The 264,815-nt window shown below is 39.1% G+C and overlaps 5 protein-coding genes and 2 long non-coding RNA genes across 12 annotated transcripts; 4 read left to right on the forward strand and 3 right to left on the reverse strand.

Annotated features, from left to right (window-relative positions):
- Positions 1–15,433: 15,433 nt before the first annotated feature.
- Positions 15,434–35,908, reverse strand: ndnf (neuron-derived neurotrophic factor). The gene is made up of 4 exons (XM_048178790.1): positions 35,540–35,908; positions 26,019–26,207; positions 22,385–22,509; positions 15,434–17,720 (listed from the first exon to the last, which is right to left on the reverse strand). Exons 2-4 carry the CDS (start codon positions 26,204–26,206, stop codon positions 16,309–16,311), a joined length of 1,725 nt encoding a protein of 574 aa, XP_048034747.1. The 5' UTR covers position 26,207; positions 35,540–35,908; the 3' UTR covers positions 15,434–16,308.
- A 42,803-nt stretch (positions 35,909–78,711) lies between these two features.
- Positions 78,712–120,573, forward strand: cpeb2 (cytoplasmic polyadenylation element binding protein 2). Of its 4 annotated transcripts, XM_048177541.1 has the most exons (11): positions 78,712–80,061; positions 86,447–86,701; positions 92,145–92,235; positions 101,796–101,846; positions 107,194–107,217; positions 107,735–107,899; positions 110,960–111,049; positions 112,283–112,401; positions 112,929–113,043; positions 113,208–113,389; positions 117,036–120,573. In XM_048177541.1, the coding sequence occupies exons 1-11, from the start codon at positions 79,255–79,257 to the stop codon at positions 117,261–117,263; spliced, it is 2,127 nt and encodes a 708-aa protein (XP_048033498.1). In that variant the 5' UTR covers positions 78,712–79,254; the 3' UTR covers positions 117,264–120,573. The 4 variants fall into 4 exon arrangements, with proteins under 4 accessions (XP_048033498.1, XP_048033499.1, XP_048033500.1 ...); XM_048177542.1 differs by lacking the exon at positions 107,194–107,217; XM_048177543.1 differs by lacking the exon at positions 101,796–101,846 and having other exon boundaries at positions 78,714–80,061.
- Positions 91,401–92,018, reverse strand: LOC125259690. The gene is made up of 2 exons (XR_007182879.1): positions 91,863–92,018; positions 91,401–91,706 (listed from the first exon to the last, which is right to left on the reverse strand). It is a non-coding gene; the product is annotated as an uncharacterized LOC125259690 (long non-coding RNA).
- Positions 120,574–120,882: 309 nt separating the features above from the next.
- LOC125260500 (NACHT, LRR and PYD domains-containing protein 12-like) lies at positions 120,883–134,242 on the forward strand. The gene is made up of 15 exons (XM_048178907.1): positions 120,883–121,066; positions 121,243–121,369; positions 122,281–122,425; positions 122,549–122,659; positions 123,888–123,992; positions 124,100–124,163; positions 124,255–124,459; positions 124,548–126,348; positions 126,440–126,613; positions 126,704–126,871; positions 127,280–127,453; positions 129,408–129,566; positions 129,801–129,974; positions 133,038–133,208; positions 133,364–134,242. Exons 3-15 carry the CDS (start codon positions 122,319–122,321, stop codon positions 133,521–133,523), a joined length of 3,573 nt encoding a protein of 1,190 aa, XP_048034864.1. The 5' UTR covers positions 120,883–121,066; positions 121,243–121,369; positions 122,281–122,318; the 3' UTR covers positions 133,524–134,242.
- LOC125260509 (complement C1q tumor necrosis factor-related protein 7) lies at positions 133,994–140,936 on the forward strand. The gene is made up of 3 exons (XM_048178919.1): positions 133,994–134,127; positions 136,465–136,704; positions 139,976–140,936. The coding sequence occupies exons 2-3, from the start codon at positions 136,473–136,475 to the stop codon at positions 140,602–140,604; spliced, it is 861 nt and encodes a 286-aa protein (XP_048034876.1). The 5' UTR covers positions 133,994–134,127; positions 136,465–136,472; the 3' UTR covers positions 140,605–140,936.
- A 7,589-nt stretch (positions 140,937–148,525) lies between these two features.
- On the forward strand, positions 148,526–194,088 carry cc2d2a (coiled-coil and C2 domain containing 2A). Its single transcript, XM_048178920.1, is given in 44 exon segments — positions 148,526–148,638; positions 148,939–149,042; positions 149,128–149,203; positions 152,032–152,082; positions 154,685–154,765; positions 156,397–156,514; positions 156,640–156,731; positions 156,813–156,914; positions 158,498–158,503; positions 158,548–158,631; positions 158,889–158,930; positions 158,932–159,108; positions 159,444–159,569; positions 159,571–159,604; positions 159,681–159,817; positions 159,928–160,059; positions 167,151–167,360; positions 167,442–167,548; positions 167,628–167,768; positions 167,845–168,001; positions 168,188–168,435; positions 172,175–172,352; positions 173,925–174,078; positions 174,188–174,335; positions 174,430–174,463; positions 174,465–174,569; positions 174,811–174,897; positions 174,899–175,015; positions 175,421–175,513; positions 176,390–176,481; positions 180,819–180,986; positions 181,072–181,177; positions 181,410–181,519; positions 183,950–184,046; positions 184,135–184,233; positions 185,333–185,509; positions 187,446–187,649; positions 187,733–187,822; positions 187,913–188,026; positions 188,493–188,627; positions 190,525–190,647; positions 190,733–190,791; positions 192,992–193,169; positions 193,537–194,088. Coding segments are annotated over 43 exon segments (4,992 nt in total). The 5' UTR covers positions 148,526–148,638; positions 148,939–149,028; the 3' UTR covers positions 193,726–194,088.
- LOC125260512 lies at positions 156,575–161,856 on the reverse strand. 3 transcript variants are annotated; one of them, XR_007183054.1, is made up of 9 exons: positions 161,735–161,856; positions 159,859–160,049; positions 159,667–159,769; positions 159,460–159,557; positions 158,832–159,138; positions 158,512–158,671; positions 157,618–157,660; positions 156,794–156,875; positions 156,575–156,716 (listed from the first exon to the last, which is right to left on the reverse strand). It is a non-coding gene; the product is annotated as an uncharacterized LOC125260512 (long non-coding RNA). The 3 variants fall into 3 exon arrangements; XR_007183055.1 differs by lacking the exon at positions 161,735–161,856 and adding an exon at positions 160,122–160,278; XR_007183056.1 differs by lacking the exon at positions 157,618–157,660.
- Positions 194,089–264,815: the final 70,727 nt, after the last annotated feature.

The following is a 264,815-nucleotide window of genomic DNA, read 5'->3' on the forward strand; positions in this document are numbered from 1 at the left end:
ATGTTATATTTACATCTGACATCCAAACAGAGCTAATGCACCTCAGAATGAACATCAGCCTCTGCTCTGACTGTGTGGTCTCTGTTTTATATACACATTGTGTTTTCTTTAATTGATTTTCAAAGCCATTTGATGTAATGCTCTATAAACAAGGTGGTCGCACAATCAGCCACAGTAATGGAGGATGGATGTGCATATTAGTTGCCATTAACAATCGCAGCTCTGTGTTTGTGTGTCACATGTTTAGATGCTGTTTACTGGCCCTTCATCAGTACCTACCCACATCTATTAAAGGTTTCTGCAGAAAGCAACTAAGGGAAATGGGCATACAGACAGCAATGGATGATCAGATCTAGATGAGAGAGGATACGAATACAATCACAGACACACAGGGCTTTTAAGGCCAGGCCCATTAGACTAAAACCACTGTGGGTAATTTGTACAATCACATAGGGTTTGTACAATTGTGAGTAGTGTGTATACAGGCCGGTCATATCCACAACCACATTACTAAAGGAATTTCAACCTTCTGCATGATCTGTTATGAAAACCAATGAAGTTTGGCATTAAGATGAAGATTCTCAAAACATCTCTTTTTGTGGCTGATGCAGAAAATAAAGGCTGGAATACACACGACTTTTAAAATCTAAACCGATTTTAAAACACTTTAATACGCTTTCCAACATTGTAAATGGTTACAAAACTGGGCATTATACACTAAATGACTGAGGATCACAGACTAGCACACTTGAACACAACAAACTCACACAGAAACTTGTGGACCTTTGCTAGAAAATGCATAACAATTGAAAACAAAATATCAAACTAATACTGCTGATTGGATGGATTCACAGTCTGAAACTAAAAAATATGTGTCCGTCATACACTATGTGATTTTCTGTGAAATTTGCCAACTCTGACTGGCCAATATCTGAAGACTGACTTTTGGCATCGACTCTATCAGACTGGAGAAGGCAAAAAAAAAAAAAAGTAATAGTGCAGTTTATTCTATTTAGTTATTTTGGTTTGGAACAACATGAGGATGAGTAAATTATGGCAGAAGTTTCATTTTTGACTTTTTTTTTTTTTTTTTAAGATGTCACTCATTTTACTGCAATGGTTTAGTTTAACAGGGTCATCTGGTCCATAATTTCATGCAAAAAAATCTATCCGTTAGCACACATTTCAAAGGCAGTTGGTCTATAGTAATATAAAGAAATACTTGAGTTATACATTGCTTAGAATATGGTTAGAATATTATATTTGAATAGGGCTATTTTGAAATGAGGAACCATCAATGTGGATACATGAATTTTGCCATCATAACAGTGTAGTTACTGCATCTGCCAGCAGGGGAGACAGTAACCAATCAATTTCTGATCAACTGTTCGTAAGAAAGAAGTAAAGCTTGTTTATTTGAGACTTTGGTAGACTGGCATAAACATGAAATCTTTTTCTAGTCATGTGTAGCCATGGAAAAATATCCACCACAAAAGTTTGTGGTTCAGTGTAGGGGAGAACGGAGCTTTATAGCAGTATTTTTTCATTTAATATCTAGACACAACCAATACAAAACACTTTAAAGTGCCCCATTATGCTTTTTCGAATATTACCTTTCATGTAGTGTGTAATAGAGCTGTTTGTGAATGTAAAAGCTCATCAAAGTTTTAATGATCAAAGTTCATGACAAATATTTTTTTGTTTGTTTGTTTGTTTTTGCCTTTATTATGATAGGACAGTGAGCCGGGACTTGAACTCGGGTCGCCCGAAGCGCATTGGCGCTACATATCAGCGCGCTGCCCATGAGGCTGTCGGCGCCGACATGACAAATAAAGTTATTGTCTCATTAAAACAAAGAATGGATTCTGAACTTCTGAAATGAGACGTCAGCAATTCCAGTCTCACTTCCTGTTACATACTTTAACAATGTAACACATTCGCATAATGCCAGTCTATGGTCTTCATTGGTTGCCCATGAAAAATGTCTACTTTGCCCTGCCCTCAAACACTGTCGAAGAGTTTAGCTCATGTTGTCGATATGTAAAGAAAAAGCTGTTTTCAGCACTGCAAGAGGACTCATGCTGGAACTGAATTAAATCCGTCGATTTTAATTAAAATCAACATCATCGTTACTCTTCTTATCACTATGTATTAAGCGCTGACAAAGCTGAAATTCAGATATTCTAATGGATGTTTGGTTTCCGACACATGCTGTAAGAGGTAGACCAATCACAACAGACTGACCAATCAGAGCAATGAGACTCAATGAGATTCTGCTCTCTTTTGCAGCCTGTCCCTGGCGGCCAGTCGATGAATTGCAGTTTAAGTCACTTCCGTATTGGCTTCACGAGAAACTGGGGGAGAGTAGACCAATCACAACAGACTGGGTCATCTGACCAATCAGAGCAGAGTAGACCAATCACAACAGACTGTACCATCTGTCCCATCAGAGCGGAGTAGACCAATCACAACACACTGGGCCATCTGACCAATCAGAGCAGAGTAGACCAATCACAACAGACTGGGTCATCTGACCAATCAGAGCAGAGTAGACCAATCACAACAGACTGTACCATCTGTCCCATCAGAGCGGAGTAGACCAATCACAACACACTGGGCCTTCTGACCAATCAGAGCAGAGTAGGCTCTCAGAAGGGAGGGGTTTAGAGAGACTCTTTGAGGAATAAGGTGAGGCTGCAATGTTTAATTTGAGAAAATGAAAGTGTTTTCTGACCTTGGATGCATGTAAACCTATTGTAGGAGAATCCAAATCAAAATTAGGAACCTAAAAGCACTTTATATATCCCAATCAATCGTATTAGTGGTTTTAGTCCATATCTTGATTGTTTGAGATATGATAAATGAACTTTTAGATACACATTTATCTTATTCTCTTTTAAGAAAACAGAACAGTGATGTTTTACTGTTCAAACAGAAAAATAATGATGAAAATTTTTGATTGAAAAAATCCAGTGTTCCAAGCCATTTCATAGTATAGTTTACTCCATTTTCCCTCACTACAAACCTGCAGCTTTGATATTTGTATTTTTTAACTATCTCCCACTTGTGGATGCATATTAATGGAAGTGAATAGAACACAAAGTCTACTATGAAGGGCCTAGTCCCGCCCAACTTCCTGTTTCGATAGGAAATACGTCAACAAAGGGAAGAAAACTGTGCTTTTCCGACCATTTCCTGGAGTCTTTGGAGGCTGCTGAATGCATGTGTTGAAGAGTATTTGCAGTGACAGAAGTTTGAAAGTGATCTCTGTGTGGCCCATCTTTTTCGATCCCCTGACCCCCAGTGACCTCCAGGACCTCGCTGACCCCTGTTGTCAGAGTGCCTGGAGTGAGGACTGTGAGGATGGAGAGTTGCAGCGATTAGGACTCAGTGACCCTTAACCTGACCCTACACACACTTGAGCATCAACTTTTACTCTCTCAGCTAGAGTCACTGATCACAGACTAACACTGACCACACACACATTTCAACTAAGGAACTGAACTAAAAGATTGAAATGCTTTGATGAAAACAGTTTTCTTATTTATGTTGACGTATTTCCTTTTGAAACACAGTGGAGGCAGGATATCAAAATATCCAATAAATAGCCAATAGCCATTAGTTTATAACATAGCTCAGCAAAATCACGACTTGCTATCGGTAGTCAATGACAGGTGGTTTGGGGGAGGGACATTCTTACAGAGTATTTGATTGGACAAACAAAATGATTCATTTAAAGCAATTCATATTTTTGTCAGTTTTCCCAGAATTTATGTGTAAAGATGATTCATTTACATCAGAATTTATTGGAGTTACCATAATTAATAGCATTTCTTAGAGCTTATTAGCATTTTAATAAAGTTTCTGTCTTGTAACCAGAGTTGGAAATATGTAGTTTTCAGAATTTTTTTTAATGGCCCTCTAAAATCTCAAAAATGAGATCTCTGTAACATTTTCAACTGTTTCTCCTAGAAATAAATAAGGTTAACAACCATCAAATGGAGACTTTTGCTTGAGTCTCCTGCTTCACACTTGTCTCCTGAGACAAAAACTCTAACACTCTCACAATGGTCTGCTCTAAAGATTCAGAAAAGATCTCAACAACATCACACACTGTGCTCAGATTTTAGAAGTGATCTCATCAACTTTATAAAGTGTGTGAAGTAAAAAAGCAGATGTTTAAGCCTATATTAAGAGTGAAGTTATGCAGAAATAAGGTTAATGTCAGTCTTAATTGTTGACACACAATAAGAGGATAGAGCTGTACAGTTTATGTGCATAGGGCACATCATTTGTTCTTGGAAATAGTACCTAATGCCTTTATCAAAACTGACTTAGAAGTCTTACTACAGGAACAGCAACCCTGGAGCTTTCTTTGCCGAAAGGGACATTGAATTGCTTTTGACTCGAACCTTGACTAATTTGATTATTAATGGTATAAATGTTTGAATACATATTGAGACATTTGAGTTGGTGCATACTTTTTTTATTTACATTTATTCATTTTGCAAACGCTTTTATCCAAAGCGACTTACAAGTGAGGAATACAAGCGATTAATCGTGAAGAGGCAATAGATACAAGAAGTGCTCACAATACAAGTTTCAGACATTGCTTAGAGTAACATAAGCTAGAATAGGGAGGGATTAAAGGTGCCCTAGAATTGAAAATTGAATTTACCTTGGCATAGTTGAATAACAAGAGTTCAGTACATGGAAATGACATACAGTGAGTCTCAAACACCATTGTTTCCTCCTTCTTATATAAATCTCATTTGTTTAAAAGACCTCCGAAGAACAGGCGAATCTCAACATAACACTGACTGTTACGTAACAGTCGGGGTGTACGCCCCCAATATTTGCATATGCCAGCTCATGTTCAAGGCATTACACAAGGGCAGCCAGTATTAACGTCTGGATCTGTGCACAGCTGAATCATCAGACTAGGTAAAGCAAGGACAATAGTGAAAAATGTAGATGGAGCAATAATAACTGACATGATCCATGATATTTTTAGTGATATTTGTAAATTGTCTTTCTAAATGTTTCATTAGCATGTTGCTAATGTACTGTTAAATGTGGTTAAAGTTACCATTGTTTTTTACTGTTTTCACAGAGACAAGAGCCTGTTGTTATTTTCATTTTTTAAACACTTGCAGTCTGTATAATTCATAAACAACTTCATTCTTTATAAATCTCTCCAACAGTGTGTAATGTTAGCTTTAGCCACGGAGCACCATCAAACTCATTCAGAATCAAATGTAAACATCCAAATAAATACCATACTTACGCGATTAGACATGTTGCATGACGAACACTTTGTAAAGATCCATTTTGAGGGTTATATTAGCTGTGTGAACTTTGTTTATGCTGTATAAGGCAGTCGCGAGCTCGGGGGCGGGGAGCACGAGAATTTAAAGGGGCCGCAGCCTGAATCGGCGCATATTTAATGATGCCCCAAAATAGGCAGTTAAAAAAAATTATTTAAAAAAAATGTATGGGGTATTTTGAGCTGAAACTTCAAAGACACATTCAGGGGACACCTTAGACTTATATTACATCTTTTGAAAACACGTTCTACGGCACCTTTAAAGGTGAAAGCAGGGTTTTTTTTTTTTTAAGATGAGGTTAAGTGCTCACAAAAGAGATGAGTTTTCAGCTTTTGAATATTGCCAGGGATTCTGCATTCCGTATGAAGGTGGGGAGATCATTCCACCAGCAAGGAACAGAGAATGAAAATGTTCTGGAGAGTGATTTTGTGCCTCTCTGTGATGGTACCATGAGCCTCCACTCATTTAGCGATCACAGGCTTCTTGTAGGGATGTAGACTCGTAAGAGTGAGTGGAAGTTAGAGGGTGCTGAGCCTGTGATAGAACTGTAAGCAATCGTCATCGCCTTGATCTTGATGTGAGCAGCAAGTGGTAGCCAATGCAGAGAGATGAAGAGAGGTGTGACATGTGCCCTTTTGGGCTCGTTAAAGATAAGACATGCTGCAGCATTCTGAACCATTTGTAGAGGTTTGATTGCACATGATGGCAGTCCAGCCAGAAGAGCATTGCAGTAATCAAGCCTAGAAATGACCAGGGCCTGGACGAGAGGTTGTGTTGCATGTTCTGTTAGAAAAGGCCTGATTTTCCTGATGTTGTGTAGTGCAAATCTGCATGACCGAGCTATCTTTATAATGTGTTCTTTGAAGGTCAGTTGGTTCATCAAAGATTACTCCAAGATTTCTGGCCAACCTTGATGGGGTAATTGATGATGTACCTATAGCTGGACGGTGAAATCGTGCTGTAGAGTTCGGATTGGCAGGGAAGACAAGAAGCTCTGTCTTTGCCAGGTTGAGCTGCAGGTGATGTTCTTTCATCCATGCCGAGATGTCCACCAGACAGCTTGAGATTTCGTGCAGCTACTGTGGGATCATCTGGATGAAATGAAAGGAACAGCTGCGTGTCATCAGCATAGCAATGGTAGGAGAAACCATGTGTCTGTATGATGGGACCCAGTGATGTAGTGTTTATGGAGAAGAGGTCCAAGAACTGAACCCTGAGGAACCCCCATGATCAGCTGATGTGCTTTGCATACCTCCCCCCTCCAGGCAATCCTGAAAGACCTACCTGTGAGATAGGATTCAAACCAGTGAAGTGGAGTACCTGTGATGCCCAGTGATGAGAGGGTGGACAGAAGAATCTGATGATTCACAGTGTCAAAGTCAGCAGATAGATCCAGCAGAATGAGAACCAGTGATCTGGAATCAGCATTCACAATCCGCAGAGATTCAGTGACCAACAGTAATGCAGTCTTGGTTGAATGGCCATTCTTGAAACCAGATTGTTCTTGAGATCACTTCTAAAATTTAGATGAGACAAATATGAGTTTCTAGTGTAGGAGAAAATTCTGAGCACAGTGTGTGATGTTGTTGAGATCTCTTCTAAAACTTTAGAGGAGACAAATGTGAGACTGTTGTCTCAGGACACAAGTGTGAGAAGCAGGAGACTCAAGAAAAAGTCTCCAATTTGATGTTAAACTAACCTTATCTAGCAGAAACCTTTGTAGTGTTTAAGAGATCTAATTTTTATTTGTCTCATTGATCCACACCTTCAATACATTTCAAACACAATACATGCATTGTCATATCTGAAGTCGTTTAAGTGTAGACAGTGTTTTAAAAATGACCTATATTTACATGCATGCAACTATGAGGCACTGGTACTCTAGTGTTACATTTGATAAGAAAGTATTTATCTCTTATACTAAACATCTTACACTTATCTCCCTTTAGTGTGTTTGGAAAATGTGCTGCATATACAATGCTGGACATTGAAGACATATTCTGAAATGTATTTAAATGATAGATTCAGTATTTACAACATTAGGAATATATTAAATGTAAAATTTAACATGTTACTCCTAAAATAAAATTGATAACAAGATATTACAACCAGACAATAAAGAGATCTCCCATGTTTCTCATTTCAAATTCATGTCTCAGTTGTGTATTTCTCCTACATCTGAGACACTGTTGATACTACAATGAGATATATGAGAATCACAACTAAGTCTCCTGAGCTTAGAAAGAGCAACCTCTAAGAATTAAAATACTCCTATAATGGAGTCTTGAAAGAGATTGCAGCGAGACAATAAAGAGAGTCTGAGTCGAGGCGACAATGGCGATGCAACATGAATATGAAGAGTTACGAATATTTCAATATGAGAGTTACGGTGGGACACAAGGTTTTCAGTGGAAAAAAAAAGAGTTTTCCTTACACAAAGATATCATATGGTTTGAGAAGTCATGGAATATTGCTTTTATAATGCTTTTTTGGAGTGTAACAGATCCTCGTCAACTGCTGCTGTATGAAAAAGAGCAGCCTGGAAACTGATCAAAACATCTTGTGTGATCCACTGAAAAAAACAGTCATAAGGGTTAGAGGGTGACTGATGATGACATAACTTTTTTGGGGGGTGAACCATTCCTCTAAAGTTCTTTAGTCATTGTGAATTGATCAGCAGTTCATCCTAACTCTGCACTGTTGTCAGTAACACTGAACTATTGGAGCTGATGTGATTCAGCATCTCTTTCTGACTCTAGAACCCACGAGCAGTCAGACTGAGGCTGGTACCAGTAGTACAGACCATTGAGTACCGCCAAGAAAAAAAGAGTTCTCTCTTTCTCTCTCACTCCTCAGGGTCTATATTTCTTTGCACAAATATTTTCTTTGCAGACAAACCTCATTTTGGCAGTCCACACAACCACTTTCATGGAGGATTTTCCCCAGCGCTTTACCATATTTCAGAAACACTTCTGAAAACTTGATACTGAGAGATCTCTTCAAACTCGAGGTGTCTCCATCATCCAAACCTCACTCCAAACCAACCCTCAGTCTCTCCAACATCCCAATGAATGCTATTTCTGGCCTGTCCTGCACTGCTGACGTTACTATATACACTGTGTTTTACTTTGTCAAGCCCCCGCTGGTTCTTGAGGGCCACCAGGATGAGAAGCGTTGATAGAGAGAGAGTATGAGAGGGTGGGCAGAGAAAGAGTCCTGAGAGACAGAGAGATTACAGTGAAGATAAAGCGTGAGAAAATGACTGCCACTAACAACAGACATCTGATGAAGGACAACACAGACACCAGACCACCCTTTATGAGGGCGTAACAAAACTCTGTCTCCATTTTATTAATCTTTACTCCCTTTATGCAGACGGAGACAATAATACCTTGTATAAACTCTTAAAAATAAAGATTCTTCAATGGCTCATAGGTTCAGAAAAGCCCAGAACTGTGCAGTTATTGAAGTGCTACTAGTTCTTGATGTTTCATTGGAAAACAAGTGAAAATTGTACCCTTTTTGGTATACAGCTTGTCACTGGGACACATACTTATCTACCCTTAAAAGGAGCATTTTAGTAGTAACATGTACACTTAAGGTACAACTTTAAACTTTTAGGGGTAAATAAGGTACAAAGATGCCACTTTAAGGGTATTGGCCAAGTGACAAGCTGTTATACCTCTAAAGGAACCATTTTTGCACTTTTTTTTTTTTGAGAATAAAATGGTAAGATCACAGCAGCCAGTTGCATAAACATAGCCACTGTGTTAAGACTGTGGCCCTGTTTCCACCTGGAATTAAGATGTGTTTTGGTCGATCGGATCACAAGTGGACGACACTAAATACAGGTGTAAACGGGGTCTAAAAAGCTTTGAGCTTGTCCACTTTTGACCTCTTCCAGAGGTAGTTGAAAACTCATTAGACCGGATTGCTTTCATAGTGTAGACGCTTATGTGGTCGAATGTGTTCAAATAGCCACTAAAGATCATATACTCTCCTCCTACTGACCTAACGTGTAAACTTTCTGGGAAGCGCTCTAGCCAGATGGGATTTAAACTTTGTCGGCTGAAGACCCAAGTTTGGTTTGAAAATTTAAAAAAATGTACCAAGCACAATGTTCTCTCACCATTCATGATTTCTAACACACACTCACAGCGTTCGACTCGTCTTGCGGCTGTCAGAGCAGAAACAAAAGCTAAGGTATGTTTTTCTGTCGTCTCTGGGGGCATTCATATATAAATTGATGAGCTTATTTTGTCTACTAGATCGAAAGATCTGAAAAAACCCTTACATTCACCTGCCCACAGACCTTCCCCTCGAAGAAATCAGGACAGAAGTGGTTAAAAGTGGACAAAAGAGACGGATTAAAACAGCAGGTGTAAACGGGAATGTCTCCCTCATCTACTTGTGATCCGATTGACCAAAACGCATCTTAATACCAGGTGGAAACAGGGCCTGTGTTTTAAGAACTAGACTGACCACCCTGCTGAAAAATACGTGATTGCTGGTCACCAGTATAAGGCATGTTTTGCATACTGGGATCAGCATGTGATGCTTGTTGCTGGTTTGTTGGTCTCCATCATGGGATCAGCTACATCAGCTCAGTTTTGCTCAAGAACAGCATGACTATGCTGATCCACCAGCTAGACCAGCTCTAACCAGCATAAACCAGCCTGGACCAACATGGGATTCATGCTGGTTTATGCTGGATGTTTCAGCAGGGCAACTTAAGGGTTACTCAAGGGTTAATCAGTCTCACTTTTCTCACTTTTCAGTTTCACCTTTCAGTTGGCATTAAAAAAGTTATGACCGAGTCTAAAAGGGGAAAAAAAATAGATGACAAACTTGAAAGAGTATAAGCCATTTATGCAACTGACCACAAAAACCCCTTTTTGTTAATTGGAAACTTTACTTTTAAGGTGGCATCAAAATCTTGACTTTTTTTGAATGACTATTTATGAAACCAAGTCTACGTTGTTAAATGTATCATAAGTCTTCTAAAACAGTGTAACTTGAGGAATACACAAAATTCAAGTTATGTATCTCCACCTCAGCTCTTAAATGTCATTCTCATTTTCGTGTACCACTAACCATGTCACATTTAATCACATGAGAACCAATGATGTTTGAGATCATGGGCAACAGATCTGACACAAAATCTGGCAGTAAATCAGTAAAATACATTCTAAACCTTCTGGATCTGGATTTAATTGGAACCTCTATTTTTAGGAGTTATAGCTACAATATGTACATTGACTTACCTTGAAAGATTATTTATGATACCCAGAAATCAAGTCTGCTTAAAGTCTTTAGAAACCACTCTACCTTCACCTAGGAAAAGAGACCTTGGGAAGCGTTGTGTGAAACCAGCAGGATTTATTGTTGTTCATGATGATGAACCAAATTGGACCACACATTAGAAGGAGTTTTTGATCCATGTGAGGAGGTCTTTAGGTACAGATGGTCTGACCTTAGAGGAACTGCCAGGACTGCGGTTTGTGAGATCTTTTGATAGTATCAGCATTTCTGTCTTAGGAACACCATCACACACAAGTGTCATAACCGGAGCTTGTATGTGGATGTTTGTGTGTTTGAAAGAGTTATTTCAGAGTCCTTCTTCACAAACTATCTTCAAACGTGTCAGAGCTCCTAAGAAACTGGGATTCAAGCTATGCATATAGATGCAAGCACACAGACACACGCATGGCCAGAAATCAGATAAGAGAGGAACAAAGTTCAGCGCTAAAAGCTGAAACCCATCACTCTGAGTCGTGGCTTCCATCCCTCTATATTTATTTCATTCACTGTTTTCTCTGGCTGTATATCTCTCACTCTTTCCCCTAACAACCACATCTCTCTCCTTTTATAGTCCCCGAAGAGCGGGCGGCCAGCACGAGACCGTTTATTCTGTGTATTTGAGTATTTTCCTCTTTTACAACACCAATGTGAACTGCTTTTACAGAGAGAAGACCTGTTTTGATAGTGCTGTTATCATCTTACTCTGAGTGAGTGTTGGCAGCCGACTGCAGCAACTGTGGCTCAGAAGAATTCCACAATAGAGGATACAGCGAGGTGAATGGAGTGCGTGTGTGTGTAAAGACTATGTATATATGAGTGGGATGGAAAGATACAGAAGTTCAAAAGATAAACATAAGCTCTGTTCCAAAGTCTAATGAGCTGCCCAACTGGATGGTGTGCAACCAATGCCAAGACTCTTCACAAACGTAGGTAGTACAGTTATGCTGCTTTTTAAGACACTTGTTTTGTCCAAAATCTAAAGCAGTACACCACATATCCTTTGAGAAATAAAGCCATCCGTGAAAAGCATTGCAAAATCAGGTCCTCCTTCAAAACTGGGTATCCAACTTTCAGTTATACTAAGAAGACATACATTTAAAATATGTATTGCTTACTATATAGTAAAACAAATTGGACATAATGTAATTTCTTTCACTTGATAAACTATTAGAAAAGATTGTTGTGTATAGAGTAGTGCAAATGTGTATCAGGCTAATTGGGTATTTGTATGCTATGCTATGACAGTGACTATTAGCCTCGCTACCTTATCAGGCAATGACTCTGCAGGCAGCGTTTGTATATGAAGGTCCCTCCGTACATTTACACACAAACTGACCACCAACCACAACTTTCAGACACCATCTTTATTTTTTAGCTCAACTGTCACAGAATGGAACGCACAGGATTGTGGGATATCAAAGGCAGCAAAGGATACATCTATGCTGCCTTCCAAAATTGATTAGATTGAAGGGATCTCAGGAGAAAGGAAGTGAAGCTAACATTGGATTCGGTATGCATTGGAATACCTTGGAATAGATTCTCTGAAGGCAGCATTTTTAAAGGGGTGGTTGATTATGATTTGACTTTTTTAACTTTAGTTAGTGTGTAATGTTGCTGTTTGAGCATAAACAACATCTGCAAAGTTACGACGCTCAAAGTTCAATGCAAAGGAAAATATTTTCTGTTAAAGAATTTTCTGTTTAGCTGGTAGGGACTACAACAAGCTTCTTCCCGGGTTAGTGACATCACTAACCCTAAAATTTACATAAACCTCACCCCTGAAAACATGCAACAAAGGGGGCGAGGCCATGTTTTCCTGCTTTAGAGAAGAGGAAGAGTTGTTGTAGTAGACTGTTGCTGCCATGTCATCATTTTATGCTGGACTGCTTCACAAACAAAGGTCAATTCAACGCTGGATTTGCACAAAAGATTAACATGACGGCACATGCTAGTCGATGAGTTGAATCAACTCCACAGCAACAACATAAGTTTATCCACTAACTGTTCAGAAATGTCCAGTTTCATTCTAAAAGTTGTAACTTCTTTCTGAGTCTCTCTATCAGTGTCTGACTCCGGTTTGAGCAATGTAAAGCTGAACACCATTATTGACAATCCTCATTTTGACTGCGTGAGATTCTCCAGCTTTGTTGTTGTTGAGCAACCGAAGTGTGAGCTGTTAAAGCTCTGCCCTCTTCTGGAAAGTGGGCCGGGAGCAGCAGCTCATTTGCATTTAAAGGGACACAAACAAAAATGAAGGTGTGTTTTTGCTCACACTCAAATAGGGGCAAATTTGACAAGCTATAATAAATGATCTGTGGGGTATTTTGAGCGGAAACCTCAGACACATTTTGGGGACACCAGAGACTTGTATTACATCCTGTGAAAGGGGCATAATAGGTCCCCTTCAAGATTTCGGATGCAGCCATGATGTGATTTTGTATGAATTGTAATCAGGCACTGAAGAGAGTATCCAAGTTTGTAAAAACATTTAACTTGTTACAAGATTAATAATACATCCAGTTTAATGGCACAGTCATTTGTTGGAATCCCCACAGAAACGTTTAAGTATGTACAACGAACGTTAAAGGATTAGTTCACTTCAGAATTAAAATTTCCTGATAATTTACTCATCTCCATGTCATCTAAGATGTTCATGTCTTTCTTTCTTCAGTTGAAAAGAAAATAAGGTTTCTGAGCAAAATATTCCAGGATTTTTCTCCATATAGTGGACTTCACTGGGGTTCAACGGGTTGAAGGTCCAAATTGCTGTTTCAGTACAGCTTCAAAGGTCTTGCACTGCTCTGCGATGCACGACGCATTACGTAATCATGTTGGAAAGGTCACACGTGACGTAGGCAGAAAACACTTCTCATTTTCTCCTCCAACTTCAAAATTGTTTGACATCTTTGTTTTACCTTTTTTTGTAAAGGGCGTTTCACTTAGTCTTTGCACGTTCACTTTGTAGACACTGGATCGGTACTTCCGCCTATGTCACGTGTGACCTTTCCAACGTGATTACGTAATGTGTGGATGCATCGCAGAGTAGTGCAAAACAAGCATTTGTGGTTAAAAAGTATATTATTTTTTTTTTTTTTTAAGAAAATGACAGATTGTTTTTTCTAGATAAGACCCTTATTCCTTTATCCCTTATTCCTTAGCCCTTTCAAGCTGCACTAAAAACAATTTGGACCTTCAACCTGTTGAACCCCAGTGAAGTCCACTATATGGAGAAAAATCCTGGAATGTTTTCCTTGAAAACCTTAATTTCTTTTTGACTGAAGAAAAAAAGACATGAACATCTTGGATGATATGGGGGTGAGTATATTATCAAGAAATTTTCATTCTGAAGTGAACTAATACTTTAAGTATGTACTATATGCATGAATGCCCAATGCACTGACCGAACACATCTGCCTTTACTTACTTTTGTGGCAGAATTTGCAGAAATGTGCTAACTTAAAACTCTCAAATAAAAATTACATTGTAAGTTGAGTCTCTGGTGTAGTTTATGTGAGGATGTCTCCCATGTGCTTCACTATTTGTGTGATGCAAAGTGTTGCTGCCAGTGTAGTGTTCTAAATCAGTTACTTTTTAAAGGTTTATTTCAGATCTCTACCTTAGAAGGCAAATGGCTATGTAGACTGTAGTGAGCAAGGGCATTCACTAGGGTTTGGTTTGAAAAGAAAAGAAAAGAAAAGAAAAGAAAAGAAAAGAAAAGAAAAGAAAAGAAAAGAAAAGAAAAGAAAAAAATATATGGCCTCTTCTTTTGATTCTCTTGGGATCCAGAGAATTTTGGTTTTATTAAAAACACATTCACTCTCCAACTGACCCTCTTTCTGTCAGCTTTGCAGCTTTCCCTGCTGACCATTCTCATTAGCCTCTCTGTAAAGGGATGTCCATGTCATTCCCAAGCCATTGCCTCAAGCATTCCCAAACCATTTCCACACCATTCCCAATGCTCTTCCTCATTATTGCAGGGCAGAAATGAGGCTAATTTAAGCCAGGCAAGGTTCTGTCATGTCTGTAGTGATTGACAGGCTGTGAAGGGAGCTCAAAAAAACCAAGCCCCTCAGGAAAGACACTCAACTGACAGTGAGAAGTACAGTTCGGTTTGAGCATCATGCACAAATTCTCCTGTGTACAAGTGATAAATATGATAAAGATAATAGGAATCTGTACTTATTGTCTAAATATGCTTTATACAAATGCAAGCAGTTGCATTCATTTAAATTGAAGTTGATTGTTAGTGAGATTGTGACTATTTTGCATACTTTACAAACCTGGTGATTATTGTCTGTGATCAAATAGTCAAATAAACTAGTGATCAAATAATCAACAATGACCTTTATGCCTCATTAGTATCTGTTTCTATGGGCTGCAATACGTGAGCTGTCCGCCATATTAGAATGGTCAAATACAGTCCGTGACAGAGCAAGTTGACTGTGCATCTGCAACCTAGTTATTTACGTATGAATATCTATATAGGCAATAGACATTATCAAATTTTCACACCATTTCGCTTATCATTAATGTTATTTTCTATAAGGATATTGCATATTGAGTTGTAAAAACACAAACCAACACATTCTCACCTCTGAAAGACTGTCCTCTATTTGTCTGGAATTTATAGCTTGGTGATTTTTACAGCCTTAGGCTGCACAATGCTGTGAAAATTTCAATAAAAATTCATTGATTTGTTAGTGTGAGTGATGAATGGTGTCATGGTAACCATTCCAAGATGGCAGACGCGGTGACATGTCTGAAACGGTCGAATGTGACATCTAAGTATACATATCTATGATGAGTCATGTGAAAGATCATTTACTTCATATCAGAACATACACCTCATTCATGTGGGTATTTTCAAGCATGTATATCACACTGGCAGTGAAACACAGGTCCGCTGGGATTACAGATGTCTATATTTAGTGTTTTATGTACATGAATATTGGGAGAGAAAATCTGTACATGTGACACAGAGGTGAGACACATTTACACACACCAGATTCACAAACTGAGATTATACACACACAAACTGACAGTGGGGAAACGCTTCAACAACGTTGACTTTCATATAGATTTAAAACACATTTTCATCACTAATAATTGTTGTCAATAACAAAAAAATAACAGTTAAAAAAATAAAACATTAAGAAGTATGAAATAATTTAAAAAAGTCTTCTAAACCATGTTTTTAATACAGGGCAGGAGAGCGGAAGAGAAGGAGTCATGGAGCTACCTCTGCGATGGCTGGCGTAATGAATGAACCAATAGAACGTAGACATAAGGCAGACAAATGGTGCATGCAGTGGCTAAAAGAGAACTGCAACTCCTCCAAACTCCCATTTCCATGGCATAGAGGATGCAGTACAGGGACTCTTTGCATTGCAACAGCGATGGCACCCCCTGAGAACAAACCTTCAGGTGCCTAGGGTCGCCTGAGAGCGCCTGACTCGACTCGACTCGGTAATGTAAACATAAATACAGAGGTTGATATCTCACTCTACAGGCAGTTCAGTAACTGCGACACATGCAGCGTTAGCATTAGCATTGTGCGCAAGTAGTCAGTCTGCAAAACTCTCCTTAGTAGAATATCACTTCGAGTTAAATAAACTTCTTTTTTCTCATTATATATATAATATATTTACTTCTGTGCAGAGTCTGTGCTTCTGAGTCTTTTTTAACAGTACTTCCTAGTTTTCACCAGTTTACTCTGGTACTTGACTGAGTGCCCGCTGTGTCCCACCACATAAACATCCAGGAGGTAGCTCTTTCCTGCCTCCAGGCCCGTTATGGTCTCTGTGGTGACGGCCTTCTGCAGGTTGGCGCTGTGGAAGTACTTGCAAAGCACTTTCTCTGACTTGCGACGGCTCTCCGGTCCGGCGCACTGGTTCTGCTCTCGGCGCCGATGCTCTTCACCATAACTTTCTGAGACTTCGCGTCTGTAAACACAGTACTTGTTGCGCTCCTGTGTGCCAAGCCAAGCCACGGTGACGGAAGAACAGGTGCGCAACTTATCGAAAGCCTTGATGCGGGTGTCCTCGGGAAGGGCAGGGAAAGGTTGCTTTCCTCCGGCACGTGTGCTAGCCAGTACTTTCAAAGTGGAGGCACCCTTGCGGGACCCCCGCAGACGAATCAGGTACTTGGCTTTGGGCTTTCCACGGAGCTGGAACTGACGGACACCCTCCACATTCTGAGAGAGGACAAGCTTCCCATCACGCCGCACCTGAACTTGCACCGCATCCAGACAGGCGTGCACAAAGAGCGTGACACGCTGGTGAGAGGAGACCGGTGCAAAACGGAGGAATTTGCTGCCTTTCCTCTTAATGAAGACATCAGTTACTTTCCCATCCTTGAGCTCCACTGTCTTCTGCTTGGCCTCTTCCTTGGTGCGGGCAAAAGTGCCCACGTACGCAGTGCTCATGTTGGTGCCTGTGTTGACGGCGAACACATCAAAGTAAAACTGCGTGTCTGGCTTTAGGTCCGTCACGGTAAAAATATTCTTGTTGCCTATGCAGATTTTTTGTATGTCTGCCACTTTTGGCTTGGGGATATATGTGCGACTCATTTTGTTGCTCAGAGCTCTGTTGGTGGTGAGGGAACGGTCTTTGTGGAAATCATTCTCAGATGGGACGAAACCAAAATGAGCAAAGTCAAAGGGGCTGAAGTCCCTGCCGGGTTTTGGAGCAATCATGAAGGCATCATCCAAGCTCATCTTGGCCTCCGCTGCACATAAGCTCTTGAAGTTGTGCTCCTTGTTGATAACCACACAATACTGGATCGGCTGGCCCATTACGGAGCCAGTAGGAGTGGGCTTCCAAGCTAGTGTGACAGTGGTGCGACCCAGCGCGGTAACATCAACCCTGGGGTCGTAAGGCAGTTCAGGGTATGGCTGGTCGGACTCGGGAGTTGTGGTTGAGTAAATCTTAAAGTTGCTGTCCTTTTCGGTGGAGATGATTTCCAGCTGGTACAAGCCTGAAGGGGAGCTGGTAGAGATGAATGACTCGACATCATTTCCTTTGTAGGTAAAGAGTTCAGTACCCTCATTGGCCGTGACTTGCTGTTTCTGCTGTTCCAGAGGTTCTGGCTCACCTGAGACCCAAGAAAAGACACACAAAAGATTCACAAAATTAGACCTTGGGAAACAAGCACAATAAATCAAGAGATGATGGGGAAATGAGTCTCCCCACAGAACAAACCACAAACATCAAAAATATGGCCCATACAACAGGTGATTTGGAGACTTGTTTAAACCACACACAAACACAAGCCACACAAACTGTCGAACAAATGGATGTACACACTTAAGCTCTCTCTGAACATCAGTGACTGGGACGTTTAACAGTAACTGCCACATAATGACGCATTTCCCTCACCACTCCGAATCCTCTCATCTAGTTGTTTACTTTCCACTTCCTCCCCACACCCCAGTTAACACCACTAGAAAAAGGAGCAGCAATTTCCATCTTAACAGAAAGAGCATCGTTTAATGTGTTAATCCTGGTGAGGTCATTGGAAGCTACCTGATGTGATGGACAGTTAGCCACTCGTCTGCTGTGTTTTGTATCCAAACAACCCTGCACATCAGAGGGTGACTTTAACTTTACTTTCCCCGGGAGCTCTAAGCTACACAGAGATGCCTTGTGGCCTCACTGTTCCTTGAGTTCCTTTCCAAGCCTTCTCTGTTGAGCTGGGCGAGAAAACATAATATTATGTTTGTCAACCAGAGAACGAAATGAACACGAGTTGCACTCAAAGACCGGCTCCCAGTGGATATATTCCGCAAACACGGGAAAAGACTTGTGCATGAGTATATATTTACTGTGACTGCTGTACTGTAAAAAAAATAAAACGCTTCCACGTCCTTGTTTACATTTAATTTATAATGTAGTCCTGCAATCACCCAGAGAAAATGTGAATTGCACAGAAGTTGCTCTGTCATAGCTCAGGAGACTAAATCGAGTTCTCAATTATGTTTTAATATCAACTTTGTCTCAGATGTATCTCCTGAAATTCCCTAGGGGAAAAAAACAGAGACAATTGTTGATATTCATTAGGCATTCATGCCGCTCAAATAGTGGAGCATGGCACTAGCAACACCAGGGTTGTGGGTTCGATTCCTAGTCAATGCAAGGACTGATAGAAAATGTATATACTTTGAATGCCAAGTAAGTTGCTTTGGATCGAAGCATCTGCCAAATGTGCAAATGTCAGTGTTTAGAGATGTAAAATCATAGCACGTGGATAACACAGTTCGAGAAGATCTGATGATTCTGAAACTCTCAGGAGCAGGAGACAGAAAGACCCTAGGAAAAGGCATATAGGTGGTCTCAAAAAGACAGACATAGACTAGCAGCCATTGCCATGATTTTATTTATGAAGCGATCTTATTTGAAATGTTCTTTCTTATTGTCCAATCCCACCAGAGTGTGTGTGTATGTGTATTTGATTTATTGCAGTTGTGAATGAGTGAATGGGTACACGAGTGAGGAAATGAGTCTGAAGGTGGATATCATCAGCTGTGACTGATTTGTCTTTCAGGATCTCCCAATCACAGCCAAGTCAAGCCTTCAGCTGAAGCAAAATGACCTTAAAAAAAAAAATCTAAATCTAAATCTTTTGCATAAATCCCAAAGGTACAGCAGTGAATGATAGGGGTCTCTGCATTTCATCAGCCAGGACAACCAGCCATATTGGGCCACAGACCGAGAGGAAGAGGGAAACCCAGGGCCTGGGAATCATTACTGCACAAAAAGTCAGAGATGATCAGAGAAGCTTGTCGTCTCACAGGGAGACACTCGTGTCTTTATGTGAGCTCACACATGGACATGTTCTGCGCACACGCTTCTGCCTGGTTTCGGTCCTATACATTAGGTTTCACAGACACGTGGACAGATGCACTCTAACTGAAACAGCTACGCTGCTCCATGTGTCTGGAATGAAATACAAGGGTGTTTTGTGGAACTTTATTGATTTCTTTTTTAGGATACTGTCCAGATGGAAAAATAGAGATGTAGAGAGAGGGTGATGGGGAGAAAAGGGAAGAAACGAGAAAAGTACCAGGAGGGAGAGCAAAAGAGGTGGGAGTACAGCTGAGAGAGAGAAGACGAGAGTACGAGCGAGAATCTTGCTTTGAAGAAATGCGCTGGTCATAACCTTTTGAGTTGATGGAAACAGTGGGAGGAATCCTACAGCTGTGATTGAAAGCATGTCTAGGTCACATCTCACTACAAAATTAAATTAAAAAAAAAGAGAAATTATATTTTACATTAAGAAAATGAAGTCTAATTTTATGATAATTACAATTTGTTTCATTATTTGCTTAACAATATAGTGGTGCAGGTCTGACGTTAGAACCGCTGGTTCCTTCGAGATTTTCCAATGGGGTTTTTTAGAACAAAACGTAAAAGTATCATCAAGTTATGTTTACCACAGGCTTTATTTTACTCAAAATCTCAAAAGAACCAGCACTAAATTAGTCTTCATGACTGCAGCACTCTATTAAGCACGTAATTCACAGAATGAGAACAACTTGGAGGAAATATGCTTAATCATGGTGAAAATGTCACAGAGCAAAAAATGTTTATAGGTCATGAATATAGAAACAGGGATAGCTGCAGGATTGGAGTAATGGGCATGCTGAAAGGTAAGGGCGTTCTGAAAGGAAGGGTCATGCTAAAAGGTACACAATGCTACAACAGAAACAAACCCCACACCTTAAAGGATTAGTTCACTTCAGAATGAAAATTTACTCAGCCCCATGTCATCCAAGATGTTCATGTCTTTTTTTCTTCAGTTGAAAATAAACTAAGGTTTTTGATGAAAACATACCAGGATTTTTCTCCATATAGTTGACTTCACTGAGGTTCAATGGGTCCAAATTGCAGTTTCAGTGCAGTTCCAAAGGGCTCTACACGATCCCAGACGAGGAATAAGGGTCTTATCTAGAGAAACCATAGGTCATTTTCTTAAAAAAAATTAAAAATGTATATACGTTTTAACCACAAATGCTCATCTTGCACTGCTCTGCGATGCCACATGCATTACATAATCACGTCAGAAAGGTCATGCGTGATGAAGGTGAAAGTACCGATCCAATGTTTACAAAGCGAACGTGCAAAGACTAAGTCAAACACCCTTTACAAAAAAAGGTAAAACAACGATGTCGGACAATTTTGGAGGTGGAGGAGAAAATTGAGTGTTTTCCGCCTACGTCACGCGTGACCTTTCCAATGTGATTACGTAATGCGTGGCACATCGCAGAGCAGTGCAAGATGAGCATTTTTGTTTAAAAGTATATAATTTTTATTTATTTTTTTAAAAAATGACTGATCATTTCTCTAGATAAGACCCTTATTCCTCTTCTGGGATCCTGTAGAGCCCTCTGAAGCTGCACTGAAACTTCAATTTGGACCTTCAACCCGTTGAACCCCAGTGAAGTCCACTATACGGAGAAAAATCTTGGAATGATTTCCTCAAAAACCTTAATTTCTTTTCGACTGAAGAAAGAAAGACATAAACATCCTGGATGACATGGGGGTGAGTAAATTATCAGGAAATTTTGATTCTGAAGTGAACTAATCCTTTAACAGGGTGCTTTCACAACCAATTGTAAAGACCTTTCGGCTCGCCCGTTACTCCAACCTTCAGATACTCACACTACTCACACATTTTCTTTAAGTAAATATAATTTTTTTGTCTTTTCATTTTGGGGTCACCAGGACATTCTTGACAGGTTTTGTGAGATTAACCCCTATATAGCCCTATACAAGATTTTTCTCTTTTTCATTCTTGCTGCAGACATCAGATGCAGTCCATCAGTCCACAGGTGCGGTCACACTAGGCCCAAAACCACACGTGCTCACAAACACGCACTGACGCAGACATGTACACGAACAGCGCTAATGATTGACCATGCTGGAAAACACTGACCCACACTGGACACGGTCCACAGTACTTCACAGAAAACACATATTTATCTGCAGCCGTGCTGCTTCGCTATTTCTGCAGAAAACTTTCCAAGGGGGCATCTATAGGATACTCATTTTGACTTTTTTTTTGTTTGTTTGGTTAAATCAGTCTGAAAACTTGCAAACACTAATACTCTGTTCCAAAACGCAGTGATCTGCCTTGTTGTCTATTCCCTACATAGGCAGCATCTTAACTGAAATGTAACCTCATAATACAAATAGTGCTTCTCATACGGGAGACTCAACTCACTATACTTTTCAATACAGTTATTGAATAACGCTAAGTATATTTTTGACATTTCTCTTGCCTTATCCTCATCTTTTGTCATAGTGCATTCTGGGATGCCTTTCTCTGTAAAGGCCAGAATTATAATTTTAGGACAGCCTTAACATTGGGAGATTAAAACGCTGCATATGGAGGTTGTGCACTAGGTTTTGGAACAGAGCCACTGCACTTAGTATTTCTTATTTTACAGTTTTCTTTAATCCTTTCAGTTTATCTTATATTTTAGTTGAAAAGAATTCCTAATCCTCTATGATTGAAATGATTCCTAATTTAGGAATGACTTCCTTCCTAATGAGGTTCAATCCTATGGAGATTAATGGAAGGAGATACCACTGCCTACTTTAATCCTGAAACTGTATTGAATGGCTATGGCATACATTCTCTAGTTCCACAGATCTAAGGCCAGTTTTTCTAATAATAGTTTAGAACGTTTACATGGAAAACAAGTCTTAAATTACTGCAGAGCTGCAACATCGATTGGGAGATTTAATTTCGGATACCTGATCCTTCCCCACTGCGGTCCTCTGGGAGCTCCTGCAACGTCAATCTCCACTCGAGAGGAGCGTCGCAAGGTGTCACCGTCACCAACAGGGGAGTGTTGTCTTCCTCCACCACAAAATAGTACCTGCAAGAGCAAGGAAAGTTAGCACGCACTCAACATAGGAATTATGCAGGAAATTAAACATGACTCGTATGTTGTAGCAGATGTGCTTTTGTTTGGACTAAATCGGTTTTGATGACTGTGTGAAAACTGGCCATCTGTATGCATTTATATTTTTAGGTTTTAGGTGCACTTTTAGCATAAAATTACATAAAAAGGCATGCAGCAATACTTTCCACAACTCCCTAGGTATGAGACTTCCATTTTAGCGAGGTTATTCATAATGGTGTTGCTGATTTAGCCCGTCTGATTGCAGTCATGTTACGTCTTTAAAAGTACTTGAGATATATTAAAACCCGTCCCAAGACACAATGAGCTGAAATTAGAACTAGCTGGCCTTTCAGAGACCGCTGCCGAATTAGGACCATATTCCCCAAACACAATGCTGCTACATTGGCTTTGCTGTCTCAACACATTTCCGCTATCTTTGTTAGCGTTTTTAGCACTGTGTTGCCTCTGAATTAGCTTGCTTTTGACAATGCATTGCACATGGGAGATGTCTTATAAAAAGCACACCAAACACAGCTAGAATATTTCAGCTGTAAACTATTTCTAATGCCATTTTCAGAGTAGAATAGTAGCCTGCTACTTAGTGCAGAGTATAGACTGAACACTGCCTACCTTTTTTTCTTTTTTTCAAAAATAGCATGTGAAACAGAAAAGAATCATGCAACACTTCAATTAAAATGACTTCCATGATCAAATTACGTATGTTGAATTGGAACTACATCATAATTTGTTTTCGTCCAAACTGTTTATGTCCCACTAATGGTTACCTTTAGGAGTGGACCAACATATGTTTCCATACAAATCACATGGTATAAATTTACAAAATCACAATCTTTGAAAATAGTTTTCTCATGAGATTGGATTGGCAAATTTATAGGAAATTAAAAGCTTTTAAACTGTAATATAATATTAAAACAATCTTTTCTGTGAGCAGAAACACCTTACAACTCTGTGTTCTGTGAATTATTATGACAGATGTATGGTAGACTTCAATGTAATTAGCTATTTGAGAACACTGCAATTCATTAGCAGGACACGACATTGACAGAATCACTGGCATGGACATCAAATGGAAAACGTGAAGATTCTTTGTTACTAAAGAGCGTTTTTAAATTGCGAATAGCTCAGCATGCGACCATCTGTGGTGTGTTCATTCTGATTAATTCATCCAGGATCCTCAGCAAAAATAACCCTGTAGCCTTTTGCTAAGACCTAGCATGTGGTACAGTTTGATAGACATGGTGAACATGGTTGATATTCTTCCATTTGAGTCCACCTGCTACTCAAAACAGTACTTCATCAAACACACACACACACGTTTCCAGCATCTCATTTATAATACATGTCTTACCCTCATCTAATGCATTATGGCTATTAGGGATGTCCAGATCCGATCACATGATCGGAAATCGGGCCCGATCACGTGATTTCAGACTCGATCGGAATCGGACATTACCTCCCGATCAGGACTCGGATATATATGTATTAGGGGTGCAACGGTTCTCAGTAAAAAAATCAAACCGTACGGTTCTCCACTCTCGGTTCGGTACGCACTTGCACCGCGGTCCATCTCGAATGACGACGCATCTATTGGTTAATATGGTTTGTTTAAAATAGCAACGTGGAAAACAGACAGACAGAATTCAAATAATGTATGTTTCAGTCGATGGATGCGCAAAACGTTACAACAACGATAATCAGAAAGCGTGGACAAAACAGTCACTCTTTGTAAACTGTTAACAGCTAGTGCCGTATGCTCTAATGTCCAGTCATTTACGCCGTCATCACCCGGGTGTTGATACAGGTGAGACCTGAACAGCACACGTTGCTGTCTGTGTTTAAACTAACTCATTTAAGCTTTGCTGATTTAAACCTTCAAGAACAAGACGCGAAAGAGAACTCGCGCGCTGTGAGAAGATTTGTGTGCGCTCATCCGTAGCGCGCACACGCTTATTTCAGTCAGCGCGCAAATACTGAGTTCTCTTTCAAGTCTTGCACTTCAGCGGACAAATTCATACAAAAATTATGTCAACATGCCCGTCTTGGCGAGTATCCTAGCAAACATAGTCGGTTATGTCTTAAGTGAACGTATATTAGTCCAGAAAGACAGCGCATGTGTAAGAATATATGTACTGGATTGTGCATGTCTTATAGGGAAAAAAAAAACTATTCCTGCTGCCTGTTTTTAATGTTAAATCAAACAACAAATAACAAAGAAATCACTCACTGCTCTTGACTGAATAGTTTTTGTAACTTCAATAATGATTAATCTTTATTTATTTTATACAGTAAAGATAATATGCAGTGTTATTTTATATTTGATTATCCATTTTCTGTACTTGAAAACTACTGTTAGATACCTGAAAAGCACTGTTCCTGGATCTGTTTTTTCGCTCTTCTTTATTCTTTTTCATGTATTATAGAAGTATCGGATCGGGACTCGGTATCGGCAGATACTCAAAATCAAATGACTCGGACTCGGACTCGAGGGCAAAAAACATGATCGGGACATCCCTAATGGCTATAATAGATTCCATATTTCTTCTACCCACACACAAAGACATCCACAAATGCACATGATCATACATACATTTTTATATCATACATTTAAAAATTTGGGGCACGTGGGGACATCCAGAATTAAATCAACCATGTATTTTAATAGTTAAATATATATATATATATACACACACACACACAACAGTTCTTTCTGGTTCTTGAATCTGATTGGCTGAGAGCCATGCGATATTCTAGTGATAACAGCACTCCTACCTTTTTACCGTTTGTATCACTCCGTTTGAAGAGATACAAAGATACAAAGATCGCCTTCCTTAGCGGACATTCAAATGGACTTTTTATAATGGATATAACAATATGGACATCGACCTGAAGAATGAATGTTATATCAGACACAGGTGCTCACTCAGGAGATTTGAATCTATGGCGGAAGGAAGTAGTTCTGCACAAAAGAGGGTTTTAAAGACTATCCATTGTTATTTCTTATTCATTTATCACACTCGTGCCATCGAACTGTTGTATAAACGCAATATCACACTCGAAGCCATGTGATATGGCTTTATATCAGCACGCTGTGATTACCTATGGACTGAATCACAGCCGTGCTGATATACAGCCATATCATACGGGTATGAGTGTGATATTGCTTGTGTATGAATATATATATATATATATATATATATATATATATATATATATATATATATAGGGAACAGGCTGATCGGTCCATTACGTGAACCCCTCCACCTCCCCAGCTCCACCTGCCTAGATCTGCTACAGAATTTATGTATGTCTACTTATGCAGCAGATTTTTTTTCAAATATAAAATTAGGATTGTGTTATTCTGTAGTATTATAGTAATTAAACTTTATTTTATAGAAATGCTAATATCTAAGTAAAAGTGGGTATGTGTATGTCTGTTACATGTATGTGATGTATGAACCTACCTTTTCGGTGTATCCCTGAACAGGTATCCGCTGATCTCGGCTCCATCTGGCATGACAGAAGAGTCATGAAACAGAGCTTTATCCCTGATCTGCATCTGAAAGAGGCCTTCATCACGCGTGGGCAGTTTCTGTCCCATCACCCCCAACACCAGCAACACCAAACCATAACATCCACACATCCACGCCATCCTAAAGAGAGAGAGAGAGAGAGGCATTGACAGTGAATGAACAAGAGAATGGGATTTTATTCTGATTTACTGTTAATATTTTTATTGTGATTGTGATTGCATCAATATCGTTACTTTATGACGCTATCATAATAACTATTATTTTATAGAATTAGAACAATTATTAAAACTTTATAATTATGGTTATAGTCATTCTTGGTGTGAATGGGCCTTTAGTTGCATCAAAGTCACTAAACATGCTTTGCTTCTTGGGGGAGGGGCCATACTAGTGAGCATTTGATTTGAAAAAAATCTGTTTAGTGCAGGATGAGTCATCAATATTCTTGCTCTGTTTTCTTAAAAGAGAAAAACTTTTTTAAATATGCCAAAATGTAGTGTGCAGAAAGTGAATTTTGTAGTATGGAGTGCAATATTGATGACCGCAAAGCTAACACACATAAACTAAAGCAATTAAATGTAGTTTTAAACCATCAGTAGCATTTAACAACTATTTAAAAACTCTAATGGAGGACATTAGTAAATCATTTTATGACATACTTTTTCTAAAAGAACATCAAATTCTTCTTAACATTTAGTTAAATGCCTGGATTGCACCATCTCATTACAAGAAGCAAACCAGACTACAGCCGATTTGGGATGAAGAATTCAAATGAATGTCTTTACTGACCACCTTTGAAGTTTTTTTAACTCAAGGGGCGGCACAGCTGGGCTAAAAGACGGGTATGCGGTGGTTGATACTGCACGCAAACAGCATTCAAACAACTCATGAGAACATCCAGGCACTCGGAGACACTCACAGATGCACACATCTGCTGTGTGTGTGTTCAGTGAAAACACACACACACACACTTTCCCTCACTAATCACTGTTTGAATGCCTGTGTAGAGTGTCCGAGCTCACAGTACAAAATATCCATGTCTGGTTGGTGTTAAACACCTGCTTATAACTATTCACAGATTCTCTTTCTCGACGATCTGCTGCATCTGTCCTGTGCACTTTTTATTGACTAGGTTTATGTATGCTGTGCTGAAGTAGACTGTGCTGGGGTGGGTAAAACCGCACAAATCTGTATTCTAAACTGGACTACGTTCATGTATGCTGGGCTGAAGTAGACTGTGCTGTGGTGAAGAAGAAGAGCTGAACTTGGTTTAGCTGTGTTGGGCTAGAGTCTAGGCTGGATTTGGCTTTGCCTGGATCACATGACATCCGTCTTTCTATTGATTTGGTGCCATTGATTGGAGCTGAAGGCAAAGGCCAATCCCCCAGATATAATCAGGCTAATGATGGCAGATTAGAGTGATACTCCAGTGTCATTAACAGCAAGCGAGTGCTTGTCCTCTTAATGACCTCTCCAGGAATCCCTCCCCTCCTGCTGCCTTTATTCCTGCTTTTCTTGACCTCCTTCACTCACTCTTTATTTGCCAGTCTCAGATAGTACTCTCTCTTTCTCCTCCACCACTTTCATCCATTGTTTTTGTCTTTACGTGCCTTCCTCTTGCCTTTCTTTTAAAGTTGCACATTCTCATTCCCGCCTCCTTTACACTTGGGCTTTTCACTTCGGTCAGTCACAAAATCTACTTAACTGCATTTGCACACAAAGCACTGCTTTTATCATGCATTACATTTCCTCTGTTCTAACTCTCACAACAAGAGTGCTGCTTTCTCTCGGGCTGTGATTGTGTAATAGGATATTCTCTCACACAGGAAAGAGATGCTCTCTCTTAAAGTCTCATCTAAATATGTATATGGGGATGCATATGAAGACTTCAGATGCAAAAGCCTCTAAGTGCCGTCTGAAATTTTCTTCTAAAATGAGCGTTTTTATCAAGCTTCGTATGTTTAGGTTCAGTAATTTCACTTTAATGGCAATTAATAGGTCATTTTCATTGCCATTAAAGTTTCAGCACTTAAGGGCTTTTGCATCTGAAGTGTCCAGATAATGCTGGACACTTTTGGTTCAGACCGAAGTCTGTTTGACATTTGGTTCATTTGGCTGTGGTCAAATTGTAGGGCGCACCGGTAGTTTGGTCTGGGGTACTCAGAAAGAAAAGTAATCCATCTTAAATCACAGTCATGAACTGCTATTAATGATACACAAAGATCACTGATCTAACGTAACATCTACTCTGAGAAATCCAGTCCAGGCTCACAAAAAATAAGACTGTGTTTCATTGAAGAACTTTGAAATGAATTAGAAAACAAATTAGCTAGATGGCCATTGTCTGGGACTGGGAAGACATTGTATGATAGCGGACATCAACAGCAGATGATATTTGGGTAGGATTTATAATACTGTATCTCTTTGGGTGTGAATGTACAACACTGCCTCGAATTCCAGTATATAACCAAGAGAAGAAAGCAAAGAAACAGGAACATGGATTTCCGATTTCCTCTACAACTCCGCCAGGTTTGGATGCATTTGTGTTTTCCAGAGCAGAAAGGGTTCTCTTTCTAAAATAAAACTTCAAAACAAAGCCCCATCTGGAACAAATAAAAGCTAATGTTTAATTAGAGCTGAGGAGAATGTCTGATCGTAATTTGGGGGAGGATAATTTGAAGGCAGAGTCGGCCGCAATCGTGTCAACTTTGTTTTGCTCTTTTTTTATTTTTTTTTTCTACATTCATTTGTTTTTACCAAACTTTTTTTTTTTTTTTTTATGACAGGAAAAGGTTTGTTCGGGTCCTAGATCACTTACGGACTGTGTACAAATCTGAGATGTGTGATGAATTTTGGTGGTTTCGGGAGAGAGTGTGTTGTGGGAAGGTCACAGAGTCAAGTTCATAATGTTAAACAGCTTAAACCCTTTGAAGACAACAAGCTGTAATGTTTGAATTATCATCCTCAAAATGCTCCTAATCACTTCACGTGCAAGTAAAACAACTCATTTAAATGTAATGGTGCTTTTTAAACAGTTTACTCTTTAACTCTTTACCTCATTTTAACCTCCTTGATTATCATTCTATGATCTAAAGAGTCATTAAAGATAATTCTGCATTATACGAATCTTGTGTCAGGTGTTTCAGAAACATCTGGCTGCATTCCACTCTGAATAGCACAATTTCCTTTTGTTACATTTCTTCTAATTATCTCTCTGGAGACAGAAATGTCATTCTCTTCAACATATGTGTATCCAAATCAGATAAAATGACCATTCATCCCCACTGGGAGTCTAGAGGCTTTATACAACAACAGCAAAAGTCTGACTGATTGATCAACAATTAGGAGCAGATAATTCTATCAGCCTGTCATAAAATGATTCAATCAGACTGATTAATTACCACAGGAAGTGTTAACATGCAATTCACCAAGGTGAGACAGAGACTAACAGGCTCAACACACACACACACACACACACACACAGATGAATAACACATGTACGGTGCATGAAAAGCAGCACCTACTGACAGGGTGAAAACACACATCGCACCAGAGCAGCTACCACCTGTCAATCAAACTGCAACAGTCCGGGCCACAAACAGCGGAGAGCCATCATTACCGCACTAACCTGTGCAGAGATGTCACTTCTTTCTCGCTTGCTTTTTAATCATGTATGACTGCAGGTTTACACACACACATGCTGCTTCCATACAGCCTCTCCTCCCTATAGAGCTCAGTGTTACATACGTGAACTCTCTCCACCAGAGGTGCAAAAGCCTTCATTTCCACAGAGATAAGGGAAACATTTCAGATTCTGTTTCAACAGAAGCACGACGCCCTGAAACTGGAGAATGGGTGAGTTTCCCTCAGCTTCTGTCAGCGCTTCCCGAAACCTCTGAACAGACATTTACTGTGAGCTTCGTCCCCTGGGCTCCTCATGGCCCTGTCATGCATACATACGGAGCCAAGCTGGAGTTGGGAAGCTAAAGAAGGGGGAAAAGAAACCAACCTCAAAAGTACACAAGAACACAATGGGGACAATGTTGGATTATGTAGGGCAGTTTTATTCCGAGAGTCAGTGGTTGCAAATCCCAACGTCCTGCCAGCATTAAGAGGAGTCCAAAACCATAGATTTTTTTTTTGGTATAACTCACTCATATATGATATTCACAAATCCGACTCAAAACCACATTCAATTAAAAACTATTTAATCTATTCTATCTATTTTAGTTTGACCACTCAGGCCCTGTTTCCATCTGGTATTAAGATGCATTTTGGTCGATCACAAGTGGATGACACTAAATACAGGTGTAAACAGAGTGTAAAACATTTTGAGCTTGTTCACTTTCGACCTCTTCCAGAGGTAGTTGAAAACACATTTGATAGTGTAGACGCTCATGTGATCGAATGCGTTCAAACAGCCACAAAAGACCATCTACTGACCTAATGTGTAAACATAATGTGAAGCACTCTATCCAGATGGGATTTAAACTTTGTCGGCTGAAGACCCAAGTTTGGTTTGAAGATAAAAAACGTACCAAGCTCAATGTTCTCTCACCATTTCATAGCTTTCAGCTGGTCTTGCAGCTGTCAGAGCAGAAATGAATGCTGAAATGATTTGTTTGTTTGTCCCGTATGTTTTTCCGTCATCTCCGGGCGCAGTCATATGTAAATAGCTTGAGTATTTTGTCCATTAGGTCGAAACATTTGAAAAAACCCCATACATTTACCTGCGCATAGACCCTCCCCTCGAAGAAATCAGGACAGAAGTGGTTGAAAGAGGACAAAAGAGACAGATTAAAACACCAGGTGAAAACGGGAATGTGTCTCCCTCATCTACTTGTGAGCCGATCGACCAAAACACATCTTAATACCAGGAGTAAACAGGGCCTCAGATTGGATTTTTTTTCCACCACTTGGGATGTGACGTGTAATATATGTCCAATACTGCTCCTGAAGGGCCACTATCCTGCAGAGTTTGGCTCCAATCCTTATCAAACACATGTTAACCAGCTAATCCAAGTCTTTAGGATTGCTGGAAACTTCCAGGTTGCCAAGTCAAGTCAAGTCACCTTTATTTATATAGCGCTTTTTACAATGTAGATTGTGTCAAAGCAGCTTTACATTGATAACTGGTACATTATTTTGGCTGCACAGCAGCTCTTAAAGAATAGTGTCAATGCAGGCAGATCAAAGCACTGTTGAATATCAAATGTCAAGTCAAATGTCAAGTGTCCCCAACTAAGCAAGCCAAAATCGCCCCTTATACCCTTACATAGTGCACTATTTGAGGTGACAGCCATTTATAGTGGAGTCCGAATCCATAATACAATGTTTCCCAACCTTATTTCTGGAGGCACACCAACAATACACATTTTGGATGTCTCCCCTATCTGACCCATACATTTCAGGCCTTGGAGTCTTTACTAATGAGCTGATGAGTTGAATCAGGTGTGTTTGATTAGGAAGAGTTTGAAAAAGTGGACTATAGGTGTGCCTCCAGGGTTGAGAAACACTGCCCTAGTGGACATTATTGACTGCACTCACTCGCTCCCATAATACACCACAATAACAATTTTACAAGCGCCACTAGAAAACTGCGAGAATCGCACCGAATGGATTCCTGTGTCTCGCCAGAAGATCATGTCCACAGCACTTCCAGTGCACGCTCACTCGTTTACATTCACTCATTCAGTGGACTACATTAGAGGAGCAGGGTAGGGCAGTGGTCTGCTCTGCACATTTTGTATGTGTCCCTTATTTATCACACCTAATTCAGATCTTCAGCTCATTAGATGAGAGCACAAACTGAACTGAGTGTGCAGATAAGAGAGATATACAAAATGTGCAGAGCATTGGGTCCCCAGGACAAGGACTGAAAACCACTGATGTAGGGAATAGTGAATGAGGGTATGAGGGTGATTTTGGATACAACCACAGGCAAGTGTGTTGGGGCAGGTTGGATATAAACCCTCCAGGACATTGGGCCTTCAGGAGCAAGACTGGACATACACAGCAGTGTCTCAGTTCCCTCGTGATGTGGTATTTGATTTGTCTTTCTCACCTTAAATGTTATGATTTCTTATAAATGAGATCAGCACTTTAAAGCTGAGGATGTATCTTTATGCCAACCCTGAGCTGTGCTGGTGCTCTTGTACAGCCAAATGGCACAATGACTAATTGTTAGAGGCTGGTTTTGAGAGCTGAGGTCTAGCACTTCACAGTGGACACTTGGCTGTCCGCTGCTTGTTTACTTTGGCAAGGACCCAGAACAGAGTTTGTTGAGCAAAATCTTTGAAGATATTTGTGCATTTGAGGCACATTTGAGAGTGTGTGAACATGAGTACTGGCTACACACAGAGAAGTTGTCAAGTGTAATGTCTCCATGTGATTTCAAAATCGTTAAAGGATTAGTTCACTTCAGAACTAAAATTTCCTGATAATTTACTCACCACCATGTTATCCAAAATGTTCATGTCTTTCTTTCTTCAGTCGAAAAAAAATGAAGGTTTTTGAGAAAAACATTCCAGGATTTTTTTCCATACAGTGGACTTTACTGGGGTTTAACGGGTTGAAGGTTCAAATTGCAGTTTCAGTGCAGCGTCAAAGGGCTCTACACGATCCATACAAGGAAAAAGGGTCTTATCTAGAGAAACCATCAGCCATTTTCTAAAAAAATAAATATTATATTCATTTTAACCACAAATGCTAGTCTTGCACTGCTCTGCGATGTGCCACACATTACGTAATCACGTTGGAAAGATCACACGTGATGTAGGCGGAAGTACCGATCCAGTGTCTAAGACAAAGAGCCTTTACAAAAAAAGGAAAAACAATGATGTCGGATGATTTTGAAGTTGGAGGAGAAAATGAGATGGAGTTTTTCACCCTACCCCGGTACTTCAGCCTACATCATGCATGACCTTTCCAATGTGATTACGTAATGTGTGGCGCATCGCAGAGCAGTGCAAGACGAGCATTTGTGGTTAAAATGAATATAATTGTTTTTTTTTTTTTGAAAATGGCTGATCGTTCCTCATCTGGGATTGTGTAGAGCCCTTTGAAGCTGCACTGAAACTGCAATTTGGACCTTCAACCCGTTGAACCCCAGTGAAGTCCACTATATGTAGAAAAATCCTGGAATGATTTCCTCAAAAACCTTACATTTCTTTCGACTGAAGAAAGAAAGACATGAACATCTTGGATGACATGGGGGTGAGTAAATTATCAGGAAATTTTCATTCTGAAGTGAACTAATCGTTTAACAAAGTCAAAGCCACTCTAGAGTGTTCAGACTGGGATGTCGAGCCTCTAAGTTCTTATCTCAGGAGTCCAAATTAGTATGGCGTTCGCAAATGTTCATAGGCTGAGGGTGTAGGGGCCACTTTCTCCAAGAGCCTCACAAACAGACCATTGAATAGGGCGGCCCCTGACTGATGCTCACTTCATTGCTGTCTTTGTAAGATGAAGTTGAGATCTCACAGATATTCACAGACTCAAGGGACAATTTGTCCATCTCACCCCACCCATATGAGCATATCGAAGGAAGTGCACAAAAAGGCATGCTGGGAAATAAAGAAGCCACTGGCGTTTATATATCATCTACCTACCGAGAAGGAAAATAATCTCATGTGAGCGTTGTTATTTGCATGTTTCGCTGACGGGACGCCCTGAATGAACCATCTCAAACTGAATTTGAGCTCAGAAGCTTTAGGAACAAACAGATATGGAAATGAAAGACCAGGGGGTCAGAAAAAGTTCGAAAAGCTGCGATTAAATCCCTGGTTCTCCTCAACAGGACATGACACACAGTCACGTCAGACCCCACAAAGACCAGCGTGAGGACGACTGTATCTCCGCATCGGACTGTCACTCCGTCGGACACACAAATGGCTATTGCAACAGTGGCGGAATTCTTTCACTGCCAGAGTTTTCATATGCAAATCAGGGTTTAGATACGCTATGCAACACAGACCTTCCCGTTCTTAGACTTTTGTTCCTGTTTCATTCTTTCCGAGAGAGGATGGGAGGCAGTGCAGCTTGGCCTCGCCGCTAAATACAGTTATTCAAATTCCCTCATTCTGAGTCTGCCTTTCATTACGTCTCCCAGCCCGGAGAAAAATATCACTCTCACCAGGAACCACATCAGGTAGCCAGCAATCCACTTCATAGTGTTTGTGTCTGATAGGAGACTTAATCCTCGCAATCCCATCGGAGAGATTAAAAAATCCACACTGTTTACTATTCAAATTCAAAAAGAAAAGGATGCAAATGGGGCTGAAATCTCACTGCATGCCACAGATGGGCAGCTGATGTGAAATTTAAAGTCAAACTTTTTCATCTTTAAAGAGATATTTTTAGTTCATACAGTTTTACACAGAACATTTGCGCTGTTAAAAATTAATTTGACACTGCAAGACCATTTAAGTGAACTGCAAAATAGCTAAAACTTGATTAAACATTTGTGATTTTGATTTATGTTACCAGTGCCAACTTGAACATTTAAAATAAATAATCCTGAAATGTATTTAATTTTATACAACATACTGACTCCTGAACATGGTAAATTGTGGATTTTTGGGAAGGAAATGTATAGACTAGACCTTCATTCCAGCACTCCAACCTAAAATACACACTTCCCCTTATTCATAAACTGTAAACTGAACCTAAAACCTTGATATTGCAAAATAATCGATGTATTTGTGAACTACTGATCTTCTCACTACTTAAACCAAGAAATAACACAGACTTGTGTAATAAGTTGTTCCTGTCATCTCTCTGAACAGAAAGGACAGTTCACTCGTACAGCAGCAGTGCAGATATGGGCCAAAATTTCGCATCTTGCAGGTGCTTTTATGCGTTAAGGTTTGGATAAGTTCCTAGCAAGCAGATATTAAAAGGAAAAACTCCCTATATGCCTTCCCTTCGGCGGTGACAGGAGCATTTAACACTATGAAAGACTGAATAACAGACGCACAATTGAGAGGGCGAGGACGAGTCGTGATGAATTGCGTCTGGCGGATGGGAGCGCATGGGAACTGCGTCTCCAACACAATGTCCAAAAACTCCCATCCTAAAGAGCTCCACACACCTCCTCTGAGATCCAGACGAACATTAAAAGAGCCTGCGAGCTGGGGCTTGAAGCAAAGCTGTTTGAAATCTTTAACTTCCAGGAGGTTCAGACCGCAGAAACCCGTCGCTCGTGTTCTGGCAGGAGGTTCAAAGAGCGCGGGGAGTCCCGCTCCGTTTCCCCGCGACTGCAGGAGTGTTTCAACTCTTTCATGAGGCGTGGAAGCATTTAGGAAATGCAAAGACAGGTAGTCTACATCTGAGCAATGTCTCAGAATAGTGCAACTGATCCTTATTGATTTTAAACGCATCTTCTCCTCGCTATGCACGGGAAACTAAAACCTAAACAGTCAAGAAAACATCTCAATTGAATGTGAAGTACTTACCTTGTTCTTTTGGGTAAAATCACTCCAGAGCGAAAGTGTTTTGCTAGAAGTGATATTTGGCTGTTTTTTGAAGTCTTCCAGCAGCGCAAACTTGTGTGAGATGGAGTTTGTTGGAGAAAGTGTGGTAAAGTTGTCCTGTGGGTCTAGATTCCTGCAGTCGGGTCCGTCTGCGTGCGCGCGGCTCGAACGGAGTTTCTCTCGTCCCAAAGTTCGTCTCTTGTCCTAGCGGGTATCCTGAGTCGTTCTCCTGCTGTTCTCCTCTGTAGAGACTGAGAGTGAAGAGAGAGTCGGACTGTGTGAAGTGTCTCTCTCTGAAGACCAGCCCACTCATCTGACACACAGCGCTCAAACACACTGTCCTGCACGAGTCAACAGTCAACAAACTTCAGTGCGTGACAAAACCAAAGCCTGGGGCTACACATCGTAAAATACAGAGTTATGCGTTTTTAAAAAGTATATTTTAAATCAACGTTGTACATAATTCTGAATATAAAGTAACACATAATTAAAAAATACAAAACTGACAATGCAAAATAACCTTGTAGCCTATATACACTCTAAAAATGCTGGCTTAAAAACAACACATGTAAGTTGGGTTGAATATGGACAAACCCAGCGGTTGGGTTAAATGTTTGACACAACGTGCTGGATAGTTTTATTTAACCCAACTAATATTTAAAAATTACTGTATGGCTGGCTTAAAATGAACCCAAAATAGGTTGGAAATTAAAAATCAGACACATAATTACTAGAGGCAACAATCAATAAGCAATTGAATAATATTTATTATTTATTAAATATTAATAAATGTTAATTTATTAAACATATAAAAATAAATATATTTTTAAACAATAGTTGAGTTAAATAAAACTATCCAACACGTTGGGCAAACATTTAACCCAAACGCTGGGTTAAAACAACCCAATCCCTGGGTTTGTCTATTTTCTATCCAGCTTGGGTTGTTTTTCACCCAGCATTTTTAAAGTGTATAATAACTTTATATTTATAAATCATAAATGTAGTTGTAAATCCTGAATATAGTTGTAACACTGCATAAATTAATATATGCACTCTTAAAAATGCTGGGTTGTTTCAATCCAAATTTGGGTCAAATATGGACAAACCGAATCAATGGGTTACATTTTTAAATTAATGTTTTAACCCAACAGTTGGGTTTGTCCATATTTGGCCCAAATTTAAGTGTTACTAAATGTGCAGTTTAAAACGCAAATGTATATAAATCTAAATATTGATGTAGACCCTAAATATTTATTAGAATATATTTGAATATATAATGATATCTCTAAATATATAGATGTAACTCTGAATATTTCATTTTAAATTCAAATATATATTTGAATATAAAGCCATAAATCCTAAAATATATAATCGAACTCTAAATATATACATTCAAATTAATATATTTATAAATCCTAAACTATATTTATTTGTAAATTTGAATATAGTTTATTTACATAACTATACAGGTGTACATCTCAGTATATATATAAACACACTCAATGACCTGACAGAAATCAAATGAATAACAACAAAAAAAAGTTTTAAAAAATGGTTTTTAGCAAAAAATCATAACAAAACTGCATTACAGCATTTCTGGACGTCATATCGCTGGTCAAAGTACTGAAGGAATGTGAAAAGTATTATGATCATAATTTAAACCAGTCCTAATGTCACACTAGAATCTTTAAACGTCAATAAATTGAAACGCCTATTTTTTAAAAAGATTTTTTGTTGTTGTTGTTACACTTTATCCACTTTATGACTGTTACATACATGTCAACTAGCAGTCATTGGAGTATTAGTAGACTGTCTGCTTTTAAACTTTATTTTGAAGCTCTCATCAGACATTCTGTTGACTATAAGTAACTTTGCAACTACATGTCAACTTATTCTACTAACCATAACACCTTACAGTCTACTAATATTCTAATGAGAGTTAGTTGACATGTTGGTGCATAGTTACTTATAGTCAGTAAAACATCTAAAGTGGACCATCGAAATAAAGTGTAACCTTTTTTCCTGAAATTCAGGTTGTGTAGTAATTCCCATGTAAGCTCTTTAAGATTTAAATGCATTTGTGTGGCTCAGAAACACTGTGCACTATAGGTAACTCTCTAAACTGAGGCACGGTGACTCCTCCTAAGGCCGGATGAGTTCTCGGTTCTGGAGACACTCATGATAGTTTACTGTAGGGCATCTGTGTCTCATTCTGCAGGTAGTCACGCAACTCCTGAAGACTTCATCAAGAGCGGTGTCATGCTGAAAAGGTCCCACGATGCTTCTTTTTGTACTGCAGTATTTGCATACTTGAATAGCTTGTGATCACCGACACACACGCGATTGTGTGGTTTGTTTGAAGAGCACAGGCATGGTTTGTTTCCTTTTGTTTGTCTGTTTACAGCCGGTCATTCCCTCCACTGCTGTCTCTGTGAGCCGCATCTATCCGAGGTGTGAAGGGGAGCTTTAACCAGGGGAAGTAAATATTTATGAATGATAACAGCAGCTTGAACAAATGCTCTTGGTGATGAATGGCCATTTATGACTGAATGAGGGTCTGAGAGCTTTAAAACTCATCTCTTCATGTTCCTTAAATTAGATCAGGGCCAATCATTGTAGGAGTGACTTCACTTATTATTGTAATTCTTGTTTTATTTCCATACAGTGTGACAAAATGAACTCGGTTAAGATTGTTTTCCAGAGATAATCTCTGACTGTAAATGAGAGTGGGAGATCAGATGAGTTCCAGCAGATGAGTGTTAGTAAGCGCAAGTGCAATATCACCATCTAGTGGTTCTGTAGCTTTATACAGGGTGTGTGTGTACGTTTTTGTAATTTATGAGGACACAAATTTGTATAATGTGTAAACTTACAGTACATACTATATATAAGTACTTCACATGTGTTTTAGTCAACACATCAAAAGAAGTGTACTTCTTTAAAGCATGACTAAAGATTATTAACACACAATGATTTAAAATGTGCCTTAAAGTGAAACTAACTAGACTTTTTATGTGTGTTATAGTCATGTAAGTGTGCTGTTTATCATAACACTTAAGTGGCCTTTTATTTTATTAAAAATATATATTATATATCTGCAAGTACATTATTTTTTAAAATACTTTCAAGATTTAAAGCACACAAGTGAACATTCAATACAATTAAAGGATTAGTCCACTTTCAAATAAAATTTTCCTGATAATTTACTCATCCCCATGTCCTTCTTTCTTCAGTTGAAAAGAAATGAAGGTTTTTGATGAAAACACTCCATTATTCTCCTTATAGTGGACTTCAATGGCCTCCAAATGGTTGAAGGTCAAAATTAAAATGAAGCTTCATTGAGCGGTTGTTGAAGCTTCAAAGGCTTCAAACTTACGGAAAAAAACGGAAGTGGCGCCGCGTTCATTCCGTAAGTTGAATAGGGAAGGCATAGGACATACAGCGTAAGCGGTTTGAAGAATACAGAAAGGCGGAAGCATGTGCAAGCCGATCATTTGTGTTTATAAAGCATATACCATTGTATTTGTATTTGTATTTTTCGAAAATGACCGATTGTTTAGCTAGATAAGACCCTTATTCCTCGTCTGGTATCGTTTAAAGCCCTTTGAAGCTGCACTGAAACTGTAATTTTGACCTTCAACTGTTTGGAGGCCATTGAAGTCCACTATAAGGAGAATAATCCTGGAATGTGTTCCTCAAAAACCTTAATTTCTTTTCAACAGAAGAAAGAAAGACATGAACATCTTGGATGACATGGGGGTGAGTAAATTATCAGGAAAATTTTATTTGAAAGTGAACTAATCCTTTAAGCATACTTTTCACAAGGTTATACTTTTGCTGGGGTTAAATTGACCCCAAATATTTGTATATATTTTTCTCCTGAACATAGATCTCAGCACTTTGATAACATTAACATTTTTAATTTTGTCATTTCATCTGAATATCATCATTTATGAGATTTGAGGTTAATTGATCTAATTTTGTGTCTCTGGAAAATAGTGATTATGACATTGTATTATGTTGAATATCAGAGTGTTTTTGTGTTTGTGTGTTAATGAGGCATTTGTGGACACATCAGTGCTTTAGGATTTGTGGAGTAAAAAATTTATTTTGAAGATAAAATATAAAATTAGACCCTTGGGGTAAGATGAGTCACCCAGAACTGATACAGAAGGCCCTGGGTGGCATGTTGTTACTTGTGTAATTATTTTTAAGGTGAATACTTATTGTAATTAATGGGGTTATTATTTAATATTTCCATGAATTGGATGTACATTTCAGACATCTTCACTTTCATTAAAACGTATTGGTTAATTGAGGGAAATCATTAAGTTTGATTTCACTGTGTTTCTATTATGACATATTTTTAATTAAAATGTTGGCAATTAAACATGTCAATAGGCCTATTCATAAGCCAAAAAATATTTTTACCTTTCAAATAAATCTCTTTTACTGGAATTCTGCTTTGTCTGTCATCAGTTATTCAGTTATTCAACTTACTCAGCCTCACTGAAACTGGACAATAGAACATTGGAAAAACATTGCCTGGTCTGTTGAGTCTGGATTTCTGCTGCGACATTCAGATGTTAGGGTCAGAATTTGGAGTAAACCACATGAAAGCACAGATCCATCCTGACTTGAATCAATGGTTCAGGTGGTGTGATGGTGTTGAGGATATTTTCTTGGCACACTTTGAACCTCTTAGTACCAGCTGAGCATCGTTTAAACACCACAGCCACAGTATTGTTTCTGACCATGTCCATCCCTTTATGACCACAGTGACCATCTTCTGATCTACTTCCAACAGGATAAAACACCATGTCACAAAGCTCAAATCATCTCAAACTGGTTTCTTATACTGGTATTTCTAATACTGGTCTCATGACAGTGAGTTCACTAAACTCAAACGGCCTCCACAGTCACCAGATCGCTTTGGGATGTGCTGAAATGGGAGATTCACATCATGGAATACTTAAAGCTTTTAAAACTTCTTCAAACTTTCTGGTCTGGCTTTCTCAAGCCAACTTCAAAGTTTGTCTTGAAAAACTTTTTTATCTAGTTGTAAATCACATGTAATTAAGTGTTCGAAAACATTCAGTTGGCACAAATACATTCATTAAAAGTATATTATTTCTGTGATAAGTGTTCTTTTTTAAAAGTACGCTAAAGTGTACTTCATTTTTACAAGGGATTTGTAGAAAAACACACTAAATCTAAATTAAGTAGATTTTTCCTTTTTCTGAAGAAAACACTGGTGTTGTGGCTGGTTGCCAGGGTGTTGCTATACTGGCTTGGCATTGCTAGGTTTTTGCTTACAGGTCAAAACAGAGAAAGAAATCCCAGCCCAGAGTCTCTGTGACTTTCTGACTCGGATCCCTCCTTCAGTGTAAATCTATGTGATTTTATCATCGTCCTCTTGGTCAAAATAACTACTCTAACAGCACACCTCTCCTCAATCAGACACTTCATTCCAGGCGTCAGTTTGTAAATACTTTATGTTTTGCTGAATTGATGGACAATTATTTTACAGACATTTCCTTAAAACCTAAAATGCAACACAGTTCACAATAATGGTGAAACACCTGTGAGAAACACTTTTCTTAGAGTGTCTTGAAAATAATGAAGTTCCATTGACATGATTGTTCAACATTAACCCTTAAATGCATACCTCGGTCTTTAGTGACCCGGGACGTCATTCACTACCCTCCTCCTCGTTCATTTTTTCAAAGTTAGACATCAACCATCTTGGTATACCTCAATCAATTCATTATAAAGAATATAACAAGAAAAAAAATATATAAAATTATAAAAGAATGCCTATTTTTGCATTCATTTTTTGTAAAAAATTGTATAGGGTCGCAAACGACCCGAGGTGTGTATGAGTGTACATATATTTTTTCTGCACAACAATAATTGAATCTTAGATGACGGAATAAGTGCAATTCACCTTTATTCCACAAGGAGGCAATATCTGAAAGACAATGCTGAAGTGACGACTCATTTAGACAGAAAACGAAAAATAAGAGAAACATGAAATGGCTCAGCGATTTACTGCAGAGCAAGTACTGAACGCAATCAAATATGACTATAACTGTCACTGGATGGATCTGGTGAAGCTGTTAGCGATCGAAATATTGATTTTGAAGATGTTGAAAATTATATAGTTTTGAGAATACGTTTGAGATCGCGAATGGGCTCATATTCGTGACCTCAAACATAAAAACTAGCCTATTATTTGCTGAATTTACTGGAAAATGAGCTCTGACGAGGACAGTGATGATGGCATAAAACATCTGCTCAAACGGAGCCCTTTCAAGCTCCAAAAGGTAACAAAATATGATTTATTTTATTCTTCTGTAATTGTTACTCTAATATCAGAGGAGTTTTATATTATCATGACAGGTAGAGATCCTTCCGTGTTAGATATAGATCCGGGTCGATAAAGACCTGAATATGTAAGAATGATTGGCGAAACAATCATGCATTTAAGGGTTAAATGTTTTTGAGCTTCTAAAAGGGCCTCTGCGTCTTTCAGACCATGAAGATTAAGCTTTATCCATTCATCTCCATGTAAAGGCATGTACTGTATTTATACTGATAACCATTAAACCAGATCAGTCTGTAGAGGGACTCAGTAGAGTGGAGATATGAGTGTCCTGACACTGAGGATCTCAGCAGAGAGTGGAAGAAGATATTCACACCGCAAACTCGATATGAGAGATGCTGGAGATGGAAAACAGAGACATGCTGAAGAGAGTGTGACACACACACACACACACACACCTACACACACACACACACACACACACACAGTCTTATCGTGAAGTGCTTCTGTCTAGCTATGGAATGCTGGTCATGAATGAGATGTCACACACACACACACACACACACACACACACACACACATTCTAGTCATTAACCTCATAGACACTTTCACCATGACAACAAGCCCTTCAGTAAACAGTTTGGGATGTTTACGGTTTCCTCTTCCTGTTCTGACTGACACAATGTGTGACCTTTGACCTCACCCTCCCTGGCTTTTACTTACCACCCGCATTGAGGTTGTTAACTACCTAAACTGTTTGTTCTGCGGACGTGAACGACACCTGAAATCATGCGCTGCTAAAAGAGTGTTGTGCAGAAACTATGATGGAGACAAATTCACTAAATAAATTCATAGTTGCACATGAAAAAAAAAAAGAAAGTCATGTGATTTTGCCTCAACAAATCACGCTGCTTTTGAAATATTCATATTTTTAACAAATTTAATCAACAACTTGGATGGAAACATATCTATAGAAACTTGGGCCAGTAAGCATCGACAAGTAACCACACAGCAACATGCTAAAACTCAACTAGAACATGGCTCATATTCACAATCTTAACTATATTCTCAAATCTATTGATTTCAATGTGTTCAAAATCAATATTTAGATCACTTGAGTGACAGTGATAGCCTACTAATATTTGATTGTGTGCAGTACTTGCTCTGCAGTAAATCTCTGAGACATTTTAAGTTTTGCTGATGATTTTGTGTATTCTTTTGTTTACAGATTTTTTCAATTGCTAACAAGCGTTTAGCAATACTTAAAGTACTTTTTCTAAACTTTTAACACAGCAACACACAAACATCACACAGTTAGCCAAATAGTTAATTTTCTGCCCAAAACAACATTTTGTTATATAAATACAAACTCCACATTTCAAAATGCTAAAAACATTTTTCAACACATACTAACTCTATCAAAATACAGAAAACCTGATTCAAAATCGAGTCGTTCTGTCAAAACATAGCACTAGTTTTCTATTCAACATGAACATATAGTCAATCAAAGCGCAATGACTGTCAAAATACTAACAGTTGATGGCATTATGAAAACTGCATTACTTGTCATGTTTCGGTTCTAACTGGAGAAAATATGAAATCCATTGTTTTTATAATTCAGTTTCCTTTTACTACAGTAATAGAGTAATGCATGTAAGCCATTCTACATTTTTGGTTGAGTGTTGAATGTGTGCATTCTTGGCAACAGAAGTGAATCATTATTTACAGAATGTGCAGTAGAAAAAAAGAAGAAGAAAGTAACAGAATTGCTCAGGTCAGCTACTGGTCAGATAAGTCCCTATGCAGGACTTCAGTGCCCCCCTTGGTTGAAATCTCTTTCTGGGGTTGGGTGTGTGGTGTTGATGGTGCCCTCATAAAGGGTGGGATGGTGTCCCCTTGGTAGTTAGTGCACTACGCAGACCACATATTCTGCATATATGGAACAGTGGTAGTGGAATCATTGTAGTAAAAGCTTTACATGAAGCTTTTACCGAAATGAAAACATGAAATTGCTGCCATTGATCAACAACAAATCCAACATACATGGCCTTTGGTTATTGCTGAAGCTTTTTCCACCACAGAAAAAAAAGTATAAAAGGTAATTGTGACTTTTTATCTCACAATTCTATTTATTTTGCAATTGTGAATATACATCTCACAATTCTGACTTTTTCCCCTCAGAATTGTGATATATAAACTATAGGAATTGAGTTTAAAAAGTCAGAATTGTGAGATAAAAAGACATAATTACCTTTTTTATTTTCTATTCATGGCAGAAATAAGCTTTCATAGGTTCCATGTGTAAGTGAAAGACAGAGATGCACAGTCCAGCATTCTTCCTCCTCTCCCATACCTCTTCTTCTCCCTTGTCCTGATCCAACTTCTCCTTTCCTCCTTCATCTATTCTTCTCCCTTACCCAGATATTATTTTCTCTCTGCTCCTCTGTGTTGTTCTTCATCCACACTAAACAAATCCGATTCAAAGAGTCCTATTTTACTGTGTGTCCATGAAAATAACTTCAACGCCTGACTATGCTTCCAACTGAGATTGGAATCTGCTATTTCTCAATATTTCAGTGATCTGCTAATTAAAAATGCTTATCAATTGTTTCAGTATTTGTCTTGTATATTTTTTCAATACTTTTGAGCTGCTGTTGTTGCCAAAGTATAGGTTTTATCCTATATTTAAAGATTGGAACATTGGGTCTTCATTTCTGACTTGCTGTGTTTAAGCATTTGCAAATAAGATGAGAAAGATCCATAATTTTGGTATGGGGTAAGCTTATATGAAAAGAAAATTTAAGCATTTAAGAAATGTGTTAATTGACTGCATTTTGTGTGAAAACGACATGAATTGTGTTAATGGTATGGCCACAACAGACGGATGTTCTGCTAAATGTGTTTAGAGTTTTGAAAATGTGACTACAGAATGGACAAAAGCATGTTAGCAATTGAAAAAAACTGTAATGCCTGCTGTAATTATGAGTGAAACATCAGGATCATCATTGTGTATCAGATATTGCCACCTTGAGGAATAAAGCTGAACTGCATTTATTCAGTCATCAAATTGCACTTTGTGTCTTTGTGATTCACATAAGTTCCTCATAAGCAGAGAGACATGATTATATGCACTAACAAAAATGCATTGCTCTCCTGTTTGTTGGACTGTTTCTAAAATTAGCTTTTCTCTTCAAAACTAACTCTCTCTTGAGAGGAAGAGATGGAAAAGAGGCAGAAGGGGAATTAAAGTGGAAGAAGAAGAGCCTCGATTGGATCCAGATGCCACAACGACGGCTTATTCATGTCATTATCCAATCAGAGCAGAGTTTGATCTCATTATCCAATCAGACAGCTGCGTGTCTGTGATGTGTGATCTCTGCGGGGAGCAGCGATCTGAAACATGAATGAAGCTCTGGGTCTCTGTGACTCATTAACTAAAAACACACACGCATATGTGAAGCGTTACTGCTCAAATGTGTGTGGTGATGGCAAAGATGAATCTATCTCTATCAGCCACAAACGGGAGTCCAAGCACCAGTGGCTCAAATGGATGACTGGGTGAATCAACTGACATGTATCTTTCCAGAAATTATGTACTGTGAAGTCAACAGTCTTGAACCTTCACTGATATTCTGATGAAGTTTGGTGAAACAGCTTACAAGACACAACTGACTTCTAAATAAATAAAAGCATTTAAACTGATGGTAAAAGATTAGATCTAAAAGGATTTATTGTGGGAAAATTACAGCCCTTCATCTGTCATTTACACAGAATGTGCTGTGAGCCCCCGAGCATCATATTGCATGAGTAGAGATTGAGCAGATGTAACGGAGGCCAGCTAGTAGTTGCTGTGCGAGTAAACCTCACTCCTCTGATCTCAAGAGATGCTCTAGCGACTGACACTAGAGGTTGCAGCTTTTAGCCTCCTTGTTAGAGCGTCCGACTACCACGCCGGAGACCCGGGTTCGAGACCCGTGCAGAGCGGGGTGAGAAGGACCTGGGTTAGAGGGGTTACATTGGTGCCGTGACCCGGATGGGAGTGAGGTTTAGGGGGGTGAGTGTAACGGAGGCCAGCTAGTAGTTGCTGTGCGAGTAAACCTCACTCCAGTCAGTAGCAAAGACTTTTACATTGAAAAGACTGAATTGTTGTGAACAGGGAACAAGACGCAACTGACAAATGCTTTGACTAGCGCTGTCAGTCACGGGAAAACCCCTTAACTGTTAAAAGGACAAGATAATACATCGGACATTTAAACAGATTTTTTATTACGAACATAGGACTGACCTGAAGGAAAATGCTTAATCTTAATGCAGGTAATAAACTCGCTCACTCGATCTCTTTCTCACAACATTCTTCTACATAATACAGTAAGCTTCAATGAACAATATCAATTGAGAACAAATAGTTTACATTGCTAAGAGTGGTTGCTAAGGGTGTTGTGTAGTGATACACAGAACCGTTGGGTGAAGCGGTCATAGCTGTGTTTTATCATGAATAAAACACAACTATTGACCAATCAGAATCAAGGACAGGAACTAACCGTTTTATAAGCATTTTTAAAAATCAACACCATAGTTTAAAAGCTTAAATTATGTAAAGAACCCAGTATAGAACCTAAGAGGCAAAACTCTGATGCTTTTTGGGTAACAGCTACTAGGTGGCGCTTCGGCAGCCATTTTGGGGTGAAAATGCCAACTGGACAACAGAATCCTTCACATCTTACACACCCAAAATCAGCGAATCTCACAGCCAAACCAGAAACGCAATAGAACATTTCTTAAATTCAGTCAATTTTATGACACCTACAGTAAATGTTGTATTGTCTTAGCCTATGTATGTTTTATGTTATTAGTTGTGGAATCCAACCATTACACATCTGAGGTAACGTAGTTAGCCTACTTTATTGAGTATGGAGTAGGGCGGAAGGGCTCATCCCTATGCCCTAATCCCTTCAAAGGGTTTACCCTCCGGAGTGAGAGCTTCGAAGGGATGAAGGGTGTAGGGGTCAAAAAAACTCTTCTTTTGGAACGCACTTCTGTGTCATCTTAACGAGACAATCAAAGAGGAGTAGATTGTGCAAGCTGCGCCATTTGTTTAGCATTAGTTTATTTATTTATTTATTTTAGGTTTATGGCATGTAGGCTATTGTGTCTATGTATTTTAAACATTTGAATGGACTGATAAAGGGAGCTGTAAAGTATTTTTGTTGAAGTAAATGTCGTTTTGACCATAATAATGTACCAAATCTAACTCGTATAAATATTACAGTAGTAAATACTATATATACTAGGGCTGGGCGATATATCGCATGCGATTTTCACGCGCATTTCGTCAGTAAAGCCGGTTCCCTGATTACCGCTAAATCGCCATCACCTGCTTTAAAATGGAGCGCCTTTTAATAGACAGAGCCGTAATTCACTGATAAGCCAAGCAAAATCGGGTTCATTATCGAAGTCGATTCATCTTCGATACTGAACGCGATTTTGCTTGGCTTGTCCGTGAACTACGGCTTTGTCTATTAAAAGGCGCTCCATTTGAAAGCAGGTGATGGCGATTTAGCGGTAATCAGGGAACCGGCTTTACTGACGAAATGCGCGTGAGAATCGCATGCGATATATCGCCCAGCCCTAATATATACATTTATAGGTAAAAATCGAACTCCTATAACCTCCTGTACCCATTCTGTGATGTCAAACAACTTCCCTGTGCAAAGGATCATGGGGGCCCGAAGTGTCCATCAGTTGTACCCTTCAAAATAATTCATTTCGAAAGGCCCTTTGAAGTGGCCAGTTTTGAGCACTTCGGTTTGGAATGACCCTTCAACATGGCGGCCATGATTATTTTCACTCCGAAATGCCCTTCGGAAGGCGATATATCCCATTTGGAACACCCCATAAGTGAACGTTATTTCACCAAGAACAGAGTGTTCCTAAACAACCAATTCCAACATTCCAATCAACCAATCAGATTTGAGGGACAAGTTTACTTTATGTCAAGTTTAGGCTTACAACCAGGGTTAGGTGCTTCTACATCAGAGTTATTCACCATCATTTCCCTCTGGTTTTAGGGGTAACTTATGGGTAGTGTAAGGCTGGCCACACACTTGAAGATTTTAAACCTGATTTTAAGCCCGATTTGCACCCCTGAACGATTGTGAGGGTGTGGCCTGATTAAAGGCTTATCGCAAACGATTTTTTGTCCAAAACATCCTCTATTGTGTGGTGTCATTATGATTATTTAACTGCTCTCGATGAAGACAGCGTCCCCAATTTCAAACATGTTTGATATTTACGACCCTTGGCAGCCACAAACATGCCACGAAAATAGAGTTTTGAGAAAAAAGATCACCCATATTCTTTGTATCTGTTTTTTTTTTTTTTACTGTAAAGCAGAAGCCGTAGCAGGAGAACCTGCTGACAACACTGATTGTCCTCCATTTGTTTTTAATCTCAAGTCACGTTTGATCTCGTTCCTGAAATCAACAGGTGTGTGGTCTCGCAGTCTGGTTGAATCATCTAGTCTGTGTATTCAGAAGATTATAATGCTAAAAATCGGTTGAAACTGTCATTATGTCGGTGGTCTCTCACAGAAAAATGCCTTGATTTAGCGAAATCATGGGAGGTGTTGTCTTCACGTCTACAGCCGGTGGAAAAGAATCTGATGAGACTCAGGCAGAAATCATATTCATGGATGAGCTAATGTATTAAAGATTTATTAACATTACTGTAGTATGAAGCAGGGTGTTGGAGCTGAAGCAATTGATAATAAGACTTACTGTGTTGAGCTGTATAACATGATTAGTTTTCTGTAGATGAATGTATCCATTGAAACAGTTGCTCACCTGTCTAATAAAACACATAATATATTAAATCTTAGAAACATCTGGGATAATGTAAGTACACAAGTCAAAATATCTAACAGTGTTCTAGTGGTTTTTGGATATTTTTAATTCAAAAATCTTACATATTTGTGCTTTTAAAAGCTAAATTCTTCTGTTAAAGGGTTAGTTCAACCAAATATGAAAATAATGTCATTTATTACTCACCCTCATGCCGTTCCATACCCGTAAGCCATTTGTTAATCTTCGGAACAAAAATTAAGATATTTTTGTTGAAATCCTATGACTCAGTGAGGCCTGCATAGCCAGCAATGACATTTCCTCTCTCAAGATCCAATGTACTAAAAACATATTTAAATCAGTTCATGTGAGTACAGTGGTTCAATATTAATATTATAAAGCGACGAGAATACTTTTGGTGTGCCAAAAAAAAACAAAATAATGACTTATAGTGATGGCCAATTTCAAAACACTGCTTCAGGAAGCTTCGGAGCATTATGATTCTTCTGCGTCGAATCATGATTCAGATCACGTGTCAAACCGCCAAACTGCTGAAATCACGTGACTTTGGCAAGCAGTGTTTTGAAATCGGCCATCAAGTCGTTATTTTGTTTTGTTTTTTGGCGCACCAAAAATATTCTTATTGCTTCATAATATTAATATTGAACCACTGTATTCACATGAACTGATTTAAATATGTTTTTAGTACCTTTATGGATCTTGAGAGAGGAAATGTCATTGCTGGCTATGCAGGCCTCACTAAGTCATCGGATTTCAACAAAAATATCTTAATTTGTGTTCTGAAGATTAACGAAGGTCTTACGGGTGTGGAACGACATGAGGGTAAGTAATAAATTACATTATTTTCATTTTTGGGTGAACTAACCCTTTAACTTTTTTTTCAGGAGTGTATCAATATTTTGTGTGAATCAGATAACATAGTTATTTTTGACTTCTGAGTATGTAACGTATAACTGAGATGTGCCGTTGTGAGCTCTTTGCTGTAAATGCTGACTCAGGTTCATGAGGTTCACAGTGTCTGGAACAGAGCGTAGATCCGTCTGTTTTCAAAGAACTTTGTGTTTTCTGTGTGGTTTTTTCTCTCCCAAAAACAGATGTCTGTGAAAAGGCGTAACAAACTACAATCAACTGAACGTCGGCTTTATACACACATCTGCACTTCTGTAGCCTAAGAGAGTAAACATCTTTACATGTAACCAGTGACACAGTTTACAGATTGTAAACAAACGGAAACTGTGCCCATGGGATAAGAGTTGAGAATTACACATTAAACACTTGCCATATAAGTTTATTCTTACACTGTACTGCCACGCCACATACTCTAATTGATAAAACAAATGAAAGAAATGTTTATGTCTGTGTTTTCAAAGTGCAAAGGATTTTATCCGTCTCTAAAATCTATACCAAAAAGTGTTTCCAGAGGACAAACTAGATATCTGTTGATTATTGATGCTGCATACACTGTTTGTGCCTAAACTGTTGTGAACATATCATTTGAACAACAACCTCTTCTGCTGTTGATTTGTGATGTTGACAATAGGAGGAAGAACATGTGGGTCACTTTACCTGTTAACTACAACATGATGGACCTTCAGCAACATGATTAATACCAGGTTTGAGTTGAGTTAGTTTGACCGCATGCAGAACAAACTCAGCGGCTGCGTCCGAAAGCGGGAAAATGCTCCCTGCACAGGCGGCATACAGAGGCAGGAAACACGTCTGAATCAAAGCATCTGTTTTTATGTCATTTCTAGAGAAAAATTAGTATAGGGGAGAGTGGGGTAAGATGAGCCAGTGGGTAAGTTGACCCACCCCCTGTATCTTGGCAACCGTACCATTTTATTGTCATGTGACCATATATTTTAGAACCACCCATCATTTCTGCCAGAATGTGAAAAGGAGAAGCACTTGGGAGGAGTGGAAGTCACTTATTTACTTAAAAAAATGTTTTTGGCTTGTCAAAGTAAAATTTTTTAGCCTGGGTGCCAGCCCGAACCCCGCCCACAACATTTTTTGGACGGGAAGTTCGGTCTGGACTCGATCCATTGTGGAGTAATTATGCTCGGCTCCCAGAAGGCCGAGCCAATCAAATTGCCAGGGCGGGCTTTAATCGATGATGGACAGGCTATCTGCGGTTACGTAACCACCCACGTCATCAAAGAGCGCTTGGGTTGAATTGGTTTTCACCAACTATGACTGCAGCTGGAGAAGTAAGATGTTTAGATTCCGCTATCACGTCTGTAATAAAAGAAATCGACAGCGCATTAATTTTAAAAGACGAACAAAGAACCGCAATCAAGGCATTTGTCGATGGGGAAAGATGTGTTTGCCGTCCTTCCAACGGGATTCGGCAAAAGTTTAAGTACAAGTTCAACATACGTCACTTACTGCGTTGCTCTGATAGGTTGTAGGTCTATCCAATTGAGTGCAGAGTTTAGTTTTTTTACTGGTTCGGTTAAGACACGCCCCATAATTCAAGTGCAATGGAGCAGTATCAGACTCACATTCTGCCTAGAATATGAGTATGACGAAGTCAGGCTATAAAATTTTAACATAACAGATGTAATGGCTGTTTCATCAAAGCAAATTTGTCCAGGTCTAAAACTATTTATGATGCATATTGGTGATTTAGCAACGTATAAAACCATGCAAGTCATTTAGCTAAATATTAGCCTGAATTGGTAAGCTAGCTAGCTTTTCCTAAAATGGCAGCTATGGGGCAAAGTGAGCCAAATGCTGTGGGGTAAATTGAGCCAGCGTTTTAACTTACCCCACCATGAGGTAATGAATTTAAGTTAAATCTGAAGTATAAACTGGTGTCATTTCAATGTAATATTACGCAACTGGTTTAGTTTATCTTTATTTTTTAGTTTATTTGATAGAAATAGCGTACAAGTACACCAAATCGTTCTCTGATACAAACCAGAGGATGTTTAATCGTATATATCTTTCCACCTGTAGTCTCTAATGGCCTAACATGGTCGACATTGCAGAAAAACTACCATGTCAAGAACCTTTTGACTAAAATATTTATTAGTTTCAGTGATCGTTTATTCATTCATATTTAGTTTTTATTTAATTTTACTGAACAAACTCTCTGTTTCAGTCTGTTTTATGGGAGGGTTACATCTTTGATGTTCAACATATTGTTTGCAGAAATGCAAACAATTAAAGATATTGAAATTCCAACTTCATTTGGTTGGTTTTATGTTGTTTAATTTAGCTTTAAATATCTGTAAAATATTTTTACAAAGAATATTTGTAAAAGGAAATTTGATTATTAAATTAGTTTTTAAAATAGGTACGTTATCTTTAAAATTTCACATGGGTTTGATTCCAGATTCAATTAGATGGTCAGTTTACACCCACCTACTGACTCGGCTCAACTTACCCCTAACCTGGGGTCAATTGAGCCAGAGGTATAAAAAGCCATCTTTTTAGAACCCTTTGTCATAGATGTATTCTGATCATTTAAAATGATAGGAAGCATCCTGAAATTACTTTAAATACTTCCATTGTACTTCTGCCTCATTTTCCCTTATCTTGAAGGACCATAAGTAAAAAAAAAAATGGCTAATCTTACCACACTCTCCCTACTATTTAAATAATACTACTAATTAAATATTCAGTTATTTTTCACCAATGCTTTTCTTTTTTTTTTTTTGTTGTATATCATTGAAATGTTATGCTGCTTCAGAAATCTTTCAGAAATCAGTTGAGGTAACACTGTGTGCAAACGCTGTGTGTGAAGTCATCGCCTGATAGAGCAGTGAGAGGCAGAGTCAGCTGACGTTTTCAGCCGGTCTCTGACAGGACTGTGTCTCCCTCTAGTGGCTGTTGCTCCTCAAACGAGGCTGTGAGGGACAGAATACAGTGCGTTCAATGGATTGTACTGTAGTTTACATCCTCACTGTTCAGATGATGAAACGTCTTTCAGTAGACAAAAACTCCATAAATCAGTTTTAAAAGTTGTGCGTTGTGAAAATGATGTGATCTAGGAACTTTATTGTCTACAGTGCGTGCCAGCCAAGTTTTCATCCACATTAAATTCAAAATGGCATCAAAGCTGAAGGTCTTTCCACAGAGGCCTAATTCAATATGATTATTAATCAGACATTTCTCAATTATTTGTATGAAAAAACGAGAGAGAACGTTTAAATTCTTGCCATCATTCAGACCCCCTGATATATCAGTTTAGGGGAATATCTTAAGAATTTAAAGGTGCCCTAGAATTAAAAATTTAATTTTCCTCAGCATAGTTAAATAACAAGAGTTCAGTACATGGAAATGACATACAGTGAGTTTCAAACACCATTGTTTCCTCCTTCTTATATAAATCTCATTTGTTTAAAAGACCTCCGAAGAACAGGCGAATCTCAACATAACACCGACTGTTACGTCACAGTCGGGGTGTACACCCCCAATATTTGCATATGCCAGCCCATGTTCAAAGCTTTAGACAAGGGCAGCCAGTATTAACGTCTGGATCTGCACAGCTGAATCATCAGACTAGGTAAGCAAGCAAGGACAACAGTGAAAAATGGCAGATGGAGCAATAATAACTGACATTATCCATGATTACATGATATTTTTAGTGATATTTGTAAATTGTCTTTCTAAATGTTTCGTTAGCATGTTGCTAATGTACTGTTAAATGTGGTTAAAGTTACCATCGTTTATTACTGTATTCACGGAGACAAGAGCCGTCGCTATTTTCATTTTTAAACACTTGCAGTCTGTATAATTGCATAAACACATCTTCATTCTTTATAAATCTCTCCAACAGTGTGTAATGTTAGCTTTAGCCCGTTAGCTGCAGCCTTAGCTACTATCAAACTCATTCAGAATCAAATGTAAACATCCAAATAAATACTATACTCACAGGAATCCATGTATACGTGCAGCATGAATGACGAACATCTTGTAAAGATCCATTTTGAAGGTTATATTAGCTGTGTGAACTTTGTAAATGCACTGTATTATAGTCGACAGCTCAGAGGGGGCAGGGAGCGCGAGATTTAAAGGGGCCACAGCCTGAATCGGTGCATAGTTAATGATGCCCCAAAATAGGCAGTTAAAAAAATTAATTAAAAAAAATCTATGGGGTATTTTGAGTTGGAACCTCACAGACACATTCAGGGGACACCTTAGACTTATATTACATCTTGTAAAAAAAACTTTCAATGGCACCTTTAAGGCAACCTTGACTAGTAATCTAAACTTTAGATTTAATAAATAACTAGTTTTTACTACATCATCATGAAGGGTATGGAATTAGCATCCTTATCATTGTTCTGTTTTGGTGAGGTATAATGATGTTTGAATCGCAGCGCCTCCTCATCATGTGACCTGAGCAGCTGAGGAACCGTTATTGTTACACATTAAGGAGAACTTTCAGAAAAGTACTTCCTCCAGTGTAACATAAAGATATCAGATTACTGACACTTTATTACTGCCCACAGAAACACAATATTATCCATGGTGTAGTTAGTGCTCATACTCAATATATAAATAGTAATATAAAGATGATTCAAATTAATAATATTTTTTGTTTTATATTTTAGTGTATTGCATAATGCCTTACAAGTGTGATCATTTTTTTGTAAAATCACTAACAGAATTAAATTAGCCTATTATATTATAGCCTACTATACTCTGATCTATTATTGTTTTATTATATTATTATTATTATTATTATTATTAACTGCTTTCTGTTTTCACGTAGCTTTTAAAATAAAATAACACTTAGATAACATTTACATAAACATTTATATCATTTTAACAATTTGAAATATATCTTGCATATTTATGGCAGATTATGATCAATGTGGAGTGTATAGACCTCTTTGGAGCAGACGTCACAATTACGTCACTTGCAGCTGCGCGCGCATAGTGGTTGCAGAAAAATAGCGGTAGCAATTGGAGGAAAATGTGCAAAATCCACAGAATAAGAGAAAAACGTTTTGTTGTGCCTCTGGATGTTGGAATCGGAATGCAAAAAAATATAGTCTTCATTTTTAAAGAAAACCATCGTTGAAAACGTCCTTTGAAGCTAAACGGAGACGATTCACAGACTGGACTGATGACACCTGCAAGGATTAGTCTACTATTAAAGCAGGAATTTGATGTAAACAGTAAGTCTACATAATATTCACATATACAGTTCAGAGGACATACATACATAGCAGTTACAGCATGAAATAATATTTAAACCTATAACATTTTACATAGATAACTTTTAAACATAGTCTATAAAATTTGTATTTCACAATTCTGACTTTTTTTCTTGCATTTGCGTGTTTATGACTCCCAGTTCGGCCATTATAAATCGCAATTGTGAGTTTATTTCACAATTCTGAGGGGAAAAAAGTCAGAGTTGAGGGATAAATTGCAATTCAGAAAACGAGTATAACGAGTTACAGGATAATGAGCATATCTCACAATTCTGTTTTTCTTTGTAAGAAATGTGAGATATAAACTCAGGTTTGCGAGAAATAAAAGTCAGAATTGTAAGATATAAACTCAAAATTAACTTTTTTTAAATTCTTTTATTTCGTGGGTTCCATAGACTGCTACTGCTCAACTGTCATTTTCTGCAACCAGGTAGGCTCCGCCCATAAAAAACGTCATCGCTGTGAAGTGGAATTTGAAGATTGTACTGTCTGTTTTCACCAGTAGAGAGAGACAAAACACAATTGATTTTCATCTCCAATGATCTGTTGCAGTTTTTTTTTTTCCAACTGCTTACACACATTTTCAAACCTTTGCCTCTTTTTTTTTCTTCAAAACTACACACAAATCCAAGAATTGCACACACAAAATGCAAAATGCCTCGCATCTCTTGCAAAATCAAGCACTGCATTAAAATCTCAAAAGCAAACATTTGTATTACGTTGCAAACACCTTCGCCATAATATTCTATTTTTTGATATATCATATACACACAGTTATTCCAAATCTAAAGCTCTTCTTTCATGAGCTCCTTTGTACATTTCTGTTCAAGACTGTAATTGGCAGAGAGATGTTGAAAAATTCACGGTAAACACAAAAGCAAGATCGAAACAAAACTATTTATTTTTTTACTGTAAGCATTGTGGTTGTGGAATGTCCCCACAATTCACAAAAACAAACGTGCGTCTGTGTGTGTGTATCTTTGTCCTTTGAGGACATTTCCTGGTCCCTATGAGGAAAACGGCTTATAAATTTTTTTTTTGAAAATGTAAAAATGCAAAAACGTTTTCTGTGATGGATAGGTGTAGGGGTAGGTTTAGGGTTAGGGGAGATCATGTACAGTTTGTACAATATAAATAATGTAAAAAATGGTTCATCCATTATTATTATTATGTGAAAAATGAGCACACTCCTGAATCTAAACCTCTGCACACACACACTTCCCCATTGTTCTATAATGCTAGTGTATCTGTGTCAGTGTGTGTGTGTGTGTGTGTGTGTGTGTGTGTGTGTCTGTGTTAATGTATAATTCACTGTGTGAAGCTTGAGTTTCCAGATACATTATTGAGAGGCAGTGACAGTTTCTCTGCCTGTAGTTATACACTGACCATAAGACAACAGATTCATTTATAAATAACTACCTGCTTATCTTTACTCATAACAGAAAAAACACATAAAACCCTAGAGTGTCACACTGACAGACACTGAGAGAACATTTACATCTTGAAAATCTGGTTTCAATACAGGTCCAAAAGAATATTTGTTTGTTTTATTCTATATTTCATGAGGTTTTCAGTATATATGTAATGTGTAAAATCACGCAGTAACAGGTTTGTGATTTGTGCGGTCATTTTGTATCAGCTGAGCTTCATCGTGAAACCAAATAAGGAGCATTTCACTTAATGACATCTATTGTTTATAAGACAAACAGATCGTAAATAAACCAAACGCCTGTGGCTTCGAGGAGGTCTGTCTTCTCCAGCAAGCTTCGACACACAGTGATGTTTTTGTTTACTCTGCATAATCTGTTTTTCATTTAATAAAGGCACAATAGCCTTTCACTGCACCTGCCGAGCTCCCAGAATGCATCTGGAGCTGTAGACACCTGTCACGATTGACCTCTGACCTCCAGCTGGAGCTGTGAGGTCAAACACTGACACATGAGCAGAGGTGTAATTAACACACTCAGACCTGTCCACGGGCTTTGGGATTTCTTCAGAGGTTTTTTTTCTGGCAAACGTTCAACAACTGGGAAAAAAATTAAAGTTGTTTTTGAATAAAACTCTGTTGTGTATCATGTAGTGTTTGTGTATCATGTGAGTCTTTTCTGTATCTTGCACAAATCTTGCTTGCTTCCTGTATGAATTTCGGTAACCATAAAATGTGTGTATAACAAGGATTTGAAGAAAGAGTTCTTAAAAAAATGAAAGTTCTGTCATAATTTTCTCGTCATTCCAAACCTGCCCCAATAAAACCTTCTTTCCTCTGAAAAATACAGAAAGAGATATTTAGAAGAATGTTCACGCTGCTTTTTTCCATACAGTGGACAGGTTTGTACGGAAGCTTGTTTTTGACATGGAATTAAAAGTAAAATAAAATAATTGTGATTTTTTAGCTCACAATTCTGACTTTTTTCTCAGAATAGCATGTTTTTATCTCGCAATTCGGACTTATAACTTATAACTTGCAATTACAAGTTTATATTGAGCCTGCTCTCATTAGAAAAACGTACCTGTGGGAACGTTTTCGCGAGTTGCAAAATACGTAGGCCTACATATCACTGCCGTTTCAATGTGAAATGTCCACTGAGTGGCACTAAAAGCATATTATTATTATTTTTATTTTTTTGCCGGAACAGATAAACATTAACATGGTACGTTTCATTGGTTTTTATACGAATCACTGCAGTTCTGATTTGAAATTTTGTTCGGTGAGTGGTGCTAAAAGTGTAGTGCTCGCTCCTTTATTTTTTAAAATAACGTATCACCAACACTACACTTAAACCTACCCGATAGTGTTAACAAAAGCAAATGTGACATAAAAAGCATCCGTAATCGTGCTGTTTTAACTTGTTTTGATCTCTCATCTTTGAGATGACTCGTGATTCGTTTTTCCCCGGATTCATACCCAAGGCTTCCTCGTCCTAAATCCAAATCCATATCAGCTGAGCTACCGAGCAAGCTTATTACACCAGAATAGCGAAACATATGGAGCTGGTTAACTGATGCAAAGTCTAAAATATATTCGTTTACAAATCGTGCACTTTGGTAAAAAGCGTTTTGAAGTCATAACATAATATTGTGCAAGGAGACGTAAAAACAAGTCTTTATTAATCCATAATCTGACCCTGTAATTGTAAGTGTGTATGAAAACGATTAAAAGCGCTTGCTGTTTTACTGACTAGTGTTCGTTTCTGTTGGAAACTTAAGTGATATGTATATGTACGTATGGTACATATTTTTGCGACTTGCGACGTTCCCACAGGTAGGCTACGTCTTTCCATGGTTGTTTATATCTCACAATTGTGAGAAAAAAGTCAGAATTATGAGATGTAAACGTGCAATTCAGTTTTTTTCTCACTATTGTGACCTGCTTATCAATTCAGACTTTTTTTTTCACCATTCGCCAGGATTCGCAGTTTGATTGACAGGTGATCTGACCAATCATAAACAACATTCTTTCCGATGTTCATTCATGTTTATTTCGTAGTAAAGAGATGATCAGTTCATGAGCCGCTTGAACTAAGACGTTACAGCGATCCATCACCACACATTATTAAAGAGACACTAAACGGTATTTATTGTTTGAATTTCTTAAAAAACATTTGAAACATTTGAAAGCTGAGACTTTGTTTCATACCAAAAGTCTGCCACAGTCTGTCAAAAAACTGAAAATGTTCTCTTCTGCTGTAGGTCTAAAATTGAATTTAAATAAACTGCTGCGTGATCATTCACAAGACATGCGAGAAGCAGTGAGGTTTGATGTGAGAAAGAGCAATAAAAGGTCTGAAGCAGCATTAATAGATCATCATCAATGTCAGAACTGTTTAGGTTGAACTGTCCTTTTAAATGTGCTCTCTGAAGCAGATGATTGTTTGTTGTGTAAGTTGTAGATAAAGGTGTGTGTGTGTGTGTGTGTGTGTGTGTGTGTGTGTGTGTGTGTGCTGTGTAAACAGGTGTCCAGTAGCCATGTGTCAAATACACACTCATCAGATCTGTGATCTCACTGTCAAACTCAATCAACACATGTGAGATAGCAAAAACCACAGGATCATTTTCATAATAAAAACAAGAGGTAGCGGTGATGATGAGGATGTGATGATGACATCTTTGCTGCAGTCATTTGTGTGATTCTTAAAGGAATAGAAATATTATTACTATTTCAAACAACAGTTTACTGTGTGAATATAAATTTTACTAAAGCTGAATTTTCAGCATCATTACTCCAGTCTTCAGTGTCACATGATCCTTCAGAAATCATTCTGATATGATGATGTGATGTTTCATGTCTTTGGTCTGGTGTGAATGAGCAGCACATTCACTATCTTCAGAAGAGTTGTCTGCACATTCTGCTGGTTGTCTCTTAGTCACACTTGTTTAGATCTACATGAGGGAATGTTTGATTTTGCCTTCTGGTGATGAGAGGAAGACACATCTGACACCTTCACCCTGATCTTCCTCTCATCACCATCCCCCTCTTCCTCTCTCACAGGTCGTTCTCCCCTCACCCTCCTCAAATACTGCAGATCATGCTGTGATCTACAGAGATTCTTAAGATTATATGGGCCATACAGAATTGGTGCAAACTGCTGTCCCACAACCAAAAAACACATTTAAAAAGTATTTAAGCTTTCAAAGTTTAGATGTTTACTAAGATCCTTCAATTATCTGTTGAATCCCACAATAATATTTAAAATATCAGTAAGATTGATATATATAAAAATCATCATTTATTGGGTACTTTCAATTGGGAAGTGGCTGTCCCAAACCCCAACTCCTAAATTTCAACTTGTGAATTGATATTGAAATATATTATAATAAAAATATACAAAAAATATTTAAAAAAAATATATATATATATATATTTTATATTTTAATTTTAAATCATGAAACTTTATGTAAAAAAAAATGTGTCCCGCATTTTGATGTCACTACTGAAACAGTGTATGTTTTAGTCCATTGGCTGAGACTGATTTTTTACCACACTTCTATATCTAAATCAGGAAATATTCCTGTGTCCCTCCCTCTCACAGCCTCTCTTTCATAGTAGATAGGTACCATCATTTTGAGTTAAATGTGTTCAAATGTCTGAAAATTTGTGTGTAACTTTAAGAAACATCACTACCAGACACTTTTTTTCTGCAATTAAGCAAACGTTTTTGGCTGTTATTCCATAAAATGTAGTTTTTATGTGTGTACAACTGTTCAGAACTGCGTTAGGTAACCATGTGCTGATTAGCATCTAGCATTAGTATCTAAAATTGTCACTACCAACATGTGGTGAAGTTTCGGTAGCGACATCATTTCATTGCCTCACGCCGTGGAGGGAAGATGGAGGTGGCTTGGGAAGAGGACGAGGATGTGGCCAGGGGCAGGTACCAGTGGCAGGTGGACAGACGGAGGACGATGACCAGGGTGGAGTAGAAGGAGCTACATTAGAACATGGATGGATGCTACATCCATGGAGGCGAAGGTAGGAGTGGCCAGGTGGAATTGACCCAGAGCTCAGCCATGGCGATAGCCCAAGGTGGAGTCGACGGCAGTAGGAGCCATGATGGTGATGGATTTGGGGGGGATGACCGATGGTGACAGAGCTTGGGGCGGTGGAGCCCACCGCGCAGACAGAAATTCGAGGCGGTGATGGAATGCCGATGACCTGGGCAGCCGCGACGGAGCTGCAGCGACGACTCTCTGAGGCAGAAGTGGCGATCCAGAGAGCAGAAGATGAGCTGGTGCGACCGAGGGGGGAGGTAGAGCCTGAGGGAGGGCGGAGCTTGCCAAAGCCAAAGGGGTGGAGGGCCAGAGAGCAACGGACGGCCTGCAGGTCCGCAGTGGAGGCTTGGCAATGTGTGACCCAGGGGGAGCCGACATTCCAAGGGAGCATGGCGAGGCCGATGCTCGATGGTTGATGCTGGAGTCGAGGGGAGGAGGAGTGTAGGCACAGGAGCCAGGTTGACGGGTCGAGGTGGGACAGAGCGCGATGAGGCTGGAGGCAGAGCCACGGGCACGTAACGCCCAGGAGGAATAGGCTCCCAGCAGGACCACGATGTAACCTCGCCACTGAGAGGAGGATGTGGTGACACGGTGATGGGAGACGATGATGACTGGGTGGCAGGCTTGGCGGAGGTCTGGAAAAGATTGGCACAAAAACCTTAAAAACAGTGTGTCATTGATGACAGTTAATAGAGGTGGTGAAAGAGGGAGGCTGGAGAAAATGACTGACGAAGAAGATTTAGATACAGGTTCAGTTTCAGAAGAATTCCAGGGACATTTCCTCACCACACTCAATAAAACTGTCCAGTAAGTCCAGCTGGTGCTTGCTCTTAGTGGCGGGGGGCTGGGCGGGGCTCACTTCCATCCCCTCGAACTCCCACGGCGATGTACAGTGACGTCGACTCACACCCCTGGTCAGATTCACCGAGGTGCTTCGGCTCCTGGGCGATGTTGAGTTCCGCCTCCCCATCCTCGAGTGTAGGCTCAAATGTCGCAGCAGGCAGAAGCTTCCAGTCTGCGGGGGGCTCAGGTGTCATCAATCACGGTGGTGACAGGCTGGGCTCTGGGTCCGACCGGGTTCTAGATCGGGACCGCACGCACTCCAGACACCTCAATACGGCTTACCTCCAACTAAGTCCGGTGGTGTTTGGAAGTTGGCCCTGATCCAGAACAGGGTGTTAAGGGCATTGTCCTCCAAACTACTATGGCTGGCCAAAATACAAAAGTTCTTAACAAAAGAAAATAAGTCGTTGCTTTCCTGGGCCACGGTAATGAACTTGGCCCGTTCATCAAAATTAGGCAGTCCGATCATCTGTCACGGGGGTCACCATGATTTTGCCAAGTAAGACATGCATGTTCCTGGATCAACATCTTTGTTGATCCTGGAACAATATTCCAATCAACCAATCAGATTTGAGGGTCAAGTTTACAGTTTATGTCAAGTTTAGGCTTGCAACCAGGGTTAGGTGCTTCTACATCAATGTTATTCACCTATCTTTCTATGTTATGGGTAGGATTAGGTTTAGGGGTAGGAATAGGGTTAAGACTAAATTTTCAGACTGGAATGTTGTTCCAGGATCAACAAAATATGTTGACCCAGGAACATGTATTACTTGGCAAAATCACGGTGATCACCCAAAAGGCAGGTTTTAATGATAATTACAACAGGCAGGCTAACTGTCAGGCTAAGCTGAGCTCCTCTAACACTGACCGATAGGAACGCAATGATATTACAACTGACTCTCTCACATACAATTATTTGACTTTATTAACATATATATATATATATATATATATATATATATATATATATATATATATATATGTGTGTGTGTGTGTGTGTGTGTGTGTGTATTATGTGTATATTATTATGTGTGTATTATTATGTGTGTATAATATATATATATATATATATATATATATATATATATATATATATATATATATATATATATATATATATAAAATATATACACACATTTACTAAATTGTGCTAAATAAAAATATATATTGGTGTAAGTTTAAGACATTTTTATTATTTTAATATTTTATTAAAAGGTAAGTATGATGAGAAACAAAACATTTAAAGAGAAGTAATTTCTTAAAAATTAAGTGTTATATAGCCCACTGAATCATTCTCAGACTTAATGCTGACAACAATGGAAGCACTTGGGAGAGAACTGTCAGGAGACTTATTTCTTAGCACAGAAGAATACAAGAGGATTACCAAATCATTGTTTTAAGTGTGAAAATATAGCAAAAGTAACACAGAAATTCAAAATCAATAAACCTGTGACAAGGCCCCTGAAACAATCAGGCCTTCATTTGTAAGCTTTCATTAAGTGATGAGTGATTTTTTGCTAGACAAAGAGCAGGAGAAATACCAAGTGTGTTTCAGAGTCAGCAAAAGCTATGAAAAGAGTGACAGAGTAAGATGCAGCCTGCTGAAGTGGCATGCATGGTTGTTGTCCACACTGAAACTACCCACTGTAGTCAAAGCACAATAAAGTCAGCTAGCCTTTTCCAAGGCCATATTTAATCTATACTCTGGTCTCATTATATTATATATGTGTATGGAATTCAGGTTGATTAGGACACTTTTTGCTATTGAAATGACTGGGAAAAAGTGTCCTAATCAACCTGAAATATATATATATATATATATATATATATATATATATATATATAAGGTTTTCCTTTCTTACTGGCTAAATGTTTTGTGCCCAATAATTAGATTGTTTTAAAATATATGAATACATTTCTCTCTGGTTTTGTTTGGCAGTAGTACTCTTTATGGTTATTAGAAGAGCAGAAATTAAAATCACAAAATTAAAAATTAAAATGAATATGCACAGACTAAATTTTAATTTGTAAGATGAATCTAAACTCAGTAATTGTCCCAAAGTATATTGATTTACCCCATTACAATAGTCCATTTACAGTTACTATCATAAAAATACACTTACTTGTAGGTTTGAAAGTGTACATAAGGCACATTTAATGTCCAACATCAAATATTTTAGCGAAATGTATATTTTAGAATTATTGCGCTTCTATTGCGTCCCGTCTGTTTAGCGCGCATGCGCGCAGCAGCGCTCGTTCAATGTGAAGTTTAGCCTCAAAATGGTAATATTTGCATTACTTTCTAACATTTGCAGATGGAGAATAAACTTGTGAAAAGTAAGTTATGCACTAAGGAAAACACCATGTCTCAAACGCATAAAATAGCACAAAATGTATGCCGTTTCCTATGGTGGATCGATTTGATCCATGATCGACCTCTAGGGCTGCTTAAGAAAAGCGTGCACGCTAAATTATCTTGACTAGGTGAACCCCTATGGGTGAACCTGGATCGAATTAGCGGGACTGCGTGAACTTCAATTACCTTTTATGAAACCGTTTTAGCCCAAACTCATTTGTTAGGTTAATTCAAGTCAGGTTTTGGAGTTTAATCCTCGCTTTCTTAGCATCTTTTATGAAACAGCCCTCAGGAGGAACTTAAATAGCAAACACAACAAAGGATAATAGAACACAGCTGACATAACGTTATATGACCTAATGATGACAGTAAACAAGGATACAGATGAGTGGCGGGAACTGGGGCATATTCTTCGTACGCCGCTAACTCACTTAGCTGGATTTGACTGATGGCGATTTGGCATGATCTTGGATTGTTCGGTTCTTCGACGCTCATCCTGGACCTGCTGTCATAGCAACAGAGGGCTGTTTCATCAAAGATGCTAAGAAAAGCGAGGATTAAACTCCAAAACCTGACTTGAATTAACCTAACAAATGAGTTTGGGCTAAAACGGTTTCATAAAAGGCAGTGGCGGCTGGTGCAAAAAATTTTTGGTGGGGCGCAATTTTTTTTTTTTTTTTTTTTTTTTTTTTTTTTTTTAAGAAATGCAGGAACGAATAGGCTAATTGTTAAATAATCATTTAACAAGTGATATAATAATGTATCATTACTGCTTATCTAAAAAATGGAAAATTCTGTATTTAAAGCATGCCATAGGGCTGGGATCTAAAAAGAATATATCTGTTTTTAATCTAAAAAAATATATATTTCACATTCTGCCCAATATTGTCCTAGAAACAATGTTCATATTGAAGGCTATAAAAAACAAACATGAATGTAACTGTGTAGTATATGCTATATTATGTGCAAAAAAAAGGGGTCAAATCACATTAGGCCTAGGCTACATTCTAAAATTGTAACTTTACAATCTAAAAACAAAATGTTTTTAAAGCAGAAGTTAAATACACTAAACTAAAAATGAAAATAAATAAAAACAAAAAAAAAACTAATTATTATTATTATTATTTTGATTACCCTATTAACAGTCACTTTACACAGTTACTGCTATCATACAAATACACTTAGTTGTATTTTCGAAATTCTACATATGGCATAATTATGTTTTCCAACAAAAACAAATTTTCAACAACAAATATTTTTAGCAAAATGTATTCGACTCAGATTGAACGCCGTCTGTTTGGCGCGCATGCTCGCGGCGGCGCTCGTTCACGGAAGTTTGTCTTGCTGAAGGCTCGTCCACGCCTGGCTGCAAAATGGAAATATTTTCTCGACTTTCTAACATTTGCAGATGGAGAATATACCCGTGAAATGTAAATATGCACTGAGGAAATTATTGGATGTCACTTCAGCTTAAAAAAAAATATTAATAGAGGTCTGTTTGTTTCCACCAATCGCTGCACAGGTTAAGCTTACGTATGATGACGAAGGCACGTTAGTGCGAGCCCTCCCGGAACCCATAGAGATTGCATTGCAGTGCCTGCAGTTCGAAAAAAAAGTTCTTTGAATGGAAGTCTATGGGAGCAGTCGGGGCAAATCTCCTCCAGACTGAAATGCCCAAAAAGAGGCGGTACTCCACAGAGCGTGACTCGACGCTGATTGGACTACATCCAGAGGCAGAACAAACAGTTTAGAGCAGTGACAGCTAGCGTAACTCTGTGGTTGAATGTGATTGAAAAATCCGTCCCTTTCTCACTTTGGTGGTGCGTCGCCCTATTGCCCTAATGAAGAAACCGCCCCTGATAAAAGGTAACGTTAATTGAAGTTCACGCAGTCCCGCTAATTCGATCCAGGTTCACCTAGTCAAGATAATTTAGCGTGCACGCTTTTCTTAAGCAGCCCTAGAGGTCGATCATGGATCAAATCGATCCACCATAGGAAACGGCATACATTTTGTGCTATTTTATGCGTTTGAGACATGGTGTTTTCCTTAGTGCATAACTTACTTTTCACAAGTTTATTCTCCATCTGTAAATGTTAGAAAGTAATGCAAATATTTCCATTTTGAGGCTAAACTTCACAGTGAACGAGCGCTGCTGCGCGCATGCGCGCTAAACAGACGGGACGCAATAGAAGTGCACTAATTCTAAAATATACATTTCGCTAAAATATTTGATGTTGGACATTAAATGTGCCTTATGTACACTTTCAAACCTACAAGTAAGTGTATTTTTATGATAGTAACTGTAAATGGACTATTGTAATGGGTAAATCAATATACTTTGGGACAATTACTGAGTTTAGATTCATCTTACCAATTAAAATGTAGTCTGTGCATATTAATTTTATCTATCTAATATATATATATATATATATATATATATATATATATATATATATATATATATATATATATATATATATACAATTCAGGTTGATTAGGACACTTTTTCCCAGTCATTTCAATAGCAAAAAGTGTCCTAATCAACCTGAATTCCATATATATATATATATATATATATATATATATATATATATATATATATATATAATATGAATGAGACCAGAGTATAGATTAAATATGGGCCTTGGAAAAGGCTAGCTGACTTTATTGTGCTTTGACTACAGTGGGTAGTTTCAGTGTGGACAACAACCATGCATGCCACTTCAGCAGGCTGCATCTTACTCTGTCACTCTTTTCATAGCTTTTGCTGGCTCTGAAACACTCACTTGGTATTTCTCCTGCTCTTTGTCTAGCAAAAAATCACTCATCACTTAATGAAAGCTTACAAATGAAGGCCTGATTGTTTCAGGGGCCTTGTCACAGGTTTATTGATGTTGAATTTCTGTGTTACTTTTGCTATATTTTCACACTTAAAACAATGATTTGGTAATCCTCTTGTATTCTTCTATGCTAAGAAATAAGTCTCCTGACAGTTCTCTCCCAAGTGCTTCCATTGTTGTCAGCATTAAGTCTGAGAATGATTCAGTGGGCTATAACACTTAATTTTTAAGAAATTACTTCTCTTTAAATGTTTTGTTTCTCATCATACTTACCTTTTAATAAAATATTAAAATAATAAAAATGTCTTAAACTTACACCAATATATATTTTTATTTAGTACAATTTAGTAAATGTGTGTATTATTTAATATATATATATATATATATATATATATACACACATAATAATATACACATAATATACACACACACTATATATATATATATATATATATATATATATATATACACACACATAATAATATACACATAATATACACACACACTATATATATATATATATATATATATGTAATAAAGTCAAATAATTGTATGTGAGAGAGTCAGTTGTAATATCATTGCGTTCCTATTGGTCAGTGTTAGAGGAGCTCAGCTTAGCCTGACAGTTAGCCTGCTCGGAGCAGGCTATAGCTGCAAAGTGTAAATCTCCATAGTAACTTAATGTAGATTAATTTAGCCTCCCTTCATGCAACCGAGTCAGGGCTAAATTCAGCCAGGATAACTGGAAAATCCCAGCTTAATCCCTTATCTTGCTTTTGTGCAATACCCCCCAGGTCCGTAAACTCAAACCTGCTCGGGAGCAGGCTTATTTCATGTAAACAGGATTAGATTGCATCTTTTTAAGCGGAGGTGATGCTTAAAGTCTGTCCCAGCCACTGCTACTTTCCCACAAGAGTACCCTAATGTAAACCAGGGACAATAATAATGATTTAAAAACAAATTTGCAAATAATACTATAATGCCGTAGTGTCATAATATAGACACCGACAGTTTTACTCTTAAGAGATTCATTCGTGAGGGAATAATTACGTAATAATTTTTATTGGAGTCTTACACACATGATGTAGCTACAGATGTCTGTGCCGTACACGCATTTGTGCATTTGAACCGCAACAGATATTATGGGAGTGAGTGGCTTGATGAAGCGCAGGAGATGCAGATAATCTTGACCCTTAAGAAACTTTAATTAATGCTGTCAAATATGCTTCAAAGGTAAATTAGTTGCTAGTTACAACATTGAAATAAAAAATTGCCTGTACAAATACTAGAAATTGTGCGAATATAGCCTAAATAATTGGGTAATCAAGTAAAAAAAAAAAGTGCACATTTGATTTATCTATTATAACATTTATGTCGTTCTTCTGTCATTTATTCGCTTGGCTGTTTCCTTATAAATGTCTAGAAATTCGTCAAGTTTTTAGTCAGGTGTCTTTTCTCATTCTATGATGTCATTACGTTGCCATCTTGACTCCAGCCAATCGCTGCATTGCTGATCGTGGTTTCGTGTATCGATACATCTGCCCTTTTCATGGAACACGAGAACACGCAGTAATCTTAGACAACTTAATCCAGATATTTTAATCCAATCTACAAATTCGTTTGAAGAACCAAATTAGCCAGAGTTCAGTTATCACGATTAGAAGATCTGGCATCTGTCAAATCATCTCAGATGTATTAAGCGAGGTACGAAGAATATGCCCCTGAACAAAGGAAACATGTGACAAATGACAACAAACTGAAAGTCAGACAAAAACAGACTGTGACAGTTATTTCTATAAAATTTTAGTTTTTATGTGTGTCCAACTGTTCAGAACACATGTGCTAGCTAACCATGTGCTAATTAGCATCTTTGAGCTAGGCTTAAAAGTAACTAAAATTGTCACTACCAAAACAGTTATGACTGAAACATGTCATCATTGTTTTGGTAGTGATAAAAGGGAACACATAATCATTTATTTGGGGGAAATAAACAAAAGTTTGCAAATCATTAGGATTTTAGTATGTTTTAGTAGTGTTTTAGGATGTGAGTTAAAATCCTGTAATGTGATGTGGTCACTATCTACACATTACTGTCACTACCGAAAATGTGAAGTCATGAATGAAACATGGGATGTTTTGTCAAAAATAAAGCATATTGAATTATCAACTAAGATGTTATTATAGTGTTTGGTTCAATGGATATTCAAACTAATGAATCCTTAACTTTTAAATCAGTATGATTAACTTTATGCCATTTTACAAAGAAAGATTTGATTAAAAATACAACAAATCTAATAAATTACACTTTAAATATTGTTAAAATTGTAATTGTTATTGATTTACCTTTGAAAACATTTATTTAAAAAATACCAAAAAAATATATTTCCAAGGTAGATGTAAACAAAATCTTCATTGTAACAAAATAGGTCAATGTAACCCTTGTTATTAAATTATTTGTTATTGTTTTTCGGTAGTGACAAATTTGGGGAGAGGAAAAATGTTCCAAAACTTTCTGAAAATACAATATGATAATTAACTGTACAATTACTAGAAATGTGTACCTTAGATATTATACAATTTGCGTACATGCAAATTTTGTGGAAAAAGATTTTTTTCAAGATGTTTCCAACTCTGACTTTGAAACCAGTTCTGTAGAATGGCCCAAATAAAATGTTCTTCACAACAAGGGAAAAAAAAGTGTGTGTGTGTGTGTGTGTGTGTGTGTGTGTGTGTGTGTGTACTGGCCAGGGTGTTGCTATATGTGGTTGCTAATATGCTTGTTAGACTGTTGCAGTTGCTAGGGTGTTCTGGGTCGTTAGATATGGCTTATAGAAGTACCAGCACACCTCTCCTCCACAAGCTGCATGACTCATGTCTGTACCACAAATTATGAAGAATGAGTAATGCACCAAATTTTAATTTTTGATTTTAAAAACTGGGTTACAGGTTTGTTCAAATCACTAATCTCAATCTGCAATCCTTATAGTCAGGTGAACCTCGGTAAACACCAGTAATAAATAAACAAATCCTGCCAAACACTCCTACACACATGCAAACAGAGCAGCACACACACACACACAACAAAACACACAAGTGTATCTTCCTCTGAGTGTGCAGAAAGCACGTGTGTGTCTTAGTCTTAATCCTCACAACAGATTGCTTCATTGACAAGTTTAAAAATGGGTGATAATGAAGCCAAACCCTAACCCCCCACCACCTCAACACACACACACACACACACACACACACACACACACACACACACACACACACACACACACACACACACACACACTTACTCACAGAGACACACCTCAGAGGACAGTCTCACAAATACAAATGCAGACACACAGATGTTTACATATAATCCATAAGACAAAAAATAGCTGAATTTATTAAATGGCCCCGTTCAAAAGTATGTGAGCCCTTGATTCTTAATACTGTGTGTAATTACCTAGATGATCCATGACTTTTTTTTTTTGTTTTGTGATGGTTGTTCATGAGCCCCTTGTTTATTCTGAGCAGTTAAACTGAGCTCTGTTCTTCAGAAAAAAATCCTCCAGGTCCTGCGGATTCTTCAGTTTTCAAGCATCTTTTGCATATTTGAACCCTTTCCAGCAGTGATGATTTTGAGATCCATCTTTTCACAATGAGGACATCTAAGGGACTCAAACACAACTATTAAAAAAGGTTCAAACATTCACTGATGCTCCAGAAGGAAAAAAAATGCATTAAGAGCCGGGGGGTGAAAATGTCCCAATTTTTCTTATTTTGTTTAAATATCATTGTTTTTTATTTAGTACTGCCCTTCGGAAGCAACAGAAGATACTTGCATGTTTCCCTGGAAGAAAAATGAAGTACAATTTACCTTGATATCCAAATTCAAAAGTTTTTAATGCATTGCGTTTCCTTCTGGAGCATCAGTGAATGTTTGAACCTTTTTTAATAGTTGTGTTTGAGTCCCTCTATTGTCCTCAGTGTGATAAAATGGATCTCAAAATCATACAGTCACTGCTGGAAAGGGTTCAAATATGCAAAACATGCTTGAAAACTGAAGAATCTGCAGGACAACACTGAAGAAATGACACTTTGCTACAATGTAAAGTAGTGAGTGTACAGCTTGTATAACAGTGTAAATTTGCTGTCCCCTCAAAATAACTCAACACACAGCCATTAATATCTAAACCGCTGGCTACAAAAGTGAGTACACCCCTAAGTGAAAATGACCAAATTGGGCCCAATTAGCCATTTTCTCTTCCCGGTGTCATGTGACTCGTTAGTGTTACAAGGTTTCAGGTGTGAATGGCGAGCAGGTGTGTTAAATTTGGTGTTATCGCTCTCACTTTCTCATACTGGTCACTGGAAGTTCAACATGGCACCTCATGGCAAAGAACTCTCTGAGGATCTGAAAAAAAGAATTGTTGCTCTACATAAAGATAAAGATCTTCTTGGCTTCAAGAAGATTTCTAAGACCCTGAAATTGAGCTGCAGCATGGTGGCCAAGACCATACAGCGATTTAACAGGACAGGTTACACTCAGAACAAGCCTCGCCATGGTCGATCAAAGAAGTTGAGTGCACGTGCTCTGCGTCATTTCCAGAGGTTGTGTTTGGGAAATAGACGTATGAGTGCTGCCAGTATTGCTGCAGAGGTTGAAGGGGTGGGGGGTCAGCCTGTCAGTGCTCAGACCAAACGCCGCACACTGCATCAAATTGGTCTGCATGGCTGTCGGCCCAGAAGCAAGCCTCTTCTAAAGATGATGCACAAGAAAGCCCGCAAACAGTTTGCTGAAGACAAGCAGACTAAGGACATGGATTACTTGAACCATGTCCCGTAGTCTGATGAGACCGAGATAAACTTATTTGGTTCAGATGGTGTCAAGCGTGTGTGACGGCAACCAGGTGAGGAGTACAAAGACAAGTGTGTCTTACCTACAGTCAAGCATGGTGGTTGGAGTGTCATGGTCTGGGGCTGCATGAGTGCTGCCGGCACTGGGGAGCTACAGTTCATTGAGGGAACCATGAATGAGCTGAGCATGATCCCCTCCCTTCGGACACTGGGCCGCAGGGCAGTATTCCAACATGATAACGACCCCAAACACACCTCCAAGACGACCACTGCCTTGCTAAAGAAGCTGAGGGTAAAGGTGATGGACTGGCCAAGCATGTCTCCAGACCTAAACCCTATTGAGCATCTGTGGGGCATCCTCAAACGGAAGGTGGAGGAGCGCAAGGTCTCTAACATCCACCAGCTCCGTGATGTCGTCATGGAGGAGTGGAAGAGGACTCCAATTGGCAACCTGTGAAGCTCGTTAAGGCAGTGCTGGAAAATAATGGTGGCCACACAAAATATTGACACTTTGGGCCCAATGTGGACATTTTCACTTAGGGGTGTACTCACTTTTGTGGCCAGCGGTTTAGACATGAATGGCTGTGTGTTGAGTTATTTTGAGGGGACAGCAAATTTACACTGTTATACAAGCTGTACACTCACTACACTGTACTCACTTCTGTGAGATACTGCGTATACATATATATATAATTGTATATGTTGACTTTTAGCATATCACAAGCATATCTATGGGTTCATATACAGATATTATGGATGATGCCGTGTCTTTTGCTCTGCTTCTCTGAGTAGAAGATTTGTTCATTTGTGAAGTCTTCATAGAGTTTCAACAGCTGTGTCTGTCTCAATATACTCATTCATTCACCAGTCTGTCTTTTCTAATGTGATCTTTAACAGAAAGAGAACAGACTCTTTACTATACTGGACTAAACTCTAGACTCTACTGGATTCATTTAATCTTTCATTTATTAGCTCAGTTTAGCTAAGCACACAAATCTTTTTTTAAAGAAAAGGGTTTTAAATTAGTCAAATTCATACAGTCAATGAAATGGAAGTGAAATTGTTATGAGAAATGTTCATATAGATTCAAAACATGTCTTGTACTGACATATCTCTGAGCCTTCACATGATGATGTCATGAACTTGTGAACACTGTCAGCAGTTTATAACACTCTGTCACTGGGATGTACAGGTCATTAAACCAATTAAACACATTTGGCCTTATGCAACAACAAATTTAATGATTTGTGTGTCCAAAAAACTGGAAACAATCTTTTTTACACTAATTATAAGCAATAGTAATAGCACTGCTTGCCTTAACAAACACCACTAATGATATGAGTGTGCAAACGAGTCATTACTTTAGTGATAAACACTTAATATTGGGCGACTGCGATTATTTGATTGCTTTGTCATTAGGATAATAAAAATAAAAACCTGAAATGAGAGTTGTATCGTAACAGATTCATGTCAGGTTAAGATGCGGTTTCAGAGCTACAGATTTTGTGGCCTTGCTGATTTTCAAACATTGATTGATTCAAACAAAAGACCATATGCTTTGTTCAGAATTTGTCTGATTGTTTAAAGGAGAAGGAACCATTGTGTTCAACACTGATTACACTCCTCACCCTTAAACTGATACAGCTGCCTCTTAAAGAGCCTCTAAACACACTTATATGTGTGTGTGTGTGTGTGTGTGTGTGTGTGTGTGTGTGTGTGTGTGTGTGTGTGTGTGAGAGAGAGAGAGAGAGAGAGAGAGAGAGGAATAAAAGTACAGTCTGTTCAATGGGTTGTACTGTTGTGTTGATCATTTGGCTAAAACTGGACAAAAAATTCTGGAAAACATGACGTGCCTATGACCATAAAACTCTACAACAGACTGTACGTCTATGTTTTCATTTGCATGAATTAAATATGCCATCTACCCTGACTACATTCAGTTAATTATTATGAACTCAAGCATATAAACCCAGATACATATCTCAATCTCATATCTCAATATCATAAACAACATCAATATAAACATTAGTTCAGTGGTTCAGTCTTCATTGCATGTTCAGACGATTGGAGGGAGCGAGACAGAGGTCTTCTCAGAAATCTGAAAATAGCCCGTCTGGTAAGCAAGTTCACCGTCGATCTAAATATAGATTTGCTCTGCACAACAATTACGCCAACTGACAGAGAGTGTCCCCCGTCCCGAGAAGCTCAGCCCAAAAAATGCCTGCTGAGGAAGTGTTATAACTGTGTCCTCCATCACTGACAGCGCATAGAAAAATATCCATCCAAGATGGCGGAGAGGTCAAGTGAAATTAGTATCAAAAAATATACTTGAATACTAAGGATAAAGCAAATTTTGCAAATTTCCCAATCGTGTGGATTCCTATGCAAGTGACTGTATTTCACCCACAAAAATTCGCAGTACAACAGTAAATGTGACCGCACTGTTTGAGTGACGCGTTGTTAGCTTAGCAACATGCTAACTTTAGACTGTATTGAATTGTCTCACGTGAAACATGCTAGTTTGTGTGCGGCTGCCATTGAACAGTGCTCCACATCAGTCACTTATAAGGTTCCATTATGGTTGCCAGGTAGGCACCTAGACAGTAGACAGTATGGCGGCTTGCTAGGTTTTGGAACACAGCCATAGTATGTGCTCATCATCAGATTGAGGTGTCACATTCAGTTCTGTGGCAGCTGACACACACACACACACACACATATACAACCCCCTATCCTGTTTAAGAAGGCTATACATTGGGAAGGGGACAGCAGCTGGCAGCTTGCCCTATTATAACCGCCCTCCCCCGCCACCGCATACACACACTCAACCTCACCCAGAAATCACACACACTAATCACAGCCAATGATTGCTCAGCACCGGCCAGGGCCGCCACACCTGCCCTTAAACTGGTAGAACTGCCCCATCTGGGCAACAAGAGCAGGAGGAGTTTATGGGCCCAACAGCTGAAGAGGAACATGGAGGAAGGGGGATGAAAAAGAGAGATCTCAAGAGGATACAAGTGATGACGAAGATGTGTGTGTGTGTGTGTTCTTGTATATATGGTTTATGAGAACACAAATGTGTATAATGACATGGGTATTACAACGTAAACATGGTTTAAACCTAATGGCTTAAAATACATACTAAACAGTGGTTTTTTTTAATTTCCAAAAATGCAGAATGTTTTCTGTGATGGGTAATTTTAGGTGTAGGGGGATAGAATGTACAGTTTGTACAGTATAAAAACCATTACGTCTATGGAGAGTCCCCATAAACCATATATACAATGTGTGTGTGTGTGTGTGTGTGTGTGTGTGTGTTAGGCCTCAAGGGAATATGCTGTGTCATCTCTGCAGAGATCAGCTGGTGAAATTTCCTTTTTTTAATCTATTACCTTTCAGCGATCAGCATGAATTTCCCATTTGTTTTTCTCACTGTTAAACAAAACATTGTGAAGCACAGAAATACATTGTTTCTAGCTGTGTTTCTAGCTGCTAAGGCAAGCATTAAAGGGATAGTTCACCTAAAAATGAAAATTATCTCATGATTTACTCACCCTCAAGCCATCCTAGGTGTATATGACTATATCTTCTTTCAGACGAACAAAAATGTTCTGGCTCTTCCAAGCTTTATAATGTGAATGAATGGGGGGGGGGATTTTGAGGCCTTCTGAGGTGAAGCAATGGGTTTTTGTAAGAAAAATGTCCATATTTAAAACTTTATTAACTATAATAACTAGCTTCCAGTACACATCGATTTGTGGCAAAAGAGTGAACACTGACCCGACGCAAACGCAGAGGATAGACCAAACACTGGTCACAAATTAGAACGTCTAAAATGATCATTTTTAAAAGAAATGTTGGAGGATTTCGATATAAGAGAAGAGGAGCTTGAGTTTGTTTGAACCACGAGAGGCATCTAAGCTTACGCTACTCCTACATCCTGGGTCATGCCTTGGGTCAGAGGTCACTCGTCTGCCAGTATGACCATTACTGGAAGCCAGTTATTATATTTTATAAAGTTTTAAATATGGATTTTTTCTTACAAAAAAACATGGCTTCGCTTCAGAAGGCCTTTATTAACCCCCTGAATGCAGAAGCTCAGAGGATAGAGCAAAACAACACATCGGTCACGAATTAGAAGTCTAAAACGAAAATTTATTAACCCCCCGTATGGATTACTTTTATGATGGATGGATGTGCTTTTTGGGCTTCAAAATCTCACCCCCCATTCACTCCCATTATAAAGCTTGGAAGAGCCAGGATATTTTTAAAAGGAGTCATGAACTGCATTGTTTTATTGTTTTATAATGTTTCCTGGGGTGCACTTATAATGTTAGTATGATTTTTACATCAAAAATTGTATAAGGGAATTAACTTGATAAACAATAAAACAATAATGGGGGTCTTATTTAGGGCCATATTTAGAGACCAGAATACCATTGCTTGCAACCGCATAGCTACATGCTAAAAACACTGATCTGTTAGCATTGTGGCTTCAAGTGTTAGCCAAACACAAACTAAAATCTAGGGTGCGTCTCAGTCAGCTCCCTAGTTCAGTAGTCATGGCACTGATTAGGGAGTCAGCCATTTGAAGCCCTGTCCCAATCACAAAATCAATCCAGTGCACTGAAACATTCGCTCCCTAAAAAGTCCACTATGCACCATGAAAACCAGGGAGCACTGATGCTCACACACACACACACACACACACACACACACACTTAAAAGGCCAGCTGGTGTTTAGTTGTAGGTTGAAATCTATACGGTGGCTAATCAGCAAATTAGATTGTGTACAATGTCTGTTGGCCGTATCTCTGAGTCTCTACACCCCCGTATCCCACAATCCCATTCCTGACTAACTCTGTTTCCCTTATCTCATCTGTCTGTGTCCACATACAAACACAATCATCCATCTCTGTTACTATACAGGTTTTTGTTTTTGAAAATGAATTTCAAAGAGGATAATTACATCTGGTCAGCTGCTACGCTTGGTTATTCCAGTTTACTATATCCCTGAACATTCTCCAGCCAGGAATGACCAATGACATAGGCAGAATGCAGGATTTGATGCTTGTGTTTAAAGGGTTAGTTCACCCAAAAATGAAAATAATGTCATTTATTTATACTCACCCTCATGTCGTTCCACACCCGTAAGACCTTCGTTTATCTTCGGAACACAAATTAAGATATTTTTGATGAAATCCGATGGCCCAATCTTACTATTATAAAGCGACAAGAATATATTTGTGCACCAAAAAAACAAAATAACGACTTTTCAACAATATCTAGTGATGGCCGATTTCAAAACACTCCTTCAAGAAGCTTCGGAGCTTTACAAATCGAATCAGTGGTTTGGAGCTCCAAAGTCACGTGATTTCAGCAGTTTGGCGGTTTGACATGCGATCCTGAATCACTGATTCGACAGAAAAGATTTGTAACGCTCTGAAGCAGTGTTTTGAAATCGGCCAATTCAATTAATATTGAACCACTGTACTAACATGAAATGATTTAAATATGTTTTTAGTACATTAATGGATCTTGAGAGAGCAAGTACTATTGCTGGTGATGCAGGCCTCACTGAGCCATCGGATTTCATCAAAAATATCTTAATTTGTGTTCCGAAGATGAACGAATGTCTTAGGGGTGTGGAACGACATGAGGGTGAGTAATAAATTACATTATTTCATTTTGGGTGAACTAACCCTTTAAGGACACAGGGACTGAAGCCTGTGAATTCCTATAACAAATCAAAGGACATGTCCTTTAGTTCCAAACTGCATTTTGGGAGCATTGAAAAACTTCAGGAATAATGATGCTGCACGCAGCAGGCATGCAAATAGGAAAAGTGAGTAGACTTTGATCAATTGAGACGTGTTGGTTAATTTGTAACTGTCACAATAGCCGCTGCATTGAGGTGAAGCCATGATGGGCTTAGATCAATGATTATATGATTAATCTGTCCTCAGTGATTGCATCAGTGGAAAAATAAGACATTTCTGGGAATTTTGAAAGGGATTCCGTAGGCTCTTGTGCTTGATTTAACCCTAATGAATTGTGCTTATTGATAGAATAACCCATTCCATACACATCCATTAAAAGTGCTCATTATTGATCAGGGCTGAGAGAGAGAGAGAGAGAGAGAGGGGCTGAAGTGCTTAAAACAAATGCCACATTTGACGTGGGAGGTACAAACACCACCAGCTGTCAAACGGGATCAGATGCTTTAAAAGGTGGACAAAGACTAGAGGGACAGAATAACGTCCCCTCGTTAGGAGCATGAGGATGCTGTTTAAGCATGCATAAGGAATTAATCTCCTTGACACCCGGGTGCATTTTAATGAGATATTTTTAGATCCCATCGTCACTGCGCACATCGCATCTTCACTTATCTCCTTTCACTCACACTATATACTCAAGTATACACTACAGTATGTACTAAACTATATTCTATAACTGCACTATGATATATTAATGCTACAGTATGTAGAATATCTGATTACATTTTATTTTGTGTCCTTGTTACAGTGTAATTATACAATTAAGTACTGAGTAATATTAATTAACAACATGTACTTACTAAAGGATTAGGATTAGGTTTGGTTTAGGGTTGTTTGCTTGTAATTCATGCATAATTTACTATTACTATATTAAGTATGTAATGTGTAACAAGGACACAATATACTAAATACTTAATAAAGGACTGCATACTATGTAATGCACTACATAGAATATAATACACTTTATAGGATACACAACACAATATATTAAAATAAAATAAAAACTGCATACAAATAGTGCACTATATAGAATATACTGTAATACATTATATGTAGCCTACTGAATACTATGGTGTAATCTAGAATGTATAGTACATTATATAGAATATACCACACTATAAAGTATACACTACACATATATAGTGTAATGATATACTAGTGTACTACATACTAGTGTAATAACAGACAACTGCCTACTATATAGAGCACTACATAGAACGTACTACAGTACTTACTATGTACTGAATACGAAATATATAATCTATATTGTATAGTGCACTATATAATATATACTACACTATATAGTGTACACTACACATATATTAAAAAAGACAACTGCCTACTATATAGAGCGCTACATAGAACATACTACTGAATACTAAATGTATGATCTATATTGTATAGTACACTATATAGAATATACTACAGTACTTACTATGTACTGAATACTATATATATAGAATATTCTACACTAGGCCTATAATATACACTATACAATGTAGGATACTAAATAAGCCTATCTAGCTAAACAGCACAGTATGCTGTATAGAATTCACTGCATACTATGTACTGCAAATGCTATACTGCCACAGAAGGTCCGCCCTGTAATATGTATGTGGACGACGCTCACGTTCTGGCTACTAAGCACAGTACGCAGTGTGTTATGGTCATGAGTACGTCAGATTATAAGGGCTAAAGGTGGAAAGACTGGAAGACACCCGACTGAGCAGTTGACAAACAGCTGCCATCTTTCCGACACTGTCATTCGGGCCGGGCGGACCGGTCTGCTCTGCTGCACCTCCTGAATAATGAATGAGTGACGCGCACATTGCGGCTCGCTCTGCGGCTGAGAGGAGGGCGGGCTCGCGCATGAATTATGACGCGGCGGTGACGCGCATGCAGGAGTTTTAATCCTCTGCCGCAGCAGCAGATCAGCCGGTAACGCGAGGAGGGGGATGCGCGGTCGGTCGGACGGACGGACGGATAGAACGGCTAAAAAAAGCCGCAGACAATTAAATCCGCGAACAATATTTATAGTGTGCAAAAAGGTGACCGACTCGACCGAAAGCTCCTCCTCTCTCGCTCCACACAGGCTTTAGGAAGTTACAGGACACTGCGCGTCTCTTATTGTTCCTGACCAGGCCTGGGGATACGAGAGCTGCGCTGTTTTGACGCAATTAAATGGGTGATTACGGGTTCGGCTTGTTGCAGACAGCGAACATCAGCAGCAGCAGCAGCTCCACACTGTTCGGCGGAGGCGCGTTCACACCCTACTCCAGCCCGTCCCCGGTGTGCCCGAGCAGCTCGCCTCTGGTGTCCCCTCTTTTCCCGTCACATCAGCGCAACATGCAGGATGAGCCTGCGGGGTTGACAGCCTCTCAGTCCAGCGAGCAGAGCCGTTTCTCCGCTGTAGGTCACGCGCAGACAGCCGGTGACCTTCAGCACGACCGGAACATACATCAGCAGGCTGAGCCGCCGCAGCAGCAGCCGTACTCCTCCTCCACGGGCCTGGACGCCGATGCGCCATCGTCCAAGGTGAAGATCCCGATGGAGTCCCCCAGCGCCCACCACATCAACAACGGCACCGGCGGCAATAACATGCTCGCGGCCGCGTTCCCGGAGATGCAGAACCCCGGGGGCGGCGGCGGCTCAGCTTCTCCCACCCTGCCCGCTTTCGGAACGCCGTGGTCGGTGCAGACGAGCTCCCCTCCTCCGCCCGTCTCCAATTCCGCGAACGCAATAAACCCGATCCCCACCACCGAGCCGGACAACTTCTACCCGGGCATCCCCTCCTCCATCAACCCCGGCTTCTTCCAGAGCTTCTCGGCCAACCCGTGCCCGGTGCAGGGGTTCAGCAGTCCCTTTCCCCCGCAGATCAACGTGCCCCCGCAGCCGCCGCAGAGCCGCCGGTCCCCGGTCAGCCCGCAGATCCCCCCGCAGCAGGGCGCGTTCCTGCAGCAGAGGAACAACTACAACCACCACCACCAGGTGAGCGAGCCATACTACATACACACTAGAACATAAGCACAATACGCGTTAAATGTGTACAATACTAAAGATGAATTGGCTGTTAAACTGTCATTGTGACGCAATCGCGGCCTTCAAACGGCTACTGTTGCGTCATAATGCAGCCATTGTGACGTTTGTGCGTAGAATATAAATGCGGCCTGCACTGACTGCACACTACGCAGTGTACACTACGAAATTAGTATGTGAATTACTAGTATTAGTATTTTTGTAACGTTATAATAACAATATATATTAGTAGTACTTCACAATATTACTGTATTTTTGTTTGAATAAAACAAAACATTAAAGACTGATGATCCCAGTATGTGTCATAGTATGTACTATGCAGCAGTGAATGTATTGCAGTATGAAACATTGTGAATGGCTTTCAGTTATAATCTCAGAAATAATAACTGCCATTTTGTGCTTTTCAATGTAATTTGGTGTAATGTCATAATAAGTTGTGGAAATATGATCAAATAATGAGTCACAGTGAAAATGTACAGTCAGAGTTCAGTGCATTGTGGGATACTGAACAGCTTATACTACACATTTTTGGCAGAAGTAGATGATATTCACTCTGAATAATGCAGAAATAGAATATAGTATTATGTTTTCCATGTGTTTTCTGGAGGGGACAGCAGGGGTGTGTTCAGTGACATCTGTCATTGAGAGTGTACAGCAGTGTCTGAGAAAGTGTTTATCACAGTAATCTGCAGTCAGAGCTGCACTATGATGGTGGCCATTTTGGTGAATTTTACTATTCCTTTGCATTTCAGCATTTCTTTGATATTATATTAGATATTCCACATTTATGACAGTGTTTGCCGCACTGCTACTGAATCTACAACAGCACAAAATAAATATTGTGCAGCAGAATTACAACATTTGCAGACTGAATTGAGCAAAAAACACAAAAACAATAAATACACAGCATGTCTTTTATTGTGTCGTCTTCCCTAGCAATGACAATCATACAGTATAGTCAGTTAACAAATAAAGGACTCGAGATACCAATTTGAATCAATCTAACGTCTGTTTCCCACAGAAAACTCACATTCAGTGTTTTAGATGCAAACTGTGTCGCTGCAGATCTGATATGTCTCTGTGTGGGGGTGGGGTGGAGGGGAGACAGTCACATGGTTTAGGAGCGGCCCTATATCAGTCATTGTGATATTCCTACATCTGAAGTCATGCTGGTATAACAGCTGCTAGAGTAAATGTATTTGAGCATGATATCACAGATAAGCTGGAGACGCCCTTCTTTCAGGAGTCAGGAATATTGTACTGTATGTGTGAGAGGAATGGCCATAACTTTATAACACTGTACGGCTCACTTTATGTCATTATAGGTGCAATATGTAAGAATTTTGCAGTAAAATATCCAAAAACCACTAGGCCAGTGTTATATATTTTGTTCACTTGAGTACTTACAATATCCCAAATGTTTCCAACTGTTTGTAAATCGTGAGAAAATTGCAATTTTAACCAAGGCTCCGGGACGTGTGAGGAGTCATCAATTGCGTCATACCCGCGTTACCCTCAGTTTCCGGTTTTATTTTGTAGAAACTATGGAAACACCAAAGAGGCTTTAATATATTACATGTTTTAATAGACAAGGGAACAACTATTTTGATATATTTATAGACAGAAAATGAATTATTGTTATATAGCTCAACACATTTAGTCATATTGTTTAAATAATGTTCTTGATTTTTTGCAAGTACCATGATTTTACCATGCCTCAGAGAAAAACACTATTTTGTGAAGTAGCTAACATAGCATAATCAGATGCAGCTTTATTTTTAGTAATAGTAATACAGCATTTTCACTATCATACAATACGTTTTAAAATTAATTGCATGCCATTTATCAACACAAGCCATCCAGCATTTATTAATATGATATTCTAAAATCAATCTATCTTACTGCAGTGTGTAACAAGTGTCTCACAGCAGCCGCCGAGCGAACGCACAGAGTAACATTATAACATCATTTTCAACACTCTCAAATGTATCTAATATGATAAACAGAGCTGTGTTACCTCATACTCATGACCAGAAAAGTGGAAGCGGCGCCGGCGACTGTGTCATAATAAAAGTTCTGCTGCTCTTGAGGCGTGTGTTGCGCAATCGCTCCAGCGGCCTCATTCAGCTCCCACAAAACTCGGTCCTGCTCTGCTTCATACTACAGTAACGCTAATAATCGCATCCATGAACATGATTTCTTCCCGAGTCCTATCCGATTATTTCCACTGGCTGTGATGTGAAGACCACATGTCCCAAGATTCCGCGCTTAAACTTGGCGTCATCAAGCTACGCCTTTGTTTTGAATAGGCCTCTAGCGGACAGAAAATATTACATATTGCACCTTTAAGGATGCATTATATTGACAGTAAAAACAATTATAATTTTACAAAAGATTTTGGTTACACTTTATTTTAAGGTGACAGTTATATTGTACATGTACTTACTATAGAGTTATGGTTATGATTAGGGTTTGGTTTAGGGTTAGTTACTTGTAATTATGCATAATTTACTGTTATTACTATAGTAAGCACATGTAGTAACGTGCAACTACGTCACCTTAATATAAAGTGTTACCAAGATCTCTATTTCAAATAAATGCTGTTCTATTCATCGAAAATCATGAAAAATAAAATTATCACCGTTTCCACAGAAGCAGCACAACTGTTTTCAACATTGATAATAATCATAAATGTTTCTTGAGCATCAGATCAGCATATTAGAATGATTTCTGAAGGATCATGTGACACTGAAGACTGGAGTAATGATGCTGAAAATTCAGCTTTGATCACAGGAATAAATTAGACTTTACTATATAATCACATAGAAAACAGCTATTTTACATTGTAATAATACTACTAATAATACAAATAATAAATCTTTGGTGAGCATTTGAGACTTCTTTCAAAAATCTTCAAAAATCTCTCTGACCCTAAACTTTTCCTCAGTGTAGATATTACAATGTTTTGCTGTGAATTCAAACAAAACAATTGGTTAATGTGGTAATACATGTTTCTTTTTTGACAATTAAATACTTTAAAAACTTATCTCAATTCATTATTTGCACATTTTAGTTGGAATTTGATTGACATAAACCAAAAGATAAGATAATTCATAGTCATTAAATGATACATCTGGCATCACATTATGTTCAAATCAAGCATTCAAATCAGTAAACCTAATATTATGAAATGAATAGATCTAAATTATGATGGGATAGGCCGTATTTGAACAGCCAATATATGCACAGCATATCAACAGAATTCTGTGGTTGAGAAATGATGACCGGAGACAGATGTAGGAAGGCAACAAGACACATCTGGATGAATCCAATGATAGTGTCACTTCCTGTCTCCTGAGATACTTTCATTTTCTGATGTATCCTTCGCTGCCTATAATATCCCACAATCCTGTGTGTGCGGTTCCACGTCACTCGAGCTGAAGACTCAAAATGGCGTCTGTAAGTTGTAGTTGGCGGTCACTGTAGTAATGAAATATATGCTCGATTAGCACCAAAACTTCTGTTTTGTTCTAGTTCATTAGATCATTACACTGCCTCAGAAGCTTGTCTGAAATCTCTTTCGCAGGGTACTTTTGCCTGTGAACACAATATGTCCGTTGCATATATCTGCCAGCGTAGATTTACTTCCTGCTGCATACTTCTCTACACCATCTTTCCAGTGTCTAGACACTAATTGTCTCTCACTATCCCTTAAACACTCAACCAGATTGTATGTGCACACACACACACACTAACACACACACTCTCTCAGGCCATTACCCAATTACACACAGAGACATAACAGAGATGGGTGTGACTCTCGTTTGAGGAGAGTTGTGCAATGACAACACCTGCTGATAGTGAAAATGTGTTTCTTTCTGTCATTCTTTCTGGCTTATATCCTCAGATAAAGACAGTGTGTGTTGTTGCCACTTTGTTCACGAGATGTGGAGTGTTGGATGTAAAGCTTTAAATCTTCTTACTTGTACAGCAAGGCAAAGCCTGGCCACGCTCAAAGAAACACACACACACACACGATTACTTCAGTCACTCTCATTCAGATTCCCTCACACACTTCCTCTACTTCTGTAGCTTGAGGTCATCTAATATGCTTGTGCTGAACCTTTATGCACTTAACCTTTGACACATATATGTAATAATAACAGTGTCTAGTCTTCCTCTTTTTGGAAAACAGAACAGAAGCATTGATGTCATCATCTTGTACTTGTGTGGCATATCACTTGTGAAAAAGGAGTATACTTTTAAAAAGAGTCCATAAATAACGGCTCTTAAATAATATACCTTAAGAGACTATACTGAAGTGTGAACTGAACATAATGCTTTTGGATACTTAATTGCATGTTAACTGCAAAAAATGAAAATTTATTATAATTTTAAATAAAGGGGTCATGAATTGAGAAATTTTCCTTGAGCTTTTGATATATAAGAGGTCATCGTACTTCATCATTGCAACGTTAGCCCCGCCCACTGGTGTGTTGACGAGGTGAGGATGAGGATGAGAGAAGAGCGATACAGGACTAAAATAACATTACCTTTCGAAGGATCCTAATGCTGGGAATCTGGTTATTTATTTTCAACAATGTGAATGTCTCAGTTGAGCTTTATTTATTTGTATTCAGTACGTTTCACTGTGGATTCTTTGGTAAATCAATCGCATTTTGGCACAGACTTTGCAAACAGACTTTTATGATATGGACTCGACAGTAATGCAACAACATGTAAGTAACTGTGTTAATTCTAATGCCTGATCTGATATGTAATGATTCATGTTCAGTCAGATGTTCTTAGTCTATGTGTCAGTAAAGAAAACCAGTGACTAAACAATCAACTTCACATTGTTTCTCTTAGTAGGATGAAAATAATCTGTTATTTAATTGGTGATTAAATTATACATAGAAAACAATCAAAGAATGCTCCCTTTACAATCACTGGAGCTGTCAATCAAACAGCACGAGTTCATCAGTGACTGAGTTCGGGATTCGCGCCAAAACTCCCGCTTTATTCAACAAATCTCTTAGTTACATCGCGTTTGCACTGTTAGTTATGATGAAAGCATTTGTTAGTGTGCAGAAATCGAGTTGCAATGACGAGATCACTGCTTTCATGCGCTCGCAACATGTCTGTGATTGGCTACAATGTTCATCACTGCAACCTTTCATGCCACGATCTAAATATGATGCCATAGAACTAAATGTAATGCTATAATCAGCACTTTTTTATGATTGGTTAGCCTTGAGAGCTGTAATAGTATAAAATGTGCTAAAAGTTTTCGAGAGAGTAATACTTGGCTATTTCAAATGTAAATCTAATGTAAATGTAACCAATCACAGCAGTGGGTCTCACAGCAGACCCGGCCCTTAAAACAGAGCGTTCAAACAAGAGGGCTAAAATCAGGGTAGGAAAAATGCCTTTTATTTCTAGATTATGACAATTTTTGATGTAAAAAGCATATAACATTATAAGTGCACCCCAGGAAACATAAAACAATAAAACAACTCTGTTCATGACCTCTTTAAAATTACATTAAATGCAACTAGTTGAACTTTAGAGCTCTTCTTGACCCACTTAACTATATTTTTTTTAATGTAATTTTGTAATTATTTTGTGTTTGAAATATGGTTGTAGTGTACTGCTGAATGAACTGATAAGCATTCATGGTAAATTAATGTTTTAATGTAATTTCTATTGAAACTTATACGTCATGCATTTAAATATATTCGTAATTACACATTTTTAATGATAAAGTTGCAGTTTAGTGCATTTAAAATATATTCACTTTAAATGTAACATATCGTTAGCCTCATAGCATAATTGCCTAAGTATCATTTGAAAATGAATGACTTAGGCAATTATGCTATGAGGCTAACGATATTTCAGAATTCAGTGTGTAAAGAAACATAGTTATGAAAGTGTGCTCTCTTTAAGCGCACTTAAATGGACTTTCATTTAATTAATATTATATTATCTGCAAGAACACTACAAGTGCACATTCAATACGATTAAGCACACTTCTGTTTTACAAGAGTGTCCAGATGTTTGTCCAGTGAAATGCTCTTTTAGAATGTCTCCTTCCTCTAAAGTCACATACTCACTGGCTATATCAACCTGAAAACTACAGCATTTTGTGCTATTTGAGGGTAATAAACAACATTTACAATACAATTCATGTCAGATTTTATTGCTGGTTTAAAATATGTTATAGGAATGCGAGTGTGGCATGTAACGCTGTACTGGCATTACTAAAAATAGATGCATCCCAAGATGGCCGCTGTGTTTGCATTGAAGTGTTTGTGTTTGTTTGTGTGTGTGTGTGCAGCCCATGATGAAGCAGTCTCCGTGGGGCAGTCATCAGGGCAGTGGCTGGAGCTCCGGAGGGATGTCCTGGGGCAGAGACCACCGACGCGTGCCAGGCTCGCTCAACCAGATCTCTCCCATGAAGAAGCCCTTCTCCAGTAACGTCATCGCTCCACCCAAGTTCCCCCGCTCCGCTGGCTCGCTAGGACCCAAATCCTGGATTGAAGAAAACATGTTCCGTACGGACAACAACAGCAACACGCTGCTGCCCCTGCAGGTACGGGATGTGCTCTCAGGTTCATGGGCTGATGGGAGGCGGTCAGTTCTGTCTGTTATTATGTAATTGTTGGTCAGTATATGTATGCGTATCTGTGTGTACACCCGGTACACCCTGTTGTGTTCAGAAGGACGCTCCAAGAGCTGGTAGAGGATCTGAAGACAGTGATGACTCACGGTGAGGTCATCAGTGTTTTGCCGGTTTCCTCCTGAAGGAACCTGTCCTCTCCCTTCATTATTGTGAGGCAGTCTGAACTTAATTCTGGACGAAAATCAACAGTTCAGTAGAGCGCTGCTATCGCCAGTGTTTGTTTAGTCTAAAAGTAGAGAAATGAGCCTGTCTGGTGTCAGTGTGCTTTCTGGAAAAATTAATTCAATCTGTTTAATCTCCGGTTTGCTGTTAAATGCGCTGCCTATGAATCGCATAAATCTCAAGTGCAATCACGTTCACCTGAATATTAACCTTTATTTATGAGGTAGACTTTCTAATACCTCGTACCACAATATATATATATTCAACCAAACTACTGTAGAAATGTAGATGTATACTTTTTAATGCACAAAGTACAATACAATAAAAAATAATTCAGGAATGTTTTTATTTTTACATTAAATTGCCACACAGATGGTGTCAACGAATCATTCAATTCCTTTGAATTAATTACTTGAAACAAACAATACACAGAAATCTCGATTTATTTGTTTGAATTTTTTTTCTAGGCGTGGTTTACTGAAATTAAATTAAAATAGTTAGAAAGCTCCAAATTCAAAAACATAAAGTTGTACCCCTTAAATGCTTCAGTGCTCTCACACTCAAGTCCCAAAACAATGATCAAGAGTGCATTATGATATTATGATATTCACAATGTTTTATATTACCAGGTAAATGATTGCAAATATATTCAAAATATTCTCCAGTCCTGCTTATACTTCAAAAGTTTTAGTGAGAGTCTGAAAGCTTCTGACTCTCAAGCTGAAAGTGAGAAAGTGGGAGTGTGTGAGAGCTTGAAGAGGCGAGAGTCACACATTTTTGTCATGTTGTCCTATTGTTCTGTAGATAAGCAAAAACAGCAGGTTATTAACAGGTGAATCACTGGATACACCCGCTCACTTCAGGGTTAAACCTCTGCTGTTCTTACTCTTTATTTTAGTATCGGCCACATGGCTACTGGTATTTTTGTCATCCATAATCTCTGCGGCTGGCTATAGATGTGTTACTGAATTAAAGCAGTTTAGTTTTGACATATTTAACGTGTCTTTCTGTCATTAAGGGCTGTTGGTATGGTCAAGTACAGAATAACTCAGTGTTCATTGTTAGCTTGTGCTTCGATCAGTGTTTGGCACCTCACAGCTAATTACTGTAAAGCCGGGCCTAACAGAACTGAGGTGAGCGTGCTCTGGCCTTCATCATTCAGGAAACAGGTCCGGCTCCATAGTATCTATGGTATTGTTCCGTTTTGAATTCCTGGCATTCCTCACGCCTCTCCTCTCTCCTCCTGTCCTCTCCTTCCTGCTCCGTGTTCGCTTCGTCTTCCAGAGATCAAATGCGTCATGTGCTGAAAAGAGAAACAAAACAGAAATAGAGGGAGGAAAGAACAGAGAATAAAATGTGGCTATAAAGATTTCACTCGATGTCCCAAGAAATGTTTTGAACTCTTAAATTTGAATGTTAAAGGTGCTAAAGAGGATGTTTTGTTTTATACATTTTTGCAATATTACTTGAAACTGTCTTTACTAACTGATAAAAGACTATTTATTAGGTGCACTGAAAGGAATAATATTAATATACATCATCTGTGCACGAGGTAGGGCCTTAAAAACATCAGCCAATCGTTTACACGATCATCGCGTAAACGATTGGCCCTCTGGCTTGTCAATCACTGCCGTGACGTTCCTTGTGAGAGACGTGCGCGGATTGGCCCTCTGGCTTGTCAATCACTGCCATGACGTTCCTTGTGAGAGACGAGCGCGGCTGCGCGCTCCAGTAACTTTCCACACTCCACAGGTGCTGCATGCAATGTTTTTGTCCGGAGACAGGAGTAACAACTGCAGATTATGAGTTACCTGCGGTGAGTCCGACATAATGAATCCACTAACACAACACAGCGAATGCCGGTGGTAAACACTCGTGTTCCAATACGAGTGTTTACGAGTTTTGGGAGGCGTTCCTTCAAAGGAGGGGGGTTGTTCTTACGCATGCGCTCATTTCAAAAACTCAGTAACAGTCTTTGGTTTCTCAGTCGACGAAAAGATCCTCTTTAGCACCTTTAATGACAGTGTCGTAGTTGAGACGTGTTTGAATCAGGACAGGGTCCACATGATACGTGGTCCTGGACTCGAGGTGCGTTTACGCCATGTTGTAATTACTGTAATTGTAAAAAGTGTTCACATCCCCATAGAACTAATTACAACTTAAAATTTTCGGAGAGCTCCGACTTGAACCACCTGACCACTCCAGATTCATTTTGCCGGTGATAGTGTTGCCATAGAAACACATAATTCAGATGACATTCAGAGTAGAATGCCACGTGTTGTCATCTGGTAATTACGGTAATTATGTCCTGGTGTGAACGCATCAGTCATTAACTGATCATGTGGTCTCAGTCGTGAATCACACTGGAATGAGCTGGTCTTAAAGAAATACTAGAGGCAGTGGAAAAGGAAAAGAGGTTATAAAAAGGTGATTCCATAAACATTTTGAATTTGAAAGATATTGAATGGTAGCATAATAACCCAAAGTGTGGGATCAGCATGAGTCTTCAGGCCTGTGTTCTTCTCTGGAGAACTGAGCTGCTTTTCAGACACTATTTCTGGCGATGTTGCTGAAACTATATTTAGCTGTTCCAGCCTCTCTCTGTCTGTAGCTGCGCTGTGAGCGCATGTGAACGGACCGGATGCTGAAAACAGCTCAGGACTGATAGAAAAACCTGCTGTACCTGTGGGAGGCAGATGGCCGTGACAGATCCCATTGGAAGCATCTGTGCGTGACACTCCCTGTGTGCTTTCCAAACAATGTCCTTCATATACAGTTATGCGTCAGTCAGGGTAGCTGTATGTTACGGAGCACAAAAAACAGATGTTGTGGCCAGCTCTTTTAATTGGTTCCCTCGTTTCAGTTCAATCTTGCAAGCAAAGAAGTCAAGATGGCAGCGATGTGGTATTATCCTGCCACACAGCAGCTGCTGTTGGTTATTGTGTGTTTGCTGAAGATTCACCATGATGGACCACATACTAAAACACTTCAAACTGCTCCATAATGTACAACTACAAACTACAGCAGCTCAACTTTATGAAGAGCAAAGCTCATAAACTAAATGATGACTACTAAACATTATAAACTATATTAAAAAACAACAATGAACAGAGTGTTTAACTTCTTACTGTAGAGTATTTAGTGTGAAAAAGAATAGTCAACGAATGAGGGGCGGGACTTGATTTTACCCCTCAGGATTTTATTGGATGTTAAAGGGTACATGATCTTGGTTACATGATACAATGACTTGACATTATTACAAAGTGCACTCACCCTCACGCCATCCTAGGTGTGTAAGACTTTCTTCTTTCTGATGACCACAATCTGAGTTATATTAATAAATATCCTGACACATCCGAGCTTTATAAAGGCAGTGAACAGGATCAACAAATATGAAGCACATCCATCCATCATAAACGTACTCCACACGGCTCCGGGGGCTTAGTAAAGTCCTTCTGAAGCGAAGCGATGCGTTTGTGTATAAAAAATATCCATATTTAACAAGTTATGAAGCAAAATCTAGCTTCCGCCAGACCACCTTCCATATTCAACTTACGAAGAAAGTGTAAAACTCTTGCAGTTCAAAAAATGTACGCTACGTCCTACGCCTTCCCTATTCAACTTACAAAACTAGTGTAAGTGACACGACGTTGAATACAGAAGGCAGTCTGGCGGAAACTAGATATTTTTTATTAACCCCCCGGAGCCGTGTGGAGTACATTTATGATGGATAGATGTGGATGGAAGCACTTTCTTCAGCTCATACTCGTGAACCCTGTTCACTGCCATTAATTATAAAGCTCGGATGTGTCAGGATGTTTATTAATATATCTCCAATCATGTTCATCAGAAAGAAGAAAGTCATGTACAGCTAGGATGGCTTGAGTGTGAGTAAAGCTTGGGCTAATTTTCATTTTAAAGTGAACTAATCCTTTAAAGGATTAGTCCACTTTTAAATCAAATTTTCCTGATAATTTACTCACCCCCATGTCATCCAAGATGTTCATGTCTTTCTTTCGTCAGTCGAAAAGAAATTAAGGCTTTTGATGAAAGCATTCCAGGATTATTCTCCATATAGTGGACTTCAATGGCCTCCAGACGGTTGAAGGTCAAAATTACAGTTTCAGTGCAGCTTCAATGGGCTTTAAACGATACCAGACGAGGAATAAGGGTCTCATCTAGCGAAACGATCGATCATTGTCTTAAAAAATACAACTGCATATGCTTTATAAACACAAATTAACGGCTTGCACGTGCTTCCGCTTTCCGTATTCTCCAAAACGCTTACGCTGTATGTCCTACGCCTTCCCCATTCTACTTACGGAAAAAAACTAAACTGGCGCCGCGTTCGTTCCATAAGTAGAATTATCAGGAAAACCTTATTTAAAAGTGGACTAATCCTTTAAGGGTGTTAAGAAACATAGTATGAAAGTGTGCTCTCTTTAAGTGAACTTAAGTGGACTTTTATTTCATGAATGTTATCTGTAAGTACAACACAACTAAGTGCGGTTCTTTTTCTCGAGGGTGGAGATGATGAGGGTCTCTGTGTTAAGCCTGGAGCTTGTGGTGTTGATCTTGTTTGTGTCAGTCGTCATGCGTTTCCCACAGTGCACACACAGGTCTGACAGGGTTGCCGGGTGGCGGATGGCTGTGTTTATGTTCACATTCCTTCTTGGTCTCATTGCGGTAATGACACAGATATCTGTGGCATGTTGTTAGGCAGGTGTTGTGATTGGGAGACGGGACGCCCCTACTGGAGGGAAGAGGGATATTCTTGTGATGCAGCTGAATCACAAAAACAAGCAACACACACACACACAAACGTCGGATTCATTCTGCCTTAAAACAGCCACGCTCCGAGACTGGTTTGGCTGAACTTTCAGTCTAAAATACAGTAAAGCTAACAAACCTGCCTGGTTAATTCCACTCGTGACAGCTCTACAAACAACATTCCGCAGGGCTGGAATTCTGAGCGTGACCCAGAATCCGGTCTGCCGCAGGATTCCAGGGATTCAGGGGTGACACAAACACGCTCTATTCCTGCTTAGAGTGATCAGCTCGGAAAGAATGCCGTTCCTTGCGTTCTGTGTTTGCTCTTGACTGCGTTAGTGTGCTGCATGTAATCCCATAATTCCACAGCAAACATCTGTATTGCACATATATTGACACATTCCTCAACTCTGTTCCTCAGGATCGGTCCAGGATGTATGACAGCTTGAACATGCATTCACTGGAGAGCTCCCTGATCGACATCATGAGGGCGGAGCAGGACCCTCTGAAGGGTAAGATCCATTTCCTGCTCACAGTTCTGATGTCATGGGAGTCTCATAAGGCTTTGGAAGGCAGACTACATGTGCATTGAGGAAGCAGAGGGCAGATTGCACATGTTGTACATGGTTCATATAAGGTCACTGTCTAAGAACAAGTGTTTCGTTCTGATTTAGCTCATTTTCTGTACATTTGATTCAGGGAAATTAAAGTAGGATATAATTGAGAGGGTTATGTTGAACCTTTTGATTCTAGTCACTTTTGGTTCTAGAAATAAATGTTTCTTAAAGGTCACCTATTGTGCGCATTTTTAGAAGTGTAATTGTAATTTAAGTCTCAGGTGTCCCCAGAATATGTCTGTGAAGTTTCAGATTAAAATATCCGTTTTCACTCTAGAAAATCTCTGTAAGAGCTTAATAAAACACAGTGCATGTGTGCATTAAAATATTATCCATAAACTCTCTCTCTCCCTTGCATTATCATCAACATACATAGCGAATTACACAGAAACACTCGTTACAACTAACAGTAAACAAATATATAAAGACCTTTTGCCTTTTCATGTGGTGCTTAATAAACTGGTCAACTTTATATTCGTAAATCAACTCCCAACTCTCTCACCTTTATTACTTCCGTATCCAGTATCACTCTGGAGACTGTAAGCTGGATCTCAAACAGTTTATTGATCTATCCTTGAGTTAAAAATTTTTTAGCACAACCTCTGTTTTGTATTGTCCCTTTGTATTGACATTCGTTCACAAAGCAGTCCAGTGTGAAATGATTTGTGCAGACATAAACGAATTTCGGTAGAGTTGAGGGAGCATTTTCTTCGAAAACAAAATGAATCCACCTCGTCTTCAGCGGCTCAGATTTAGGGAGTAAATGGAGAGAGCTATGTGGATTAATCCATCCAGCTACAGAACACCTAAAACGTTTGGGAGACATTCTCATCAGTGCAGTAATGGCAGACTGGGCGTTTCTATGTTAAAACGGCAGTGTCTGTCAACATTCGTGGGTGGGGCCTGTGGCTAATGTGACATCACACTGCCAGGGATCTGGAAACGGCTTGTTCTGAGACACTGCTTATGATTTGTGGGGATTTAAAAAAAAGGAGTGGTTGGATTTTTATCATTATAGGGTGGTTGTGTACACATGCTGCCAACACACATTTACAGCCAAACACCATGCAAAAGTGAATTTTGCATAATAGGTCAAAAATGGGTCAAAAAATGGGTCAAAAACACTTTTAAATAGAACTTCTTTATATGTAATTTCATAATTACTTCCAAACAAAATATTATATTGAATGTTAATAACATTCAATACATTTAAGTGCACTTTTCTGCCTCTGAAATGGCTTTCCATTTTGGATGACATCACAACAAATACCTCTTAGTTTCCAACTCTTCCCCTTCAAACTCCTCAGTCCGTTCTGGTATTTTACGCCCACTTTTCACAATCTAGTCAATTCCTGATGTACAAGTTCTCTCTCACATTTTTTTTTTTTTTCACATAAAATATCTTAATGTAAAATAGGTTTCTAACAGCATTTCATGTTGGAGGATTCAAGCCCTCCATGTCATACCTAATTGGGGTAAAAATCACCCAAATATCTTTGTGTCTGGTGACACATTGGCTCAGTGTGTAGCACTGTTGCCTCACAGCCAGGAGGTCCCTGGTTTGAGTCCCTGCTGAGCCAGGAGGCCATTCCTTACAGAGTTTGCATGTTCTCCCTGTATCTGCGTGGGTTTTCTCCAGGTGCTCCAGTTTCACCCACAATCCAAAGACATGCAATATAGGTGAATTGGACCCGCTAAATTGTCCATAGGTGTTGAATGCGTGTGTGTGTGTGAGTCCCAAGCCATGTGATGAGGGTGGCTGGGGAAAGACCTGGTGACCTACCCTGGAAAAATCATGACCAAGAGAATTCATGGACAGTGTCTGATGTATGGCAGGATATGGCCATAGAATCAGTAAGAGTCAATGATCGTTGTTGTGTCCGAGCTGTTTTTATATTGAATCCCAGCAGAGTAGCGTGTTTCTCTGTCACGGGTGGGCCGAAAGCGGCGTGTGGTGCTGTGGATCTGGGTGTGGCACTGCGCTACAGTCACTCTCTGTCTCTCTCACTGGAGCTTCTCGCTCAGCCTGCTGGAGCAGATGGACCAGACATATGGGGCGGCACTTACTGCAGAGAGAGGGAAGGGCGTGGGTATGGACTATATTTAGTACAGGACACACTCTGCCACCCTGTGTGTGACAGATAAAGAGCAGGAGAGTGAATGGGGCTCTCTACAGTATCTACAGACCCTCCTTTAAAGGGGTCATGACATGGATTTTTTTAAATTATTTAAATGTTTTGTTACACTTATAATATTATTAAAGTTTTTTGTAACAATAAAATAAAATAAAAGGATATAAAACAAATATATATGTGGAAAATCAATTATTTTTAACCTTTATTTGGAGCCTCTGTCTGAAATTATCCATTTTTAATGTGCGGCTCATTTAAGGCTTGTCAGTAAACAGCCACTGTTATGATTAGCCAACGTCATTGCACAGGAAATAGTAACAACGGCCACTCACTATTGCACGTGAATACATGTTTTGAAAACATTATCCATATAAAGTCAGCATTTACAAACAAAGCATTATAAAATCATTTACTTGCAGTTTGTGATGTAGCTGCTGTCAGATTCAATACAGACAGCTGCTTCATCTGTCAACAAATGTTTCTTAAACTGCGCCTTGTTTATAAAATGAAATGCTCAGAACAAACAATCGTCCAACGCGATCAGGGTCTCCATTAAAATAAACCATCCTCTTGTTTCCGACGCTGGGATCCTTCTGAAGTCTCTACAGAGACAAAATCCAGCTGGACGCGTCAAATTGAACGTTCTTTCACTCTTCCATTTGTCCTGTTGTCGACAGACTCAAGCGTGTGGAATATGTCAGAAATTGAGCACACATCTGTATACTGTATCAGCGTAGACAACGTCAGTCATTATAATGACTTGAGAAACTGAACGCACATCTGTATACTGTATCAGCGTAGACAACGTCAGTCATTATAATGACTTCAGAAACTGAATGCACATCTGTATGCTGTATCAGTGTAGACAGCGTCAGTCACTATAATGACTTCAGAAACTGAACGTACATCTATATACTGTATCAGCGTAGACAACGTCAGTCACTATAATGACTTCAGTAACTGAACGCACATCTGTATACTGTATCAGCGTAGACAGTGTCAGTGATTATAATGACTTCAGAAACCGAACACATCTGTATACTGTATCAGCGTAGACAGTATCAGTGATTATAATGACTTCAGAAACTGAACACATCTGTATACTGTATCAGCGTAGACAGCATCAATCATAATGACTTCAGAAACTGAACACATCTGTGTACTGTATCAGCGTAGACAGCGTCAGTCATTATAATGACTTGAGAAACTGAACGTACATCTGTATACTGTATCAGCGTAGACAGCGTCAGTCATTATAATGACTTGAGAAACTGAACACATCTGTATACTGTATCAGCGTAGACAGCGTCAGTCATTATAATGACTTGAGAAACTGAACGCACATCTGTATACTGTATCAGCGTAGACAGTGTCAGTGATTATAATGACTTCAGAAACTGAACACATCTGTATACTGTATCAGCGTAGACAGCGTCAGTCATTATAATGACTTGAGAAACTGAACGCACATCTGTATACTGTATCAGCGTAGACAGTGTCAGTGATTATAATGACTTCAGAAACTGAACACATCTGTATACTGTATCAGCGTAGACAGTGTCAGTGATTATAATGACTTCAGAAACCGAACACATCTGTATACTGTATCAGCGTAGACAGTATCAGTGATTATAATGACTTCAGAAACTGAACACATCTGTATACTGTATCAGCGTAGACAGCATCAATCATAATGACTTCAGAAACTGAACACATCTGTGTACTGTATCAGCGTAGACAGCGTCAGTCATTATAATGACTTGAGAAACTGAACACATCTGTATACTGTATCAGCGTAGACAGCATCAATCATAATGACTTCAGAAACTGAACACATCTGTATACTGTATCAGCGTAGACAGTGTCAGTGATTATAATGACTTCAGAAACTGAACACATCTGTATACTGTATCAGCGTAGACAGTGTCAGTGATTATAATGACTTCAGAAACCGAACACATCTGTATACTGTATCAGCGTAGACAGTATCAGTGATTATAATGACTTCAGAAACTGAACACATCTGTATACTGTATCAGCGTAGACAGCATCAATCATAATGACTTCAGAAACTGAACACATCTGTGTACTGTATCAGCGTAGACAGCGTCAGTCATTATAATGACTTCAGAAACTGAACACATCTGTATACTGTATCAGCGTAGACAGCGTCAGTCATTATAATGACTTCAGAAACTGAACGCACATCTGTATACTGTATCAGCGTAGACAGTGTCAGTGATTATAATGACTTCAGAAACTGAACACATCTGTATACTGTATCAGCGTAGACAGCATCAGTCATTATAATGACTTCAGAAACTGAACACATCTGTATACTGTATCAGCGTAGACAACGTCAGTCATTATAATGACTTCAGAAACTGAATGCACATCTGTATGCTGTATCAGTGTAGACAGCATCAGTCACTATAATGACTTCAGAAACTGAACGTACATCTGTATACTGTATCAGCGTAGACAATGTCAGTCATTATAATGACTTCAGAAACTGAACGCACATCTGTATACTGTATCAGCGTAGACAACGTCAGTCATTATAATGACTTCAGAAACTGAATGCACATCTGTATGCTGTATCAGCGTAGACAACGTCAGTCATTATAATGACTTCAGAAACTGAATGCACATCTGTATGCTGTATCAGCGTAGACAACGTCAGTCATTATAATGACTTCAGAAACTGAACACATCTGTATACTTTATCAGCGTAGACAGTGTCAGTGATTATAATGACTTCAGAAACTGAACACATCTGTATACTGTATCAGCGTAGACAGTGTCAGTGATTATAATGACTTCAGAAACTGAACACATCTGTATACTTTATCAGCGTAGACAGTGTCAGTGATTATAATGACTTCAGAAACTGAACACATCTGTATACTGTATCAGCGTAGACAGCATCAGGGATTATAATGACTTCAGAAACCGAACACATCTGTATACTGTATCAGCGTAGACAGTGTCAGTCATAATGACTTCAGAAACTGAACACATCTGTATACTGTATCAGCGTAGACAGCATCAGTCATAATGACTTCAGAAACTGAACACATCTGTATACTGTATTAGCGTAGACAGCATCAGGGATTGTAATGGCTTCAGAAACTGAACACATCTGTATACTCTATCAGCATAGACAACGTCAATCATTATAATGACTTCAGAAACTGAATGCACATCTGTAAACTGTATCAGTGTAGACAGCGTCAGTAATTTATAATGACTTCAGAATTATAATGATTTCAGAAACTGAACACACATCTGTATACTGTATCAGTGTAGACAGCGTCAGTCATTATAATGGCTTCAGAAACTGGACGCACATCTGTCATGACCCCTTTAAAGTCAGCATGAAGTCAAAATTGACCTTATTTACATTAATTTCGATCCTGGTCTAATTTTGCATAATTGATAATGCAGCCTTTCTAAAATATTGCTGCAGTTAACACTGTAATTTAAAATCAGCATAAAACAGAAGTTGCACTAGTCTTTTCTTCTCTATTGTGTCGTATATCCGAGTGAAACACTTCAGGAACAAGAACAAATGTAGGACGGGGCTTGATTTTGTCTGTGGGGAATTGATTGGATGGTTGTGGTTTGCTATTGGTGGATCTCATATGAGTGACAGGATTGCCCCGCCCTCATCATCAGAGAAGAGAAGATGTCGCTGCAAGACGGAGAGGAAGTTATTCTGATTCAAGATTACGAAGAACATGAATTTAAAACAATAATCATGTACATGATAAATCATTTAGAATAAACACTGCAATATTCCATAAAAAACAAGAAATGTCAATTTTCATTTCATGTTGACTTTAATGTTGGTTACTGTACTAAATGTAATAAAGGTTATGAAAATAACTGCAAATAATTTGAAATATTATCATTTGGATACACTGAGATGCTCTGGAATATCCTGTTTCAGTAAGGAATATCACATTATGGAAGTAATACAGCTTTCAAATGCCATATCATGTTGACTTTAATCTGGGAATTGTGGGGTTAACAGTAGGAAACCACCAAATTATGATCTAGATGTTTTAGTAGTTGCGGTGTAGCTGAGCTACCTGTGCATTTCATGTGCTTTAGCTCTTCTAACATGCCGACGTTCGCTCAATCGATCAGATGTGGGAGATGTGCTGAGCAAACCACTGCTAAGAAACCTGCTTAATAAACGATGGCTCAGTTAATGGATCGTCACGAGTGGTTGCCAGCATCAGGGAATGTGCTGACATTAGCTGAAGCGCTCGAAACAAAACACTGCTGTTGAAATATTAAACATTGGCACAGATACGGACCACTATACAGTATTGGTTTGTCTTGGATGTTATTTTATGTAATCACAAAGCAGATGAAACGAAACAATGGTTTGGTTTACTGTGGACGGATGATGAGAGCTCTGTGAAATGCTGCAATGTCTCTAGGAGCTTCCGCATTTAATAATTGGACAACAGATGGTGTGTGTGTGTGTGTGTGTGTGTGTGAGGACTTGGAAGAATTACAACTGATTGTCTGTGTACCTGGACGTTTTCTAAAAAATCTGTCCGACTAGATTATGGATAAATCTCAGGACAACATGTCCAGGTCACATTTGACCCCCAAAATCAAAAGAAAAAATATTTGGAATAAATTTTGCATAGAGAAAATACAGAAAAAAATACTTTTTTGCCAACATTCACTACAATATTATATATTTGTAGATATTTATATTTTTTGCTTTAAATGTTTTCTTTAAAAAGAAAGGAATATATTTTTTCCCCTCTCTCTATCTGGGCCCCTGGAATCATCTACTACTAATCATCAACTACACATTTGAAGTGAATATTTCTTTGTCTTAAGTGCTCACATGATTAACTGGGATGTGTCATGTGACAGAGCTTCAGCTTCACACTGTTTGCATCTGTCATGTGGCTGGGGTCAAACTTAAGGGTGACCTTAGTAACACAGCAAAGCCAGTTGATCATTGCTAGAAACATTCCTCATGAAAGACGGGGCTCTGTTTCAGAACCTGTTGAGACACTTCTCAGGCAGAATCCTAAAGGAAATAGACCCACTTCAGGCCATTCACACAAAGAACCATAGCTATATTAGCTCCACACCAGCAAACATTAACGTTCTGTGTATTATAAGAACATTCTGCAGTTCTGTCGTCTGTTGCTTTAATGCCCAAGCTCTTTAGAATCAAGTTCTGATTCGCTGTCAATTTTTTTATTATTAATCTGCTGAAAAAAGTAATTCTGAAAGTGATTCCAGTGATATCATTCCTCTGTGTCGTTATCATTATAGCTGTGATGTGGACTTCACTATTCTCATAGAATTAAAATGATTATTAAATGAATAGTTATCATCCATGGTGTGAACGGGCCTTTAATATAGTGCATCAGTGCCGCCACTTTTTCAGCTGCTTTGGTTCCAGAAGTATTTTTCCAATTCATTTTTCCCATAGGTTATAAACCAATCACAACATTATAAAAAAGCATTAGAAAATCAGACAAAAAGGCACAGTACTGTCTACTTTAATGGCTTTAGTGAGGGAAAAAACTACTATGGAGAAATAGAAAAACTATTAATTTCAAGTTGTTGATTATATATATATATATATCATGGGCGTTTCCTCCGAGGAGGTAAGGAAGGCAGTGCCTCCTCAAAAAATAGGATGAGAAAACAATCCATATTACATATAAAACAACACAAATATTACAAATTATGACATTAAAGGTGCCATCGAACGTTTTTTTACAAGATGTAATACAAGTCTAAGGTGTCCCCTGAATGTGTCTGTGAAGTTTCAGCTCAAAATACCCCATAGATTTTTTTTTTTTTATTCATTTTTTTAACTGCCTATTTTGAGGCATCATTAACTATGCACCGATTCAGGCTGCGGCCCCTTTAATTCAACAGTGACACCCGCAGGTAAAGTTACAGCAGGAGACATGCCTCCCTTTGCTCTCATAGGAAACCATAGAAAATCATTAGACCCCCGCCGTGCGGTGGGTTTTGTGGGGGGGTAATTGAGAATGAATGGGGGAAAGTCACGTGAGAGGAGTCAATGTCTCCATCACGCTGTGATTGGATTTAATTGGTTATGATTGGATATGATTGGTTTGTGCGATAAATCCCGCCTCTTGTTGACGTGCATGTTCTGCGCTTCAGTTTGACTGAACAAATGATGGCGTCAATGAGAAGACTAATTGAAAAGTAAGTAAACCAAGTTAGATATCACCACTTTATGTCATGTCAAAATCAAACTTGAAATGGACTGAAAGCATGATGTCTGTTGGGATTTTAGTGCAATCAGCTTAAAAAATACAATTTGTGTCTGTGACAGATGGTGTTTACGGAGCATGACTGATGATCCAAAATAGCCTAAGTTGACAATTAAAAAGAAAAACATTAATACACAAATAAAATATATTGTTTAAATTATTATTGCCTTTAGTTATTATTTTGGAATGAATGTAGAAATGCTTAAAACACTTAACTTGATGAGATTGACTTGATTACAAAATAGAATTGTCTCTGGTTTCTTTTTTCTTTTTTGATGTAAAGTTTCTAAATTAATGTAAAGTAATGTTCATTTAACAAGGAAGATGTGTCAGCGTTAATGCATGAATTTACTTTGATTCATAAATAAATAAATATATATATACTGTATATAGATTCATAAACAGACAGCATAGCAAGGCTGAGTCGTTTACGTCATTCATGGTGCTTCATGGGAGTGGGCGGAGCTAAAGAGCTTTTTTGGTGTGATTTGCTCACTGTGAGTCTCTGATTAGTGGCATTTAGTGGCATTTTCTGAACAGCATCGTGTGAAATGTAGTTTTTCATCCCAAATTTAGCTTTTAAACACAATTATTTAAAAAAAGTTGAAAGAATGTGGGCTGATGACTTCAACCGAAGCAAATACCATCCATTAACAACCTCTGAGTTCACAGTAGTTCTGTCATTAAAGGTTTACAAGTTATTGTTAAAAATCTGTTTTCCAATGGGAAAAAAATGCGTTTTTACTCCTGGAACCCGACTGTTGCTCTATGTCTGATGTGGATGCTAGCTTCATAACGACAAGGGAAAACTTCTCTGTTGTTAGCATGTTTGCTAAGCTAATGATATGATGTATCAATCATAACAATGCAAAGTTGTCAGCTGGTCTGTTCCACTGAGCTTGTGACAATGTGATCTGGGTTTACCTTCTCTAGATGTCTAAATCTGCTCCCTACATAGGCAGCTGTCTAAGTGTTGGGACACTGACACATGTTTCATACTGCTCTCTTCTGTCTCTTCTCTCATGTTCAGGCCGTGTGGGATGTCCCCACCCCGGCGCTGACGGTCTACTCATGCTCAATGGTAATTATGACAGCGAGCTTCAGTTTGTTGTTTTCCTTCTGTCTGTAATATGCTCATGTGTAGCAGAGGCCATCTTGAGAACAGGCCTGGGAATCTAGATATGTGTGATGATGTGACAAACCCTTACTGTACTGTGTGTTTCAGCGTGATTGGATGTCTGTTAGCATCCAGGACTATTATTATTAATATAGTAGTTACATTACTATTTAATGGTTGGAGAAATGCTGCTAAACCTTTAAACGTTCTGCCTATTCTAAATGACATTGAAGGTCACTGCAACTTTGGACCAAAATAAATTATTTTAAAGATGTTAAAGGGGTACATCACCCCTGGAAAGATGAATGTGTATTTAAAATTGGTCATTTATGTAGTAGAAATGTGAAATTATTTTTGAATTTGGAGCTTTCTAGACTGAGAAAAGGCAGAAAATGTATTTTTGACTAATGTGGATGAAAGACAACAACTCCCAGAATGCACTTGTTTCGCTGCCCTTGCGAGGCCATGCCCAAACCACGCCTATCGGTTACAATCGTGAGTTAGTTCATACATTTACAGCGAAATGGTGCTAAATTGACACACGGCCTAAGGCTGAAACAAATTCCTGCAAAATCATTTACAAGTAAACAGTGACATGGATATTCCGTATCATAGCAACAAAGCGTCTCAACAGAAAAAAAATGCTGCGCTGCAGAAGCGCTCTCACGGCTCACAGCGCGCTCACAGACGGACGTTTTAAGCAGAGCGCCTAGCGTTTTCAGCTGGCTAAAAACGCTTTGGTGGACACACGGCCTAAGCGTATTCGCCTAGAGGTAAGACTCGCTGATACTAGACTCTTATTTCTGATAACACAGTAGCCTATATGTAGTGTTGTAGGTAGCAGTAAAACTGCAAACTTAGCAAAGTAACGTTAGATAGACAATTACATATAAGTTGCATATAAGTTGACTGTTATCAAAGTAAAGCCACTGTTCTGTAAAACTGAGTTAGTCTATTTATCTATTTATGCTAACTTACCACAAAAGCCTGTTGTTGTATTGGTTGAGATGACTGCAGAGACCGATAAATTTGCGAGATGAACCACTGATGTAGTGCAGACTATAACAAAATAATGTTACTGTAAGCTTAAAAATATAACTGTGACACCCACTTTTGATAAAATCTTTGATCTATGTCCGTGAGTAACCTCAAACCTATGCCTCAAACGCGCATATGTTATGGGCGTGGCGAAAAAATGCCGAACTACTTGCTATTACTGGCTGTAGTTTTAAGCCTCTGGCCAAAAAAGCCTCCGATGACGCAAAAATGACGATTTTTGCGCCATCGGAGGCTTTTTTACAGAATAAAAATGCATAAATCTCTCATCTCGGGCTGATATGAAGGGGGAAAGCACGGTAATTCGAAAATACTGGTGGTATTCTACTAATACAAAGCTTAATGCTAAATCCTGAAGTAACCCTTTAAGGAAGTGTTTTATAGGTATCTAATGTTTAATTTATAATATAATAATATAATAATTTATAATTGAGGCCCCAGTGTAGTTCGATGTCTTCATCTGTGGATCTGAAAGTCTTAAAGGTTTAAAGTCTTTCATACATGTTAGTCATATAACCGCAGTTGGCTTTCTTTGCCACTTATGTTTGTTTAATATTGCTGTTGTAAAGTTATGTTACAGACACAGTATAGCAGTCTTGGTTGACCAATCAGCATCCAGACGGTGCATCTGCCAGTAGGGCTCCATTGCGACTGAACTCTTGCTCGATTCGCTGCGCTCACTTTAGATCTCTGAAGCTGTGGTTTGCTCTCTGGTGATGCCATGTTTCTGAAACAGCTGTTGCTTTCTTTTTTGGATAATTGGATCATCATAGATTATACTCTAAAAATAACTGTCATTGTAGCCAAAAGGCTTCGTTTTGTTTGCTTTGTGTCTTTAATCAGTCAAGCATCACTATTACTACTGCTCATATTTAGGGTGAGTAATCTGAACTAACCCCTAACCAGAATAATTACAAATACAACCCCCCATAGATTTACACTGGTGGATTGACCTGAGCCATATCTAGAGACCAGGTTATCAGTTTGGGGAATGGACTTGGAATTGGTCCAGTCGTTGACCAGTATAGATTTTTTTTGTTTTGTTTTGTTTGATGGCTAATTCCAATATCTTAGAGAGCAGGGTGGCCGATGGCCGTTATACATGTTACGATATGATTGGTGTTGGGGAAGCTACTCTGAAATTGTCAAGCTAAAACAGTGCATATGTGAGTGATTTGACAGCTTAGAAAGGTCCACTAGATAGAAAGTGTCCATCTGCACTCATAGTCAGTGGAGTTCTCTCTGAAAGGATTGAACCCTGAGCTGTGTAAAAAGACTGAGGGGAACGTGGAGAATTAGTTACAAACTATTGCATTGTGGCGGGAAGCATATATTCTGCAGAAAATGTAAAATTTTGTAAGTAAAACAATCAAACTATTTCGGGATGATGCTTCCACTGTCTTATTGTGTTTTTATGCTTTAATTGTTCTTATTTTATATGAAAGTGAAGTGTAGACAGATAATGGGATAATGGGACTGTGCTGTTTAGTGTTGCCAGATTGGAAATGTCCAAGTATCATACCAGAAGCTCAAAATTATCGAATTTGGAAGAAAATTATCGTACACGAGTTTTTAGTAGCCTATAGGTAAATTAACTAAATTAAAGGGATAGTTCACCCAAAAATGAAAATTTGATGTTTATCTGCTTACCCCCAGGGCATCCAAGATGTAGGTGACTTTGTTTCTTCAGTAGAACACAAATTATGATTTTTAACTCCAACCGTTGCTGTCTGTCAGTCAAACAATGCGAGTGAGTGGTAACACAATTTATAAGAGTCAAAAAAACTTGATTAGACAAATCCATTAAACCCTGCGGCTCGTGACGACACATTGATGTCCTAAGACACGAAACGATCGGTTTATGTGAGAAACCGAACAGTATTTATATCATTTTTTACCTCTAATACACCACTATGTCCAACTGCGTTCAGCAATCGCTTAGTAAGGTCTGATCGCGCTCTGACAGCGGAAGTGATGTCTAGCACTCATTGAAGTATAAGCGAACTATCCCTTTAATAACCAATGAAGTATAAGCGAACTATCCCTTTAATAACCAATGATTTTTACAAAGGAATGAATCAATACTTAACTAACTTAAGCTGGACAATCACACTATTTCAGCTGCTGTACAGCCAAAATTATGTTCACTCTATCTCTGTACAGCTATACTTTGACACAATCTGTATTGTAAAAAGCGCTATATAAATAAAGGTGACTTGACGAGTCAAACGTACAGAATACAGCTAATTATCTAGACCAACAACTTTTTGACATGACCTGCAAATTACCTCAATAGAAAAAAAAAACTAGGCGTACCTTAGTGGGAAACAACTGACCTAAAAGCGCTGCGGCAGGAACGTTAACTTGTGCTTATGAGAGAGAGTCGTTCTCCATGATGATTGGCCGAGAAGACGTACGAGATTAGTTGGAAGACATGCCTTACAACGTTCACGTTCTCCTTACAATCATGACGTAGACAGAGGATCCACGGCTAGATCAATGAGTATAAGCCGATTATAACGACCATCATTTGAAGTGTCACAAAATTCTGAAATGATTGTACATTATGGGATTTTTTTCATTATTGATCGTACATTGTACAGAGGTCAAAATTATCATACAAATACAATAATTATTCGTACATCTGGCAACACTGGTGCTGTTTAACTGGTTTTACTGCTAGTTTGGGTCATATGAGCGTGAAGGACGTCACATGATTTCTAAGAGCAGTCACAAATGTTGGTCAGCTGATCCACTGGAACATGTGCTGTCCTGTCATGTGATTTATATGGAGTGACACGGGAAGAGGTTTTCTGAAATATTGTGCTTTGAGGAATGACAGCAGTGAAGCTTCATTCTGGTTTTCTTTTTCTTAAACGCTCTTCTTAAAGGAAATTCTGTCATCATTCACTCATCTTCATGTCGCTCCACACCCATAAGACTTTCGTTCATCTTCACAAATGAAGATCTTTTTGATGAAATCTAAGAAATTTCTGTTCCTCCATGGACATCTACGCAACTGACACTTTGATGCTTGAAAAAGTTCATCAAAAAAAGTCATAAAACTAATCCATGAATCGAGTGGTTTACTCCAAATTTTCTGAAGAGACATGATCACTTTATATGATGAACAGATTGTATTCAGGCTTTTATTCATCAAAAATATCTTAATTTGTGTTCTGAAGATGGACAAAGGTTGGTGTGGAACGACATGAGGGTGAGTAAATGATGACAGAATGTTCACTTTTGGGTGACCTAACCCTTTAAGAGGAACTATCACAGCTAAAATCTTCAGCACAACCTTATATTGAACCTTCATTCGTCTGAAAAGAGCAGTTTATGCTGGTTTTGATGCTGGTCTAGCTAGGTGTGGGTGGTATAACGGGTATAACGGTTACTTGTGTTTATACTGTCTGTATGTATGTAGCACCGTGGTCCTGTGAGGCACGACATTTCGTTCCACTGTATGTCACCACATGTAGCGGAATGACAATAAAGCTCAACTTGAACTTATAAGTGAAAATTTTCAACTTTTTTTTTTTTTCAACGTTCATCGTTCAGTTTGAACAATCGTGATTGTCGGGAAATGAAGTCTGCTGCAGCTTTCCAACACAGTCTCTCTATTTTACTTTTTAGCAAAATCATGTGAATTTATATGATTTTGTTCGTACATTTTCAGAAGGATAGGTTGATGCTAACTTTTCCTATAAATCACATAGTACGAATTTGTAGTAAAATCAGGTTGCTCCCAAATGCGCTAAAAACATGCCAAAATGCTTGTCTTGGCGAAAATTCACATGAATACAGTGAGGTCTTCATCGTAAACAGCTGATGTGTGTCAGGATATTGGATCTGTGCATTAGCTCTTAAAGTGACAGCAGCCTAATAGAACAAGAATCAATGCTTTTAATACAGTGAAGACCATCAGTGTTTTATTTTACATCCAATTACTTCATTCAGTTTCTGTAGTATTTCTTACCTCAATACTTCTGTTAGAACGGCTTGTAAAAGTATTAGTTTTTGCTGTGGTATTTAAATTGTCAAACATTTTGGTGTGGTAACAGCCTTATTTCCAGCAAAAATAATGATATCATGATCGGTCATATGGACCATTCCCTAGGTCTAGCTAGTGGAGCATAATGAGCAGCTGTAGTGAATATTTCATCAATAAACCTTTGCCTGTATTGACAGTCATGAATTGAAGCGTTCAGTCAGCTGATTCACAGTATTCTGTGTTGTTTGTGTTCACATGCAGCGAGGAGCTATGGGAGACGACGAGGTAAATCTGTTCGTTACGCTATCTGTGTGGCATGTGTCTGTGTACGGTGTAAATGTGTGTATGCTGCTCTCTGTGTATTCAAACGCTGTGATATTTCTATCTTCATTGACCAATAGAAATAACTTGATCAGTTATCGGTATGATTACGTGTGCTTATAATGACTGAAAACTGCACATCCCGTGATGCACACAGGCATTGACACACATAAATGAATGATCCTGTCTCGGGTGGTCTGATCACAACTGGACAGCGCTAAATACAACAGGGTTCAGATCTCTCAAACCACATTCAGAGGAAGTCATAAACAAGTGTGCTACGCTGAACTGAGTACTGAGTTTGTGTCCTGTTGCACCTTAGACATGAATAACTGCTTACTAACACGGTATATATTGAGTACACCAAAACAAGGGCCCTTGTTTGACACTTTCCCATGTCAGAAGACTGGCATTTGAGATCAGATCACCCAAGATTGATATTAATAGTGTAAGGTGTCTCACATCTTTCTCTTTTTGACAGGACGCTCCTCCCTCTTCCCCATTGATGACGGTCTCCTAGACGACGGCCATGGCAACCAGGGGGTGCTGGGCTCTCCTCACTGTTACCCCCATCAGAACGGGGAGCGCATCGAGAGGTTCTCCCGCAAGGTGTTTGTGGGCGGCCTGCCACCCGACATCGACGAAGGTTCGTGTCAGAGAGGCCTTGAACTGTCTCACATTTTTGTGACATACTCAAATGTAATTGTATGTGATGTTTAAAATGAATGCCATGCTAAATTTTTAAAAATCAATAATATTATATTCTAAACATTTTTATTTTATTTTATAAAAGTTTAGATGTTTTTGAAGGCAGTTTTTGTTTGTACACCTCCTTCTCTGTTTGGCAGTCCAATTATTTGAATTCATTTAAAAAATGGTATTATAATAATAATAATTAATTCTAAAATTATTATATTGTTATTTTATTTTATAATATATTAAGATATGCCTAATATATATTTTATATTATATTGGAGAATGTATAATAATGGATTCAAAATATTTTTTTTTATTTCATAATATTATATTTCGCTCATATATTTCTCTCATATTTCACGCATTATACAATATATATTACATCATAATATAAAGTGTTTCTAAAATTCAATCTAATATATAAAAATGATTCTACAAATGTTTATATTATATTGGAGAATGTATAATAATGGATTCAAAATATTTTATTGTATTTTATTTTATAATATTATATTTCTCTCATATTTCACTTATTGTATTATATATAATATCATATTTTAATATAAAATGTTTCTAAAATTCAATCTAAAATATAATATAAAAATGATTATATTATTGTTACAGTTGGTGTATGTTAGAGAGATGAGGTGTACTCGGAGATCCACAAGATGGGTTTTTAATAATAATCAAGGAGTGAAAGCACATACACACAAACATAAACGAGAATGGACGATGAGTGAAGGCAAACACAGGGTATAAATATATGTGACTAACAAAGGAACTAAACAAGGTGATGGGATGATTAATGAGAAACAGGTGGATCAAATGAACTAATCAGACAGACTGGGGAAAAACTAGGTCACAGGACGCAGTACATGTAACATATCGCCCCCCTCCGGGTTGGCGCGGCCTCGCGGCGTATGGAGTCCAACTGAGGGGGGGGGCGGGGGCTCTGGAGGGGGGCGAAGGGCAAAGAAAATATCAAAAGTCCACAGAAAACAAAAATAGTCCAAGGGGAGTGGAGGGTGGGAGGAGCCAAGGGGAAGCCTGGAGCAGGAGGAGCCAGAGGTTGGTCCAGAGACAAACCATGATGAGGCCCCAGGGTGGAGTCGAGGAAGAGGAGCACCATCGTGGGGAGATGAGAGGCGCCACCCTGGGGATGGCCGATGGAGAAGCCACCGATGATGGTGATCCAGGTGGAGTTGGAATGCCGGAGAGCCCAACCGACACTGCTGGATCTGGAGACCGAGCTGGAGCCGGGACGACGAGCATCCGAGGTGGAATCCGGGAACCTGAAGACTGAGACGGAGGCGGTGCGACTGAGGACGAAGGAGGAGGGAGGAGCCAGGCGAAACCGTAGGTGCAGGCTGGACGACGTCTGACCAAGTCGGAGCCTTTGGGACGAGGGAGCCCGGTGGAGTCTTGAGGCTGAGGGTATCCGGTGGAGCCGAGGGAGGGAGGGAGGAGTGAAGGCGAAGCGTCGACAGGCCGCGGTGGAGTGTTGGACTCAAAGGCTGGAGGCGGAGCCAGGAGATCCTCAGTTCAAGGTGACACTGGTGGCCTGAAGCATCGAGTCGGATCCATGCGTATACGTGATGGAGCTGATGAGAGGCAGAGGGGTACCAGAGGAGACAGAGACGATGAGATGGTTTGAGGAGGCGGGAGAGGGAGGTTGGGAGGGAACACAGGGCTGGACAGAACCAGCAGGGGCACGGACAGTTCTGAGCTGGACGGGACCAGTGGGGACACAGCGGCTGGAGCGGCTGGCTCGGCGGCAGCGGCTGGAGTGGCTGGCTCGGCTGGAGCGGCTGGCTCGGCGGCGGCGGCTGGAGAGAGCTTTGCATTCTTCCTCTTCCTCCTTCTGGACCCAGCGGAGGTAGGTGGGTCCAGCAGGACACAGGGGAACAATTCACTGGAGGGGTATGTGGAGGAAGACGGAGCTTGACAAACTGGCCAGGCCGCCCGTGTTTCCGGGAGACTGACGAGGTTACACTTATAATCCTGAAACTCTTCACAAAGAATTTGGGTTGTTTAAATACAAGATAAATATTGTATGTTTAAGGAAACATAACTAGGTTCACAAAGGATAGTGTTCTCGTCCAGTCCTCCAGAAACAGGGCAACAAGGCATCCGACCAGTTTGTCAAATAAGCTAACTCTACGAACTCCTCCACATACCTCTCCAGCGAACGTCCCACCTGAAAGAGTCCAATGAGACGCTCCGCTGCCAAACGGTGAGGGAGGCATGGGGAGCTCACCTCAGGGATGAGGAACAAACCCATTCAGTTTGTTGGACTCCAGCGGTATTGGTCCGTTCTTCTGTTCAGTTGGTGTATGTTAGAGAGATGAGGCGACTCAGAGATCCACAAGATGGGTTTTTAATAATAATCAAGGAGGAAAGCACATACACACATAAACATAAATTTGACTAACAAAGGACTAAACAAGGTGATGGGATGATTAACGAGACACAGGTGGATCAAATGAACTAATCAGACAGACTGGGGAAAGACTAGGTCACAGGACAGTACATGTAACTATTATATTATTATATTATATTATATTATATTATATTATATTATATTATATTATATTATATTATATTATATTATATTATATTATATTATATTATATTATATTATATTAATTGAACTCTGTCTAGATGTTTTATGAAGCAGGACGCCACTGAAATCTTTCCGCCATCTCTCTGGTAGCAGATTACTTGATAACAACACTGAGACACATAAAACCTTAAACAGATCTGCAAACAAAATGGCTGCCGCTGATGAGAGATGTTGATTTACTGTCAGTCTGAGGAGAATTTGAACTGATCCCTCACCTCACAGATATATTGATCAGGGTTCACACTGAAACAAGCTGCAAAAGAAAAGTTCCACTTTTACACAATTTTTACACATGTAGATTAAAATCATGATGTTTCCTGTATGAAAAAGCTTCTGCAAACGTTCCTGCAGCTCTCTCTGATTCTCAGTGTCTTGTCTCTCACACAGATGAAATCACAAGCAGTTTTCGCCGCTTTGGTCACCTGGTTGTTGATTGGCCACACAAAGCAGAGAGCAAGTCTTACTTCCCGCCTAAAGGTACTTCTAGAAAAATCACCATATTCACAGAAATCCAGGATCTGTATGTGTATACTGCAATGGGATTGTTACTGTTTGCACATTCTTATTAATTACATTTTTAATGTATTAATTAACTGAAATCAAATGACTGAATATATAATAATGAATAACGTGCACTCTATAACTAGTGAGAATGACCCAGTGCCTCTGGATGCTGTGTTTATTCCTTTACTACATCCTTAAAGGGATAGTTCACCCAAAAATTAAAATTATCCCATGATTTACTCACCCTCAAGCCATCCTAGGTGTATATGACTATCTTCTTTCAGACAAACACATTCGGAGATTTATTTAAAAAATATCCTGGTTCTTTCAAGCTTTATAATGGCAGTGAATATGGGGCGAAATTTTGAAGCCCAAAAAGCGCATCCATCCATCATAAAAGTAATCCATACGGTTCCAGGGGGTTAATAAAGGCCTTCTGAAGCAAAGCAATGGGTTTTTGTAAGAAAAATACCAATATTTAAAACTTTATAAACTATAATAACTAGCTTCTGTCAGACGACCGTACGCGAGTCGAGTTCCAGCAGTAGCTGAGTGACCTTTGACCTGACGCATGACGCAATGATGAACGCAGAAGCTCAGGGGATAGAGCAAAACAAAACACCGGTCACGAATTTCAAGTCTAAAACGATAATTTATTAACCCCCTAGAGTCGTATGGATTACTTTTATGATGGATGGGTGTGCTTTTTTGGGCTTCAAAATCTCGCTCCCCATTCACTAACATTATAAAGAGCCAGGATATTTTAAAATATATCTCCGATTGTATTCGTCTGAAAGAAGATAGTCATATACACATAGGATGGCTTGGGGGTGAGTAAATCATGGGGTAATTTTTATTTTTGCGTGAACTTTCCCTTTAAGTTGTGTCCCAAATCACTCACTATACACTATGCACTTACACACTATGTACTCAATCATGTAGTGTATGAATTTCATAAGGTTATTTTGTCACTCAACATCAGAGTGCATGAAGTGTCCAACATTCCACACTTAATTTTTTCAGTTAATTTAGTGTATTTAAAGTGCTTTTTTTCTATTTTTTATTTTCAGTGTGAACACACTCACACTATTCATACTACAAAACAGCATAGAATAGTGCACAAGTATGCGATTAGGGACGCACCTTTAGTTTTTGCTCATTCAGTCAGAAATGGTCGTGTTTACAGCCTTCCTTCCTGTTGTGTAGGTTACGCCTTCCTCCTGTTCCAAGAGGAGAGCTCAGTGCAGGCCCTGATCGAAGCCTGTCTGGAGGAGGATGGCAAACTCTACCTGTGTGTGTCCAGCCCCACCATCAAAGACAAGCCTGTGAGTACACATACTGCACAGACAAACATCTCCGCCAGGAGTCTTAGATCTCTTTAAACCAGAAGTGACACTACAAAACATTACTGAGTTATCCAGAACAGAGAATACACATCTCTAGTTTTCAATATGCTTCAACTGTAAAAAAGAAGTACACTTCAGCATACTTTTAAAAAGAATACTTGTTACAGAAATAACATACTTAAGTTTGAACTGAATGTCTCCTGACACGTTATTTACCATTAAATGGAAATGTGTTATAGTTTAAATGTATATTAATTCATGTAGCCGAACTATAGAGAGCTTTTGACTCACTTAGGCAGGACGCCTTTATGTGTAATTTCATAATTACTTTTATTGAAATATGATTAAAGTGTACTGCATTTATGGTAAATTAAACTATACTTATTGATAAAGTTGCAATTTAGTACAATTAAAATATATTCATTTTTAAATGTAAATATTTAAATTTACATTTATAATTTAAATGTAAGGGTATCTTTGTTTGATCTGTGTGGTGTTTGTTTCAGGTCCAGATTCGCCCGTGGAACCTGAGTGACAGTGATTTTGTGATGGATGGCTCTCAGCCGCTGGACCCTCGCAAGACCATCTTTGTAGGAGGAGTTCCTCGTCCACTGAGAGCTGGTGCGCCTAACATCTGCCTGTTTTAAATTACAGCGTAGAATGTCAGCATTGTGAAGAGATGCCACTAATCGCAACAAAGATTCCAGAATTCATTTCACAGTAGCTGAAATAAAGTATTAAAAAGTGTGCTAATGTGCGTGTTTTTATTATTGTGTGCTCTGCAGTGGAGCTGGCCATGATCATGGACCGTCTGTATGGTGGAGTGTGTTACGCGGGCATTGACACGGATCCAGAGCTGAAGTACCCAAAGGGGGCGGGGCGTGTGGCCTTCTCCAATCAGCAGAGCTACATCGCTGCCATCAGCGCCCGATTCGTCCAGCTGCAGCACGGCGACATCGACAAACGGGTAATCAGACTTCCCTTACATCAATCTTTGAGACTAGCACACTAGCATACTACCCTTGCAAGTTCAGTGTATAGTGTTCATACTGTATGTTTAAAATTTTCTGTATACAGAAATACAGATTTGACAAAATGTGTATTATAACAAAGAACAACAAATACTGTATGCCACAGTTTCATTAATATCTCCTCCAGTTCATCCGTTACATTGAAGTGCATCCCTTGTGAAGAAGTTTAGCTTACTTTTAAAGTCCCCCTGTGGTGAAAATTAAGTTTTAATGTTGTTCATATGTCTATCTTATGTTTTAAATATGCTTTAAGACAAACCATGTGCAAATTCATCATTAACTGACCATGCAAGGGAGTCTCAGGAGAAGGGTATCCCGTTATATTTTTCTGTTGATATGAAAAATCGGGTAGATTTAGCAATATTGCTGGTGTATGACGTATATAACGAAGTTTTGATGAACTATATGCCTATCTCCACTGACGTTCTTGGTTGTTTAAAGCGTTTCTAAGGATATGATTGTTAGAAGGCAGCTGTCTGACTCGCGAACGGTAACATTAGCAACACATTATTAGCTGTTTGATAACGTAGTCAAGCAAAACGCTAATCATATTAATTACCGTTTTGTGTCCGACATTGTAAAAAAGCGAAACCATTGTGCAGTATTTACCTCAGTAAGTTGACCGAGTGGATCTCTGAGCTCGTGCGAGTGAGTGGATAGATCTTTTTTAAATGAGGCAAGGATGTAGAGTTACATTCAAGTCATTTTAAAGCATTAAGATTTTTTTTTCACAGGAAAAAAAGTTTAAATATGTAATTTTCAAGTTTTGAGGGATAAAATTATTGACTACAGAGGGACTTTAAAAGAGTTCTTGTTGCAGATATAATTAAGTTCACTGTGAACTTAAGCAGGACCTTAGTACATCTTTATATGTAATTTCATATTTACTTGTATCGTGTTTGAAATATGGTTAAAGTTACTGCTGAATGACCTGACAAGCATTTATGGTAAACTAAAATATATACTTTAATGTAATTTCTATTGAAACCTCATGTGTGTCATATATTTAAATAATTTGTAATTATGTATTTAGTACATTAGAAATATATTCATTTTAAATGTAATAATATCAAATAACACTACACTTGAAGTTAAAGGGTTAGTTCACCCAAAAATGAAAATTCTGTCATTTATTACTCACCCTCATGCCGTTCCACACCCGTAAGACCTTCGTTAATCTTCAGAACACAAATTAAGATATTTTAGTTGAAATCCGATGGCTCCGTGAGGCCTTCATAGGGAGCAATGACATTTCCTCTCTCAAGATCCATAAAGGTACTAAAAGTACAGTGGCTTAATATTAATATTATAAGTGACGAGAATATTTTTGGAGTGCCAAAAAAAAACAAAATAGCAACTTATTTAGTGATGGCCGATTTCATCAAAACACTGCTTCAGGAAGATTCGGAGCACAAATTAATCAGTGTATCGAATCATGATTCAGATCGCGTGTCAAACTGTCAACGGCTGAAATACTTCACATGTGCTTTAGCATGTTAGCCAACACATGAAAATAAGTGTACTTCTTTAAAGCATGACAACAGATTGTTAAAACAATGAATTAAAATGTACTTTAAAGTAAAACTTAATTTGACATTATTATAAAGTGCACAAAAGTGTACTTAAGTGTGTTAAGAACCATAGTAATGAATTCTCATTGTAAAGCACTCTCCCCTAAAAGTGATCTGGCAGACCAAACCATAAATTGTAGAGATTTGAAACTTTGAGGGCTGGTAGTACTCACACCATCTACAACGTCACCAAGGCTCGCCCCATTTGGCCTGACGGGGGCGCTACAGCGGTCAAAAGTATGAAATGGCTTATAACTCCTGAACCGTTACACTGCAAAAAATGCTGTTCTTACTTAGAATTTTTGTCTTGTTTTTTGTTAAAATATCTTAAAGTTCTTAAATCAAGAAGCATTTTCTTGACAAGTACAAATTATTTTCTTGTTTTCAGGAAAAATAAATCAAAATTAAGCACGTTTTTCCATAAAACAAGCAAAATAATCTGCCAATGGGGTAAGCAAAATAATCTTAGTCCAAGCTGAAAACAAGATATATATATATATGGCTTATTCTTGGTTTGAAATAAGATTATTTTGCTTACCCCAGTGGCAGATTATTTTGCTTGTTTTAAGGAAAAACTTACTTAATTTTGACTTATTTTTCCTGAAAACAAGAAAATAATTTTTACTTGTCAAGAAAATGCTTCTTGATTTAAGAACTTTAAGATATTTTGACTAGAAACAAGACAAAAACTCTAAGTAAGAACAGCATTTTTTGCAGTGTAGGCGTAGGCTCAAGTGTCTTATATCGTTGGAATCCTCAAGATTCACAAGATGCATGCCTCGGAATCGCTCATCGTTTTGGCGAAATTTTCGGGTATTTTGGATTTTTTGAAAACTGTTGCAACTGGACACTTGGTGGCGCTATAAGATGAAAAAAAAAACATGAAAACAACTATAACTACGCAACTGTTAGTCCGATTGACTTAAAAATTGGCATGCAGTGTCTTGGTGCGATGATGGTCTATGAGGACATTGACGTATCTAAAAAAACATGGCCAATGAAGTTTGAGCACCTATTAGACAAGGTTAACGAAGGCCGATCTGAAGGAAACGGGGAAGGAAACTCATTGGGCATGTTTGACTCATGGTCCTAGAGGTCTGTGAGAATTTTTAAAGAAATCAGCCACTAGGTGGTGCTAATGAGTTTTACGGCTCTGTAATCGCGTTGTGTTTCACACATCCACACAATATGCATATCATTTGATAGATCTCCTCATAATGAACAATTTTGCTGAATCACTGCTGTCAATCAAATTGTTCATTAAATATTCACGATTATGTAAAAAAACCTACTTTTGCAAACTAGTCCTAGGTTTTTTACCCGATCGGAACCAAACCAGTACAGTACAATTCTCTGGACTTTCTAGATCAATAATAATCAAAAAAAAAAAAAAAAAAAAAATAGGTCACGATAATAGGTGAGCACATGTGACACATGATTCTAAACAAGCAGATCGGACCATAGGTGATGCTTAAATTGTTAAAAAACTTTAAAACCCATATATTTCCAATGGTAAACTGCCTGTATTGACTGTAAATGGTCTTTTCTTCTATGATTTAAGTGGTTACACACGCTTGCTAAATAAAACGTAATATCTTTTTGTGCAAGTGCTTAAAGCCTTTAAAAAGCTTGAACCCCGATAACTGACCGCAGCTATATTTATTATATTATCTCCAAGTACATTTTTTATTTAAAAAAATATACTTTTAAGATTTGAAGTACACTACAAATGCACATTCACTACAATTAAGTGCACTTCTTTTTCACAAGGGATTGCAGTGATGTATAGAGCATTAATCACATTAATCACATCTCAGTTTTAGATATCATAATACCCTATTTCCTTAAATTATTATAACATTTGGATGATGTAATGATGTTGAGAAACTCAAGGCTATAAATGTATCAATATTTCACCACACTAACTAAATTACAGCACTGTTTAATGATGATTATATCACAGTAGGAATGAACCAAACTCAACCATGTTTTGCTCATGTGTGCGGCACAGGTGGAGGTGAAGCCGTACGTGCTGGACGACCAGCTGTGTGACGAATGCCAGGGAGCGCGTTGTGGCGGAAAGTTCGCCCCGTTCTTCTGCGCCAACGTCACCTGCCTGCAGTATTACTGCGAGTTCTGCTGGGCGAACATCCACTCCCGCGCCGGACGCGAGTTCCACAAGCCGCTGGTCAAAGAGGGAGCCGACCGTCCCCGCCAGATCCACTTCCGCTGGAACTAAAGACGGGAGAGCCGGGAACGTCTGCTGCGGGGAGAAAAAAAAAAAGATGCTTAGTTTGGCCCCCGAACACAAGCTGTCAGTATAGAGTACTCAACCGTATACAGTATATAGAGAATATATATGACTATAAATATATAAATATATCTTTATCTTTTGTAGCAGCCAGAAACACTACAAGCCTCAGTTTATTTCACCAAACCACTTCTTTCTCCTCCCTCCCTGTACATCTCAGGCTCGGAACAGAGTTTTTGTGGTACCTTCGTGTTTTTTAAAAAGGAGATTAAGACAAAAAAAGAGATTGATTTTTTGTAGTTTTTTCAAATTATTTTTATATGTGAGATTTAAAAAGTAGAAAGGAGAATGTTTTCGCTTGGGGGGGCAGCCTGTCCATTCTGTTCATTCGTTCTGTCCGTTCTGTGTCCGTCTGCTGCTAAATCCCCCCCTAGTGGGCAAAGTGCGCAATTGTCTCTGGAAAACCCTTGATGATGTAATCTCTGATGCCTGCCCTGGACCTCTAACCAAAGGTAGCAAAACGCGCGGTCTGAAAACGAGACGTTTGCCGCCAAATACTAAAAAAAAGAGAGTAATATTTCCCCCCTCCCCGATGTTTTCGCTCCAATGTGCTCTTAGCAGGAATAGGAATGATTCAATAAAGAATTACTGAGACTTTCCATTTTCCACTGGCAAAAAAGAAAAAAAAAGAAAAAAAGACAATACCTCAGAATATTAATCTGGCTTGTTATTGCTCTACTCTTGCAATTTAATCACAAGCTATAGAAGAAGCTTTGCTGCTATATAACGAATAGATAGTGTCGGCGTTCTATGAAACGCCATTGTGACGTCACAGGCGACGTCACACACAGAAATGCAGTCCGTTCCCTCTCGCACGACATGAAAACACAGAATGTGAAATCTTTCGTGCATGTTTGTGGCTGTACATCATTTGCATGCAGTGTAAAGGTTACCAGCACATATAAGAAAGAAAAAAAAAAAAACATGATGCATATTAACGATAAACAGAGGAATTTATGTAGCATGAGGCGAAAAAGACTCGTAGATATAAGATAATCAATACTAATAACGAAAGGAGAAAAAAAACAGTGTAAAATTCTTTGTAAAACCTTTGCATGCGTTGTTGTGATGATTCCTTTACGAACTTATTACGAGAGAAGTGACGTTAGTTTTTAGAGTAGTGAGTTCCGCCATTTTGTAACTCGATAATTAGTCAAGAGACGGTGTGCTGTCCTGTGGTTTTCGTGTCTCGTCTTCGTGCAGTGTGAGTCTAGTTATGAATTGAGGTTTCAGTTCGATTTAAACTCTACGATCTAGAGGATCGACATTTAACCTTTGCCCTTCCCGAACACCCCTGAACCCCTCTCATTACGACAGTCGCTCATGTATGTAGTTGGTAGGAAATGGCGAAGGAACCGTGACCTGTGGTCGTTGTCTGTGTGGGGGCGGAGCCTAGCTCCGTGTTTTCTAGTAGATTCTCCGGACAAGAACAGACGTGGAGAAAAGAGAGGAGAGAGACGTTAGAAAAGGAAGCCTGTCGGTCTCATGGACAATCTCTACAGAAGCACCGGCCCTTTGGTACTGTACTGTTCTTTCTGTTTTGCACTCTATATATATATCCTTGTGTTCTCGGGTTTGGTGAAGAATCCAGTGCCCTCGTCGTACTGTCGTGTATGTGATTTAACCTTTCACGTGTCAACGGTGAGCTGCGATTGTGTGTTTTATTTATTGCGTATATATATGTGTGTATATTTATTTGTTGACGTGTCCCAGACTGTCAAGGACACGTGATGCACTACCTTTTTCGATTTCTCTCCTCTCGTTTCTCCTCTGAGAGAACCAGTCCCTTTTTCCCTGACGTTTGGAGTCGAACGCAAAACAGTCTCTTTTATTTTATTTTATTTTATTTTATTTTATTTTATTTTATTTTATTTTATTTTGTATCACGATCACTTTTTTGTGTACTGTTTCATTGTAGAAGAATTGCGACCTATTTTAAGTCTATTGGATAATTTAAATATCTTTATTTTTGCATAGTAACTTATTTGATGTATTGTGTAAGACGCTGGACCCAGATTACGGCGATCTGCTCTGAATAAGTAGCGAACGGAAGGAGATCGCCGTTTGAACGCCGAGCCGTTCGTTCTCCGTGTTCAACACTGTTGCTTCGTACGTGTATGTGTGGGTTTTCGTTGAAAAATCATATTTATTTGACTATTTTTGTAGACAGATAACTATTTGATTTAAATAGTATTTTTCTATTTCTGTAGACCTCTGACTCTCACTTGATTTGCCCACGTATTTATGGTTACGTTCACACGCAAAAGGCCGTTTCTTGAATCATCATCATCATCATCATCCGTGCAGTTGTTTGTGTGAGTGTGTGTGTGTGTATGAATCTATTTATGTATTATTGCTTAGCACACATGGATTTGATTACTATTTAAGTTGGTGGTGTAGTTTATTTGAAGGAAGGAAGCATTCATGGAAAACACTTGAGACTCTCCCTGGTTAGATGGAGGGTATCAGCCCTCCCCTCACTGATACTCAGAAACTTGAATATAACACATTTTGAAAGGCTTACTAACCTCGAATCTGTGTTGTGACGTGCAATACTGTTTCTAATGTTTGTATAAAAAAGTGAGAATTGCAGTGTATACCTTTTTAATGCAGATTTATTTTTTTCATTGCATATTTTGCAAATTTCTGATTCACAGTGTCATTTTTTACTGTCAGAAAAGATGAAACCCCTTTTTTTCATTGCAACTATTTTTAAATCCAGATATCTTTGTACTGATGTAAATGATTGTAGTTATTTTGGATAGTGTTTTGCTAACAAAAGGAGAAACTTTTTCATGCATATTTCTATTTCTTTTGTGTTTGTTTGTTGGTTTGTTTCTTGTTTTTTTGTTTGTTTTTTATTTTACTCTAATAGTAGCGAAATATTTGGGATAATTTTTCATATTATATGTCATTAATATTATTTTGTATTTTTATGTGGAAAGATATGAATATATAATTTTATGATGCTAACTGCTAAAATATTATTTCAATTTGAATTATTTTTAAAGCTAAAATCTTTGTAATAATGTTAATGTTCTAGTTTCTAAATCAAGTTTGTGTATAGATTCACACAAGTGGTTTATGAAGTGTTCAGACTGTAATTATTACTGAATGGCTCTTTGATATGCAAACTGAATATCATGTTCCTTATTTTGATTTGTTTTGTATTTAAATGGGGTGTTGATTACAATCTTTTTCTTTCATTTCCTGAATAAAGACCCATTCTGTTCAGACAAAGCCACGTCTCAGCTGTAGTTATTTTTGTCGTTGTTGTTTTTGTTTTGTTTTTTTGCCCAAGAAGAAAGAAATTTGATAGTTATTGTGATTCTTGGACAAAGCACTTTTTATAAAGTCGTCTTATAAAGATTTACATGATGCTTCGAATCTACGAGTCCTCAGGCGCCCCCTGGAGGAGAAAACACTTGTGTGTCCTATACCCGCAAGATTTTTTGTTATTGTTTTTAACAATGGTAGATTCATAGATTTTTTTTTTTTAGCTGGTAAAGTGCGATATATAATGTATGTAGGCCAAGTATTTGTTTAAAACGTTCACAACACGTTCACAACATAATCTCTGACCAATGAATTGATTCGCCTATTTGTGTCGTCACGGCGCCTGGCTCCGCCCACAAATCATATCGGGTTCAGTCCTGAATGAGAACAGAAACCGAAACTGCAGCGAAAGGGTTTCCTCACAACCGCAGCTTCGACACACAGACACAAACAAGGTAAATACACATAGTTTTACATCCCCTCACACTTTGCAAAACCTGTAAAATAAATAAGATAACAGATTCCACGAGGGGCGAAGATAATATTTTTACATTAAGCGTTTCCCTCTTGAAAAACTGTAAGAATGACAGGAAACGTTTTGGAACTCTGTGAAATTGTGTTTGTGTTTAAGATACTGCGAAGAAGGCCATTCAAACGGGTCATGTGACGTTCTGTAAAAATAACGAGATGTTTCAGAAGCGGCTGAATGGACAACTCAAGTGAATAAGGACAACCATGACCGGGAAGATCAAATTCAGGTTTATTTACTTGTTCAAAGATGCTGTGTGAATGTCATCCAGTGTTCAAACTGAATGGGGGAGGAAAATCTTTTTCTCATTATTTGGAAAAATAAAACATTCATTCTTAACTAAACACTAGACATATTAAGGAAGATCTCATTTAATATTATATTATGTAGTTGATGTGCTATATAGAAGCCAATTTTTTATTTGTTTGGTTTACTCTACATATGCACCGATACTAAATTTCTCCACCGATACCGATAGCCGATTATTCAGAGTGATATCTGCTGATAACGATACTAATAGTTTGGGAGTTTTGCCTTTTATACCTTATTTTAAATTGATGATAATTTAATTATAATTAATCATTATATTTTTAATTATTATATTTTGAAATGCAAATTAAAAATGATCTCCATTTCATCAATAATCAATTAACTGGTATCAGTTATAAACAAACACATTACTCAAATAAATATTAGGCCTAACACACACTAACTAAATTCTGAAAATTACATTTATATTTTTTATCTTTCTGAATGTTATAAATTCATATGTTTACTATTGATATTGAACATCAAACTGGTTTCTTAGCATTTTCTTTACACAAAGCTCAAATTCAGTGCTTTTTCCTGCCCTATTTTGATTGACAGGATATATCGGCTCTGACTATCGGCTGTTTTTAAACTATCATCTGATAGTGTGAAAATTTGCTTTTATCAGCTGATACTGATTATTGGCTGATATATTTGTGCATCTCTAGTTTATTTATTTATTTATGTTCAAAAACTCATCCACATTTAAAAAAATCAAACTCTGGTGGCTCTCATATTTACACACATACTGCCTTAGACAAGCAAATATGAAGTGTGTGGAAATGATGTTTAACTGACAGAAAGCACTTTGGGTGTTTTGTGTCACTGTAGACTTTAGAATAGAGTAAAGTGTGCTGAAAAACGCAGTCATGAGTGAGTCTAGTGAAATCAAAGATGATGAAACATCCAGCTATGAGGACAAAGACAGTGGCAGCTGCTCTACTACTGAACCTCAAATATTCCCTGAATCCCAAAGGTATGTGCTATTGTTTGATTTGATTGTTTTATACTTAAATATTTTGATTAGAACAGTGATTAAAAACAGCCTCTTTGTTGAGTTCCTGTTATTGACCTGACTCATTGAATGGTGTTTTTCTAGTGTTGAGGTTCATCAGCAGAAGAGAGTTGCCTCTCCAGTGCTTAGCTGTGTTTCTATGAAGAGTGATGCATCGATGGATCCTCCAATTAAATTCCAGAAGGAAGATCAAAGGTAAAGAACATTTACTCCGCAAGGATTTAGAAGCATCATGGCATACCATAAAATAATCTGTAGCCCATCTGAATTATATAACAATTAGGCTATCCATCTCATAGTGAACACCATGTAGCCTACCAAAATTTCATTAACAGTAGAAGTGAAATCTTATTTGAAATCTGGGTACCGTCTTATGTAAATCACGTACTGGGGAAGTTTGGTCCCGTCAGCGAGGCACGCAAACATGACAGTCACGCGGCTCTTGGGCGGTACGTTTTTCTTTGACTGTTAGCGTTTTTAAGACTGCTTTTGCACTCCCGATTTTCAAACATTACACTCTGACATCGTATTTCTTGGCACAATCGTTTTACACAAATTTGGCGCCACCTATTGTTGCAGGTGTATTATTGACATGTAATGGCTTGTTTCCACCCAGTGGTACAGTTCAGTTCAGTACAGTACGATTCGGGATGGTAAACCCTGATCCGGCTTGCATTTCCAATGTCAACAGTACCCTTACTTGATACGCGTGGTGTATGCTGGAAAGTAGCGATCAACGTCATTCTCATGAAAAAGAAAGTGACATTAAACAACAATGGAGGACATACAGCAGCTTTGTTTGAGCAAAGGCTGAAGGCTGCAAGAAAAACTGCCGAAAAATACACATTGTGTTTCAACAGTATTGTGTTGTCATTCCCCTTGTAGCATTTGCAAGTGATGGTTCTTTGTGAATCAATCAACATTCTGCAGTACTGGTACTATTGGTACTACTGTGCTAGGTACCTCAACGGAAGGGTCCCAAAAAAGTGGTACAGTACAGTTCAGTATTTTGGTACCATTCACAACTTCTGACAATGGAAACAGAAATAATTGCGTACTGCACTGTACTGAACTGAACCGTACCGCTCAGTGGAAATGAGCCATAAAAGTCTAGACTTTGAATACAAAACGAACCTGTTTTATCAGATGTATTTCAAAGAAAAAAAAAAAAACATTGTCTTATATTCGGAACAATGCAGTAAGAGAAATACGATTTTGCAAGATGCTTTTAAACCAAACAACTTTAAGTCATTCAAGATGTACATTTTATCAGTATTCATGTTCAGTTACACCCATGACTTTGTGTTGTTTGCGCTATGCTCTACCTTTTGAGCTGCACAAATATTTGTTTTCACATTCTTTTCTTTACTCATAAATTAGGAGGTTGAGCCATTAAATGACTGTGTGTTCTGTTCTGTCAAAGTCTCCCAGCAGACTGGCTTGATTTGTCTGCCAACACCCATGTGTCCGTTCAGAGTAACTGGTCAATGGATCCACCAACTAATCTCCATATGGCTGATTCTGTCTTGTATGCCTGGTCTTGTTTGTATTCATGTTGACCCTCATAAATATTCAATCATCATTTTTCATCATTTTTTTTTTTTTTAAATGTTTAATACATTGCTTTGATTGCAGAGAGCAGCCAGTTGAAATGCACAGTCAGTCATCCTCAAAGAAACAAATAGCTGCTATTTTGAAGGTTAGCCTTTTTATGTTTTACATCATTCATATTCAAAAGAACAGTATAATACTGAATAAAATATTGCCTGAATATTTTTCTTTTTTCTTAGCAACTTGAACGCAATGTGATCACTTTTGTAAAGAAGGAGCTCAGAAAAATCAACAGCGTTTTGGACCCTGATATCACAGAGTGTACAGAGAATCAACCAGAAGGGGAAGAAGATGCTCTTGAAGCCAAAGAAGCAGCAGTCAAAATCACATTGCACATACTGAAGTGTATGAAGGAGCAAAGCCTCTTTGACAAGCTACTTCAATGTTAGTATGTGTGTATGGGTAGAACATAGTTATCCATTAAATACAGACAGTGTAGCAAATTGATTGTTATCTTCCCTATTTTATTTAGTTCATCAAATTGATGCATGTCAGCAAAAGCTTAAATCCAGTTTGAAGAACAGGAGCCAGTGTGTATTTGAAGGTATTGCTAAGCAAGGAAATCCAGCTCTACTTGAGAAGATCTACACAGAGCTCTACATCACAGAGGGGGGGAGTGGAGAGGTCAATAATGAGCATGAGGTGAGACAGATTGAGACAACATCCTGGAAACCAGAGACACATGAATCACAGATCAAATGCAATGACATCTTTAAAGTCTTACCTGGGCAAAACAAACGCATCAGAACTGTGCTGACTAAAGGAGTTGCTGGAATTGGAAAAACAGTCTCTGTGCAGAAGTTTGTTCTGGACTGGGCGGAAGGAAAAGCCAATCAGGATGTTCATTTCGTATTTCCGTTGCTTTTTCGGGAGCTGAATTTGATTGGCAAAGAGCAGTACACTTTGGAGCAACTTTTTCGTTTATTTTTCAGAGAAATTAAGGAATTTAAAATTTCAAACTTTGAGAAATACAAAGTCATATTCATCTTTGATGGTTTGGATGAGTGTCGACTACCTCTTGATTTTAGGAACAACATAAGGTGCTCTGATGTAACTGAAGCAGCCTCAGTTGATGTGCTTTTTACCAATCTCATCAAGGGGAATCTGCTTCCTTCTGCTCTCATCTGGATCACCTCTCGGCCAGCAGCAACCAGTCAGATCCCTCCTGAGTGTGTCGACCAGGTCACAGAGGTACGAGGGTTCAATGACCCACAGAAGGCTGAGTATTTCAGGAAAAGAATACCTGATCAGAATCTGGCCAACAAAATCATCACACACATCAAATCATCAAGAAGTCTATACATCATGTGCCACATCCCAGTGTTCTGCTGGATTTCAGCCACTGTTCTGGAGAGAATGTTGGGTGACAAAGAGAGTTGCCAAATCCCCAAGTCTCTAACTGAAATGTACACACACTTCCTGATTTTCCAGACATTACAGATGAAAGATAAGTACAGGGAACAACATCACTTGGATCCACACTTGAGTAGAGACAACATTCTGTCACTTGGAAAATTGGCTTTCCAGCAACTGAGGAAAGGTTTTGTGATCTTCTATGAAGAAGACCTGACCGAGTGTGGCATTGATGTCAAGGACGCATCACTATACTCGGGTCTGTGCACTCAGATCTTCAGAGAAGAGTTTGGCTTATACCAAAGGAAAGTCTATTGTTTTGTGCATCTGAGTTTCCAAGAGTATCTTGCAGCTTTGTTTGTTCACCTTCACTGGTTTACAACTCAAAAGCCCAGTAGTGATGAATTCACTGTACCATTCCAAGACACAGACTTCGGAAAGCTCTGCATGGATTCGTCTCTGTTTGACCTACACAAGAGTGCTGTAAATCAGGCTTTAGAGTCGAGGAATGGGCACTTTGACCTTTTCCTCCGCTTCCTCCTCGGCCTTTCACAGGAGCGCAGTGAGACCTTGTTTCGACACCTTTCAGTACAGATTGGACATGTCACACACAGCAGTGAGGACACAGTCAGGTACATAAAGGATAAGCTTGGGATGGGTCTTAGCTCAGAGAGGTCCATCAATCTATTCCACTGCCTCAATGAACTGAACGACCATTCTCTTATCAAGGAAATCCAATCCTACCTTCACTTCGGAAGACTTTCAATGGAGGTACTTTCAAATGCTCAGTGGTCGGCTCTGGTCTTTGTGCTGCTCACCAGTGATGAGGGACTGGAGATTTTTGACTTGAGAAAATTCTTCAAATCAGATGACTGTCTTTTCAAGCTTCATCCTGTTATCAAAGTCAGCCGGACTGCTATGTAAGTGCCATCAACTTTCTTGCTTCAAAAAGCATCTAAATAAAAGTTTAGTATTGAACATGTATTAAGAGATTCATCTCACAATTCTTAGATTGTCCTCATGTAAACTGACAAAGGAAAGCTGTCCAGCTTTGGCTTCTGTTCTTGAGTCCAATCCCAATGTTCTGAGAGAACTGGACCTGAGTTTCAATGAGCTTGAAGACAGAGGGGTGAAAAGTCTCTGCTCTGGGCTGAGGAGTCCACATTGCAAACTAGAGACACTAAAGTACATTTAGGCCTCTATCCTATTTACAGTATTAAGAATCAATATTATCGGTAAATGGCTATCCCTCTCAACTGTTTTTTTTTTTTTTAGACTGGAGTTTTGTGGACTCAGAAGAGACAGCTGTAAAGCGCTTGTTGCTGCTCTTGAGTCAAACCCATTACATCTTAAGGAGCTGGACCTTAGCTACAATAACATCGGAAATGAGGCCGCAACCTGGATTGTGGGTGTATTGCCTGACTGTGGGCTGGAGACTCTTAGGTCTTTCTTTCTTTCTTTCTTTCTTTCTTTATTTATTTATTTATTTTTCTGTTACTTTTTGATGAATATTGATATGGCAGTTAACAACTCAGTTCAGGGGTCGAAATCCTTTGGCCAAATTCACTCTTTCCGTAATCCTTTCATGAAGTCAACTTGTCTTTGAATGGGTTGGAATATGTAACAAAAATGTTCTTTCCAACCAAACTGCGCAGCACAGACCAATTAGTTATGCACTAAACGATGCAGAAAATACATTAACTCACGCAGCCCAGTGGAAACATGGCACAGAGCAGCACATAACTATTTAGTGTCCTAAATTGCTAAAAACCAGAAGAACTAGTAGAAAGAGTTGATGACCCCTGACTGTATTGTTTGCATCTTTCAAGAGATATTCATTGTCACTTACAGACTTTCAAGCTGTGGGATCACAAAGGAGGCCTGTGCTTTCCTCACATCTGCTCTGAGTTCAAAACCATGCCAACTTAAGAAACTGGACCTGAGTGATAACAAACTTTGGGACTTAGGAGTTGGGCTGTTTTCTGGTTTACTTGCAAACCCAAACTGTAACCTCGAAGAGTTGAGGTAGGTGTGCAGCGATCTTATCTCTGTAAAATGTTTTTTTTATTTGTGTTTTATATACTGTTTAGGGGCCAGGAACAGAAGGTACGTTGTCAACTGTTGTATTTGTTCAATTATTTAAACAGCATTATGGTAAAAATGGAACACTACGGCAGCAGTTTTCTTACCTGTTCTCGGCTTCTTTTTGCTTAAGGCGGAACATCATTTTTTGCAGTTTTTTCTCCTCCGTATAGCCTAAAACACTGTGTTCGTAGTCATTCTGTTCTAAATGTTGACTACAAACACAGAGGTTTTTCAGATTGTCTGACGTGGTGTTCTCTCCGAATTTACGATTCTTTGCAGCTTTTAGCCAATGCCTACAATGTGCTGGATCCTTCACTGGAAACCAAAAGTAACTCACTCCCGCTAAACGTTTACTCTTTGAATTCTTGCACCCGAGAAGTCGACACCATTACGACTAAAAGTTTGTTAAGAAGTATTTTCTTCCTTCCTTTCCTATTGATTTCAAGATAAGACAGGACCTGGTCAATGTTAACCTTGAAGCTGTGTGGATTGATATTTTGCTTCCAAAAAGCAAACCAATTTTGTGTGGTGTTGTTTATAGACCTCCAAATCAAAATGACTTCATCCAAACCTTGGAATACGTTAGTGCAGGCTGTCATGATTTTTTAAATCAGGAAGTCATTTTATGTGGGAAAAGTACTCTTTCCTATACTCTGCAGCTGTCTTGTGGAATGGTTTACCTTTAAACCTTAAACTGTTGAGCTCTTCCTATTATCATTTTAAATTTTCAATAAAAAATTGGTTATTAAACTTATAAAGAGAAAAAAGGAAATAGAAACCCTTGAAGTAGTAGGAATATTGTATTGACTACTTGTGTGTCTGCTTGTCTTTTGGGAATTGTGTTTTTATTTTGTGTTTTTGGTTTATTTTTTTAATTTTTTTTTATGCTCCCTTTCTTCATTGTCCTCAATGTTGTTAGTACATGTACTGTTACTCATCTTCCATCTTAAGGACCACAATGGAAATAAGCCTATGGGCTTTTTGTGTTTTTATCCTTTTGAACACTTCGTGTTGATTGTTGTTGTTCAATAAAGTATTCAATCAATCAATCAATCAATCAATCAATTCCTACCAAAGCAAGGTGGTATTTGACTCTTGAAGTGTATTCATAGCAAACTGGTGGGAGTGGCCTTGAACGGCAACATGCCCAGTGCATTATGGGTGTTGCAGCCAGTTTTCTCTAGTCAGGTGTTTTCTAGTCAAGTTTTACTGAAAGCCCATTTTCCAATGGTGAAGTACCCTAAATTTGGTACTCTTGTAAGGGATAATCTGTTACCCTGTAATGCAAACAGCAAATCAAAATTACACTTTTGCTTCTTTTGAATATCTTCAGAACATATAATTACCATACAGTTTTGTAAAATGTGATACCTTGGGTCATGCTGGATTCAGTGATACCAGTTGTTTCAAATGATGCCCAACTTGATTTTACATCTTTTTAAAAATTTGTCAAAAACATACTTCAGATTCATTCTAGAATGCTAATCATCCACAAAATTACATCACATAGTCACTGAGACAGTGGTCAAAAGTTTTTAATATGCCAAACTGTTCATGTATGTCATACAACCAATTCACAAATGAGGCTGTATCTTTGTTAAATAATCATAATCATATTTTACAAGGTTGTCCTAGTGCATTCATCAAATCCTCTCCAAATTTGTCACAACTGGGCAAAAGCTACTCATATATTTTTGAAATACCCTTCATGTGTGACACATCAATGAAATTGATGGCAAGGACATAGAGTATATAAAGCTGTATAGTATACAAACTTAGTTGGTGACCTTCAAATTAGAATATATCTGCTGCCATGCTTAGCTACGTAATTGCTGGATTTTGGGCCATGTTTTTGTCAAAAGTCAAAAATTACCATTTTTTCTCTTTTTTTCAGATTAGAGAGATGCAATTTTACATTTAAAAGTTGTGGACTTGGTCTGGAGCACTCTCGTCTCACAGCTCTAGATCTTTCTGACAATGACGTGCAGGATACTGGGATGAAGCAGCTCATGAACTCACTGAAGAATCCATCCTGTAAACTTCAGAAATTAAGGTTGTGCTTCATTTTTCACAGCACTTGAAAAATGTCCTAATATTGTCTATAAGTTAATCACCTCGTTGGGAAAAAAAAGATTTAAAAACATATAAATTATCTTGTCATAATGTACTCTTAACGTAAAATAATTGACTAATCAACTCCTACATATTTACCCATGATACTCATTGATTATCATAGTATTATACTTTGTAACTAGATGCCTTGAAAACTATTTGTCATATTCTCCAGGCTGTCATGTTGCAGACTGACAGATAAGGGTTTCTCATCTCTGGCTTCAGCTCTGAGATCAAACCCCACCAGCCTGAAGGAGCTGGATTTGAGCAAAAATTTCCCTGGATGCTCTGGAATAATGCAGCTTTTTACAGTCCTCGGAGAAAAGAGCTGCGCTCTCGAAAAAATGTGGTCAGTATTTGCCAAAATCATAGATTTAAAAACAAAACCAGCCCCAATAACTGTCTCACCTCCTTTTTGGTCTTGGGACTTGGGCAGGTCTTATCAATTTGGGGATGCACCTTCCCATGTCCCAAATGAAATCCCAGATACCATACCTCCACAGACCCAATTGCACACTTCTGCGGGTTTGCCTTGAGATTAACCACCCACAGAAATCTCAGGACAGTGCGTAGATGTTCCAGATGTCACTGCCAATCATTACTGTATATAATAATGTTGTCAGTGTAGGCAGTGGCATACACAGAATGGGGCTGGAGGATTTTGTCTATGAAATGCTGAAAGGTGGTGGGAGCCTCAAACAATCCAAATGGAGGCGTAATAAATTGTTGTAATCCGAACAACATTGTGAAGGCTGTTTATTCTTTTGATAATGGTGATAAGGGGATCTGCCAATACCCTTTTGTTAAATCCAGTATTGAGTAAAAGTGAGGAAAACCTAACCGATCAAGTAGATCGTCAGCCCGGGGCATTGGATAAGCAACAAATTTAGACACAGCATTCACCCATCTAGTCAACACAGAAATGGACAGAGCCATCTATTTTGGGTACCAAAACTTTCAGGCTCGCCCAGTCGCTATGCGATTCTTCTGTTACGCCCAACTCTAGCATGGCCCACTTTTTTCTTGTGCTCAGGTAAAAGCTAGGGACGGCTGCATGCCACTTCCCCTGCGGTGCGCTTACAGTCAAATCAAAATTTATTCAGATGGCTTGAACATTTCATTCATTAATTCAGTTTATTCACTTTAGTTTAAAAAAATTTATTATAAACCCGATTCCAAAAAGGTTGGGACACTGTACAAATTGTGAATAAAAAAAGGAATGCAATAATTTACAAATCTCATAAACTTATATTTTATTCACAATAGAATATAGATAACATATCAAATGTTAAAAGTGAGACATTTTGATATGTCATGCCAAATATTGGCTCATTTTGGATTTCATGAGAGCTACACATTCCAAAAAGTTGGGACAGGTAGCAATAAGAGGCTGGAAAAGTTAAATGTACATGTAAGGAACAGCTGGAGGACCAATTTGCAACTTATTAGGTCAATTGACAACATGATTGGGTATAAAAAAGAGCCTCTTTTAGAGTGGCAGTGTCTCTCAGAAGTCAAGATGGGCAGAGGATCACCAATTCCCCCAATGCTGCGGCGAAAAATAGTGGAGCAATATCAGAAAGGAGTTTCTCAGAGAAAAATTGAAAGTATTTGAAGTTATTATCATCTACAATGCATAATATCATCCAAAGATTCAGAGAATCTGGAACAATCTCTGTGCGTAAGGGTCAAGGCCGGAAAACCATACTGGATCTTCGGGCCCTTAAACGGCACTGCATCACATACAGGAATGCTGCTATAATGGAGATCACAACATGGGCTCAGGAATACTTCCAGAAAACATTGTCAGTGAAAACAATCCACTGTGCCATTCGCTGTTGCCGGCTAAAACTCTATAGGTCAAAAAAGAAGCCATATCTAAACATGATCCAGAAGCGCAGACGTTTTCTCTGGGCCAATTTAAAATGGACTGTGGCAAAGTGGAAAACTGTTCTGTGGTTAGACGAATCAAAATTTGAAGTTTTTTTGGAAAACTGGGACGCCATGTCATCTGGACTAAAGAGGACAAGGACAACCCAAGTTGTTATCAGCGCTCAGTTCAGAAGCCTGCATCTCTGATGGTATGGGGTTGCATGAGTGTGTGTGGCATGGGCAGCTTACACATCTGGAAAGGCACCATCAATGCTGAAAGGTATACCCAAGTTCTAGAACAACATATGCTCCCATCCAGACGTCATCTCTTTCAAGGAAGACCTTGCATTTTCCAACATGACAATGCCAGACCACATACTGCATCAATTACAACATCATGGCAGCGTAGAAGAAGGATCGGGGTACTGAAATGGCCAGCCTGCAGTCCAGATATTTCACCCATAGAAAACATTTGGCACATCATAAAGAGGAAGATGCGACAAAGAAGACCTAAGACAGTTGAGCAACTAGAAGCCTGTATTAGACAAGAATGGGACAACATTCCTATTCCTATACTTGAGCAACTTGTCTCCTCAGTCCCCAGACATTTGCAGACTGTTATAAAAAGAAGAGGGGATGCCACACAGTGGTAAACATGGCCTTGTCCCAGCTTTTTTTGAGATGTGTTGATGCCATGAAATTTAAAATCAACTTATTTTTCCCTTAAAATGATATTTTCTCAGTTTAAACATTTGATATGTCATCTATGTTGTATTCTGAATAAAATATTGAAATTTTAATTTTATTCACAATTTGTACAGTATCCCAACGTTTTTGGAATCGGGTTTGTAATACAATATGACAAGATCTCAGAATTGTGTATAAAAATAATCTTAATTATGTCAGATAACACCTAATCAAAACATGGTCAGGTCAAAGTGTCTGAATCATTTTTGGTTCTAAATTTTGATCAATTTTACTGGTAGTCCACTGTATGAAGAATTTTTGGGTATAATGTGTCACAGTTTACTTTATTTTGCTATCCTCACTTACACTTACGGTATTTCAAGTGTTGTCACTCATCGATTAACTGGTGGGAAAATTTCCTCACTGTCACATCCCTGGTGGATGGCAGAATATCTTGTCCAGTTGAATGAACGGAAAACAGAAATAACTGTTGGCTGTACAGTTTGTAATAAGACTGTAAATGATAACTTAGGTCCATATGGTAGTTACCTGTAGGGTGAAGTAAAGAACTTTGGAGTCATTTTTGATTCCTCTTTGAAGTTTGATAGACAGATATAAACTGAAAGAGTCATTCACGCTTTCACTTTTCCCATTTAGAATATTGTAATGCCTTTTATATAGGCAAGGATGCTTATTAATGCTAAGAAGACTGACCATGTTACTCCATTGTTATCCTCACTGGGCTGGCTACTAGTTCAATATAAAATACATAACAAGATTTTAATATATGTAAAATATCAACAGAAAATGTGTTTCTGAAGATTGTAATTGTTGTGATTCTTTATCCCTGCAGTCTGGACTCTTGTAAACTCACTCCAGATATGTGTGGGCTAGTAGCTACAGGTCTAAGCCAAAACATCAGTCTGAAGGAGTTGAACATGAGCAACAACAGCCTGGAAGATGAGGGTGTTCGGCTATTCTGTCTTGGACTACAGGATCGCAGTTGTGCATTGAAGACTTTAAAGTAAGATTAAATAATCTTTTACAAAATACCTTCATTTCTTTTTACATTTTATCTATGTGAACAAACAACAGTAACATTGCATTAAAACAGAAAACAAAACAAATACACCATGGAGGAAAAAAAAAACAACTTCATGACTTTTGTCTTCATTTTAGGTTATCCAACTGTGCTCTCACTGACAGCTGCTGTCAATACCTGGCATCCGTTCTCAGCTCTCAGTTGGTATCTGTTGAATTGGATCTTAGCAGAAACACCATCGGCCAGCAGATGGAGCAATTTCTGAGTTCTATATCAAACATAAATTTTTTATTCTAGTTTAGATGCAAGTGTAGTTTCACAGGTCAGTTAGAAAGTATGTGTAATGGGTGGGGAGTGGGGTTATTACATGAAAATTAGAAGACGAAAAATAGAAGACAAAAAATGTCCATGAAATGGAATAGAATGTAAAAAGAATGTAATGAGAATTACATTGAATCAGAAGACATAATAAAGTACAAATGAGCTTCAGTTTGTGCTTATGTTATTGTCTCAGCAATTTCATTTAGTAAATTCTTCATTGTTCATTGTGTAGAGGATGATTGGCATGGCAAGCGTGTGACCTCACTGAGAGGCGTGTCTCTCACAGTCAGTAAATCAGCAAGGCTGAACAATCACAGCAAAGATCTCGCAGAGATGCACTGATTCAGAGACAGACAGAAGCATGAGGATCGCTAAAGAGAAGTCAGACAGAGAGATGATTACGCCATATGTGCTGCAAACATTCGGCTTATTCATGGATGTACAGAAGAAAGAAAAAAAGTAAAAAACAGAATCCGAGGCCGAGAAAATAGGGCACAGCTCCAACTAAGGAATTCAAAATAGCAAAGGACATTACTGAAAGACTCAAACAAGACGGCGAAAACAATCCTGCAACTTACTGGCAAGTTACTGTTCTTGTTGTTTAACAAGTTGAAAGAAAGTGTATTTTTCTGTTTTTGTATCGACTGTGAGATGTGCATTATAACTTTTCAATAAAAGCTGTATTTTGATGTTTATTTGCTAAGATTAGGTCTCATGTTTTTCATGTGTTGTGTTTACACACACACACATTATAATTCATTCACCCTCATGTTGTTCAAACCCACATGAGACCTTTTTTCTTGAGTAACACTAAAGAAATGAATGTGTAACAACTCAGATTTGGGTCTTTTTCCTCATGCAAATACTGTATAGAGCACAAGTCATATGGATCACTGTTATACTTTTAAGGTGCTTTCATGGAGTTTTCTAGCCTCCAAATAACTTTATATGAAAAGATAAGAACAAACCTTGCTTCAAAACATTTTCAATCATTCTGTGGTCCACAGGAAAAAAATGGAGTGAGCAATATTAGAGTGAGTAAATGATGACAGAGATTTGATTTTTTTTGGGTAAACTGTTCCTTTAACAGATTAAAGTTAATGTTTGGACAGAGTTGAGTCTGTTGTCATAGTAACAGTGTTTGTCTCTCAAGGGATGATGTTTGGTACTATAATTTCACACTTCTGCTGATCATCACAGATGTTTCATTGTATTCTCCATCACAAACTGGATTTAAGAGCATATAAATGTGTGTGTTGCTCACAGCTGTGCTGGACTCATCAAACTGTACCAGTGGTGGACGATGTACACAAATCAAGTACTTGAATACTTGAAAAAGCCATATTACAATATTACTCCAGTACTCCTTTTCAATTTTACTTGAGTACTTTAACTTTTAATGCACTAAAGAATTCATTAAAAAGTACTGATTGATGAATTTGTCATACACTGATAATTACCCCTAACGATTACTGATAATTAAGTGTGCAAACAAGTAAAAACAACAAAATATACCATCATATAGTAAATAAAAAATGAGGAAAAAAACAAAATGTGTGTAAATGTGTTGATAAATATAAACAATATAAAAACAGACATCACATAGTGCAAAATGTGTCAACGTTTCAAAAGAACACCATGCAAACATACTCATTTTACATCATTTGAAACTACTGCAGCGGAGAGGATGCTTGGCCATTAATTTGTGTTATTTTAATGGTATGTTTAGTTTTTACCTAAAACCCTCCCTGTTTAGATGGTCATATACAAATGTGCATTTATTTATTTTTTTGTGAATGCATTCAAGGTTGTGGGTTGGTTAAGTGCTGGAAATCAGGTAATCTCAATATTCAAGTGACAATTCAAAGATCAGCAAACCAGTATGGATGAAGTCCAACTCTCTCTTGGCCAATAATACAGCAACATGTGCTTGTTTGCTCTTTGCATTACCAGATGCCTTTTACAAACCTGAATACTGAAACCACTGAAAATCTGCCACCAAATATTAAAAGTTTAATTAAGGTTAATATTACAAATTCACAAAAAAAACAAAACAAAAAAAAACAACAGATATTTTAAGGATTTTTGAAATATCAAAAGCTTTTTTTTTTTTTTTTTTTCTTGTGTTAAGCATACATCTCACCAACTGTCACTGGAATTTATGCATAAAATCAAAGTCTTAATAGCCTTTTAATGCAAAATAGGATTAAATATATAGGCCTATCTTATTTTAAGGAGTCTTAGATATTTTTACAGTAAAACAGAACAAAAAATAATTTTTGCAGTATTAACAGAATAATTTGTTAGTATTTAGCAGTGTATTGCACTGGTGTTGCTCGCTGACACAGTTCAGTGATGTTGTAGCTCTGGAATGAGCTGGATCAGAGCCTCACATCATCATTCAGAGAGTCTGTAACGTCACTCCAGCTCCATGCCATGCTGTCATCTGTCAACACACACACAGCCCTGCAATAGTTCAGAGTTTATAGGTGCTTATTTGTGTACGTATAACACATGCTTTGGGTAATCGCATGCCTGTGCACATCTGAATTTGTTAGGACACATTATGTGATCTTACTGGAATACTTGGCAGGGATAAAGTGAGAGGTATGATCATAATAAACTGCTCATGTCATTGTTTTTCCATTGAAAAGGCATCCCTTTCAAGACTGGACTTGCAGTTCTTCCTTTTTAAGAGTGTCACTATTGTGTGTTCATTTCTAGAGGTCGTTAATCATCCTCTTCATCTTCATGTGGAAGAGTTTATTATTTGAGTATCAGTAGACTAAATGAATAGTTCAGCCAAAAATGAAAATTCTTTCTTTGAGTGAACAATTTGGTTCATTGTTTTTACTTTTCTTTTCTTTTCTTTTCTTTTCTTTTCTTTTCTTTTCTTTTTCTTTTCTTTTTTACTTAGGTCTAAGGATGTGGACAGTTGTGGGTGTGGTCTGTCTCTCTCAGTGCATTATGGGTCAGCTGCTGGGGGCCAGGTCCAAAGGAGCCCTGCCTCAATTCATTTGCAGCATTCCAGGGTTGCCAGGGGCACCAGGAAAGACCGGCCCCCCTGGGCCTCCTGGGGAGGATGGCCATGTCGGAATTCCAGGAAGAGATGGGAGGGATGGACGGAAGGGGGAAAAGGGAGAAAAAGGAGACCCAGGTAGAGGAACTACCTAATCCAGGGTTGTCGGTCCTGCTCCTGGATGGCCACTGTCCTGCAAAGTTTAGCTCCAATTCCAATTAAACACACCAGCTAATCAAGCTTCTCTGAACCACAAGAAACTTCAAGGCAAGTGTTTTGAAGCTCAACTCTGCAGGACAATGGCTCTTCGGGAGCAGGATTGGACACCCCTGACCTAACCAATGAAATGGTTATCTGATTTTGTCACTGGGGAAATACAAGCAGAAGCTTGAAGCTTCATCTACTAGATAAAACTATATATACAATATAGCTATACCTAAAGCCAGAGGATCACTTATATATCTATTAAATAGTATACCATCATTATGTTGTCATGTCGAATAATAATAAATAATATTAAATTCTGACAATAAAATACAGTTACACAAAATATAATATGCAAGATTTTTAATTGATGAGTAGTCAATACAATATATGACCTAGGGCAGGGGTCTCCAGATCTGCTCCTGGTGAGCTACTGTCCTGCAGACTTCAACTTCAACCCCAATCAAACACACCTGAAGCAGATAACCAAGTTACTTGGAAATGACAGGCAGGTGTGTTGGAGCAGGGTTGGAACTGAAGTCTGCAGGAAGGTAGCCCTCCAGGACCAGGGATAGATACCCATTACCTAGGGTATGGTTTTACCACAAACATCAACATATATGACACAAAATGGCAAATTCACATGTGTTGTTAATGCGAATTGCAGTGACCCATTTACTTCTATTTCCTCTAGCTTTCTGCAGTCTGTAAAAAGATTGATTTCCTGTTGAAAGGCTGATTTCTTGTTGAACTTATTAGTATAGTCAATCACACAACGGCTCTTTCATGATTCTGGTGGGTTTTTCTGTGGCAAGCTAAACACTAATGCTGTCACTCACTCTTTCTGCACTCAGTTGGTGTAAGCGCAGTGACTCCTGTGATGTCACGTACATACCCTCTACCTTACTGATCTAAGATCAATCTATTTACAAGTGTGTACATTTGTGTAGAGGTGTCCAACCCTGGTCCTGGAGAGCCAATGTCCTTCAGAGTTTAGCTTCAACACAAGTTTCTAGTGAAGACCTTGAAGACATTAATTAGCTGGTTCAGTTCAGGTATGTTTAATTTCAATTGAAGCCAGACTTGGTAGTACAGTGGCCCTCCAGGAGCAGGACTGGACACCCCTGCTCTAAATGTAATCCCAGTAGAACAGTGGTTCCCAAACCCGTCCTAGAGAACCCCCAGCCCTGCGCATTTTTTATGTCTCCCTCATCTATCACACCTGATTCAACTCATGTGCTCATTAGTACAGACAGCAAGACCTGAAATGGGTGTGTCAGAAATAGGGAGACATACAAAATGTGCAGGGCTGGGGGTCTTCCAGGACAGGTTTGGGAACCACTGCAGTAGAACATTGGTTTGATGTTTGCTTCAGTAAACTTTTATATGTAATACTGAATTGAAGAAATTTGTTTATGATATGAATGACAGGTTTCTAGTCCTGTGAGAAATCCAGAACAAGTTAACGTTTCCAACCCCTTTCACATCAACTTATGTGACATTCTGAGTATGTGTAAAAGTTATGACTGTCGTCTTTATTTCATGTGTTGTTTACCTCCTGTGTACTCCTACTGATCTCCTGCATTTATCATGAAAGACTATTTAAAGTATTCATTTTTCGTGCGTGTTGCCTACACCACTATCATTACAGAATAACAGACCAATAAACAAGTATAAATATAAAAAGAAAGATGGATTTAACACCGGCCTTCACCAACCTCCACCACAAAGAGGAGGTATATTCCCTCTAATTTTGTAAGCTGGCTAAATTATTTGGATGACACAAGTCTTAAAACCATCTATTGGGTTGGCATGCAGAGTGGCCCGTTGTTGGATTTGCCAGAGATGGGGAGCTACACTTGGAGGGGGTACATCCTTATCTGTCTGATTACCTGTGTGTGAAGGGTTTCTCAAACTCCAAACCAGTGCCTGCGCCCATGATAGAACCAGAGATAGAGCCCGCGCCCACGCCCGTGCCCGTGCCCGCCATGAACCCAGCGCTGGAATCCTCTCCTACCATGGTGCCAGAGTCTGCCACCAGGTCAATCCCAGAGCTTGTGTCCACTGCCCAGTCCATCACAGAGCCGAGAGCAGATTACAGCCTGACATTGGTGGTCTGTGGATCCAGGTCCTATCCTAGTCCCCTTGAACTTTCTCCTTCTCCACCAGTCCCGTCTGGCTAACTAGATGATCCAGTCCCATCCAGAGTATTCCTCAGCTCAATCCAGCTCTCTGGCTCTGCCTCGGCCCTTCCGATCCCCATCACTGCGCAATGATGAGGATTCCCCAGCTTTACCTCACTCCTCCAGGCCCATGACTCCATCTCGGCCTCTCACCCTGTCGGCTCTGCACTCCCTTGTCTCCACCATGGTCTGTAAGCCCTAGGACTCTTCCAGGCTCCCTCGTCCTCAGGCTCAGCCTTAGTCAGTTGTCACTCTGCCACCACCACAGTCTTCCAGGTCTCTAGCTGTGCTTCAATTCTACACCCCTTCAGCTCCACCGGGCTTCTCCTTCCCTCTGGCATTCCTGTTGTCCTCTCTCCCTCTGTCATTGCCTTGGTCTACCAAGCCCCCGTCTCCACCTTGGTCCCGTAAGCCTTTTCTAGTCCGTGGATGTCATCCTGGTCTATCTCCCTGTCTGCTCCACCTGGGTCTCCACAAATTCCAGCTCTACCTCTGTCGGTTGGTCCCCAGGGTCCAGCCAGATCATCCATCAAAAGTGCACCCTGGCTCCTCCCTCGATGGTGTTCCCCTCTGCCGGCTCCTTCAGTTCCCTGTACATCAGCACCTCCTCATCCACCTCCAGAGCCCCCTTCCTCCCTGCACTTTTGGACTCGCAGTTACAGCGAGGTTATGTTTGTTTCTATGGACTCTTATTTAGTTCCTTTTTCCCTGGTTTCTTTAGTTTCAGTTTTCTTGGATTCTGATTATGTCCCTGTTTGTTTCTATGGTTACTTATAATTATCAACTGTATCTCATTTAGTTCCTTGTTGTTTATCTCTTGTGTACTCCTAGCGGCCTCCTGCATTTATTATTAAAGACTCATTTTATTCATTTTTTATGCATGTTGCCTACACCACTATCGTTATAGTATGATGGTTTTTATTATTAATGGCAATCATTTCAGACTGGGCCAATGCAAATGCAATGTAGATTGAGAGTGTTTTGCTAAAACAGCATCTTTAAAAGGCCTATGTTTGTTTCAGGGCTTAGAGGTCGAGTCGGGCCAACGGGAAAACTCGGAGAGCGTGGGGAGAGAGGTTTCATTGGGAAGCGTGGACCTGAGGGTGATCCTGGAGATTTGGGGCCTCCTGGTCCTCCAGGACGTCTTGGACAGAAGGGTGACAAAGGCCAACGTGGCCCTCCAGGAGAACCAGGTATCTGCAGATGTGGAAGTTTGGTTCCCAAATCCGCTTTCTCTGTAGGCATCACCAGTAGCTACCCCACTGAACAAGCACCTATCAAGTTCAATAAAGTCCTGTTTAATGAAGGTGGCCACTACAACCCAGAGACAGGAAAATTTATCTGTGCATACCCAGGAATATACTACTTTTCTTATGACATCACTCTGGCCAACAAGCACCTGGCCATTGGGCTGGTCCAGAACGGACAGTACCGGATAAAGACTTTTGATGCCAACACCGGAAACCATGACGTGGCATCTGGCTCAACCGTGATGTTTCTCAACCCAGAGGATGAGGTATGGCTGGAGATCTTTTACAGGGACCAGAACGGCCTGTTTGCTGACCCCGGCTGGACTGACAGCCTGTTCTCTGGATTTTTACTTTATGCAGATACAAACTATATGGATACATTGGCAGAAGACTACAAATAGCAGCTATGGTAACACCAATAATTGATGCTACCCATGGCCAGTCCATCCCTGTCTTTAACCCTGGATTTGGTTGTGCTGTTTTTTCAGCATTTCATGCCATGAACACTGCATTTCCAGACACTGTTTTAATTTATAAAAAGCAGTTGTTATGTAAAAAAAAAAAAAAAATCAGTACACAACTTGTCTCAAGAACCCTACATTCTGTTCCATTCAGCTGTTTTGCACGGAGGAACATCTGACTTGCTGGAAGTCACCATGTATATTGTTGAAACAAAATAGTTTCTGCTGAAAATGATGTTGTTACCGATCATACAAATAAGAATGAGATCCCTTTTTGACACTTTTGTATATACTGATTATTGATCTATATGAAAAAGGTAATCACTCAAATTATGATCACTTAATGTCACACTTTTTGAACCCATCCCTAATGCTAACGGTTTTAACTGGGCATTTTATATATATAAAATGCCCAGACTGATAGTCTGCAAAAGCATCCTAAGCAACATTTCTACTCCTAAGTTTCATATCCTTGCAGAATATGCAATATTTCAATAATTTTAACAAAAAAAGAGGGATCATAAAAATTGCATGTTATTATTTAGCATTTTCCTGAATAAGCTATTTCACATAACAGATGTTTACATATACTCCACAAGACAAAATGACTGAATTTATAAAAATGGACTCATTCAAAAGTTTACATACCCTTGAATCTTAGCTGTCCTGTCATTACCTGGATGATCCACTGTTTTCATGTTTTACGATAGTTGTTGTAATTGTAAAAAAAAAAAAAAAAAAAGAAAAGAAAAGAAAGAAAAGAAAAAAGGTAATTGTGACTTTTTATCTCTGAGTTTAAATCTCACAATTGCATTTTATAAAGTTAGAATTGGGAGATATAAACTCACAATTGCGAGAAAAAAAGTCAGAATTGCAAGTTTATCATGCAGTTCTGACTTTATAACTTGCAATTGTGAGTTTATATCTCCCAATTCTAATTTATTTTCTTGCAATTCTGACTTTTTACTGGAAAATTGTGAGTTTATATTTTACAATTCTGACTTCTTTTCTCGCAATTCTGACTTTTTTTCTTAAAATTGAGTTTATATCTCAGAATTCTGACTTTATAACTTTATAAAGTTACAACAATTGCAACTTTATATCACGCAATTCTGAGAAAAAAGTCAGAATTGTGAGATAAAAACTCACAATTACCTTTTTTTGTGTTACAAATCTATTAGTAAAAGTATTTAGATTGTTACAAAACTTGGGTAATCTACAAAGTGTACAAAAGTATATATTGTTTAATTTGCTGACCAATAAATGCATAATGACATTGTTTGGCAGCCAATGCTACATTATTTTTTTTGCTGTGTGACTTCATATGTCACAAACTGCTCTGACACGGAGGTTAAGGATGCAAATGCAATTTTATTAGGGTAATCCAGAATCATAATCCAAAAAACAGGCAAATGGTCAAAACACAGGGTAGATAATCCAAAAACAACAACAACAAAAAACAACAACAACAGGACAGAAAACACAGACAATCAAGGAAACCAGGCAGAAGATCAAAAACCATAACATGGGAAACCATAGAGAGAGTGCTCAGAATTGCAGCGTGACACTAAACAAGACTTTGCAAAGAGGGAGTGAAGACACAGGGCTTAAATAGGTTGATCTTAGGATAATGAGACACAGCTGAACCTAATGAGGCAATGGGTTATGGGAAATGCAGTTCATGGTAGGAAAGCAAAGGAGTCTAGAGGAGTGCCCTCTGGTGGGTATCATGGGCACTCCAGCTGGTGGATGTGACGTGTCAGATGAATCCAAAGATTTGAACAAAGATTTATTGTGTCGATGAGTCACTTCTTGTAACTTGAGTTCAGTTTAATTTGTCATGGGAGAGTTTGTCTGAGAAAACGGCTCGACCATCTGGACTGTTCTGAGACCTTGACCTGAACAAAAGCTCTGTGGATTTAAGGGTGTTAGAGTAATATAATATTTGTTTTCAATATGCTGGACATTTCAAAATAATATATATATTTTTTAAAAATTTGTTTATAAGAAGAAATATTCAAGCATTTGTTTCCAGGTTGATTTCAAAGATTAAATTTGAATAAATGGGATGTTTGGACCAATATCTCTGTAATTCTGTACTTGATTGTGCATGGGCGGTGGCATATGGAGAAGAATTACACACTAAAGGCCAATTCACACCACACAGACAAGCTGGCCGTTGGATTTATAGTTTTATGAAAAATAACTGTCATGTTCACACTGACACCAACAAACGCTGATTGAACGTTCACTCGGGTGAAAACAAACCCTGACCAACACCAACAGACGACAACAGGGGTAACACTGATCAGACAAAACCCAACATGTTTACTGGCATTTGTCTGTGCGGTGTGAATTGGCCTTTAGTGTGTAATTCTTCTCCATATGCCACCGACTATATGGGCCATTCTACAGAATTGGTTAGTCAGAGTTGGAAATGTCTTGAAAAACATGTCTTTATTAACAATTTTTTTTATGTATGCAAATTGTATAATATCCAAGGAACAGATTTCTAGTAATTGTGCAGTTAATTCTATTTTCAGAAAGTTTTGGAATATTTTTCCTCCCCACAAATTTGTCACTACCGAATTGATCATTTCATATACTTTATTTTTTTTTATGTAGCCTACTTTTGAGTCCAGCTCAAAGATGCTAATCAGCACATGGTTAGCTAGCACAGTTCTGAACAGTTCCCATTCAGTCAGTCACGTTTGGCGTTACGTCGATACTGATGTAATGGGGGGGTCTTGCTTGGGAGCCCAATCACCTCCAAGGATACAAAACAAGCCAATGGGAATTGGCCAGTGAGATTTACATGCCGGACCATTCCCCCGGCATCCGGTTATAAATATGGGGTGGGATACTCACCTTCATTCATACTTTTGCTTCAGAGCCGATCGTTTCGGATCTTCCTTTCATCTCTAAGAGTGAATTTCATACTGAGAGAGCAAAACAGCAATTTTAATTGCTTAGGACAAGTTCCTATCAACAGCAATCCTGCTTTTCCTGTTTTGATCCGGTGGCTGCTCGGATCTCTCTGGCTGGTGGGAAGGCACACTCAGCGGTGGGTGTGACAGCCCTGTGTGCTTCGGCTGGTGGGGATTCTAAAAAAGCAAGCACGGCTATCAGCGTCTTTTTCAAGATGTCTTTTCGTCCATGTGTTTCTGGATGCGGTCGTTTCCTGACCTCCTCTGATGGCCACGATCGATGTCTCACATGTCTGGGTAATATAGCATGCTAAGTCAGCGCTCGTGGATGGTACATGCCCTCATTGCGAGGGGTACGCTCCACGCTGCCCCCCTGTGGGTACTTCTGCTGTCAGGATGGTTCCACTCGTACGGTGCTTGGGGGCGTGGCTACGCCTTCCCAACCCGTCCCGTTGGCTCATTCGGACAGTCAGTCTCGGCTACGCGATTCAGTTCGTCAGGCATCCCCCCAGGTTCAGCTGCGTCTTGTTCACTTTGGTGACAGGTCCAAACACCCCTGTCCTGCGGGCGGAGATTGCGGTCCTTTTTGCGAAGGACGCAATAGAGCCTGTCCCTCCAGCCGAGATGAAATCTGGGTTTTACAGCCCGTACTTCATAGTACCCAAGAAAGGAGGGGGATTACGGCCAATCTTGGATCTGCATGTCTTGAATTGGGCCCTTCACAGGCTCCTGTTCAAGATGCCTATGCTGAAACACATCCTCACGTTCGTTCACGCCCAGGATTGGTTTGCAGCGATCGACCTGAAGGACGCGTACATTCATGTCTTGATCCTCCCTCGACACAGACCGTTTCTGCGGTTTGCGTTCAAGGGGCGAACATATCAGTACAAGGTCCTACCCTTCGGGCTGTCCCTGTCGCCTCGCGTCTTTACCAAAGTCACAGAGGGGGCCCTTGCTCCGCTCAGGGAAGTAGGCGTTCGCATACTCAACTACCTCGATGACTGGCTCATTTTGGCCCAGTCGCGAGAGCAGTTGTACGAACACAGGGACTTGGTGCTCAGTCACCTCAGCCAGTTGGGGCTTCGGGCCACCCGGGAAAAGAGCAAGCTCTGCCCCGTGCAGAGCATCTCTTTTCTCGGTGTGGAGCTGGACTCGGTCAACATGACAGCACTTCTCACCAACGAGCGTGCACAGTCGGTGCTGAACTGCCTGAACTCGTTCTCGCGGAAAACAGCAGTCCCACTGACACAATTTCAGAGGCTCCTGGGGCATATGGCATCCGAAGCCGTGGTCACGGCGAGTTGCTAACAGTACTCCTTGCCCTGCGCCGGTTTTGACCACTGCTGCACGGCAAGCATGTACTGGTCCAGACAGACAACACGTCGACCGTAGCGTACATCAACCACCAGGGTGGTCTACGCTCCCGTCACATGTCGCAACTCGCCCGCCATCTCCTCCTTTGGAGTCAGCGCCGACTCAGGTCGCTGCGCGCCTCTTACATCCCTGGCGAGCTCAATCATGCAGCCGACGCGCTCTCACGACTGGGAGAGTGGAGACTCCATCCCCAGGTGTTCCAGCTGATCTGGAGCCGATTCGGGGAGGCACAGGTAGACCTGTTTGCCTCTCAAGAATCTGCCCACTGCCAGTTGTTTTACTCCCTGACCGAGGAGACCCTCGGCACGGATGCACTGGCACACAGCTGGCCCCGGGGCCTACGCAAATATGCGTTTCCCCCAGTGAGCCTTCGTGCACAGACACTGTGCAAGGTCAGAGAGGACGAGGAGCAGGTCTTGTTAGTTGCGCCATACTGGCCCAACCGGACCCAGTTCCCAGAACTCATGCTCCTCGCGACAGCCCATCCCTGGCGCATCCCCCTGAGGAAGGATCTTCTCTCTCAGGGGCAGGGCACCATATGGCACCCACGTCCCACCTGTGGAACCTCCACTGGAATTCAGGCCGGACTACTCTCACGTTATCTTGAGACCCCGGCCTGGATATGTGCCCAAAGTTCCCACCACTCCCTTCCGGGACCAGGTGGTGAACTTGCAAGCACTGCCCCCGGAGGAGGCAGACCCAGCCTTAGCGTTGATGTGTCCTGTTCATGCTCTGCGCGTTTACGTGGACTGCACGCAGAGCTTCAGAAGCTCTGAGCAGCTCTTTGTCTGTTTTGGAGGTCAGCAGAAGGGAAAGGCTGTCTCCAAACAGAGGTTGGCCCACTGGATAGTGGATGCCATCGCCTTGGCGTACTAGTCCCAAGGCGAGCCGTGCCCCCTCGGATTGCGAGCTTACTCTACTTGGGGTGTTACTTCTTCCTGGGCGTTGGCACACGACGCCTCTGTTGCAGACATCTGCAGAGCTGCAGGCTGGGCGACACCGAACACATTCGCGAGATATTACAATCTCTGAGTGGAACCGGTGTCCACCCGTGTGCTGTCAACATGTAGGTAGCCACGGGTGTTCGCTTGCTGTGCCATTTCCCTCGGATGAGGGAATGCGAGCATTTTTTCCACTCCTCAGTTCAGTTCCCCACATGGTGAACCCTGTGGAGTTCCTCCTGCATCTTGCGGCAGCCAGACGCGGTGGAGGCGTCCAGCGCTAGGTCCAGTACTCCTGTGTATGCCTGGTTGGTCTGCCCTTGTACTGGGCTAGATGCCCATATGTTGTGATTCCCCGTGGGTAATCCTATATGTGTTTGTCCACGGTACGGTTTCCCTGATGGTAAACCCATGTCTTTCCATGGGCGGCTCTGCTGTGCCCCTTCTCTGAGTGCTAGAGTTCCTCCCGGAAGGTAGGACCTATGTCAGAGATCTTCCATATGCGTTATTGTCCTCAGGCCAGTCCATATGTGTTTTCCACACGTTACCTCCCTTCGGGCAGGGTGTGGTCTCCGTAGCTTTCCCCTCCTCTGTGAACGCTTTCCTGGCATTTTGGTCATGGCTGAAAAACGTGGGAATTGAGTCCCGAAGCACTCTTCCCTGGGGGTAAGGAACAGCAGCTTCAACCTTCTCCACTGTAACACCCTGAACGTGACTGACTAAATGGGAACGTCTAGGTTACTATTGTAACCCCCGTTCCCTGAAGGAGGGAACAGAGACGTTACGTCTCCTTGCCATAGCTCTGAGTCACCGCTGAGCGGCCAGATACCTATCTCGGCTCCTCAGCAAAAATATGAATGAAGGTGAGTATGCCGGCCCTATTTATACCCGGATGCCGGGGGTGTGGTCCGGCATGTATATCTCACTGGCCAATTCCCATCGGCTTGTTTTGTATCCTTGGAGGTGACTGGCCTCCCAAGCGAGACCCCCCCATTACGTCAGTATCAATGTAACATCTTTGTTCCCTCCTTCAGGGAACGGGGGTTACAATAGTAACCTAGACATTGTACACAAAAAACAAAATTTTATGGAATTACACCCAAAAAAGTTTGCTTAATTGCAAAAAAAAAAAAAAGAAAAAAAAAAAAGGTGTTTGGTAGTGACGTTCCTTAAAGTTACACACGGATTTTCAGATTTTGAGCACATTTAACTCAAAATGATGGTCCCTATCTACTATGAAAAAGGGGCTATGAGAGGGAGGGACAGAGGAATATTTCTTGATCAAAAATGTAGAAGTGGGATTAAAATCAGCCAATGGAATAAAACATACATTATTTCAGTAGTGACAAGAGTGCAGGACACATTTTTTTTTTTTTAAATAAAGTTTCATGATTTAAAAATAAAATATAAAATAAATATATATTTTTAACTTCACTTTTTAAAAATAAAAATATATTTTTAAAAAACAACAATGGAAAAAATTGCAAAAATTATTTCAATATCATTTTCACAATTTGAAATGTAGGGGTTAGGGTTCGGGACAGCCACCTCCTAATTGAAAGTACCCAATAAATGATGATTTTTAATAATATTTTAATATTATTGTGGGATTCAAATAATAGAAGGATATTAGTTAATATTTAAGATTTGAATACTTAAATGCTTTTTAAATGTGCTTTTTGGTTGTGGGACAGCAGTTTGCACCAATTCTGTTGAAAGGACCATATAAGAAATAGTGAGAAATTTTTTATGGCAAGACAGATGAATTTTTCAGAAGATTGAATAGTAAAAAAATGTTTTACACTAAATATCAGTGTACTATATTACTGCCTTCATATGAGTGATGCAAAGGTACAGTGTGCATTTGGGAAAAAGCTTATATTGGGAAAAAAGAGTATAAAACACCCTCTGAATTCTGATTACAACCATCTGAACAGGATCAAATAACATACAGAATCTGTGAATGTATACTCACCACATGGTTGGTTTTGCATTCTTTAAGAAAAGATGAAACAGCTTTAGAGCATATTTTCTGGAGCAAAAATACTGAATGAGGTCAGATTTCTTCCACTAAGTTTGCACATTGCAGTAGTTCTTGTGAGGGATTTAGTGATCTTATAATAGAGTCCAATAAATAGATGAAATCAAAACAGGCTGTAAGGTTTGTTATTGGAACTGATCTGTAGTCAAATCTCTATATGATTTTAGAAATTATATAATTTTTAAATGTTTAATCATAACATCATTCAGACTGTGATTGCTTTAATGTTGGTTTTGTTTAAATAAACAGGAGTAATAAAAGTGTTTAAAAGTGTTTTCTTTCCTATATTACACGTGTTCTTTTGGTTTTAGTTTAATATGGTTCTTGCTAATCGTTTAGAAGACACTCCTTGATGGTATAAATTATTTTAAAAGTTCAAGAAATAATTTTATGAACATATAGATTTGTTTTTACATTAAATATGATTGTAGTCATATTGTAAATATTGTTGTGTACAATCAAATAAACGACATAAGGGGAAAAAAACATAGACAGTAAAAAAACCCTACACATTCATGCAATATCGGATTAAGCGCTGTTTAGTGGCGTCACCAGATTTAGGTGATTGACGGGAGTCTGAGCCAATGAAAAGACGCGCCGACATAAATTGGGACGGACCGGACGCAAACCGCTGCGGTGTTCGGTTGAGATTATTTACATCCGTTACCAGGCAGCGGGACGCAGCATGACGGTAAAACTATACCAAAATATAACGTTATATTTAATAGCTGCTCCTTTAGTGAATTAATGCTGCTCGCATTGTTGCCATCTGGAAAGCATTAGCATTTTGTATTTTACTCAGGGTTATTTCCTGCATCGAGAGAGTAACGTTACAGTCTGCTGTTATTAAGAGATTTAATGACTTTGTGACAGAAACATCAGATGTGTGTTTATAGACAACATAAGTCTATATAAGTGTGTTTATAGAGTGTGTTTATAGACGTTTATGGTGTTTTTGCTGTGGATGATACAGTCAGTCCCTCTGCTAAAGGTTTATTACAGTTTCATCAAGAAGTTCCAGTGAAGTTCTTCCTTCTGATATGAACTGGGAAGATATCTGACATCAGTAGTTGTATTCAAAATGTCTTCGCCCAGGTAATCTCCAGTTTTTTATTATTTCAGGCAATAAAAACAACAAAAGTGATAGTTTTAAGACTGCTTTCTGTCTTGTTGTCTTCAGTTATGTGCGGGAGAAGATCAGGAAGAAGAAGAGAGTAATGCAGGAGTCTTTAGGAAGAGTCAGAGATGATAAACAGGTCAGAACATGACAGTAAAAGGAGTTTCAACCTGAATAATACTGTAAATAATAAGATTAAAATAAAGTATGTTAATAAATTCGTTTCAATTCAATAAATGAGTACAGAATGTGATTAAAATAAAAAATATTAGTTGTTTATCTATTACATTTACTAAATTAGATTAAAATAAATAAATAAAAATGGATTAATAAATATAAATTAGATTAAAATTAAGTAAATAAATTCATTAATAATACATTTAACAGTACATTACTGTAGTGAGTAGAAAAATATATACAGTGCACAGCATAAATGAGTACACCCCCTCTGAACAAATACAAAAGATGTATTTTCTTCATGATCACTAATACAATTCAAAACTAAAATGTATTAAACATATACATAATAGAAACTGAGAAATATATGTCATTAATAGCCATAAAATAAGTAAATTAGCCAATTTTGTTTAAATTAAGGATTGCAGAAATGAGTACACCCTAGATTTAATTCAACAAATGTATAATATTCTAGCACTTAGTATGCCCTCCATCATTTTGAATATACTGCTCTGACCCTTCTTGGCACGGAGCGTACAAGTTCATGACAAATTGTCACATCTGTCCTTTTTAACTCCTGGATGTTGATTTTAAGACTGAGTGCAATACATTTCCACAGAAGGTTTTTCACCTTGGGAGAATGCATATCCTCATTGTCATGTTGAAAAAATGCCCAACAATGCAGGGAATGAGGAAAGGGTAACATCTTCTGTTTCAAGTTTGTGTATTAAATTACACAGTGGTGTGGGAATTCATGACAGCATTGATAAAGCACAACTCCCTCACACCTTCAGCACTCATACATCCCTATATAAGAGCTTTACTACCACTGAACTTTACTGTGGGAACCAGGCACTTCTCACTGTACTCCTCCTCTAGCAACACCAGAACATTTTGGATGCTGTTAAATCAAAAATGATTGATTTGGTCTCATGAGACCAGAGTATTGATTCCCAGAATCTATATTTTGTAAATATGGGCTTTTGAAATGGCTAACTGACTTTTTTGTGCTTTGGATACAGTAGGTAGTTCCAGTGAGAACAACAACCATGCATGTCATTTCTGCAGGCTGCATCTTACTCTGTGAGATAAACAGTCACTCTTTTCATAGCTTTTGCTGGCTCTGAGACACTCGCTTGGTATTTCTCCTGCTCTATGTCTAGCAAAAAAATCCCTCATCACTAAATGAAAGCTTAAAATGAAGGTCTGATTGTTTCAGGGGCCTTGTCACAAGTCCATTGTTTTTGAATTTCTGTGTTACTTTTGCTATATTTTCACACTTAAATCAATGATTTGGTAATTGTTGGTAAACCTCTTGTACCACTGTCCTCTTTTGTGCTAAGAAATAAGTCTCCTGACAGTTCTCTCCCAAGTGGTTCCATTGTTGTCAGCATTAAGTCTGAGAATGATTCAGTGGGCTATACTGTATAACACTTTTAATTGTCAAGAAATTACTTCTCTTTAAATGATTTGGTTCAACATACTTACCTGTTGATCAAACATTGCCTTAATCTTATACCAGAATTTTTTTTTAATTTTGTTTTATTTAGTAACTTTTAGGAGGGTGTATTCATTTTTGCTACACAACATTTTATCACCTTGATAAGAAAGTATTTTCCTGAATAATTTTGACATGCTTCTTTGGTAATTGATTAAGTTGTAATTGACTTGCTGGAACATTATATCTCTAAAGAACCCTAACATGTCTTCTAAGTAATGAATTGCTGACTTTCAGAAGTTTCAGAAGGGGTGTACTCATTTATGCTGTGCACTGTATGTATCTAAATAGAAACTAATTTTAAATTCATAATATTCATTTTCAGTGTATAAATTGGGTGTTTATAGACGATAGATGTAAATTTTAGGACAGTCCCTCACACGAGGATGATCACAGGTGGTCTGTATCATCTAAAATATTGAAAACCCCTTGTATAATATAATGATCAGTGATTGTCATTTACTATGTGTGTTGTTCATCACCTGTCTTTTTAAGGTGCTGCACTTTTGGGCAATAAAGTACAACTGTCCGGTTCCGGAACTCTATTCATTTTCTCCATAGGGAAATTGTTTTTTAATGATAACATATAAACCTTTAAAGACAGCCCTACTGTGAGCTGTGTGGTTGTTAATCGATAGCATTTGCTTCTGTTGAAGCCCTCATTATTTTAACATAGTTTTAAACTAATAATGTTTAACAGCTGATTTTGTGATGATAAACTACATTACCCATGATGCTGTACAGAAAAGCACACCAATCGGAGTCGAGACAAGCACGTGACAGATTATCTCATTAGCTCCACCCACTCTGATGAAGCACTGCAAAAGATGACAGTCAAGACAGTCTCCGTCTCAAAATACTTTTTTAAATATACATGCATATTTTTTAGTAAACATAAAATATATTGTTTTATATATAATCAACATTTTTAAATGAGTGTTTTTAATTGTGCTGTTCGCAATGCTTCATGGGACTGTAGTTCTTTCCCTCACTAAAGCCGAAGTTCACAGTCTGTTATCTTTGTATATTTGTCATTTTTCAAATACTTTTTATGTAGTGTTGTGATTCTCCTCGTAGCTGGCTTGTCACTTTAACAAAGATTTTTTTGAAATCCCTATGGGAGAAATGAATGGAAAAAATACTTCTGGAACCATTGGAAAAATGTGCAGCACTGTTTCACTCTACACAGACATGCACTTGCATGATGGATGTATTTCATGTCTGAAGCTGCTAGCCATGTTTGTTAGCGTCACTGAACACATGTATGTGAAGCCTGTGCTGATCTGCTGTAGGCTTTGGTTCCGTCGGATGGGGATCTGTCTAAGGATCGCGCTGCGGTGGAGGTTGGTTCTGTACTCACCTTTTCATCTTCCTGTAGTGTCTAACACATTCTTTCTGGTCTTTCCTTCAGTGCTGCTTCATTCCTAGTTCTCTCAAATATAGGCATCTATATTGCCAAGAAGGACAAATGAGCAGCACACCTGTGAATGAGTCTCAGAACTGGTTCAAATGAGTCCAAGTCTTCTGAAGTCACGTGCTTTCAAATGGATCATTTTAAATTAATCATATGGACCAGTTTTATTTTAATAGGCTGAGTAACAAAATTTAAGCTATTCCTTCAATGCTTTTCTTTTGGGCTCTCTTGATCATTCTTTGTCTCTCTTCTTGTATCCAAGCATGTGACTTCCTTAAACTGCTTCTGAGCAGTGAGGAGAATGCCGTGTGTTATCAGTTTATTACTAACAGCTCTAGACCTGTCACAAATACTGAATACTGATCGTGGTTATTTGATCTAATCAAAATTATTTAAAGGTCCCATTCTTCGTGATCCCATGTTTCAAACTTTAGTTAGTGTGTAATGTTGTTGTTAGAGTATAAATAAAATCTGTAAAATTTTAAAGCTCAAAGTTCAATGCCAAGCGAGATATTTTATTTAACAGAAGTCGCCTACATCGAACGGCCAGTTTGGACTACATCCCTCTACTTCCTTCTTTAATGACGTCACTAAAACAGTTTTTTGACTAACCTCCACCCACAGGAATACACAAGAGTTGCGTTTGTAGAGTGTGTTTGTCTGTTATTTTCATCCCGCAGTCCAATCACCGGGTCTGATTCCGGCTCAAATTGATAGGGTAAAATTAAAGACATGTTTACAATAACACTGAGCGCATGCATCTCCACGTTATGGTAAGAGGCGTGACCTTTCCGGGCAAGGAGCGCTAAGCTGCTGTCGAATCACAACACAGGAACCGCTGGCACAATCAGAACTCGTTACGTATTTCTGAAGGAGGGACTTCATAGAACAAGGAAGTCATCAGCCCATTTTTATGACAGTGGAAACAGCGGTATACAGATATGTAAATTATGTGAAAAATACTGTGTTTTTTTTTTACACGCGAAACATGAACACATGTTATATTGCACACTATAAACACAATCAAAGCTTCAAAAAAACACGAAAAACGGGACCTTTAAGATAACGGCAATAAATGGTTTTAATTATATTATATTATATTATATTATATTATATTATATTTTTATCAATTGATTAAAAAATTAACTAATTAATCACACATTTTTTTCTGTAATTAATCGTGATTAATCATGATTAAACATTTGAGGTTTTAATATTTTTATATTGTAAGTTACTCCAAATTAATGTAGGAACAACTTAAAGACAGAATATTTTAAATATTTGTTTAATGGCATCTTTTTATGAATGAAGGTCAGTATCACTGATACTAGTACTGCAATTGATGTCTCTATGAAATTGTTTTTAAACATTAATTATAGACATTCAACATTACAGTATAACTGAAGGCTATCACGTTCAACATTTATTAGGCTTATAAAAAAATTGAAGTGATTGAAGTGAACTTAAAACAATCTTCACATAAACCCATTATAGTAATAAATGTCATATTTACCTGTCTAACAGGTAGGAAATGTACAGACATTGAATAAAGTTATCAAATACTTTACAGTCTTCAGTGGATAAATTCTAAATTAAATATAGATTAATCCTTATTAAAGCTACAATTTTCTCTGTTACCTTTGTTCTTTGATTAACATTAATGACAGAAATCACAGCAACTGCTTTATTAGCTACTGTCACTAAGACTGCCGTCACTTGATGCGGATCAGACTCACGTCTCATTTTCTCACAACTCCTTAAGTTAATTTAAGATGTTATTTAACTCATTTAAAGGTGCTCTAAGCGATCCTGGGTGGAGTAACTTCCTGTTGACGTTCGAAGTGTTTCAAACAAAACAGAGGCTAGCTGACCCTCCCTCCTCCTCCTCCTCCTCCTCCCCTCCATGCTTCCTGAAACATCATGAACGCGCATTTAAAACATTCTTGCGGTTGTGGCTGGAGCATGTTTATTATGTTTCGTGGTCCAGGCTGCACCAGTTTGTTTTTATTGCCGTTTTCGGAGCTTGTGGCGACTACAGAGACCGCGTTTTTTTAAGTGTTCAGGGGACAGGCAGCTAGCGGATAGTAGGAGATGTTTGCTGTTGCGACAAAAAATGTTTTGGCCTAAAAACACGTGACATCACTAGAGCACCTTTAAGACTGCTCTTATGAGAATACTCGACAAAATGGGTATTTTGGGAAAATTGGCGTAATAAATCTGTTGTTTTTTACATTTAACCAGAATTTTGAAAAAACAAAAACAAAACAACTCCAACAAAAAAAAAAAAACAGTCACAGTGGACATAAATATAAACATATAAAACATATATATTATATATATATATATATATATATATATATATATATATATATATATATACATATATATATATATATATATATCCATGTACTGTTTTTTTTTTTTGTTGGAGTTGTTTTGTTTTTGTTTTATTTATATATTATACTGTCCATTAGGTAGTGTTGATGATCATATATATTTTTATTGTAATATTCTTTAATATGTTATATTAGGAGCTGGCAGATGGAGAAGAGGACCTTGGTGAGACACTCAGACGCTCAGTGATGGCAAAGAGAATGAAAAAGAAGAATAAGGTCAGGACTGTGCTAACTTCAGAAATAGAGTATGATTACCAATATGTAGATTATTTATTTATTTTATATTTTTATAAAACAATAACGACTACTGCAACAATAAAAACTTGATATTAATTATTAATATTTAATTACTATTTATTTATTTAAGTAAATGGCTATTAAAAGTAATAATGCAATCAGTTTTAATCATTCAATTATTTCTGTTTTTTAGACACAGTGATGATTACTACAACAATAAAACATAATATTAATTATTATTATTATTATTATTACTGTTATGCTATTCTCATTTTTATTTTGAAAGTGAATGGCTCTAAAAAATTCAGGGGTGTGACGAGATCTCATGTCACAAGATCTTGCGAGACTAATATGTGACGAGATTTCTTGTCGAGTCGAAAAGTAGTCTGGTGATGTTGCCATGAAAGAGTGTTAGGATGATTAGGAAAGAATATGCCACCGCTACGTTTACATTATGCATCCACTGTCGTTTTGCTTTGTATTTAAATAAAAAACATTTAATTCAGTTGGATAATGGTCGCCGCCGCTCCATATTTGAAGAGTTATGCGCGATCATGAAAGTGAAAGTAAACGCGAGCGCGCATTCAAACGTGATTTCAATACCCCGCATTTTGAAAGCGATGAATACAGATATCTCTCAGTATGAAAGCTATTTTAGGCTGAGCAGTGTAGTTGTAACCATCTCTTAGCTCTGTATCAAAGAAACATTTGGTCTTATTTGCACTTTGAATATTGAGAGAGTGTGATTATGGTTGCACTTATTGTAAAGTGTTACCATAAAAAATGAATAACAGTTTTCTCTTAATTTTATTAAGCACAAACAGTAAGGTTTCATTTGTTAACATTAGTTAATGCACTGTGAACTATCATGAACTAACAATGAATGACTATTTTTATTAACTAACATAAACAAAGATTAATAAATACTGTAGCAAAAATATTGCTCATTGTTAGTTGATGTTGGTTAATACATTAATGTTAATAAATGAGACCTTATTGTAAAGTGTTACCATTTTTATTTATACTGTTTTATTTCTATGATAAGTTTGTGGAAAAGAAGTTCAGTTAGGAGGTCAAAAGTTGTAGAAGCTCATAAATCATGTACAGTAAGGCCTAAAGAGACTGAAATCATACAGAAGAAAAGTCAGTCAGCTGAGTTAGTGGCAAAACCTTTTATAGTACTTGAGTATTGTTGTCTTTTACTGCATATGAAAATTCATACTCAGAAAGTAGAACTGAAATGACATTCATTACAAGATGATTAGTTAAAACATTTCAAATACACCTGTAGAATATTTTTCTAGTCATGTATTTCGCCATTGAGGATTTTTTAAAAATAGTGTGTAAAAATCTTGTCTCGTCTCGTCTCGTGAGATACCCGTCTCGTCACACCCCTAGTAATAATGCAAAGAATACATTAAACAGTGATTTAATAGTGTTGAGTGCTGTTCTTCAGGGACCAGATAAAGAACCATTACCCAGTTTAAGTTAAAAAATGTGGGTATTGGTACAAAATATCAGTCCTTAGAGGCTGTGAAAGAATCACCTCAGACCTCATGTGCTTGTATTTGTTTTGTCTGTAATGTCTGCTTGTGGTCTCCATGTTGTAGCTGCTTAAAGAGATGGCGGTAGAGTCTCCTCCAGATGAGGAGGTGACAGCAGTGCAGGAGGTGAGAGAGGAGCAGGACACACAGCGGGGAGGAAGCCCTACAGTGCGCTCTCCGAGAGGTGAGGCTATAGACCTCATTACAGAGCATAGGTTTATATAGCGTGTGACGACTGTAAATTCATAATGTGAAGCTGTTCCGTTTGGTTGTGTGCACACTATTCTCTCTTCTTCACAATCTCTCTAGATCTTCCTCCTCGTCCTGTAATGAGGCCAGGATCCAGCCAATCAGAGACCACCATGAGACAGCGTGTGACTGAGAAGCTGAGAGCAGCGAAGGTAAAGGTCATGTAGGACCAGTGAGAGGAGAACAGAACATGTATTTCAGAATACTAACTCACGATTGTGCCGTCTCTTCAGTCTAAAGCCGCTAGTCTTCTAGAGCAGGAGAGCATCGCTGAGCCTGCCAGCCGCCTGCACAGTCTACGGGACAGAGACACCCTCACTCGATTCGACAGAGACGTAAGCACACATTTGAAACAGGAAAATCACAGTGGTCATGAATTGCAAATAAAATTGTCAACAAGTAAATGTATGAAAACTTAATTTGTCCTGGTATGGTCATTCTTTGTCTCATTTAGTTTCCCTCTCACCATAAACCAAATATTGTAATATGTACTTCCGTTCAAATTTTGGGATCAGTAAGATTTTTTTTAAAAAAGAAATTAATTATTTTATTCAGCAAAGACCAAATAAAACATATCACTGTTTCCACAAAAATCTGAAGAAAAGCACAACTGTTTTCAACATTGTTAATAATCATAAATGTTCCTTGAGCAGCAAATCAGCATATTAGAATGATTTCTGAAGGATCATTTGACACTGAAGACTGGAGTAATGATGCTGAAAATTCAGTTTTGATCACCGTAATAAATTACATTTTAACATATATTCACATAGAAAACATCTGTTTTAATTTATAATAATATTTAGAATTTTTACTGTATTTCTGACCAAATAAACGCAGCCTTGGTGAGCAGAACAGACTTTATTCAAAAACATAAAAAAACTTACTGTCCCCAAACTTTTGAACAGAAGTAAGTACAGATGACTCTCTCTCTCTCTCTCTCTCTCTCTCTCTCATATATATATATATATATATATATATATAATAAATATATTGTAAGAATGTAGTGGTACACAATCATGACGGTTCGGTACATACCTCGGTTTTGAAGTCACGGTTCGGTACAGCAGGGGGGACAAACCTAAACATAATTTTTTTATTATTATTATTATTATTTTTTTTTTAATTTAAACTGCTTTTTTTAACAAATGTGTCTCTTTAAATAAATTCAGTTACAAATAAAATTTTCTTAAGGATAAAAATCTATCTCAGCTAATGCTGTAAACTATATAGGGAGCCCTTACTTACACATTGCTATAATATTAAACATTATAATTAACAACAGAGCCCAAACTATTAAATTCAGTTGCTATTTATTTTTAGATATAATAAACACTCCTCAAAAAAACAAAAAAACATAAGGCAGGTTTTGCATCAACTTCTAAACTTAATTTACACAGTTACTGTTTTCATGACAAATTTATTTCAACATATATTAAAATAATTAAGACATTACTAACAGGTAAAGTAAATATAATGAATATATGAGCTAATATATTGCATATATGTAGTGAAATGCTCCTCTAGAGTTCATTTCTCTAGTGAACTAACATGCTGTGGACACTAAATGACTTGCCTGAGGTAAATGTAATGCTACATTAGATTTTATTCTCAAGCTGTTTTAATGATGTCTTTCCATGATTGAAACACTGGTTGAGAGATTACACATAAACATACCTATTGATCGTCTCGTCTTCTGCGGTTTTTACTGGATAGCAAACAGCAAGTGCATTACCATGCACACCCCCTTCTGGATTCGGAGTGTGGATCGTCTGTGACTGACTGTATTTCGTCATCTGATTGTATGCACCGAACCGTGACGTTCGTACCTTTCGGTTCGGGGGGAATATATGTAACGTTTACACCCCTAATATTTTGTAATTAAGACTAAAACACAGTTTAAAAGTTTGAGATGTAGTCTGATGTGCTCACATCCTGTCATGGTGTCCTCCTCCAGATGGCATCCAGATCTCCGGAGCTGATGAAGACTCATCCTTCACTGCCAGGCTGAAGTTTCGTGATGCAGCCAGACGTGCAGTCAAAGACAAAAGTGTAAGAAATGCCTGTTTCTCCTGCGAGGACGAAGAGCACCCTTTAGGAGGAAATGAAAGTGCTAGATACACATTATAAAATAATAGATTCTGACTAGTCTACATTGTGCATAGTTGCATGTGTGTATAAATAAAGATGATATTTCCCACATCGGGTGAAGTATAAATGAACAGAACTGACAGAATTAATTAAGAAGTAACCTAGAAATCCTCCAATCCTGACATAGATGTGTGTGTGTGTGTTTGGTTTCTGAGCAGACCGAGGCTGGTTTGCCGACCACTGAAGAGGCGTACAATTTCTTTCACCTTCAACTTTGACCCAGAGCCTCAACAGCAACGCCGACGCAAGAAAAGACGTTCCAGGAGAACAGAAGCAGAGGAGGAAGGAGAGGGGGAATCAGGGGAAGAAGACAAAGAGGATGAAGAAGAAGAGGAGGAAGAGAGAGAGTGTGAAGGAGAGGAAGAGTCTGAAGCCAGGGTGACTTGTGTTTGTGTTCTTTAATTCTGACTAGAAAAAACAACAAAGACAGTAGATGTACTCTATGTAAAGATGTACACTAACAAACAATAAAGTAATATCAACATTAAAATTATATCAGTGATCAAACATTAACCATTAAATCAGCAATATTTTAGGGTCCTTGGACCAGTATGCAGTCTTTCAATTAATATTAGCTCATAAAAATGGCGTTTATTGTCATTTTAAAGAACCCCCCCCCCCCCCCCAAAAAAAAAAGAATAGTTTATAAAATATAGCGTGCTATATTTATATTTCATATAAACTCCCCTTAATGTGATTCAATTGCTGTTTAGGATGAAGATGCCCCACTTGTCAGAGATGAGGAGGAGGATTTTTTCATCATTGACCAATCAACACAGGACTTCCTGGAAGTGAGGAGGGCGGAGTATATGGACTACAGTAGGCGACTGCAGAGGGAAGCGAGAGACACTGTTTGTTCCCAGCATGAGGCCAGGTACAGAAACACAAACACTCTTTATCTTTACCCTTCTAGAGCAGATCAAGTGATGGGTTTACCATGTGTCACACAGTTCCTGCCTCAAGTAAGCTGCCCGAGAATGTGCGTCCCCGTTACCTGGAGGAGGAGGGGCTGTATGTGGGGGAGAGGCCACCCGTCTGCCTGACAAATCAGAGCATTTTGGAAAACCGAATACTCAAGCAGATCGAGGTAATTCAAGAAACTGTTTCAACAAAACTTTATATACTAACTTCTATAAAAATGATCCTGTAAAAAACAAATGCTGTTATGTGTAATGTGAGTGTTTGTGATTTCTGCAGGGGAGGAAGTGGTTTGGAGACGACGGGCGTATCATGGCTCTGCCCGACCCAATCAAAGAGTCCTCATCCAGACCGCCTCTCTTCCACCTGGAGGATGAGCTGGACCCAGCACTGCAGACTGTCTACAGAAAGGTGAGGGATCCAGTTAATGATAACAATGATTTGATTGTATTTCCTGTGTTTTTGTGCTGTACCTTGGCGAGTTCAGGCCTGTCATGGACCGCTAACTCATGAAGATTTTCATATTCTGTGTGGTAGTGAGTTCCAAGGTTATTATAGTTTTGCATTTTTCATTAGTTTTTATTTTTATTTCGTTTTGACTTTTTGTTTTCAAATTCAGTTTAGTTTTAATTAGTTTTTAAAGTGGGTTTGCTAGTTTAGTTTAGTTTTTATTTTTTGAAAATGCTTAGTTTTAGTTTAGTTTTTATTAGTTTTAGTGTTAGTTTTAGTCTTTTTTTGTAATTTGGGTTATTTGTCAGGGGCAAGATTCAAAAAGGTCAGAAAAAGTATTGTGTAATAATAACTCAACAAAAACATCATGCAATTTTAGAAAATATTCATTCAAAAATAAAACCAGTACATAAAATGTAAATATGGGCACAAATATGTAAACAGTCTCAACACTCCGCAGTAAGTGCAAAATGTGTAAGTGACGTGTGCCAGTAAAAAACCTAAAGAGCCAACAGACTAAAGAAGACATACATGAACCGCATGTATTCAACCCATTTTTAAGCCACAACAAGACATTTCTGTCAGATTGTCAGGGAGCTCAATCTGACAAAAGAACATGACAAATAACAAAAAACAAAACAAAAAAAAAAACCTTTAAATACAGCTTTTCAATTTTTTTAGTGTGTGTGTGACACCTTCAGAAAATTGCCAAAAAATCTACCAAAAATCGACACATCTTCTATACAGAATTCACACCCTATACAAATACCACAGCTGTACAATTTTCACACCCTATAACAGTTACTAAATTTACAAAAGCCTACTCGTCTGGATTGAAGCAGCAAACATTCAGTGTAAAGGCCAATTCACACCGCACCGACAAACGCCAACAAACTCGTCTGTTGGAGTTTGTTGGATCGGTGTGATAACCCTGATACCCGGCGTTGGTCTGAGTCGGTTTTCACCAGACTGAACATGTTTAATCGGCGTTAGTTTGGTAGTCTGAGCATCCAACAAACGGCAACCAACTCTGACCTAATCTGACCTGACTACGAACCGTTGCCATGACGATGAGGTAAGTCCCCTGCAAAGACAGCTTGTTTGATCGCGCCCGCGCCTCACGCACACACAACAAAGCAGCGGAAATGTGACATTGCAGCTTCGTTATAAAAAATAAAATACAGTTAAAAAAAATGAAAACATACAAAAGGTACAATAGTCCATAGTGCAATCCTTGCCATTCAGCAAGAGCACGTTAAGAGAGGTAACGTTAACCACCATGAGCAACGCAGGTTTACCTTCAGTGACACTAAAACTCTGTAAACTTGATTTTTTTTCTCACAGTAATTTTCATTTTGGGTGAACTATGCAAACACATTTGGATTGAAGCAGCAAACATTCAGTGTAAGAGTAAACAAATTACATTATTTAATATTTGAATCACAGCTTATATAGTGTTTTGACATCGACAACCCAAGTGCATTTTACCTCGAACTTGCGACTAGTTAACTTGCTATAGTAGCAATCGCTTCTCGCGTCGACATTAACACGCTGACAAAGTTATATTCAGAATTAAAAATATTTTTATACCACTTTTTAATGTGCGTTTGTGTAAAGGTGTTCACGAGATACCAACCTTTAGCGAACTTGCTTTCAAAGTCGAACACTCGTTCTCATGGAGACGCGGCGTGCACTGACGGGAGGGGCTGTGTGTGTGCGCGCGCGCGCGTGTATGTGAGAGACGCAGGGAAAGGAAATGCAGCTGAACGTTATTTGCTCTATGAAAGACATTGATAAAGACGAAAACTAAGGACATTTAATCTATAATTTTATTTTATTTTAGTTAGTTTTGCCAAACACACATTGCAGTTTTAGTTAGTTATCGTTTTTTTGTAATGCCTCGTTTTTATTTTATTTCAGTTAACGACAATGTTTTTTCCCACCTAGTTTTCGTTTTTTCGTTCGTTTTCGTTAACGATTATAACCTTGGTGAGTTCACAGCAATGACAGAAATGATCTGTTCCATCAAGTGACAATAATTGCCCCTTAAATTGATTTCTGGGGCAATTTTACCTTAATTTCCCTAACCTTTGTAGATGTGTGCACCATCTTTTATAGTCACATTCATTCAATAATCAACACTCAAATAAAAACTGAGTTGCATATAAACACTTAAATGGCTCATAACGCTTAATAAGGTTTATGATATAGTTATGTTTCTACTCCAATTTGTTGTTGAAATATAAACCTTTCAGAGCGTCCCCACTTCCTCCAAAACACATGAACACTCACAGCCAGAGCAAAGTCTGCAAAGCATCATGAGAGACAGCGTTAAAGGTGCTAAAGAGGATGTTTTGCTTTATACATTTTTGCAATATTACTTTACTAACTGATAAAAGACTATTTATTTGGTGCACTGAAAGGAATAATATTAATATACATCATCTGTGCACGAGGTAGGGCCTTAAAAACATCAGCCAATCGTTTACGCGATCATCGCGTAAACGATTGGCCCTCTGGCTTGTCAATCACTGCCGTGACGTTCCTTGTGAGAGACGTGCGTGGATTGGCCCTCTGGCTTGTCAATCACTGCCATGACGTTCCTTGTGAGAAACGAGCGCGGCTGCGCGCTCCAATAACTTTCCACAATCACAGGCGCCACATGCAATGTTTTTGTCAGGAGACAGGAGTAACAACTGCAGATTATGAGTTACATGCGGTGAGTCCGACATAATGAATCCACTAACACAACACAGCGAATGCTGGTGGTAAACACTCGTGTTCCAATACTCGTGCACGAGTTTTGGGAGGCGTTCCCTCGAAATTCTTACGCATGCGCTCATTTAAAAAACTCAGTAGCAGTCTTTGGTTTCTCAGTCGACGAAAAGATCCTCTTTAGCACCTTTAAGTGACCTCATGTCTCAAAGCACATAACATCACAATAATAATGAATGTAAACAACTTACAGAGCTCTAGTTGTACAGCCTGACTGCTGCAGATTCATTTCAGCGTTGATAGTGTTTACATAGAAACATATAAATCCGAGTCTGGGGACGTGAACAGCTCCGGGTAGAACGTCACAGGTTGCCATCTCGTTATTATGATTAGGACATGGTGTGAATGCAGCATTGTTTTGGGTCAGGAGGAACTGTAAAATGCGGCTGATGTTTGTTTGTGGTGCTCAGTGACTAACGTCTGTCTACAAGCGCACTGATGACGTGTGATGTCTGAGTGAGCAAGGTGTGTGGAGGTATGGAAATACATGTGTTGACAGGCAGGTACGACCATGTATTTGTGCTAAGTGCAATGACTGGACGAACATTTTTTGGTCCTGAGACTTCCACAGAATGATATATGTGCATGTTTTAATATTTAGACCACTTTTATTATTGATTTCTATCAGTATGTGAAGAGACTTTCAATCAGTATAACAGAAGGTGTTTATAAAATAAATTGCCTAGCTTACCTTTAAATCGCACACCGCTTTTTTGAGAGTGTATATGTGGCCCTTTTACACAAGTTCCAAGGCTGCTGCAATGAGTGCTTTCGTAGAGTAACTAGTTATTAGATTTTGCCAAAGTTTTTAAAAAAGTAATTCAAAGCAAACATGACTGTGCTAAATGTGCTGGTTTTGGATGAGAGTTTTCTCTGGTCCCAAGGCACCAGACCTCTGATGCTCATCTGGAGATGAAGAATCAGTTGCTTTCTTTCCTCAAATATCATGGCAACTTGTGAAAATGTCTATAGTGAATTTTTATTTTTGCTAGTTTAGCGTAGCTCTAAAATATGTCATGCGTTAGAAATTGCTCTTTGTGGTTGACTTTTAAAAATCATCATCACTTTTTGGTGTCATATCCTCCATGCAGCCATGTTTCCAGGCAATATGAAGTGCCAATAATATTTGTGGAGATGAGAGGTGTGAGAACGGAGATGGGATCCAGATGTGTGATGATGTCACAGATCCTGCTGTGAGATGGGGGAATGAGGTCACATGTGCCTGTCACGCCTTACAGAACACACACACACACACACACACACACACACACACATACTCACACACACACACACACACACAATGGAGTGATAACACACCCCTTCAGCCATGTGTGTTTAATAAAAGCTGCTTGAGAATTATGATTGCTGCATGCAGATAGAAATGAATCAGAAGAAGAACACATCATGAGCACATATGAATATTAATGCGCTCACAGACATGTGGAACTAATTGACAAAATGTTCTGCTAATGCAACCCATAACAACATAAAAGAGTGAAAATGAGAAACATCAAGTGTCCATCAGGAGTGCATGACTGATAACCGATGAGAAAACTCATACACAGCACAGGCAGTAGAGGAGGAGTTTTGACTGTGTTCATCAGTCCTGTTACCTGAGAAAGAAAAACATTACAGGCATGTTACAAAAAAAGTTACATGTTTTTTGCTTTTTTGCTTTTTCAGCAAGTGAAAAACAAAAATTTTAGACATGTCTACATAGAGTTTAAAACTCTGATTATGTTATTATCAAATAAATAAATGCTAAATTGCAAATTATACAAAGATTAAGAAAATGGAGCAGAATTTGTTTATTTATTTATTTATTTATTTATATGTTATGTCTCCCCACCATGCTGTAGAAAAGGATATTTAGATATTTACTTTTTTGGTGTCAATTTTAAATGCAGTGACTACAAACCAACATTTGGTCCCAGACTAGTTAGACTCTACTACGTACGGGTGATTTTAGGCAATATCTGCAAGCCCTGTTACTCATTCTAGATTTTTATTTTCATTTATTTACTTTTTATTTTCTACAGGTTTTTTTTCTAGTTTATGTTTTTGATAACACTTTAGGTTAGGGTCCAATTCTCAGTATTAACTAGTTGCTTATTAACATGCATATTACTAGGATATTGGCTGTTTATTAGTATTTATAAAGCACATATTAATGCTTTATTCTGCATAATCTTATTCTACATCTCTTAATCCTACCCATACCTAAACTTAACAAATACCTTACCAACTATTAATAAGCAATAATTAGGAGATTATTAAGGGAAAATTCATAGATAATAGTGAGAATTTGACCCTAAACTAAAGTTTGACCTTGTTTTTAATTATAGCTAGAGAAAAAAAAAAAAAAAAAAAAAAAAAAAATCACACAATGCAGGTATTAAACTGTATTCAAACATGTCCCACATTTTGATAACAGGGCAGTGATATTTTTGTCATATACTATTCATATATGACATATAATATTGTTCATACAGTATATATATATATATATACATAAAATCAGTTTTTAGTTAGTAGTGTTAGTACTTTAGTTATGTGGGTTTGTCTTTTTTTTTTTAAATATTTAATTCGATTTAGCTCTAATGTATTTTTATTTCCATTTTAGTTTTAGTAATTTTAGTACTTAAACTTTAGTTTTTAATGTTTAAGTTTTATTATACTGTATTAAGTAATATTTATTATATTTTATTTCAACTTTATTTCAATTACCGAATTAAAAAGAAAAAATTTCAATGCCAACACTGTAAAAGGCTTGTAAAAATGGCAAACTTCATTTAAATTAAATTGTCAAGTCAGTTTTTGTGTAGAATTCACGATGTCAATGTTTATAATATCTTAATACATTTGAATATCTTGCCTATTAGTTGCTTTACATTAATATATTGTATGTATGCAAATAAAGTTGGATATACTTATATATCCAACTTTATATTAATAGCTGTGCGATAATATAGGTTACATTTTGCTACAATATAAACTAACACAAAGTTAAGATTTGCTGTATTTATTTATATATATATATTGCTTTACATGAGTGTACTGTATGTATACAGTAAAAAATACAGCTATTAATTCGTTTTGTGGTGATATTGCTGATTTAAGATACCTGTAAGCAGGACCTAAAATTAACACTCTGTAAGCACCAAATGCGAGTAAAAAATCGATGTTGGCGAGTGCATGAAATGGTGTCAATCGCCAGTTGACTGGTAACATTTTTATGAATTCTAACAACTCAATGTTGTGAGAACATGAACGACACTCGGGACAGTTGCTGCATCATCACAAAAGTTTAAGCCTTGCCAATTTAAATATATAAGTGCAAGAAGACCCAAAAGAGAGCTCATTTTGTTACTCACGCCCTATGTGTAAAGTTTTGTGTGCACAAACATCCGAAGCGCGTGCCCAGGAAGCCCCGTCAGACTGCGCACATATACTAAACTGAGCTCTGTATCACGTCTTCTTGCACAAATTCACACAGAATTATGTCAAAAATTAAATTATGTATTCTAGTAAACATAGTTGGTTATGTCTTAAGTGAATAAACAGTTGAGAAAGTAAACACGTTTACAGTATCAGTATATTATATCCGTGCATTAGCTCTTAAAGTGAGGGCAGCCTAATATTCCTGCTGCTGTCATCTGTTTTTAATGTTAATCAAACAACAAATGACAAAGAAAAAATCACTCACTGCTCTTGACTGAATAACTTATATAACTTTAATAAGGATTAATTAATAAGGATGTTTAATTTAAACAGTGAAGACGTAGGACAGCAACATCACGCTGAGTCAGAGATGGATCTCTAATCAGAATCAGAATCAGAATGTGCTTTATTCGCCAAGTGTGCACGAACACACAAGGAATTTGTTGTGGTTTTCTACAGAAGCTCTTGGTACACACATACATATGTCATGAGAACAGAAACATTTAAATAAGTAAACTAAAAAAAAAAAAAAAAATAAGTAAAATAAAATAAATAATACTAAAGTGGTATACATCTGGATCAGTATAACCTCATTTACTGATCAGTATAACCTCATTTACTGGATCATCGTATAACCTCAGGATCAGTATCCTGGGTGTAGGAATGAATGTGAATAGACTAATATTAGCATAGATGCCATTCAGTTGTTTTAAAACAGAGTTAACAAACATAATATCCAAAAATAACAAAACAATCTACTTTTAAGATGCATAATGAATGTCTTCTTCCTGAATTAATGACAGATGGTGTTTCCACTGTTGTCTGCTCTCTCTCAGGCTCTGAAGTCCAAGCATGTGAACCTCTACATATCTGGAATAGGCGATCCCCAGGCAGACTACCAGCTGGATGTAGATGTATCGGGCCTCATCTTCTCCCATCATGCTCTCTTCAGCCGTGAACATGTGCTGGCAGCCCGTCTCGCCCAGCTGTACGATCAGCACCTGACCAGACAGCATAAGAACCTCACACATCTCCTGACCGATAAGGTAACCCAGAAGAGTGGCGTCAAAACCAAGCTTTATGTTCTCAATGTACAGGTCTCATTCTGAAAGTGTGTGTTTGTGTAGTTGAACGGCTTGAGGAACACGATTCATAATATGCTGGAGCTACACAGAGGAGAGGCTCTGAGTCAGGTGACCCAGCAGAGGATAGCAGAATACAAACAGGAAGTGAGGTAAGAAACTTTTAATCACCCCTTCCTTCAGTATAGTCATTCTGTCACACTTAAATCTGTCTTGGGTCTGTATTGTCAGACACACTCGTCAGTTGCGTGATGTGGAGCAGGAGAAGGACAGAACTCTCCTCAAAAGCATCATCAGAGTGTGGAAGGAGCTCAAAGCTCTCAGAGACTTCCAGAGATTCACCAACACGCCCTTCAAACTCTTCCTCAGGAGGTACGGCTTCTGTCACATGTGCTTCCACTCTGTGTTTGTGCTCTGTTTAATGGGACATGTGACTTTACCTCTGCAGGGAGAAGGTGGAGAGAGAGCAGGATGAGCAGGAGTATGAGGATGACATTGTGGCGGAAGTGTCGGAGCTGCAGGCGGAGACGGAGGAAGATTATCAGAAGAAGATGAGTGAATACAGAAGACGACACGAGGAGTGGAAATCCTGGAAGAGAAAACAGGTTCTACTACATGCAATTGTTTGCATTCTCATTGGTAGCTGCGATGTAACTCGTTAACTTTCATTTAAAATCAGTGATTTTGTCAATGTTAATAGCCTCTTTTTAAAACTACTCTTTATGCATTCATAATCCTGTTTAAAAACAGACTGACAGGAGATGTTCACAACATGCATCTGATTCTCTCAGAAAGCCTTAAAGAAAAAGCAGAAAAAGAAAAGACAGCAGGAAGAAGAAGAGGAAGAGGATGAGGAAAGTGAGGAGGAGCTGGGCGAGGAGCCAGAGAAGCCAGATCCTCCAGAGAAACCAGACGTGAGCACCCTGGAAGAGCATGTGCGGGAGAAGGCTGCCAGGATTCGCAGGAAACCTGGAGAACCGCTTCTGATTCCAGAACTCACTGTCTCCGGACCTGTCACCCCCAATGAGCAGTGTCCACGGTGAATGAACACACACACTGACACACTTACCTCAGACTTTCAGGTAGTGACTGTCTTTATAAAGTTACATAAATGAGGGCCGGTTCACACAGAACGCGTTTTTCCATTTTTTTCTGCTCAAGTTAAATTCAACTTTTAAAAACACGTCCTTTTTCACTTTACTGACCTGCGTTGTGTTAATGGCCCCTAATGGTTTTTGACAAGGTGAGCAACACTATAGAGAATACGAACCGACGTCACGCCTCGTTGCATGCCGGGGCGGCGCCGCCATTTTGACAGGATCGCCCTCTATTACTCGTACTGAAATTAATACGGATTCTTGCTTACCTTTTGTTTTGTTTCTGCCATTAAGTGGAACGTTAAACAATTTTAATGGTATTGTTTGCAGGGAATAGAAGTTTTGACTGAAGTTTTGTAGAATTTCGTTTACAATGTTGATCTGTTTACCGTGTCGCACGCTGGACGCTCACTGCTGCTTCAGCCATCGTATAAATATCCAAATAAATCTATGTGATCAACACACTGAGAAAAGTTGATTCATTTATTTGTTGGAAACGTTTAAATGATGCTTAAACGAGCATATTGAGTAGGCCTACAACTTGTCATTGTAATTCCCCTTTTCCACGATCACAGATGAGAATCAGAGATTATGGGTCAAATTCAGCGGACAGACGGACACGAACACACTGTATCTTTATATTTATTTTAACAAATGACAACCACACTAAGCAATTTCCTACCTTTATAAAACCGTTATGAAGAAAATGTATAAAATGCTTGCATTTTAAGTGATACTGAAAGTTTATATTTTGGTCTCATCCGTTTTTCTGCATGTGCTTTATTTGTAAATAGAATTTGGTCTCTTTAATATCAGTCTAAGTGCATTAAGCGTTTTCTTGAGAGGACATGAGAGGAAACCGTTTAAGATATAAACGTGTTGCGTTCATATTTTGGGCTCATTTGCGTATCTCCACACAGTATGCTTTAATAAATATGTACAGAATTGTTTGTTTGTCACATGAAGCGTTTTTCTTGTTAAGCATATGAATGTCCCCGTCAAGTTCTGCTAATTAACGAGCGCAGTGAGAGTCAGACATGCAAAGGTAATGTTATTAAACCAAACGAAATCAAAACTTTCAAAAACACTTAGCAATGTGATTCTTTTATTGAGTGATAAGCAGTGGGTTTAATCAGTGCCATTATTAAGAGATTTGCCATCCGGCGTCTTCTGGTCATCTCCTCGACCTGCTTCCCTTGGTGTTTTTACACGTAGAAAAGGCGAAAAAACTTTTTTCACTGTCTTGTTTTCTCTTAGAAAGATGATCTGAGTTACTATCACAATTATCGATGCAGCATTAATGACATACAATGGTGACATTTTTCACAATCATGACAGAAAACAAATTACTGCACTAAACTCACTAACGTAAAGGATGCGCGATCCTGTCAAGATGGCGGATAAACAAAGAAGTTACCCAGAACTCAATGCGGCGTGACGTCAGATTCGTATTCTCTATTCAGCGCTCAACATTAAGACATGTCATATGCTTGTCCTTCGGGTAAGTAAATCAGTCATGCACTTGTCAGAGTAAAAAAGTTACTTGTCCGGGTGGAAAAATAGGATTTTTGGTGGTGTAAACATAATTAATTCTGAAACAATATTTTCATCAGTGTTACTTAAATATTTTTGATATTTTTTCCCCACAGGGTATCATTTACCTTTTTAAATGCCATTTTTTTTAACCTTATTAAATCTATGCATCATCTTTCATGTTGATCAACAAAGACCCTATAGGGCTGTTACCAATCAAATAATTTACACTGCAAAATTACAACTGCAATAAATAATGTTATGAGATTAATGATTTAAATATATTTTTGAATATTCACATAAGAAATGTCGGGGGGAAAATGCAGTGATTCTTTTAAACATGCAAACAACAAACAGCTCTTGCAAAAACATGCAAAAAAACCCCTCTTGTCTTGGACAAGAGGACAAGTGTTAGTGTTGAGCCCTGCTATTACTTTTGCTCATATTTAAGGTTAGTGATTTGAACAAACCCCTTAAAGAGGGGGTGCCCAATCCTGTTCCTTGAGATCTACCTTGCTGCAATATACAGCCCCAAGTTACCCTGCTCAAACTAAGATCCGGGCCTGTCTTCAGGAGCACTGATGATTACAGACAGGTGTGTTGGAGCAGGGCTGGTAGGTCTCCAGGAACAGGATTAGGCACCCCTGCCTTTAGTATTAAGCTTCCAGGCATAACTCGTATTGCTTCTCCCATGGATATAAATGAACCTTGGGGACGATAAATTGGGCAAAAAAAATCCTAGCAACCACCTAAAACACCTTAACAACCACACAGCAATGCCCTGGCAACTACCTGCAATATTCCAGCAACGCCTTAGCAACTACCCAGGATGTTCAAGCCACCACCTTCAACACCCTTGCTACTGCACAGCAATCTGCTAAAAACATGTAGAATACCTTAAGGCTGTGACACACAAATCAACAGCTGGCCAGTGTCATGGTTGTGCATCTTTCAGTCTTGTTTGCAGTGTGTTCTACACTGTACTACACCAGTTGAACCCCCATCTGCAGGTTTTTTATCAAGTTTAATCAATGTAATGTGCTAGTTGTCAGTTGGCTAGCGTCTTTGTGGTGCGTTCAAGCATGGAGACAGGGGACACGAGGTGACAACACAGTCCGCTTTTGACGCTGCTAGTTCTTTGATGTCAGTTTGCTGTGTCTAGGCCCTGGCAACCACCCACAAGCACTCTTGCAACCTTAAAGGGTTAGTTCACCCAAAAATGAAAATAATGTCATTTATTACTCACCCTCATGCCGTTACACACCTGTAAGACCTTCGTTAATCTTCGGAACACAAATTAAGATATTTTTGTTGAAATCTGATGGCTCAGTGAGGCCTCCAAATCCAGCAATGACATTTCCTCTCTCAAGATCCATTAATGTACTAAAAACATATTTAAATCAGTTCATGTGAGTACAGTGGTTCAATATTAATATTATAAAGTGACGAGAATATTTTTGGTGCGCCAAAAAACCAAAATAACGACTTATATAGTGATGGCCGATTTCAAAACACTGCTTCATTAAGCTTCGGAGCATTATGAATCAGCATATCGAATCATGATTCGGATCTCGTGTCAAACCACCAAACTGCTGAAATCACGTGACTTTGGTGCTCCAGCGGTTCGCTGATTCGAAAATATTCTCGTCGCTTTATAATATTAATATTGAACCACTATACTCACATGAACCGATTTAAATATGTTTTTAGTACATTAATGGATCTTGAGAGAGGAAATGTCATTGCTGGCTATGCAGGCCTCACGGAGCCATCGGATTTAATCAAAAATATCTTAATTTGCTTTCCGAAGGTTAACGAAGGTCTTTCGGGTGTGGAACAGCATGAGGGTGAGTAATAAATGACAGAATTTTCATTTTTGGGTGAACTAACCCTTTAAAACCACTCAGAACACCTTAGCAACTCCCTAGAAACCACCCACAACACACTTGCAATCTTAAAACCACTAAGAACACCTTAGCAACTCCCTGGCAACAACCCACAACACCTTTGTAACCTTACAACCACTCAGAACACCCACAACACCATCCACCGTAGCACTATTTCAGGCACTTTTGCCTGGGTTTCTCCAGACTCAGAGTTTTCCAGAAAATTGTAATGTAAACTAGTTTTTGTTTGTGCCTTTTCTAGTGCCGAGTTCGCTCGTAGAGAGGATGTGACCAAACGTTCCCTCTTCATCAAGGTCCTGTACAACGATAAAGAAGTTTCCAGAACAGACAGCCGAGCCCTCAACATGGATTTCAGAGTCCACTTTGGTCAGATCTTCAACCTGAAGATAGTGAACTGGCCAGAAAGCATCAAACTGCAGGTACGGTTGGGTTGTGTGTAGGGCTAAATGTTAGTTGACTAGAAGAGGCTTAGTCAACCAAGACTTTGTTAGTTGGTTAGCGGCGGGTCATTGTGGTAATTACAGTATGTTGGGTGGGAAATCAAAACGTCCGCCTATCATCCTTCGACCTCAAATATGGCTTATCATTTGAAACATGTAAGTAGTAGCAACTTTACATGGCTGCTCGTTAACCTAGATAAATGTGCGCTATTATATATCCAAGTGTTCGTGCGGCTAAAGTATAACACGCTTTACTGTAAGACATGGAGGCGTCGGCGCGATCACTTGCATTTTTTTCAACTTAAAATACTTTTTGTCATACAAATCAGACTAATACATCATTCAAAACTGTAAAGTTTCTACTTTTATTTGTGTAAACTCACAATAACAACAAAACTTTGTGCTTTTGTAAAATAAAGAAAACAAACAGGATGCACTTTCTGCTGTCTCGGTCTCTGTGAACAGCAGTGCATCACATAAATGAACCAAAACTCAGCATATAGGCTACTTGCCTCACAGACATGAGAAATATATCTATAGAAAGCTTGAAACGTCTACCTTTAAACTAACCAATTTGAATCGAAAACAAATGCTCTCTGATTATGTAATCCATATGAAAGGTGCATTTTTCTTTATATGACGAGTCAGCATCATCAACTTCATCTTTGCAGCTGACACTGACTCAGAAAACACTAGTTTATTAATAAACAATTAAAATGTTATTTTATAATAATAATTTTTTTTCCCGACACATTCAGAATCATTACTTTTGCCAGTGCTTTGTGGCAAGCTTTATGTGTGCGCTTGAGCGCGAGGCATATATTCCGCTCCCAGTATATTTAAAGGTGCTAAAGAGGATGTTTTGTTTTATACATTTTTGCAATATTACTTGAAACTGTCTTTACTAACTGATAAAAGACTATTTATTAGGTGCACTGAAAGGAATAATATTAATATACATAATCTGTGCACGAGGTAGGGCCTTAAAAACGTCAGCCAATCGTTTACGCGATCATCACGTAAACGATTGGCCCTCTGGCTTGTCAATCACTGCCATGACGTTCCTTGTGAGAGACGAGCGCGGCTGCACGCTCCAGTAACTTTCCACACTCCACAGGCGCCGCATGCAATGTTTTTGTCCGGAGACAGGAGTAACAACTGCAGATTATGAGTTACCTGCGGTGAGTCCGACATAATGAATCCACTAACACAACCCAGCGAATGCCGGTGGTAAACACTCGTGTTCCAATACGAGTGTTTACGAGTTTTGGGAGGCGTTCCTTCGAAGGAGGGGGGTTGTTCTTATGCATGCATATTTCAAAAACTCAGTAACAAGTCTTTGGTTTCTCAGTCGACAAAAATATCCTCTTTAGCACCTTTAAGTAATTAAATTAATATAAATGTGCGATTAGTTGACTGATAGCTTAAATGAACAACTACTAGTCGACTAGAAAAATCTTTAGTCTGGGGCAGCCCTAGTTGTGTGTATACACACAATTGCATTGGCATGTGTCTGTATATGTTTGAGATGTTCTGGATGTTGTCTTGCAGGTGTTTGAGAGCGTGGGCTCATCTTCCACCCAGCTGGCTGAGGTGTGTGTGCCACTTCCAGAGACTTCTGTCCTGACCGGCAGTGCACCATCTGAGGAGATGGAGTTCAGCAGCAACCAGAGGGTCACCTTCAGCCACGAGGGTGTCGGCAGTGGTAAACATCTCTTAAACCTGCCTAAACAGATTCCTGTGTGTCACCGAATCAAGGGCGTCTCAGATTGTAGGAGGTGAAATGAGGTTGTGTTATATCTGGTTTGTGGTAGGTGTTGCATTCTCTTTTGAGGCTGACGGCGCTAACACACAGACTCTGATGACGTCAGGGAAGCTCTCCTGCTGCGTGTCATGGGCCGTTGGGGAAGATGACATCCCCCTCGCTCCCCCGTCCACTCAGCCTGGAGGGGGCCTGTACAGGTCAGAAGAGCCAAACAGAGATCCAGCCCTCCATTAGCGGGCCTTTTTTCTAAGAGTTGTGCTTGGTAAGATGGACTGCTTTCTCTCTCTTCAGTGGTCTCGGGCAGATGGATGCTATAGCCTGTATTCGGGGCCTCTGGTCTGAATGACATGAAGAAATTGGGGAAGTGGGCAGCTGAGTCTCGCCTCGACCCCAACGACCCCAACAACGCCTCCATCATGCAGCTACTCTCGGTACATTTCCCAGAATTCTCTTCCAACTCTTGAATGCGCCTTTATTTACTTGTGAGTCACAAGACTGTGCCATTAGCCATTCTAATTTGAATAAGACCAGTGCCGGTACGTTTCCATTTGATGGTGAAATATGCAGTTTAGTCATTAAAAAAAAATATTTGACTACTCAACTCAACAGTAGAGAATACCAATAGGAGTCTATTGTTCAAGAGTGCTGTGTTTTGTCTCCGTGTCTCTGTAGGTGGTGAGTGGTGGAGACGTGGCAGTTCCTGAATACTTTCGTCTGGAGCAGCTTCAGGAGGAGTTTAATTTCCTGACTGATGAGGAAGCTGCAGCGTTCACGTCGCTTCCGTCTCCTGAGGCTGCGGAGTCAGGAGGTGGCGGAGTTCCGGCACTTTAAATGTGTCCCCTCCATGGAGCAGGAGATATCTGAAAAAGTGTTCCAGGTGAGATCACTTAACCTCTGTGAAAACAGCGTTATAACGGACATGCTGAACTGTCTGTGGAGTGCTGGGTGTCCTAAGATTGTTCAGGCCAAGGACTTCAAAGAGATAGTGTTTCGAAAAAGATATATAACAATGGCAAGACTGTCCAGGTAGGAGTCAAAAGTTGCACTGAAACACTGAAAAGAAAACATAAAAAAACATAGTCAATTCGTATAGTTTATTGTAGCACCACCTAGTGTCGAGTAGATGTCTGTGCAGGTCTGTGAATGAAATAGACAGTGAATATAGGTTTCCAGCAGCTGCAAGAGTCTTATCTTTTTAGGAAGTATGTACCTGTAATTAGTTCATATGTTTATTGAACATATGTAAGAACAAGAAGGTGGATTTGTGTCAATTTTGTTTCAGGATTATGAGAAGAGACTAAAGGATGGCGAGATCATCGATACAAAAGAGCACATTGATTCACATCGAGCCCTCGTGGCCAAATATCTACAAAGAGTGAGTGATGAGTGAAACTGAGCTGTGGAGTTATTTTGCTTTCTTTCTTTCTTGGACTACCGTTAAAAAGTTTGGGGTCGGGAAGATTTTTACAAATGTTTTTGAAAGAAGTCTCTGAAGTAGGGCTGTCAAACGATTAATCGCGATTAATCGCATACAAAAATGAAAGTTTGAGTATGCATAATATATGTGTGAGTAATGTGTGTAAATAATATGTATATATAAATACACACAAATTAATGTATATATTTAAGAGAAATATGTTATTTATGTACAAAAAAATGTGTTTATATATAATATAAATTATATAAAAATATAAATAAATACATATACTTGTAAATATTTCTCAAATATATACATGGATGTGTTTGTATTTACATATACATAATAATTACACACAGTACACCCACATATATTAGGCAAACTCAAACTTTTAATTTGTATGCGATTAATCGTGATTAATTGTTTGACAGCCCTACTCTGAAGCTCACCTTGGCTTCATTTATTTGATCAAAAATACAGTAAAATAGTAATATTGTGTAATATTATTACAATTAAAAACAGCTGTTTTCTATGTGAATATATAGTAAAGTGTAATTTATTCATGTGATCAATGCTGAATTTTCAGCATCATTACTCCAGTCTTCAGTGTCACATGATCCTTCAGAAATCATTGTAATATGTTATTATTTTATATTTATTATTATTTTATGAAATTCAAAAGAACAATATTTATTTAAAATAGAACTCTTACTGACCCTAAATATCTTTTCTTTATGTTTGAATTATGTAAGAACAGTGGACAGTAATGTGAGTTATGTATTGGTCATCAAAGGGCCCTTAAAATCAAATTCTCTGTTTGTCTCTCTGTCTCAGGTTCGGGAGTCAGTCATTAATCGTTCCCTTATAGCGAAGCATCATTTCATCCTGTCTGATGTGATTTCAGAGGACGAGGTTCCCAGCATCGGGTAAACGGCTCTATTGTTGATCTAATTCACTTCTGCAGACTTTAAATAGAGGCGTACTGAATCAGACTCCACCCACTCCTAGACGTCATATTCAGATATGGTCTGGTACACATACTCACCCACTAACAAATGCTGACACTTTCTTTGAACGCTAAATCCAGTTCATGTGCTGCAGTTCATTAAGGCCATGTACACACTCTAAGTTTCAGGAGTGACAACCGCATTTAAATGCGGGAGTGAATCCCCTAAATTATCATTACATGTGTGTACGGAACACAACTCACTCTCAAAAATGCAATGATTGACAGCTTGGAAACCATAGCGACGTTCTGGCGTCTCTCATGTTTGGTGTCCGTTAATGTGACTAAAGTAATATTACAGTGACAAAACACTCGTTATTTTCAGCAATTTAACTAAACACTGTTTCGTTTATGCTTGTACAGCCTGTTTCACACAGAGCACGCTCTTTCTGTATTGCCATGGTCACTCATTTTAAGAGTTTTTGGGCTTGTTGTTTAAGCTCTTCTCATAAAGCAAATGGAGTTTATGAAGTTATTAAAGTGAGCAGACATGAATCGCGATATTTTGGTCTTATTTTCAGCATAAAGCATTTGTATTTATTTCAGTTTATTATGGGCTTATTCTTGTTTGCTGATTTTACTAGCAAGATCTGGCAACTCAAATGAGTCAAGGCTTGTGCTTTCCCTGTGATTCACCTCTCATACAGAAGAGAGAAACATCTCAGATGAACGTTAAAAAACGTCATTAACAACTAGTTGTTCAGTTCGGTTCCGTACACACTGCATAGAATTTCTGTAAATGCGGTTGTCACTAACTGTATTTTTCAGGATTTAATTCGGTTGTAGAATGCGGTTGTCACTCCCGCATTTTACTGAACTGTGTGTGTACAGAACGTGATTAAGCACTAAAAGGTGAACTGACAACCGAATTTAGCTGCAGTGTGTACAAGGCCTAAATAACTTTAGTATTTGATGATGATTATATAGAAGGTTAATAGAAGGTTAAAATGATTTAAGGCAGTTTATGGTATGTTCCTGCAGTGAGCAATGTAGTTTGAGCACAGACTGCTAAGCGTGAGGCTTTATCTAAACTTAGACCTGTATAAAGTGACCTTTATTTGACAATTCTCGTCTTTTATTTCTCTTTTTTTCTCTTGCATGTTTGTATATTCAGTGGTCCAGGTGCTGGGTATGTCCTGAGGATTTTTTTGTTCTTCTCTCAGTCTTCCGTATTCCTTTATTTTCCTTGTGTTCCTCCCCTCAGATCTGTGTGTTCATGAGATGCCATTTTCTGTAGAATTAGTCAGTGTAAAGTATGTTAGAGGAGTCCAGTCTCACACTCAGAGTGTGTTTGTGTGTTTGATCTGCTGTACGTTGAGTACTGATAGTGTGTTTAGAGTAACAGCACTGATGTATTTATTTAATAAGCCTCATGTTCTTCCAAACCCATATGGCATTCTTTCTTTGTGGAGCACTAAAGGAGTGGTTTAGCTGAATGTTCATGCTGCTCTTTTCCATATAATGTAATCATACATTGACTAACATAAGTGATTAAAGCTCTGTGTGAGGAACAGGCTGAAAGAAAATCTTCTCCTCCAATTTAGCTTTCACGGCCATAATGATATTCAGAACAACAGCATGATTGCTTTTATGCAGCAGTTCAATAAACAAACAAAAAAAACTTTTAGACACAATGTTGTCAGATACCTTGGCTCTGCCAACAAAAATAATTCCATGCAGAATCAACACAGTAGTGGTGATTCATTCCTGAATGAATTAGTGTTTGAATTAATCAGTTGAGTGAATGATTCAATGACTCACTTATAAAGATTTAATATTAATTAAGTTTATAGTTTGTATTTTCATGCACAGGAGACCATGTCAAAAAATAAATAAATAGCCTAATACACAACTCATGTGTGTACACATACAGTGCTCAGTGTGAATGAGTACACCCCCTTTGAAAAGTAACATTTTAAACAATATCTCAATGAACACAAAAACAATTTCCAAAATGTTGACAAGACTAAGTTTAATATAACATCTGTTTAACTTGCAACATGAAAGTAAGGTTAATAATATAACTTAGATTACACATTTTTCAGTTTTACTGAAATTAGAGTGATGCAAAAATGAGTACACCCCACAACAAAAACTACTACATCTAGTACTTTGTATGGCCTCCATGATTTTTAATGACAACTCCAAGTCTTCTAAGCATGGAATGAACAAATTGGCGCTGAATCAGGTGCTGAAAAGTTGGCCACTGAATCACTTTCACCCTGTTCTTCTTCAGAAATCCAACAGTGGCCTAAGAGGTGTATTTAGGATCATTGTCATGTTGGAAAAGTTCACGATGACCAAGGGCACGGAGTGATGGTAGCATCTTCTCTTTCAGTATAGAGCAGTACATCTGTGAATTCATGATGCCATTAAATGAAATGCAGCTCCCCGACACCAGCAGCACTCATGCAGCCCCCATAAACAATGCCACCACCATGTTTCACTGTAGGCACCATGCATTTTTCTTTGTATTCCTCACCTTTGCGACGCCACACAGTTTTGAAGCTATCAGTTCCAAAAACATTTATCTTGACTTGGTCTCATCACTCCAGAGTATAGAGTCCCAGTAGTCTTCATCTTTGTCAGCATGGGCCCTGGCAAACTCTAGACGGGCTTTTTTTTGTGCCTGGACTTTAGGAAAGGCTTCTTTCTTGGACAGCACCCATGCATGCCATTCCTCTGCAGTGTACGTGTCACAGGAAATAGTTACCCCAGTTTGGCTTTCTAGTTCTTTAGATAACTCGCTCCTGTCGAGGTGTTAACTTCCATGGACATCCTGGACGTCTCTGTGAGATGATTGCAGTTCCATCTTTTTTTAAATTTTTGTATTTTCTCTATTCTCTCAGGTATTGTGACATTTCTCTTCCATGTGGTGCCATTGCTGACAGCATGAAATGGGAAAGGGTTTTAACACCCTTTTATAGTCAACTGTCTGCTGGACACCTGTGTAATGAATAATTCGACTCACCTGTGGTTGAATTCTTGTGAAATTAGACATTTGTAGTCTAAAAGTTAGCTTTGCTTCAGAGACTTTCAGTGGGATGTACTCAATTTTGCATCACCCTAATTTGAGTAAAACTGAAAATTTTGTTCTCTAAGTTATATTATTAACCTTTCATGTTACAAGTTAAACAGATGTTATATAAAACTTAGTCTTGTCAGCATTTTTGAAATAGTTTTTGTGTTCATTGAGATATTGTTTAAAATGTTACTTTTCAAAGGGGGTGTAGTCATTTACGCTGAGCACTGAACATTTTTTCTTAACCTCTTTATGATGTTAATGCCTCTTTGAATATTCTAAATGAGTGCTCATGTGCCCCATTGTAGTAAATTGCATAAAATACATCTAGATTATATCCTTATGAGGGCTTTCCACTACCTTTCCTTTACAGCCTTTTGTTATTCTCAGAAACCATATGAAGTTTCTGCAAATTTTTCTTAAATTTAAAAAAAAAAAAAAAAAAAAAAGAAATTAATCATGATTTGTTCATTAATATGGTCATGAGCAGATGTCACAAAAAATGTATGCATATGCACAGTTAGTGAATGAGAACCAGTCACTTATTTCGCTCCAGAACGAATCAGTATTTTTGAATGAAATGGATGAGTGAATGATTCAACGGATGAGTGAATCAATTGACTCCCTCATAAAGAGTCGCTATCTACTGACTTAATGATGTCACCTGCAGAAAGAGTCACTAATTAGATTTGCACAAACATGCATAAACACATGAATTTATTCTTAAACTCGTTGTAATGTTAATGAATATTGAATGTCCTTGATGAGTGCTCACGTACCCCATGGTAGTAATTTGCATAAAACATGCCTAGATTATCTCCATATAAGGACTTTCCACAATATTTCCTTTATAGCTTTTTGTTACTCTTAGACCACATTTACATTTTTTGTAAATTTAGAAAAAAAGTGATACAAACAATGAATGTTGTTGGACTTCCTTATCAGCACTCTTGAAATGCTGCTCAACCAATCAAATTCAAGGACCGATCAGTTTTATAACATTAAAGAGGTCATGAAATGAAATGCTGTGTTGTGTGTTCAACATCAGCATCTGTTAGTAGATGTGCGTTTGTGTGTGTTCAGGGTAGAATTAGAGACTTTAAACAAATAAACTGGATGTAAGTCCTGTGTCTCAATGTCTATTGTTCAAGCTGAATATAGACTCAAATCCCTCACTAATACTGCAGTGTGTTATGGGATATCTGCACACTGACTCTCAGCGGATGCTCTTTCAGAGTGTTGGGCTGGAACCTGTTCAAACTGGCCGAGCCCAAGCGGCCCCTGAAGCCTCAGAGGAAGGAGAGGAAGAAGGTGAGCGCTCAAAACCTCTCCGACGGAGACATCAAACTCCTGGTCAACATCATCAGAGGATACGACATCCCTGTCCGCAGACCTTACGCCAGGTACCTGTACACACCCAGGACAGTTGACCAATAAGAAGACACTAAATGACTACTTTCTTTTATGTATCGTTTGTTGTATTTTCAGCAAACCCCCTGTGTCGGCTAAGTCTGGACGGTCTTTCGCAGAGCCATTTGCAGCTCCTGTGTCGTCCCAAGCACCCCAACAGGGCAGTGAGTGGCCCTTCGGACAGGTAACAGCATGATGGCATCACTGCTCCATACCTATATTGGTCCAATCCACTTTGTTTTTTTGTTTTTTGTTTTTTCACACAGCACATACACAAAACAGACATATTAATATATTAGCAAATATTCACAGAATTTTTTGTTTAGGTGTTGGTTTACATTTTCAACAGGATCTCTCAGAAATGACCTACTGCACCTTTAACTATACCTGTGTGTAATCATGTGTGTGTGCTTTAGCCCCTGATCAGGCCATTTGTGGAGGTGTCTTTCCAGCGTTCAGTGCTTCAGACGTCTACTGCCGAGGGTCCAAACCCTTGCTGGAATGAGGAGATAGTTCTGCCATTCAGGTCAGACTAGAAGCTACAGCAGAGGGATTTGAAATCCAGTGTAACATCACATTAACATGTCTTGGTTTTTGACCGCTGAAAATGTGTACCATTTACCAATTTACTCATGGAGCTGCAATAAGATCTCCATATCTCTGAGATTGAACAATCGAGGGCCTTTAAAATTAAAATACCAAAAGTAAAGTTTAAAAACCAGAATCTAAAATGATATTAAGATATCTTTAGTACTTCTTGAGTTACAGGCATGCAAACTTGAGGCAAAAACTGCTGGCATATAATGAAACAAAGATTGCTAAAGTCAACAGATTTTACTAATAGTCCTACCAATCTCTGTGTAAAAATAAAATAATGAAGCTGCCATCTTTCTAAAGTCATTTTACACCCCTGTAAATTGGCTCCAAATCTAATTTTTAAAATAGTGGATTACTCAGTAAATATACATCTGTGACATATTTTGGCTTTCATCACTATTTAGGGCCCGAGCACTGATGGTGTGAGGACCCTATTGCTCGGTCAATTCTTCTTCTTCTCTGAAATGAATCGCATTTTTAAAGGCCTAAACATGCTTGAAATCTCATGAAACTTTGCACATGTGTCAGAAGTGGTGAAAATTTACGTCTGATATGGGTTTCAGAATTAGATGTGGCAAAATGGCTCAATAGCGCCACCTACAAAATTTCAATTAAGCGCCTTTCGCGCTAAGTTTAACGTACAGGTATGAAATTCGGTACACACATGTAACAGCTCAATACCTACAAAAAAGTCCCTGGGTTCAGAATCTGAAAACCCAACAGGATGTGAGATATTTTGAATTTTCTCTGCAAAAATGTTGCAGTTTTTGCTATTTCTAGGCGTTGTACTTTAACAAAAATTTGGTTGATGTGACACGGAATGACCCTATACCTCTGTGCTTCTAAGGCGGCCTCCTGACTGAAATGAAACCTCATAAGTGGCTCATTTGAAACGCTCTACATTGTCAGCGGCTACACATCTAGCATGTTGCTAAACTAATGACACAATACTCTAATCATCATAAAAAAACACATCACTTAGAACAAAATGGGGGTAAAATGGCCAATTTTTTCTTGATATTCTCCAGTATTGACTGAAGCATAAATATTTTAAAATAAATGTACGTTAATATTATATATATATATATATATAATATATACAGTACAGTCCAAAAGTTTGGAACCACTAAGATTTTAATGTTTTTAAAAGAAGTTTCGTCTGCTCACCAAGGCTACATTTATTTAATTAAAAATACAGTAAAAACAGTAATATTGTGAAATATTATTACAATTTAAAATAACTGTTTTCTATTTGAATATATTTCACAAAGTAATTTATTCCTGTGATGGCAAAGCTGAATTTTCAGCATCATTACTCCAGTCTTCAGTGTCACATGATCCTTCAGAAATCATTCAAGAAACATTTAATGTGTACAATTGTACAAAATATTTGTGAACAATATTTTTTTCAGGATTATTTGATGAATAGAAAGTTCAAAAGAACAATGTTTATCTGAAATCTAATCTTTTGTAACATTATAAATGTCTTTACTGCCACTTTTGATTGATTTAATGCATCCTTGCTGAATAAAAGTATTCATTTCTTTCATTTCTTTTCAAAAAAAATAAAAATAAAAATTCTTACTGACCCCAAACTTTGAACGGTAGTGTATAATGCTACAGAAGCTTTGTATTTCAGATAAATGCTGTTCTTTTGAACTTTCTATTCATCAAGGAATCCTGAAAAAAAAAAAGTACACAACTGTTTTTAACATTGAAAATAATCATAAATGTTTATTGAGCAGCAAATCAGCATATTAGAATGATTTCTGAAGGATCATGTGACACTGAAGACTGGAGTAACGATGCTGAAAATTCAGCTTTGCATCACAGGAATAAATTACTTTGTCAAATATATTTAAATAGTACACAGTTATTTTAAATTGTAATAATATTTCACAATATTACTGTTTTTTACTGTATTTTTAATTAAATAAATGTAGCCTTGGTGAGCAGACGAAACTTCTTTTAAAAACATTAAAAATCTTAGTGGTTCCAAACTTTTGGTCTGTACTGTATATATATATATATATATATATATATATATATATATATATATATATATATATATATATATATATATATATATATATATATAAAAAGAAATGTATATCAATAATATTTATTATTTTTTGATATTTGTATTGATATTGTCCAGTATTGTATGAGGCATACATATTTTAAAAATAAATTTACATTTACAGCCTTCAAATTGCGAGTGCATCTTAAAATGCTGGTTTGGTAGGCAGTTCATTAGGATTTTATATGAAATAAGTTCAAAATCATATCAAACATAGTCAGAAGTGTTATTTCCTCAGTTTTCACATGATGTGAATCAGCTGTTTCACCTTGATCTCAGTGCTCCAAATGGAGACTACAGCTCCACCAGTCTGCAGTCAGTCAGAGATGAGGTCTTCATCAACATCTTCGATGAGCTTCTCTATGATGTGGTGGAGGTGAGAACATTTAGAAGTGCCATTCCCTGACTCATTTAAATATTCATGATGTGATAGTGACATGAGTGGTCGGTCTTAACTCCTTCAGGACGAGCGGGAGAGAGGGAACACTATTCACACCCGTATAGAGCGGCACTGGCTCGGCTCCATCAAGATTCCCTTCAGCACCATCTACCTGCAGTCCCGGGCAAGATACCACATGCTAACACTTCATACACACTCTCATTTCATTTATCATTTCAAGTAGAAACTCTCATGTTTAAAGAATGAGGTACAAGAGTTCTTGTGTGAATGGAATCATCCTAAATGGTTGATCCTGCTTGCTTCTGATAGCTTGATTGATCATATCTCTGTTTGGGTGTGTTCACACTTGGCAGGTTTGGTTCGATTAAACCAAACTCTGGTGTGATTGCTCTGTTAGTACAGTTCTTTTGAATAATGGCCTGTTCACTATAAAGATAACTATAATGATGAATATATTAGTGTCCACACCAGTGGACGATATTGTTCTATTTATTAAAAGTGTGCTGGATGGATTCTGATTGGCTGTCAATGTTTTTATCCTTCATCAGCTGAAAAAAAAATAGTTCTGAAAATGATTCCAAGTGATAATATTGAGAATGATTTTTAGAACTATATCTTTATAGATATAGTTATTGTCTTTGGTGTGAACGCTGCCACCCAAACCTTAGCGCGCACCAAAAAAGTGGACCGAGACCCACTTCCAAATGAACCCGGTGCGGTTCGACTGAAATATGAATGCAACATGGACCAAAGACATCTAAACGAACCAAAAACAGGATGTGATGTCACAAGATGCAACCGTAAAAAGGACAGAATGCTCAAGCACACCTGGTTCTTCTCGTCATAGTCCCTTTACAGTTCAGTACAGGCATCAGAACCATGTCTCCTCACAGCAGACTTTCATTTGTGTGTGACGGAGGAATCTCTGCTGCTGTTTTGACTCCTTTACTCATTTATAAGCTCTTCATGAATTCTCAGCTGGTAAAAATACCATCCTATGTAGGCTACGCACATACAACAAACGCGTTTATCCTAGAAAACAGCTTTGTTTATATGTTCGGTAAGTTCTGTCTCAAAATATACATCATAAAAGCTGTTTTAGGGGTTCAAGCGGGACTAAATACGTCATTCTCTTTTTTGGTCCACACCAAAATAACCAAGTGAACTGAACTACAAGTGTGAACACAGCCTTAAAATGTGATTTATGACTGTATGACTGAAAATGTGACTCTTTTATTGTGATCTTGATGTTGTATGTTTAGATTGACGGGACATTTAAGGTGTCCACTCCTCCAGTGCTGCTGGGATACAGTAAGGAGCGCAGTTTGGGCAGTGAAGGTGGATATGACACCACCCGCAGCCTGAGCGAAGGAACCTTCCTCAGCCTCTTCATCACCATTGAACCGCAGCTGGTGCCTGGAGACACCATCAGAGAGAAGGTACAGGAGCCAGAGCTGTACCATGTGATCATACAAATGAGTTTATCTATTTTAATTCTTGTCGTCTTAAGCAAAACTGTTTTTCAGGAGTAAAGTGAGATTTTTATGATTTTTTTTTTCAGTATTGTTTTTTTTCTCTCTCTGTTCTTTCTTGTTTTTGGACTGCTTTTATTAGATGAAGGAAGTAAAGGTAACAGATTTGGAGTCTGATATCCCAGATATCATAGTTTTATGAAGATATATTCTGTGATCAGTACAAGTACAGCATCTGTGAGCATCATAGAGCTTTACTTGTATTACTTGTAGTTTACCCCAGAACATCCTGTGTGTGTTGTGTGTTTAGAGCTGTTAGTTTAATATCTCTCCATGTCAAATTTACTTCTTTATACACTACCATTCAAAAGTTTGGGGTCAGTTTTTTTGTTTTCTTAAAGGTGCCCTAGAATTAAAAATTGAATTTACCTTGGCATAGTTGAATAACAAGAGTTCAGTACATGGAAAAGACATACATTGAGTTTCAAACTCCATTGCTTCCTCCTTCTTATGTAAATCTCATTTGTTTAAAAGACCTCAGAAGAACAGGCGAATCTTTACGTAACACCAACTGTTACGTAACAGTTGGGATTATTAATATGTACGCTCTCAATATTTGCATATGCCAGCTCATGTTCAAGGCATGAGACAAGGGCAGGACGCCTAGATGTGCACAGCTGAATCATCAGACTAGGTAAGAAAGCAAGGACAATAGCGAAAAATGGCAGATGGAGCGATAATAACTGACATGATCCATGATCACATGATATTTTTAGTGATATTTGTAAATTGTCTTTCTAAATGTTTCATTAGCATGTTGCTAATGTACTGTTAAATGTGGTTAAAGATACCATCGTTTCTTACTGTATTCACGGAGACAAGACTGTCGTTATTTTCATTTATTAAACACTTGCAGTCTGTATAATTCATAAACACAACTTCATTCTTTATAAATCTCTCCAACAGTGTAGCATTAGCCGTTAGCCACAGAGCATAGCCTCAAACTCATTCAGAATCAAATGTAAACATCCAAATAAACACTGTACTTACGCGATTAGACATGCTGCATGACGAACACTTTGTAAAGATCCATTTTGAGGGTTATATTAGCTGTGTGAACTTTGTTTATGCTGTTTAAGGCAAGCGCGAGCTCCGGGGGCGGAGAGCACGAGAATTTAAAGGGGCCGCAGCCTGAATCGGTGCATAGTTAATGATGCCCCCAAAATAGGCAGTTAAAAAAATAAATAAATAAAAATCTATGGGGTATTTTGAGCTGAAACTTCACAGACACATTCAGGGGACACCTTAGACTTATATTACATCTTTTAAAAAGACGTTCTACGGCACCTTTAAGAAATATTATTTTATTCAGTAAGGATGCCATAAATTGATCAAAGTGACAGTAAAGACATATATAATGTTACAAAAGATTTATGTTTCAAATAAATGTTGTTCTTTTGAACTTTCTATTCATCAAATAATCCTGAAAAATAAAATGTATCACAGTTTCCACAAAAATATGACTGTTTTCAACACTGATAATAATCATAAATGTTTCTTGAGCAGCAGATCAACATATTAAAATGATTTCTGAAGGATCATGTGACACTGAAGACTGGAGTAATGATGCTGAAAATTCAGCTTTAAATTACACTTTAATATATATTCACATAGAATACAGCTGTTTTACATTGTAATAATATTTCACAGTATTACTGTTTTACTGTGTTTTTGATTGGTGAGCATCAGAGATTTATTTCAAAAACATAAAAAATCATACCGACCCCAAACAGTAATGTGATGTATCTAATATTAGCAACATTATGCTCAAATTCATTAATAAGAAACTAAAAAATGGCTCCCATATAAGTGTAGATGACCTCTGACCTCTCTCTCCTTTCAGTTTGACACTCAGGAAGTTGAGCGTTTGCTGATAGCGAGTGAAGTGTTTGAGAAGGAGGCGAGCCGGCGTTTCCCAGACCGGCCCTGTCTCACCACCGTCATTGACATCAACGGCAAAACCGTCTTCGTCACGCGCTTCATCCGGCCTCTGAATCCCCCGCAGGAGCTGCTGGACGCGTTCCCCAGCAGTCCTCAGGAGACCGCGGTCTGTCCGCACACACACTCGTCCAGTCTGTGTCACTCTTTCTCTGTGGTCATTCTGCTCATCCTCACGTTCTCTCTCCTCAGGAGTTAGTCGCACGATATGTGGCGCTCATCCCTTCTCTCCCAGACAGCGTGTCATTTGCGGGAGTCTGTGACTTATGGAGCACGTGTGACGTGAGGCGCTTCTCTCATCATATGCTTCTGTTCTTTCAGTTTGTATCATATATATACATATGTTTGCTGTTTGATTTGTGCTGTTTTTAGCAATTCCTAACGTTGCTAGCTGGAGATGAGGAGGAGCATGCTGTTCTGCTCTGTAACTACTTCCTCTCAATGGGGAAAAGGGCGTGGTTGATCATAGGCACCGCCATTCCTGAGGTGAGTCACAGGCCACTTGGCTAATTTACTGTTGTTTAGCTAATTTACGCAGGTGAAATCCTGTCATTTCAATAGGAATCCAACAGTAAGGAATGTACCGTGAGGATGAAAGATTTCAACATGATTTAGATCAGGTTCCAGTTGATCATGTGAATTCGCCACACTGACCATCAGGAAGCTGCTTGCTTTGAACACACTTGTGTGTGAGCTGTGCTTCATACATCAATACACTATTGACAACAGACATGGACCGTTTTTCCCCTGCAAAATTTTGCTGGTCATCGTGGCACATGACCCACTTGAACCTGAAATCTGCGTGTGAACATCTTTCATCCTCCCTTGACGTTTCGCAGAAAATGTTCTAATGTGACCGCATCTTTCTCATCTCTGTGTTAGTTCTATGACAACATACCTCAGTGGAGATGGACATGTGTTGTTGTTTTATGGGTTTGTGTCGTTGTTTCAGGGCCCTACAGCGTACGTCTTGACATATGAGCAGAACCGCTATCTGATCTGGAATCCCAGCACTGGGCAGCACTACGGACAGTATGACATATTCTGCCCCTTACAGACCATCGGCTGCCTCATCAACGCTGACAACGTTAGTAAAACCACATAAAACTCAGAACTGACTTCATATATGGACATTTTTCTGTGCAAAAACACATTTTACAATCAATTTAAAATACACTACTGGTCAAAAGTTTGGAATAATTAAGATTTTGTATTGTTTTTAAAAAGAAGTTTCTTATACTCGCCAAAGCTGCATTTATTTGAACAAAAATACAGTAAAAACAGTAATATTGTGAAATATTATTACAGTGTAAAATAGATGTTTTCTATGTGAATATACAGTAAAATGTAATTTATTCCTGTGATCAAAGCTGAATTTTCAGCATCATTACTCCAGTCTTCAGTGTCACATGATCCTTCAGAAATCTTTCAAATATGATGATTTGCTGCTCAAGAAACATTTATGATTATTATCAATGTTGAAATCAGAATCTTAAAATGGATCAAAAGCCCCTCTCAGCAATTATCAACAAAAATATATATTGGTGAATAAAACAAAATGCATTTGAATTCTAATTAATAATGTGTACAAAACAATAATAAATTGCTCAAAAGTCATAAAATTCCTGTTTATTTTTACATATCTGCCGTCAGTCTGACGTTGTTGGTACAGGTTTGTGTCTTGCTTCAGGCTTGACTGAAATATGTGCATTCTGACACCGGAAGCTTAGTAACCAGTATTCACTCTTTTACCACTATTTATTTATTTTGTAATTAATCTGCTCACTGTAAAATTAAAATATAAGCAGTAAAAATACAAGTATATTATATCAATAGTTATTCATAATAGCATATTCATAACTCTGTCCACAGTCTGTTTACAAAAGCAATGGTTGGGACATTTAGCTCGAGTTCTCTTCTTGAGACTCTGCCACGGACATCTTCGTACTTGGCTACATACGTCTGCCGTGTCCAGTGTTAGGGGTAACGAGTTACAAAGTTAGTATAACCTACTTATCACAACGTTGTCAATTGCAAACGCAAATTTATTAAAACGTCTCTCTGCCGAACAACCTACTGTAGCTTAATTTGCGGAGGATGAAGAGAAAGCACCCGTTTGATAAATGAGCCCGTAGTGGAGAAATAATAACTTTTAAGAAATAATCTTTTTTAAGTAACGACCCCAACACTGGCTAAGTCCTCCTTGCTGGAGTGTGATGTGATTTGTGTCATGTGCAGGTGCGATGGATCGTGTACAAACCAATAGGGTGTTGGAATGGTATATGTTTATAGTTCTCATCCAACCACAATCCAATTTACTCTATCCGGATGGCGCGATTTATCTGGATAATTTTTTTTTTTTTTTTTTCTTTGAATGAAAGAAAAGAAAGAAATAAATAAATTAAATTAAAAAAAAGAAAGAAAATAAATTAATATTTTTATTCAGCAAGGACACATTAAATTGATTAAAAGTGACAGTAAAGGCTTTTATAATGTTACAAAATATTTTTATTTAAAAAAAATGTTTCAATGTTTCCACAGAAATCTGAAGTAGGACAGCTGTTTTTGACATTGATAATAATCATAAATGTTTCTTGAGCAGCAAATCAGCATATTAGAATGATTTCTGAAGGATCAAGACTGGAGTAATGATGCTGTAAATTCAGCTTTGATCACAGGAATAAATTACACTTTACTATATATTCACATAGAAAACAGCTATTTTATATTGCAATAATATTTCACTGTTTTTACTTTGTTTTTTATCAAATAATGCAGCCTTGGTGAGAAGAAGAGACTTCTTTCAAAAACATTACAAAATCTTTTCAAACTTTTGACCTGTAGTGTGTGTTTACACAAAAATGCAATTTCTGTAGTTGAAGTTGATTACAGTGTGTTTTGGCTTTTATTTTATGTGAAATGGTGAAATAGTGTACGATTATTTAATTTACATTTATTAGTATATGTGTGTCCGTGTGTCTCAGGTGTGGTTTAACATCCAGCCGTACGCTGCACCCGTGAGAATGAGTTTTGATGTCTCTAAGCCAAAGCTCTGGAAGCCGTTCTTCTCGCGAGCGTTCCCTGATCCTGGCCTCTCTTGTGTGCAGGTGAGGATGGATCCACCAATCACAGGCCTCCGTTTAACAGGCTCACATTGTGTTGTCAGTACTGATTCTGAGTAATGTTTTTCAGCCGGAGGCACTAGTGTACAAACGCATGGACAGAGCCGCTGCCGTGGAGTTACAAGACAGGTTAGTGGTAAAAGTCTTGTTTATCAGACACGCACCAGTTCATTTTAAGTTTTTATTTTTACCTTTTTTCTCTGAAATGTGTCACTTTTGTCAGTAGCATTGCATAGATTGTAATTTTTACATTAAAGGGACCTATTATTTACAAGATGTAAAATAAGTCTCTGATGTCCCCAGAGTGTGTATGTGAAGTTTTAGCTCAAAGTACCCCACAGATATTTTTTATAGCATATTAAAATTGCCACTTTTTGGGGTTGAGCAAAAACGCGCCTTTTCAGCGTGTGCCCTTTAAATGCAAATATGCTGCTGTGCTCAGCCTAATAGGGCGGAGCTTCAAGAGCTGATTCTCCGGTGTCAGGATTCAGTCAGGACCCACTATAATGTCAGAAACTGCGAATATATGCTACATGGAGATAGAACAGGTATAGTTTAGTTTAATTGCAGTTATATATATATATTATATTGTCTTCTTGTTTTTATCCACTATATTACTACAAGCCCGTTGTACCATCCAAAACTTTACTGATGAGCTTTGACATTTATTGTACTTCACACAAAAGATGAAGCGTCCGTTTTAACTCTAGAAAATCTCTGTAAGAGATTAATAAAACAGTGCAAGTGTGCATTAAAATATTATCCATAAACTCTCTCTCTTTCCCTTGTATTATCATCAACATACATTGCGAAGAACACAGAAACACTCGTTAGAACTAAAAGTAAACAAATATATAAAGACCTTATGCCTTTTCGGGTGGTCCTTAAAGGAACACTCCACTTTTTTTGAAAATAGGTTGATTTTCCAACTCCCCTAGAGTTAAACAATTGAGTTTTACCATTTTCGAATCCATTCAGCCGATCTCCGGGTCTGGCAGTACCACTTTTAGCATAGCTTAGCATAGTTCATTGAATCTGATGAGACCAATAGCATCTCGCTCAAAAATGTCCAAAGAGTTTCAATATTTTTCCTATTTAAAACTTGACTCTTCTATAGTTACATCGTGTACTAAGACCGACAGAAAATGAAAAGTTGCGATTTTCTAGGCCGATATGGCTAGGAACTATACTCTCATTCCGGCGTAATAATCAAGGAACTTTGCTGCCGTACCATGGGTGCAGCAGGTGTAGTGATATTACGCAGCGCCTCTCACAAATGTCTCCATGGTTGCAAGGCACGCTCCCTGTGCAAACAGGGGGTCACAGCCGCTGCGTAATATCATTGTCATTTTTTAGCAAGATGCTATTGGTCTCATCAGATTCAATGAACTATGCTATGCAATGCTAAAAGTGGTACCGCCAGACCCGGAGATCGGCTGAATGGATTCGAAAATGGTAAAACTCAACTGTTTAACTCTAGGGGAGTTGGAAAAAGAGCCTATTTACAAAAAAAAGTGGAGTGTTCCTTTAATAAACTGGTAAACTTTATATCTTAAAATCAACTCCAATGAACTGTAATAAAGTGCTCTCACCTTTATTACTTCCATATCCAGTATCACTCTGAAGACTGTAAGCTGGATCACGAGCAGTTTGTACTTGTATGTCCTTGAGTAGCACATTTTTAGCACACCCTCTGTTTTGTATTGTCCCTTTGTATTGATATTCGTTCACTAAGCAGTCTGGTGTGAAATGATTCGCGCAGACATAAATGAATTTCGGTAGAAAAGAGGGAGCATTTTCTTGGAAAACCAAGTTAATCCACCTCGTCTTCAGCGGCTCAGATTTAGGGAGTAAATGGAGAGAGCTGTGTAGATTAATCCATCCAGCTACAGAACACCTAAAATGCTTGGGAGACATTCTCATCAGTGCAGCAATGGCGGACTGTACAACTCGCTGTGAACTCGCTCAGGGCGGTTCTATGTTAAAACGGCAGTGTCTGTCAACATTTGTGGGCGGGGCCTGTGGCTAATGTGACGTCACACTGCCAGGGATCTGGAAACGGCTTGTTCTGAGACACTGCTTATGATTTATGGGGATTAAAAAAAAAGGAGTGGTTGGATTTTTAACATTATAGGGTGGTTGTGTACACACACTGCCAACACACATTTATAACCAAACACCATGCAAAAGAGTATTTTGCATAATAGGTCCCCTTTAAATTGCAGAATTTCTGCTATGGTTTGTCTTTTATTTTTTACATCAGATAAATCAGCTGTTTTAACAGGGGTGTGTGGACTTTTTTATCCACCTTTGTGCTCCTGTGATGTAGGATAGAGAAGGTTTTGAGGGAGAAGATCATGGATTGGCGTCCACGTCACCCCACGCGCTGGAACCGCTACTGCATCTCTACGCTACGACAGTTCCTGCCAAAATTAGAGCTGAGCAGAGGACGAGAGGTGGCCGAGGAACATCGCCTCGAGCTGCAGAGCCTTCTGGGAGAATATAGGGTGAGTGTTCTGCTAGAAATTACACTTTACACGTTCCCTGGTTTTGTGTTTTGAAGTGTACTTTCTGTTCTTATTGTTCCCAGTGTTCACATCTTCTGTTTAGTTCATGGTGTACTTTATTTCTATAGTTGCCCTTGTTTGTTGCCAAAGTGATTGATTACACTCACCTGTTCCTGAAGCCTCTCATTATCCAGCGTCTTTATACCCTAGTTACTTTTTGTTTGTTTAAATAAATGTTTATGCTTCAATTGGATCCTGCTCCCTGTCTCTCTGAAATACCCCGTATTACATATAGCCTGACATACTGCCCTAATGTCAGCTAATTAATCAGTCAGTTTAATCATACATGTTAATTGTTCTGTTTCAGATATCTGGGTTTCCCCTTCACCTTCCTTTCTCAGAGATTCGGCCAATCATTGAAGCCGTTCACAGCACAGGGGTTCATAAGGTCGAAGCGGCAAACGTAGAGTTTGCCCTGGCGGTCTACGTGCACCCATACCCCGGTAACGTGCTTTCCGTTTGGGTCTACATTGCCTCCCTGGTCAGTGCACACTAGATCTCAGCAGAGTAATCATCAAAAGACTTCCAGATGTGCTGCGTATGAAATGAATGTCATATTTTAAATACATTTTTGATTTTGTAGAGCTCCTGCTGGTGTGTTTTAACACTACATCTACTAATAGCTCTCTTATTTATTCTTAAAGAAACTTAGTCTGTAATGTTATTTATGTGAGATTTTAAAACTTTTATACAATTTTATTCTGTATATTTTTCATGCTTGTACTGAATTGATATGTATGAAATATTTTTAAGCCATTTTTATTACACAAGATTGCTAACTTTGTACGAGGCACAATTAAGTGTTGAATTGTGCAATATTAGTGCTACAGAATAAAACCGTGCGATGTTTTTAACTGTTCTCTGCTTTGCATGTGACATTGTAATTCTTCAGAGACTTCAGCACTGCAGAGATGTTATCAGTGTGTGACTGATGGATTTGTCTGCTTCAGACAGACAGAAACGGATCTATCAGATCTGTCAGCTGTTATCAGCTCTGTTTGGTTGGGACTTGTTGGGTCTTGTTGTTCGTATCAGTACAGTGGGTACGGAAAGTATTCAGACCCCCTTACATTTTACACTCTTTATTATATTGCAGCCATTTGCTAAAATCATTTAAGTTCATATTGACAGAAAAACACAGAATTGTTGACATTTTTGCAGATTTATTAAAAAAGAAAAACTGAAATATCACATGGTCCTAAGCGGGCTTTCATGTGTCTTGCACTGAGGAGAGGCTTCCGTCGGGCCACTCTGCCATAAAGCCCCGACTGGTGGAGGGCTGCAGTGATGGTTGACTTTCTACAACTTTCTCCCATCTCCCGACTGCATCTCTGGAGCTCAGCCACAGTGATCTTTGGGTTCTTCTTTACCTCTCTCACCAAGGCTCTTCTCCCCCGTTAGCTCAGTTTGGCCGGACGGCCAGCTCTAGGAAGGGTTCTGGTCGTACTAAACGCCTTCCATTTAAGGATTATGGAGGCCACTGTGCTCTTAGGAACCTTAAGTGCAGCAGAAATGTTTTTGTAACCGTGGCCAGATCTGTGCCTTGCCACAATTCTGTCTCTGAGCTCTTCAGGCAGTTCCTTTGACCTCATGATTCTCATTTGCTCTGACATACACTGTGAGCTGTAAGGTCTTATATAGACAGGTGTGTGGCTTTCTAATCAAGTCCGATCAGTATAATCAAACACAGCTGGACTCAATGAAGGTGTAGAACCATCTCAAGGATGATCAGAAGAAATGGACAGCACCTGAGTTAAATATATGAGTGTCACAGCAAAGGGTCTGAATACTTAGGACCATGTAATATTTCAGTTTTTCTTTTTTAATAAATCTGCAAAAATGTCAACAATTCTGTGTTTTTCTGTCAATATGGGGTGCTGTGTTTACATTAATGAGGAAAAAAATGAACTTAAATGATTTTAGCAAATGGCTGCAATATAACAAAGAGTGAAAATTTTAAGAGGGTCTGAATACTTTCCGTACCCACTGTATGTTGATTTCAGACAGGTGTCCCCTCTCTGTCATGGAGGATAATCAAACGTTGTGAACATCCTGATGACAGTTATACAGCGACAGGCTTCCTTGGACACTTAATAGAATCTGTTTTCCTCCTTTTTTTTCAAGGATCAAAATATTTTTTGAATATTGCCTTTCATGTAGTATGTAATAAAGCTGTTTGTGAATGTCTGCAAAGTTTTAAAGATCAAAGTCCGCTACAAATAAAGTTATCTCTTAAAAGAAAAAAACTATTCTGAACTGCCAAAACAAGTCATCAGCAAGTCCAGTTTCACTTCCTGTTATATACCTGGGTCAATGACGTGACGGGTCATTAATTTGTCCAAAGGCCTTAATAATAGAAAAAACCAAAGCTATGACATTTAAAGTATGTAAGGTGGTACAACTAGATCTCTTTCATTAAATCCAAAAGGTTTTAATTATATTTTGCTATATATAAAAGTATTTTAAAGATTTTGAAGTGTCAAAAGGTCATTCGATTTAACCGTCCAAAGGCCAATATAGCCATTTCATTTGTGATTAAAATATCTTAAAATGTAATAAATGTATTTTTTTTTTTTAGTGCAAAGTGGTATTAAAATTATGTGTAGAAGTCATTGCTCTGTTATGAGAAAGAATGTCTGGAAAAATTAATTTTAATAATGTAATTCGGAGTAACCAATATAAAGGGACCATTTTGGATCAAGTATGCGGTCAATATCATGTGACAGGATGTTCCATCATTCAGAAACCTGCAAAGGACCACACGGTCGTAAAGCAAAGTAACTAACTAACGAAACATCACGTCATTCGGTACAACCGCTATAAAACATGGAAAATTTTGTAATATATTAAAAACTTGTACTAAATACAAAATGTTTGTCCTTCTGCTAGCTAGCTAGATATCAGCCTGTTAGCATTGTTTGAAAATATCATCATTCAGTATAACCAAAAGTGTCATTCGGTAAAACTTTTGGTTAAACCGAAGGACTTTTTTGGTGGCAAATTTTGTTCAACTTGTAAAAAATGACAAAAGCAGTGTTAATTGATTATAAAAAAACACATAATCTCATTGTTAACACTTAATAAAACTTCAAAATTAATTATATCTCCATTATGGTTTTTTTACACTTTTAAAAACCTTATCTGTCAATGACCAGCTATGAAACAATGTAACAAATGTGCATAACGCCAGCCTGGTCTTCATTGGCTGCCCGCAAACATCTGACCAATCAGATCAGAGTAGACCAATCACAACAGACTGGGTCATCTGACCAATCAGATCAGAGTAGACCAATCACAAGAGACTGGGTCATCTGACTAATCAGAGCAGAGCAGACCAATCACAACAGACAGAGGCTGCGTTCCAGTTCGGTTTTTAAATGCCCTTCCCTCGGTCTCGTTGACTCGGATGTACGTCATTGCTTACGTTGCACGAGTGCCCACTTCTGGCGGAACCTTTGCAATGGGCTGAACTGGAACGTCCTAAGCCCTTGATCACTTGGAATCCGCAATGGAGCTGATTTATTATTTATTTTTTCCCCTTACAAATTTGTGTAATACAGCATTCTATATGTATATATGTGTGTTTTAAATGTTTTAAAAAATAATTAATATATCATTGAATTGTTTGTGGTGGGGTAAATTAAACGCGATGTAGTGAATTCCAGGGCCCAGTTTACGGCCGGGTCCCTCTCTCTCCGTAACAGTGGACAAAGGTTTGCTACATTTTGATTGGATCATGGTGGACTAACACAAACAAACTGTCCTACGCCATCAGATAAAGATGTAAGGACAACATCCAGACCTCTCTTAGAGGGTAAGAAGAAGACCTCTTGTACCAAGCCTGAGAAGGACAAGGCTTCTCATTGGTCCACAGGCAGTTACTGCACTTCACCCATCTAGTCACTACTTCCTAAGGTTGGCCAGAGACTGCCATAAAAATTCCTCGGGACCTTAGCAGCAATGGGTGAAACAAAGAGAGAGCACAAAGATCCATCCAAATCCATTCAAAACTATGTTTGAAAACCTTAGAACTGATGCAAACTACACATCCATTTCATACTTATTCACAGAAATAAGTATTCTCAGTGACAGCCATTTGTAGTGCAACATCTGATACAAATACAGCTGTTAATGTACAATTGAATGACAGTTCAATCTTTTTCCATCATGTTTAGTCTCTATTTGTTTAGAATATTGCCAAAGGTATTCTGGTGGTGGTTTGGAAAGTGAGAAATGTGTTGGTAAACTTTAAAGACACTGTAAAGACTTCCAACTTTGTGCTTTATGCAAATGAGTTCCACAGGGGAGAGAAGGGTGGGCCACACTGTGTGTGTCCCCTCTGATGCCAGCAGCCAATCACAGCACTCGAATGGAGAAGCGCCAAAATGCAATCTCCTCCTCATCGGAAAGGGATAAAGGTACCCTTTCTACAGACACTCCTTGTTCTGAGTCTCCCATCGGGTGAGACACAACAGATACACGGTTCTGGGTCCCAACTCTGTAAGGAGTGAGACATTAACAGATATTCTTCTGAGTCTCCCATCGGGAGAGACACAACAGATACAACACCGTTCTGAGCCTCTGATCCATCCAGAAGAGACAACAACAGATCCCGTGATCTGAGCCTACAGCTTGTGAGGCAGCAACAGAGACGACCACGTTCTGAGCCTCTAGCTTGTGAGGAAAGAGACATCAACTAACACTACATTCAGAGTTTCCGTCCAGCGAGACAGTAACGACATCTGCAACAAGGTTAAGCTCAGGAGAGCAAACCTTCACTTCAAGGTACCTTCGTCTGCGTGTTCCAGATTGTTAAGGACCTTCTGCACCTACACCAGGGCCTCATCTGCGTGTTCCAGATTTTAGGACCCTTTGGTGCTCCAGGAGATCAGCATCCCACAGAGCTTCGTGTTCAAGACTGTTGAAACAGATTCTGGCTCCTCTCCCCACTGCACTGTCGCCCAGCACAACCAGTGGAAGACGTCACCGTCATCGAACTCGACCAAGTGGAACGTAAATATCACTTAACCAAGCCTCTTTCCAGAGACCTTGGCATTGTTGTATATTATCAGTATATAATTTCCTAATTTCCATTAGATGTAATATAGCTGATGTTAGTTAATAACAAATAATCTTCCGTTTATTTGTTTGGTGCATAATAGGGTTCTCCACCTTATTATTTTTAGAGAAACTTTATCTTTCCATAAGATAGCGTAACTCTTCCATAGCCACACCCAACTTAATCACTTGTATTCTATGTAGCTTATGCACTTTATTCCTTTATCATTGATGGTATTCATTCAGTAGTTGTGTTAGTTATTCTTGTTTATCTTTTTGTTAATAAAATTTATTTTATTACACTTGTGTCTTCCTTGTGCTGATAATACAGAAAAGGTTCTACAAGTTAGCAATATCACCAATCTTTCAGATAAATCAGCTGACCACTTTACATTAATTCTAAATGAATGAAAGCCCCTGTTGGGAGTGTTCTCATACTGCCAAGGTAACAGACCTTGACTGGTGCCCTGAACTAGGGAAAAAGGGGGAAGTGGTCATCTGATGTACTCATAACCACACCTTAAGAGACGTGTGTCCAAAAATCACAACGTCAGCGGTGACTTGAGTACCAATCCCTATTTTACTTTGTGTCCTAGGATGGACAAAGTAAAAATCACTACAGCGATATGCGGTGACGTCATAATCGTGTTGCATTGTGGGTTATGGAGCTGCCTGAAGTGTACATGTGAAGTAGACTCGCTCCCTCGGTTAAAATCGAGGGAGCGAGGGTCTGTCCATGTAAACTTCCCTCGTCCACTTCACGAAGTGGAACGCACTTCAAAATGGCGGCAGGGATTCCCCCGAGGGGAAGTGTGTAGGGAAGTTTGCGAGTGCGTGTCTAAAACTGGAGTGGAACGCAGCCAGAGCCATCTGACTAATAAGAGCAGAGTAAGCTTGTGGAAAGGCGGGGTTTATAGAGACCTGGGGCATGTTCAGGCTCAAATGTTTTGCTACGGTTTCCGGTTTGAACGACATGTTTCTTGGAAACGGTGTGCAACGGGGTGTGAGATACGTTTTCTCTTGTTTGGTGGGTATGAAAAAATGTCAGCCCAATCAGCATCAACATGTATACCACGTGGTATTAAAGAGACAGCTTGCACATTGGGTCCAAGTAAAGTCGTTTACAAATGTGTCTGCTGCAGCTCGTTATACGCAACAATTGAGGATATTAGAAGACATGTTTGTCGTCAGAGTTTCATAGTAAAAATGTATCATATCAACATGATGATGTAGTTGTTTACATTTTTAGCTCCATTGCAAGGCAAGCTTATTTATATACCAAGTTTCATACACAATGGTAATTAAGTGCTTTCTTAATTGATGTTCTCTTTTATTCTGGACAGCAAGGGCAGTGACTGTAACATTGAGCGTATTTTGCAGTAATAAACACGTATTAATACCAATTTCATCAGGCTCCGAAAATTCTTCAAAAAGAACGCAAAAATTGGCCTTCTCAGCTGCCATAGTTGCAACTCTTGCGTAATCAGAACAGGGTGTTCAATGCACCACCGTTTCCGTTTAAAAAACGTTTTGCAACATTTGTCGGGGCTGAACGCAGCCCAAGTCTTTGAACAAACTGTTTTCAGACACTGTGAGAAAAGAGGTGATGCGTGTAAATCTATTGTAGGAGACAATAGCATAATAGCATAATAGGGGCACTTTGCTGAAATATGAGTCAAATTATTGTGATCAGACTGAAATGACAGATCTGCAGAGCTGTAGGTGATACACACAGTCTGAAACAGCATTTCACATTTATCCTGGTGTTTAGGAATAATTGTGTCTGTCCTGCTTCCTCTTTATTACCTCAGTGAGTATTATGTGATATTTATGTATTCATGTGTCTGACCTCAGAACGTTTTGGAAATTCACAACAATTTGTTTTTTTTTTTTTTTTCCCTGAGGAGGACATTTTGAGAAAGTTGCAGTTGTTTTCATAGCACAGTGAACTCTTTACTCTCAGAATATCAAGGAATCTTGTGAGATTCTTCATGAAGAGAGCTTTTTAAAGACGTGACCTGCACTGGAATGTTTTCAAATCATGTTTTCTGCTTTCATAATGTGCTTTAAAATCCACCCTTTCTCTCTCCACACTTTACTCTATTAAACACAGACAGCACTAAAGACATTGGTACAAAATCTGTGAATGGAAGCACAACGACATGCAAAAATAACCAGAAAATAAACCTCTAGGGATATCAAGCTTTGCACAAGATTGTTATTAGGTTAAAGCAAATATTGTAATCACCACTAGATGGCTCCTCTTCATCATATGGGTTTAATTTATCAGCTCAAATCTGTTTACATGCTAAAGGCCATGAGCGCAGATCACAGCTGTATCATATCAGCCCATTAGACACCAGACACATGATTACAGCAGTGAATGAAAGCGAGGTCACTGGTTCAAGCTGTAAAATCAAAAATATCTCTGAGTTTTCTAAGTTTGAGGTTGGAGCTTTTACATTTCATACACATCAGGGCACAGATGATACCACAATAATCCATACATATCAATATCCATTGAGCCTTGGACACATGGTTCTCTGGCATCTGATCAAACACAGCATTATTAAAATGAAACAAGTCTGTTGCTGTCATTATTCTGATAAGAACAGCAGCCCTGCGCTCTTTCATGTCTGTTTGGACACAAATAAGTGTATTGTTGATGGGGACTGTGTGTTATTTCCCTCAGGAATGTACAAATGTTGTATACACAGCGTCTAGACGTTTATGTCAATGAGACGAGAATGAAACCATGGCAAAAACAGCCCCTGGGTGAAGTATTGTTGTCACTGCATATATACTGACCGAAATGTAGCCAATCAGACGAAATCTGTCTTTTGCTTTTTTCACACTGATTTTGGGTGAAATTTTGCAGTATTTGATTTGAACTTGGTCAAAAATGTTGGTACTGTGAAGTTCTGCACATGTAGATTCAGTGTGAGTCTCTCTGGTTAAAAGTTTTCTTCTTGATTTGCAGTTGCTAGGGTGTTCTGTGTGGTTGCTTGGTGGTTCAAACTAAAGAGTCCATTCTCAAGACTCTTTTAATATTCTGGTCTCTAGATATTACTTTGGTCCTTCCTTCATCACTAATATTGCACATTTAAAGTATATATATATATTTTTTAAAAGTATTGACAGTAAAACCATTGATGCTGCAAAATTACTCAACAAAACAGGCAACTTTGTTTATCTCAGACGTTTGATAAATCGTTCCACCAAGAGCCAGAAGGGGGCAGCAGTTAGCCAAATGCCATATGCAGCACTGCAGTTCTTTATATTGATTCATTTGAATGCCACTGCTGTGTTTGCATGAATGTGTGTGAATGTCGTTCCATCAGACGTCTGCGTGTGTGCGAGGTTGTAGATTATCCTGCCGAAGGCGTCATTGAGATGTTGCGGTCATGCGTGAAGTCAGATGGTGAAAGCCGGCATTGTGTGAGTCCAGCCTGAAACTCTGACTCTAAATCTGGGCTCGAGGAGGAACCAACTTGCCCTGAAGAGAGCATGTTTCTGTGCTGAGTACTGTGGTGGGGTCACGCTGGAGATGACCGGACTCTACACCACAGCAAACTGTGACGAGAGAAAGGAAACGCAGAATAGTGGTTTGCTTGTGCTGAGGTTGGAAATTCCCTCTGGCTAATGGAGAGCAGCTTATACAACCATGATCAGATCAGAAGTGAACATCACACTGACCTTAGCATCGGAAATTACAGATTACTTTTTGGAAGAAATAAGAAAATTAAGTAAAATTATTTATTTTTTTTTTTTTTTTTTTTTTTTTAAGCATATGTAAAGCCACGTTTTCACCAAAAGAACTTTCGGGTGGTACTCGGTGTGTTTCGCCCGCAGGAACCAGGGTCTAAATGAAGTTCCAGGTAAAAAATTCTCCCTCAGAAAGTACTGCTCGCTAGGTAGTACTTTTCCGGAACTTTCGGGGGTTGGAATTGGGCGCTGAAAATGCTGATTGGTTTAGTTCACACAGCATTTTGATTGGTTGACTCCACACAGCATTTTTATTTCAACCACCATTTTTAAAGTCTGTTGCGGTGCATGCAGTAAGAGTTGTTTGCTATTTGAATCAACAATGGAGTTTAAAAATACAACAGATGGGCCAACGACAAAGTTCGAAGAACGAAATCCTGCTGGAACTGGAAAGTTTTGCGCAGTCCTACGTCACCGGACTTAATCTTCACAGTACTTTAGATCGCGATGGAAACGCAGACAGCAACAGGTCTGGGGGAAAAAAGCTCCTGGGACAAATTGTTCCAGGTAATTTTGATGGAAAAGCGGCATAAGTCAAGCAAAGCCCTAAAACATAATGCTTAAAAGAAACAAATAATAAAAGTAAATTCTTAACCAACAAATTTGTCTAAGCCGAAAGTAAAAATGCTGTGTGATGTCACAATCAGAGTAAATGAAAACACATATGATATTTATATGGTTAAATGGGGCAGGATTTTGGATCAATGCAATTTAATTTGGCCAGGGCTACCCATCACAAAGCCACAGAAATATAAATCAAGCAACCAACAAAATGTCCTGTCACTCATCACAGCTGGTTAGAACATTGAACTGTACTTTCCATAAAAATTGAATAAATTCAATTTTGTAACGTTGGCAATCTACAGTACATTTGAATGCATTTACAGTGCAAAACTATGCAAACCTTTTGAGAGCAGGGCAAAACCTGTCTTGAGTGTTCAATGCAAAATCAAACAGTTTCGTTTAGCTATCATCTGCAAATAATTGTTTGGAAATATTCAAACTATAACCATCTGACCCCATGACCTACACACATAAACCTATGCACAGATTTTTACCATCACACTTGCATACACATTTGCACAAACACAAATGTGCAGACATATTTGTGCACACTATTATACAGACACAAATGATGTCTGAAGCAATCATTCTCACCTAATCTAGCCTCAACCATGAGGACACAGAAAAAGTCATCTTGTGTGATCTATGGTTCTTCTAGAGGCCTGTGGCCTCCTGGGTGATCTGGAGACAAGACCAGGGACTCTCCTCTGCTCCTCCCCACACTGCTGCTCACTTTACAGGCCACACACTCTTTTTTGTTGCTGTGATTTATGGAGCTCCATCTGTTACTGCCATCTATTCACAACCAGGTATGTGTGCATGGAAAAACGAGGCATGAGCTACTATCACTGGGAATGAGAAAAGAGACTCCACAGTCTTGTTCAGAGTATTTGAAAGAAGTGTGCATGCTTATTGTAGGCCATTCAAGTGTGTTTTTGCATATTAGTGAACGCTGTGTTACCTGATACCTCATTGTGTTCTTTTATATGTAACCTGCAATGATTCAGAGAGAATGTGTGAGGTGCATTCATTCACTTGATACTCTGATGCTGTGAGATACTGCACGAGAGTGTGTGTGTGAACCACAAAGAGCTCTATTTAATGTGTGAATGAGGGCTGATTGCACCTGAGTCAGTTTCCTACTGACCAACAGAGTCGTAATTGTTAGATTTTTTTCACTCTGCATTCTTTGGCTGTGGTCTTGATTACCATCGCACACATTTCCCGGGGCTCTTGTTTTGAGATTCGTGCGTTCTCCTTTTCCCTTCATCTGTTGGATATGTTTCGGCTGAGTGACACCATTGAGAGAGCATGTGGGAACATGGACATTTTAGTTTCCGTAGAGAGAGAAAGATACTTGAACTCAAGCATCAGTTTGATTCAAACATCTATAATATTAGATTTGAAAATGAGAGTATGGCAGGTATGAGGGACAGGAAGAGTGACAAGTTGGAGAGGTCAGTAGAGGACAGCAGGATGGCAGATGGCTGATATAATTCATATATGGTTTTGGATCTTTGTCTATGAGTACTGAATTCTGTTAATGAAAATGTATTCAACATTAATACTGATAATAATAAGAGTGTCCAAGACAATCTAGTATAAAATAATGTTTCAAGAATTGTACTATTTGTATTGGTGTCATGTGGTTTTGGAAAATTGTGATTTTTACCGTATCAATTCTAGTGCGAGTCTTCATCCTTTAGAAGTGCATGCAAAGTGGATTCGCAGTGCAGAAAACAGTGTCTTCTCGACATATCGACAATACAAACCAAACTCTTCCAGGCCTCAGCTACAACTATAGTGTTTGAGGGCTGGTCAAAGTATACATTGTTCACCAGCAGCCCATAGGCAGGCATTATGAAATTTTATTACAAACCTACATAGGTTCATGCAGGAAGTAAGACTGGAATTACTGACGACTCGTTTCAAGCAGTTCAGAATGGACCATATGACCATAGCAAAAATATGCATGCTGCATGTGTGGATACAGTTAGTTTTGACCGCTAAGATGAGGTAATTTGATTGAATGTCATGTATTTGACCTTTTTACAGCATTTTGCCTGTCAGAAATACAGCCTCGGTTTTAATGGACAGCAAGAATCAGGATTTTGTTTGCATACCCCTTCTGTCAACTCATGTACCCCAGTTTGTGAACTACTGCCCTAAAGAAGTGTCCAGGCATGTTGTTGTCATCCAAGTCAGGCTGACATTGTTTAAAGTCAGGGAGGATGAAGAACAGGTCCTGCTGGTTGCACAGTATTGGCCTACCCAGACTTGGTTCTCAGACCTCATGCTCCTTGCAACAGCCTGGCGAATCCCAGAGGAAGGACCTCTTTTCTCAGGGACGGGGCACAATCTAGCACCCGCACCAAGACCTCTGGAATCTCCACCTCTGGCCCCTGGATGGGACGTGGAAGACTTGAGCGGGTTATCACCAGTGGTGATGGACTCTGTCACTCAGGCTAGAGCCCCCTCTACCAGGCAGGCCTATGCTTTGAAGTGGAGTCTACTAATTGGTGTTCTTCCAGAGGGGAAGATCCATAGAGATGCACAGTCGAGACAGTGCTTTCCTTCCTGCAGGAGAGGTTCAGGTTCCTTTATTTGGTGAGGTTGGCACATCACAATGCAGTGGACGGTAAGTCTCTAGGAAATATGACCTGATCATTAGTTTCCTCAGAGGTGCCAGGAGTTTAAATCTTTCTATGCCACACCTTATTCCCTTGTGGGACCTCTCTATAGTCTTGCTGGGCCTACAGAGAGCTCCTTTTGAGCCCATGGAGTCAGTAGATTTAAGTGCCCTCTCCTTGAAGATGGCGCTCCTGATTTGCAGGCATTTTCTTTCAGCGAAATATGTCTTGAGTTCGATCCGGCATACTCTCATGTGATCCTGAGACCCCAGCCGGGCTACGTGCCCAAAGTTCTCACTACCCCTTTTAGGGATCAAGTGGTGAACTTGCAAGAACTGCCTGCAGACAATGCAGATCCAGCCTTATCGTTGCTGTGTCCAGTACAGGCCCTGTGTATTTATTTGGACCACATTGAGAGCTTTACATACTCTGAGCAGCTCTTTGTCTGTTTTGGGGGACAGCAGAAAGGGAAGGCTATCTCCAAACAGATGATGGCCCACTGGATCATGGATGCTATTGCCTTGGCATACTAGGCACAAGGTGTGCCATGACCCTTAGGATTGCGAGCACACTCCACGAGGAGTGTTGCCTCTTCCTGTGCTTTAGCCAACAGTACCTCACTAACAGACATCTGCAGAGCGGCGGGCTGGGCAACATCTAATACCTTCGCAAGATTTTACAATCTCTGGGTTGAGCTAGTTTCATCCCTTGTGTTGTAACAGGTAAGCTGTGGGCAGTTGGCCGGGTGTACAGTTTCGCAAACAACGCCTTTCCCCTCCCTGAGGTGATAATGTGCACTTTGTCTTGACCAGGTGGGTTCTCCAGGCTGGTGACTATGGACATGGTTTACCCTCCATTACCCTGCGGCAGTCAAATTTGTACCCCCAGTACTCGTGAAGTATGGCCTTTTCAGGTTCAATTCAATTCAATTCACATTTATTTGTATAGCGCTTTTCACAATACATATAATTTCAAAGCAGCTTTACAGAATGCATGTCAACATTACAATTTAAAGAATGCAGTTAGCAAATAATGTAATAATTTAGGCAGTTAATTTGTCACTGTTAGCAGTTTAACTGAAGGTAGAAGCAATGAGCTCCTAGAAAAATGAATTACATTAACAATAATTAGAATATAGAAATTGGGCAATGTGCATGTTGATCCAGATGATTGCGTCTTCTGAAGTCCTCGCAGAAGTTGGCGCCATCTCTTCATAGGTGCTGGTCATCTGAGGTCTTCTTAAGAGGCTGGATCCAAACTGAAGCTGATGTCCTCTCTAGTCACCTCAGGACGGGTGTCCCGAGGTAAAACAGAAAAGCAAATGGAGAATAATTAGCGTAGCTGCTGTTCATAACATTACGCAAAGATAGTCATGTGCAATTGATCTGGTATGAGATGCATTATGTGAATGCTTGGCTAAAGAGATGCGTCTTTAATCTAGATTTAAACTGGGTGAGCGAGTCTGAGCCCCTAACATTATCAGGAAGGCTATTCCAGAGTTTTGGAGCCAAATGTGAAAATGCTCTCCCTCCTTTAGTTTACTTAGATATCCTAGGTACAACCAGAAATCCAGAGTTTTGTGATCTTAAAGAGCGTGAAGGATTGTAGGGCGATAGAAGATCAGTTAAGTACACAGGAGCTAAACCATTTAGAGCCTTATAGGACAGAACTTAATGGGTAACCAGTGTAGAGATGATAAAATTGGTGATATATGATCATATTTTCTTGACCTGGTAAGAACTCTAGCAGCTGCATTTTGTACTAATTGTAGCTTATTTATTGAGGAAGCAGGACAACCAGCTAATAATGCATTACAGTAATCTAGTCGAGACATCATGAAAGCATGAACTGACTTTTCTGCATCAGAAATAGATAACATATTCCGTATCTTAGCAATGTTTCTGAGGTGGAAGAAGGCTGTTTTTGTAACATATGAAATATGATTTTCAAAGGACAAGTTGCTGTCTAATATAACACCCAGGTCTTTAACTGTCGAGGATGGAGTAACAGTACATCCTTCTAAATGCAGATTGTAGTCTGAAAGATTCTGTGTACAAGTTTTTGGCCCAATAAGTAATACTTCAGTCTTATCTGAATTTAATAGAAGAAAATTACTAGTCATCCAATGTTTTACTTCTTTAATACATTCTGTCAGATTGGATAATTTAGAGATTTCATCTGGTTGTGTTGAAATATATAACTGAGTATCATCGGCATAGCAGTGGAAACTAATTCCATGTTTTCTTATAATATTGCCGAGTGGCAGCATGTATATTGAAAATAGCAGAGGGCCTAACACTGATCCTTGCGGCACTCCATAGTTTACTATCGTTATCTTAGATTTTTCCCCGTTTATATAAACAAAATTGTGATGGTCTGACAGGTACGACCTAAACCACCATAATGCCTGGCCCTGAATACCAGTGTAATTTTGTAGTCGATCTAGGAGTATTTTATGATCTATAGTGTCGAACGCAGCACTGAGATCAAGTAACACCAGTATTAAGACACAGCCTTGGTCAGAAGCTAGAAGTAAGTCGTTTGTAATTTTAACAAGCACAGTTTCTGTGCTATGATGAGATCTGAATCCTGACTGAAATTTTTTATAGATAGCGTTTTTTTGCAAGAAGGAGCACAATTGGACCGACACCACTTTTTCTAGGTCAGCCCGTTTATTTGGGCTAGGTGCTCCATATGTAGTGATTCCCTGATGGTAATCCAATATGATGTATTGACCACGATATGATTTCCCTGATGGTAAACCCATGTCTTCCCCTACACAGATCTCTGCTCTGCCACCAGTCACTGTGTTTAAAAAGCTCCTCCCTTTTCAGGTAGAACCTACCACAGGGACTTCTTTCCACGTGTGGTACTTTCCAGTTGGTAAGTCCATGTGAAATATTCTCAACATGTTAACTACCTCTTGGGCAGGAAGTGGTCTCCATAGTGATCTTTCTCCTACCTAGGAGGAAGAGCACTTCCCCAGTGCTAACTTCTTGGGTATGTTATGATGTTAAGAGTGCACCTGTTAACTGGCACCCAGTAGGATTATCACTTCAGCAGTGAAGTGACTGTCAGATAGTGAACGTCTATTCATATTCGACAGTGAACATCGAAGTGACTGACAGATAATGAACGCTATTGTAACCCGTTCCCAATTCTCATTGGTCTTTTCTCAAAGTATCAGAGGTGTTTGGGGCTCCCAAATATGACCCCTAAAGTGTCAGTACATCAACACAACATCTCGTTCCCTCCATCAGGGAAAAGTTTTACATATTTTCATTTTTTAAAAAGTTTAATATACATTTATAACACTATACTGTGTGTTATATTACCTTGGCAGTAAATTACAAAAAAGCAAAACAAAAAAACAAACAAATTAATGCTGCTGCGAGGGTGTGTCTAATACAAAGGCTGAGGGACTGATGGCAAATTTAACATCTTTTTTTCTTCTGAATGTGTCTAAGTGTCTATGTTCCGTAATCTAAAGTGTTACCTTTTTTTCTCCCTTGGAAAGTTCTTTTGCTATTGGAGCAAATGGGAATACAAAAATTATATTTTCTGTCATCACCCATTCACCGCTATAGAAGTTTAACTCTCAACTATGACAACTTGAGCTGAGAAACGTGGAAAGTGAAAAGGGTCTATCGCTTCTTTCTTTTGGGAGACAATAACTCCATTTATCTGCACTTTGATCCTTGAAACTTTGGGATATTTTACATTCACAAAAATACTACATGAAAGGTAATATCTGAAAAATCAGAATCGGGAACTTTACATTTCTGCAGAAATTAAAAACATGCTTATAATAGAGGAGGAGCATTCAAGTCAGTTCGATTAAATTTTTTATTAACACTTTACAAGAAGGTCCCATTAGTTAATGCATTCACTATCATTAACGCTGAGCAATACTTTTATTACAGTATTTATTCATCTTTGTTAACATTAGTTAATAATAAGAATAATAATAATAAACAGCTGTTCATTGTTAATTCAAGTTAGGTCAGGTCCATGAAATAATATTAACATATACAACTTTTTTTATCTATTAGTATATGTTGAAATCAACATTAAATAGGATTAAGAGTGTTTTAGAAGTATTTTAGAAGTATCATTGTTGGTTCATGTTAACTAATGTAGTTAACTAATGTTAATAAATGGAATCATACTGTAAAGTGTTACCAATTAATTAATCTGGACAAAAGAAATGAATGTCACGTCATTGACCTACTAAACATGTTGTCATTTTAAAATAAGTAGTGGTTGACAATATTTTAATATCATATATAATTCATGTAAGCAATATCACAAAAGTAAAAATGATGCTGTTATGAAACACAAGGAGTTGGTGTATCACTGACTCCTGCTGCCCCCCATCACTGTCATCAAGTGTGTGTGTGTGTGTGTGTGTGTGTGTGTGTGTGTGTGTGCTCTGCATGTCTCTGGGCTAATTAGCCTGTGTGCTAATTACAGTGCTAACTTTAGCGCTGCCGACAGCTCGGGTCTAATCTGGGGCGGGCTGTGGGACAACCTGTCCCTGAGTGTGTGTGACGCACTCGCCCAGTTTAAAAAGATCTAGTTCTATCATCGGGGGATTCTGACACACACACGGCTGCAGGGCAAAATGGAGAGGAGAGAATGATGATAAATGGTGGAAGTTTTTAGAGATTGTGTGTGTGTGTGTGTGTGTGTGCGTGTAAGGAGAAATTAACTCACCTATACTGTGTTATGCTTTTATACTTGAATCAAAAGTTAAATCTTGCTAAATTCACTTTGTTCATGTCTTCAGTGATTCATAAGTATACCAAAATAATACCTTTTAAAGATATGTTTTAGGATTAGGTTTAAGGTTTGAGTCTGCAGTCATTATAATTAGCTTCATATAAAATGTGTGTGTGATGATAATGGGTCTTTTTCAGGTAAGTCAGACCTTATCAAATGTCGTTTCACAGTTTCACACTGACCCAGCATTAACTGAAGAGTGAGAGATATTTCACAAACCAAAGCTGAACGTGATCACATTTCTTACTGCTCGCTGGAGGTCACGAGTAACTGATACTGGATATATTAGAGATTACCAGCACAAAACCTGGTGAGGATGCACAGATCAGTGAAAGAGAGAAGCTTGGAGGGAGGGAGAGGTATTTGAAACTCTATTCAATTGTACAGCACACTTTAACCCACTGAAGGGAGACACAGAAAGTGTACAAGGGGTCTGTTATGAGAGAAAAGAAACAAAAAATACTTTTTTTGGGTTGTGTACTATGGTATTTTCATAGTTCTTTGAACAGGTACCTTGATACTACATGTGTGTTTTGGAAATGGTAACATTTTACTGCTGTTTTGGGGACGTACTATTGTATTTCTGTTTAGTTTCAGGAGTTCAGACAGACAGTTCAGCAGTTCACAGGCGTGTTGGGGTGTGTTTCCTGTACAACAAATACAGTAACTAACTGCTTAACTACAATGCATTGTTGGAAAAATGAACTAGTAATGGCTAATTCCCAAATCCGTAGCAACTTTGTTGCACATCTGCCATTTGAACCATGTTGATTCAGCAATATAGAACTTCCGTTAATGACGTCATGCATGGAGTAATAGCATCTGCTAATTAATTAATCGGTTAGAGACTGAATTAAAGTCAGATTATAACTATAATGAACATCTGAGGGCTATTTCGCCATTTTTGTTCTCTGTTGTTTTGCTTTATTTTTATTTAGCTAACAATGCTTTTGGGAAAATCACCCTTGGTTGTGAATATTAATTAAATTATGCACTAATTATTTGACATGATCTTTGATATAAAAGTAGGTTCTCATTACAATGATTTGAGGGAACAATTATTCTTTTTCACCCATTCAAGAGCTCAGATGGACCTATTTAATTTACAAAGTTCATTCTAACATCAACCACCGTCTTTCCTGGGATTTTGTGGATTAGTGGATAAATGTTTGGTTGAGCAAATATTACTTGTTGATCCAATGCTGATGTTTGTGTAAAAGGGAATATCCAATTGTACTGGCAGTCATATTTATGTGAAACCACACAAGGGTTTATGACAAAGGTATTTGAATTATTGTCTGGTGACAGGATGTGTTGTGATAATGTGTAAGCGCTGAAACATTGTGCGCCAGACAGAAGCCGTGCTGATGGGGATAACAGACACATCTCCCCCTCAGAAGTTCCAGACGGATGCAGAGAGCAGGAGAAACCCCCTTCAGCTGATGGGGAAAACAGATGATAACTGACACAATATGGAGTGAGGTCAGATATGTTGAGGAAACACTGGTATCTGAAGGAATGGAGAGGTTAAAGTAGCTGAGGAAGAGAATGATTAGTCACAGTTTCATTCTTCGCTCGCTACTGAATGGGGTGATGTCATCATTCAAGGTCAAGCCTGTCTCTTCCTCTGATGTGATGGATGAGGAGAGCCAGAGAACAACAACAAAACTCCCTTTCTGTTGATGCAAGAAACTGCTTTTAGCAGCTGATCTTAAATATGATATAAAACATCTGTATCTTATTTTCTTGTTAATATAAAACCATTTATATATTCATTTGTTGGTCCCACTTTATATTAAGTGGCCTTAACTACTATGTACTTACATAAAAAAATAAGTACAATGTACTTATTGGGTTCATATTGAATTGCAAAAGACTTTTGCTGCTATTGAGGTGGGATACAGGTGAGGTTAGGGAAAGCTTTGCTGGTATGGGTAGGTTTGAGGTTAGGGGTAAGGTGTAAGGGATGGGTCAACAGTGTAATTATAAATGTAATTGCAGAAATTAATTACAGATCTAATTATGTGCAGGTGTTTTTAAAATATAAGTACAATGTAAAAACATGTATGTACACAATAAGTGCATTGTATCAAATGATTAATTTAAATGTAAGTACATAGTAGTTAAAGCAGAACTAAGTAACTTTTTTTACCTTCATAAATAGTCCTTACGATGGTTAATTGACTTGTAGTGGTGTGTTTGACTTTGAGGCGAGCACTAACCCCCTCTGGCACATCTACGCCAAAAAACAGCACTTGCAAGTTGAGCTGCGCCGACCCGAAACAATCTCACCTCATGTTCACGTTCACGCAAGAGTGACAAAATGCTTCACGGTAATTCAAATACAATGTATATATTATGACTTTATAAGACAATTTCGAAAATTACCCACCTCCATCGAGATTTCTTGTACTGTATTTGCAAAACTACTGCGCTGGTGAGTCCAGAGCTGCGCTTGGAGTATTTACGACAGTGTGATTCACTGAAGTAACCTGTAGGGGGAGCTTCGCAAATCTTACCGAGTTCCGCTTTAAGGCCACTTAATATAAAGTGGGACCCATTCATTTATAAGTGCTGCAAGTACTGGGATGAAGGTCGACATACACAAATGCATTAAGCAATACAAGATTGGTTTCATTGTGTTCTGAAATGTGTCATAAAGCAAATCATAACACACTGCAAGTATGTATCACATTCTCAGTTCTCTTGTTACCACAAGGGGTGCTATAGTGGGCATTAGTGTAAACCATCATCTTCTACTATCTTTCAGATTGTTACAAATTGGTAAGTAGTACCATGTTTCAACAAGGGATCAATACCATCCATTCAAAACAAGTACAATTTTTATATGCCATGATTTGGGAATTTGATACTTAATGTTCCTGGAAGTCAAGTTTTCTTCAATACTGACAGTGTATAAAGTAAAATACAGATGGAAACAAACAGCATCAAACATTTCCCAACACCCTAAATACAAATGAATTAAATACTGAGTCCATGAAGAGCAAATGTCCAGAAAAAGAAAAAAAACAGTCTTTTGTAGCACACAGAGATGTCCAAACATTGGCCAGCATAAACACATGGATGTCACCACAGTCTCCGACAGTCATCTTCTCTTGAAATGTTTATTTGAAGTAATACACAAAAGGGTTAATCCAGACATGTGGATCCAAGAAAACGTCTCGGTTACAAAGGTAACCCTCGTTCCCTGAAGGAGGGAACGGAGACGTACGTCGGACAGACCGACGAATAGGAATCTCGCTAGAGAGGCCAATCTACTTCGAGTGTAACTAAAACGAGCCAATGCACATTGGCATGCAATCATATGCATCAGCTGCTCGCCTCGCAGCGCGGGTATATAATGAGCAGCAGGTGCGTTGCATCTTCAGGTTTTCGCTGAGGAGCCGAACCGGATAGGCGGCAGCATCAGCGGGGTACAGTGACTGTGGCAACGGGACGTACTTCTCCGTTCCCTCCTTCAGGGAACGAGGGTTACCTTTGTAACCGAGACGTTCCCATTCAGTCGGTCACGTTCGACGTACGTCGGACAGACCGACGAATAGGAATCCCTACCAAAGCGCCACAGGAGCTGCCCCCTTCCAGCGCTCTGTTGTAAGCCACCTGAACCCCCTTGCCTGAGGATGGTGGGACAGGGCTAACACAGAGAGAGTCAATCACTGCTGTTCCCCAAAACCCATTCAGTGAGACTATTGGATAACGCTGGGAAAGCGTACCCTTTCGCTGGGAAAGGAACGCTGCGGAAGCCACATCCTTCCCCGAAGGAGTTATGTGGAGAAGTACATATGGACTAACCCTGTAGGGCTGTGCTGCATATGGAAGAGCTGGGGTGACTCCAAACCGATGAAGGGTAGGTTCTCCCAGAGGGAAAGACACGGGCTTCGTTAAGGAGCAACCGTGGAACCAACCATATGGGATCCCCGTAGGGTCACACATATGGAACCCAGCCTAAACCCGGTTCTCAAGGATACAACGGAGTATAGGCCTGGCACCAGACGCTCTGCCACGTCAGCTGCCGAAGGGATATCGGAGGACTCGACAGGGTCTGCCTTGTAGGGACTCTCTGGAGAAAAGAAGCGCATGTAGCGCAGCAAGCCGACACTAAGCCGGGGCCTCTCCGTGCCTCTGACCTGTGGCGAGAACACGGGAGGAGACCGGCTCGACACGAAGGCTATAGTATCTAGCGAACGTGTTAGGTGTTGCCCAGCCCGCAGCTCTACAAATGTCTGTCAGCGAGGCGCCACGAGCCAGCGCCCAGGAGGATGCGACACCTCTCGTGGAGTGAGCATGCAACCTGAGCGGGCAGGGCACGCCCTGAGCTTGGTAAGCCAGGGCGATGGCATCCACTATCCAGTGGGCCATCCTCTGCTTGGAGACAGCCTTTCCCTTCTGCTGGCCTCCATAACAGACAAAGAGCTGGTCTGAGGTCCTGAGGCTTTGGTTCTGTCTATGTACAGTTGCAAGCGCGAACTGGACAGAGCAAAGCCAGGGCTGGGTCTGCCTCCTCCGAGGGCAGCACTTGCAGGCTCACCACCTGGTCCCTGAAGGGAGTGGTAGGAACCTTGGGCACATGGCCAGGCCGGGGTCTTAGTACCACGTGGCTATCACCCGGCCCGAACTCCAGGCACGATTCGTTGACCGAAAATGACTGCAGGCCCCCTACCCTCTTGATGGAGGCCAATGCAACCAGCAGCAAAGTCTTCATAGACAGAATCTTTAAGTCTGCCGATTGCAAAGGCTCAAAGGGAGCAATCTGAAGTGCTCTTAGCACCAGAGCGAGGTCCCAAGAGGGTATGGAGGGGGGACGAGGAGGATTTAACCGTCTCGCCCCCCTAAGGAACCTGACGACCAGGTCGTGCTGACCAACAGATTTGCCATCTATGTGGTCGTGGTAAGCGGAGATAGCAGCAGTATGGACTTTGAGGGTGGAGGGGGACAGCCTACGCTCCAACCCTTGCGGCAAGAAGGAAAGCACGACTCCGATCGAGCATCTTCGGGGGTCTTCTCGGCGAGAAGAGCACCACTCGACGAACAGGTTCCACTTCGAGGCGTAAGCACGTCTCGTAGACAGTGCACGAGCCGAAGTGATGGTGTTAAGTACCTCAGGGGGTAAGTCACCTAGAACCTCCGCGTCCCGTCCAGGGACCAGACATGGAGTTTCCAGAGGTCTGGACGCGGGTGCCAAAGAGTGCCCCGTCTCTGAGAAAGAAGGTCCTTCCTCAGAGGAATGGGCCAGGGAGGGCTGTCGCAAGGAGTGAAAGTTCTGGGAACCAGGTCTGGTTGGGCCAATAGGGGGCAACTAACAGGACCTGCTCCTCGACCTCCCTGACTTTGCACAGGGACTGTGCAAGTAGGCTCACTGGGGGAAACGCATATTTGCAAAGGCCCCGGGGCCAGCTGAGTGCCAGTGCGTCTGTCCCGAGTGTTCCCTCGGACAGGGAGTAAAACAACTGGCAGTGGGAGGTTTCCGGTGAGGCAAACAGGTCTACCTGAGCCTCTCCGAACTCTCTCCAGATCAGCTGGACCACCTGGGGGTGGAGTCGCCACTCTCCTGGCAGCTCAGCTCGTGATAGCTCGTCGGCCACATGGTTGAGCACACCAGGGACAAGAATGGCACGAAGCGACCTCAGACGCTTCTGACTCCAGAGGAGGAGATGGCGGGCGAGTTGCGACATGCGACGGGAGCGTAGACCACCTTGACGGTTAATGTACGCAACGGTCGCAGTGTTGTCCGTACGGACCAGTACCTGCTTGCCCCGTAGCGGCCCTTTGAGGCGGCTCAGAGCAAGACGTACTGCTAGCAACTCGAGGCAATTGATGTGCCAATACAGATGGGGTCCCGTCCAAACCCCTGACACTGCATGCCCGTTGTACGTGGCACCCCAGCCAGTGGCAGAAGCATCTGTGAATACCACAGCATGCCGGGACACTTGTTCTAGGGGCACTCCTGCCCGGAGAAACAAAGGGTCCGACCACGGACTGAAGGCTTGGCGGCACTCCTGAGTGATTGGCACCCGGAACGTGCCGCGTAGCCACGCCCATCTCGGGACTCAGCCGTGAAGCCAGTGTTGAAGCAGTCTCATATGAAGCAGACCGAGCGGGGGTTACTGCCGCCGCGGCCGCCATATGCCCCAGGAGCCTCTGAAAGAATTTCAGTGGGACCGCTGTCCTGCCATTGAACGTATTCAGGCAGTTCAACACTGACTGAGCACGTTCCTCTGTGAGGTGTGCTATCTGTTCGACCGAATCCAGCTCCATACCGAGAAAAGAGATCCTCTGCACAGGGGAGAGTTTGCTCTTTTCCCAGTTGACCTGAAGACCCAACTGGCTGAGGTGTCTGAGCACCAAATCCTTGTGTTCGCACAACTGACCCCGGGACTATGCTAGAATGAGCCAGTCGTCGAGGTAGTTGAGAATGCGAACACCCTGTTCTCTCATGGGAACAAGGGCTCCCTCTACGACTTTCGTAAGACGCAGGGAGACAGGGCCAGCCCGAAGGGTAGGACTCTGTACTGATATGCTCGACCTTCGAACGCAAAGCGCAGGAATGGCCTGTGTCGGAAGAATCGAGACATGGAAGTACGCGTCCTTCAGGTCGATCGCTGCAAACCAATCTCGGGGACGGATGCACTCAAAAATGCGCTTCTGCGTAAGCATTTTGAACGGTAGCTTGTACAGGCTCCGATTCAAAACTCGCAGGTCCAAGATCGGTCATAACCCACCGCTCTTCTTGGGTACAATGAAGTAGGGACTGTAGAACCCTAACCTCATATCGGCTGGAGGGGCCGGCTCTATCGCGTCCTTCGCCAGTAGGACTGCGATCTCCGCACGCAAGACAGGGGCAACGACATCCTTCACTGTAGTGAAGAGGACTCCCCTGAACTTGGGGGGACGCCAGGCGAACTGAATCGCACAGCCGAGCCTGATGGTCCGAATGAGCCAGCGAGACGGACTGGGGAGCGCTAACCAGGCTCGCAGAGACCGTACAAGCGGGACCAATGGGACCACCGGCGTACCCGCAGTGGAGCAGCGAGGTGGAACACAGGGACGCGGCTCGGGGGGCTCTCTTTGTGAAGCGGCCCGAAGCGGTGTCACAGTGTGCTAGGCAACACTTACCTGGTTCCACGGATGGACAGAGGGAGCAGTCGAGGCTTTGGCTGCCTGCTGCTCGCTGCTGTCCGCTGGCGACAGAAGAGGGGGATGAGAGTGGTGAGGTTTTTCTTCTCCCACTGCTCTCCAAACCCTCTTCAGACCTGGAAATGGAGGAACTGCTCTTTTAAATTTGGGTACCGCTGCCTCTTGGGTCAGTGGCGGAACAGAAACAAACCCAATAAAAAGGATTTACCACCCGGCCCTCCTCCAGGGGTGAAGAGCAGCCCCACCCATCTCTGGGTCACCCGTCTCAGGGGTGATTCTCACCAACCACTTAAACAGCTGCAGAGACGGGAGGCGTCATCTCCCTGCAATGGACACAGCAGAGCCTGCTGGGCCGGAGTTTCTTGCAGGGGACGACCCCCTTGGCGACGAGCAGACTGAGGGGCGGCCCAAGAGGAACTCAATGGTTTGTCATGGGAAGCTCCCCGATCCGCTACTAACTGAGGAGAACCGCTGGGCTCAGTCCTCGACAGTGTCACCAAAAAGGCCACCTCGTAAGATGGGAGCATTGAGAAAGCATTTAGCTTGACAACCTCTCGCACATCACAAGGTAAGCCAGGGGGCACTTCTGGACCACTGAGGTGGACATCGTCTGGCTGAGGGCCTGCGCTGTGACTTTGATCACGGTTAGTCAACAAGCGCAGCTCAACCCCAGCACAGAACTACCCTCATGCATAAAGAGTGCCTTGGCCTCACATGCAGGGTGGGTGTGGTCTGTTTACAGCCACCCCATCCAAGAGGGTAGTGAGAGAGGAAAAACTTATGCAGATTTTGGCACTTTTGGCATTCCATATTTATGGCACCTATTTACCCCCATACTGCCAAGTTTTCCATGCACATCTGGAAGACCCAGGAAAGCATGGCTGTAAACTCCGAATCTGAGTCAGCATAAGCACACACCATTACAGTGGGCAGCGTCACCCTCATTTCCAGAGCATAACAGCACTCTCTCCGCTGCAGCAATCGACGTCTGTCCCTCAGCTGGAGCTCTGAATGAAATGCTAGGTTCCCCTATGAGAAGGACCAGCAATCCAATCCAGAAACTGCACAGCTTGCAATGCGCTAGAGAGGGAGGGGCCCTAGGGGGTTGGTTCCCCGAAGGAACCCCTCAACCTCATGTCACCCAAGCCACATCAGCAAAATAGACCTCTTCTGGTGCACCAGAGAGGGCGCTACAATGGAGATTATGCAAGGGAACCGCGCATCTAGAGCGCCGAACGAGCGCTGGGTTGCCGTGACAACCCGCGCTGCAGCCCGGCAGCTCGACGGCACACGACACGCAGAGGAGCGAGAAGTTTGCTCTCACTGATCTCTACGGTCTTCCAAAGTGCCAGGCAGACCCGCGGCTGTGCTTTTACACACAAGCGGCAGCTGGCCAACAACAGAGGGGACTCAAGCTTCCCGGAGAAAGAAGAGTCACGACCGGCGTGTCGACGTGATCATGTTCTCATATGAAAACATGAAACACCCACGAACATCGTTTCACCACGCGCCCAGACATGTGAAACAGTGATCGTGGCCGTCAGTGAGGACAGGAACGACCGCATCCAGAAACACAAGTAGGATGTCATCTTTAAAAAGACGCGAATCTACTTGTGTAAGCTCTTTCAGGGACTTTACTCTTTTAAAAGTGCTGAAGCACGCAGGGGAACAGCCGCCGCAACACAGACAGGGATTGTGTGCAGCCTGTCGTGTGCTCTCTCTCTCTCTTTGAAGGCGCTCACTCTTACCAGCCGTAAAAACGGCTTTTCAGCGCTCAAAAGCGCACCGTACCGGCCGTGAGAACAGCCTTCTGACGCTGTCAAAAAAGCTATTTGCTCAAAAACGGCAAACGAAACAAAAACAGAAAAAGAGAGGATTTCGACCCCGCTGCTGTGCTGTTCGCCCACACTCGGAAAAAAAGAGAAGTTCAACCAAAAAGCTTGACTCGTCTTCTAGCAGACACTCGCTTGCAGAGAACAGGAACAAACACCGTTCGGCTCCGAAGCGAAAAGCTGAAGATGCAACGCACCTGCTGCTCATTATATACCCGCGCTGCGAGGCGAGCAGCTGATGCATATGATTGCATGCCAATGTGCATTGGCTCGTTTTAGTTACACTCGAAGTAGATTGGCCTCTCTAGCGAGATTCCTATTCGTCGGTCTGTCCGACGTACGTCGAACGTGACCGACTGAATGGGAATCGCAATTATAAAACAGATAGTTACAGTCCTTGATTCTGATTGGTTGAGCTGCGTTCAAAGCCGTTGTGAATTACTCTGAAAACACACACCTGCATCACATCAGTATTACAGCACCACTGCATCAGTGTGTTGCTTCTGAAGAACTACATTGCTTGCTGGAAGAATTATAATTTTTATCAACAGCATTACATTTTTATGTCTGTGTGTTTGTTTTATGAAACCTCACCAGGTATGTGGAATAACCATTTTATGAAAGCAGCAAGCCCTGTGAAGCTGTGATTTACAGTGAATTTAGTTTTAGGCACTAACAATGTCCTTAGCTGTTCTAAATTCACTGTAAGCTACGGCTTCACGGGGCTTATTGCTTTAGTCTGGCTTCAATAATCTTCCAAACAACATGCCAACTGCATCCAAAATCAAATACTTCCCTACTCTATAGTATGTGAAAAACAGTACGGCAGACGATTATTATGACTGAATACACAGTGTTTGAAAAACAGTAGGCGAAAAGTCCTCAGATGACTTACTACTTCCGGCAAGTTTCTGAAGTGCGCATTCACTGGACACTTTACCACACACTTTTCACACACATGAGGCCACGGGAGAGGAGGATGAATGGAGGTGAAGCGACTCAACCGACGCTGGTAGGTCACATGATAATGACAACATGGCGGATGTAGTACGTCCAGATTACATTCATACTATATAGAGCATGCAACGTCAACTGGCGGCCCGCGGGCCAAATCCGGCCCGCCAGAGATTTCCATCCGGCCCCCAGAATAATACTGAATTCAGGAATAGCCTTGTAAGAGGAAAAAGTTTAGGGCTGGTCCGAATACCATTTTTTGAGCTTCGAAGCTTCGGTAGAAATGAACATCGACTATTTGAAGCTTCGGAGAGAGGGGCTGAACATATTTTTCTCTCTAATAAAGGCAGGAATCTGTGTCTGTATGTCCGTTTGCATTTTTATTATTTCGAGAACCGTTCATCCAATCGACTTCACAAGGGAGTGCAGTGTCGCATTTGGTGCAATATAGATGGACACGCGAGACGCGACACATTCAGAATTAATAAACTTTTAGTAAACTACAGTCAGAACAGCGCGAGCGGGAAGCGGCGCACCTCATGCAGGCAGGGCTTATGCTCCGAGAACGGACACTGCACTAGTGATATAAAATGCACACACACAGGTCTGTTAAATTAAGCAATACTTTTAAGGTAGTCTAATATTTTTCTGACTAACAAATTGGCACAGTAAGGGTAGATTTAAATAAAGAAAAACGAAATTTAAATAAAGAAAAAACAAAATTTAAATAAAGAAAAACATAATTTAAATAAAGAAAAACGAAATTTAAATAAACAAAAACGAAATTAAGTTAAATTAAAAACAAGATTAATTTAGACTGATAATAACGGGTAAAAATGCTAATACATTTTGTTTCTATTATTCTATTTTCCACAATGTCAAAGCAACAAAACACAAGCTCAGACATGCACTTCGGTCCATACAAACTCTGCTGTTCTGCGCTCTAGCCAGAGAACACTCCCGTTGCTGGAACACGAGTCGGTTCTATTTCTAGCATGCACACGCAGCTCCACGCAGCTGAGACACTCACGCAGCCAGTGTGTCGCCGGCCTTATTCAAGAGGGAATGAGAACCGTTTCGCGGGGGATCCCAGGTGTGCAAAAAATAAAACAAAAACGAATATTCGAATGTCAAATTTTCAAATCGACCAAATATACCCACCGAACGAATATTCGAATATTCGGGTCCGTTCCATATTTATTTATTTTTAAATCTAACGGGAAAAAAAAGCCTTCTGAAAAGTAGCTTGTGCCATAGCCTGCCTTCAGTCAAGAATGACGATAAACGCATTGCTCTCATTGAACATCTTTTATTGTTTCACGTGCTCATTTTTTCACAAATGTCAAAATTTTCCTTGCCTGGGATTTGCGCACAATTACGTGACAGTGATGGACAGCTTGACAGCCTCACAAATATGAAGCCTAAAATATCGCTATCGCCCCCTGGTGGCTTGCTGCAGTACAGGTAATATGTAAAAAATAACATAAATTTGGAATTAGAATTAGTATATCAAATAATAACATATTAGGATACAATTCGAATTTTATTTTATATTACGAGTATCTGGCCCTTACAGTGTCTGCAGAGAAAAATTCTGGCCCTTGGACAAATATAGTTGATGACCCCTGATATAGAGCATACTTTTTTTAACAGTCAGGACGTAAACTCAAATTCAAATGTAGCACCTACTCAGACAGTACACCATTTCGAGCATAGTGTGTGTTTTTCAAGATGGCTGCCCAACCTCCATTTTACCATGTGGCTTCCATATAAAATAAAAGTTCTTCTGGGTCAGATAAAAGTCCCTTTAAAGCATGTCTATAATATTACCTGAAACAAGCCATTGTTTAACTTAAGCTTATCCTCATGAATCCATAATGGTCATCATATGTTACATAACACACATTCTGAAGGTGAGAGGATGTCTCAAAACCCTTCGTCTGGGTTTATGCTCCATTAAAAATGTGACAAGATAATAACAGTGATTACGCTTTCACTGAAACAGGGATTAACTCAATGTCTAGGTTCAGCGGAGACCCTCTTTAGTCTTCATAAAGGCTCACACAAACACCTGTGTGATCAAACAGTGGTTTTGCGTGAAGAAACTTTTCAGTAACCAGCGTGATGTGCACTGAACTGTGATGCAGGGTTTATTGTGGAACACAGATGTTATAGTGGCATTAGCAGCGTGTGAATGATTTTTTGTGTGTGGATCCATGAAGATAGTGAGCTGTTATGCAACTAATTGCTTGAAAAAGCTTTTCTAACAGGTGTATGAAATAAGGCTATAATTATAGTTCACAAGGAGTTTTGAGCTGTCATTTTCGAGTCTTGCTTCTGCTTCTAAAACCATCCAAGCATGATTAAGTCAAAATCTTAAAGCAGCGTTCTGTGTTGTTTTGGTGTGGCATCTATGGCATCATTCTGTTGATTATCTCAAAAAGTAATATGGATTTATCCCTCAGTTTGTAAAAACAATGTACTAAATGTACTTACAATGGAAGTTTATGGGCCAGCAAAATGACAAAACTGACAAAAATGAATTCTCAAAACTATAGCATAAATATTTAGCCACTAATATTATTGGGTCTTAAAACTCGCAAACAAAGCAAAACCCATTTGTGGTCTTATTTCAATCAATATTTTATCCTTAAAATGAGTTCTTATTTCGCATTATTGTACAATTCAAACAAAGTCAGTGGTTCAACTGGGAAACGTATGTAACCATAGTTCCCTGAGAACAGGGAACGAGACTCTGCGTTGCCACGCTTTGGGGAACGTCACATGTGACTCGGTGTCTGAAAAACCAACTATCCAACAACGCCAATGCTCATTGGCCGGCGACAGCCTATGACGTCATAGGGGCGCGACCCGGATGTATAAAAGCGCGCCCGCGGGAGCAGTCATTATCCATCGTCTTGAAGGGACTGCCCAGCAGGCCGCCTGAAGCATGGCAAAGGAACGCAGAGTCTCGTTCCCTGTTCTCAGGGAACTATGGTTACATACGTAACCTGAGACGTTCCCTTTCGAAGGGAACTCAACTCTGCGTTGCCACGCTTTGGGGAACGATATACCAACGCCGCCATGATTAAGGAGAGTGCCTGCCAAAAAATATGGCTGAAACAAAGGTCTCAAAGCAATCCTCGAACTGCTCAGCAACTCCCCCTCGGGTCACACCAGGCTGTCAGTGATAGCATTCCCTTTGGCCAACAGCCTAAGCTGAACTTCCAAAAGGCTTCTACCTTTCTCTTTCAACAAATAGAGCCTAAAGAAATCGCTAAGGCGTCCGGGACCCACTTTCCCGAAGGAAAAAGTGGTCCCTTTAAGGGAATGTGGCCAAGGAACCAAAGGGAACCTCGGCCAGCCACTCATGAGGGGAACGGGGTCACCCTCATTGCCACCAGGGAGGCCGACCTGGTCTTCTAGGGGAACAGACTTAGTCCAGGCCAACCCTGTCTGAATACAGAGCCTCTAGAATGCATTCTTGAAGAAGAAAATAGGTAAGAGTGACTGCAGAAAGGCAGAAACCAGCTCAGACCCACGCGTAGAGACGGGCATCCTGGAGAGCAGAACTCAGCTGAGTGCTATGAACCCTCACATCGAGGGGAGATAATCCGCTCACCTAGGATCTACCCAGTGCTTAATTAACGCACTGAGGAGGCTGTGCGCTGAAAACCCTGAAAGGGGAGCACAAACCAGCCTGGGGCTGATTCTTAAGATGGGGCCTGATGAAGGCCCAACCATCATAATCAGCTTAGGGAGCTAAGCACTATTACAAACCCAACCCCAAGGGGGAAGCGCAGAGCTCACCTAACAGGTAGACTATGCCAAGAGCACATAATCATGGAGGCCCGGGAGGGACTTACAACATGACAACAGAAGTACACTCCAGAAAACGACCCGTTTTATGGTAAAATGCCTTTCTGAACACCTGTCTAACGTACAGAGACAGATAACTTCCATGGCAGCCAAGGAAAGCTGCACAGTGCTCCTTAATAATCCACCCAACACAATCCGACAAGCAGTGTACTCAGTAAAAAACACTTTTTACTCTTTAAACAAGAGGAGTACAGCGTACGCCAACATATATTAAGGAAGGCCTGGAAGGCCTATAACCTCAACAAACACGTGGTATCAGCTCGTGGTAGTGTTTAGGTCCCAAGCCAGGTAAACAACCCGCAAAAGAGGGGGTTGAATGTACCACTTGGGCCCCTGGCCAGCGAAAGTGTATATGACTAGTTCTCAGAGAGAAATACACCCAAAAACAAACACCAGTGTGTCCAAAAAAGGCAGCCCGCAGGCTTAGCATCCTCCAGGACACATGGCGTAAGTCTCGTGGCCGTTTCCAGGAGCCTAACGATCCAACCTAGGCGCTAGGTGGCTCTCAGCTCAACTAGAATCATCGACTCAGAGAGGCAACAATAGGCTAAACCAAACCTCAGTAAGGTTTCACTACTGTCATCTCATCCAAAGCCGCACAGAAAAACACAATCTGTGCCACCATGTAAACTAAAAAGGAGGCCTGAAGGGGCCTGCCGATTCAATGACACATGGCTTCAGTTCGTGAATTTCCAGGGAACCAAGCTACAGGGAACCAGCTCTAACCCAAATAACTATGGGAAGCTAACTGCTACCTGTGCTAGGCTACACTTTCCAAACAGGCAAAGTACCCTAAGTTATGTGACTAAAGGAACCATACATAACCAACATGGCTTAAGGGAGGCTAGTTGAGCCTGCTACCTCAAACAACATGCTGCAGGGCCTGAAGCAGTGTAAAATCCAAAACAGTATGTGAGCAGACTGAAATCTATTATACAGCAGTATAAAACTATTGCTAACTAGAAGGAGGCTGAACAGTCTAGCCTACAATCACCGTTATATGCAATATAGCTGATAAACAGATAACTGAAAGGGAGCTGACAGATACTAACTTTTCTCAAAAAGTGATCTAGCTACCCTGAGTATGCAATCCAACAGGTGATGCACTCAGTAACCCTGGGGAAAGGAATCACCAGCACTTACATAGAGGCCGCTTTTTAAGAAGGCCTACCATAATAAGCGGGTGCCAACCTGTGGCAGCATAACAAGCTCACATACCAAATGTAGGGCAAACGTCTAGAACTCAAAGGAAACTTTGAAATACATGCTATTTGACAGAGAGAAAAAATAAAATCATTGCTACAGATTCTCAAATCTGTTCCAAGCCTTAGAGGACAAAGCTAAAATGCTGGCAAGTCAACTCAAACTTGAAAATATCAAGTGGCTCGGAAGAAAATATTCTTTTCTCTCAGCATGAATGTTCTAGAGAGTGGGGCCTAGCAATATTAATAGCATAAACTTATCTACGCAAAGATAAGGGCCTACCACCTGAGAAACAGCATCAGGTCTCTAGCAAAGCAGTCTAAAACCTAGCTGTTACACTCATCGTTGCACCTACATAAGCAATGGGATAATCTGGGCAAAAAAATTTAGCCGCTCCCTCAGGAGAAGGCCAAAAACTAAAATACATATGGGAATTATTTATACATACACCATACATACACTTAGTTCTAGCCTGGCCAAATAACATACAGGCCTATTCAAAATAACAGGCGCTATACTAAGCCTGATCTCTACCTAGAAATTTCAGAGAAGAAATACAGCAAAGATCACAGCTATCGCGCTGGGCGGCCGGTTAGGACCGCCACAAACGCATACACTGAAGTGATGAGCGCCAGCTCAAACTATACTGACAATAGTCGAACGGCAGAACATACAGAGAGAAAACTGAACAGCAGCCATACTGTGGCTCGCTCAGTCAGTCTCAACACTCCAGTTTTTTGCCCAAAAAACCCAAAACATAATTACTGTTACACATTCAGGAAATAATACAGGAATAAAAACAAGGTCGAACATTTAAGCGATTAAATCAGACCTTGTCTTACCTTCCCGCGGCTCGAAGACCAGAGATTCCTTCCTCGTTCTTTCAAAGGAGAAGAATGATATCCCCGGTTCCATAAGCCTCACGAACCTTTTCACTATCAAGCCAGAAGGTGGGCCTACAGAAAAAGCTTCATCATGGTCCGGCCACCGGCCTGACTGTTCAAAGGTGTTATCCTGAACGTGCACAGATTTTAGATAGGGGATAATGGGCATATGGCCTAACAACTCCCTCGGGAGGAGGCCAGAACTAGGAACTATACAACCTAATAAGGGATAGTATACATAAGGTTATGTAAATAACTCACCTAACCTAGATCTAGCCTAGCCGCTAAGCTACGGGCCTTCTTTCAGGGCCACAAGCCTAGTGAAGCCTGGGCTTCACCTCCAAATCTCATGGATAAGAGAAAGAAAGTGAAGCTTACAAGCAAACAATGTCAGGCGGCCGATTAAGACCGACCTAAACATTTAAATATCAACTTTAGTCTGCCCATCCCCTAATTTTCTTGACTACATGCTCAGAAACCTATACAGGAAAATAAGGTCTTATTCTAAATGAATAAAATATAGACCCTCCTGCGGCTCAAAAACCAAAAACTCCTAATGATCCTTTTTTTTTTACATAAAAGGATGGAATCTAAGGTTCTTTTAAGCCTAAAAGATCCTCTTACTATCAAACAGAAACAGCGGGCTGATAGAAATAATGGCTATGGGCCCAGCCATCAGTCTGACCATAAGAAGCATCTGAGCATGATATATGTCCATACATATATACACATCTATATACAAACATGTATATAAGCATACATATATACAAACATATATATATATATATATATACACACACACACACAGGAGGTGGAAGAAGAAGAGGAGAGGGTAGATATAAATTACCCTATACCTGGGGAATCGATTACAAACGCAACAGTGTTTACAATCGATCACCCATCTCACTCTCTCTTCCTCCCCCTCCCGCCTGTCTGGGTTCAGATACAAAACTGAATGGCTAGGGGTTTTTCCATGCCTTCCCGATCTCAAACGCGGAGATCAAAAAGGAATGGAAAGTATGGAAGCTGCCATATTAATAGACAGAAAGGAACCGCTCGTCGAACCGACCGCACGCGGCCCCTTTCCTAACGCGCTCTCCCGGCAGCTGCAGCCCGCCGAGAAGCGCGTCGCAAACACAGCAGCTCGCATACAACCAGCCAGAGGAGCGCTCGCCACCGGACGCGATGACGTCAAACACGAACGTCATCGTCATCCACTCGTTCTCGCCCGCCCCGGGGAAGTTAGAGAGAATAACACTTTCTCAAACTTCCCAACGAGCTCATCTGCGAGCCCTATGATTGCAGCCACCGTTAAGCCTCAGCACAAACAGGGGCCAGAACCAACAGGCAATGATGCAGACAGCTCTTCCCTCGGGAAGAGTGACAAACGAGAACAGCGTAAACAACAGACAAACACACAGCAGTGCCCTCAAGCACTGTGTATGCGTGCTCCTCTCCAGACAGAAAACGCCCAGAAAAATATGCATATCAAGTGTCAAATTTTTCCCTGGGACACAGATAAACACATTTCATGAACGTTTGCATAGGGTGTGAGGATCCTCCGGGGTCAGAAACCTCGGACAAGGATCCGCACACTTCCTAAAACCTTTGCCCTCAGACATAGTTTTAAAGATACTCACAGTTTCGAAATTAGAGAAATCAGACAGTGGCAAGACACAGGCAGTCCCTGAAAGACGAAAAGATAATGACTGCTCCCGCGGGCGCGCTTTTATACATCCGGGTGACGTCATAGGCTGTCGCCGGCCAATGAGCATTGGCGTTGTTGGATAGTTGGTTTTTCAGACACCGAGTCACGTGTGACGTTCCCCAAAGCGTGGCAACGCAGAGTTGAATTCCCTTCGAAAGGGAAACACGTACTTCTAAAATGTAGCTATAACATTAATGCACTGTATGTGAAAATAATAATAGTAAGTTAAATAGTTAGATTTGAAATAAATTGATTAGCTTGATATTCAATGCTTTTAAAAAGTTTGCTTAATTGAATGCATTTCTGTTTAGTTTTATGATCCAATAATATTTTTAATAGCTAGATAACAAAGACTATAGAATAACACAAGACATGTCACTCGTATTGTTTTGAATGGGAGAAAGTGTAACGCGCAATATGGCGGAATAAGTCCCGCCTTCTAAATAAGAGCCAATCGCCGACTTGTAAAGTCATCGCGTCACTTCAGCGGCCGTTAGAATCACCGGTTTCTGTAGAAACAGTCAGACTTGCGCCTCAGTAGAGACGCGCATTTAGGTCTGCGCATGCGCATTAGCTTGATCCAGCCTGAAAATTTTTTTTTTTGTCATGATTCGAGCGTTTAGAAACTAAATTTATGAGCCGGTTGTTGTTAGATTTCATTGGTGATTTCAAATATGAAATTTAATCGTAAGGTTGGTGAACAGTTTTGGAGAATTTGATGTTTCCCCATTCAAAGAGATTGCATGATGCCCAGGATGCCCGAGAGGCGTTTCAAAGATGGTCGCCGAGTGAAATAACTTGTCTTAAAGGGACTTTGTAGATAATAGTTTCAAGAATAATTACCAAGTCATTGGTTATCCAACAGGTGGATGATTTTGTTTGCTTTTAAAAGTGTCATTATGTGTTTTGTTTGTATCAAGAGAGGTGCATTTTGTGGTGTAACCCTTGTGAAAAAGAAAGTACACTGTATTATACTAAAAGAGCACTTACAGTATAATAAAAACAATAAAATTAATATACTTAAGTGATAAATGAATGTAATGTTTCTGACTCTTGATATTTACAATTAAGTGAAAATGTATTATAGTTTATATTAACTGCAATTAGCTGAACTATAGGGTGTTTTTAACACACTTAAGTACGACTTTAGTACATCTTTATATGTAATTTTAAGGTAAACAACTATACTTTAATGTCATTCTATTGTAATTTGTGTGTCATGTAATTAAATATATTTGTAATTACAAATTTGTAATGATGAAGTTGCAAAATAGTACATTTACAGTATAGAGGACCTATTCTGGTTTTCTCCATGTTTCCATCTTTCTTTATTGTGTAATGTTGCTGTTTGAGCATGAAAAAGCTCTCCATAATCCCTCCAGCAGGAGTTATTCTCTATATCAGTATCACAGTTTCTGAACTCCCTGAAACACCTCCATTATAGTCTTGAGTTTTCTTCACAATATTCCTCATTTAAATAATTCATACGCAGAATAAAGGGGCGGGGCCTGGTTGAGTTAGTTAGTAGTGTGTTGAAACTAGTGGTTATGGTAAGGGGTGGGACTTCTCCCAAACACCAATCACAACATACTGCTCCAGCCGACCAATCAGAGCACATTGTGCTTTTCAGAAGGAGCGTCTTCATAGAGACAGGAACTAAACAGAGCGTTACTGATAGATTCGGAAGAGAGGAGCTGCAAAAATGGAGAATATGAGGAAAATAATGAACATTCAAGTAGGAAAACCTGTTCTAGTAGTGCAGAAAAACAACAAGACTTTGAGAAAGGGCATAATAGGTCCTCTTTAAAATATACTTCAATGTAACTTTAAATGTATCAAATGACACAATACAACTTTTTGTATTATTGTTGTAAACACTTGTGACTTTCTAACTTTGAAATGTTTTGGCCAGCGTGTTTTTTTCTTCTTCCCAATTTTACATCTACAGCCCCCCTCCACACCCACCCTTATCAATAAATAGACAGGGGTTAAAAACACCGCAGGGATGGCATTACACACCCTCTGTGGCATTTCCTCCACTTCCTGTGTGTGTGTGTGTGTGTGTGTGTGTGTGTGTGTCTGTGTGTTGATACCATCAGAGGAGTGTGTTTGTGTGTGTAAAAGTAACTAAAAGACACTTTATCTAAGTTCTAACAACAGCAATATCACATTTTTTTAAATAATAATTTCCTAAAGATATAAGAAATTCAGTCATTCATTACTCACCCTCATGTCGTTCCACACCCGTAAGACCTCCGTTCATCTTCGGAATACAAATTAAGATATTTTTGATAAAATCCAATGGCTCAGGCCTGCATCGCCAGCAATAACACTCCCTTTTTCAATGCCCAGAAAGCTACAAAAGACAGTTATATTTAAAACAGTTCATGTGACTACAGTGCTTCAACCTTAATATTATAAAGTGACGAAAATACTTTTTGTGCACCAAAAATAACAAAATAGCAACTTTATTACACAATATCTAGTGATAGGCAATTTTTTAAAACACTGCTTCATGAAGCTTTGAAGCTTTACGAATCATGTGTTTCGAATCAGAGGTTTGGAGCACCAAAATCACATGATTTCAGTAAATGAGGCTTACGTCATACGTTACGTCATAAGTGTTTTGAAACTTCAATAGTTCACGTGACTTTGGCAGTTTGATACGTGCTCCGAACCACTGAATCGAAACAAAAGATTCATAAAGCTTTGAAGCTTCACAAAACAGTGTTTTGAAATCACTCATCACTAGATATTGTTGAATAAAGTCGCTATTTTGTTATTTTTGGCTCACAAAAAGTATTCTAGTCGCTTTATAATATTAAGGTTGAAGCACTGTAGTCACATGAACTGTTTGAAATATGATTTTAGTAGCTTTCTGGGCATTGAAAAAGGGAGTGTTATTGCTGGCGATGCAGGCCTTACTGAGCCATCTGATTTTATCAAAAATATCTTAATTTCTGTTCCAAAGATGAACGAAGGTCCTACGGGTGAGGAACGACATGAGGGTGAGTAATAAATGACATAATTTTCAATTTGGGGTGAACTAACACTTTAAACTTGGATAGATAAAGCATTTGTAATAGTGACCAAATTAAACAATGTAATAATGCAAATTGTGGACAGACAGTAAAACATATTTTAAAACTGGTCAATTTTCTCAGTTCAGACAACACTGGCAAGTCTGGTAAAAAGTGAATGTAGTAGCATGTTAGTTGGCTGGAATGGGTAGACAATATCTTCTAAGACACAGTAGTAGACAAAACAACGTCTGGATGATGTGGTTAACTACATCTGTCTCTGACTCTCCTAATTGTGTGTCTCTTTTAATGTAATGTGAAGTGTCTGTCTCTCAGTAAGTCATGGCTTCATATGTGCTGTAATCACATTTCATCATTTGAACTATCAGCTGCAGAAATGTGCAGCGAGTTATTACTCAAATCATTCATTTAAAAATTACATGTCCTAATTTGAATGAAGCCATCTATGACACATCTGGTCTTAGTTAAAACATCACTACTACTATAAATATTTAAAAAAGGATTTTCACATGCTGAAATGTTTCCCTGATAACATATGGCAACGATTACAAACCATAATTACAGCCACTGGCTCAAAATTTAACCATAACCAAAAATAAAACTGAGACACCATATTAGAAGATTAATGTAAACACTCGTCCAAACTCTCTTTTTAACACTTTCACACACACTGCTTCTCGAGTCATGCCTAAGCCAAACCTTTGTGAAAAAGAAGTGTGTTTAATTGTAATGAATGTATGTGCTCTTCTGTATATTTCTATAATAGATATTTTTAAAATCTGTACTTGCAGATATTATAATATTAATGATAAAAATGACCATTTACGTGTGTTTAAAGAGAGCGCACTTTCATGACTTTCTTAAAGGTGCCCTAGAACTTTGTTTTAAAAGATGTAATATAAGTCTAAGGTGTCCCCTGAATGTGTCTGTGAAGTTTCAGCTCAAAATACCCCATAGATTTTTTTTAAATTCATTTTTTTAACTGCCTATTTTGGGGCATAATTAGAAATGAGCCGATTCAGGGTGTGTGGCCCTTTAAATCTCGTGCTCCATTCCCCAAGAGCTCGCGCTTACCTTAAACAACATAAAAAAAGTTCAAACAGCTAATATAACCCTCAAAATGGATCTTTACAAAGTGTTCGTCATGCAGCATGTCTAATCGCGTAAGTACAGTGTTTATTTGGATGTTTACATTGATTCTGAATGAGTTTGATAGTGCTCCGTGGCTAACGGCTAATGCTACACTGTTGGAGAGATTTATAAAGAATGAAGTTGTGTTTATGCATTATACAGACTCCAAGTGTTTAATAAATGAAAATAGCGACGGCTCTTGTCTCCGTGAATACAGTAAGAAACGATGGTAACTTTAACCACATTTAACAGTACATTAGCAACATGCTAACGAAACATTTAGAAAGACAATTTACAAATATCACTAAAAATATCATGTTATCATGAATCATGTCAGTTATTATTGCTCCATCTGCCATTTTTTGCTATTGTCCTTGCTTGCTTACCTAGTCTGTTGATTCAGCTGTGCACATCCAGACGTTCTGCCCTTGTCTAATGCCTTTCATAATGTTGGGAACAATGGCTGGCATATGCAAATATTGGGTGTGTACACCCCGACTGTTACGTAACAGTCGGTGTTATGTTGAGATTCGCCTGTTCTTCAGAGGTCTTTTAAATAAATGAGATTTATATAAGTAGGAGGAAACAATGGAGTTTGAGACTCACTGTATGTCTTTTCCATGTACTGAACTCTTGTTATTTAACTATGCCGAGGTAAATTCAATTTTTGAATCTAGGGCACCTTTAACACACTTGTGCACATTATAATGTCAAATTAAGTTTTTTCTAAAGTACACTGGAATTCAATGTTTTTATCATCTTTTTTGTGCTTTAAAGAAGTACACTTTTTTGATGTGACTAACACTAAAGCACACACAAAGTACTTGACTATCATTTTATCTTTAACTGTAGTGTGTTTTTCGCTAAATGAAAGTGAATAATTTTAATTGTACTAAATTGCAACTTCATCATTATAAATGTGTACAAATATATTTAGATATACTATATGGCATGAGTTTCAATAGAAATTACATTAAAGTATATTTTATTTTACTATAAATGTTCAACATTCAACAGTATACTTTAACCATATTTCAAAGACAAAATGAAATTACATATAAAGATATACTAGAAATGAAATGGGTTAAAAGCACTCTATAGTTCAGCTAATTCCATGTAATATAAATTTAAACTATAATACATTTTCATTTAATTGTAAATAACAAGTGTCTAAAAACATTACATTCATTTCACACTTAAGTATATTATTTGAAAGTATATTATTTCTGTAATTTGTGCTCTTTTTAAACTAACACTAAACTGTGCTACTTTCTCACAAGGGAAAGCACTGCAACAAGCTCAGAGAATGAATTTATTCAAGATGGTGGACAAGAAGAATGTTGATTATACACTTAAGATTCATTCAATACTGAACAGTTGAAACTAAATAGTTTGATCTACTGTATTTAAAATTGACTATTTTAGCCAATATTTGTGGGTTTATTAGACTTTCATGTTGTTATCTTAGCAACATGCAAACTCCTTTTCATTGCCTTTATTTTATTCAAATTTCGTTAAGTGCTGGAGTGATGCTCAGTGACTTGTGGGTAAATGTATGGATTGGAATCTCACTCAAGATGGCGGAATACCATGTGAAGTCCACTCATGGTCAAATGGAACATACCTCAGGTTTTGGAGCCATTATCAAATCCACACATATATAAAGAAGTATTCCCATACAGTAAAGCGGTGTAACTTGAGTAAATGTAATTAGTTACTGTACTTAAGTATCTTTCTGGCTACTTTGTAGTTGTACTGAGTATCAAAGATATTGGCAACTTTTACTCTCTACTTGACTACATTTTTGAGCAAGAAAATGTACTTTTTACTCCACTACATTTGTGATGAGTAATGAAATTTCAAATTAAATTTTTCATGGCAGCTAACTTTTCTGCAGCAGTTTATTTCTGCTATAAGAAGCGATATCACCACCTAAGGGCATTGAAGGTAGTATATCTTGTGCATTTTGCCTTTACTCACCCAAAACTTGTCAACAAGGATACTTTATGTGAATGTGAGTGCATTAGCAGGTAGTTGCTGATCGTAGATGTTTTATTTATTAGATGAGGAAATGACTGCAGCTAGTGATGAGGCTCAAACCAGCACATGCAGTAGACTTTGACTATTTAATTTTACATAACATTGTTTTATTCATCCACTATATTGACAAGACAGTTTTGAAGGACATTGGTTTACTTATGACCTTTCTGTGCACTTAAGCTCAACTGAGACTTGAGAGTTTGTAGACATTTAAAAGGTTGTTGTGTCGACCTTGATTTATTGCAACATTGAAGTGTTCAGTTTTATTTTGATTTTAGAAAATAAACTTGATTTCTCATCTTACAAATCAATTGTTTCTTATTTTCACTGGTATGTCTCTCAGGACTAGTGCATCTCTGAGCCTACATTCAGCATGAGTAAAATACTTAAGTACTGTTAAAATCAAATACTTTAAGACTTTTACTCAAGTCATATTGGAATTGGTTACTTGTAACTTTTCGATGTAAGGTATCAGTACTTTTACTCAAGTATGGTTTTCAGGTACTCTTTACACCTCTGTTATACCCTCATTTATTATTCCACAATTGATTTTAAGGAATTTTAGGAGAACATCCAAAGCGAATATGATAATGGAAGTGAGCTTCCTCTTTCTATCCTGTAGAGGTTGTTGTACTGTTGTTGGCGTCTCTGACAGACACACCCTGTACAGCTCCCTGCTGCCGATGACATCACTCTCAGTGCCGGTAAGAGTCCGGGGAAAGTCTGGGAATCAAGACCCGTCCCTTGGGTACATCAGTCATCAGTCCACACGTCTGATCTCATATCAGTAGTGTACTGTCATAATAAACTTCATTATTATTCAGTGGGTGGTGAGGCTGATCAAAGATCAGTGTTTGGCTCAAGAGAAAGGCTCCAGGTTTGTGTACTGTTTTATATCCTTCTATTATCGTACAAAGGTCAAATTATACACATATACACACTTATTGTCTGTCTAATCCTTCTTTTCAAACTACATCTACTGTGAATATTTTAGCACTTGCATTGAATGTTTTTGAGACATTTTGGTTTGCTTGTTGTTGTTTAAGATCGTGTAATAGTTTAAGATAAGAGCCAGCAGCTCCTCTGGGCATTTCTGTTGTTGTTTTCATGTACCAATGGCATTTATTATGTATACAGAAGGAAGTGTAATTATAATTATAATCATAGATCTCTTTGTATTCAGTTCTTTAGAATATCCAGTGGCTTCACTTAATTAGATTTCTACAGAGGAATATCCTCTTTACTATGGTGGCCCAGTAGTGCACAACACAACGAAATTAAAAAAGCAAACATAAGTTCACAACACAACGAAATCGAGCCACAGCACAAGGGAACTGAGCCACAACACAACGGAATAAAGCCACAACACAACGAAATCGAGCCCCAACACAACGGAAATGCTCCCAACCACTAGGGGGCTCTCAGAGCTCGGTAAAGTTAGTTTTCCTTGCCACTGTTCTATAGAGTCGGCAGTAATATCAATACCACGATTAGTTTAAACAGTATGTAACCACCGTATATCGACATGAAATATTAATTCAATATCACCTATGTGCAATAGCTTCATATTTATACATTATACCGCTACCACGGCGCATGATGAAGGGAACGTCTGCCAATCCCACCAAGTGGTTAAAACGTATAATTTGTAGCCTATTCATTAAAATTACTTTTAACATTTAAAAACAGACATATTCAAATTCCAAAGCTTGTCAGTCTTACCAACAGGAACTAAACACCTTTGGAATTTGAACATGTCTGTTTTAAAATGTTAAAAGTAATTTTAATGAATACAAATTATACGTTTTAACCACTTGGTGGAATTGGTGGATGTTCCCTTTATCATGCGCCATGGTATCGCGTCAAATCATTCACAAGTATAAATATGAAGCTATTGTGAACGTAGTTGATTTTTAATTAATATTTCATGTCGATATACAATGCTTACATACTTAAAACTAATCATGGTATTGATATCTTTGTAAAACTGTCGACTTTATAGAACAGTGGCAAGGAATGGTAATATTACCGAGCTCTGAGAGCCCCCAAGTGGTCGGGAGCATTTCCGTTGTGTTGTGGCTTGATATCTTTGTGTTGTGGCTTTATTCCGTTGTGTTGTGATCTTATGTTTGCTTTTTCAATTTCGTTGTGTTGTGCACTACTGGGCCACCGTACTTTTCAATATAATGAAAATCAGTGATGATATTACAAAACACACCATAGTCCTTGTGCACTAAAGTCACATGATAAAGAGTGAAAAGATGTGACTCAAAAGAATTGACTCACAAATCTAATGAATCAGTTGATCTACTCCACAGAATCAGTCTGAATAATTCGTTCATGAGTTGGATTGATTTAGCGAGTGATGAGGAAGATTATCAGTGAATGATTTGCCCTGTTTCTAACACAAATCTATCACATGACTTAATAAGTCTTGGATATAGTGCATGCGTCCTTGTGACTAGACTACTTTTATGATACAGTACCAGTCCTCATTCACATTCACTATTGAAAAGACTAAAAATTATCCTTTTGCATTCCAGAAAGAACATCATACAGTTTTGAACTACTTGAGAGTGAATAACTCTTTAGGAATTATATAAAAAAAGGTAACCTGCTTTTGAGTATAATTGTCTTCTTGACTAGCATCACTGGTCTTTATAAAACTGCTTGTCTAGCTGAGCAAACTGGGAATATTGTTGATCTAAAACGATTTTGTATGCACATTAAGAGTAATTCACAAGTACCCATGATGCAGTATGCTGGCTAAAACATAAAATGTGCATTATACAAAGTTACATGAAATTAAATACCCATCAAAGAATAAATACAAATAGTAAAAACTGTATTCAGTAGCACAAACTCTGGCTCTGATATTTAACATTTCAAACTCTCACTCATCCTCTCCCACTCTCTTCAGTTCTCTCACACTCCTTCATTTCTCAGCCTCTATCTCAGTATCTGCTTTGTCTTCTGAAGAGGCATAATCAGATATGAACCCACTTTATGACATTTGCCTGGCTTACTGTGACCTACATACAGACATCGTGATCAGAATGTGGGTTAGATCACCACAGCACACAGTCATGACCGTGACAACACTAATTCACAGCACCAGTAAGGACCATACAAATGTCCATATGTCTGTCTGTTGTTTGTCTGGGCTCTTTTGACTTGGTCAAGTTAGCAGTCATCTAGAAACAACTTAACAATTGTGATAGCATCATAGTAATAGCATCATAGTGGCAAGATTTTAATTGAACAAGCATTACTTCACTTTTCTTCAGAAAATGTAAAAATCCAGTTACTATTGCTGATAAAAAGGTTAATAGTTTTGTATAGCTGTGGGGGGAAAAGGAAAACACTGAAAACACCGAAACTTCCCACTGAAAGTTTCTTTGGGAAAAAAAAAAAAAACTTCTACTGAATTTCTGGAAGTTATTTTGAAACCAAAACGATAGCCCTCTTAGTGAAAGCGCTCAGATCTCCATGGAATTCCCTCCTCATCTATTAGTGTGTAGTCCTGCAGTCTGCCCACAGAGCTTGGCAGCTGCCCAGACCCACTCAATAGCAGCTTTTCAGGGGCTTTTAAAGACGGCTTGTTCATCAGCGGCGTCCCGCTGCAGCAGGAGCAGTAAAGACTGGAGCACAGATGAAGACAAACCCTGATGAGATACTGACACAGTTCAACATGAGAACATGACCCGTGAGATCGCAGCAGCTACTGTAGTAGCCCATACATTAAGAAAGTTTACATGAATATGAACCTGTAATTGTTTGAATGTTCTAATAGCCCATAATATGTTTGATAAAAAAATCAAGTAAAAATCCCTTGTCATAAATACTAGAAAATGTCCATCATCATTTGGAACCAATCCTAATGACATCAAATATCTTATAAGAATCAAATTAAAGCCTACTTAATTGACCATTTTCAATCATTTATCCAACCAGTCTTATGTAATATGCCTGTGGCAAAATTTTTGCAAAATTATATTATGTTGCTTCTTGCACATTTCATGGCAGTTTCAAAGTGAGTGGAGATAAAAAGCGCATACTCCGAAACAGATGAACGTGACGTGATATTTTATTAATACGACAGTGGCCCGTGTGCATATCACAGCAGTTAGGAAATTAAATATTCCAGTTAATAGCACTATAAGATTATTTGCCTTAAAATAACATGCAACCGTTCCAATAAATCTAACTGGAAGCAAGTAAATTAAAGCGATCTTGTTGTTATATTCATGTCACATGAGTTCAACGGTGCTGCAATGTGTCTGTTTATAATGTGATTTTGTGGCATTGAGTATTACAGCCAATCACAGCCATTTCTGTTGAAAATAATGACCAATTAGAGGTGTTTAATTTACCGGTAGTGAGAATCTGTTTAGTATCGCTCAAAATACTGAATGTTTAGTGCAAGTTTACTTAGTTTTACACGTGCACAAATCCTCTCATTATAATAAACAAAGAAGAGACACAATGTTAATAAAAGGTTAATTGTAGAGTTTAGTCAGATTCCTTGATTAAAACTGGATCACTGATTTTCGCACTGAATGAGTTTGCTCTGAAGTGACTGACAGCTTCACTGATTAGTTCTCTGTGTAATTTCATTTGCAATTTCAGGAAAAGTTTTTGTTTTTCATGAGACTTTGTGACCTTTCCTTACTTCACACTTCAGTACAAAAAGAGACAAAAATAGAAGAAAAAAAAGACAAAAACAGATTTTTTAATGTTATAATAGTGATTTGAATTTATCTAAAAAATGTGTGAAAACTATATTAGGCAGTGGAAATGGCTAATGAGCCAATAAGTGCTCCTCTGCCACCATCTACTGGTTATAGTAGTAATTTCATGTATTTTTTTTATTTTAAAATAAAAGTGTTTGTATTTCACCAAGTTTTAGTTTTCCTACATTGTGAAACATTTTGTTTTACAAATTCAGACAATCTTTGAAGAATGAACAAAAATGTTTTTGGTCATCACATATTATAATTATAATTATAATTCAGAAATCACAAATTATAATTATAATTCAAATCACAAATTATAATTCAGACTTTTAATGTTTGAAAATAATATAATGTAATATAATGTTTGAAAATAACATTCAGACTTTTAATGTTTGAAATGTAGAAAATGTGAAATAGGCTACTTGAAAGTCTTTAAAGTCCTTAATTCTTATAACAGTGGTCTATAACTGTCTAATTTGCTGGGTTATGATCAAAGCTAGGTGATTAATCTTTGGACGCACTACACACACACACACACACTCAATAACAAGTCAATAGAGTAAGTTTTGAGGACGTCGTCAGAGTTCGCCATACCTTGGCTTTTGGTGAATTGATGCCACTGGATGCAAAACACACAGACATCTCTGGAACAGCCACCTTTGCTGACATGGAATAGACAGAATTCTCAGGAAAGGCTCTTTAGCCGACTTGGAACAGGCAGAGGAGGTGGGAGGCAGAGCGGGAACAGCAAAGACATAAATACTTCAGTGCTGGGAGATGAAACAGGCTTGATGCAGGACGGTGAAACAGGCAGGGTGCAAACATTTGTGCTCTCCTCTAAATCAGTCAGGGGCTCAAGAGTTCAACACTTCCACATCCGGCTTTGTTGACGGGACAGGTCTCCACACCATCCCTTCACATTCCACCAGTATTCCCTTGGTGATGGACAATGTTGCCGGCTCATGCACCTGGTCCGATTTGTGAGACTTGGGCCCTGGGACAATATATGGCTCAGGCGTGGGCTCTGGCATCGCGGCAGGCTCTGGCTCTGTGTCTATGGTGGGCTCAGGCTTCATGTCCTTGTAATCCTTCTCCATTTCACTGATGGTAAAGGGGGATCCACAGTGAAACAGGACCCAGTCCACAAACTCCTGGCAGCTCCATCGTGGTCTGTCTCCGGGCAGAACACACAGAGGCTGTCTTCATTGTAATGTAGCAGATGGACAAGGTCTAAAATGTCCTCTGTGTCTCTCAATGGAGCGATGTCCGTGGGAGAGGAGGAGGATTCTAACTGCCACTAGTTGTTTGGTCTGTTCTTCTGTCAGCAACGGTTGCAATAATGACGAGAAATGGCAGGCTCTAAATGCAGCAGTAGATTTATTAAACAAAAACTGAAAGAAAAATAATACTCGGAGTACTTAAATTGGAACAGAACAACTAATAAAAAAACAAGAATAGACAAATGAACTGAACTAAACACAGGGCTTAAATACAAAAGGTAAACTAATCAACTAAATGAACAACAGAAAAATAACACAATTAATTTCACATTCAAAATTCACTAAAACTACCAAAGCACTTAATTCATGTCATGCTATGTCTTGTCATGTCATTCTTCCAGAACACTAGCAAATATTTCACCTAACAAACACACTTTGTCACTAACATAATCCTAAAAAACACTAACATCAGGTAGAATTGTAAAGTGTTTTCTTTTGTAAAATTTCTTGAACAAAACAAGGAATGACACTCTCTACTGCTTATAATTCACTGCAGTTTATGTTACATGATCATGTTTACATTACAACACAAAAATTATTCTGAAGTTTTTTTCCCCTTTTGTATAGATGGTGATGAAACTGAAAGATGAATATCTGTGTAGGTGCTCAGTTTCATCGAATTCCTTTGATAGTATTTAATTTTTTTTTAGATTCTGAATATATTTCAATATGGTATTACTGTAAAAATGTAGCAAATTTCTGTCATTTCATTTTTGTATTATGCTAGGTTTTGAACTTAAATTTAAAGGGGTGGTTTATTGCGATTTCACTTTTTTAACTTTAGTTAGTGTGTAATGTTGCTGTTTGAGCATAAATAGTATCTGCAAAGTTACAGTACTGAAAGTTCAAGGCAAACAGAGGTATTGTCGTTTAAAGTTATGGCAGATTAATGCCTACAATTACAACCAGTTTACTACAACTACAACAAGCCTCTTTCCTAGGTTGGTGACATCATAAACCCTGCAATTAACATGAACACTGCCCATGGGAACATGCAACAAAGTGGGCGAGGCCATGTCGCACGGCATTACGGAAGAGTTGTTGTAGTAGAGCATTGTAGCCATGCCGTTCGAAACGATGTTATTTTCACCCCGAGTGAAAAGTCTTCTGTGTTTGGGCTTTCCTAGGGATGCTGGACTTTGGGAACAATGTTTAAAATTTATGTTTAATTCTGTTCCGGACAATTATAATGTTAATTTATCTGTCTGTGATGCACATTTCATGGAAGACAGCTTCCATGATGTACAATTGTTCAATGCTGGATTTGCACAAAGGCTATTACTGAAAGATGAAGCAGTTCCCACTTTAAAAGCAGAAGCTGCAGTTTATGGGCCCCAACCTGTAAGTATGTTTTATAAAGTTATATCGTTTCTGTGGCTATTTTTTGGTTGCAATCAAGGAGGTAAACAAAGACCAACGCGGTTTGGCTTCAGTAGCCAGTTAGCTAAATTCTATTTCATACTTCTCCAACAAATGCCTACAAACACCAACAAACTTCTACGTAATCACACCAGCGAACTTCTGTTGGTGTTTGTTGGTGTTTCTATTATCAGTGTACAGCATTGTTTCATTACAGCTTTTATGTTGTGTTTACCCACATGCTCATTCATGCTATAAATTGAACAATACCTTTACAAAAATGCTACTACTCAGTCATGTATCCAGCGACAATAAAACTTTAATCAGGATAACACTGTATATCGAAAGCTAACATAAACAGCAGTAACATTTACAAGTGACAGCATATCTAAACACTTTGACACAAATACAAACAAAAATACCATTCATAAACATCCTTTAAAAGCCGTGCTTGCAGAGGTTCTGCTTGACCCTCTTCATTACTGCTATCTGGGTCTGATTCAGGCTCAAATTGATACGGCAATATTGACACCATTATTTACATTTGCAACTTTTGCCTGTAATGGTAATGGGCGTGGCGTTTCCGGACAATGTGAACTAGACGCTTCAGCAAATAACAATATACTGGGCCAGCTAACCAATCTGAGCCCATTGCGTATTTCGGAGGGAGTGGTATCACAGAACCAGGAAGTCAACAGGCCGTTCAAATGACAATGGATTAAAGAATAAAGTTAAAATATATGAAAAATACACCGTTTTATTAAAAACAAAGCATTAAGACATGTTAAACTGCGCCCCATAAACACAATCAATGTAAACTCTCTACCCAGGTCCTACTCGCTACCCGCTCTGTGCAGGCCTTGAACCTGGGTCTCTGGTGTGGGAGTCAGACGCTCTAACAAGGAGGCTAAAGGCTACAACCTCTAGTTGTCAGTTGTTAAAGCATCTCTTGAGATCAGAGGAGTGAGGTTTACTCGCACAGCGACTACCACCTGGTCTCCGTTACATCAAGCCTAGAAAAAAAAACAAGTGAACCACCCCTTTAACAGTTTTGAAAAGAATATGTAAATGTGCAAATTGGCCTGTATAAAATTTTGGTGGTGTTTATGTCTGAGTGAGAAAAGAATTTATGTAATTTGAAAGATGTCATCATTGAATGCATTTTTTCCTCAAAGCAATGATCCACAGTTTATCCCGCATAGACAGATGCTGTGATCACTGTGTGAAGAGCTTTGAAAAAGTGACCTAGTGATTGTAAAAAACAAATGGCACCAGTGTTCATTTCAGTTGGAAACTGCAGTGAATTTTATGTATTGGTGCATTTTGGAGTTTTGCAAAAATGTAGGTAAAGGCATGTTTTTTCCTGTGAGCCTGGGTTGGAATTCTTGAAGGATGCCTAATTGCTCCCTTCGGGATTGGTGCCAAATTATGAATTACGAAACTCCATTAGCAATCCATTAGCATGCTTTTACAGTTGTTGCACAACAATACATAATGCACCTGTTATGAAATGAAAAGTTATTTCTGCCAGCTCCAAAAGAGAAGTGCAACATAGGGAAAGTCTAAAAGAACATTAAAGGGAAACTCTTCTCCCTAATACTTTTCCTGTCCTCTCTTCAATGCAATCAATATTACATAGTCCAAAATTACATTTAAAAGCAAACGATCCATTTTTTTAGTTGGTAAATAGGGTAAACCCTATTTTATGGCGACAAAATGTCCCCACAAAGATGGCAATATCCGAAATCCTTGTCCTTGTCCTTGTGGGGACACAACAACAACAAAAAACAACAACTTCTAAATCATAAACATGCAGAAATGTTTTCTGTGATGGGTAGGTTTAGGGTTAAGGGAAGAGAATGTACAGTTTGTACAGAATACAAATCATTATGTCTATAGAAAGCCCCATAAAACATGAAAACCCAATGTATGTGTGTGTGTGTGTGTGTGTGTGTGTGTGTGTGTGTGTGTGTGTGTGTGTGTGTTACATAAGCTCTATTATAAGTTATAAAGAAACAACATGCTGAGTGAATTATTATGTTCCAGGGAAAGCTCTGCAGGATGGCTGAAGATGTGGATGGCCTGTAATCAAAAGGTCTTGTCTAGACACCTCTCACATAGCTACTGTGCTTACGAAACATACGCAACGGTTACACTGTGTACAGCTTCTTTTCAACAGCGCACATAAAAATACTTACCAATGTCTTTAAACAGATCCAGACTGTGTGTTTGAATGGAAAAGCTCAGTAGAGGGATGAATCCCTGCAGTGTAGATCTAAATACTTGACATACCACAAAACATCAGAAAGACAAAACTGCCTTAAAGGCATGTGTTGATGTTATTGGACCATATGTAATATACTATTATTTTTCCTGTAATAAAGCTCTTTGTAGAACTCAAAAGAACTCTAGTCAAATTTATTGTAATTTTTGATAAACCTTTCTTTATTATTATTATTTTTTTATTTTTTTTAGCATAATTAAAAGATGAGGTGTGTAAAGGCCATAACACACCAAACTGAACTAGTGGCGACGAAAGCAGACTGTGGGGTTGGCTCACGTTGGCAGCGTCTGTGTCCAAAGTTGGCCTGACACACCAAACCAACGCTAAATAGCCGACGGCCAAGTAGCACGTCCGTTCTGCGCCTGCGTGAGATGAAATGCCTTTCCGTACCAGCAGGTGGCAGTATCTGAACAGCCAATCAGAATGATCAGATGGCCCGACGGACCGACGAGCTCCGACAGTGATTCAACATTTTGAATCGGCCGAAAAAAAGCCGACGATGACCAACTTTAGCCGACGGCAATGTTCCCTCTAAGCTGCGCGCGTGCGCGGCCGCGCAGAAAAAAATAATTGCCGGGCAGAGAACAGACATGAAAATGATTGTCGTAGTTTAAATGAGACATAATTGCAGTGCTCTGGACAACCGCTATAGAGTTGGAACCGTTGAATGCGGTTTACAGGTTTCATAGAAAGAGAACGATTGAGCGCTTGTGAGCTGGCTGGCCCTGAGCCAAATCAGTCGCGGTAAGAATACTGTAATGTTTGCGGACTAAATACCTCAACACGAGAAGCAACGCGAAACGAAAAGAAATGTGAAATAAAACGTCGTGTTTTAATGAAAAAGTGGTGGAAATAGAATGCTAACAAAACTCTGAGACATTTACAATCACACCCACCACAGGTGTAGCTTGCAAACTCAAAATACATCAGTGATATACCTCAGTTTAAATAGATTTTTGTGTGTGCTGGTGCTGGGTTTCAGGGATGTTTAGATAACTATAAAAGAGTTAACGTTCACTTTTCTTAAAAATATTTAGCTATCAGATCTGTTTAAATGCTTCAGTTTGTTTTCACTATATAATATATTAAAACAAATGGAAGCATTTAAACTGATATAATACTGTATATCAGTTTAAATACTTAAATATTATATTATATTTTATTATTATATTATAATGTTTTATATTATAATTATAAAATGATCTCACATTTTTTAGGGCTTCTTGCCACGAAAAATCTTAACCTCCTGATATATAAAATCTGGGAAATTCATAAACAATAAACATGTAATTTTGATGGTTTAACTCTGTCTGTTGCTAATAATTTACGGAACAAAAACACATAATGGTTGTCCCAAATGGTTGTCCCAAATTAGAACTGAACTGTCCTGCAGGAGGACAGAAATTATTTTTTAATAGAATTTCTTGGTAAAGACTGGTACAGTTAATACAGCAATGTGAAAAAATCTAATGTAACCTAAAATGTGCTTAGTGACTGAACTGCTTGTTTTCAAACATATTATTTAATAAATCATTTTATATAAAATATATTGTAATTTATATAACATTTTGGAACCCCTGCATTTCTGTCAGATAATGCCCTACTTCTCCCAGAAAATTGTCGGAATTACAAATGACAGAAGTTTTGGCCATGACTGTATCTACTAAATATAACTTTATTGTAACGCTCAGTCTTCGTTTCAGTTTAATGTTTGATGGACTTTTAGTTTGTAACATGTTGTTTTCCTGTGTTGTGTTCCTGTTTCCTATGTTCCCCACTTTCCCATTCTTCATTTGGAATCTCACTTGGAGAGAGCATGTCCTCACCTGTTTGGAGTCTGCCTACCTGGTGGTGATGTGTTCCACAGACCCAAAGCCAATACCAGCCAAGGACCTAGAGCCAATGCTCGCCATGGAGCCAGAGCCTGAAGCCATGTCCTGTCCCAGTGGTGTTATTAGTGGAACTGGATGACGAAGAGTGGCTTATAGACTGGGATTTGGCAGAGCCAGTTCCTACCCTTGTCCCCACCCACGAACGTCTTCCCCCTCTGGTCTTCCCATCTGGCTGGTTGGATGTCCTGGTCCCATCTGAAGTCCTCCCTCCTCCACTGGTCCCAACCAACCTTCAGTCTCATTTGTCGCCTAGCAGTAAGCCTCCTTTGTCGCCCAGCACCAAGTCTTCTTTGTTGCCGTTGGTTCCGCCCAGCACCAAGTCTGTTTATACCTCCCGCTTCCTCCACCTCTGCCAATCTCTTCCAGTTCCTTGGCCCCATCTCTTCAGCTCCTCCTTCAGTGGCTCCGCTCGACTGCTCGGATCAGCCTTGGGCTTCTCTGTCTCTAGCTCTGCTATGGTGTGTGGTGATCCCCTGGCTCCACCTTGGGCCTCCGAGCCAGTCGGCTCCACTTTGGCTCCTCGCTCCCTTGACTCCACCTGGGATCATCGTCCTCACGGCTCCACCGGGCTCCCTCATCCCTCTGGCTCCACCTTAGTCAGGCCTTGCTCTGCCTATGCCACTGACTTACGGGCCTTTGGCTGCACCTCATCTCTCCACCTCCAACTCCATCGGGCTCCGGCTTCACCTCAGTACTCAGTTGCATTGGCTCCGGCTCAGTCCTCTGGCACCCTGGCTTCACCTCGGCCCTGTAGCTCCTCCTTGGTCTCCAGGACCTTCTGTGTCAACTAGTCTCTTCGACTCCACCACCATCAGATCCACCTCAGGCATTCATCCCCCTGGTTCCGCCTGGCAAGGCTCCATCATGGCTCCTCCCTCCCTCAACTCTGCCATGGGCTTATGTCCTGGGATTCCTGCTGAAGGTTCCACCTTGGCTCCTACCTTCATTGTCTTCTCTCTGGCTACCCACTCCATTGTCTCCTCCCTGGCTACTCCCTCCCTCCACTCCCTCATGGACTGTTATGGTGCAAGGACGCACCTTTTTGGGAGGGGACATAATATAATGATCAGTCTTGTTTCAGTTTAGTTTTAGATGGACTTTTATTTTGTATCACCTTCCCCCCCCCCTTTTTTTTTCTTTTGTTCCCCGCTTTACTGCTTTTCATTTTTTACCATGGTTACTGATTTAGCTGCCCACCTTTTTCTAGTTTGCCTTGTGCATATATAGTCCTGGGGTATGTTCAGTTCCTTGTCTTGTGGTGTTTTTTAGTGCCACATGCTTCTTTTGTGATCATCTTCATTGTGGATTATCTTCTATGTTTCTATTTATAAATCAAGTGCTGCAATTCTCCTTGTTTTGCCTGACCTGCTGTGACATTTATTAGACCTACCTAATATTTTATTGGCCATGTTATTCTTATTGATAGATGACTTATAATTGCAATGCCTGGAAGGACATGATTTTTCGCAATATGTAATTTTCAAAATGTGTAGTAAATATACACTGCTGTTCAAATTGTTGTGGTCAGTAAGATATTTAAAAAGAAATTAATACTTTTATTCAGCAAGGATGCATTAAATTGATCAAAAGTGACACTAAAGATATTTATATTGTTACAAAAGTTTATATTTCAAATAAACCCCACACCCTAACAGACAGCTTTCACGACCAATGATAAAAGACCTTTCTCCACGCCCCAACCTCTGATGTCAGTTGATGTTTTCTATAGGTTTGTTGATGGTGCACGTTCCTTGTTCCATGCATTCTCTGGTTCTCTGTTCCTTTGTTTCTAGTTTTAGTTTATGTTTGCTCGATAAACTCCTTGTGCTTCGCTAGATCCGCTCTACTTCTGCCATGTCTTCCACTCCTGCTAGACATTACAGCCATGTCCCATGCATAATGATCTTTTTTTTGCAGCCTAGTGACTGAAATTTGCACCCCAAACTCACACCATTGATTTATCTTCATGTCAACGTTCAGCCGCTCAGACAAACAGAGCAGTGTTTTGAAAACCCCAAATAGCTATAGTGTTTAGTGATTTCAGAATCACCCTAAAAATGTCTTACTCTGCACATTAAACTGGGATGCAAGAAAGTATTTTGAATTCCATACAGCTGATGATGTATGTTTATGGAAACATATGTTTTCAGAGCAACAGTAATTAGGCTACTGTGGTTGTTGTGCTGTTAATTACAAAGTGTGCCTTACTACTCTTTAACACAACAGAATCTTTTATCTATTACAAATACTGCATTAGACTATTTGAATCAGAAGAATAGAAAAAACCCTTTTCTGAAGCTCTCCACGTTTTAATGAGGATGTGGGCTGTGGACGCTTTAAGCCATTTGTGATTGGCTGTCATTTGAGCTTTCTCCTGTGATGATTGGCTTGTTTTTGCATGTTCCTGAGTGGTGCATGTGAGAAGTGCGTGAGCATTGTGTTTCGCCCTGCGGGGTTCACCTGTGACCCTCTTCCACACCCTCAGAGCACCCAGCAGAGCTTTATGTTGAGGTCACGACCTTTCACCTGTCTCTCACAAACTACCCACAGAGAGGTCACGCTTAAGAAGAGAGAGAGACAGAGAAAGAGAAATGTGCACTCATCTTTTGTTTCTTGTCAGCAGCACAAACCTACTACTTCCTCTTTCTGTCCCTCATAGATTCAGATTCAAATGTATCAACATGGTACAAAACTTTACACTTCCAAAGCATTAGAAACATTAGTCTGTATATACATGAAAACACATTTAGACACATTAACAATTAATTTTTTTTAAAAAATATATTTAGAGAGGGAAAAAAAGGTAGATTTCACATTTTCTGGAAAAAAGAGCACTTGCCCATGCAAAAAAAGAAACTGCTAATAAAAGTGTACATTTTGCTTTTCCTAACAAGACACATGTTGTCTGTAGAACAAACAGTGTGAAAAAAGTTATGCACCAAAAGTTTATTACTACTTTAACCATATCCTGATCCTAACCAAATATGAAAAATAGTAAGAGTGAAAATAAAATATAAATGATTTTTCATATTATTTATACTCTCTATCTGCCTTGCTTCCTCTCTCTTTTCTTTTTATTTTGTCTTCAGTTGTGTCTTTGTATTTCTAATTAGCATCACAGAGAAATCATCACAATAATCAACAGTGAATGAGGCTTTTTTGAAGCACAGATTTGTGTGATTGTCCATATTGCTGTTGCTTCTTTGCCATACAAAGACAGAGAGGAAGATACACATCCTGTCTGGCAGAATGACTCTTCCTTGTTACCGTACAGGAAACACAGGGGAACTCAGCTGTGTTGGCAGCAACAGACACGCTTCAGTCCCATCAGGGTAAACTTCTGTCTTCATGAGATCTTTATGAACAAAACTCTGCACCAAACTGGCTTTCATATGTGTCCAGTTTTCTGTTACTTTCCAGAGTCTGGCTTGTTTAAAAATGTTAAATATTGTTTGTTTTCCCCTTTAATGAACTTAATGCTACCTAATTGCCATTACTGTACTGTTATTGCTCATACAGCCATATAGGGTTCAGAATATAATAGAGACTTGAGAGCTCTTTTGATCTGGGCCTATAAGTGCCTAGTTCCCTTTCGAAGTGGAATGAGACACTGCGTCTTGGATTGAGACTATGGGGAGTGCCATCAGCGTGACCGGTGCCTGAAGCATGTGTGCAAATATGACAATTTCACTGGCTGATTACAATCTATGATATCATTACTAGAGCGCCCGTGAGTATAAGAGGTGAGTATAATAAGTCACTGACTCAAGCAGTCTGTTAGATCAAGATGTGCTATCTCTTGAGCCGTCTGATACAGCAGAGTGCATGCTGCTGGCGCCATCCAGCCAGGATGAGGCAGATATGGTTTAGGAAGGTGACGATATTGTTTGTAGTGAGCCCTCTCAGCCTGCAAGTCCCACATACAAGGAGATGCTGGATGTGATGGCCCGCGCCATGACTAATATAGATCTGGTTTAGGTAGAGACAGGAAGCCATTTGTGGCAGACTCAACGAGCCGTTCCTGTCAGGTCATAACCATCCCGCTCCTATGAGCCTTCTGTTTCCACCTGATATTCACACAGAGGTGGAGAGGTCATAGTAGAAGCCATATTCAGCCTGTATCTATCATTTCCAACATTCTAATTATTCTAATGTGGAGGGACTGTACGAGCGAGGATATGTGATGATGCCTCGTGTTTAAGAGATGCTTTCGTGCTATCTCTCTCAGGGTGAATCATCCTCTCTGAAGGCTCCAAACCTGCCATCTAAGCCATTACAGATCACCTTGCACTTGAATGACATAGCATATGAGGTAGCAAATCCACCGGTAATGTGCCGTACTAGGTGGATCTGCTAAGAGATTTGGATCAGTCTCCTGAAAGGGTCTCTGAGCTGCGCCGCACCTCAGATCTAGCCCTCCTGTCCACCAAACAAACTGTTGCTGCCATTGGTCGATCAATGTCGCCGATGGTGGCAACAGAGGGGCATTTGTGACTGAACCTGGTGGATATCAAGGAGAAAGAGTAAAACTTTTGCCCTTAACACCTAAACAAACAATTTTGTGAATATTTGCTAGATGTCTGTTTTGTGTGTGTGCTGGAAAAAAAATTGTTTGTACATAGTCCTAGCTGTGTAAATATGAGAAAAAACAAAGTTTAATAGGGGGCATATCTGCTCATGATGGGGGAGGAGAGAGAGTGAGCAAGCTGGACATTTGTAGAAAGACTGTAGAAAGTGAGATGGCTGAGATATTACCAATGAGGAAAAGGTCAGAGGAATATAATTGAAAGAAGAAGGGTTACGATCAGGCAAATGCTATAGCATGTAAAATGTAAAATAACTGCACTGTATACAATAAATATAGATGAACACTTATTAAATCTGCAAAAGTTAGTCATTAAAGAGCAGCGAGTGATTCTTTGTCTTTTTTTGTTTGAGTAACATTAATGACACTGCATCAAGTTTATTAGGCTGCTGTCACTTTAAGAGCTGCATGGATCCAATATTCTGTTACACGTGTTTTCTTTCTCAACTGTTTACATTCACTTAAGACATAACCGACTGTGTCTAAGAGGATACTCACCCAAAACAGCATTTTGACATTTTTGTATGTAGGCTATTTGACTGTTTCGCATATTCAAAGCCCGCAGTATACTTTGCTTATGCACGTTCCACTCCGTCTCAGAGAGCATGCACAGAAAGCCGCCTGGGGAACAATGTGTTTTTCGCAGCTTAATGCACTTTTAATAACACTGTTTAATATCAAGCACATCCCACAGTTTAGCAACAGTAGACTGCATTTTACAACACTCACTTATTCTGCTGATTTGGATGTTAAGTTTAGCTTAGGGAGGAACGAAAGCGCACCGCTGTGAAGGAAATGTTAGTGCGCTGTACGGAATGTGGCGTTGGCACAATAATTGTTTTACCTTGGTTATCTTGTTTTCATAAAAGTCTTTGGAAACCGAAATCAAAAATGAAGGGAAGGGTGTGTTTGTTTGGGTGTCAGTTTCAAATATCTCAGTGTTTCTCAGAAATTAAGGTGGCCGAGAGAGCTCAGTGCGCTGCAACTAAAGAAAACTAATGCAAATAGAAAAATACTAGCAAATTAACCAGACAACACGTGTGCTGCAAAACAACGCAACCAAATACAGAAATGCATGTGTTTTCTTCAGCTGCAGCGTGTTGAACTCTCTCGGCCGCCGTAGAAATTACGTACTGCACCTTTAATAATTATTCAAATGAAATAACCAATAATAAAATAAAGGAAAAATAGATTTGACTACTTTATATACCTTTAGGCATTAAATGAAATATTAGCATAGTGATAATAATATAAGCATAGTCATAATTTCTTCTATTGTCTTTGAAATATGATTGAAGTGTTCTGCTGAATGTACTGACAAGCATTTATGATAAACTAAAATATACTTTAATATAATTTCTATTGAAATTTGTATGTCATGTATTTAAATACATTTGTAATTACACATTTGTAATGATGAAGTTGCAATTCAGTACATTTAAAATAAATTAACTATAAATGCAACATCAAATTACACACTACAGTTAAAATGTTAATAAACTGCCACTGAATCGGAACTTGACAAATTGACTGGAATGTGGAGCTGAAAACTATCAACTCAGAGGGTGTTTGGTGTGTGACGGCAGACGCTGAGGGCAGTGCTGTTTATACAAATATTGAGGGCAGGGTGAGAGAGAAAAAAAGGTTTTGCTATCAGAATCAGGTCAATCTGAGGAACAACACTTTCACTCTTCTGTCTTCCTGTGTCTGTCTGAGGTATAGAGGAACATATTTTGAAAGCCCACATAAGCAGTATGAATTTCTGTGTAAATCATTTATAAAACCATAGTATGTGTCAGTTTACATACAAATGGTTTTACAAATGATTTAGGCAGAAGTTCACTGTGCTTGTGTTTCATGAATGAGTTCCATAGTATCTTTATAAGTATATACTATATTTTGGCATTGCACTCAGTATGGGTGTCTGTGTGTAACATACATGAACTAAATATGTGAGGGTTCCATAGGAACAGTTTAAAAGAGGATTTGTGTGTGTGTGTGTGTGTGTGTGTGTGTGTGTGTGTGTGTGTGTGTGTGTGTGTGTGTGTGTGTGTGTGTTAAAAAGGGTAACAGGAAACGCATGGAAAACAGCTGTCGACCAATCAAGGCTGCTGTCTGTCATTACCTCATCAATCTGATTTTACTCACATCCACACGCACACACACACACAGCACATCCTGTTGTGTTTTTGCCTGTTGATAGCACAAAGCAAAAATTAAAGCAAAAATATAAAAAAAAAAAAAAAAAATCCACTCTAAAATGCATCTGCCAAGTTCTTAGAAATGTACGCTTTGTATTCTATTATTATTTGTAAATTATACATCTGAGCCATTTTCACAGTTAATCACTTAATAATGTGGCTTGACAATCAAATAAAAAGTAAGTCATGAGGGCCTATGCATATGCTACATGACTGGTGAAAAAAACCCTGCTTTATACAGGTGGATTATTTATTTATTTACAGGTGAATTTAATTATTTATGAATTACATTCTTAATTTTCTTTTATTTTTATTGACCCATTAATTTGACTTTCTTAAATTAAATCAATCTGGGGAAAAACACCCACCTATTGTGTGTGTGTGTGTGTGTTGTCCTGGTAAACCCTATGTTATGGGGAAAAATGTCCCCACAAAGATGGCAATATCCAAAATCCTTGTCCTTGTGGGGGCATTTCTTGGTCTCCATTAGGAAAACAGCTTATAAATCACACAGTTTTCTGTGAAGGGTTAGAATATACAGTTTGTACAGTATAAAAATCATTATGTCCTTGGAAAGTTCCCATAAAACATGAAAACTGTGTGTGTGTGTGTGTTTGCCTCCTGATATACACACAGGTGTGAGTCTCATGTGTTACACTGTATCCGGGGGCAGCGGGCCAGGGCCTGTTCTCCTGTGTTAAATTTTGGTTGAGTATGCATGGATTCCTTTGTGTGTGTGTGTGTGTGTGTCTTCCATGTGTAAGCTAAACATTCTTCCACATTTCCATGTTTTCATTCTGTTGAGTTGTGTGTTTTCACAGTGAGAGTGTTTTGATTATGTTCACTGAGTTATTACATATAAGTATCCAGGGCTAAATTTGGATTACAACTTTTGGTTCTTGTGGTCAGATAATGTTTAGTGATGTTTATAGCTGCATTTATTATGTTTACCTCAGTGTCTATTTTCTATCTGTCCTACTCAGTCTGTTCCTCTGTTAGTGCGCACGTTCTTCAGTAACATACCTGTCCATTATCTGCAACAGTCACATAAGGTCAGGGTTGAGGGTTCAGAGTTGGGCACATACTGGGTTCACTGATATGTGCGTAGAGGTCAGAGGTTACAGAGATGAAATGACCCTCATAGGTCAGTCAGAGTCTGTTGTCTGCCAAGAGAAGAGACTGGGATGTGATGTCAAAGGTCAAAGCTTGGGGATAATGATGGGCAGACTGAAGTGCAGCCATGCGTGTGGGCTGTCAACTTCACACATTTTTACATTTTGATTTCACTGTAGTGTGATCAGACATCCCAGTTTCAACAATTGTGTCGTGGTGGGCCCTAACAATTTACAAAAATTGGTAACACTTTTGATGCTCCACTTTCTAACTCTCTATCTCTTCTGTAGTCCAATCCAACAAGCTACTGTAGCTCAAATTGCTCAAGAAGTTAATGCTGGTTCTGATAGAAAGGTGTCAGAATACACAGTGCATCGCAGTTTGTTGCGTATGGGGCTGCATAGCCGCAGACCAGTCAGGGTGCCCATGCTGACCCCTGTCCACCACCGAAAGTGCCAACAGTGGGCACGTGAGCATCAGAACTGGACCACGGAGCAATGGAAGAAGGTGGCCTGGTCTGATGAATCACATTTTCTTTCACATCACGTGGATGGCCGGGTGCATGTGCATCGCTTACCTGGGGAACACATGGCACCAGGATGCACTATGGGAAGAAGGCAAGCCGGCGGAGACAGCGTGATGCTTTGGGCAATGTTCTGCTGGGAAACCTTGGGTCCTGCCATCCATGTGGATGTTACTTTGACATGTACCACCTACCTAAGCATTGTTGCAGACCATGTACACCCTTTCATGGAAACGGTATTCCCTGGTGGCTGTGGTCTCTTTCAGCAGGATAATCCCTGTCACAAAGCAAAAATGAAACAGGAATGGCTTGAGGAGCACAACAATGAGTTTTAGGTGTTGACTTGGCCTCCAAATTCCCCAGATCTCAATCCAATCGAGCATCTGTGGGATGTGCTGAACAAACAAGTCCGATCCATGGAGGTCCCACCTCGCAACTTATAGGACTTAAAGAATCTGCTGCTAACATCTTGGTGCCAGATAACAGCACACCTTCAGGGGTCTAGTGGAGTCCATGCCTGAATAGGTCAGGGCTGTTCTGGCAGCAAAAGGGGGACCAACACAATATTAGGAAGGTGGTCATAATGTTATGCTTGATCTGTGTATATATATATATATATATATATATATATATATATATATATATATATATAAACTACAGAAGATAGAAGAAAGCATTAATGCTGGGTGTTTTATGCTATAATGCTATTATTTCTATTATGGGGATACCTCAGGGTTCAGTACTTGGCCCCCTTCCTCTTCTCAATATACATGTAAAACTGATGATTGATGATGCTTGTGGGTCATTGGGGAGAAGAGTTGAATATAGTTACTCACTGGTGACTTGTCCTTTTGATTGTTTAAGTTGTGAATCCATCTCTTAATCATTAATTTGGATGTTACATACACATTGTTAAGTATGTAATTCAGGAACACAACTTGTCCTACACAATTGGACCTGTCCCACTATACAAGTTCACTACTCCACCTGACCACTCAATATAGAATGGCTAGATAAGTATGGGATAATGTACAGTCACTTGTTCAGCACTAAAAATTAAACTCCAACAGGATCTCAATGCAAAGCAAAAAGGAAACAGAGAGTGGAGTCAAAGGAGAGCCATGAAAAGACAGGAAATCAGTTGCCTGGGCCCACAGTTAATCATACAGTTTAGCAGTCACAAACTTGAGTGTGTGAGGGAAAAGATCATTCAATAGTTCAAATAGTTCCTGACTTCCACGGTCCCTTGGCACTGACATTTTTATGGCAATAATCATTTCTACATTTTCTTTCTTAGAACATTATTGTCAAGAGAATATATAAAAAATGTCTTATTTTAGAAATTTAGGGCACAAGAAATACCAAAGCCCTATTATAAAAAAATATAGAAATCCCATGATGCAATGGGAAAATTTCTTTGTGGGAGTACAGCATTTATCAATGTCTCTTTACATTGGCAGAATATTGGTTTTTGGTTTGGCTGAACACCAGTTGAGCTTAAGCCACCATGTGCAGGGCCAGTTTCATGGCATGATAAATGTGCTTTTACAAGATCTGCTGTCAGAGTTTAGAGATGCTTTTTGGTTACACTTTATTTCGATGGTCCACTTTAGACATTCTACTAACTATAAGTAACTGTGCACTTACATGTCAACTAGCACTCACTAGAGTATTAGTAGACTGTTAGTAGACGGTTATGTTAGGGATAGGTGTTAGGGTTCAGGTTAGTAGAATAAGTTGCAAAGTTACTTATAGTCCATAGAATGTCTGTTGGGAGCATCAAAATGAAATGTTTAAAAGAAGACAGTCTACTAATACTCTAATGACTGCTAGTTGACATGTACTTGCAAAGTTACTTATAGTCAGTAGTAGATTGTCAAAAGTGGACCGTCAAAATAAAGTACTAAAATATGGTGATTCCCAAAATGTGATTTCACAGTGAAATCACAAAACACGTGATTTCCAGTTTCTGTGCTTCCATCTGCTGAGTTGATTTCTCTCCAGTTGTTGTTCAGAAGGAAACAAAACTCTGATGCAGTGTTGGGGAAAGTTACTTTTAAAAGTAATGCATTACAATATTGCGTTACTTCCTGAAAAAGTATCTAATTGTGTTACTTATTTACTTTTTATGAAAAGTAGTGCATTACATTACTTCTGCATTACTTTTTCTCACCTGAGCTGGGCTTGTTTGTTTTTTTAATAAAAACAAAAAATTTTCTATTTTTTTTTTTTTTTGGCAAATGTTAAGGCCCTTTCACACTAAAAGTGAAATGAATAAGCTTCAGGCTGAAGGAAATGCATATTTACACCTGTACAGTAGAGGGCACAGCTCAAACAAACCTTTCAGCTGTGCTGCCATTCTGGATTAAAGATGAATAGGACACAGAAGAAGGTGGTCAAGTTAGTATGGTTGAACTGGATCATTGAAGGTCAGTAGCAAAGACAACACCTCTGCACTTTATTTCTCTCAACATGTGGACATGAGAGCTGTCAGTCAATAAATGTGAAAAAGTAACTTGTGTTACTTATTTAAAAAAGTAACTTAGATATTTTGTAAATTGAAAAAGTAATGCATTACTTTACTAGTTACTTGAAAAAGTAATCTGATTACATAACTCAAGTTACTTGTAATGCATAACCCCCAACACTACTCTGATGGCAACAGGAAGTAAACACTGTTATTTGAGGCAATGACAAATGGCCATTTCCTGTCTGGGGAGGAAAGAATGTACTCGAACCAAAATGGTACAACCTTCCTCTGCAGCACCCAGCAACAACACCAGCTTTCTACGATCTAAATGTGTGTATGTTTTTCTTAGCTGTGTGTTTTAGGAATGCCCTAGGGCACCATTAACTGGCTGCTTTTGACACATACAGTGTGTGTGTGTGTGTGTGTGTGTGTGTGTGTGTGTGTGTGTGTGTGTGTGTGTGTGTGTGTGTGTGTGTGTGTGTGTGTGTGTGTGCGTGTGGGTGTGTGTGTACGAAATATTGTTACAGAGTCTTAATGTCGGTCTCTGCTCCACTCTGACACAAACAGACAGTACACATTTTAGAGAGCCATGTTTTGTCTAGTTTTGGGTTGTAGCAAACTGTGGGTGTGTGTTGTGCGATACTGATCTTGTTTACAGTTCAGTCAGCCATTTTGAGACCTTTCAGATTCAGGAAATGAGGGCGTACAGGGATTGACAACATTTCAGGGTAGGAATTTGTGTGTGTGTGTGTGGGGGGGGGGGGGGGGGGGGGGGGGGGGGGGGGGGGGGGGGGGGGGGTTATTTATGGATAGAAGGGGATAGAAGTACAATGTTTTTTTCAATATGATATGAAACATTTGTAGAGTAAAAGCCATTGAATCCATGCCTCACAGTCTTGTTTACTTTTGTGAAATATTAAATATGTCATCTATTCTGTTAAGGTCTACTGGTATGTGTCTCTCTATGTGTTTGTTTCTTGAATGTGTTGGACACCTGCTGAGGAAGCTTTTAAGAGCTTAACCTGTCAGTTCTCACCTTCACTCATCTTTAGCCTGACAGAAGCTTGAGGAACCTGGGGCTATTTTAATCCTTGTGTTGAACGTTCAAGACAGTGAACACCATCAAGTCTTGGTGGTCACACAGACAGATGCCCATGGAGTGTATCTGATCTGTTAAATGTGTGGTGAGGGGGTTACTAAGGTCAAGTCCACTCTACTCCTTTTCAATGTTAAAATATATGTTTAATCGTTTAGGTTAATATAGTAAACGTCCAACTCGGAGGTGTGATTTTCCCAGGTGCACTTTAAGGCAGCACAAGAATCCTGACATCGCAATCTGGCTAAACCAATGGCGTGAGTTTGGGGCGGGACCCGTTTTGCAAACCATTGGTAAAACCTAGTAAACTCCCCTGCTGTCTACAAAGGCAGCTGTCTTTCAAGGCAGCATAGCTGAAATAAAGCCTCATAAGTGATTGATTTTGAACATTCAACATAGGCAGTCACTCTGAGTGCAACACAAATAGTGATTCTAACACAAAATGCAAAGACAACACAATGATTTTCATATAATTTGATGTTAGCATGTAGCTAAGCTAACAAAGTGATACTCTAATAAGCACAAAACACAGCAAACAGAAATTTTGGCTTTAATAGTATTTTAAATTAGTTGTGTTTTTATTAAGTGTTAGTGTTTTATTAAAGGATTAGTCCACTTTTCCTGATAATTTACTCACCCCCATGTCATCCAAAATGTTCATGTCTTTCTTTCATCAGTCGAAAAGAAATTAAGGTTTTTGAGGAAAACATTCCAGGATTTTTCTCCATATAGTGGATTTCAACGGCTACCGACAGGATGAAGGTCCAAATTGCAGTTTCAGTGCAGCTTCAAAGGGCTTTAAACGATACCAGACGAGGAATAAGGGTCTTATCTAGCAAAACGATCGGTCATTTTCGAAAAAAATACAACCGTTTATGCTTTATAAACACAAAATATGGCCTTGAACGTACTTTCCGTTTCCGCATTCTTCAAAACGCTTACGCTGAATGTTCTACGCCTTTCCTATTCTACTTACGGAACAAACCAGAAACGCCAGTTTCGTTTTTTTTTTTTTTTCGAACAAACGCAGCACCATTGGTTTAGCCAGATTGCGATGTCAGGATTCTTATGCTGCCTTAAAGTGCACCTGGGAAACATTCCAGGATTTTTCTCCATATGGTGGATTTCAACGGCTACCAACAGGTTGAAGGTCCAAATTGCAGTTTCAGTTCTGCTTCAAAGGGCTTTAAACGGTACCAGACGAGGAATAAGAACAGAATGGAACAAACGCGGCACCGGTTTCGTTTTTTCCCGTAAGTAGAATAGGGAAGGCGTAGGATATTCAGCGTAAGCGTTTTGAAGAATGCGGAAACGGAAAGTACGTTCAAGGCGATATTTTGTGTTTATAAAGCATAAACGGTTGTATTTTTTTCAAAAATGACAGATTGTTTCGCTAGATAAGACCCTTATTCCTCATCTGGTATCGTTTAAAGCCCTTGAAGCTGCACTGAAACTGCAATTTGGACCTTCAACCTGTTGGTAGCCGTTGAAATCCACTATATGGAGAAAAATCCTGGAATGTTTTCCTCAAAAACCTTAATTTCTTTTCGACTGACGAAAGAAAGACATGAACATCTTGGATGACATGGGGGTGAGTAAATTATCAGGAAAAGTTTATTTAAAAGTGGACTAATCCTTTAAGTCTAAGTGTTTGCATTGATAACCCTCTGTTCATCGCAGTGCATTCTGGGATTAGAATATCTTGTGGAAGATCTTTGTGTCAGAAGTGTGCCTAAAATTGCTGTCTAGGTAGGAAGCTGTAGGTTTTGGCAGCTAACGTCTGGTATAGTCTTGTAATACAGCATCACAACTTATGTTAGTGTGATTCTAACAAACTATGTTTTGTAGACTCTTTGCTTGTGTGTCATGTGGCCCCGTCCATTGTGCTCCATGACTGTAGCAGATGTGCGCTAAACAATGAAATGGATAAATAAAAGGAAACTGTGTATAAATAGCCTAGTGTGTGTGTGTGTGTGTGTGTGTGTGCAGCTGCAGAGCTCAAGTATGTGAAGGCATTTGGACCTATAAAGACATTCAAAACTAACCATATGTGCCTTTTTGTCTTTACTCAATGACTCTTTCTCTCATTTCAGCAGGTGTTTAGCATGTGATGTAACAAAGATTACCTGTAATAAAACTGGGCATGTTTGTGTGCTTCTGTGTATGTGCGTGTGAAGATCTATATGCTGGCAGACAGGGTTGAAGATTTAAATAAAGTTCAGATAAGAGACCCAGAAATAAATCTCTCTCTCTGTTACAGTGCTCCCACCTAACCTTAAACCACACACAAGCACACATATACACACAGAATAATGCTATCAGGCCCTGATAACGTCAGCACTGAACATGCTGATAAAACACAATGCTGCAGTGCTTCTGAAATGATGACCTCTTTCAACATGCAGGAAATGATTATCAGAGCCAAAACGAAAAGAGAGAAAGAGAGAGACTGCAACAAATAGATGAATATAGAGCGGAAAACGTTTTGGTAAACATCCCACTCATTTTTTGGGCAAACTGATTTTTAGTGATAACAGAAAAAGCTTTCAGGACAGAATTACCAGGAGCTTCAAGATCAGCAGTGAGGGAATGTACGGGGGAAGATTGGTGGTAGATTGGGGCAATTTTAAGGGCCCTCAGCTGACAGGGGTCCTGCAGTACCTCCATTTTTTTCCAGCCTGATTTTGTGATTTAAATGGCCTAGTGAACCAATAAAAACCTGCATACCCTTACACCGTGTCCTAACCAGATGTGATGCGATATGATTCCAGAGACAAAAATTTGTCTGTCCACACCGGACACGAAGCGATGCCATACTTTGTGTTGTTGTTTCAGTCATGATGTCACAGAAAAATAGAAACCGTTGCTAAAATAGAATAGTTGCATCGCTGTCGCGGCTAGTTAGAACAAAAACTCCAATTAACATGGAAAGATACCTTTTATTGCGTGTCGCGGCGCGTCTGGTTGGGACATGGTGTTAAGGTGTGGTCAGATTTACCTTTCTTCTGCAAATTCACAGTCATTTCCATAGGAATCCACGCAATCTGGAATGGATTTCCCCACGCAGATTTTGCAATGGGTTCACTTGGATTCACCGCGTTGACAAACAGAAAGCTGGTTTGAAAGTGATTTCTGTGTGAGCTGTACTTCATACATCACCACACTATTGACCAAAGACAAGGGGGCCGCAAATTTCTCTAATGTGACCACACTTTTTTATTCCTGGAAATAGCTAGCCAATCAGAGCTTGCCGGATCCGGACAGTTCTTTCCTTTTTTGTGTTCAGTATGCATCAGACAAATTGTGAATAGACCTGTCTGTGGCTGAAGCCCAAAGCATACATCAGTTTTGACAGGAACACTTTGGGGCCTTTACATGCCACTGTTTTCAACTAAAAACGGAAAACTTTTTATGTGTTTTGGCTGTTCATTTACACGACAACAGCGTTTTGTGGTGTGAAAACACAAACTTTTGAAAACGTGATTCAAAGTGCAAGTACTGTTATTGTCTTCAAGTAAACTACAAAAACATGAATTTGTGTAAACAGGTGACGCCATGCGCATGTGTATTATGTGTTCAATCTATCGGTGCTTAGTGTTTCTTTACAAAGTGACATCGCCATCTACCTGGCCTGGCAGCAGAATACAGCGTTTTTAGTCGTTTTCTCAGATCTGTGTGAACAGGGATCGTTTTGTTAATGTTGTTTTCTGGAAACAAAAAATGCAAAGGAAAAATTGTTTCCATTTTTAGTGCAATGTTGTCATGTAAACGTATCCTTAGTGTCTGCAGAAGTAAGAACTACTAAAAATGCTAGCTGTGCACATACAGTGCACAAGTACTATGCTGATGACGAAATTTACATAGCACACATTGTAAGCATACCCTAACATACATACATACGTAAAATCAGAAGTATATTTTGGCTTGAGGCTAACCTGTCACTGGCCTTCAGCATAATAACTGACCTTGGGATGGTTGAACTATGTTAGTAATGATGGAACTTGTGACCATAGTTGGCTAACGATGCTTTTGGGAAACACACCCCTATTTAAAAAGCAGAGTTTGATCTCTTAGAAACAACTGGAGATATGTATTGAGAAAGTGTGTGTTGAGTTTATGTTTAAGAGTGAATTAGTTACATTTGAGTTGATTTTCTCTGAAAGGAGAACACTCTTACTCTGGTTCTAGAACTGACGCTCTCTTTCCTTCTGTCTTTCGTCCTAGTTTCCTGTATTCTGTGACAGCACCTTGGGGAGTTACGGGGAGAAAAAGGGGCGAGGAGAACGAGAGCTTAGAGAGTAGAGGCTGTGTAGGTTGTATTTAGTCGCTAAAGGTTCAGCTGTCCTATATTAGTGACACACTTGAGGCGAAAGACGAGCCGAGCAGTGTATCTGACGATCAGAGCTGTATGTGTGACTGGGAGCTGAGACGAACCAGTATGTGTCAGACTGAAGAGGTGTGTGTGTGTGTTACAGTTGTTTTCTGTTGAGATTTGGTTTCAAAGGCAGGTCTGTTACTGAGACCCTATTAAAGATACGTGTGGGTGTGGACATGTTTAGTTTATCCTCAGGGTGCCACGTGAATGTCATCATGACCTTTTGGAACTGAAAAACATAATCCAAACAGCTTGCAGGATTCAAAGATGTCTCCAGGTTTGGCAAACTTTAGGAGAAGAGTCTAAGGACGTTTTCTCACCTGGCTTGATTGGAGCGTTTGTTTCGGAACTTGTTGCATTTTTATTTAGGCATATTTGAATAGGAGATGCAAAAATCTGCACTAATATCACCTGGTAGTCTCAGCTCAACTAAAATAGACTCTAGAGTGGTTTGCTTGAGATGAGAAAGCAATCTGACCTGATGGACCAACAAACCAAGCTGTATCATAATCCATAATGTGTTAAAAAGCTAATTCTGTGGGTGAGCACATTAGTTATGAAAACTGAAGATCTTAAAATGTAATTGCTCTTCTCTGAAAGAGATGCATTGCAAGAATGCTGTCCCAAAAAAGCCTTGATTCCCACTCTGATGAATTAGTAGAGTTAGTTGACATGTAAGTGCAATGTTACTTATAATCATCAGAATATCTTAAGAGGACCATCAAAATAAAGTGTTAACAAAACTCTCACTTGAAATGTCATTTTTCAAGATAAAAGACAAAAAATAATAATGCATGACCTCTGTGGGCTTCCACATTTATTGAGATTTTTGAACAGACATAATCTATCTATCTATCTATCTATCTATGTATATATATATTTTTTGTAACAAATTTATAAACGTATCTTCATATCTTCTCATATGTTGATTGTCCCCTCAGGGTAATGCTGGGTCATGAAGTTGGTTAGTAACGGTTGTCGACCACTCTTTTCTGTGGTATGTTTACAGTACCTTGGTTTTAGTGTAGTTAGCTAACATTAGAGCCGAGAGCTAACAGAACCATGTTTGTAATTTTATAGCTAATGTAATTAGTCAGTCATCACTTTGTTTTTTTTAAGTGATGCCACAATGAATTTCCCACTCAGAGGGGAATTTTATTGCTCAATCTGGTAACCTTAGACATTGTTGAGATCCAGCGGTGTAACTAGGATCTACATGACAGAAATTACATCATACATTAATACTTTCAAAGTAAACATTTTCCAAGAATACCTTTTTGGGATTGACAGTGGATCAGAGAAAGCAGTGAGAGTGGTTTAGAGTGTCCAAAAGTTGCGAAATGCTAAACTTTATGCAAATGTTAAGTAAAAAATGCCATGTAGCAGCCAGTCTCTGTGAGGTGCAGGTAGTGACATCTGCCATAAGCCTGATTATAAGGGTTCTGTGTCTGTTTTCTGTTGTGCTACATGTTTTGAGCTTGTTTTTGATCTGTTTCCCTGTTCTGTTCATGTATAGTTGGTTTGTCTTTAGTCACATGTTCCTTTGGTCAGTTTTCCCGCCACTAATTTGTTTCCTTGGTTACCCTGATATGAGTTTATTAGTCCCAGCTGTCTCTCGTTTATTAGCCTTGTTTGCCCCTTTGTCTGTCATGTATATATTCCCTGTGTTCTCCCTCAGTCTTTGTCGGTTGTCGTCAATGTAGTACGTCTATGTTTAATGTCAGTGTTATACGGTTGTGTTGATGGTGTTTCCCGGACTGTTCATTAAAGTCTTCTGTTCTGCAATCCTTCTGTTTGTGAGTGTTTGTCCACCATGGCTCGTGACACTGAGAGTTGTGGCAGAGTTTCTGCTGGATTTAGTGTACAAATCCTATTCTTTACGTTACTATATTATTTAATTGCGACTAAACTATCTGGGTTAACTGGGTTATGTATTAACCTTACACAGTATCTTAAACTGTAATCCTGCCACTGTAAAGTTGGGTTAACTAAAAAAAATTGAGGTAATCAGTTACTTTTACAGTTTTTACAGTTAGTTACTCTTTTTTTTTTTTTGAGTTATGTTCCCAATTAAGCAAGCAGAACTATCAAGTTTTGAGTTTGTAGTACTCGTGCATGTTAATTGCTCCTAACTTGAAGTACTGAGTTAGCTAACTCATACATTTTGATATCAATTAACATAAAATATTTAGTTAATTAACTTTTTTATTTTGAGTTCTTGCCAATCAGATGAGTTATTTACTTTGAACTCTAATATGTTGTCAGAACTCAAAGTTGAATGATTTTTTTTTTTTAAGTTAAGAAACTCAAAGTTTAAGCAAGATTTTTATTTTGAATTATTTATTTATTTATTTATTTATTTTTATTATTGTTCTTAACTTGAACTTGTACATTAATTTATACATTTAACTTAAAATTATCAGGTTATCTCAACATATATATTTAGCTAGCTATAACAAACTAATTCAGAAAATGCCAACTTGCTAACATGTTAACAATAGCATGGTATAGCACTTACTGAATGAGTACAGCAACTTAAAGGTCCCGTTTTTCGTGTTTTTTTGAAGCTTTGATTGTGTTTATAGTGTGCAATATAACATGTGTTCATGTTTCGCGTGTAAAAAAAGTATTTTTCACATAATTTACTTATCTGTATACCGCTGTTTCCACTGTCATAAAAACGGGCTGATGACTTCCTTGTTCTATTAAGTCCCTCCTTCAGAAATACGTAACGAGTTCTGATTGTGCCAGCGGTTCCTGTGTTGTGATTCGACAGCAGTTTAGCGCACCTTGCCCGGAAAGGTCACGCCTCTTACCATAACGTGGAGATGCACGCGCTCAGTGTTATTGTAAACATGTCTTTAATTTTACCCTATCAATTTGAGCCGGAATCAGACCCGGTGATTGGACTGCGGGATGAAAATAACAGCGTTTCGACGACATGGCGACAAACACACTCTACAAACGCAACTCTTGTGTATTCCTGTGGGCGGAGGTTAGTCAAAAAACTGTTTTAGTGACGTCATTAAAGAAGGAAGTAGAGGGA

The sequence above is a fragment of the Megalobrama amblycephala genome, linkage group LG24 (genome assembly GCF_018812025.1).
Source record: "Megalobrama amblycephala isolate DHTTF-2021 linkage group LG24, ASM1881202v1, whole genome shotgun sequence".
Taxonomy (NCBI): Eukaryota; Metazoa; Chordata; class Actinopteri; order Cypriniformes; family Xenocyprididae; genus Megalobrama; species Megalobrama amblycephala.

What these genes read in the sequence shown, in the direction of transcription:
- ndnf (XM_048178790.1), bottom strand. Translation starts at nt 26,206, where the DNA reads ATGGCGTGGATGTGTGGATGTTATGGTTTGGTGTTGCTGGTGTTGGGG. An exon ending in TTCAGGGATACACCGAAAAG is followed by an intron (nt 22,510 to 26,018) that starts GTAGGTTCATAC and finishes TTGCTCTTGCAG; the next exon opens with GTACTATTTTGTGGTGGAGG. An exon ending in CCGCAGTGGGGAAGGATCAG is followed by an intron (nt 17,721 to 22,384) that starts GTATCCGAAATT and finishes CTTGGGTCTCAG; the next exon opens with GTGAGCCAGAACCTCTGGAA.
- cpeb2 (XM_048177541.1), top strand. Translation starts at nt 79,255, where the DNA reads ATGGGTGATTACGGGTTCGGCTTGTTGCAGACAGCGAACATCAGCAGC. An exon ending in ACTACAACCACCACCACCAG is followed by an intron (nt 80,062 to 86,446) that starts GTGAGCGAGCCA and finishes GTGTGTGTGCAG; the next exon opens with CCCATGATGAAGCAGTCTCC. An exon ending in GGAGCAGGACCCTCTGAAGG is followed by an intron (nt 92,236 to 101,795) that starts GTAAGATCCATT and finishes TCTCATGTTCAG; the next exon opens with GCCGTGTGGGATGTCCCCAC.
- LOC125260500 (XM_048178907.1), top strand. Translation starts at nt 122,319, where the DNA reads ATGAGTGAGTCTAGTGAAATCAAAGATGATGAAACATCCAGCTATGAG. An exon ending in AAAGTCAGCCGGACTGCTAT is followed by an intron (nt 126,349 to 126,439) that starts GTAAGTGCCATC and finishes CACAATTCTTAG; the next exon opens with ATTGTCCTCATGTAAACTGA. An exon ending in TGTGGGCTGGAGACTCTTAG is followed by an intron (nt 126,872 to 127,279) that starts GTCTTTCTTTCT and finishes TGTCACTTACAG; the next exon opens with ACTTTCAAGCTGTGGGATCA.
- LOC125260509 (XM_048178919.1), top strand. Translation starts at nt 136,473, where the DNA reads ATGTGGACAGTTGTGGGTGTGGTCTGTCTCTCTCAGTGCATTATGGGT. An exon ending in GGGAGAAAAAGGAGACCCAG is followed by an intron (nt 136,705 to 139,975) that starts GTAGAGGAACTA and finishes TGTTTGTTTCAG; the next exon opens with GGCTTAGAGGTCGAGTCGGG.